This window comes from Bufo gargarizans, chromosome 1, assembly GCF_014858855.1.
Source record: "Bufo gargarizans isolate SCDJY-AF-19 chromosome 1, ASM1485885v1, whole genome shotgun sequence".
NCBI classification, from domain to species: Eukaryota; Metazoa; Chordata; class Amphibia; order Anura; family Bufonidae; genus Bufo; species Bufo gargarizans.
Genome location: NC_058080.1, coordinates 126,128,245 through 126,416,602, shown reverse-complemented (window position 1 = coordinate 126,416,602; position 288,358 = coordinate 126,128,245). Strand labels below are relative to the sequence as shown.

The 288,358-nt window shown below is 45.5% G+C and overlaps 2 protein-coding genes and 1 long non-coding RNA gene across 3 annotated transcripts; 1 reads left to right on the top strand and 2 right to left on the bottom strand.

Moving 5' to 3' along the window:
• Positions 1-55,481: 55,481 nt before the first annotated feature.
• On the bottom strand, positions 55,482-114,973 carry SUCLG1 (succinate-CoA ligase GDP/ADP-forming subunit alpha). Its single transcript, XM_044298059.1, has 9 exons — positions 114,817-114,973; positions 107,809-107,912; positions 106,097-106,213; positions 105,147-105,359; positions 104,842-104,899; positions 76,523-76,606; positions 70,721-70,872; positions 60,826-61,014; positions 55,482-55,725 (listed from the first exon to the last, which is right to left on the bottom strand). The coding sequence occupies exons 1-9, from the start codon at positions 114,848-114,850 to the stop codon at positions 55,699-55,701; spliced, it is 978 nt and encodes a 325-aa protein (XP_044153994.1). The 5' UTR covers positions 114,851-114,973; the 3' UTR covers positions 55,482-55,698.
• A 35,278-nt stretch (positions 114,974-150,251) lies between these two features.
• On the bottom strand, positions 150,252-177,365 carry LOC122935107 (indolethylamine N-methyltransferase-like). Its single transcript, XM_044290904.1, has 4 exons — positions 177,129-177,365; positions 157,685-157,851; positions 153,606-153,816; positions 150,252-151,190 (listed from the first exon to the last, which is right to left on the bottom strand). The coding sequence occupies exons 2-4, from the start codon at positions 157,833-157,835 to the stop codon at positions 150,761-150,763; spliced, it is 792 nt and encodes a 263-aa protein (XP_044146839.1). The 5' UTR covers positions 157,836-157,851; positions 177,129-177,365; the 3' UTR covers positions 150,252-150,760.
• Positions 177,366-195,523: 18,158 nt separating this feature from the next.
• On the top strand, positions 195,524-196,786 carry LOC122941061. Its single transcript, XR_006390413.1, has 2 exons — positions 195,524-195,578; positions 195,640-196,786. It is a non-coding gene; the product is annotated as an uncharacterized LOC122941061 (long non-coding RNA).
• The last annotated feature ends 91,572 nt before the right edge of the window (positions 196,787-288,358 follow it).

The following is a 288,358-nucleotide window of genomic DNA, read 5'->3' as shown; positions in this document are numbered from 1 at the left end:
GAGTGGCAAGGTGACATAGAGTGGAGGTAGGAGCAGCATCAGGAGACCACAGAGTGGCACAGTGAAATAGTTTGGAGATGGTGGCAGCATCAGGAGGCCACAGAGTGGCAAGGTGACATAGTGTGGAGGTGGGTGGCAATACCAGTCCCCCCTGATGATTGTGGGTGAAAGAAGGAGCTCTTGGCATCAGATGTGTGGCATCAGGCGGGTGGCAGCATTAGGATAGTAGCTGAGGCAAGTATCCAGAAGAAACCGATCTCTTTTGTCAAAGTGTTGGTGGGGCGTAGTTGGTGTAGTCTGATGCATCAGGAATTGGTGGGTGGAAATCCTGGCTGATCCACGCCGGATTCATCTTGACAATGGTCAGTCTCTGATGCCACACTACTGGTCAGTTGCGGCCACAAATCGAGTTTGGCTGCCCAGTAGTCCAGCGGATGTTCAATGACGGCTGGCAGGGTGCACTCCAAGTATGCCACATATGTCACCACCTGCTGGTTCAGGTTCTGCTCTATGTCTACAGTAGCTGCTGGTGAGTAGTTTCTTCACTATGTGGATGAAGAAAGCTGCTCACCTAGACTCTATACTCAGGCTACTGCTAATGGAGCTGGTACTGCTCCTGTCACCCCACCCCTACCCAGCAGCCATGGCAGTGGAACATGAGCGCAGAGGGCCCCCCGGTCAGACCTGCGAGAGGATGGACGATGGCGCAGATAGGCAGCGGCCAACTGACTACATAGGATGTCTCTATAGTAGTTCAGTTTGTCCTCCATCTCAGCGGTGTAAAAAAGGGCCCCATTTTGGACCGGTATCGAGGGTACAACAAGGTGGAGAGCCAGAAGTCATCCCTCTGCCAAATGGTGATGATTCAGCTGTCACTACCCAAACAAGTGAGCATGCAGCGGGCCATTTGTGCAAGTGATTAAGAGGGACTCCCTGCCTCCATCTCCACTGCATACTGCCACGGTGTGTCTGGGTCCTCTGCCTCCTCTTCCTCATCGGCCTGTAGCTCCTCTGGCTACTCCTGCTCCTCCTCTCCTGTCAACTGTGTAGAAAAGCCAACCATTTCACTACACATTGCTTATGCTCCAATGCTGTCCACCTCCTCCTCCAGTTCAGCCCCCACAGGGAGCATGTGGCCTTGAGATCTAGGCGCCACTTCTCCATTCCCCTAACCAGACAGATTTACCAGCATCTGTTCCAGGACATGAAGCAGTGGAATGACATCGTTCATCCTATACTCCTGGCGACTGACAAATAACGTTGCCTCCTCAAAGGGCCTGATCAAACGGCAGGTGTCATGTATGAGCTTCCACTGGCTGACATCGAAGTTACACAGGGGTGTACTCCTGTCCGCTTGGATCATCAGGAAATCGTTTGTACAGTCGGTCCAACATATGAAGGGTGGAATTCCAACGGGTGAAAACATTGCATATCAGCCTATGTTGGGGGATGCCGTTCTGCCGCTGAAGCTCAAGGAGGGTGTGCTTTGCGGTGTATGAGTGGCTGAAGTGCATGCAAGGTTTCCTGGCCATTTTTAGGATGTCTTGCAGATGGGTGAAAGACTTCATAAACCTCTTAACAAACAGATTGAACATGTGTGCCATGTTCAGCGCCAACATAATGTTCTTCCCGTTGTTGGTCACCATGGTTCCGATTTTGAGTTGTCGTGGAGAAAGCCAGGATTCGATTTCTTGCTGAAGGACATGGAGCAGTTCCTCCCTTATGTTCGCACAGGCAAAAAAGGTACAGAATAGCTTGACACCGCCGTGCCCTGCACATGTGGTATGCTGAAGGGGCACTGTGCATTGTCAATGCAGTGGAGGATGAGGACACGGGGAAGGATGAGGAGGCAGAGGTGGACATTGTCACTGGACCAATGGCATGGCAACATGGAGGCGGAAGCGGCGTCACCTGGCCAAGTTGCTGGTGTGGCTGTGCAGGAGCCACATTCACCCAGTGGCCGTAAAGGACATGTAGTGTCTCTGACCGTAGTTACCGCTCCACACGTTGGCGCTGCACGTGCACTTTGGCAGACACCAACAGGCTCAAGGACTGGCCCAACTTCTGTTCTACATATTTGTGCAGGGCTGGTACTGCCTTTTTCGCAAAGAAATGACGGCTTGGGACTTTCCACCTCGGCTCGGCACAAGCCATCAGTTCTCTGAAAGGTGCAGAGTCCACCAAATGGAGGGACTGCAACACCAGCAAATTAGCCAGGAGCACGTTCAACTTCTGCGCCGTTGGATGGGTACACGCATACTGTTGTCTCTTGGCAATCGATTCGGTGATCGATTGCTGACGGAATGACTGACGAGGAGCAGGAGCATCAGAACCAGCAGATGATGGGAAGGACAGACAACTACCTTCAGCTGAGGCGGTGGAGCCTTGACTGCCTGAAATCAGGTGCATGCCACTGGGTTGCTGCGGCAGGCTAGACCACCACATCGGAGCCACAGTTCTCCCAGGCCACTTTATGGTGACGCTGCATATGTTGACGCAAGGCTGTGGTGCCAACATTGGCACCCTGGCCACGCTTCACTTTCTGCCCACAGATTCTACAAATGGCCATGTTCACCTCCTCCTGCGGCTTAACAAAAAACTGCCACACCGCAGAGTAAGTGATTTTACCCCCAACACTCTGCACTCACTGACTGCTACCAACGCTTCTTCCATTAACCCCTGCACCACTACTTTCCAGGCAGGTAGGCTCCTGCAAAGTGGGTGGTTTACCCCGGGCACGTTTGGCTCCCGACCTCCCACTGCTGCCACCCTGATGACTCCCAGCCACAATAGCAACTTGCTGGCTCTGCGGCTGCCTCACAGGCAAGCTGCCACCCTCTTCTCCCGATGATGATGAAGCCCCTAATTCACCCAGCGCCCAAGTGCGATCAGGTACATCCTCATCATCGAGTACTGTCTGCATGTCACTGATGTCCTCCTCAACGGTCTCTGGGTCAGGAGCCTGACCACTCGCAAAACCAGCTCCCCCACAACTACCAGAGGAAGCAGCGGATATCTCCTCCACATGTTGGCTGGGCAGTAGCTGCTGACTGTCCTCTAGTAGCTCGTCCTCGCTGTATAGTGGAGCTGAGCCCACAGCATATAATACTTCTGTGGCTGAGGGAACAGAAAAGGACAGAGGCAGGTTGAGGATAGGTGAGGGCACAGGGCCGTCTCCAGGTCCATGCCAACTAAGGGTTGTGATTAAATAGCCAAAAAGAAAGGGGAGAAGGCGCTCATAAGTGGTGGTGGACAAGATATGTTGTTATTTACTTCTAACCAGGGTGAGTGATTGCTACTCACTTTGGTTTAGTTGCACTGTGTACAGTGCAATTCCGTTAGCGTTAAAATCGTAGGGGTGATCTGGGTTGGTGCAGCCGAATATCGTACAAGTTGACCATGGGCGGGAGCCAAGCCGCTGCTTTGGTGCGTATTGTGATATATGAAAGGGAGTTTGTCTGCACTTGGTTCGTGCGGCGAGCAGATGGACACAAGGCGCAATTCACAACCCAATTGAGGATACAAAGTATTTTTTATTTTTTGTTTAGCAAAGATGACGCGTTTCGGGGTACGCAGGACCCCTTTATCAAGTCTGTATCCTTGTCACCGTAGGCTTAATGGGGGGCACTCCTCCTGTTGGAAATCCCTTTTAGAGGGTATGGCGGTCCACACAGCTTAAAGATGCGGCCGGTGGGTGTCCTCATATGGTAGCGCTTCTGCACGTATGAGGACATTCACCGGCCGCATCTTTAAGCTGTTCGGACCGCCATACCCTCTAAAAGGGATTTCCAACAGGAGTGCCCCCCATTAAGCCTACGGTGACAAGGATACAGACTTGATAAAGGGGTCCTGCGTACCCCGAAACGCGTCGTCTTTGCTAAACAAGAAGTAAAAAATACTTTGTATCCTCAATTGGGTTGTGAATTGCGCCTTGTGTCCATCCGCTCACCGCACGAACCAAGTGCAGACGAGCTCCCTTTCATATATCACAACTAAGGGTTGTGTCTGACGAACCCACTGACTGTTGGCTGGTGGTGTCTGATGTCACTTGCGACGAAGTTGAAGATCAAGTCAACCATTCAAGAAACGCTGGGTTTCTGGTCACAACATGATCGCTAGCTGACACTAGGAGCTCAGGCCTCTCAAAGTGGCCCCTGCTGCCACGGCCCCTTACTCTGCTGCGACCCCTGCCTGCCCCAGAAACATTAAGGGCTCTGCCACTCCCTTGTACAGGGCCTGGCACTTCTCTGCCGTACATAATGTTAGATCAAATATTTTTTATTTCGCCACTAATACACAGCAAACAGGGCTTTAGAATATATCACTGCACCGCTAAATGGCAAATAGGCCCTAATTTTTTTAACTTTTACAGAACACAATAGGCTTTTCAACAGATAAGTGCAATGCTGGACTGTGAATATATTTTTATTTCGCCATTATTGCACAGCAAACTGGGCTTTAGAGTATATCACTGCACCGCTTAATGGCAATTCAGGCCCTAATTTTTTTCTATTTTTACACTACACAAAATGCTTTTCAACAGATAAGAGTAACGCTGGACGGCGAATATATTTTTATTTTGCCATTAATACACGGAAAACTGGGCTTTAGAGTATATCACTGCACCGCTGAACAGCAATTAGGCCTTCATTTTTTTCTTCTTTTACACAACACAACAGGCTTTTCAACAGGTAAGTGCAACGCTGGACAGCGAATATATTTTTATTTTGCCACTAATACACAGCAAACAGGGCTTTTGAATATATATCACTGCACCGCTGAATGGCAATTAGGCCCTATTTTTTTTTCTATTTTTGCACTACACAAAAGACCTTTTAACAGATGAGAGCAATGCTGGACAGCGAATATATTTTTATTTTGCCACTAATACACGACAAACTGGGCTTTAGAATATATCACTGCACTGCACAAGGGCAATTACGCCCACATTTTTTTCTACTTTTACACAACACAAAAGGCTTTTCAACAGATAAGTGCAACGCTGGACGGCGAATATATATTCTTATTTTGTCACTAATACGCGACAAACAGGGCTGTAAAATATATCACTGCACCGCTGAACGACAATTAGGCCTTAATTTTTTTTTCTACTTTTACACAACACAACAGGATTTTTAATAGATAAGTGCAACGCTGGACGGCGAATATATATTTATTTTGCCACTAATATACGGCAAACAGGGCTGTAGAACATATTACTGCACCGCTGAATGGCAATTAGGCCCTCATTTTTTTCTATTTTTACACTACACAAAAGGCTTTTCAACAGATAAGTGCAACGCTGGACAGCAAATATATTTTTATTTCGCCACTAGCACATGGTAAAAAGGGTTTAACATATAACTGAACTGCACAAGGGCAAAAAAGACATACTGCAGAAATATTTCCTTGTAATAAACCCTGTTAATGGTTGTTACAAACAGCACTTGCACCCCAATAACAAGAATGGTTTGCTGAAATGACAGAGCTGTATAATTTCGAATTGGATCCCCATTCAGTGTAGCAAGGGGTAACAGGATTGTTCGGAACAATCCTGTTACCCCTTGCTACACTGACTGGGGATCCAAATTTAAATTTTTTCTGTCATTTCAGCAAACCATTCTTGTTATTGGTGTGCAAGTGCTGTTTGTTCATATTACCCATTCAGTAACTTCCCCTACTGAACCCTGTTCTATATATATGCTGTGGAATGATTCCTCCCTATCCTTTTCCTGCATGTATAAATAGTTTTTTCACCACAATCAAGTCTTTCCTATCACTGTCCCTAGCCCCTGCAGACATCTTTCCCTGCACCAAGTACACTAGTAAATGGCAGAATCTAAGATGGCTGCTGCTATTTATAGGGCTGCGACATCACAGGGCTGTCTGACTGCTGATTAGCTGCATGCATGGCATTCTGGGTGATCACGTCTTCCCAGACTTCCTTTCTCCATGTCCTCACACATGCAACAGCCATTTTAGGAAAAAAATGTGATTCGTTACTACGAAGCACCAGTAAATTCACCTTCGGTGCGAATTGAATTTTTCCTGAAATTCGGAACAAATTCTACTTCGTCGGCTTTGATTCACTCATCTCTAGTCCTATCGCTAGGATGCCCACTGATCACGAGAATGGGGACCCTGTGTTCTGTGGAGCCCTACCTGAAATGGACAGAGCAGCTGGTCAGAAATGTGCACCGCCGCTCCATTCATTTCTATTGCACCGCCGGAGACGGCATCTGGGACATTGATGGCATATAGCTAGGTTATGCCTTCAGTGTCACTGATGTATTAGGTTTTGCTCCCATTTTGCATGAGCTGAACTCAAAGATCTGAAACATTTTCTACATACACAAAAGACCCATTACTTTCAAATATTGTTTACAAATCTGTCTAAATCTGTGTTAGTGAGCACTTCTCCTTTGCCGAGATAATCCCTCCCACCTCACAGGTGTGGCATATCAAGGTGCTGATTAGACAGCATGAACAGGTGTGCCTTAGACTGCCCACAATAAAAGGCCACTCTGCAATTTGATCACAGAGCACAATGCCACAGATGTCCCAACGTTTGAGGGAGCGTGCAATTGGCATGCTGACTGCAGGAATGTCTACCAGATCTGCTGCCCATGCATCGAATGTTCATTTCCCTACCATAAGCCGTCTCCAAAGGCATTTCAGAGAATTTGGCAGTACATCCAACCGGCCTCACAACCGCAGACCACATGTAACTACACCAGCCCAGGACCTCCACATCCAGCATGTTCACCTCCATGATCGTCTGAGACCAGCCACCCGGACAGCTGCAGCAACAATCGGTTTGCATAACCAAAGAATTTCTGCACAAACTGTCAGAAACCGTCTCAGAGAAGCTCATCTGCATGCTCGTGGTCCTCATCGGGGTCTGGACCTGACTGCAGTTCGTCGTCGTAACCAACTTCAGTGGGCAAATGCTCACATTCAATGGCGTCTGGCAGGTTGGAGAAGCGTTCTGTTCACGGATGAGTCCCAGTTTTCACTGTTCAAGGCAGATGGCAGACAGCGTGTGTGGCGGTCGTGTGGGTGAGCGGTTTGCTGACGTCAACGTTGTGGATTGAGTGGCCCACGGTACCGGTGGGATTATGATATGGGCAGGCGTATGTTATTGACAACGAACACAGGTGTATTTTATTGATGGAATTTTGAATGCACAGAGATACCGTGATGAGTTCCCGAGGCCCATTGTTGTGCCATTTATCCACGACCATCACCTCATGTTGCAGCATGAGGCCCCATATTGCAAGGATCTGTACATAATTCCTGGAAGCTGAAAACATCCCAGTTCTTGCATGGCCACCATACTCACCGGACATGTCACCCATTGAGCATGTTTGGGATGCTCTGGATCGGCCAATATTCTGCAACTTCGCACAGCTATTGAAGAGGAGTGGACCAACATTTCACAGGCAACAATCAACAACCTCATCAACTCTATGTGACGGAGATGTGTTGCACTGCGTGAGGCAAATGGTGGCCACATCAGATACTGACTGGTTTTCTGAACCCCCCCCCCCCCCCCCCAGTAAGGTGAAACTGTGCACATTTCAGAGTGGCCTTTCATTGTGGGAAGTCTAAGGCTCACCTGTGCAATATTCATGCTGTCTAATCAGTACCTTGATATGCCACACCTGTGAGGTGGGATGGATTATCTCGGCAAAGGAGAAGCGCTCACTAACACAGAGTTAGACAGATTTGTGAACAATATTTGAGAGTTATGGGTCTTTTGTGTATGCAGAAAATGTTTCAGATCTTTGAGTTCAGCTCATGCAAAATGGGAGCAAAACCGAAAGTGTTGCGTTTATATTTTTGCTCAGTGTAAATGAACTATTGTTTGTGAAACGCCAGTCTTAAAAAATCTCCTCCATTGTTTCCTAATTGTAATCACACCTTTTACTGCATAAAATGTCTTCATGGTATTATTTGTGGTACTCCGTATTTCATTTCCCACAATTCCATGCAGGGCAGTATTTTTTTGACATAGTAGAAACCTAAAGCAATGACCATCTTGAGCCTTCCAGATCATGAATACAATTCCAGAACTACAGTAAAGACTGATACAGGCAACAGAAAAGGAAAAAAATAAACAGTCTAATGTAATTCTACATTATATGCTACTTAGACTTTGTGGAAAGCTGGGTGACACATCCTGCAGCCTGATATTAAACCATATAGCTTATTTTACTGCATAGATCTGTGAAGGCGTCAACTATGGGAGAGATTTCTAGCTGTCTCACATCTTTTATAGAGAAATTTTAGGAGGGATCCTATAATATTTTGCAGTTTGTCATCAATTTTTATATTCACTTAATTTCTTTAATACTCCTTCTCATTGATTTGCTGGCAGCTTTAAGAAAACTGTTCGCTTTTATCTCCCTATTGTCATCAATTCTTTTTACCTCTGGCAATTTTATTCTCCTTACACAATGAAACGTGCGCGGAGAGCGTAAAAAAATTAATGGACCTTCGAAGTAGTTATCACTAATATTTGTGTTGCTTGGTCTATGTCGTATGTATATGAAAAAGTTGTTGTGAGAAATAAAAAAAATAAAAAAGTGCCTGGGGTCATGGCACTCATATCTGGACATACCTACCTAGATTACGAAGCTCTACCTGGAAGGAGGGTCCAACACTGAACTGCCTGTCCTTCTGTGCTCCAGAGACATCCAATACTAGCTATACAAATCTATATGTATTTAACTCCCCCTGGTGGTGGCTGCAGGAATTAAGAAAAGAAGCATTACTCACCTCATTGATCCACCACCCCTGCTGTTCCAGTTTTTACTAATCCACATAAAATGTCAAGAATCACCCACCCACTTGGTTTTGAGACTACAATTTGTGAGTTGTTTTTTTTTTACAGATTTTTAAATGATTTGAATGTGATTTCCTTTTTAACCCACAGGGAGACTTTTAATTTATAATTTTTTTCCCTAGATTGTGCTGACACACCCCATACGCCAGTACATTAGCTTGTGTAGATATTATCTGGCAGCTCAGGAGCTATCTGCTATCTCTGTGTAACTGCCACAGCTTCAAACAGAACATATGGCTGGGGGCAGTTGAAAATTTTAACTGAGCACGTGCGACCATCTCAAAATTTACCACATACTACATTTTTAGTTACATGCAATTACAAAAGTATTCAGATCCAGGTGCTGGTTTGAAAAATTTAAGGAGATTTTTCAGCATCAGATCTGCATGGTCCCGACACTCGGCACCAAAACTACACAGCTCCATCCATTGTTTAGGGGAAGCAGCACTATAGTAACCCATTCAACAAAACAGTGAAGGAGCTGTAAACAGTAGATCGGTCACTGGAGATACTCCCGAAACAGGTGACTGGGGAAGGGGTGTAGGTCTTCAGATCCCCACAGATCTGATATTGATCAGCTGCTATCAGGGGGAGCTGCCATACAGATATTTCCCTGCAGTGGCCTCTACAGGTGAAATATAGTATTACATGTCGCCATTAAAATCAGTTGCTAGAAATGTAATGCATAAACGGGACTGGTAAACCAGTTCTCCACTCTGGCTCATAGATGGGGTCCAGAATAGGGGGACCCCCTTTAGGACACCCATATGCCCTAATAGGATATATCAACAGGGGTTGTCTACATGTCTCACCCCTTTAAGATAAAACCTCTACTGCCTTGCTATGTATATTGTTTCTTCCTCCAAATTCGTAACTTCAATTAATAAAACAGATTGCTGTGGTAAACTAATACCCAAGGCCTCGACCCCCACATTCATAGACTTACGTTGCTGATTCTTGTTTTAGGCCTAGGGACAGATTACAAACCACACATGGAAGGAGCTAAATTAGATTTATTGTCAATGCAACAGAGACAAGGAAATTGATCCCTTTAATTCTGTGTAATACAGGAAAAAGGACGTATTCCATAAATATTCACAAGTCTTCTCTAATAAATGCTTATGGAGACACAATCTCACATAACTCACAGGTTTACTCTGTTACAATCCCGGGAAGCTATTTCACAGATGATTAAAAATTAATCACCGTCCAGCAGAAAGGAATAGGTCGGAGTAAATTTCAAAGAAATAAATAGTAATACTACAAAACATGTCATAAAGCCAAAGAATTAATGGAGACTCTGAAGATAATCCTTTGAACGGAGCAGTTGTAAATAATCTGGGTAGACTACAAATACTTATACAACCAGGACATTTATAACCATTTCTGACAAGACCCCCAGACTGGACCCCAGTATTAATCCATACCCCAGACCAGACCCCTAAATATATTCAGATCCCAGACCAGACCCCTAAATAAATTCAGACCCCAGAATAGACCCCTAAATAAATTTAGACCCCCAGTATAGACCCCTAAATAAATTCAGATCCCAGAACAGACCCCTAAATAAATTCAGACCCCAGACCAGACCTATAAGTAAATTCAGATCCCAGATCAGACCTATAAATAAATTCAGAGCCCAGACCAGACCTATAAGTAAATTCAGAGCCCAGACCAGACCTATAAGTAAATTCAGACCCCAGACCAGACCTATAAGTAAATTCAGATCCCAGACCAGACCTATAAGTAAATTCAGATCCCAGATCAGACCTATAAATAAATTCAGATCCCAGTCTAAACCCCTAAGTAAATTCAGATCCCAGACTAGACCTCAGTATAAATCAGACCCCACACAAGACCTATAAATCACACAAAATCCAGCACCAGATGCATTCAGATGTGTAGAGGACCCAGGAGCAGTAAGAGTGGACAACAACCATCGCTGAGTCCACAGGTCCATAGCATCTGTTATTGTGATAGTTACACAGAAAGTTCTATCTGCCATACTATAGACTACTATAACACAGGCTTTTGCCCTGTCTATTCAAGCAATAAGGCTCGATTCAGACGTCCGTAGAATGGGTCCGCATCCGTTCAGCAATTATCCGGAACGGGTGCGGACCCATTCATTCTTTATGGGGCCGAAAGAGATGCAGAGAGCACACTACGTGCTCTCCGCATCCCCATTTCTAGAATGCACCCCCGATCTTCTGGTCTGCAGCTCCGGGAAAAAAAGAGCATGTCCTATTCTTGTCCACAATTGCGGACAAGAATAGGCATTTCTATGGGGGTGCCGACCGGGTGTATTGCGGATCCACAATTTGCTGATCTGCATTAGAAGCATGAGAACATTGCACAGGAATCCATGCATCTTCAAGAAAAAAATAAAATAAAAAGCAACTTGTGAAATATGTAGTAGTTTCCCTTGTGTAGCATGCAATTTCATCTGTCTACTGTCCATTTCACTCATCCATATCTCAGAGCCTTGTTGATAGCTATCCCATTAAAAGGAGACGGTCATTCACCCATTTCATTTAGAAACTAGCGGGAGTCTTACAACGTCAACCTCTGTATAACAGTCTCTGCTCCAGAGGTCAGGCAAACAGGTAGGAAATGGCCTAGCCTGGTGGAGCAGAGGAGCAGGAGGAGGCTCGGCTTGATCAACAATCAGTGAGGATGGTGCTGTATTTAAATCTGGCTCTGGGACTGCTTTGTGCCAGATATTGCACATGCTAACTGCTAGTTCTCTGTGCACGTAGTGGACACCCTTGTGAAGCTGACCCAACTTGTTTATCTTCTCCTTGCTTGCTTCTGTGTTTGCCCTCAGACTGTATCTTTTGTCTCTAGAGGTTTTAATTCAGCTTGTGTCTGACATTGCTGTTGGGTACTGTTTTGGCTGTGACGTTTGACCATGGGGCGCCATTTGTTCATAGTGCATTTTGTGACACAAAATGCCTTTTGTATAGACAACATTTATTTTCTAGAAATCTATGTCACAAAAGGAACATTTTGTGCGACAAATTAAGATCTATGTGACAAAATGATATTCTGTGCGACAAAATGAGATTCTCTGTGTCACCAAATGACATTCTGTATGAAAATGTGACATTTTGTGCGATAAAATTAAACAAAATGCACTGTGAACAAATGGTGCCTCATATTTGACTACTCTGTTTCAGACTCCAGCTAGTATGACTACACAACCTGTCTGCTGCACTAGCCAGCAGATACCTGGGGAATGCGAGATCGTTTCCAATTCCCCTACAGGGACCACACAAGATCGTTTCCAATTCACCTACAGGGACGACACAAGATAGTTTCCAATTCCCTTACAGGGACCACACAAGCAAGTTTCCAATTCCCCTACAGGGACCACACAAGATAGTTTCCAATTCCTCTACAGGGACCACACAAGATCGTTTCCAATTCACCTACAGGGACCACACAAGATCGTTTCCAATTCCCCTACAGGGACCACACAAGATCGTTTCCAATTCCTCTACAGGGACCACACAAGATCGTTTCCAATTCACCTACAGGGACCACACAAGATCGTTTCCAATTCCCCTACAGGGACCACACAAGATCGTTTCCAATTCCCCTACAGGGACCACACAAGATAGTTTCCAATTCCCCTACAGGGACCACACAAGATAGTTTCCAATTCCCCTACAGGGACCACACAAGATCGTTTCCAATTCACCTACAGGGACCACACAAGATTGTTTCCAATTCCCCTACAGGGACCACACAAGATCGTTTCCAATCCCCCTACAGGGACCACACAAGATAGTTTCCAATTCCCCTACAGGGACCACACATGCTTATCTAGTTAGGTTCCTAATAGTGGGATTGTTTATAAGGGCTCCATCCAACTAAAAGTTGATCACAACATATTATGCTGCTGGGATCCCCAACAATCAGTTGCTACCGATTGAGGAACCTAACGAGAACATATCAACTATAATTTATTTTTCTGTCAGTTTAATCCAGATAGTGAGGCATAGTTTTTTCTCTAATGTGTTTTTATTTTCTTATTGTAGACTTTTGCTTCTATTTTCCTGAACATGATCATGGGGCGGCCATCTTGCCTGAGCTGCTGTTAACAGCATTTAGAGAGATGCTTTAAAACAGCCACCATGGGCCATAGATACAATGTTCAGGAGGGGACCTCAATAACTTCTGTGCGAGAGTTTTGTAGGCATGTTCTGTGACTTGTCCAGAGGTCAGGAGGGAGTAGATAAGCTGGGATATCACCCATTGTGAATGTCATTGTAATCATGTATGTGATGATAATGCTGAAAGCAAAGGCAAAACCGGCAGGATTTGGGGATTTTTATTAAATATAGTGACATGGAAAATTAAATATAACATCATTAAATATTCTTTAAAAAAATTACCTTAAAAACTTTATTTAACCCCTTAACGCATAATGGTGTATATGTACAGCATTATGCACACACATTGTATGGAGTGAGCTGCTGCGCTGAGCTCCCTTTATACACGGCGGGTGCCGGCTGTATCATACAGCAGACATCAGGCTGCAATGATGGAGAATGGTGATCGTGCCAAACCTTGTCATTTAACCCCTCAGATGCCATGATCAACACCAATGCCGGCATCTGTGAGGTAAGGCAGAGGGATGTGGCTCCCTCCACCTTCCGATCAGAGCTCACGCAGTAAAATCATTTGGTTACCATGGCAGCCTGGACACCTCTGAAGCTTTCCAGGCTGCCATGGTAAGCTCCCTGCTGCCTTGTGCACGAGACAAAGCTCAGCAGGGAGAGTGTCAGAATCCTATTCACCCTAATAGATCTCTATTAGGGTGAATAGGACAAGGGATCAAAAGATCCCAGGTTCTAGCTCCCTAAGGGGGCTAATAGATATAAAAAAAAATACAAAAACATTAAAAGTTTAAATCAACCCCTTTCCCAATTTTACATATAAACGTATATAAACAAAAAAATAATAATATTGCCACATCCGAAAATGTCTGAACTAAAATATTTAAAAAAAATTCCTGTGCAGTGAACTGAAAAAAATTAAATACATGTGATTTGACATTTATTAGTCATCTTGTCCCCTCAAAAAAATTGAATAAGAGTGATTAAAAAGCCATACAAACCACAAAAATGGTACCAAATTGTTCTGCAAAAAAGAAGCCCCAATAAGGCTCTGTAGAACGAAATATAAAAAAGTTACGCCTGTCAGAAAGTGGCAATGCTAGTAAAATTTGGATTTTTTTTCAAAGTAATTAAACAAAATAAAAACTGTACAAGTTTGCTATCGCCATAATCGTATTGAGCTGCAGAAAAAGGATGTCATGTCAGTTTTTAGTTCTATTTTCATATAGTACAAGACTACTGGTTGCCTACTCTTGACATGTGTATACTAAATTATGACATTAAAATATAACTTTTATTGGTTACTTATTAAATCTTGAATGAATCTATCTAACCTACTATTAAAACTATCTAATAGATCCTCTTGTGTGCTATATTCCTTGCTAGCTGTGCTGTTATTTTAGTAGCCTAGTAGCGGCGCGCTTGCTCCAGTCACTACTTGTTTGTTTTAATCAACGTCTAAATTTCTCACATACAGAGGTCTATATAGTCTAAAACCTTATACACTGCCCCCCGACATGTTTCGCCATGTACATGGCGTCTTCAGGGGCACGGGCAGTCTACAATGAGATGAGAGTGACGCAATCTATTTATCACCTCCTCTTTCATGACGTAATCTCTTACTAACTTGTTATTTTGTTCCTTGTTGCATTGTTTTCAGTATCGGGTCACTCGATTCGTTAGTTCTTCTTGTGGATCTTCCTTGTTTCAGTGACGTCTATATTCTCGCGAGATAATCTGGGATCTCGCGCATGTCACTGCACTTAGATTTTCTCGAACTTTTATCGGTCGATAATTCCCTAACAGAATTATACCCGATCTTGTCAAATTAGTATGCGCTGAAAATTCGTGTAATATTCCTAAGGGTTTGCTTTTTATTCGGATTGTCCATCTTTGCTGCGCTACATGTATTAGAACTTACGCTTGTTTACCTTCTAAGACTAGATTTCGACTTGTCTACAATTTTGCGCATGCTCCTGTCCTTATATGAATATTCAACGAATCTTAAGTCATCACTGGGGAGCTTTTTCCTCGGCTCTCCTGCGCTTGCTCAGACACTTAGTCTTTGGTACACTATTTTTACCTAGCTGGCATTTTACTTAGTATTAGCATGCTTTCTTGACTTTGTATCTTATACAATAATAACGTTATTCTAATTGATTAATGATGCTGTAAATATTATCATTAGAATATTATTTTTATATTGGTTTTTTGTATTATTTTATATTTTGATTTTTATTAATGTTTTATTGTTTTAATAACTTATTTTATATTTTTATTTTTTATTTTTTTATTATTTATTTTGATAGGAGTTGATGATTTTTCTCTTTTCTTTTTTAGATGGGATTGGATCTACTGAGAGGTAATTTATTTTATTTATTAATTTATTTATTTATTAGTTATTACTTTGTTTATTATTAATTCGTAGTTTGTCACTCATCTATTATTGAATAAAAAGTGGTCAGATTTGAATTTTTGTTTATTATTATTTTATTTTATGATATTATTTTTAATTATTAATAATAGATATTGATAATGTCACTTTTATAAGAAGGATGCATAGGTAAATCCTTCATTAAGTCCCAGGGGTGAGAGACTTTTTAGTCTGTATATCCAGCGTGTTTCTTCCCGCTGTAATTTTTTATCTAGGTCTCCCTGTCTTGGGCTAGGCTTAAGTTTTGTTATGCCCCATATTTTTACACTGTCACTTTTACCATTATGCTCTACTTGTATATGTCTGGATAGTGTGGTATCTGCTTTGAGGTTTATATCACTAAGGTGTTTAGAGACTCTTCTACGGAGTTCTTGTGTGGTTTTCCCCACATATATTTTGGGGAAGCCACATTGAATAGCATAAACTACTCCTGCAGTTTTACAGTTGATATATTGGGCGATTTTATAGATTTTGTTATCAACTGGATTTTGAAACTCCTTACATGCCCTCATTTTACTACAGAACTGGCAATTACCACATGGGTAGGACCCTTTAGTGGTTAGCCACGTTGTTTTTGCTTCTGTTTTTTGATAATTTTCTTGAAAATGGCTGTGTACAAGCTGTTCCTTTAAATTGGGTCCTCTTCTGTATGTTATTGTGGGATGTTCAGAAATAAAAAAATTTATATCTTCATCCAATTTTAGAATATTCCAATATTTATTTAAGAATGTCAGTTTTTAGCACACAGTGAACACCGTCATATCCAAACCCCAAAAACCTTTTATTGATTTTTATTTTCCCATTTTCCAATACAAGACATGGTAAATCAAATTGTGGCATTAAAAATGCATTATGCCACACACAAAAAATAAGCCCTCATATGGCTGTGTGAATGGAAAAATAAAAACGGAACGTGAGGAGGAAAAATCAAAAATGCAAAAAGAAGGGGTTAAAGGGCTATTCCAGTTTTTTTATTTTTATAATTTGTTTATATAATAGGAAATTATACCATTTTCGAACATGCATGTATTTAAAATTCTGCTTACATACCTTTCTTACAGGGGCAGACATACCGCCTGTGCAGCCAGTTCAGCTGCACAGGGGCCCAGAGTGTGAGGGGGCCCATTCATATCCAGGAGGCGGGGGAGAGAAGTGCTTACTTACTGCTCCTCCCTGGTCTCCTCCAGCCTGACTGCGTACAGCATGCACTATGACCTGACGCTATATGCAGTCAGGTCACGTGACTGTGCAGTGCAGGCTGTTGGAGACCAACAGAGCAGGGAATCACTGCAGATCATCCCGTACATGGAGAGCAGCGGCGGAGCAAAAGAGGTAAGTTTTATTTACTTATTTTTAGTCTGATGGGAGTCTGAGCATTGATATGGGGGGTCTGTCTTAGAATATGGGGGGTCTGAATGAGGGGATGATATGGGAGGGGGGTGTCGTGAGCAACTGAAATGGGGGCCTGTCTGTGCAAGTGACACATGGGGGTCTGAATGAGCATCTGATATTGAGGGAGTCTGAGCAACTGATATGGGGGGAGTATGAGCAACTGACATATGGGGGGCCTGAATGAGCATCTGATATGGGGAAAGGTCTGAGCAACTGATATGGGGGCCTGTGTGAGAAACTGATATGAGGGCCTGTCTAAGAAACTAATATGGGGGCCTGAATGAGCATCTGATACGGGGGAGGGCCTGAGCATCTCATATTGGGGGTCTGAGCAACTTATATGGGGGGTCTGTCTAAGCATATGGGGGGCTGAATGAGCATCTGATATGGGAAGTGGGGGCTGAGCATATGGGGCCTAAATGAGCCTCTGATAGGGGGTCTGTCTGAGCATATATGGGTCTGTCTTAACATATGGGGGCCTGAGCTTCTCATATGAGGGCCTGAATGAGCATCTGATATGGGCAACCTAAGCATCTAATATGGGGGGTCTGAGTAACTAATATGGGGTCTGTCTGAGCTTCTCATGGGGGCCTGAATGAGCAGCTGATGTGGAGGTCTGTTTGAGCATATGGATCTGAAAGGAAGGGGTGGTATTTTTTGTATTGTCACACATTATAGGGGGTATTTTTGTACTGGTGCACATTGTAAGAGGGCATTTTTCTACTGACATTCATTGTGAGGAGAATTATTACTACTGAGGGTCAACATGGAACATGATTACTAGTATGGGCACAATGTGGGCATTATTACTATTGGGGGCACTGTTAACACTGAGCGCACTCTGGCAGATAATTAATTCTATTGGTGGGACTTTTGGGGAGCACTATTACTGTGGGGGGCACTCTGGCACATCAGCTTAGAGCAATTATTTTTGGGGGACAATATAGATACTGGGCGCAGTTATTTTTATTTTGTTAGTTTGTTATTGTTATTTTACTTATTTATCATATTTTTGTTAAACTCTGCAGAGAAGAGAGATGGCTAAAAGAAGTCATCATGGTGGTCTGGTCTGAATGGAGAAGATGAGGAAAGAGAACATCTACATCAGAGAAGACACTGTATTCTCCTGTATGCTTGTAGCGCTGTATATAATGGTTCCCAAGTATTTATTTAACAGTATGGCTAGAGGGAAGGGTTTAGGTTGAGAATTTTGCATGGGGGGCGCCATTTCAATTTTTGCCTATGGTAGCAGAAAGGCTAGGTGCACCCCTGCCCGTTGCCACAAAGCACTGAGGGAAGGAGGGGGGCAGGCACATTCCTTGCACAGGGGCCCTCGGCTGTCTGTCTGTCCGTCCCTGCTTTCTTATATCTAGTTGTTGACCCCTAGCTGCACAACAGAATGGTGTAGACCATGAATCAGTCAGTCCTATGTAATGCATCCATTAACAGAAACATGTAAACAGAAACATGGCATCTGTCATGTGACATCCACCATACCTCCCAAATTTTTGGAAGGTCAAAGAGGCACAATTTTGGTTTACTGTCTGAAAGATCCATTTTCCCTCCATATTCATACACCTCAATAGTTTTATTTTACACAATAGCACAAAAATTATGTGAATATAGAAAATTCCAAAAATCCAAATTGCATTAAATAATAAAAATAATATACAAGGCGGGCTCTTAAATACAGAGAGGAACTAGACAACATTTTCAATATGGATCAATATTGTAAATGTAATAATGCAAATCTATACCTCAGATCAAAAAGAGGGACATTTAAGGAGCAAAGAGGGGCAGAGGGACTTGGGTCAAAAAGAGGGACTGTCCCTCAAAAAGAGGGACACTTGGGAGGTCTGCATCCACTGACATTAAGTAAGCATCAGTGTTACATGACATATATGTGATATACACAGAGCACTTCCATGAGATAACTACATAGGACTAATGGTGGAAACCATTGTGGCTATTACAACTACTTCACTGTATGTATGTTTACATGGCTGCCTGTTTCCAAGTGATATGTAAAATGGCTGCCTGTCTCTAGGTGGTGTTGTCATGTTGTTAATAAAGTTAACTGTAAAAAAAAAATATATAAACAAAACATACTTGGGAGATTGGGAGAACAATGTCAGATGTGTCTCTACACTCACAGACATAATAAGGTGCTGCTGCAGTTAGGAATACTGTATATACTGTATACATGTGTTCTGCATCTCAATAAACTACTATTCACCTGTTAGATATCTGAACAGTTAACTGAATGCCAGAGGTCACCTGACTGGCTTAAAGAGTCATGTGACTGACACTATCTTTAGTCCCATTCACATCTTCTACAGAAAACTGTATAACTGCCTATTCTCTAAACAAATAAGTAATCATTAAAAGTGGAATATCTCTTTAAAAAAATAGGTCGTTTTCTGATGACACATTTACATTTCCCTGCAGTGCCCCCAAAGGAGAAATGCAGTATTACACAATCCCTATTGAAATCAATAGGTCATCCCTGTAACGTGCTGCTTCCTTCAAGGTGACAAATGCTTTTTGTATCTGCTCTCTGTTTTGATTAAAGAGTATCTGTCACTGGTTTATGCTGCTCAGTTCTAACAGCTCCAGCACAGGCCAATGAGTCCTGCTATTCATGAGCTCCTGGCTTTCTCCGGCCCCCTGCCACTGATTGACATTTTTTTTTTCCAACTGGATTAGCAGCTGGGGGGGGGGGGTAAAAAATTAGGAGCTTGTAAATATTAGGACTCATCCTCATGGGCTGGAGCTGTTCAATGCAAGATTTTAGAAAAACGAGTCGATTAAAGAAAGTCACCCAGCATTTTGCTAAGGGGATCTGTCTACGTTGTCCTTAGTTAGGGCACCAAAAATCTGGTGACAGGTTCCCTTTAGTAGATTCAGATCCTGAATGAGGGACCCCTCTCTATGAATTCAGTACCTAATAATTGAAAATCGGTTATCTAGACCAGACAACCTATCAGAGAACATGAATTCCCCGAATTATCACATATTCCCCTTCTAGGAACCCACTACGCTATTCAATGGAGTGAAGATAGGCACAATTCCCTAATTCCTAATCATTAAGAAGTGCCCCGTTTATCAGAGGTTATTTTAGGGGTTACTTCGAGTCAAAAGGAATGCATTATGTTATCATACTTACACACATTTGAGTTGGTAAAATCGGGTATATAAGCCACGCCCACAGGAACGACCTGAACTCGCCCATAAACACCCACTTATGCTATGTGTTGTACCTTGCTTAAAGCCTATAGAGGTGGAGCTTGACACAGGCATTCTCTTTTTGGTATCCCCATGTCATCCACCCCCCTGGCCCTGTGCACCCCCCTGGCCCTGTGCACTACTGGGCAATCATTTACAGTTTCTATCTACATATAATCTATATAAAAAGATGGTATTACTCCAACGTTACAAAATTTATAACAGGGCCTCTACCCACTGCATGCGATTGTATGTGGCAGAGGGACCTGTGGGGGCATAGGATCTCGGTTAGAGATGAGCAAAGTTCTCAAAAGAAATTTGCTTTGTGATGAATTACTTTGTCATGAAGCGCATTTCTCTGTGAGAAGCAGGTGCAATGATGGGGAACATCGATGGTGCCATTCCCTGTCATTGTATCCCTCAGATGCCGTGTTCATCACTGATTGTGGCATCTGAGATGACCATTGAGGGTTGTCAGGGGTCCATCTGCTAAAAAGAAAAAAAAAATTTATACTCAACTTATCCATTTGTTCACAAAGAGTCAACCGCGGCCATCTTGATTGAAGATCCAGCGTGAAGTCTCGCATAGTGCGTGATGACATCATCACTCTGGCTCTTGCCTGGTGACATCATGCACATTGATCACGTGCCCTTTTTGCAGCTCAGCCCTTGTGAGTCAATGGGATTGAGCTGGAATGCCACGCACAGTCACTATATGTGCTTGGTATACTATGTTATCAGTCGGCGGTGCCAGGAGTCGGTCCGCACCAATCTGATACTGATGAGCTATCTTATCTTGAAGAAACGTTAAAGGGGTTGTATCATCTCATACATTGGGGGCATATCGCTAGGACTCACACCTGACCTATCTTTACAAAGGAGCCCACAAAGTCAAGGAGGGCGCCCCACGTAATTGAGGATGGCCGCCATTCATTTCTATAGGCCTGCCAAAAATTACTGAGTTGGGCTATTTCCATCTGCTCCATGGAAGTGGATGGAGCAGTGGCCACGCTTGCTCTGCTACTTTTTGCATTCCCCTAGAAATTAATGGAGGGAGGTCGCGCCTGCGCTGTGCACTTTCCGTTCTAAAGATAGGTGTGGGTCCCAAACGGCGACCCACACCTATCAGACATTGGGAGCATAGCCTAGAGATATGCCCCCAATGTATGAGTTGACACAAACCCTTTAAAGAGCACTTATTAGCAGGATCAACCCCCCCATTAAACCAGATATACTGCCTGGTAGGGTTGAAACTGCTGTTTTAAATGATGCCTGTCTTGTGAAAATTGGTTGTGTTGTTCCTAAGAAAAAAGTTTTCGATTCTTCATGCAACTGAGAGTTTCAGTGCACTGAGGGGTCGGTCCTAACCCTTGGGTGCACATCAGATTTCTAGAGCTGACCACAGCTGTTAAAGGGGTTGTCCGGGTTCAGAGCTGAACACGGACATCCCTCCATTTTCACCCCGGCAGCCCCCCTGACTTGAGCATCGGAGCAGTTGATGCTCCGATGCTCTCTTTTGCCCTGCGCTAAATCATGCAGGTCAAAGGCATTTTTTGGAGATTCGGTGGTGTAGCGGGGCTCTCCATGGGGCTTTTAGGAAGCCCGGTGACATCACCGGCACTGATGGGGGGGATTCAGCACTGCCCTAGCCAGTAGAACGGGCAGTTTCCACCGGGCAGTGTGTTATTGAACACAAAAGAGACCTTGCCCTGCACGATCTAGCACAGGGCAAGGGAGCGCATCGGAGCATGAGATGCTCTGATGCTAGCCTCAGGGGGGCTACCTGGGTGAAAATAAGGGTATGTCCAGGTTCAGCTCTGAACCCGGACAACCCCTTTAATTGCACCAGAGCTCTCATTAGCATAAAAAATAAGTGCCACAAGACAGGCATTGCTTTAATTAGCAGGGACACCCCAACAAGGCAGTATGCCTGGTTTAATAGGGGTGATTCTGCAGACAGGTGCTCCTTAAGCCGCACCCCTAGGTACATTGAAAACTGTGGTCTAGGTGCACAAACATTAGTAAATGTGGGCCAATGTGTTACTCAACATGTAAATTATACAAATGTATATGTAATGTGTAATTCTAATGATGTAATAGTTATGTATAATTTGTAAATTCATCCATGTCCAAGTCCATAAAGGAGAAAATGCAGTGCAATATGCAATATTTTGGAAAAACTACATTTTACTTGAATTCTTTAAATTTTTAAGGTAAAAAAAAGTAAAAAAAATAAATAAAGTAAGTAATAGTCTTTATGTCCGAATAAGATAAATGCCTAATGGTCTAAAACTGACTAGGGAATAATTGATCTGACAATTATAGGAGATCTTACAAACCTCGTAATCAAATATACATAGCATCTCCCTTTCAAGTTGACAGCCCATCTGATAATAGTCAGGTCTCAACTAAATTGGAGGAAAGTGCAGTCTGGGCTCTACCTCATAAGTTATTAATGTATCTCAACTTTATACCAAGCATGATGGGCCACATTGGGGGCATTGATGGTGAAGAAACTTGATTCGGTGATGACCTTGGACATCAAAAGATTTCTCTTTCAGGAAAATAGTTCTAATTCGTTGTGCAGTGGAGACTAAAATATGTGATAATTGTGACCATTGGTCATACTCTATCTATTCAATATCCATATCGTGGACTCCTTACCAGAAAACTTATAGAAATCATGGAGATCCAATTTCATCATCTGCAGTCAGCAGTGCTTTTATTATGAAACATACAGTTGTGTTCAAAATTATTCAACCCCCAATGCTGTAAAGGGTTTTAGGGAATTTTGTGTACATTTGTAATTGTGTTCAGAATGAAATCTTACAAGGACTTTTTAAAGAACCAAATGCAACTAAAATGACATCAATTGTTTATGTAATACAGTATTAAATGTTTTTTTTTGTGATTTCTTCATTAACACAATTATTCAACCCCTTAAAGACTACCACTCTTAAGAACAGAGGTTCATTCAAGTGTTTTCGATCAGGTATTGAAAACACCTGTGGATGTCAAGGAGCAGCAATCAAGCATAATAAGCACCAATTAGGCAGATTTAAAAGGACTGTGATACTCAGCTCCATCTAGACATTTACTGGTGTGTTTACAAACATGGTGAAGTCAAGAGAATGGTCCAGGAAGACAAGAGAAGAGGTGATTTCTCGTCACAGGAAGGGCAATGACTATAAGAAGATTGCAAAGATGTTAAACATACCAAGAGACACCATAGGAAGCATCATTTGCAAATTCAAGGCAAAGGGCACTGTTGAAACGCTACCTGGTCGTGGCAGAAAGAAGATGCTGACTTCGACTGCTGTGCGCTACCTGAAGCGCAAAGTGGAGAAAAGTCCCCGTGTGACTGCTGAGGAACTGAAAAAAGATTTGTCAGATGTGGTTCTGAAGTTTCAGCTCAGACAATAAGGCGCACACTGCGTAATGAAGGCCTCCATGCCAGAACTCCCAGGCGCACCCCCTTGCTGTCTCCAAAGAATAAGAAGAGTCGACTGCAGTATGCCAAAAGTCATGTGGACAAACCACAAAAGTTTTGGGATAGTGTTCTGTGGACTGATGAAACAAAATTAGAACTGTTTGGGCCCATGGATCAACGCTATGGTTGGAGGAGGAAGAACAAGGCCTATGAAGAAAAGAACACCTTGCCTACTGTGAAGCTTTGCAGGGGGTCAATCATGCTTTGGGGCTGTTTTGCTTCTACAGGTACAGGGAAGCTTCAGCGTGTGCAAGGTACCATGAATTCTCTTCAGTACCAGGAGATATTAGATGAAAATGTGATGCAGTCCGTCACAAACATGAGGCTTGGGAGACGTTGGACCTTTCAACAGGACAATGATCCCAAGCATACCTCCAAGTCCACTAGAGCATGGTTGCAGATTAAAGGCTGGAACATTTTGAAGTGGCCATCGCAGTCACCAGACTTAAATCCGATTGAGAACCTCTGGTGGGACTTAACGAAAGCAGTTGCAGCGCGCAAGCCTAAGAATGTGACTGAACTGGAGGCTTTTGCCCATGAAGAATGGGCGAAGATACCCGTAGATCGTTTTGCTTCACGTTTAAAAGCTGTTATAACTGGAAAAGGATGTTGTACTAAGTACTAAGATTGAATGTCACTTGGGGGTTGAATAAAACTGATAATGATGTGAGCACAGAAAAGACATTTGTGGTTATTTTATTATAAATGTTATGTTATATTTGTCTGACTTACAAGTGCCTCTTTGATTTCATTGTAAACAAGATGACTGAAATGATCAAAATCAATGTCAAACTGGCCAAAACACTCAATTTCAGTGGGGGTTGAATAATTATGAACACAACTGTACCTGTCATTCCTTTAATAACCTTTAACCAGATCTACTTTGATGTCCGTATTCTACCAGTAATTTATACTATAGTGTTCATATATTTAAACCAGGACTGTTTATGCACCATAACACTGTTTAAGCTTTTGCAGATGCTTCTTGACATTGAGTGTTGATGCCTTTCCTTATAATCAACTAGGGCATTTGCATTTTATTTAATATATGGTACAGGCATTTAAGTGGTTGACCCATCTCAGACTTTAAAAGAAGCGTACTGGGAACTTAAAGTGGCCCTGGAAAATATAAAAGTGGCCCCATGTTGTAGGCAGGTCCAAATTGACAATAGGTAAGGCCAACACAAGTAAGCAGGGACAACTCAAGTAGGTAGGGTCAACAATATCATAATGCAGCACACAATACCACCCCAGCAGAACTAAATACCACAGTGCTGCACAAAACACCCCCCTAAAAGCTTCCCCATTGTGGTGGGGTAGGAAGCCATCCAAGGACACTTGTGGCTGCTGACTGCGTACATAAGTACTGGATTTTGCCAGCAGTACCTGATGAGGAGGTATGGTGGCAGGTTGGATGGCTATTGATTGGCACTAGCAGGCACCTGTGGATATAGGTGTCCACTGTAAGATTCAGGCTTAATATTTGTCTGGCCTAGTGGTGGTCTTGGTCTATATGATGGATGTCTGAGCTATAGTCACTCACCTTGTGGCAGTGTCTGTAATACTGTACTTCACTGATCACTCTGCTGTCTTTATGCACTGATGCTTTCTGGAAGCTGTGTTCTTGACTTTGCTGATCTCTCTGAAGTGTTGGTCTCACAGGAGAATAATATCTGGTTTTGAGGAGTAGGAGCTCTCACGTGTGCTTTCTCTCCCTTCTCTAACTAGACTAGAACTCTGCCTCCGGGCAGGAAGCAGCACCAGCTCACTTCTACCAAGAGGGGAGGGACAGTGTGGTAAGCCCTGTTCCTGCCAACCATAACCTTCAGTGATGGAACACACGCAAAATGATAAAATACATAACAATAAACAATATATAACTATATACATTGCATTACCCCCAGGTCTGGGGTACTGCACATGGTGACGATTCAAATTATTACCACCCATGAAACACACGGACATTCAAGACCACTGTTTCTATGATGTCCATATGCCCTAGTAAGGCATATGCAAAGGGGTTTTCTTTTTGTGACAGTCTTTTTCATGTATTGTGTTGAGGAAGGGTTGAGACGTATGCATATATATCCATGCATGCCCGCAAACACTTGCGGGCATGTATGGTATATATGCATACATTAACCAACGCACCATGGGATGATGTGCGCAGATGTGCCCAGCATCTGCGCACGTCTGCCCATGGTGATCCCCAGGGGCTCATGGTGGCCTCTGTGGGAAATGTGACCCCTTATAATATATGGTAGGGGCCTTGTGCCCCCTTATATGGTAGGGGCCTTGTGCCCCCTTATATGGTAGGGGCCTTATATTTATATATATATATATATATATATATATGACTGCGTCCCCTTCTATAATAGATGTGACTAATGTATACATGTGTATGGATGTGCCCCAAGCATCAATACACATGTATATTATATGCATATCCCCCCCTCCTACACCTGAAACCAGGTGCATCGGTGTGAATGTGCCCCAAGCATTCGCACCGATGCAATCTGGCTAATTACATCAGAATGACTGGACAAGGGTCCGGTCATCCTGATGGATACAAAGAGCTCAGATTCAACAGAACCCACGTGGATTATGGGGGCGCGCGCGCCTGGTGGGCGGCGCGGGAGTGCGGGAGGCCGGGTTTAAATATCCGGCGGCCCGGCACTCAAGTTATTTAGGGTCAGGGCCCCCATGTAGAGGAGAGCGCGTCCTGCGCTCCGGACGAGGTAGGATCGGGACCCCCCCTCTGGAAGAGGAGCGCATCCTGCGCTTAGCAGGGCGCCTGACCGGACCCCCCCCCCTCTGCCGTGACCGGACCTCCCCACCTGGATAGGAGAGCGCATCCTGCGCTCAGGAAGAGGATCCCTGCCGGACACCCCTCCCCATAGGAGATCGGCGTTAACCCCTGGACACGAGCATAAGTATCACCCCCTTATTATCCCCTATCTACCCTTTTAACCCCTAATCCCTACCTGATTCCCCTGATTAACCCCTGACCCTCCACCACACAACCCTTCTCCTACACCCCTGATTACCCTAGTCCCTGCCCTGATACCCTTGCTGTGCCTACCACCCCTGAATCGCCCCCTTCCTGCATCCCCTGGTTAACCCCTGCTCTGCTGCTCTGTTGAGCATGCAGCTGCTCTGCAAACAATCTGTATTTCATGGCCTGCAGGTATTAACCCCTGCAGAGCCATTGTTGTGTTTAACCCTCTTGTAACCCCGTAGGGACAGTGAGTAGACAGACGGGTGGGTTATTGTTAATATACTTGTATGTGTGTATTGTATAGTTAGTTTGTGGGTGGAATTTGGGAACGTGTAGTGTAGTTATTGTATATGTGTAGTGCTGTGTATTGTTAGTGTGTTAAATAAATACCGTTATATTTGTACCCTTTGCGTAGCGTGTACTTGTTAGCGGTAGCGAGTTAGTAAGGCGCATGCAGCTAGCATTAGTGATTAGTGGAAAGCATAGCGAAAGTATTGTGTTGTTATTATATAAAGGTATAAATAGGCGGAGTCATCACTAGACGGCTCCTCCTATTTAGGAATATTAATTATCGATATTCGCATAATATTGGTGATTAATATTAACCCTTTACATATTGTATCACTGGGGATTATTACAGAGCGGATGTGGATCTGCTGTGTCTCTTAAACAGATTTGGTTTGGGCCTACTGCTAAGAGCATAATAGAAGTGGCCCTCCCTGGTCTTCACCCTTTAAAGGTGTTTCTATCACCAGGAAATGTAGTGATAAACCATGCACAATGTCTTGTAGGGCTAGCTCAGCTGAATAATAACTTAATTCTGGAGAAAAATTGCTTTAATTCATATGTAAACTAGCAGTAAGGTGCACCAAGGGTGGGTACAAGTCACTATGAGCACCTTGCTCCTCCTGCTTCCTCTGCTCACGTCTCCCTCTCCTTGTTGACAGGGTCAGTTGAGATGAATATGTAGGAACCTGGCCCTATCAAGGAGAAGGAGGGGCTATCAGAGAATGGAGGAGGAGCAAGGGTGTGCAGAGTTACTTGGACCTGCCCTCGGTGCACTAAACTGTTCATTTGTGTATAGATTAAAAGTACTTTTTCTCCAGAATGAAGTAACAGATGGCTAAGTGCCAAGTATTGTTACATTCAGCTACACTAGCTCTATAAGATATTGTACCTGGTGATAGACTTTCTTTAACAACTGTACATGGATCTAGACTTTGCTGCAAGGGAACTACCAGGCGCTACCTTCTGGAGTAGTTTCTGTTCAAAAGGCTGCTGACCGATGGGGATTAAGACTAAGGCTGGGATACAGCCGAAACATTGCTGCTTAATTTTATGGCACACTTTCTGTAAAGTCTGTCCGAATAAAGGATTCACCGGAGATGCTGCCGCTACCTCTCTTAATTTGCTATATGGTTGACTGCTGAGGATCTGCGGTAGTGGTTTGGCTGTTACATTGCCGGGGTAGCCGTTTGCGTCCATGGGTGCTGCTCTACAAACACTTTTGTTTACCATGGGGATTAAGAGACACTGTTGCAGAGCATTGTGGGATCAGGTAAAACCGTTGTCAGGAACAGGCTGAGGTCAGGGCAGGAAGAGTTTGTGTGATGTGATAAACAAAATGTAATCTGTACATATTTGCAGGAACCTAGCATACTAGAACCTATTGCTCAGGCACAAAATGTAATCTGTACATATTTGCAGGAACCTAGCATACTAGAACCTATTGCTCAGGCACCTTCCCATAGGTAAAGATTAGAGTTGAGCGAACACCTGGATGTTCGGGTTCGAGAAGTTCGGCCGAACATCCCGGAAATGTTCGGGTTCGGGATCCGAACCCGATCCGAACTTTGTCCCGAACCCGAACCCCATTGAAGTCAATGGGGACCCGAACTTTTCGGCACTAAAAAGGCTGTAAAACAGCCCAGGAAAGAGCTAGAGGGCTGCAAAAGGCAGCAACATGTAGGTAAATCCCCTGCAAACAAATGTGGATAGGGAAATGAATTAAAATAAAAATTAAATAAATAAAAATTAACCAAAATCAATTGGAGAGAGGTTCCATAGCAGAGAATCTGGCTTCCCGTCACCCACCACTGGAACAGTCCATTCTCAGATATTTAGGCCCCGGCACCCAGGCAGAGGAGAGAGGTCCCGTAACAGAGAATCTGTCTTCCTGTCAGCAGAGAATTAGTCTGCATGTCATAGCAGAGAATGAGGCTTCACGTCAGCCACCACTGCAACAGTCCATTGGCATATATTTAGGCCCAGCACCCAGGCAGAGGAGAGAGGTCCCGTAACAGACAATCTGGCTTCATGTCAGCAGAGAATCAGTCTGCATGTCATAGCAGAGAATCAGGCTTCACGTCACCCACCACTGCAACAGTCCATTGTCATAAATTTAGGCCCAGCACTAGTGTTGAGCGGCATGTCCCATATTCGAATTCGCGAAATTTTGTGAATATTCGAAAGAATATTCGTAAAATATTCGCGATTATTCAAATTCGTTATTATTTCGCATATGCGATAATTCGAATTTTCGCATCGCATAATACATATGCTATGCAAAATTCACATGTGCGCTAATGAAATCGCCTTACGAAGATTCGCAACTCAATTCAATCACTAATGTATGAATGCAATGCCCTTTGCCTCTGTAGATATTCGCATGTGCGCTAATAAAATCGCCTTACGAAGATTCGCACCTCAATCACTTTCTAGGGAATGTGAGACTTTTGGGAATCAATCGAGATACAGTGGGGGGTGATGACAGTAGTTGACAGAGTACAGATCAATGTAATCTGTAAGGTGGAAAGTAAAATAAAAAATACGAATATTCGTAAATCGAATTTTACGAAGTTCTACGTATTCGCGAATATGGTGCTATACTATATGAATGCACAGGCCTTTGCCTCTCTGTTCTGGGGACAAGTGTAGATATTTGCATTTGCGTTAATAAAATCGCCTTACGAAGATTCGCAGCTCAATTCAATCACTAATGTATGAATGCAAAGCCCTTTGCCTCTGTTCTGGGACAAGTGTAGATATTCGCATGTGCGCTAATAAAATCGCCTTACGAAGATTCGCAACTCAATTCACTAATGTATGAATGCAAAGCCCTTTGCCTCTGTTCTGGGACGTGCCGATATTCGCATGTGCGCTAATAAAATCGCCTTACGAAGATTCGCGCCTCAATCACTTTCTAGGCAATGTGAGTAAGATCTGAGCTGTTGGACCTTTGGGAAACAATCAATTATATGTGTACTGTAATTTTGTGGGGGGGGGGGGAAACAAAAAACGAATATTCGTTTTTACGAATATATAGCACTATATTCGAAATATTCGCGAAATCGCGAAGTTGCGATATTCGCGAAAAAAATTTGCTTTTCGAATATTCGCGCTCAACACTACCCAGCACCCAGGCAGAGGAGAGAGGTCCCGTAACAGACAATCTGGCTTCATGTCAGCAGAGAATCAGTCTTCATATCATAGCAGAGAATCAGGCTTCACGTCACCCACCACTGTAAGAGTCCATTTTCATAAATTTAGGCCCAGCACACAGGCAGAGGAGAGAGGTCCCGTAACAGAGGATCTGGCTTCATGTCAGCAGAGAATCAGTCTGCATGTCATAGCAGAGAATCAGGCTTCACGTCACCCAACATTGGAACAGTCCATTGGCATATATTTAGGCCCCGGCACCCAGACAGAGGAGAGGTTCATTCAACTTTGGGTAGCCTCGCAATATAATGGTAAAATGAAAATAAAAATAGGATTGAATGAGGAAGTGCCCTGGAGTCCAATAATATATGGTTAAGGGGAGGTAGTTAATGTCTAATCTGGACAAGGGACGGACAGATCCTGTGGGATCCATGCCTGGTTCATTTTATGAACGTCAGCTTGTCCACATTGGCTGTAGACAGGCGGCTGCGTTTGAGGCCTAGTATTTAGGCGCTGGGTGACCGGTATGGATTTAGTGACAGAATTAGACTTGGAAATGCACAGAAGCGTGTGTGTGAAGTTATTCTGAATGACCCTATGTGCACCTTCAATATTATATACCCTTTTAGGGATAGATTTCAAATAGCTCTGATATAGCAGGAACCACTAAATTATGAAATTGCTAAATTGGGAATTGTACTTCAACCCAGAACAAAAAATGTGCTTTGACGGACACTAAATATCTTGCCCAGCAACAACAGTACAGCGGTGGGTAACGAGAGATTTAGAGGGATTTAAATTTGAGGCCTAGTATTTAGGCGCTGGGTCACCGGTATGGATTTAGTGACAGAATTAGACTTGGAAATGCACAGAAGCGTGTGTGTGAAGTTATTCTGAATGACCCTATGTGCACCTTCAATATTATATACCCTTTTAGGGATAGATTTCAAATAGCTCTGATATAGCAGAAACCACTAAATTATGAAATTGCTAAATTGGGAATTGTACTTCAACCCAGAACAAAAAATGTGCTTTGACGGACACTAAATATCTTGCCCAGCAACAACAGTACAGCGGTAACGAGAGATTTAGAGGGATTTAAATTTGAGGCCTAGTATTTAGGCGCTGGGTGACAGGTATGGGTTTAGTGACAGAATTAGACTTGGAAATACACAGTAGCGGGTGTGTGTGAAGTTATTCTGAATGACCCAATGTGCACCTTCAATATTATATACCCTTTTTGGGATAGATTTCAAATAGCTCTGATATAGCAGGAACCACTAAATTATGAAATTGCTAAATTGGGAATTGTATTTCAACCCAGAACAAGAAATGTGCTTGAACGGACACTAAATAACTCGCCCAGCTACAGCACTAGGGACAGATTTAGCTGGATATAAATTTGAGGCCTAGTATTTAGGCGCTGGGTGACCGGTATGGATTTAGTGACAGAATTAGACTGGGATATGGCCAAAAAATAAACAGACTATTGCTGGTTAAATGCACTTGGTGTGACAGCTTCACCCTGATGTAGGCTTTAGCCAAAAAACAACCACACCATTGAGGGTTAAATGCACTTGGTGACAGGCGCAGCTTGCCCCTGATTTTGTATATGGCCAAAAAATGAACAGACTATTGCTGGTTAAATGCACTTGGTGTGACAGCTTCACCCTGATGTAGGCTTTAGCCAAAAAACAACCACACCATTGAGGGTTAAATGCACTTGGTGACAGGCGCAGCTTGCCCCTGATTTTGTATATGGCCAAAAAATGAACAGACTATTGCTGGTTAAATGCACTTGGTGTCACAGCTTCACCCTGATGTAGGCTTTAGCCAAAAAACAACCACACCATTGAGGGTTAAATGCACTTGGTGACAGGCGCAGCTTGCCCCTGATTTTGTATATGGCCAAAAAATGAACAGACTATTGCTGGTTAAATGCACTTGGTGTGACAGCTTCACCCTGATGTAGGCTTTAGCCAAAAAACAACCACACCATTGAGGGTTAAATGCACTTGGTCGCAGCTTGTGCTGGCGCACCACAAGACACAAAATGGCCGCCGATCACCCCAGAAAAATGAGACTGACAAACGGTCTGTGCAGCCTAAAAACAGTGAGCAATTGAGGATCAGCAGCTCAATGATCCACAGCTGCAGATCGATCAGTTAATCAAGTCCTTTGGAGGAGTTAATCTGCCTAATCTCGCCCTACTGTCGCAGCCGCAACCTCTCCCTACGCTAATCAGAGCAGAGTGACGGGCGGCGCTATGTGACTCCAGCTTAAATAGAGGCTGGGTCACATGGTGCTCTGGCCAATCACAGCCATGCCAATAGTAGGCATGGCTGTGACGGCCTCTTGGGGCAAGTAGTATGACGCTTGTTGATTGGCTGCTTTGCAGCCTTTCAAAAAGCGCCAAGAAAGCGACGAACACCGAACCCGAACCCGGACTTTTACGAAAATGTCCGGGTTCGGGTCCGTGTCACGGACACCCCAAAATTCGGTACGAACCCGAACTATACAGTTCGAGTTCGCTCATCCCTAGTAAAGATGCCTATAGTAACACCAGGTGGCCAGCCATTAGCTTGGGAAGATTAGGGTGTTTGCACTCTAGCATTTTAATAGCCAGAGAAACCGTGCGTCTAAAGGGCACAGCGAAGTCATACCTTGGCCTGTGTGGACGAGACGAAAGCCAGTAAGTATGTCTCAGCCACAAAAACATAGAAGCGACAGAGTGAGTGAGCAGAGTGGTGGCTGTGACCACTGGGGCCAGTGGAAAGGTAGAGGGGACAGACTGACACTATAATGGGGATACTGTGAACTAAATAAGAATATTTCTACTCTAATCTACAAATTCTAAAATCTAATCTAATAATCCATGATCTAATTAAAAAAAAAAAACGGTCGAGACTTCAGGGCCTGTATCTTAGTAGTTACTGTACATTTGTCATATTGTTATTTTTCAGCACTGCACAGACCAACTACTTTAAGTCATATGATGTATCCTTCAGGAACTCATCCAACAAGCTAAGGTGAAGATAACTATTAATACAGTAAATAATTTCAAGAACTGCTGCGTGAGCGCGAGGAGCTGACCGAGTTCCAGACGCTTATTACAATATTTTTTTTTTATTCCTTTTACTTTCCCACTTTGTTAAATGTTTTTATAGGTTTGTATTTCAAGTCGCTGCCCTTTACAGAAGTGCGGTTCAGGCTCTTACTTGGAGAAGGTATCACCGTGATGCCTCCTATTGAAGTCAGTACTTCTGCTTCTGCTTCTTTTTGGCTTGCTCTTTCTTTCTTAGTCATCCATGAAATTATTTTGCCAGGAGAAAACAAGACAAAACACCCCGAACACCCGGCGAGACTTTCTGATCCTTGAAGTGAAACAGCGACAAAAAATAATTGTAGTGTCGGGAATCCACCATAAACCAGTTACATTTAAACTCTTATGGTGGGCAAAACGCTAATGAAATTTATTTAAACTTTCTAAAAAATTTTTTGCCATTTTGCAAAAAATATTTGTCCCCTTTCATTGATGTTCTGTTAAGACTTAATGGGGTTTTCTGGGATTTTGATACTGGTGACCTATCCTCAGCATAGGTCATAAGTATCTGATCAGTGGGGGTCCGACAACTGGGAATCCCTCTGATCAGCTGTTTCAGAAGGCAGCAGTCCTGTGAGCACTTCGGCCTTCTGCATGCTTACCAAGCACAACGTACATACATGTACATTGTATATGGGCAGCACGGGGGCTTTGTAGTGCTGGGGTACTAGGTTTTAATCCGACGAAGGACAACATCTGCATGGAGTTTGTATGTTCTCCCCGTGTTTGCGTGGGTTTCCTCCGGGTACTCTGGTTTCCTTCCACACTCCAAAGACAAACTGATAGGGACCTTAGATTGTGAGCCCCATTGGGGACAGCATGATGCTAATGTCTGTAAAGCGCTGCAGAATATGTCAGCGATATATAAAAGCATAAAATAAACTGTGGCTGTGCCTCGCATCATGCTCCGCCGCATAGAAGTGAAAGGGGCTGAGCACAATGCCAAACACAGCTGCTATACAATGTACGGCGCTGTGTAAGCACAGAGAAGGCCATGGCACTCACAGGAGAACCATTGCCTTCTCAAACTGCTGATTGGCTGAGGTCCCGGGGTTCAGACCACCACCGATCAGATACTGATGACCCCGTCCTCAGGATAAGTCATCAGTATCAAAATCGGGGAAAACTCCTTTAAAGATTTGCCCTGTTTGCAGGAAAAAAAACTGTAATGTGGTTTTAAGAAATGTCTTGGGTGTGTTGATAAGGCTGAGACATGACTCGCTTTCTCTCACTTAGGCCCCTTGTACACGGGCGTTACGGATTTTGTCCGGATGCTTTGCGAGTGCATTGCTGGAAACCTACGCGAGTGCGCAAGCAATTTCAGTCAGTTTTTTACACTATTGTGTTGCGTTGTTCAGTTTTTTCCGGCGAGTGCAAAGTTTTTATGTGTTTTGCACGTTCGTCATAAAAAACTGAATGTGGTACCCAGACCCAAACCCGGACTTCTTCACTAAGTAAAATGTCCCTCGAGGGTTAAAAAAAAATAAAAAAAATTACTCACCTCATCCACTTGATCGTGCAGCCGTAAACATCTTCTTTCTTCTTCTTGCAGGACCTGCAAAAGGACCTGCGCTGACATCATCGCGCTCACCACGTGGTGAGCGTGGTGACGTCAGGGCAGGTGCTGCTGAATGAAGATAGAAGGATCACTCTATCTTCATTCAGCAGGACCTGCGCTGACGTCACCACGCTCACCACGTGGTGAGCGCGATGATGTCAGCGCAGGTCCTTTTGCAGGTCCTGCAAGAAGAAGAAAGAAGATGTTTACGGCTGCACGATCAAGTGGATGAGGTGAGTAATTTTTTTTATTTTTTTTTAAAACTCAAGGGACATTTTACTTAGCATTCTGTATTAAAGAATGATATTATTTTCCATTATAACCATGTTATATTGGAAAATAATAAAGTGAATGGACCTCATCCCTATTTATTATCATCTCCTTAGCAACCATCCGTGAAAATTGCATTGCATCCGCACTTGCTTGCGGATGCAATGCGATTTTCACGCAGCCCCATTCACTTCTATGGGGCCTGCATTGTGTGAAAAACGCAGAATATGGAACATGCTGCGATTTTCACGCAACGCACAAGTGATGCATTAAAAACATCGCTCATGTACACAGACCCATTGAAATGAATGGGTCTGGATTCAGTGCGGAAAACTCGCCCGTGTGAAAGGGGCCTTACTGCTTCCATGCAGACACTTCTGGAAGGAGGGCAAAGCTGGACTTGTTGGTTTGCTTCTTCCTGTTCAGTGTAAGAAGATGCATTTGTAAGGAAACTACAGGCGTCATGGGCTTTACGGCCCAGGACTAGGTCTAAGGCTTCTGGCCTGGCCTTGCCATTTTTGCAAATGATCTATCAAAAGGGGCTAGCTTGATGAAGATGCAATGGAAAATCTATGAGGAGATATCTTCAGATATGGGCCTCATAGTTTTGACTTGGCTTTGGCTTCATGCTGCATACAGCATCATATTTTTTTTGTAGCTTGCATTACTGCTTGTTACATAGAGATCTGCACCGCAGAAGGAATTGCAGATATTTAAGATATTTGCGCACCTCTCAGCAGGAAATTGAATGTCAGAGAAATAGCTATTTTAAGATTTGAATCTAAAGAAAGAGATTATTTCATCTTCAATGATTGGGAGCCTTGCTTGAGCTTTGTCAGAACAATGTTGGAAATTGCTTTGCAAGGATTACTACTCTCAACATTCCCAGTGTGGCCATTTCCTCACTGCACCGGCCTTACGAGTTAATGATCATGTTTACTGGAGAAGAGACCAGACACCGCCTACATCCTCTTCACACTCACCCTGGGTCCAGTGACCCCAAAGATACAACATAAGAGAGCAAGAGTGTGTGAATATAGTGTGTTCAGAAAGTCTTCAGACCCTTTTACATTTTGTTACGTTGCTGTTTTGTGCTTGAAATTTACCGTATTTTTCATCCTATAAGACGCACCTGCCCATAAGACACACCTAGGTTTTTGAGGAGGAAAATAATAAAAAATATATTTTGAACCAAAAGGTGTGTTTTGAACTAATGGTGGTCTGTGTATGACACTATTATGGGGGATCTGGTGGATGACGCACTGTTATGGGGGTTCTGTGGATGACACTGTTATGGGAGATCTGTGGATGACACACTGTTATGGGGGATCTGTTGATGACACACTGTTATGGGAGATCTGTGGATGACACTGTTATGGGGGATCTGTGGATGACACTGTTATGGGGGATCTGTGGATGACACTGTTATGGGGGATCTGTGGATGACACTGTTATGGGGGATCTGTGGATGACACTGTTATGGGGGATCTGTGGATGACACACTGTTATTGGAGATCTGTGGATGGCACTGTTATGGGGGATCTGTGGATGGCACTGTTATGGGGGATCTGTGGATGGCACTGTTATGGGGGATCTGTGGATGACACTGTTATGGGGGATCTGTGGATGACACTGTTATGGGGGATCTGTGGATGACACTGTTATGGGAGATCTGTGGATGGCACTGTTATGGGGGATCTGTGGATGGCACTGTTATGGGGGATCTGTGGATGGCACTGTTACGGAGGCATCTGTGGATGACACATATATAGCATAAGATGCTATATATGTGTCATCCACAGATATCCCCCATAACAGTGTCCCTGTGTACAGTAAATAGTGGTCCACATGCGGTGGGACTGCTCCCCAAATGAAAAACACACTACAGTGTTTGGGGTTTGAGCAGTTCCCCCATATTTGCCACTATATTTTTGTGATTTTACAGTAAATAGTGACCCTAATACGAGTGGGGGCCGGCGTCTGGTGTTAAAATCGCTGCGGGGCCCGGTGCAGTCACTGTACTCTAATACACGGGGCCCCGCACACAGCAGTATTCATATGTAAACTGTAGGCAATAGATATGTTATCTGTAGGCAAGCCATATTTAAACTACAAGATAGCGCAATCCACATACCTTAGTACTAACTATTGAACGCCCGTACTTGCAGGCACGCTGGCCAGTCACACACTTTCGCTATCTCCGTCTGCTTCATTAATAAAGTGGGCGGAGATTGCGCCGTGAGGAAGTGTGTGACTGGCCAGCCTGCCTGCAAGTACGGGCGCTCAATAGTTAGTACTAAGGTACGCGGATTGCGCTACCTTGTAGTTTAAATATGGATTGCCTACAGTTAACATATTAATTGCCTACAGTTTACATTTGAATACTTGTGTGTGCAGGGCCTGGTGTAAGAGTACAGTGACTGCACTGGGCCCCGCCGCGAGTTGCCTTCAGGGCCTCCTCCCTCCCCGCTGATACATCTCAGCATGCGATGTAAAAATGGCAGCATTGGGGGGGGGAGGCGTCTTATGGAGCAAAAAAAACGGTAGCTCTGGGTTCTGTCCTGTCAATATAAGGTCTCAAAGCTAACAATGCATATCAGAGCAAAAACCAAGCCACGAGAGGGAAAGAACTGCTTGTAGAGCTTAGAGACAGGATTGTGTGGAGGCACAGATCTGGAGAATGGGACAAAAAAATTCTGCTGCATTGAACATTCCCAAGATGAGGAAATGGAAGACATTCAAAATAACAAGGGCTCTTCCTAGAGCTGGCCACCCCACCAAACTAAGTTATAAGGGGGAAAGAGCCTTAGTAAGAGAGATGACCAAGAACCTAATGGTTGCTCTGCCTGAACTCCAAACATCCTGTGTTTAGATGAGAGAAACTTCCAGAAGATCAACCATCACTGCAGCACTCCTCCAATCTGGGCATTATGGCAGAGTGGGCAGAAAAAATACATCCTCAGTAAAAGACACATGAAAGTTTCCAAAAATACACACCTAAAGATCTCTCAGATTGTGAGAAAAAAAGATTATCTGGTCTGGTGAAAACGAGAATAAACTTTTTGGCCTTAATTCTAATCATCATGTCTGGGGGAAACCAGGCACTGCCCATTACCATCCCTACAGTGAAGCATGGTGGTGGCAGGATCATGCTGTGGGGTTGTTTTTGAGCAACTGGGACGGGGAGATTGGTCAGAGTTGATGAAAAGCTGAATGCAGAAAAGTACAGAGATATTCTTACTTAAAAACCTGATCCAGAGTGCTCTGGACCTTCACCTTCCAACTATATAGTGACCCGAAGCACCCAGCCAAGACAACATAGGAGTGGCTTAGGGACAACTCTGTGAATGTCCTTGAGTGGCCCAGACAGAGCCCTGACTTGAATGGCAGAAATTCCCCAAATCCATATGTGCAAACCTTGTGGCATCCTACCCAAGACTGGAGGCTGTAATTGCTGACAAGGTGCTTCAACTAAGTCCTGAGTAAAGGGTTTGAATACTTATCAATGCAAGATTTTAGTTTTTCCTTTTCAATAAATTATCAAAGATTTTGAACATTGTTTTCACTTTCCCATTTTGGCGTACTGAGTGCAGAATGATGGAGAAACATTAGATTTTTTAAAATTTATTTTAGCACAAAGCTGCAACATAACAAAATGTGAAAAAAGTAAAAGGGTCTTCCCGAATGCATTGTGTGCTTATATGAGTGCGCCAGACACAGATGCCCCACAAAAGTCACGTCAATGCCAGACAACCTACAAGTGTCAGCTAGGAGGACTCTATAAATGTCTTTACTAATTACCAAAGATTGAATATAGTTTACAGGTGATATTAGTACATTTGCATCCATTGCAGGTAAACACTGAAGAGGCTGAAATGCTTGCACAGGTTTGGTGACCACTTCAAACAACTCGTTGCTAAGAGTGCCGACAGTTGGACCCCCACCAATCTAAGACTAGGTTACCGATTTTGTGAAGCCAGAATACCCCTTAAAAGTTTGTTGCAACTGTGTATTTAACGCATTAAGTGGAAAGTTAACAATTGCTGTATCTGCACTATAAATAATGTGTAAAGTTTAGGGGAGGGGGTGACTGTTATACATTTTGCTAGGAACCCCGAACGCTAGGAACCCCGCCTATCACCAGAATGATCTCCGTCACGCCCAAAGAGATTGAATGGAACAGCAGCGCGCATACACAACCTGCTACTCCATCAAAAGGGGGGAACAGGACTCCCATTCTCATGATTGGTGGGTGTACCAGAGGTCGGAGCCCCAGTGACCAGCTAGTTATCTCCTATCCCTTGGATATGGGATACATTAAAAACTTGCCACAACCCATTTAAGTTATACTTCTTCATAGCAGTCTATTAAATAAATCATGGCTTGTAGGGAATTGGAAAATATGGAAATCTTTAGCTGTCACCTAATGAAATCTACTGAAGAGCAGGAGGTGCCGTTACTCTACTTGAGGGCACCATAGCATAAAAGGGCCAATAATGCCATGAAAATAGACCAGTGACAAAAGTCTCTCCAATGCCAACCACAGATATCCAATAAGGGCCGGCTGATAAAACCTTCATGTCTACTGCCAATGGATTACCCCCGAACAGCAGTGCTAAACACAACTGTCCACACAGAGGACACCATAAAATCCAGGTTATTCTGGTTTGCTGGTCTGTCTCCTCACCCAAGTGGCATTTTTTCTTCTGGGTCAGTGGATTCAGTATTTATCTGGGCAAAATTAGGCACTATCTGAGTACTTCTTAGCACAATATGGTGACCTTGTGGCTTCATATGGATACCTTTTGTAGGCACAACGTAGCTGTAGGTGGGCAAAGTATAGCAGCTATTTTGGACAAAACACACTATCTAAGCAAAGTATAGCATCCTGGACCATATATAGTGTGCATCATGGATCTGGACACTGTGTACCACTTACCCGAGTACTGCACAGCACTGTAGGACTACATGGCACTATATATTATTATATGTGTGGCTTTGAAGCATCCATTCATCGCTGTCCCTCTTTCCTTTCTCAGGAAGAAGATATAGAGTAGGACACCCTCCACAAAAGATTATTTCTATAGCCTTTGTCCCTGTACCTCAGACTGTTTTATGACAAATTTTATATAGTGAAATGAGATTTTTTTTTTTTTTGGGGGGGGAGAATTACATTATAGTCCAAGATGAACCAGCAGTCACCCGATCGTGTACGTATAAACAAGAACGTGCCATGAATAAGATTTCAATGCGGAATTTCATCCCCATCACCGCCGCTTCCATGAGGTAGAATATTACTATGCGGACATGACAAAGGGATTAGCTGCAGTTACCTGGATGCGTCTTCTGCATTGCCTCATATTTAAGTCGTGTCTCCGGGGCTTTGTGAATATACTTACGTCTGCTGTTTTATTGTCAAAAAACATTTGGAATCATTAAAGCAGCTTAACGATCAGACGCTTCTTGACATTTTACGATATTTTTTTCCCCGTACAATTCCTCATATTAGGTAACTAGGGTCTAGCCACTTAATAAGAATATTACATGCAGCTGCAGCTTTGTAAGATCTGCTAATAAGTTCAAGATATTCCAAGTGGCAGACGGTCCCTACAGCCCTGGCAGCTGCAGATTGTGCTGACTTGAATGAGATACGTTGCTGCAAACACATTAGCATATCTACTTAGCTGACGGCGGGATCTGATCTGGTCCTATAACTCACACAGGTGATGTATGTCTTATATTATACATCGGTCTAATCCCTCATGATAGCGCGTCGTAAATCCTGCTGCAAAGTGCTGGCCATGAAGAAGGAAAAATTCTGCTAATAACACTGGTTGCTCTTTTAGAAGTCCTGCATCTGACTCGTCTCTGTTGGGTCTTAGACCTTCAAAGTGTATTTAGAAAAGGAAGGAACTAGCTTGAATTACAGATCTGGGACATTGATGCCATATCGCAAGGATGCGTCATTAACGTCCAATAGGTTGGGGTTCCACCTCTCAGACTTGCTCCTATACCAAAAAATGTGTCCCACTGTGAACCTAAAGAACACCATGCATGCCCTGTGTTCCCTTCATTCATTGCTATGGTGAATGGAGGGTGGCCACGCATGCTCTTCAGTCACTTTGGGCCCAGTTCTTGAGATAGCAGGTGGAAACTATTGGACATTTCTGGCATATACCTTTTGACCCCTTAAAAAGCAGTCAGACGAGCGTGTCCATTGCGTTAAACAGTCTCCATGTGGGAGTGCGATTTCACGATATGGACACTACTCCTTTCACAGGACCACATGGCACTATGATGATTTATAATGTTGTGTGTTTCTGTCAGACCTTGAATCTTATGAATTGTGCTGACTTAATGGTGTGCAGTAAAATTTATGTTACCTTTATTCTGCGGGTCAGTACAATTACAATGGTATCAAATTTATAGTTTTGTCATGCTTTAAAGGGGTATTCTGGAAACCAATTTCTTTTCACCAATCAACCCACATTCTTCCAACTAAACACTCATCAATGACCTTCTACTTTTTTCAAGCGCACCATTTCCTATCTCTCCCAGTAGATTACATGATGCCCATAGCCTTGGTTGTCTTAAGTCATACTTGCCTTATGTCAACAGGTCGGGTGGTTTCTTGGTTCTTGGGTCCAGACCTGTTTTAACTTTATTTTCAGCCCCCCACCATTGGGACTTGAACATATGATCATTGGATCACTTGTGCAGGAGACTGCAATAGTTTACTAATGTGGTCTACAGCAAAATCACTGCGTTCATATTGAGCCCTGCCCGAGTCAGGGATTAATAGGAACTTTACAATGGCTGATATGGGAGCCTTCACAAGGCTCCAGGCTTCCATAGGAATCAAATGGCTCCCATTGTCTCATTGCAGACCACCCTGTCTGCCTCACAGGCTGATTTTAATTAGTGTTAGTACATAGTCTGGCCTGCTCCCCTTCATTCACTGAAGCCATTGCACCAGGAGTGGGATAGTTTGTGGACTCCCACTGCAGTCCTTGGTAGCCGTTTGGCGCCGGTGGTGTTGTGGAGTGGGCCTGCTGTGTAACCTGCACTCCCTGGTGTATGGTAGCCATCTTGGCACCTAACAGGTAGGATTCAATGTAGGAATGTGGAACCTACACTCCCTGAAGTGTATGGTAGCTGTTATGGCACCTAACAGTAAGAATTTAGCGTAGGAACCCGTCTAACAGAGATCGCCTTGACGCTTGGCAGACGGGCTCGGATAGTTTTGTACAAAACGATTTGCCAAGTATCTCGCACTTATAGTGTAGCACTTGTTATTATTATGCAATTTTGTACTCTATATTGCAGTCAAATGTCGCATTGCATGTTTTTTGTCTCTCTATGTTGTTCCCTGCTATAGCAATGCGCTCCTGTGGTTTGGTATGTGCTGACTGACCCCCTTTTTTTAGGTTCTTCATTGCAGAGGGAGCTCGCTTTGCCTAAATAACAGCTCATATAACATGGTCGCAACTGACCACAGGTTATGGTTGGTGTTGATTGTGATTGGTGTTGTCTCCAATAACTGACACTGTCAGTGGATATCTGCTATGTAAAACAGCAGGCAGTCTTCAGCTATAGCAAATGCTCCACTCCCGAGCATTTGCCATGTTTAAAGACCCAACCTCATTTGTACATGAACGGTGGATATCGGAAAAGGGTTAATCAATCTGGTCCTTCATGACACATAAGAAGTGGAACCCTGTCTGCAATTATTCCCCACTCCAGAGACACAGTAGCAGCACCGTTGATCAGTGCTAAACGCATTAGTTTATTTTTTATAGCTGCATTTGATCCTAATTTAATTACATTACAGGCTATGGACAACTTGGGGGCAATTTTTTATGATTGCATTTTACTCATTTTGGACAAAATTTTTTTTTTCTGTTGGTCTTTATTAAAAGATTTCAGCAGTTTTTTGTGATACATGGGGTTAAAAACAGTCTATTTGCAGACTGTTCCTTCAGCTGACAGCTCACATGAAGCCTTATCAAACTGATAGTAATATGGCTTAAATTAGGTCAGGAGATCAGAGATAGGAGCAGTCAGCAGACAGAACTCAGGAGGAACAGTATGTAAATAGACAGATTTTTACCACGTGTCCCAAAAACTGCTACAAATTTTTTATAAAAATCTATTGAAAAAATTATTTTTAGCCCAAAAAGAGTAAAATGCAACCATAAAAAAATGCCCCAAAAAGGTGTCCATAGCCTTTAAGCATCCAAAGGAAACACTCCTCCAGAAGATATCTGTAGTTTATGTACAGTAGCTTCTCTGATGTTCTGTGGCAATATTATTCCTAAGTGAGAAACTGACTACGTTCCCACATCCCAGTCATCCTTGTTTTATACATTAGTGTCTGGATAAAAACCACAGCACTCAAGAATAGCTTGATTGGTGAAGATGCTCTTTATTGGCAATCCTGTATAAGGAAATTAAGTACAGTAATACTGTACTAACGTATAACGACCAGGCTTTTGGTCCTACATGGACCGTCATCAGGTCCTAGAGAAGATATATACACTGTGACATATACAGTGCTGCCCATAATTATTCATACCCCTGGCAAATTTTGACTTAGTTACTTTTATTCAACCAGCAAGTCATTTTTTGACGGGAAATGACATAGGTGTCTCCCAAAAGATAAGACGATGTTCAAGAGGCATTATTGTGGGGGGAAAAAAAACATTTCTCAGCTTTTATTTACATTTGAGCAAAAAGTGTCCAGTCCAAAATTATTCATACCCTTCTCAATAATCAATAGAAAAGCCTTTATTGGCTATTACAGCAATCAAACGCTTCCTATAATTGCAGACCAGCTTTTTGCATGTCTCCACAGGTATTTTTGCCCATTCATCTTTAGCAATGAGCTCCAAATCTTTCAGGTTGGAGGGTCTTCTTGCCATCACCCTGATCTTTAGCTCCCTCCACAGATTCTCAATTGGATTCAAGTCTGGACTCTGGCTGGGCCACTCCAAAACATTAATGTTGTTGTCTGCTAACCATTTCTTCACCACTTTTGCTGTGTGTTTTGGGTCATTGTCATGCTGAAATGTCCACTGGTGCCCAAGGCCAAGTTTCTCTGCAGACTGCCTGATGTTGTCATTGAGAATCCTCATGTATTGCTCTTTTTTCATGGTGCCGTTTACTGTGATTAGGTTCCCTGGTCCATTGGCTGAAAAACACCCCCAAAGCATTAGGTTCCCACCACCATGTTTGACAGTGGGGATGGTGTTCTTTGGGTTGAAGGCTTCTCCTTTTTTACGCCAAATGAAGGAAACATCATTGTGACCAAACAATTCAATTTTTGTTTCATCTGACCATAACACAGAAGACCAGAAGTCGTCTTATTTGTCCATATGAGCTTTTGCAAAGGCCAAGCGAGCTTTTGTGTGCCTTATCTGGAGAAGTGGCGTCCTCCTTGGTCTGCATTGTGCAGTGTCCGTTGGATTGTCTGCCTTGAGACATTGCCACCAGCAGAGCCCAGATTCACCAGGATGGCCTTGGTGGTGATCCTTGGATTCTTTTTCACCTCTCTAACTATCCTCCTGGCCAGCACAGGTGTCACTTTTGGCTTCCGCCCACCTCCTCTGAGATTTTCCACAGTGCGGAACATTTTGTATTTTTTGCTCAAATGTAAATAAAAGCTGAGAAATGTTTTTCTTTCCACAATAATGCCTCTTGTACATCGTCTTATTATCTTTTGGGAGACACCTATGTCATTTCCCGTAAAAAAATTACTTGCTGGTTGAATAAAAGTAACTTTAAGTCAAAATTTGCCAGGCGTATGAATAATTATGGGCAGCACTGTAAGTATATGTATAAAAATGAATAAAATGAATAAAGTGCGATATAAACAATATATCTACATAAATCTAGGTCTATATCAGCACAAATATAAATCTGTCAAAAATATCAACTGAAGGGGAGAACGTATCCTACGAGTGAGAATACCCATGGGTAACATGTAGGGAAAAAAATATATAAAACATATTATGGATGAAGAAAATGTAGGTTAGTCTAGTTGTAGATCATATATATCAAATTAATCTATTCATATATTGTAGGTAGAGAGAACTGGGGCCAATGGGATTGGATATACTGATAGATCAATTGCTCATAAGGAAAAATAATGGAGCTATAGGCAAATCACAGCATTGAATAAAGCCATGCATAAACCATACAGTTAAATAATGTAGCTCAAAACACTGGTTCAAGAAGAATAAGATTACAGTATATAGGCAATAGAACAAGTTACCTGTTTTGGGATAGGGCAGGTATGGCCCTTGGTAGCAGATAGTAAATGCAGGTGTCCTTAAATGGCTAGTGTACATGACTAACGCATATAAGGGTCGGTCATGATAATAGGACGCCAGAAGAGGCTGCCGCTGGCTCGTAAGCGTTATGTGTAGTAGGCCCAGAGCATTATGCAAGACTGCTCATGGCTGTGTGAATAAAGCACTTTGTGGTCTTTGCCGCTCTGTAATGTCCTAATTGCGCACAGCATCAGCATGGACCATGACCTGATGTTGTGCGACGTCAGGTCACAGTGCAGAGAGGAGGCCGGAGAAGACCAGGGAGCAGCGAGTGCAGAAAGGATCACTGGATCTGCAGAATGGTGGCACTGTCCGACACAGGAGAGAGGTAAGTTCATGTATGTAACTTTATGTCTGATAGGGGTCTGATCTGAGGTCTAATGAGGAATGGGGGTCTGATCTGAGGTCTAATGAGAGTCTGATTTGAGGGCTGATAAAAAAAAAAATAAATACTTATTTTCTCAAAATACTGTACTAGGTTGTTCAAAAAATATCCGTGCCAGCATTTTTCTTTAAAATCTCAAATATGTAATGTATAAACTGAAAAAAAAGTTTGATATTTCACTTAGAAATCACGTTCCTGCTCAGGACGGTCTCTTCAGTCTTTGAAGGCCATACTGGACTCCTGGCAGAATGCAGTAAAAATAGGACGTAAGAGTGGGTGGGGATTGGTGTTGTCTCCGATCATTGATACGGCCGGTGGATATCTGCTACATTTGTAAAACAGCAGGCAGTCTCCAGCTATAGCATCTACTCAACTGTCGGGCAGGTGCCATGTTTGGAGACCCAACCTCATTTGTACAGTGGGGAAAATAAGTATTTGATACACTGGCGATTTTGCAAGTTTTCCCACCTACAAAGAATGGAGAGGTCTGTAATTTTTATCGTAGGTACACTTCAACTGAGAGAGACAGAATCTAAAAAAATAAAAATAAATGTAATCCTGAAAAATCACATTGTATAGTTTTTTTTTTTAATAATTAGCATTTTATTGCATGAAATAAGTGTTTGATACAATAGAGAAACTGAACTTAATATTTGCTACAGAAACCTTTGTTTGCAATTACAGAGGTCAGACGTTTCCTGTAGTTCTTGACCAAGTTTGCATACACTGCAGCAGGGATTTTGGCCCACTCCTTCATACAGATCTTCTCCAGGTCCTTCGGTTTCGGGGCTGTCGCTGGCCTACATTAAGTTTCAGCTTCCTCCAAAGATTTTCGATTGGGTTCAGGTCTGGAGACTGGTTAGGCCACTCGAGGACCTTTAAATGCTTCTTATGGAGCCACTCCTTAGTTGCCCTGGCTGTGTGTTTCAGGTCATTGTCATGCTGGAAGACCCAGCCATGACCCATCTTTTAATGCTCTTACTGAGGGAAGGAGGTTGTTGGCCAAAATCTCGCGATCCATGGCCCCATCCATCCTCCCTTCAATACGGTGCAGTCGGCCTGCCCCCTTTGCAGAAAAGCATTTCATATTTTGGTCCCATCTGACCTTCTCCCATACCTCCTCTGGATCATCCAGATGGTCATTGGTGAACTTCAAACAGGCCTGGACATGTGCTGGCATGATCAGAGGTACCTTGCATGCCCTGCAGGATTTTAATCCATGACGGCGTAGTGTGTTACGAAGTGATATTTGAAACTGTGGTCCCAGCTCTTTTCAGGCCATTCTGTAGAAAAATGAGGAACCGCACTCTGTTCAAGTCGTATCAACAGTGCCGATCAAGGGCTTATTGGGCCGTATCCAAGTGATAAAATATTAAGGCACAATGTATTTTTTATTTTTTCATTTTTCTGCATCATCCATTTGCCCGTGGTATATTAAAGAATGACAGACTATTTATGGCCAGACGTTTCGGTCACGGTGGACCTTCATCAGTGGTCATGTTATCTGGAACAGTAGCAAATACATATTTAAGGTGGTTTTTATATAGATGGCAGAACATGAAGTCACATAGATACTAATATAACATAATAAGACAATAAATAATCTACAAGCAATATTTGATAAAGTTATAGCAGCAGAGTGGATAGGAGTCCAGAGATTCGTAAAGACATATTCATATATATTCATAGATATCGAACATGATTATATGGGTATATACAAGGAGAAAAGGGGGAAGAGCATGATTCTATGGGGATTTAACATGAATCCTGAAAGCACGCTATTTAAACAGCGTCTTATATCACTAACTCCTGCATCCAGCGCCCAGGCGGCAAACCCCTATCCAGTACACAGGTAGCAATTATGAAGTCGCTTCTTCAAACTGCATTGACCTACTATGCAGCCACTGTACCGTCATGTTTATTTCTATGCCTGTTAATATCCACATATTCATGATATTCCACATGGGATTTATCGTCTGTTTTTTCAGTACGTTATAGCTGTGAATACCCGCATGTTTATAGGGCATCCCTCACGGGATCTACAGCTTGTTTCTTCAGTACGCTATACCTGTAAATGGCCACATGTGTATATGACATCCCCCATGGGATCTATAGCCTGTTTATTCAGTACGCTTTCTCAGGGACGTCCCCTCAATATGCTTTTCCACTTTTGAATATAAATACTGTTTGCATGTGATCAATCGTCTATGCAAATTTCACAAGCACCCATGGGCTTGGAGCTAGATATACGTAATTTGAACAAGCAAATCTCCACGAACATTGCCATATCCGACATTGAGGAGATGCATCTTGCGCAATAGACATAGACGACACAACCACAATCTATATAATCATGTTTCATGTTAAATCCCCATAGAATCATGCTCTTCCCCCTTTTCTCCTTGTATATACCCGTATAATCATGTTCGATATCTATGAATATATGAATTTATACTTCTACGTATATGTCTTTACGAATCTCTGGACTCCTATCCACTCTGCTGCTATAACTTTATCAAATATTGCTTGTAGATTATTTATTGTCTTATTATGTTATATTAGTATCTATGTGACTTCATGTTCTGCCATCTATATAAAAAAACAACCTTAAATATGTATTTGATACTGCTCCAGATAACATGACCACTGAAGAAGGTCCACCGTAACCGAAACGTCTGGTCAGAAATAGTCTGTCATTCTTTAATATACCACGGGCAAATGGATAATGCAGAAAAATAAAAAATACCTTTGATTTGCAAAACTTTCGGACTGAGTGCCTCAATATTTTAACACTTTTCAGGTCATTGACCAGGTCCTCCCATGTAGTTCTGGGCCAATTCCTGACCTCTCTCAGAATGATCCCTAACCCATGAGGCGAGATCTTGCATAGAGCCCCAGACCAAGGAAGCTTGACAGCCCTCTTGTGTTTCTTCCATTTTCTAATAATTGTGCCTTCTCATCAAGCTGCTTGCCTTTTGTCCTGTAGCCCATCCAAGCCATGTGCAGGTCTACAATTTTGTCCCAATTTGGTCTTGGCCATGGTGGAGAGGTTGGCGTGTGACTGAGTGTGTGGACAGGTGTCTTTTATACAGGTAACGCGTTCAAACAGGTGCAATTAATACAGGTAATGAGTGCAGAGTAGGAGGGCTTCTTAAAGAAAAACTAACAGGTCTGAGAGCCAGAATTCTTGCTGGTTGGTAGGTGATCAAATACTAATTTCATGTAATAAAATGCAAATTAATTATTTTAAAATCATACGTGATTTTTCTTTTTTTTTTAGGATTCTGCCTCAGAGTTGAAGTGTTCCTACGATAATTTTTTTTTTATAGACCTCTCCATTCTTTGTAGGTGGGAAAACTTGCAAAAATCACCAGTGTAACAAATACTTATTTTCCCCCCTGTACATGTACGGTGGATACCAGAAAAAGGGGTTAATCAATCTAATCCTTAATGACACGCAAGTAACGGAACCCTATCTGTAATTATCCCCCACTCCAGAGACACAGCATCATCACTGAAAATCAATGCTAAACTCATTAGTTTATTTTTTTATGCTGAACAGGCTATGGCCGCCTTCTGGGCAATTTTTTTAGGATTGCATTTTACTTATTTTGGACCAAAATTTTTTTTTTAATTGATCTTTATTAAATATTTTTCAGCAGTTTTTAAAATACATGGGGTTCCGTCAGAAGTCATTAAAAACAATTAAAACCGGACAAGCAAAAATGTCGTAGACAGACTGCCTCCAAAACGCATCTCCCTCTGCTTGTCCGGTTTTAATGACGACACAAACTGTAATTTATTGCACCAGTGCCCCAGAAGATACATTTTTTTTTTTCTATTTTTGTTTTCACTCATAAATGTCTGGTAGACACAGGAAATACCTCTGGGACTGGCAGTGATGGTCAGTTCGCATTGTTCACCCGTGAACATATGCGGGCTGCCATCTTTTTTCACAAGTCCGGCAAGGCACAGGTAAAGCCCTTACCTGTGCCGCAAGGCTGTTCTCGGCACAGGCACAGGCACAGGCACAGGCACAGGCACAGGCACGCCGGACTTGTGAAAAAAAATATGGCAGCCCGCATATGTTCGCGTGCGAACAATGCAAACTGGCCATCACTGGGGACTGGCTCTTTTCTCAAAAAAGGGGTTTCTGCTGTAAATGGAAAGCACATTGCATATGCACAGCAATCTGTCCATTCACTGCAACAGGACTTCCAAAAATAGCCAGGCCAGAAAGGCCCATCTACTTAACTTGCTATCAATAAGATTAGGGATGAGCGAATAGACTTCGGATGAAACATCTGAAGTCGATTCGCATAAAACAGTTTCAATACTGTACAGAGCGAGCGCTCCATACAGTATTAGAACGTATTGGCTCCGATGAGCTGAAGTTATTACTTTGCGAAGTCTCGCGAGTGTAATAACTTCATGAATTGATTTCTACTGTAAAAAAAAACATTTCCCGAACTCTGGTTTGGTTCCAAGGCACCACTTGGAACCGAATCAGAGTTCAGGAAATGTTTTTATTTACAGTAGGAATCAATTTATAAAGTTATTACGTGAAGTCTTGCGAGACTTCACAAAATAACTTCGGCTCATCGGAACAAATACATTCTAATACTGTATGGAGCGCTCTCTCCGTACAGCATTGAAACAACGTTTTATGCGAATCGACTTTGCTCATCCCTAAATAAGATGAGAGAGTGGTTTGACGGATTCACATACAGATGTTTAGTAAAGACACATTGGTTTAAAAAAAGAAAAAAAAAAGCCATCAGTTTCACAGGAATCCATAGTATGAGGCCTCGTTCACCTAAGTAATAATCGGTCTGGTTGTTGTGTAAAAACCATAATTTCTGCAGCCATAAAATTACAAAACGGGCCAAGTTTTACCAATGTTTTTTTCTTGGGAGGTAAAAACACCAGCTCCAAACACTACATGAAATCTAAGGGACCAACAGGCTCTTTTTGTGGTTGCGTTTTTTCAGGTCAATGGTGATTTTTGAAAACCTAACCTATGTTCTGGGTTTATCTAAATAGACATACAATTTTTATCGCTCCATAAAATAAAAAAATAAAATAAGCTACAAAAGATGCTCAGCTTGGAATCTGCACCACATACTCTGCTCACCCACCCACTGCATTAACTCTGCAGTGAAAACTGATAAGGGGAGCAGAAAAATATCTGCATTAAGCCTCATGCACATGTCTGTTGAAAACGGACCGTGAGATATCGGCCTGGCTTCCTGCTGAGTGCAGGAGCTCACTGCGCCATTAGGTGCTATGACGCCATACGCTTCGTGCCACCGCTGCTGTACTGTAGCAACCAATGACGCCACGCACTCCTGCACTCAGCAGGAATCCAGGCCGGTATCTCACGGTCCGTGTTTCAATGACGTGTGCATGAGGCTTTAACCCCTTAAGGACTCAGCCCTATTTCACCTTAAGGCCTTGGCCATTTTTTGCAAATCTGACCAGTGTCACTTTAAATGCTAATAACTTTAAACACTTTTACGTACCCAGGCCGTTCTGAGATTGCTTTTTCGTCACATATTGTACTTCATGACACTGCTAATATTGAGTCAAAAAAATAAATTGGTTTTGCATTAAAAAAAATACCAAATTTACCCAAAATTTGGAAAAATTTGCACATTTCCAAGTTTCAATTTCTCTACTTCTATAATACATAGTAATACCTCCAAAAATAGTTATTACTTATCATTCCCAAAATGAAGTAGACATATGGGGAATGTAATTTTATTTTTTGGGGATGTTACAAGGCTTAGAAGTTTAGAAGCAAATCTTGAAATTTTTCAGAAATTTTCAAAAACCCAATTTTTAGGGACCAGTTCAGGTCTGAAGTCACTTTGCGAGGCTTATATAATAGAAACCACCCAAAAATGACCCGATTCTATAAACTACACACCTCAAGGTAATCAAAACTGATTTTACAAACTTTGTTAACCCTTTAGGTGTTTCACAAGAATTAATGGAAAATAGAGATACAATATCAAAATGTCACTTTTGGCAGATTTTCCATTTTTAATAATTTTTCCAGTTACAAAGCAAGGGTTAACAGCCAAATCAAACTCAATATTTATGGCCATGATTCTGTAGTTTACAGAAACACCCCATATGTGGTCGTAAACAGCTGTACGGGCACACGGCAGGGCGCAGAAGGAAAGGAATGCCATACGGTTTTTGGAAGGCAGATTTTGCTGGACTGTTTTTTTTTTTTACATGTCCCATTTGAAGCCCCCCTGATGCACCCCTAGAGTAGAAACTCCATAAAAGTGACCCCATCTAAGAAACTACACCCCTCAAGGAATTCAAAACAGATTTTACAAACGTCGTTAACCCTTTAGGTGTTCCACAAGCGTTTTGGGCCAATGGAAATGAAATTTCAATTTTTGGGCAAATTTTCCATTTTAATCCATTTTTCCCAGTAACAAAGCTGGACAGTTTTTTTTTGACACCATGTCCCATTTGAAGCCCCCCTGATGCACCCCTAGAGTAGAAACTCAAAAAAATTTACCCCATTTTTGAATCTACCAGATAGGGTGGCGGTATTGTTGGTACTAATTTAGGGTACATATGATTTTTGGTTACTCTATATTACACTTTTTGTGAGGAAAGGTAACAACAAATAGCTGTTTTGGCACAGTTTTTATTTTTTTGTTATTTACAACATTCATCTGACAGGTTAGATCATGTGATATTTTTATAGACCAGGTTGTCACGGATGCGGCGATACCTAATATGTATACTTATTTTTATTTATGTAAGTTTTACACAATGATTTCATTTTTGAAGCAAAAAAAATATATAAAATCATGTTTTAGTGTTTCCATAGTCAGAGCCATAATTTTGTTTTTGGGCGATTACCTTGGGTAGGGTATGATTTTCATGGGATGAGATGACGGTTTTATTGGCACTATTTTGGGGTGAGTGTGGCTTTTTAATCGCTTGCTATTACACTTTTTGTGATGTAAAGTGACAAAGAAATTATTTAGCACAGTATTTATTTTTTACGGTGTTCATCTGAGGGGTTAGGTCAGGTCATATTTTTATAGAGCCGGGCGATACATAAATAAAAAGTACACATATTTGGCAAGTTTTACACAATAACAGCTTTTTTAAAACAAAAAATGATGTTTTAGTGTCTCCATATTCTGAGCCATAGTTTATTTTTATTTTTTGGGCAATTGTCTCAGGTAGGGGCTCATTTTTTGCAGGATGAGGTGACGGTTAGATTGGTACTATTTTGCTGGGCAAACTCCTTTTTGATCGCTTGCTGTTGTACTTTTTGTGATGCAAGGTGACCAAAAAATTGTTTATTTAGCAGTTTTTATGGTGTTCATCTGAGGGGTTAGGTCATGTGATATGTTTATAGATACTGTCGATACGGACGCGGCGATACCTAATATGTTTACTTTTTTACCCCCCTATTTTTTTACCAGTTTTTGTTTAACTTTATTTGCGGAAAATGAAGTTTTTGTTTATTTTTACTTTTAATTTTTTTTTTTGGGGGGGGGGGGGGGGGAAACTTTCTTTTTTTCAGTTTATTTTGTGTCCCACTTTGGGACTTGAACTTTTGGGGGTATATTCCTTTACAATGCATTCCAATACTTCTGTATTGGAATGCATTGGCTATATGAGTAATACTGTGTGTATTACTCATACAGCTTCCGGGGCCTGCGAGATCCAGGGGGCTGGATCTCACAGGCTCTTCACCGGAAGGCAGCGCAGATGCATCGCTCTGCCTTCCATGCCATCGGGTCCCCCCACAGCCCCATGGGGACCCGATGGCACCGCCGCACAATAAAAAGCCGCAGGTCTGAATTGGGACCCCCCCCCCCCCCCGGGCATTTAGCCGAGGTGCCTGCTCAATGATTTGAGCAGGCACCTCGTTCCGATCACCGCCCGCCAGGCAGCGGTGATCGGAACAACCCATGACGTACCGGTACGTCATGGGTCCTTAAGGACTCGGGATCCATGCCGTACCGGTACGTCATGGGTCCCTAAGGGGTTAAGGGAATTCTTTGCTCTTTTGCAAAAAGAATCAGCCAACGTGGAGCAGAGAGGGCACAGTATTGAGGGCTAATGCACATGGCAGAGCTGCATGCACAGATCCAGCACAACAGTGCATAGAGGCTGTATGTCTTCCTATGTACTAAACCATTCAACTTCCTTCGGGAGCCGTAAACAGTTATGTGCAAAATGAATGCTGTGGGTAAGTAGAGCAGGAAGTCTGAGGAGCAGCTTTAGCCAACAGTGGTAGAGCAGGAAGTCTGAGGAGCAGCTTTAGCCAACAGCGGTAGAGCAGGAAGTCTGAGGAGCAGCTTTAGCCAACAGCGGTAAAGCAGGAAGTCTGAGGAGCAGCTTTAGCCAATAGCAGTAGAGCAGGAAGTGATGGAAGAATGACACCCCCTTCTGACAATTTCTGCTGTATAGCTTAGTGACACTTATAATAATTTAAAATTTACACATCAGGTTCAAGAGAGGATCATCCCTTTCTTGGATATCATTTAACAGGTAATGTTGACACAAATATCCAGATCACTATATAGAAATAAGAAATTCTCTACTGCATGCATCCAGCTGCCACCTGGTACATGTAGTCAAGAATTTACCAGTTAGGGAGTTTATACTACAGAGTGAGAGGTTATCGTAAAACATACATGCATACATAAATACATAGGAGCAGCAATGGTGTAGGCCCTAAGACTTGTAATGAGTGCCCATATAACAAAAGAATGGAGATCTACCCAGGGTGTAACATTCAGTACCACATACAGTTTACAGCATAATGATAGAATCAAAGTAATTAGGAAGTATCTTCCTGTTATAGGTGGAAGACCAAGAGTTAAATGTGTGGCTAAGAGCTACCACGGGTTGGTAGGGGAGTCCCGAGGACCGGAGTTGAGAAACCCTGGAATAAAAGCATGGTGATCCCACTTTCCTGTCATGTTTTCAGGATTTCCTTAGTATTGAGCAGGTGATATAATTAGTGTCAGTGCATCAGGACTTACCACAGGTATTCATTCTGTGGGATATTCTCAAATCCTGACTGGTAGGTGGGTCCTGAGGACCGGAGTTGAGCAAACCTGTTTCATTCAGACGAGGCAGTCCCCAGCAGTGATGGATTATCATGGCTACATACAAAGATGTTGTTGTGGTAAAAGATGTAAAACTTGTAAAAATTTTGGCTGTTTCATGACTTTAAAAGATCATCGTAAGGGTGATTTCTCTTCTTTTCGAGTGCAAGGTTAGATTAGACTCAAAGTCCTTATGAGGGAATTCCACTGGATTTTGGAGCTGGACACATGTTCCCCCCAAAGGTTTTAATTTATATTCAGACACTATATATTTCTACTAAAACATTAGTTGTTTTTTTTGTTTGACTAGTGATACATATCTGTCCATCATAAAGCTTGGTGTGAAGAGGGTTAATTTTCATGTGCAGGAGACAACTAAGAGGGAGAAGGGGGTGGGGTTTTTGTAACCTTTTATGTAGCAGGGATCTCAAACTGCGGCCCTCCAGCTGTTGCAAAACTACAACTCCCAGCATGCCCGGACAGCCTACAGGTATCAGCCTACAGCAGGGCCGCAGTTTGAGATGCCTGATGTAGAGCATGATCTTTCACTTCTATTGTGCCACAAGAAAGGACAGAATGTAACTGTCCGAAACGTGCCGGCTGTACATCTTTGTTTTTAAAATGAAGAAAGATAGAATTGATTTGATGGAGCAGTCTCCTTTTTCTCAGCTCACTGACATGCAGCCCCTTGAGAACTTGAGTGACAAAATAAATGGCTCTGGTACTTTACATGACCCCAATAGCCTCATTTTACCAATTATGACAGTTTCAATTAAAAGACACATTTTAGGATCCAAAATAAATGGAAATATTTATTCAGGGAGGCTGTACAGTCTAATGAACAGATCCACACAGAGATCCTCAAGATGTTAGGGCTAAAATAACAGTTATGGCTTTATAGGTGGCTGTGCGAAGACATCGACGTCGAAAGAGAAGATCTGGACGAAAAGAAACAATGTGGACGTGATAGTGTGCGGATATTGCCGTCTCCCCTTCCACATTTACAGCAGTTTCCTCTTCTCGAATTCCTGTGGGGAGGAGATCAATAACGTATGTTAGTGACATGGAACCGAGCTTCAGGCAAACACCGCCTTCAGATTAGCACCTGGTCATTTTTTATGTAGTGTGGTCAAAGCTTTCTGGGACGCTCCTAATACAGGTCCTTCTCAAAAAATTAGCATATTGTGATAAAGTTCATTATTTTCTGTAATGTACTGATAAACATTAGACTTTCATATATTTTAGATTCATTACACACCAACTGAAGTAGTTCAAGCCTTTTATTGTTTTAATATTGATGATTTTGGCATACAGCTCATGAAAACCCAAAATTCCTATCTTAAAAAATTAGCATATCATGAAAAGGTTCTCTAAACGAGCTATTAACCTAATCATCTGAATCAACTAATTAACTCTAAAACACCTGCAAAAGATTCCTGAGGCTTTTAAAAACTCCCAGCCTGGTTCATTACTCAAAACCGCAATCATGGGCAAGACTGCCGACCTGACTGCTGTCCAGAAGGCCATCATTGACACCCTCAAGCAAGAGGGTAAGACACAGAAAGAAATTTCTGAACGAATAGGCTGTTCCCAGAGTGCTGTATCAAGGCACCTCAGTGGGAAGTCTGTGGGAAGGAAAAAGTGTGGCAGAAAACGCTGCACAACGAGAAGAGGTGACCGTACCCTGAGGAAGATTGTGGAGAAGGACCGATTCCAGACCTTGGGGTACCTGCGGAAGCAGTGGACTGAGTCTGGAGTAGAAACATCCAGAGCCACCGTGTACAGGCGTGTGCAGGAAATGGGCTACAGGTGCCGCATTCCCCAGGTCAAGCCACTTTTGAACCAGAAACAGCGGCAGAAGCGCCTGACCTGGGCTACAGAGAAGCAGCACTGGACTGTTGCATGTCATTCGGAAATCAAGGTGCCAGAGTCTGGAGAAAGACTGGGGAGAGGGAAATGCCAAAATGCCTGAAGTCCAGTGTCAAGTACCCACAGTCATTGATGGTCTGGGGTGCCATGTCAGCTGCTGGTGTTGGTCCACTGTGTTTTATCAAGGGCAGGGTCAATGCAGCTAGCTATCAGGAGATTTTGGAGCACTTCATGCTTCCATCTGCTGAAAAGCTTTATGGAGATGAAGATTTCATTTTTCAGCACGACCTGGCACCTGCTCACAGTGCCAAAACCACTGGTAAATGGTTTACTGACCATGGTATTACTGTGCTCAATTGGCCTGCCAACTCTCCTGACCTGAACCCCATAGAGAATCTGTGGGATATTGGGAAGAGAAAGTTGAGAGACGCAAGACCCAACACTCTGGATGAGCCTAAGGCCACTATCGAAGCATCCTGGGCCTCCATAACACCTCAGCAGTGCCACAGGCTGATTGCCTCCATGCCATGCCGCATTGAAGCCGTCATTTCTGCAAAAGGATTCCCGACCAAGTATTGAGTGCATAACTGAACATAATTATTTGAAGATTGACTTTTTTTGTATTAAAAACACTTTTCTTTTATTGGTCGGATGAAATATGCTAATTTTTTGAGATAGGAAATTTGGGTTTTCATGAGCTGTGTGCCAAAATCATCAATATTAAAACAATAAAAGGCTTGAACTACTTCAGTTGGTGTGTAATGAATCTAAAATATATGAAAGTCTAATGTTTATCAGTACATTACAGAAAATAATGAACTTTATCACAATATGCTAATTTTTTGAGAAGGACCTGTATATGGCAAGGTGAAGGACACGTGCAGCACTCAGTGGGGGCACTTGGGTATTTGCATGTAGCTGCAGATCTGCCACCTATAACCTCGGTAAATCACACCTTGCTTAAATTAGTGCTCCAGAAGAAAACCCTTGCAAACTGGTTCTCAAGCTGCCGTCACCGGCAATGAGCTATACGCTGCTGCCATCAAGTGAAAAACGCCTTAAGAATCACTCAGGACTGCAGGCCCTTACCCCTGTCATCATACATAGAGGAACCTTCTCCACACACAGCAACACAACGTAAGGGGACATTCACATTTGGGCTCTGCTCACCCTTGTGTCAGGATACTGGGTTTAATGGATCGGGACAGAAGGCACAATCCCATGGTTTAACCAGTCAACGACTAGGCCTGAAAGTCTCTAAATTTCATCTTCGATCTCTCTGCATTTCAGCAACCATAACTTAATTATTTGTATGAGGCTTTATTTTATGTGGGGGAAATACTATTTCTAACTTTAGTTTCGCATTTTTTCGGAGTTATTGCTTTTTAATTTTTTGGTTAAAGTAGCGGTGTGAGGGCTTGTTTTTCTTAGAAGCTGATGCGTTCATTGGGGTATGTATGACTTTTTGATTATTTTTTATTCCGTTTCATGGTTAGGCTACTTTCACATTTACATGGTTGTTTTCCGGTATTGAGATCAGGCAGAGGATCTCAATACTGAAAAAAATAAAATAAAAATTCCTGTTTAGTCCTCATGCATTCTGATTGGTAAGAGATCCGTTCAGGATGCATCAGGATGTCTTCCTTCTGGCAACATTCCGTTTGGTGACCGGACACAAAACTGCTGCAAGCTGCGGTGTTGTGTCCGGCAATAAAGATGGGAAAAAAACGGATCCAGCACCCATTGACTTTCAATGTCTTTTTTTTTGCGACGGATTTCATCCTGATGTGCAAAATCAAAACGGATCAGTTTGATTCCGGAATGGAGATCCTCTGCCGGATCTTAAAGAAATCAGTTTTTTTATTTTGTTTCTCATTACAGTGCCCACTGTCCAGGTTATATCAATAACCTCACCAATGTTCTAGTACAAGTCATTACGGATGCAGTGATACCAATTTTTATTTATGCGGTGAAAGTAGGATTATGTTTTTTTTTTTTTGTTTTGTTTTTTATTTCATGGGGGGAAAGGAGATTGATAACATGCACAACAATCCATGTTATGTATATGGTCATGTGCAGTTAGGGTCCATTCACACGTGTGCAAAATGGGTCCGCATCCGTTCCGCAATTTTGCGGAACAGGTGCGGACCCATTCATTTTCAATGGAGCCGGAATGTGCTGTCCGCATACGTGGATCTGCACCTCTGTTCCAACAGGGGCGTTGCCGTTACACATGGAGGCTCTGCTCTCTCTGCAACTGCCTCGCCCTCTGCACTTTGACAGGGCCAGGCATGATGACGTTTTCACCGCCTGGCCCTGCCGATCAAAGTGCACAGGGCGCAGCAATTGCAGAGAGAAGAGCCTCTAGGTGTAATGGCCACACCCACGTTGCTCCTAGAGGCTCATTTGCATATAATAAAACATTATGTTCCTCAGCAATGCAGGCACATATGAACATGGGACCAATACCAATTCAGCTGCCAAGAGAACATGCATTAATTCATTCCAAGAGCCATATTTTTTCATTATTTTCCTTGACGTTGTTTTTATTAGAATCACTTTGCCTACCCCTTTAATGAAACTTCAATGAACTGCAATCAGTAGCTGATCGGCAGGGGGTCTAACACCCTGCACACTTGAAAATCAGCTTCTAGGAAAAGATGAGCAAATTAATACCAGAAGCAGCTGCCTCGAGCAGGGAGAGGACGGCCTGACTGTTCAAGAGACTGTTTTTTCCCCTTGATTGTCAGAGCCAGACATTTTGCACAGCTCTGTCAATCTCACGCCTGCGCATTTTTTTCCGAATAGCTGCTGAGGCGCAGAGGCTCTGCTGCCGCTACCAGAGCTGCGCAGATGCAGAGTGAACATGCGCCGCTCATATCTGGGTACACCTGCATGCACAAGATTGACAGGGCTAAGCAAGATGTCTGGACCCATCAATCGACAGGGAGGAAGGGAGTCTTTGCACCAGTTGGCCATTCCCTCACTGCACAAGCAGGCCAGTTTATGAACGAATCCAAGTCATACGTTGGCTCATCTGTAACGCTTGGCGATAGCGCCAACTACTTCGTAACTGACAACCCCTTGTGTAAATTCATTACGACTGCAGCTACAGAAAATATGTAAAGTCTGTAGTAAAACGTTTTGTAGACTACGGACAAGTAATCTACCTGTAGGCATAAAGCCATGGCAGCCCATTAGCCTTTGCAAATGGGGCCTCTAGGTGCTGCAGTCACTATCGATCACAGACGCTAAGGAGTTAAACAAATGGGATTTCTACTGCAGCATAATGTCCGCTGTAAATCTATACCCGGAGTAAATGGCACAAGCGCAGCTCCCCTGCCACCCCCCTGAGGTACACATTTGGACCATGGAGAAAGTACTCACCATCCGTGTTGTAATTGGGCGCCGTCATGTTGAACATGGGGAGTCATTTATTAAGACTTGTGCTTTAGACGCCGGTCTTAATACCCCTTCAGCTAGTGGTGGAACGCACCACATTTATGTAGAGGCGCCGGCCAAAAAGTGGCATATCTGTTTGTAAATGATCCCCACGGTGTTTAACATAGAAAAACTTTCTATCCAATGGTCCCCACAGGCTATGCTGGGCTCAATGCTGCAGGTGCTCTCTAGAGTAGCTAGATCCCCCGCTTATGACCTACCCCATCTATCCATATTAGCGGTGGTGAGGCCTCCTATAGACATCTCTATAGTCGTGCAGCTTTCTCGTAGTACACGAACTACGTGGTAATTTGCTATTTTCAGAGAAGAGAAAAACAAATCTGCAGAAAAATTGTGCAGCAAGCCAGACGATCACCTAGAGAACACACTCCGGATGAATATGACAATTACACGTTATTAAAAAGAAAAACCGACACCGTTTCCAGCTTTGAAATACCTCCAACTTCGCAGGATGAATGTTTCCCAAGCAGCGTGACTAGTGCGCCATTTCCTGACAGCTGTGCTGTAATATAAAGAGCCCCCCCCATCCCCCCCTTTTTGCTTGCTACTGTGCCAAATGCAATTTTAACTCAACATAATTACGCTTGGCTCGTGCTGAATGACGGTTTTCTCTGATAAGGGTATAAAAGAGGGGAGGTGCGGCACGGCTGAGAGCTGACGGCTCCCGACGGTAAAAATAAGACAGAAACAGAGTCCTGTACGGCAGCCGGAAGAGCTGGCGACGATGAAGAACGGGGCATTCACCGGTCTAACAATCAATGCTGAGCAAATCAGATGGGGGAATCTGACGTTTTTACCTTGTGCATGGTGCTTCCCAGTTGGGCAGGAGACATACTGACGACCACACCGGCTCTCTGCAATGCTGCAATCTTCTCTTTGGCTCCACCTTTCCCACCGGCAATGATGGCTCCAGCGTGTCCCATCCTCCTGCCAGGAGGGGCGGTCAGGCCAGCAATGAAAGACACCACGGGCTTGGCGTTAGAGCCCTGTTAGACACAAGGAGCAGTTAATGGTCAATTCTGTGCACCAAAGTTAAGCTGTGACATTCTGGCTGCAAGAGATCCCAGGTACACAACTGTATAACACCTCCAATACAAGTGGCTGGTCCGGGGATGTTGGTGTGGAATATGTGAAAACCTGGCTTGCGAATATAGCCTTAAAAGGTGTTCACCTCTTACCTATGACCTTTGCTCAGGATAGGTTGTCAATATCGTAACCTTGGGGGTCCAAGACCCGACACCCCCACCGATCAGCTACTATCAGCAGCCACCAGAAATAAACCCAGAGGACGGAGCTGAAACCACTGTGTAGTGGCCGGCCGCCTGCTTCTGGCACAGTCCTTTGTGTTTATTTCTGGCACCTGCTGACAACAGCTGATTGGTAAGGGCCTGACACCCTGCACTGCCACCGATCGGCTATTCTCAGCAACCGTCGGAAATGAACCCAGAGGACGGAGCCGAAACCAGTGTAGTGGTGGCCTGATTCTGGCACCTGCTGACAACAGCTGATTAGCCGGGGTGCAGGGTGTCAGACCCTTACCAAATGTGACACTGACCTATCCTAAGGGCCATTCATCAATATCTAGAACAGGTGCCACCTTTAGAGCATAGGGCTTCCAGAGAGCTGCTCACACTGGCGGACATGCGATGTCCCTGTCTGGCTGCGCTAACCCCCAGCATCATCAGCAGCTGGCAAAAAGGGAACGTCTTGAAATACCTGTAAGGCTGGCTGCACAGATTAAGGATTTTTTGCTGCATTTTTGTATTTTCATGCACCCAGACGTTACTTTAAATGGGTCTTGCAATTTTTTCAAACCCTTTTAAATTTCATCCTGCTCCCCTCCGCGGTTTTCCAGTTCCAGTATGTAATTGCCTGAAATGAGGGGGGTCCCCAACAGTGACGTGTCCCTATGGGAACAGGTCACCGCTGAGGCCAGTGACTGGCTGCAGCAGAGCACGTGCCCCCACCCATCGAGAAGATGAAAGTTGGGGAACTGGAATGGAGTGGTGGGGAGCAGGTGAGTTTCTATAGGTGCCTCATATGGGGGTTGCAATTAAAAGTGGCTTTTCCAAGACTTCTGAGCTGATGATCTATCATCTGGATAGGTCATCGGTATCTGATCGGTGGGGTCAGCTGTTTGAGAAGGCACCGATCACATGGCCTGAAGTGAAGTAAGCTGCGATACAAAGCATAGCCACTATAGAATGGATGGCGCTGTTCTTGGCGAGCTACTGCAATCACCAGAGCCTTCTCAATCATAAGGGGGTGCTGGATGTCAAAAAAAAAATAATAATAATATATATATTTATTAGGACCCTTTTTAAAAGTCTGAAGTTCACTACAAATGCTTTTTGCGTTGCATTCTTAGAAAAAAAAAACGAGATTTTTGTATAACTTACCAGTAAAATCTCTTTCTCGCTCTTTCCTTGGGGGACACAGAAGACCTTGGGTATAGCTCATCTCCATAGGAGGCGTGACACTAAGTGAAAGCTGTTAAGCCCCTCCTCCACAGCTATACCCTCAGCCTGGAGAGAGAGGCTGCCAGTTGCGTGTCCAAGTAGTGAAAAAAGGCAAAGCCCAAAAGTGGAACCAACAAGCCAACTACCCAACGGGTAACACAAACTCGGAAACCGTGTAGAGAAAAACAAATGAATGGGTGGGTGCTGTGTCCCCCAAGGAAAGAGCGAGAAAGATTTTACTGGTAAGTTATACAAAAATCTCGTTTTCTCGCCCAGTTTCCTTGGGGGACACAGAAGACCTTGGGACGTTCAAAAGCAGTCCAAAAGGGGAGGGACCACAGCACCAAGGCGAAGCACCCGAATGCATCCAGGAACCGCCGCCCGCACACCCAGGCGGGCCAAGGCAGCATCCGCCGAAGCCCGAGTAAGCCCCCTGCAGAACTCGGTAAGGCGTGCAAGGAAGACCAGTGGCCGCCTTGCCCAAATGCATGGCCGAAGCCCAATGCCTCCGACCCAGGAGGCACCGACCGCTCTGGTGAAATGAATGTTGACAGCAAAGGCAGACCCCTGCCCCTGGTGCGGCAACCTCAGCAATAGCCAATCTGATAAGCTGAGAAAAGCCATCCCGGAGGCAGTCAACCCTAAGCACGGACCGCCTGGAAACACAAGAGACCGAATGTCGACAAGAGTCGGAGATCCCCAAGCAAAAAACTGCAAAGCCCAAACAACATATAGGCAAACACCACCTTCAGAAGGAAGGAAGACATGGGATGTAGAAACAGCCCTGACCTGGGGAAAGACAGAAGGCTCGGAACAAGAAGGGCCGCCACTCAGGCACCCGTCCGAGACACGACGGCTACGGAAACAACCGTACAGGACAGAAGAGGTAGAGAGAACAGCTGTAACGGCTCCAAGGGAAAGATTGGAGCGCCGAGAACTCAGCATGCAGCTCCCAGGGCGGTACCGGAGGACAGTACAGAGGAACCAAAGAGCCACTCCGAGGAAGAAGGTCTGAACAGGCCCCGAGGGCCGGGGAACGCTGGAAGAGGAAGGACAGCGCCGACACTTGACACTTCAAGCAAAAGAGCCCCAGTCCCAGGCCAGGCCGGACTGGAGAAAGACAGAACCATGGGGGGGAGAAGGGCAGAGTGGGGAATGCCCAGCTACCCACAGACAAAAAACCCTAAGTCCAACGACAGATCCTGGACGAAACACAGCCAGGAGCGAACAGTAGCGAGCCCGCTGGAGTCACCTGGGCAAGCGGGTAAAAACCCAATGTGACCAGGCGCAGGCCAGTAACACGGGCAGAAGGGTCGGAAAAAACTGGTCCCGTCGGCCTCCGAGCAACGTTGCCCCGTATCCACCCGGAGTGGGGGAGCAGAAGGACAGACGGAAGGGAACCGAAGGGTCCGCCCAGCATCCGCCAGATGCCAGGACAATACAGGCTAAAGTCCATGCTGATGTAGCCACCACAGGAAGACTATCTACAGTCCTGGTGTGGGAGATCGAAGGACAATCTGGACCGAAGGGCAGTCCCCCCAAGTTACCAAGAAGGTAAGTCTACAGCAGGACCATAGCCTAGAATGGAAAGCGCAATCTGCACCCAGCGGGAGGACAGAACGCGGTAGACCCAGCAAGAGGCACACAGCTAATACAGCCAGTGTGAACAAGGGAGACAGTACGAGACCAAAGGAACACCGGAACCATCCACATGAACAACCATGCTCCCCCCAGAGGGGAGGACAGTGAGGAACAGCCTCTGAAGCCTGGCCGGGGCAGAAGCCACATCGGAGTGATCTGTACCGAACGGGGAGCCAAACAGAGCCGGCGAGACAAGGTAGTCGAGACAGAGGCCGGCATCACACCCCCCAACCGAAAGGAGGAGTGGGCAGCAGGGAAGCCATAGGACAGCCCAAAAGCAGAACCCTGCTACACTGTGAGACCGGTTCACCGCCTCGCAGAAGGCAAATACCCTGAAGAACCCAAGGTGGAGGTCCTCCGGACCTGGGTAATCGAGCATCCAAGAGAAGTTGGGTGATCTTCCCGAGAAGAGTGGCCCGAACCTGGTAGCAGATCAGACCGAAGCGTAGAGGGCGCCAAGAGGAAGGACTCATACCACACTGCATCCGAAGAGGAGGAAATGATAATAGGCGAAGGAACCATAGTCCCGCCAGAGCCAACGAAGAATCCGAGGGGCGCTGCAGACAACAGCACGCATCTAGGAACCACGAACACTTCCCGGGAGGAAGGGCCAACGAAATGAATGAGTACCACCCAGCTCGGTGCAGTAGAGAGCATAGAGCCCTCCGGGTCAGGTGGACAGAACGATCTCTGTAGAGACGAGTGCAAGGCTTGCGGCAAGTAACCCAAGAGAACAAAGGGATGTCGCAGGAAGGAGGGGAGGCATACGTACGAGCAGCCCCGTAAGCAGTGAGAAGGCCAACCCACCTACGGGAGGAGAAGGCATAAACGGCCCAAACAACGCACAAGAACGGCCGCTCCCTGCAAAAAAGTCACTCAGAGAAGAGGGCCAGCCACAGAGTGCCCCAGCATCTATGGAAGTGCAAAGTGCAACCTGAAAGGGAGTTATGCACAAGCCTAGCATGGCACGCGATGGAACGTAAGCAGTCCGCCCCGAAAGGGGGGGAAATGTACCTGGCAAGCTGCAGTCGGCAAGAGTGCAAAGGCCCACCCCAAAAGGGGGTGACGCCTAAGGCCGTACCTACTCCAGAGACATAGGACATACCATATAATCCAGCAGGAGCGCAGGAGGTCCACCTAGTGAAAGGGGGACATGCACAGGGTTATCCTAGCATTAAGAGAGCGTGCAATAATTCCCCCAACACCGAATTTTGTGAGAGTGCAACCATTCCGCCAATGAAGGGGACATGTACAAGTCCAGCACAGCACGTACAAGGACAGCCGTGAATCTCATGAGCGTGCAAAAGTCCGCCCATGGAATGAGGGGTGGTCACGCACAAGGCCAGCACCGAATCCAATGGGAGTGCAAGCGTTCCACCCATGTTAGAGGCCATGCTCATGGCCAGTAACGTATCCGGCTAGAGCGCAGTATGCCGCCCGGAAAAAAAAGAGTGGGGGGGGGGGGGGGGGGTTCCATGCACATGGCCAGCATCTCATCCAGGGAGAGTGAGAGCACCCTGCCATGTACGGGAGTCATGCACATAGCCAGCAACGTACTGGCGAGAGACAAACACAGTCGGTGAGAATGTGTGTATGTCGCCTGAGGAAGGGAGGCATGCCCATGGCCGGCAGCGAATCCAGTGAGAGTGCGTACACCGCCCACGGAAGAGGGGCCATGCACATGGCTGACAGCGGATCCAGCGAGAGTGCAAGCACCCCGCCATGGAAGGGGTACATGCACATGGCCAGCAACGCACCAGCGAGAGAACAACCACAGACAGAGGGAGTGTATGCATGCCGCCTGAGGGAAGGAGGCGTGCCCAAGGCCGGCAGCGAATCCAATGAGAGTGCAGCATACCACCTATGGAAGGGGGTCATGCCTATGGCCAGCCGCGAATCCAGTGAAAGTGCAGCGTTCTGCCTATGGAAGCGTGTCGTGCACCTGGCCAGCACCGCATCCGGTGAGAGTGCAGATTTCCGCCTAATAAAATGGGGACATGCACATGATCGGCAACAAATCCAGTGAGAGTATAGCGTTCCGCCAATGGAAGGGGGTCACGCACATGGTCGACCGCGAATCCAGCGAGAGTGCTGCGTTCCGCCAATGGAAGGGGGACGTGCACATGGCCAGTACCGTATCCGGTGAGGGTGCAGTATTCCGCCTATGGAAGTTGGTCACGCACACGGCCGGCAGCGAATCCAGTGAGAGTGCAGCGTTCCGCCTATGGAAGGGGGACGTGCACATGGCCAGCACCGTATCCGGTGAGAGTGCAGTATTCCGCCTATGGAAGGGGGTCACGCACACGGCTGGCAGCGAATCCAGTGAGAGTGCAGCGTTCCGCCTATGGAAGGGGGACGTGCACATGGCCAGCACCGTATCCGATGAGAGTGCAGTATTCCGCCTATGGAAGGGGGTCACGCACACGGCTGGCAGCGAATCCAGTGAGAGTGCAGCGTTCCGCCTATGGAAGGGGGACGTGCACATGGCCAGCACCGTATCCGGTGAAACTGCAGCAATCCGCCTAAGAAGGTCATACACAGGGCCAGCCCGCAGCCAGGGAGAGTGCAGTATCCCGCCTCCATACCTGGAGAGGGAGACGAATGCTGCCTACAGAATTGACCGCATGCACTTGGCCCGCGCTGCATCCCGGGAGAGGGCAAGAAACCGCCTAAAAGGGGAAATGCACCTGGCAGCGACGCAGGCTGGGAGCGCGAAACCATGCCGCCTATGGAAGGGGGGCATGCAGACAGGCAGCACTACTGCGATGAGGCTGCAGCGTCCTGCGCAGCCCACAAGAATCTGTTAGACATCTGTTTATTCATTATTATTTCATATTTTATTTATTTCTTTATTATTATTTATTTTATTTTATTTTTTATTAAACAGCCTCTCTGAGGCTAAAGGGGAACCACCATATAGGGGCACAGATTCACTTGATGCAAGAAAAAAAAAAAAAAAAAAGGGGGTGGCCAACCATACAGGCCCATTGGGAGCCGGCCTGCACCCAAAGGGTTAACAGGGAGCCGGCCTGGGGGCCGGCGCTGCGATCCCCTGGGGGCGGAGGAAGCCCCAGGCGGGAAGAATACGCGCCGGGAGAAGTACCCGCCCCCTCCAACAAAGGCCAGAATTTTGCGGCCTAGTAGGCCGTAAAGCCGGGGGCCTAAATTTGTGCGGCGCCCGGGGCCGCATAGTATTATATACCGCCGGGACTGAGGCGGAGCGGCGCATTAAACCGGCCGCGGGAGCCCACCCCGCAGGCCGGAAGAGTCAGAGGCCCAAATGGAGTGCCGGAATTGCGGCCCCGCAGGCCCGATGGCGGCCCAGCAGGTCATTGCGGCGCCCAGCCGCACCGGAATGTCCATGCCGGCTGGAGGCCAGTGAGAGTGCAGCGTTCCTCAGGAGCGGGGCCCCAGGCCCTGAGCAACGCTCCGGTAAGGAGATGGGGGGACCCTGAGATCGGGTGCCCGCGTAGTATTATATACCGGCGGGACATCAAAAGATAAAGGGGGACAGCAGCTGCATGTCCTATGGGGGCCAGGAAGGGGAGGGGGGGGGGAGCAGGGAGCAGATTGCCACCCTGCGGCACCCCAGGGGCCAGCCTAGATCCAGCAGTGGAAGGGATTCGAACTCATGACCTCTACCATCAGAGGCAAGGCATTTACCCTCACAGCTATGAAGCTGTTCAGAGGCACAGTATGGGGGTCAGGCCCGCAGGAGACCGGGTGGTGGTGGTAGGGGGGGGGAACGTAGGGCTGGAGAAGCCACTCTCTTACCACAGCCGTCTTCACCCTCGGTCCATTCCAGCAGGGTCGCCCCTTCAGCTACTGGCACCGTAGTGGCAGGACGCTGGAAGAGGGGCTTGGCGTGCGGGCGACCCTTGCGCTGGCGGGATACAAGGGAGCTAGGCTGCCCTGATCCACCTTGCCTTCTGTGGGGGAGGCAGCAGTGCGGGTGACCGACACTGGCGCAGCTCGACCCCGGGAGAAACAGAGAGGTCTAGTGCGTCTCTGTTGTCCCTGATGATCTGGAACAAAAAGAAAAGAAAAAGTAAAAATAAAAATTTAAACAAGGAGAAAAGAGCCCTGCAGAGCAGGGAGTGTCTTGCCTCCTTGGACACTAAGCAAAAACTGGCAGCCTCTCTCTCCAGGCTGAGGGTATAGCTGTGGAGGAGGGGCTTAACAGCTTTCACTTAGTGTCACGCCTCCTATGGAGATGAGCTATACCCAAGGTCTTCTGTGTCCCCCAAGGAAACTGGGCGAGAAATTTGCCTTTTTTTGACAAATGTCAACATTTTCTAAGACAGTAAAGCAGTAAACCATGTATGTTTACTGCACACAAAATGGTGTGATGAAAGCCTGTAAAATCAGAGGGGGGGGGGGGGGGGGGAGAGAAGCAATGGACAGAGCTGAATAATGCAAATATACAAATAAACTGAGCACGGAAGCCTCCCAACAAAGTCGCCGATCGATGCAAAATAAGGCAGCATAATTGCAGTACAGCAAGCGCCCCGGGCGCGCTGCGGCGTTTGTTCTCATGCGGTGCGGCCTCATGGAAGGAAGAAACGACCCCAGGACAGAGACGAGCAGATGCCAGGCCGGTGTGAGAGCGTGCACAGCCTGTGAACTGCGGAAAACGCGCTAGCTTTATTTCCTCCAAAAACCTTCCAGACAAAAAACATCCCCCCCAGTGGTAAGCCCCAGAAGATAACGTGTCAATTGTGAGCGAGCTCCTGATTTAATGCAACAGTCTTTTGGAAAAAGGAAAAAAAAAAAAAAGTTGACGGGGTTAATTTTCTGCACTTCCAGTCTTTAAAGGAAAATAATTTAGCTGCAAATAGGAGCAAAGAAAATTGTATTAAACAGAAAAAAAAAAAGCTGCTATAAAATCAATGGACGAGAGCAGAAACATTTATACAGGGGCAGAACAAAAAAATAAAATTAGGAAACATTCAAATTATTTATTCATTTGCAGTAATCCGGCAGCGGCTTCCGGGCCTCGCCAGTCACTAAAGCAGAGCAATCAATGACTAGAAGTATTGCATATTCCACAGGGCGAGAAGTACAGGCAGGCGGCCATCCCCAATCGCTGCCGCGTGTGAAAACCTAATACACCCTTACTGCGCTGGTAGTCAAGCCAACTGCCGGCATTAGGCCTTGACCGTATGTATTTTGCTGTCTGCAATCCCGTCCGTGTTACATCTGCATTTTGCGGACAAGTACAGGACATGTTCTTTCTTTTTGCGGAACGGACATGCGGAAGCAGAAAGCCTTTGTGCGCTTTCCACATCCGTATGTCAGTTCTGCAAAACGATAGAATAAGTCGGCGAAATGCGGGCCATGCACCCATTTGTATTTTGCAGACCGCAAAACGAATACGCTCATGTGCATGAGGCCTTGCAGCAAATTTAGGAGTCGGGTCTTCTGTTGACGGTCCAATCCATGGAACGAAGCAGCTTTAAAGAGCTCATGTCAGCAGGATCAACCCTATTAACCAGGCATACTGCTAGATCCTGCTGATTAAAGGGAAACCTGCCTGATCTAAGCTGCAGAAGCAAAAAACTGTAGGACAGTTTTAATTAAACCGGTTGTTAATTGGAGTAATACTGATGTCCTATCCTAAGGAAATGGAGTCAATATCAGATCAGCGTGGGTCGACCCCCTACCGATCAGCTGTTTGAAGAGGTGGGTGATTGTGCGAGCGCTGCCTCCTCTTCAAAGTTTACCTGCACGCCGCGCTGATCTCTCCCATCATATGACGAGCTACAATTTGAAGCCAGATCACAGCATATAAACACCAAAACTATTGTGTCTGCGGCACCTCAGAGCTGCTGTAGATTTCCATTTAGGCGCACGGATTGCCGGAGGACACGCCTAATTTAAGCTAAGGTGCTCGCATTATCAAATTAAGAGCAGCACAGGGGATATAACAGACCGGCGTAAAACTAGGGAACTCAGGACAGAGGCACCATAAGCCACACTTACAGGGCCCCCCCCCCCCCCCCGACACGTTTCCCATTGTCACTGGTTTATCAGGGGACATCAAAGAGATACAAACAATATAAAACCTTAAAAAGCTACATCGCTGTTAATGTCCATTATGGGAGAAGAAAGAGTACAAAAGGTCTATATTAGATAAGGCCAACAGGGTTCGATATTTAAAATGGTAGGTGCACCCAAACAAAAAATGTATGTATGTATGTATGTATGTATGTATGTATGTATGCATAAATAATTGTCGTATTCACATAGCTATTGTTTTGCATCTTCAGCTCCTATGCGGGCCTGTGTTTCCACTGTCACAGACCACAAACTCCAGCCATGACAAGGGAGCATGACAGCAGGATCAGACTACATGGTGTTTGTTAGTAGTCTGTTACCATGGAAATGCATAGGAGATTTTTAGGAACACTGTTTGCAAAGGAGTTTCATTCTTTTTTACCTTACATGTATTGTAGCAATAAAATAAAAATGACTGCAAAGCTGTACACGGCCTGCAACACTGGCGGTTCCCAGACCCCACTTCTAAACACAAAAGGAGGGGAGAAGAACTCCTAGGACACCGTGGCCTTGTGCTCCACGGAAATGAACTTACAGTATTGTGTTCTTTCAGATACTCGGCAGCATTTTCCTCTGCACTTCCACCAATCTCACCGATCAGAATGATACCTTCCGTCTTGGGATCCTTCAAGAAGACCTCAAGGCAGTCAATGAAGTTTGTCCCATTAAATGGGTCTCCGCCGATACCTTAAAAGGACAAGGAGGAAACTACGTCAATGGAATAAACTGTAAGGGCTCATGCGCACGAATTTAAGGGCTCCGTTCCCATATTGCAGGCCCCAAACGTCATGTCTGCAATATTCGAGCATTGGCCTTGTGCACTCCTCGCTGCGGACCCACTGGCTGGGTTTCCGGTCCGCAAGATACGGCCAAAGACAAGACAAGTGCCATCTTTTGCAGAGCGGAGGCATGGACTACAAAGCCCACAGAATTACTAGGAAGCACTTCTGTGGGCTTTCGGGTCCATGCCTCTGCAGTGCTCCAGACAAAAAAAAATTACCAGGAGCCATTGGCTCCTAAACTAAAAAAGTTAGGAGCCAAATTACATTTTTTTAGTCGCCAAATTTAAAATGCATATAATTTAAAAAAAAGGACTTTGAGAAGATGAGACGCAGGTCACAGTAGTGAGCCAGCACTACATATAGGAGAAAACAGCACCACATACCTCTCACATCCAGTGACATCTTCTGGGGGACAAGGTGACTTAAAAATGGCGAATTGCGTGGTTTAGAGTTTTTTTTTTTTCTGTTACGGCCTTCACCGAGCGGAAATATTTTTTTATATTTTAATAGCCCACACTTTTTGGGACGTGGCGATATGTAATATGTTAATTCTTTATTGTTTGTAAATTTTATATGTAAAACTGGGAAGGGGGCCATTTAAACTTTTAGTATTTTGGTGTTTTTTTTGTTTAACTTTTTATTTAATAACCATTTCTTCCCTTAGGACTAGAACCTGGATCTTTTCATCCCTTGTGCTAGTCCCCCTGATAGAGATCTATCAGGGTGAATAGGATCTCACATCTCCCTGCTGCCCTGTGCTCTGTACACACAGCAACAGGGAGCTGAACATGGTAGCCAGGGCTCCAGTAGCGTCCTGGCTGCCATGGTAACGATCTGAGCCCCAGCAGTGTAATCTGCCACTGCCACCAATGGAGGGGATGGGACCCTGTGGCCACCATATAACAATGGGGGGGGGGGGCTTGTGGCCAGTGATAATGGGGGGGGGGGGGTGAGGCTTTGGGAGGGCGCACTGCATCACCAATGAATGTACGGTAATTAAAGAGGACCTTTCGTGGGTCCAAAGAATATTAACTTATTAGTAGCAGGCTGCATAGAGCGGCGCCCAGGGATCTAAGTGCACTTACTATTAGTCCTGGGCGCCGCTCCGTTCACCCACTGTGGCCCCCGGTAATTTCAACATTCAGAGCAAGGAGGAGGAGACGCCAGTGTCTGTCCTTCCCCCTGACAGCAGCGCTGACCAATCACAGCGCAGAGAGAGGAAGAAAAAAAACTCCCCCCCTCTCTCTGCGCTGTGATTGGTCAGCGCTGCTGTCAGGGGGAAGGACAGACACTGGCGTCTCCTCCTCCTTGCTCTGAATGTTGAAATTACCGGGGGCCACAGCGGGTGAACGGAGCGGCGCCCAGGACTAATAGTAAGTGCACTTAGATCCCTGGGCGCCGCTCTATGTAGCCTGCTACTAATAAGTTCATATTCTTTGTACCTATGAAAGGTCCTCTTTAACTCCTGTCGGCAGCGGTATAACAGACCCGGCACCCGGCCTCAATAACAGGGCATGCGATCTGTGGCACCTGAGGGGTTAATTACCGCAGATCGCATGCCCTGTTATTGAGGCCAGGTGCCGGGTCTGTGATATCGCTGCCTATACTTATGTTTTACATTCATTGGTGGCGCAGTGGCGACAGCTCCTCCCTGCTATCTGCCCATTGGTGGTAGTGGCGGCCGCGTCACAGTGGAGAGGGAGGGACTCCTTCCTTCTCCACTGACTGCTACGAGAACATAGGCTGCACAGGATCGCAGCGGTACAGTCGCAAATGGCGACAAGACTAAAAAGTCTTGTCGCCATCTGCAAATTTTAAGGCACATTGGCGACCGTTTTGGTCGCCATCTGGAGCCCTGCTCTGCATCACAAAAAACAAGACCTGTCCTATCTTTTGCCGTATCTTGTGGATCGAGTACCCATGAAGAATAATCAGCACCGCAGCAGTGCTCCTAAAGGCTCCCTTACGCTGTAAAGGTGAGGGTCTAACTCACAGCACCTCCACCAATTAGCTGTTTGAAGGAGCCACAGTGCGCCGGCCTCTTCCTAGGTTCATTGTCACATGGCCTAGGTGCAGCTTAGTCCCATAAATGAGGAGGACCTGCAATACCAAACACAGCCTCTATACAATAATGTATGGCGCTGTGCTTGGCATGCTGCGAGGAGGCCACAGTGAGCTCTCCTTGGCTTTCTGGAAGGGGTGCAAAATGTGAGACCCCCGCCGATCTCATATTGATGACCTTACCCTGAGGATAGGTCATGAATATTAAAACACCAGGAAAACTCTGTTAAGCAGTGAATTCACCTTCTGCATGAGAGACCTGCCTTGAAAACCTACAGCTTTTCCTGCTCAGGAATGTCGATGCTTTGATTTCCATAGAGATTTTTGCTACATGTGGATAAACTTTTGAAAGCCTCTTTCTTTTGTACTGTGAATCTCTGTGGATCTGCACCACGTCTGAACAGGTGCAGGCTCTCAGGCTGGGAGGTTCTGCAGCAGCTGAGTTGTGCATAATGTACTTCTTACTGCATCGAGATGCTTTCAGTGACTTTGCAGTTTTAGTGTAGGTGTTACACAGTTAAGGATCTGATGGAAGCAAGCGAGACATTTCAGCCCATGCACCACTTCTAAACACAAAAACAATAACATCCAATTATCCAAGTTTTGAAGGAAAATCGATAGCAGCCCGCACCCTGCACCGAGATCGCTGCGCTGTGCAGAGAGGGAGACGCTTGTTAACTGTGCTCCAAATTTCCTTTTAATTGGGAACCGAGAAACAGGTAAATTGGCTAAAGAATGGTAAATAAGATGAAAGATTGATAGAATCAAAGTGGCGGTCATAACCCAACCATAAGGAGTTACAGTCTGAAACTTAAAGGGATAGTACAGCAGCCAACGTTGGCGTAGAGATGGCGAACAGTCGCTATGCAACACAACTCAGAAACTAATGTTCAGCTACACTGGTTATCAGTAAAGCTGTAAATCACTGTAATAAAGTCAGGTGGTAATGTAACCGAGGCTGCTGTAATCACAGGACTTGCAGACATCCAAACAGCTTGTCATTCCCTGTTTGGGTAAGATATACAAACAATTTCAGTTGTCTCTATGTTGCCTGGATGAAACCGCAGACTGCCAAACTTGGGATGGGTAGTACTAGCGTGCCATGCCCATGTCATTATACATTTAGATTATTAAAGCCTTCTTCATTAACCACATCCCCGTTTCATGTCCAGCCCATGGGATATCACTGGAGTAGGGCTGCAGTAAACCATTTTAGGAATAGAGTATTCCATCGATGATTTTTTTACAATTAATCAAGTAATCCAATAAGAAAATAAAATGAATGAATAGACTCTTTTCCTTTTTAAAAACTCATAAGACCCCCTGCCATCAGCCCAAGTGTTCCACTATCCCCCCCCCGGCGCCATACCTGGTGGCCTTTGGGCTGGCGCCATACCTGGTGGCCTTTGGGCTGGCGCCATACCTGGTGGCCTTTGGGCTGGCGCCATACCTGGTGGCCTTTGGGCTGGCGCCATACCTGGTGGCCTTTGGGCTGGCGCCATACCTGGTGGCCTTTGGGCTGGCGCCATACCTGGTGGCCTTTGGGCTGGCGCCATACCTGGTGGCCTTTGGGCTGGCGCCATACCTGGTGGCCTTTGGGCTGGCGCCATACCTGGTGGCCTTTGGGCTGGCGCCATACCTGGTGGCCTTTGGGCTGGAACTATTCATAGCGATTCACTGGTTGGAGCACTCTGGTTGGCACTCAACAGAAGGGTGCTCTAGTTGCCATCATATATGGTGACACAACCTGGCACTAGTCACAGAAGCACTCACACTTTTTTATTGTGGGAACCTTTACTTCCTTTCTTGTATTATCCTGGGATCTCGAGGACACGCTCCCTGCAAGCTGGAGCTGCAGCTACCACACAGAGCTTCTGTCCCAGGACCCAGAGCTGTGCCTGTCCATGCAGCCTGCCCTCCTCCTGACACCTGGAGTGCACAGCGTCATTGGTTGCTATGACGCTGTGCACTCCAGGCGCCCGGCCTTAGTCGCGCCCCCACCCCCTCGATGTCACCAACTTACCTTTACAGCAGGGGCGCCGGCGACACTCCATCGTTCCGCGCTGCTCTGGGCCTGACGCCAGGAGGTCCGTGCAGTGTGGGGCCATGGACGTGCCGTGGAGTGTCAGGAGGCCCCCTGCTGGAAAGGTGAGTATTGCGGGCCAGCGGGAGTAATAGAAAGCTCTTCACTCCCGCTCTGTGGTCACGTGACAAAAATCCTCAATGCAAAAAAGGAGGATTTTTTTGTGTTGAATTACTCGATTTAAAATGAGTACTCGTTGCAGCCCTACACTGGAGTGTCAGATATTGGATGCAAACTTTGGAAGGATGCTACGACTGATCAACCTTGGGACTATTGGACACAGATATCAAGTTGATTAACTTGGCTTTTAATCTAGCTTATTCCATTTAGTATCAGTTTATATAGAAATTGTGGAGTGTTTTTTTCCCCTATGTAGCACCACAATATTTCAGAGTGGCTTCACCTAAACACTTATTCAGCAGGGAGGAAGAAAAGGACTGCGGTAAGTTTAGGCAGTCTGAATTTTGTGCTAATGAGCATCCTTCATTTGTTCCAACGAGAGCAGCTGCCTTCATACCTTAAAGGAAACCTGCCACCAGGATTTTGTGCATAGAGCTGAGGACATGGGTTGCTAGATGGCCGCTAGCACATCCGCAATACCCAGTCCCATAGCTCTGTGTGCTTTTATTGTGTAAAAAGAACGATTTGATAGATATGCAAATTAACCTGGGATGAGTCCTGTCCCTGACTAATCTAACGTACAGGACTCATGTCAGGTTAATTTGCATATGTATCAAATCATTTTTTTTTACACAATAAAAGCACACAGAGCTATGGGGCCTGGGTATTGCAGATGTGCTAGCGGCCATCTAGCAACCCATGCCCTCAGCTCTATACACAAAATCCCAGTGACAGAACCCCTATAATGCCCTGGCACCTCATACAGGTTATACTTACCCCACTCCTCAGCACCCGCGTCACTCCTTATGCACATCATTTCCCCGTCACGCGGATCAAAACATCTGGCGACAGGTGGGCCGGGGCGAATCAGCCAATAGCAGGCAGTGATGGGAACAAGCCTCCCTAGCTTCGTTATTGATGCTAGGGAGACTTGTTTCCGTTGCGGCCTGCTATTGGCTTAAACTCCCCCTGCCGGATGTCTTGATCCACATGACGAGGAGAGGCAGCAGCTGGGAGCAGGAACGACACGGGTGCCGGGCGAGTATAACCTGTATAAGGTGCCCGGGCATTTTGGGGGGGGGGGGGGGGGGGCATTATAAGGGTTCGATAACCCCTTTAAGTAACAGAATGAGATGTTTTCTTCATTTTTCTCCATCCGGACACCACCTAAACACCCGCTGCTGAGAAATCGGTGGCCTTATTTGTCACCCGATATATAGATCAGCCCTTGGCCACCAGACCTCAAGGCACAAAAAGAGGAGTCAATACTTTCCCGATCCATGAGACTTACCGATACAGAGAGACTGCCCCAATCCAACCTGTGTCGTCTGATGCACGGCTTCATACGTCAGGGTTCCTGATCTGGACACAATACCTGCGGGTAAAGGAAAGCGCAGGCTCGTTGAGAACATTATGTAAGAGTGATTTCATGTTTATTTCAGCGCGCCGGCAATGAAGAGCTGTGAACCGCACTGACAAATTAATGCGTTAGGGAGTCAACGAGGCAAACGCTTCCAGGGAAGGGTAGAGATATTGATGTGCTCTTACTACAGGTGCCTGGCTGTGACTAGAAGCAATCTACGCTGCAGGCTGGCTCAGAAACGCACTCCTCTACACTACATTGACCTACAGTAGCCAGCTAGGCAGAGTCTTCAACTGTGCGGGATGCAGTTTTTCCCCACATCCCATTACATAATGAGCTGTATAATTTGCAGCACGAGTCTTACTTTGTGCAAAAAGCATTACAGCTAATTAAAGAACTGAAGGGAGGGGGGAGAAAGAAAAAAAAATATTGACGGTTCAATCACAAATTCTCACTTAACTACAGTTGGGTTCTATTTGCAGAAACATAGTTATGGTCATACAGTAGTTATGAGATATTAAAAAAAACACATTAGAATGATATTTTATACAATATTCTGGAGGAGGTTCTTTAGCACCACCCAGTGGTGCTATTGGGGAACTGCAAAAGAATACAATAAAGCGGTCTCCAATTAGTTACTATAAAAAAAAAATCAAATCTAAATTATAAAAATTTTAAAAAATGTAACACATCATAGATGCAAAAAAGCATACAAAGAAAAAAAAAAAATGCATTAAAAAGAATCCTTAGCATAATACATCCATATGGGGGTGGGTGGGGGACTGATGCACAAACCCCCTATGTGAAGCAGAGTGATGCAGCAAGGCTCTGACTACCAAGCACACCCACATATACTGTAGGTATGTCATTAGGTTGACCAGGCACAACAAGCCCCCTCCAGTCATACCAAATACATACTGTATAGTGGGATTTCCAGGGATGAAAAATAGAATGAAGACAGTTTCATTTTCCAGAAGAAAAGGACTCTGTATACAGAATTTTAGCGTCATTTTTGTCAAATTTTTTTTTTTTTTTTTTTTTTTTTTTTTTACAGACTGTGTGCTGTCCACATCCCCTATATCTGTTCCACGGCCCAGCAAACGCAGTGGAACATGTCCTATTCTGGCAGACAAGAATAAGCATTTGTAACATAGTGCAGGACCTGCGGAAGGTGAAAATGTGGGATGCACGAAGCCAGTATCCATGCTCTGTGGTCCAAAAAATGGGCACGGTCGTGTGCATGAGGCCTAAAACTACCGGCACACATTGCGGATTCTTTTGTGAAGATACAGCACTCGCAAAGTGCATGCAGTTCGAAAAATATCATGTACATGTAACACTGCGGCGTGGATTCCGAAATCTGCAGCACGTCTATTGTTTGTGCGGATTTCACCCTTTGAAATGCAAGGATGAGCTCTGCGGCAAAACCGCATCAAAAACCTCAGGTAACACATGCGTTCTTTTTGGTGTGGAAACATTAAACACATTCAAAAGCTGTCGGCCAAACGACAGCTCTCTCCCAACTCCCTCCCGGCTTCCCCATGTATGTTATGCTCAGCCGTGTGTGCGCATTCAATGGGGAGATCGGAGAACGTCGCTAGCAGACACTTCTGCCCGTTGCTTACCTAATCGGGAGAACAAAAGAATTGGGTGAAAATATTTCATCGGGAGCTCCCCACACACACTGTGCCAGCGGACCAGTCGCTCTCGGCAGGTTGGGCTGGCAAAGGTATGATGGGGATGGCCAATACAAATGAAAAGCCCCTCTAGGAACCCGGGTCTTCTCAAACGGGTCCAAAAAAAGAAAACCAAACCATGTCCTTGTGTGTATTTCAATGACCTGCTCCTGTGACGCTGTGTAACCCTGTAATCCACTTCAGAGAACTGTGACCAAGGTATCCAGATTCCCTGTACCTTTCACCATACGCAGAATTAAAGAGGGGTTTTTCTACAACTTTTATTCTTATGACCTATCCTCTGATCGGTGGGGGTCAGATCCCTGCTGATAAGCTGTTTGAGAAGGCACCAGTGCTTGCAGTAGCACACAGTCTTCTCAGCTCACCAAGCACAGCGCCATACATTGTATAGTGGTTGTGCTTGGTAATGGGGCTGAGCTGCTGCTAGGTCACGTGACTAATGAACGTGGTCACATGGCCTAGAGAAAGCCAGCACCAGTGCCTTCTCAAACAGCTGATCGCTAGGAGTCCAGGGTTTCAGACCCCCCACAGATCAGATACTGATGATCTATCCAGAGGATAGGTCATCAGTAAAGATCTCAGAAAACCCCTTTTACTAATATACAGAGCAAACTCCTCATGTCCCCCAACATGTTTCACTGCAGCATCCTCAGGGGTACAGGACAGGAGTACGAGTGGCACCAAGCCCTGCTCATCCACTACATCAGGGATCAGCAACCTCCGGCACTCCAGGTGTTGTGAAACTACATCTCCCATCATGCACACTTGCTTGGCTGTTCTCTGAACTCCTACAGGTGTGCATGATGGGAGATAGTTTCACAACACCTGGAGTGCTGGAGGTTGCCGACCCCTGCCCTATATCAAGCAGATTTTACATGGGAGGCGACCTACCGATACCGCTGATAGGCATCACGAGTTGCTAGGGATGCATGGACTAACAGATTAACATTCCGGCTTCCCAGCTCACCAGCTCACCGATTTCCCCCAATATCCTGTAAAATCAAGGCATTTCTGAGCCAAAGCCAAAAGAGGATCCGGCCCAATAGTGAACTGTCCCTTTCAGGGATTAGGAGGGTCCCTCAACACCAATCTGATCAAGTGTTCAAATATCCTGCAGCGCCTCCACAGGTGAAATTAAGCATTACATTTAAACGGCTATTCTATAGCAGGGGTGACCAACCTTTTCTGGTCCCAGGGTCACACTGGTTCGGGCTGTACTAACACATTCCCAGGTCTCTATGGCTCATCATATGTGTATGCCATACATGTCTGATAAGTGCGGGTCCCACATCCAGGACTCCAAACTTACTGGGTCTGGGAGTATAGGCACCGTTCAGCACTGCAAGGAAGAGGAGGCCATGGCTGCATGTAACTATTCACTGAAGGGTATGGGGCTTGGGCCCAGTTGGTCTTTTCTACAGATTATCCCATCAGCCTTTGGTGAGTGATATGAATTGTGTCTCATCCTTTATATGAATGTTCTATGGCAGGGCTGGCCAACCTGCGGCTCTCCAGTTGTTGCAAAACTACAACTCCCAGCATACCTAGACTGCTCACAGCTATCAGCCTACATCAGGGCATGGTGGGAATTGTAGTTTTACAACAGCTGGAGAGCCGCAGGTTGGCCAGCCCTGTTCTATGGTCTAACATAGGGAACCTTGCTGACAACTTCATGAAGTTATTACACGGTGCCTATACAATAGTACCACAGTCTATATAACGTTACCACACCATGCATATATTACCATACAGTGTGTACAGAATATTACTATAGTGTCGCTACAACACCATACTTCATGTAGATAAGGCTACTTTCACACTAGCGTTTTTTGTGGATCAATCATGGATCTGCAAAAACGCTTCCGTTAAAATACAAAACCACCTGCATCCGTCATGAACGGATTCGGTTGTATTAGGTTTTATATAGCCAGGATGGATCAGTCATGAACACCATTGAAAGTCAATAGGGGACGGATCAGTCTATTGTGTCAGAGAGAACTGATCCGTCCCCATTGACTTACATTGTGTGTCAGGACGGATCAGTCTTGCTCCGCACCACATCGTGGAAAGAAAAACTGCTTGCAGTGTTATTCTGTCCGCTATGGGGATGCAACAAAACAGAATAGAATGCATTCCGTTTCGTTCAGTTTTGTACCCATTGACAATGAATGGGGACAAAATGGAAGCGTTTTCTTCAGCTATTGAGATCCTATGACGGATCTCAATAGCGGAATTGAAAACGCTAGTGTGAAAAAGTAGCCAAATACCATCGTGTCGAGGTAATAGTACCATAGTGTTTATATAATATTACCATATCGCCTCAATATATTATTTAAATTTTTTATTTTACTCATATAGCACTACTATATTCCGCAGCACTTCACAAACCTTAGCATCAAGCTGTCCCCAATGGGGCCCACAATGTGTGGGAGGAAACCGGAGAACCCGGAGGAAACCCACGCAAACACAGGGAGAACATACAAACTCCATGTAGAGGTTGTCCTTGGTGGGATTCGAAGCGTTGATATAACACCACACATCACATATATAAAAGAACAATACCGGAATTTTACCATTGTGGCGAGGCAATAGTACCATACTGTCTATATAATATTACCACATCGCATCATTACCATACAGAGTATATATTACTGTATTACCATGTCAATAATCATGTATATAGCAGTCCCATACAGTAATCTTCCTATCAATGACCATCCAGCACCCCTAGCCTAGTAGTACCAGTGTCTATAGAACAGCACATTATATAGACACTGAGGGAGGAGAATCCATTTTCTATGAGTATTTCTTCCATCTTGTGCATATGTGGAAAATTAATGAGCCAGCTGGCAGGATGTAGGGAGTCTCTCTGAATAAACCAAATGTTCTAGCTACAAGGCCAAGGTAAGCAGCTCCCTCGCTCCCCCTCATCAGAGTTTGATGTCCAAGAAAGTTTTGTTTTCTCAGTTTTGGGATGTAATGCTGAAGAATGTCAACTTTGAGATAAGATGCTGCAGAAACTTTTTAATTATTAGAACTCTGTTAGTATAGTGCGGAAGTATTGCCTTTTATAAATAACGACTCAAATCATCAGTTTTGATTTCCACCCCCTTGGTGGTGGGCCAGATTTGTCTAGGATTATCTGTAGTGTTATAAAGATGTATCCTTGTGTGGAATAAAATAGAATCTGATTCAGCAGTGTGTCCGCTCTGAGTGCTCATAAGGACACTTCAATTATAGAAGGGGGGTTTTGCCCCAACAAAACTTGGCGGCCAACATGGGGCTCGACTAAAGGACACTTCATTGATCTCCCAACAACTAGGATAATCTGGACCAGGACGGACAGATAAAAGACATTGCTGCAAGGTAAGAGACTCTCTTACATTATATCTGTGCCTCTCTGACCAGTTGTCTGGTTCGAGGGATTGTTGAAGGAATGTACGCAAGTCCTTTTACAGTCGAGTCCATATTAATAAAGAACCTTGAAAATACCTATGATTGTTGGGTTTAGTTTCTCATCATGAGTAACTTTGATAATGTTTTTGGTCTGGCTTTAGGAGTCACGGTATACGTTTTGTTTTTCTTTACAATGCTTGGAAAATTGCAGAACATAATAGAAAGGGAAATCTCAGTAACAGTACACTAGGTGATATAGTGAGGAAGCAAACGTCAGAATTTTCTTACTTTCTATAGTTTTTCTGGTACAGTTGAAGAGCAATGGGAAATAATTTCAGTATACCTGAAGGTTATAAGACAGTCAAAACATTGGTGAAGGAAAGAGGAGGCAAGGAGGGTCTGAAGAATGTGGACCGAGAGTTAGAGAAGGCAGGGATGAAGTATGGGAATCTTAACCTAGAAGTCTGGGAAACATTCAGAAGGACACATTGTGGTTATATAAAGCAGTGTTTCCCAACCAGTGTGCCTCCCGCTGTTGCAAAATTACAACTCCCAGCATGCCTGGACAGCCTTTGACTGTGCGGGTATGCTGGGAGTTGTAGTTTTGCAACAGCTGGAGGCACACTGGTTGGGAAACACTGATATAAAGGATCATGGATGTGAAGAAGTGGTTGATACATGGATAAAAGTTGCTCGTGAGGTTGAAACTGAAGGATGGAGAGGAGAAGTTGTGCGAGGTAGATACTCAGAAGCAGAAAGGCAGTACCATTCCTGGTTGACACGGCAGCCAAAAAGGTATTAGACCATGGCTAGGGTAAGAGTCCATGGATATTTGTCATTTGCGCTGAAAAGGGGCACCAAACACGGGTGTCCTTTGTCACTCCTGTTTGCTTTAGTAACAGAACCGCTATCTGTGTATATAGCAGGTAGCAATAGAATACAAGGATGGGACATTGCAGGTATATCCGAAAAGATCTTGCTTTATGCAGACGATATGCTGATATACTTGGGAGATGAAGGCCATTCTTTGGAAGCTTTACTAGAAATTGTGGATTTATATGGAACTTTTTCAGGGCTATGGGTCAATTGGGCCAAATCGGCATTATATTTAGTTGATGAGTTTTCCCCTCAGAGTGTATCACCCTTGTCGTCACTTCAGGTGGTGAGTAACTTCACATATCTGGGGAAAGTCATACATAAAGAGGTCACCCAGTTTATAGACTTAAACATAAACCCGGTAGTGAAACATGTTTTGCAAAAACTGAAAGCTTGGGAGGCGCTTCCACTGTCATTGATAGGACGCATCAATATTTTTTAAATGATCCTTCTCCCCAAGCTACTGTACATTTATAGAGCAACCCCTCTAACTTTGCAGAAATCTAATTTTCAGACTTTAGATCGCCTGCTAACGTCCTTTTTTGTGGAACAACTCAGTTCCCCGTATAGCTAGGGACACTTTGAAAGCTACTACTGAGAGAGGTGGACTGGCACTTCCAGACATGTACCTATACTACATTGCGACGCAACTAAATTATGCTGCATGGTGGATTAAAGCAGACCCTTATAACCCGGCGGTGGTATTGGAGGCGGCTCTCATGGGGTCGTATGAAGCTATGACGAACTTAATGTATAGAGCAGGGAAGTACCTGGTAAAACATTTTACTACATTGATGGCGGGGGTGATCAATGCGTGGAATACTTTTGCGGGGGTGGGGGGATGGAGAGGAAAGCAATATGTCCCCAGTGATGCCCTTGTGGGGAAATCCCAAACTGGTGGAACTAACTTCTCTGCTCGATTTTGAATTCTGGCCGCGAAAGGGCGTCAAATACCTGACTCAAGTGTATGAAGACTTTTTTTTTTAAAGACCTTTTCAACCTTGCAAACTGAATATAAACTGCCACAAGCATCTCTTTAGATTTTTCCAACTAAGACATGCCTGCGAATTTCAGTCTGGGGCTGGTCCTTTGAGGCTGGACTATAATGCAGTAGAGAAAATTGCCAGACGGGCAAACCATACTACAATGGTGTCGTCTTTTTATGCTTTCCTTCTATCCTCCCGGCCTTCACCGATGACCAGGGCTTTTCTTAAGTGGAGGGCTGATATTCCTGCATTGGAAGATTATCATGAGAAGGAGCTGTCGGCCTCTTGGAGGGGGGCGGCGATTTGTGCACGGAATCAGCCGATTCAGACGAAATGGACACAGTCTACTATACCCCAGTGAGATTGGGACGCATGCATAAACTTGCTTCAGATACGTGGACAAGATGTGATAATGGCAGGGGGACCCCATTGCACATGGTATGGGAGTGTCCGGTCATTGCTGAACTCTGGATGCAGGTGCATGACTATCTGGATGCTCGCCTTAGGCTCCCAGCAGTTGTGGCACCTGAAGTTAGTCTGCTAGGTCTTGTCAACGATATTATTCCAACTAAACATACCAAAATCCTTTATAGGTTGCTGATGTTTTATGAGAGAAAGTCAATTCTGCTAAACTGGAAGCCCCCCAAGAAACCAACATTGTCTCATTGGATCTAGCTTTCAATGCCACCTTATCAGTATACAAGTTAACTTACGAAGCTAGGGGCGTACCGGAAAAATTTGGGATATTTGGCTAAATGCAAACTCGGTCACTGTGTAATGGGGCTGGAGGGGTTTTTGAGATGTTCAGGTCACTGCCAGTATGACTGTGTGTGGATGGAGACAGGTCTTAATAGAACAATTCGACTTCATGACAATAAGTCTGCTTTATGACTGATGTGAATTACATTATAATATTAGCAATTGTAGACATGTTGGTCTATATGTAATCCTATTTTGTTGAGGGGGTTGATCCCCTATTAAAATTATTTTATTTTTTCCATTTTCTCAGAAATAAACAAAGACAGTACTGTTGTTACCTAATCGCTAGTAAAAGAAAACCTGCCAGAACCTCTTTTACGGACTGATGTTTTGCAAGCACTGGGAGCCCACATACACTTTTACCCCGACGGCACTACCCGTGTAGAGGAAGTATTATTTCCCTTAATAGAGACACTGGCCCTGCCTGTGTCGCTATTAAGACCAGGCTGTTCTTGAGGTGGTACTGAAGGATTTGTGGGCATCATCAAAAACAGACATAGGGAAACTCCCCGTGTCTCCGGTCACTGTGCATCTTAAGCCAGGATATCAGCCCCTCGAGTGAAGCAGTACCCCCCTGTCATGCCCAGGAGATAGCAGTGGCTAGTCAAATTCATGGTTTTCTCCAGGCCGGTGTATTGATAAACACAGTATCTCCCGCTAATAGCCCGCTGTTCCCAATAAAGAAGAAACCAGTTAAAGGGAACCAGTCACCAGTTTTATGGTGTCCTAACTAAGGGCAACATATATAAGTGACTGATTCTGTTAGCAAAATGCTGGGTCACTTTCTTTAACCACTTCAACCCCGCTAGCTGAAACCCCCTTCATGACCAGGCCACTTTTTACACTTCGGCACTACACTACTTTCACCGTTTATCGCTCGGTCATGCAACTTACCACCCAAATGAATTTTACCTCCTTTTCTTCTCACTAATAGAGCTTTTATTTGGTGGTATTTCATTGCTGCTGACATTTTTACTTTTTTTGTTATTCATCGAAATTTAATGATTTTTTTGCAAAAAAATGACATTTTTCACTTTCAGCTGTAAAATTTTGCAAAAAAAACGACATCCATATATAAATTTTTCGCTAAATTTATTGTTCTACATGTCTGATAAAAAATAAAATGTTTGGGCAAAAAAAAAATAAAAAATGGTTTGGGTAAAAGTTATAGCGTTTACAAACTATGGTACAAAAATGTGAATTTCCGCTTTTTGAAGCAGCTCTGACTTTCTGAGCACCTGTCATGTTTCCTGAGGTTCTACAATGCCCAAACAGTACAAACACCCCACAAATGACCCCATTTCGGAAAGTAGACACCCTAAGGTATTCGCTGATGGGCATAGTGAGTTCATAGAACTTTTTATTTTTTGTCACAAGTTAGCGGAAAATGATGATTTTTATTTTAATATTTTTTTTTCTTACAAAGTCTCATATTCCACTAACTTGCGACAAAAAATAAAAAATTCTAGGAACTCGCCGTGCCCCTCACGGAATACCTTGGGGTGTCTTCTTTCCAAAATGGGGTCACTTGTGGGGTAGTTATACTGCCCTGGCAATTTAGGGGCCCAAATGTGTGAGAAGAACTTTGCAATCAAAATGTGTAAAAAATGGCCTGCGAAATCCGAAAGGTGCACTTTGGAATATGTGCCCCTTTGCCCACCTTGGCTGCAAAAAAAGTGTCACACATCTGGTATCGCCGTACTCAGGAGAAGTTGGGGAATGTGTTTTGGGGTGTCATTTTACATATACCCATGCTGGGTGAGAAATATCTTGGCAAAAGACAACTTTTCCCATTTTTTATACAAAGTTGGCATTTGACCAAGATATTTCTCTCACCCAGCATGGGTATATGTAAAATGACACCCCAAAACACATTGCCCAACTTCTCCTGAGTACGGCGATACCAGATGTGACACTTTTTTGCAGCCTAGATGCGCAAAGGTGCCCAAATTCCTTTTAGGAGGGCATTTTTAGACATTTGGATCCCAGACTTCTTCTCACGCTTTCGGGTCCCTAAAAAGCCAGGGCAGTATAAATACCCCACATGTGACCCCACTTTGGAAAGACACCCCAAGGTATTCAATGAGGGGCCTGGCGAGTTCATAGAATTTATTTTTTTTGCATAAGTTAGCGGAAATTGATTTTTTATTTTTATTTTTCTCACAAAGTCTCACTTTCCGCTAACTTAGGACAAAAATTTCAATCTTTCATGGACTCAATATGCCCCTCAGCAAATACCTTGGGGTGTCTTCTTTCCGAAATGGGGTCACATGTGGGGTATTTATACTGCCCTGGCATTTTAGGGGCCCTAAAGCGTGAGAAGAAGTCTGGAATACAAATGTCTAAAAATTTTTACGCATTTGGATTCCGTGAGGGGTATGGTGAGTTCATGGGAGATTTTATTTTTTGACACAAGTTAGTGGAATATGAGACTTAGTAAGAAAAAAACAAACAAAAAAAATATATATATTTCCGCTAACTTGGGCCCAAAAAAAAATGTCTGAATGGAGCCTTACAGGGGGGGGGGTGATCAATGACAGGGGGGGGGGGGGTGATCAATGACAGGGGGGTGATCACCCATATAGACTCCCTGATCACCCCCGTCATTGATCACCCCCCTGTAAGGCTCCATTCAGACGTCCGTATGATTTTTACGGATCCATGGATCGGCAAAACACATGCGGACGTCTGAATGGAGCCTTACAGGGGGGTGATCAATGACAGGGGGTGATCAGGGAATCTATATGGGGGATCACCCGCCTGTCATTGATCACCCCCCTGTAAGGCTCCATTCAGACGTCCGTATGTGTTTTGCGGATCCGTAAAAATCATACGGACGTCTGAACGGAGCCTGACAGGGGGGTGATCAAGGAGTTTATATGGGGTGATCATGGGTTCATACGGGGTTAATAAGTGACGGGGGGGGGGGGTGTAGTGTAGTGTAGTGTGGTGTTTGGTGCGACTTTACTGAGCTGCCTGTGTCCTCTGGTGGTCGATCCTAACAAAAGGGACCACCAGAGGACCAGGTAGCAGGTATATTAGACGCCGTTATCAAAACAGCGTCTAATATACCTGTTAGGGGTTAAAAAAAAAATATCACATCTCCAGCCTGCCACTCGCTTACCTTCTGTTCCTGTGAGCGCGCGCGCGCCTGTGTGCACGCGTTCACAGGAAATCTCGGCCCTCGCGAGATGACGCGTATATGCGTCACTGTGCGCAGGGCTGCCGCCTCCGGACCGCACATCTGCGTTAGGCGGTCTGGAGGCGGTTAATTGACCCAGTCAGTCAATCTGCCAACATCTTGTATTGAAAAGCTCCAGCTGATAATGAGTCATCAATATTTATGAGCTCCAGACTCTCCCCGCCTACCGGCTGCAGATTGACAGTTTTTTTTCCATACGAATCAGCAGCAGGTGGGCAGGGGAGTGGCTATAGCTCTGAATTAAATAAACACTGGACTCAATGACATCACGCTGGACTCAAAACAGCTCATTAGCATGCAGCATCTTTGTGTATATATTATGAGGTAACCTTCTGTCACACCAGTAAGTGAATACATCTAAGGTACTTTTTAGTAGTTAATGATTGTATATAATTAGATTATAATCAAATATCCACATGACAGGTTCCCTTTAAGGGACAGCGTGTCAGTTACAGGATGGTTCATGATCTTAGAGAAGTTACCAAGGTAACAGTCAAACTCCAATAGTGCCAAACCCACATACCTTACTGTCACAAGTTCTATCCACTGCTACGTGTTTCACAGTGATAGACCTGGCAAATGCTTTCTTTAGTGTCCCGTTGCATCCTGACTGTCAGTATCTGTTTGCCTTTACATTTAAGGGCAACCAGTATACTTGGACCGTCCTGCCTCAAGGAGCTCAGAACTCCCTGACACAGGTTCTGCAATCTATCCTTACAATCTGGGCACCCCCCAGCTCAGTGGTCCTGTTACAATACGTGGATGATTTGCTCCGGTGTGCTGAAGACAATGAAATTTGCTGTGAAGCAACTACATCTCTTAAATTTTCCTAGAACGTCAGAACAGCTGTAAAGCCTCAAAACAGAAGCTGCAGTTTTGTAAAAACAAGGTTGTATTTCTAGGACACTGCCTCTCCCACGGAGCTCGCCACTTAACCCCAGAAAGAAAGGAGGCTGCTGAAAGTATACAAGTGCCCAAAGGAGCACAAAGCCTAAGGGTGTTTTTGGGGCTGCTGTCATACTGTCGCCCCTGGATTAGACATGCCTCCATGTTAATGTAGCCTCTGTATGATTGTCTGTCATCTGACCCTTTTCATCTTAAAGAAGAGGCAGTGAATAATTTCCATACATTGAAGCTGTGCATAACCTCAGCCCCAGCCCTGGGTGTTCCAAAATAGGATGAGGTATTTAACCTGTTCTGTTCAGAAATGCAGGATCACAGGACAGCACAGAAACCTGGTGACTGCCAACGGCTAGTGGCGTACTTTTCAGCCAGATTAGATCCTGACGCTAGAGGCACCCCCTCCTGTGTCAGGGCGGTAGCGGAAGTGCAGGCAGGGACAGAAAGAGCCTCTGAAATTGGGTTTGACTACCCGGTGATTGTACAAACACCTCAAGACATACACTGCATGTTAACACAGGTTCAACCTAAACATATTTCTATGGCCAGGCAACTCAGACTCCAGTGTGCACTCCTCGTGCCCGCTAACATTTCTTTCAAAAGATGTACTACTCTGAATCCTGCTACTTTGTAACCAATCACAGATTCAGAAATGGGGGAAGAGGGCATAGAAGGTACAGGCAGCCTTCCTAAATGACATGATGGAACATGGCCTCCATGACCGTGTACAATTAAGGACTCTTTCACACTTGCGTTCTTTTCTTCCGGCATAGAGTTCCGTCGTCGGGGCTCTATGCCGGAAGAATCCTGATCAGGATTATCCCCATGCATTCTGAATGGAGAGAAATAAATTCAGGATGTCTTCAGTTCAGGACCAGAACTTTTTGGCCGGAGAAAATACCCCAGCATGCTGCGCTTTTTGCTCCGGCCAAAAATCCTGAACACTTGCCGCAAGGCCGGATCAGGAATTAATGCCCATTGAAAGGCATTAATCCGGATCCAGCCTTAAGCTAAACGTCGTTTCGGCGCATTACCGGATCCGACGTTTAGCTTTTTCTGAATAGTTACCATGGCTGCTGGGACGCTAAAGTCCTGTTTGCCATGGTAAAGTGTAGTGGGGAGCGGGGGAGCAGTATACTTACCGTCCGTGCGGCTCCCCAGGCGCTCCAAAGTGACGTCAGGGCGCCCCACGCGCATGGATGACGTGATCGCATGGACACGTCATCCATGCGCATGGGGAGCTCCGACGTCATTCTGGAGCTCCCCGGGAGCCGCACCGTCCCCCCTCCAGGACTTTAATAGCGTCCTGGCTGCCATAGTAACACTGAACGCATTTTGAAGACGGATCCGTCTTTAAATGCTTTCAGTTCACTTGCGTTTTTCCGGATCCGGCATGTAATTCTGGCAAATAGAGTACACGCCGGATCCGGACAACGCAAGTGTGAAAGAGACCTAATGCAACAAGAAACGTAAGGATTTAATCATGTCCATGAAAACACCCTTGATAACCCTGATTTTGAATATTTTGTAGATGGAAGCAGGTTCATGGGAGAGGACAGCATGAGGTAGGGATAGCTGAACCACTGCCACCTCACATGTCAGCGCAAGAGGCAGAGCTGAAGACACCCACTGAGGCGTGGAACTTGGCCAAGGGGAAGGTGGTGAACATCTACACGGACTCAAGGTATGCTTTTGGTATTGCACATGACTATGGACCCATATGGCGGGCTAGAGACTTTAACATCAGCAGGCCAGCTAATTAAAAATAAAGACACTGTACTTGATCTGTTATTACCAGAGGTGGTCTCTATTATTAAAGGGGTCCTGTACTTTGTTTAAACTGATGATCTATACTCTGGATAGATCATCAGCATCTGATCAGCAGGGGTCAGACACCCCGGACCCCTGCTGATCAGCTGTTTGAGAAGGCAGCAGGCTACAGCAGCGTTGCGGCCTTTTCACTGTTTACCGCCGGCCCAGTGACGTCACAACTAGTATCACTGGCCTGGGCGGGGCCAAGCTCCATTCAAGTGAACAGAGCTTAACCCCGGCAAGTTGATACTAGTCGTGACGTCACTGGGTCGGCGGTAAACAGTGAGAAGGCCGCGACGCTGCTGGAGCGCCGCTGCCTTCTCAAACAGCTGATCGGCAGAGGTCCTGGGTGTCAGACCCCCGCCGTTCAGACGTTGATGATCTATCCAGAGGATAGATCATCAGTTTAAACAAAGTGCAGAACCCCTTTAAGGTAAAGGCTCATACAAGATGTACCACAGTGGAAGCAAAAAGGCAATGATCGAGCAGACAAAGCAGCCAAACGAGCTGCACTCCAGCCACTAAATGCCGCCATCACCCTGGTGAGAGCCTTGAGACCTGAGGACATTTCAAAGAATGCTTTAACAAACCCCTCCAGGAGGGAAGAAAAATAAATAAATAATAAAATTGGGCAAAACAAGGGGGCATACCTAATGTCCTTGTTTCTCCAAATTCCATGTTCAACATTTTCTACCATGCCCTCTATACCCAGCTATGGCTCAGGAGGCCCACTCCCCTATTAACTAAGCGTGGTTAATGCAGGGTGGATTGCGCCAGAATTTTATACAGTAGCCGCTCGTTTTGTACAAGGATGTATGGTCTGTGCAATGAACAATCTCGGTCAAGTGGTGAAGACTCCAAGCAAGCACACCCAAGGCCACTTTACCCATTCCAGAGACTGCAGATAGACTATATGCAACTGCCTTAGGCAGGAGTATAGGATTTTGTCCTTGTGTGTTGATCTCTTTTCAGGGTGGCCGGAAGCCTTCCCAGTAGCAAAGGCAAATGCAAAGAACATAACAAAGAAGCTGGTCAGTGAACTGGTGTGCAGGTATGGTGTCCCTGAAGTTATTGAATCAAACAGGATTATCCCCATTTAAAATGCTATTTGGAAGCGCGCCCAGATTAGGATTGTATTTTCCACAACAGCTGCAAATGAACAATGATGGCCCGCATGTAGCTTGTGGGGCTCTCAAAGAGGCTTGAGCACACCCATAAAGGTGTTTGCCTCCCTTCCAGATCCAGTAGAAGAACACGCAGTCTGCAACCAGGAGACTGGGTGGCGATATTAAAAAATAAATACAAAAATTGGATGGTCCTTGCCAAGTCCTGTTGACTACTCATACAGCAGTAAAAGTTGAAGCAAATCCCAACTGGACACACGCTTCTCACTGCAAGAAAGTTCCAACGCCCGAGGATCAAGATCCTCCTGCTGATGGTCGCCCTAATCCTGGGAACAACAGCACTGTACCAACAACTGAAGGATAATTGGGACAATGCACTTATCTGACACCACCAGGTGCTATTCAGAGGACTCAATGACACAGACAGAAACAGACTGTTGGATCTGTACTCACAGTCCCATGAGTTCAAGAACTCTGCCTTGTCTGGCAATCCCTTTGACTTTCAAAAAACGTATTCTTATGTCTTGTTGGCAGTTTGTCTCACAAAGAAGATCAGGGCCTGATGATCCAAGTATAACCCCCCTGTAGTCCCTCTCCCCATAGCAGGGTGGGTGGAGGCTCCCTGGTGGCAAGACAAACAATGCAAGGAGTCCTCCCATGCATAACGGAAATGGGACGGATCCGTTTTGCAGCCCTTAGACTTCTATTATGATGGAATGAATAACGGAATGTCTCTAAAGGCCTTCTGTTATGCAACTGCGTTATGGTTCGTGGTAACAGAATCCATAACGCAATTCACCTTTTACCACCAAATGAAGTGTGAACGAATTTCATAAGCGGAAATTCACTCATCTCTAATTATAAAATAGTATATGCGGTGATTAAGCTTATGTTTATGTGCACCAACAGGTTCTGTACCAAAAAGGAGAAACTACCAAGATTAGGCTACTTTCACACTAGCGTTAATGTTTTCCTGTATTGAGATCCATCATAGGGTCTCAATACCGAAAAAAAAAAAAAAAAAAAAATATATAAAAGCTTCGGTTTTGTCCTCATTCATTGTCAATGGAGACAAAACGTAACTCAACAGAACGGAGCGCTCCAAAATGCATTCTGCATGCTGCGGTTTGCTCTCCGTCCTGAGATACAGAGCAAGATGGATCAGTCATGACCCACAATGCAAGTCAATAGGGACGGTTCCGTTTTCTCTGACACAAATCGAAAACAGATCCATCCTCTAATGACTTTCAATTGAGTTCATGACTGATCCGTCTTGGCCATGTTAAAGATAAAACAACCGGATCAGTTTATAACGGATGCAGATGGTTGTATTATCAGTAACGGAAGTGTTTTTGCTGAACCCTGCCGGATCCACTAAAAACGCTAGTGTGAAAGTAGCCTTAGGCCCCATGCACACGGCCGTTGTTCACAGCCGTGTGCGGGCCGTGGAACCGCGGCCTGGATCCCTCCTGAGAGCAGGAGCGCACGGCGTCACTGGTTGCTATGACGCCGTGCGCTCCCTGCTGCAGGCACAATACAGTAATACACTGGTACGATCTATACCAGTGTATTACTGTACTGTGCCGGCAGCAGGGGGCGCACGGCGTCATAGCAACCAGTGACGCCGTGCGCTCCTGCTCTCAGGAGGGATCCAGGCCGCGGTTCCACGGCCCGCACACGGCTGTGAACAACGGCCGTGTGCATGGGGCCTTATTGAGAGGTCTTGGGAACTGCATCAATACCAGAGGGGGAATCCGGCCTCCGGCTGGCAGTTGGAACCCTCTTTTTCTCTCAGAACTGAGGCAAATCTTAAATAAAAGGGACTGCGGGATAAAGTAATTGACCAGACAAAACTGGACTTCCTTCTCCCAAAATACCCGGTCACGGCTACTTTATACTCTACACTCAAGATTCACAAGGGCACTACACCCCTGAAAGGGTGCCCATTGTATCAGGGGTAGGCAGCCTAGGGCAGAACATAGGCATCTACATTGATAAAATTATAAGACCATTTGTGGAGACATTACCGTCCTACATACGCGATACATCTGATCTCTTATTAAGACTCAGTGGTGTGTGTATGGACGATCAAACCATATGTGTGTCCATAGATGCTGAGGCCCTATATAGTTCGATTAAACACGACCTAGGCCTCAAGGCAGTAGAAAGCTACCTATCCACGAGGGACAAAAGACGGTCTCGACAAACAATTTATACTCAATCTATTGAACTTCAGCCTCACCAAGAACTATTTTATCTTTGATGACCGCTACTACCACCAGCTCAGGGGCACTGCTATGGGCAGTTCTTGTGCGCCGTCGTACGCAAATTTGCTCCTGGGCTGGTGGGAAGCCAATGATATTGGCTCAGAGGATGGACAAGTGGCAAGATATGATAGTTCTGTGGCTGAGGTTCATAGACGATATCTTTGTACTGTGGAGAGGGACTGCGGAATCCTTCGCGGAATTTATGGAGATGAATAATGATAATGCTCTGGGTCTTAGGTTTACATCTGAACACAGTCATGATTCACTACCATTTCTAGATGTGTTAATAGAAAGAGGCCCAAATAACATAATCACCTCCGTTTACCGTAAAAAAAAGACAGCTGCCAATAGCTTGCTCCGCTGGGAGAGCGCCCATCCTTATGCCCTACATAAAGGCATACCCAAGGGTCAGTACCTTAGACTCCGGCGCAATTGCTCCACCATAAAAAATTTTTAAAAGTGAAGCAAGGGATCTAAGGTACAGATTCAGGGAAAGAGGATACCCTGATGGAATACTGCGAGTAGCCTATGAGGCAGCATGTTCGGAGAATAGAGATATGCTCCTCATACCAAAAGAAAAAGAGGACGGACTATTATGCCCTCGAATACTGCTCGCATCATAGGGACTTTTGATGATGCCCATCAAGAGGTTAGACAGGTGCTTTCAAAGCACTGGGAAATACTTAAAACAGACCCTGACCTGGAGGACATAATAGGACCATATCCCTTGATAACATACAGGAAGGGAAGAAGTCTCAAAGATAGACTGGTTAACAGCCACCATCAGCCCCCCACTAACACTGGTAATTGGCCGTCAAGGGAGCCTACTGGTACATTCAAGTGTGGTAGATGCACGGCGTGTAGCCAGGTACTGAAAACCAAGACATTCACGTGCTCACATACAGGCAGAGAATACGCCATCTGTGACTATGTGAACTGTTTTACCATGGGTGTAGTGTATTTGGTACAATGCTCCTGCCCCCTCGACTACGTAGGCAAAACAAAAAGAATTCAGGCGACTGATTAGAGATCACTATAATGATATTTAAAATAAATCAGTGGCACGGCATTGTAATCTCTGCCATGGTGGAAACACTACCTGCCTTAAATTTATAGGTATCCAATATGTCCCAAAGCCAAGGAGGGGAGGAGACTGGGACAAAATGATCCTGAAGGCAGAAACGAGGTGGATCTACAGACTGAAATCTGTAACACCAAATGGCCTAAACGAATATCTCTCATAAAAGCCCTTCCTGTAGTAAAAACACGAACCATATATACAGAAGGCAGGTCCATCTATGTGCTTTACCAACTAACTGAGTAAACTACCCATCCATCCAAAATCCTGTCTACTTCTATACCAGTCCACTGTGACTGTAAAAAATAATACACTGTAGGACTGGACAATGTATATCCCCATATATAAATAAGTAACATATGATTCCAGTCAAGAACTATTTATTCAAGGCGCCAGTACAGGCTAGTGTTCCCATACCCCGACAAGTAAAACGTATGCTAACCTAATACTGAGTTTGTGAATATAGATACCACAGTATCTAGAAATCGCACTATAACATCCAAGATAGATAGGGTTAATGTAACCTTAATTCTGTGAGTTAAATAAATTTCCTTTTCTAAATCTAACCGAGCCCAATATGACACGCAGTGATCATAACAAGAACCTTGCTGCACGGAGAGCCGGCCGGGGACGCGGTGCGAGAGCCCCATGACAACTAGTCACGCCCGAGTACCACGTCATCTCCGGCCAGCAGCAGAGCACAGCGAGGCCGACCCATCTAGGAGGCGGCACCTCGCTGTGTACGTCTCCGCTTAGACTTGACAGGTAACTGAATATGGGTGGAGTGGGACGCAAGTAAGAGACGCAATAGCACTATCAAACTGCCACATGATCGAAACAGGTGCACAGCCACTGCTTCTGGCGCCTGGACATCCTTTTTCCCTGAAGAGCCAAGTTCCTACCTGGCGAAACGCGTCGGAGGATGACACAGGAAATTACTACTAGGGAGGTAAGAGTATAGGGACCTACAGTATAGGCCCGAGGCTGGGGGTCATCCTTCTAAGGACGAGTGCCCCGACTACAGCCACTGAAGCATTTACACCGACTAGATTAGGTCAAGCACGCAGGGAGAGTTATTGACCTGACTAGGCTCCTCCTCATTACATATAAAACACCCCCTACAATAAAGGAACGCTACCAGGCCTATTTCTGTCTATTTAGACCCCATCCTGCTTCCCTAAATAGTGTAGGAGTTCACTTTACTCCACTGTCTCATTTATTTTAATGATCTAAATAAAAGTTAAATCTTAACTTAAATACAATAAGGCACACTCGGTACAGAATATACACAACCTCTGGGTTAAGATGTCAGTTCCAAGATATCTCAAAATGGGGGAATTGTGCATACGTGGAAAATTAATGAGCCAGCTGGCAGGATGTAGGGAGTCTGTGAAAAAGGGTCCATTCAGATGTCCGCAAGTGTTTTTTGCTGTCCGCAAATTGCAGGACCGCAAAACACCGGACCGCACATGGCCGGCACCCCAATACAAATGCCTTTTCTTGGCAGTGTCTGCGCACAGGAATAGGACATGCTCTATTTTTTTTTGCGGGGCTGCGGAACGGAAGTGCAGATGCTGACAGCACACTGTGTGCTGTCCGCATCCGCACTTCAGTTCTGCAGCCCCTATTGAAAATTAATGGGTCCGAACCGTTCCGCATAATTGCGGAATGGATTCGGACATGTGAATGGACCCTAAACCAAATGTTCTAGCTACAAGGCCAAGGTAAGCAGCTCCCCTTATCAGAGTTACGTTTTGTTTTCTCACTTTCGGGATGTAATGCTGAAGAATGTCAACTTTGATATAAGATGCTGCAGAAACGTTTTAATTATTAGAACTCTGTTAGTATAGTGCGGAAGTATTGCCTTTTATGAATAACGAATCAATCATTAGTTTCGATTTCCACCCCCTTGGTGGTGGGCAAGATTTGTCTAGGATTATCTGTAGTGTTAGAAAGATGTCTCCTTGTGTGGAATAAAAGAATCTGAATCAGCAGGGCGTCTGTGTCCGCTCTCTGAGCGCTCATAAGGACACTTCAATTGGGACCCCGACCATTATAGAAGGGGGGTTTTGCCCCAACAACACCTTACACAATACTGTAGGGCACCACTATAGAAACAGCATTCTGCTGTATGACACTGATATTTTAAAACTCTCGGTTTTGCACATCATAATGAAACAAATGGGAGCCTTAACACATCTCGCCCTGGGGCAAGAGCAGAAAAATATATATATTTTTTTTTAATGGTGCACCCATTGGAATTTTCCACCAGAAAATGCAAAGGTGCAGATTTTTACAAAGCTGTGGATTTTTGGACACTTGCCAAAGGAGGCTGTCAGGGCATGCTGGGAGTTGTTGTGGCGCTCATTTACTGGTGAACCTCCATACCTCCCCTACTAAACCGCCTCTGCCTGCGCATTTCACAATAACCTTTTTATTCAGCTCCAAATTTAGGGAAGCAGTGCGACTCCGCCATTAAACCTGCGCTTTACGAGCGCACAAAATATATATATATATCTACAAAATGTAATTGCATTCCTATTTGATTTTTCAATTTTCAGTTTATGGGTACTATCCTGGGCGCAGAGATGTGCAGAATACTAATATTCATCTTTTCCCGCATGTCTGCGCTTAACTCACACATGGGTATAAAAACTGAAGAAAAATAAAATAAAAAATGTGAAATATTAAAAGGAAAAAAAAAAAAAAAAAAAAAAAAAACCCAGACAGCCTAAAATCTAATTACTGGCTTTGAGAACAAAACTGATTTTGTCAAGGGCTTTTCCCGGCCGTTCATTTTATTTTCCGATACCGGTGATTGCAGGGGAACGACACACGAGAGACAGGCGGCAGTTTATTAACGCGGTAGCATCAGCCTCCTCACATGTGTAAAACCGCTATTTGTATGAGGAACGGCTCTATGAATTTTAATAGGATTTTCATTTTCACATGAAATTGTGCCTCGTTTGTTGAATGCGCAGAATTAGTGTCATTTGTGGACTACAATTACAGCAGGGCTGGACGGAAACTCTAGTCACCACGGAGGCTCGATACATCATCCAGCCTTTGCCCGCTGCCCTTCATGCTTTATACAAGAGTCCCATGGCTTCTAATACCACCTATATATAGCTACCTCTCTGGCCCAGATGTTACTTCCCTCCTACTCAGACTGTTCTCCTCCTCCTGCTTCCTAAAACTGAACATGGAGAAGTGTCCTCTCCCTACCTGACCTGTCCAATACAGTTAATAGCACAACGCTTCCTCCAGTCTTGCAGGTCCGCTGCCTGGAAGAAGGGGGGGGGGGGGGGGGGGGGGGGGGGGGGGGGGGAGATTTGTCACTTTATGGGGTAATAACTTTAAAACGCTTTTACTTATCCAGGCCATTCTGAGATAGTTTTCCTCGACACATATTGTACTTCACGATAGTGGTAAAATTGAGCCAAAAAAAGTATTTTTATTTATAAAAAAAAAAATCCCTAATATACTTAGCATTCTGTATTAAGAATGCCATTTTCCCATTAACCATGTTTTAAGGGAAAATAATAAAATCTACACAACACCGATCCCAAACCCGAACTTCTATGAAGTTAGTGTCTGGGTACCAAACATGACAATTTTGCTCACGCGCGTGCAAAACGCAATAAAACGCTTTGCACTCGCGGTGAAAAAAAAACAAAAAAAAACGCACATTTTCCTGCACGTCACCCGCAACGCCCATGTAAAAGAGGCCTTAGTGTCTTACACTGTAAGATGCTAACAGTTGCCTAGGAGACCCAGCCTGGGGGCTGGGCTTCTTAGGCCTCCGTACATGCCGGGCCCCAAGCCTTGGAATGGCTTTGGCTGCCATGGCAACTATAGAGTCCCCGCCACAGCAGCGTGGGGACCCGATGGATGAGGGAGCGGAAATCACCCATATGCCGTGGTCAGCTCTGACCGCAGCATATGAGGGGTTAATCCACCGGCATCATCACCGATGCTGGTGGAAGCAGCACACAGGGGGAGGAAGGACCGCAGGATGAGAATGCTCATCCTGGGGCACCAAGTACTGGCTTTTTAGGACGAGCATTCTCATCCTGGGTCCTTAACGTGTTAAGAACATTTCTCGTATTCGTGCCTGCCTCACCCGAGTCAACAAAAATACTAGTGCATGCCCTTGTCATCTCCCACCTGGACTACTGCAACATCCTCCTATGTGGCCTCCCATCAGCCCCCCCCCCCCCCGACCTGCATTCTCTATACATCCCCACACAATCTCCGATCCTCACAGGACCTCCTCCTCTGTTCACACAATCGACCACAAGATTTCTCACATGCCTCTCCCCTACTCTGGAACCCTCTACCCAAACCTATAAACCCCCCCCAACAGCCAAACCTTCAAGAGTAACTTGAAAACCCCCCCTTTTCAGGAAAGCCTACCATCTGCAATGACCATGCTGCCACCACACAGCCTATACCCTCACCTACTGTGTTCTCCCCTTCCCTTATAAGTGCGTGTTTGATGCTGGGACTAAGGAACACCGCTCCCTGCCAGCAGAGGGCGCAGCAATAGAGTATATAAGGAGGTAAGTATATAGAGGGATGGAAAGCTTTGCTGTGAAAACTGGGAGAGGGGGGCCCTGCTGTCAGGCCTGGGAAAAGTAGAGGATACAACTGGGACTATTAAAGGCCCTCGATAGCTTGTTTATATTGATGACCTGTCCTCAGGATAGGTTATCGGCATGTGATCGGTGAGGGTCAGGCACTCGGGACCGGCTTTCCATGCGAGCACTGCTTCCTCTTCATTACACTAGGAATTGTCTCCCTTGCAGCAGCGGCGCAGTGTAATTCAAGTGAATGGAGTGAGTACTTGTAATCACACTCTGCTTCCGAGACGACAGGCAGTGTAATGAAGAGGACGTATCGCTTGTATGGAACGCTGCCTCCTCTTCAAAAAGCTGATCGGCGGTGGTGCCGATCACATACTGATGACCTATCCTGAGGACAGGTCATCAATATAAACGCTGCTGTACTAGTCACACTGCGTTTTCTGCATATATCTGATGGATGGATGGGGGGGGGGGGGGGGTTGGACCTCGGCTGATCTGATATCGATGAGTAATCCTATATTCATGACCTATCCTTAAGATAAACGGACAACCCCTTTAATGACCACGCGGTAAGCTAACTTTCTGGGAGGGGGGGGGGGGATGGGCTAAAACAGCAATACTCGCACAGAGTCATGAAACAGAAGTATGCCTACATTAGGTGTATTTCTGGCGCAGATTACGGTGCAAAGGTCCTTTGTGCTGCAATATGCGACTTTCCCCCTCACGTCAGGTCTAAAATAGTGGGTGGGGAAGGGGACGGATAGGCAGGCCAGTCTCCTTTACCATATTCTACGCCTGTGTTAGGCGTAGAAAATGATCTAAATTTAAGTCAGCTGTGAAGCTGTCTTAGGCCTCCTGTGTGCTGCCCATTGCCGTATTGCAGACCGCCTTTGCGGATCTGCAATACACGGGCACCGTTCCGTGGTCATTCCGCATCACGGATGCGGACCCATTCACTTCATTTGATCCACAAATCCGGAGATGCAGAACGGAATCACAGAACGGAAACCCACAGAAGCACTACAGAGTGCTTCCGTGGGGTTTCGTCCCATACTACCGTAGAACGTCCTATCTTTTTGCGGAACGGCCGGATTGTGGACCGCTGCGGCTGCCCCATGGACGGTGCTTGTGCATTGCTGCCGCAGAATGACCACGGGGCGCGCATGGTCGTGTGCAGGAGGCCTTACATTTAGAAGCGCCGGTGGATCTGCTGAAGTTATGTAGAGGCCGGCGCCAGGTATCGTGGATATTAATACCAGCTTCAAAAACGCCGGTCTTAATAAATGTTCCTCATAGGTTTTATGAGTAGTTACAGATGCAGCGATACCAAGTGTGAGGAGAGGATTTTATTTTTGCAACGTTTTTGTATTTTTTATTTTTTTACTTAGAATTTTATTTCATTTTTTTTTAATTATATTTTTTTAACAATTTAACAGTCTCCCAAGGGAACTAATAAATCGATCTATTGAGCACTTCTATAATTCCCTTGTATTGCTTATGTAGTACAAGAGACCTATATGGTCAGTGACATACGGGCTGTGCCGGAGAGGGGCAGCCTGCAAGGATACACTGCAGGCAGCGCTGGGGCATCCACTAGGCTTCAGACTGCCCTGCAGAAACATTGGCATCTTGCAATGTAATTTGCAGGATGTGGATGAGAAACACTTAGATGCCACCATCACAGCAGACCGCAACATCTGAGGGGTAATACGGCCCGCATCAGCGCTTCTGCCGGTCCGGAACGTTAGAGCAGGGGTCCGTCTCATGCGAGAGCAACATCCCTGCTCTCCAGACTGGGTTGCCATAAAAGGGCTGAGGCCTTTAGTGACCATCATAAAAAGGAGTATTGGTGGTCACTAAGGTTTTAAATGGTGACCACAAATCACAGAACATGCCTAGAAAACTCTCCCATAGAAGTCAATGAGCCCCACCTGTCCATTGTGTCTATGATCCATAGTTTATGTTGTAAAGGAAATCACTACCGGGTGTAAAAAAATAAAATTAAAATCAGCTCAGGCAAGATGGACGACCCCATAATTATGTTCAGGAAATAGAATTGTATAAAGAATAAAATTCCGATTAGAAAAAAGGTTAAGTGTCACTATCTGGTTTTAACTGGCAGATGATATTTTCGGTTACACATTTACTTTAACGGAGCAACCCATTTTGGAAATGAAGCTGGCGGAGCGGACAGCCGATTAATGAAGGTCCGGCCTCGGGGGATCAGCAGCTGACGCCACAGCAAGCTGCGTCCAGCTATACGTGTAGTAAATGGACAAGTTAAAGGATATTCCCATCGTTGATGGCATATCGCTAGGATACACCAACAGTGTCAGATAGCAGCAGGTCCCAGATGTGGGAACTGCTACTGTCACCAAAACAGCCACCCCCCTCACTGAAGTGTAAAGAGAAGAGCCAGGCATACACAACCACCCTCCATTCACCACCAATTCAGAAAATAGCGAAGTGCTGGCTACTGAATGGAGAGATTGCTCCTGTGCGGTGTGCTCCCCCTTCACCGAGTGTGCTTGCTCAGCTATTTTCGGAATTCCCATAGCAATGAACGGAGACATGCAGCACATGCTCAGTGTGCTCTCCTTCACTTTGGGGAAAGTAGCGGGTCCCAGAGGTGGGACCTGCACCCATCTGGCGATATGCCATCAATATCCCAGAAGGGGACATAGTCCAATAGTTGTCTCCATATCACAGCTCTGGCTGTCTCCAACAGGTTCACAGCTTCCATATTTGACATTTTTCAACAGGACAGGTTTGCTTTAAAAAACGGGGTTGTCTGGGAGTCCGATTAAAAGGGGTATTTTCATCTGGACACTTATGTCATAAATGAGGTGGTTGCACACAGGACCCTCTTCATTCACTGAAACCGGGCTTCCAAAAAGAGTAAGCACTACATAAACTGGACAAGGCATTTCAGGTCAGCGCTGACCGCGGCATATCAGGGGTTAATCCACCGGCATCTGTGTTATCACCGATGCTGGTGGATGCAGCAGGCACATGGGGCAGGGGACAGACCGCAGGACGAGAATGCTTGTCCTGGGGCACAAAGTAACGGCCATTTAGGACGAGCATTCTCGTCCTGGGTCCTTAAGCTGTTAAAGGGCATCTGTCAGCAGTTTTGGAGTGGACCTATGACACCGGCTGACCTGTTACATGTGCACTTGGCAGCTGAAGACATCCGTGTTGGTCCCATGTTCATATGTGTCCACATTGCTGGGAAAAATGATGTTTTAATATATGCAAATGAGCCTGTAGGAGCAACGGGGGCGTTGCCATTACACCTAGAGGCTCTGCTCTCTGACAGGACCAGGCATTATGACATTTCACTGCCTGGCCCTGTCAATGTGAAGAGAGCGTGGCGGTTGCAGAGAGAGCTGAGCCTCTAGGTGTAATGGTAACGCCCCCGTTGCTCCTAGAGGCGCATTTGCATATATTAAAACATCATTTTTCCCAGCAATGTGGACATAAGAACATGGGACCAACACAGATGCCTTCAGCTGCCAAGTGCACATGTAACCGGTCAGGCTTCCTTCACATCTGCGTATTTCATTCCAACACACAACAGCCTGTCTGGCGGCCCCACTAAAGTATATTGAGCTCCAGCAGACATCCCGTTGGCAATCCTCTGCTTGCCTGCCGTCTCAGCTAGTTTCATAGGTACAAATCTGCTGACAGATGCCCTTTAAGGGTATTTTTTTTTTCCCAGTATATTTCTATTAATGGCCTCTCCCAAGGACATATCTGATCTGAGGTTCAGCGATCCACCCCCGCCAGTGATGTCCTGTTCAGTCAGGTGGCCTAGGCGCAGCTCAGTCCTGTTCACGTGAAGGCACGCTGTTGCCTCCACATCATATCAAGCACAGCGCCTCCACTGATCAGATATTGGCGGGTTATCAGTATTCTACACCCAGAAAATCCTTTTAAGAGTACATTTTTCATGTCACCATCTAGAAGATCATACCCACAACACCCTGCCATGGTCCATGTACAGAAAAATCGAAAGAAAACGCAACCCTAACGGTATAATCACAGGGGTTAGGGGCTAAAGGTATCTTTCACACGAGCGGATGCCGTGCGGGTAATCTGCTGCATGAAAGAGCCAAGCCGCGCTCCGGACAGCAGAGACACGGAGCAGTAACATGACTGATAATGCTCTGTGACTCTGTGACCTTTACTACAAAATCACGGTGACAACTTTATCTCGCTGTGATTTCATAGTAAAAAGATCACAGAGAGGCGCGGAGCGTTATCAGTCATGTTGCTGCTCCGTGCCTCTGCTGTCCGGAGCGGGGCTTGGCTCTTTCACGCAGCAGATTACCCGCACGGCATCCGCTCGTGTGAAAGAGCCCTAAGGGCTATTCCTATGTATTTTAAATAGCAGCAATCAAAAAATAGGACATGTCCTATTTTTGGCTGTTCTGATGGCCAGATGGACTCCACTGAAATCAATGGGTCTGTTTTTAACGGCTGTTTAGACCGAAGTGCTTCAGTCTAAAGGGCATTAAAGGGATTCTGTCACCTCGTTTTAGCCTATAGAGCTGTGGACATGCACGGCTAGATCACCGCTAGCATGTTCGCTATATACCGGTCCCATAGCGCTGTGTGCTTATATTGTGTTTAAAAATATTTAAAAAAAAAGGATTTTAAAGATATGTAAATGAGCCTGGTAAGGAGCCCAAGGGGCTGTACTAACCTTCTTTGAGCCCAGCCATGCCCCCTGTGAAGGAGCCCAGCACCGCCTGCGCCCTCCGAATCTCCTCCTATGCTGGCATCAGCCTCAGGGAAGGAACTGCGCATGCATGAGCTCGCGCATCGCAAGATTACGACAATCTAACTTTGTGAGCGAGAAGGAGATTCGGAGGACGCAGGCGGTGCTGGGCTCCAAGAAGGTTAGTACAGCCCCTTGGGCTCCTTACCAGGCTCCTTTACATATCCATAAAATCTTTTTTTAAACACAATATAAGCACACAGCGCTATGGGACAGGTATATTGCGGACATGACAGCGGCGATCTAGCCGTGCATGTCCGCAGCTCTATAGGTTAAAACGAGGTGACAGAATCCCTTTAAAAATAGGTACACTATGAAAGTAGCAGGACCCGACACTCTGCATCATAATGTCACATGATCATGCTGGGAGGAGTCAGGTCTTGCAAGCTCCAGTGTGGAGCAAGCGATTCCGCGATCTGTGGTGAGGGGAGTATTTCATTTATTTTTTATTTGTTGCAACTACCTAGGAGGGAGGTGAATTGGCGGCACTATATATTTTAGTTTTAAAAAAATGAAATGTATATATATTTTACACATATTTTCATTTTAACAGTCGTTAATGAAAAAAATGCAAAACGGATATTAAAGACAGACAGATGGAAGGAATATGGAAGCACACACAAAATGGCCATGAAAATCTTAGTTTATCCATTAACGTTCCGTTTTTTTCCCCACGGTCATGTAAAAGAAACCTAATTGCAGCGCTTACAGAGTTAAGCATATATAGACCACAACCATACAAAAAATATATCCAAACACCCACAGCAAACCACTTACTTACCAATCCTTCCTTTCTTGTGAATATGTCCTGGCATGATACCGATTTTACATTCTCCGGGCTTAAAAAAAGATTTAAAGGCGACAGATCAATTTAAAAAAATAAAATAATTCTAACAAAAGTAAAAAAACATCCATACAGACCATTCTTACTACTACTTTAGGAACCCATAACCTTCATTATTCAGGCGTATTTACTACGCAGTTAACCCTAGACTTGACTCTTCCTATCCAAATATACAGCTCTTACTTTCATACAGATCTAAACATGGAAATAAAAACTAAAAATAAAACACTCCTATGACTCACATTGATGACTCCGGGACAATTCGGTCCGATAAGCCTGGTGGTGGACTGACGGAGAAGTCGGTGTTTGACCCGTACCATGTCTTGCTGGGGGATTCCTTCAGTGATACATACTACCAGTGGCACCTCCGCATCAATGGCTTCATGGATCGCAGCAGCAGCAAAGGGGGGTGGCACATAAATAACAGAGGCCGTGGCACCTGTTGCTGCCTTTGCCTGCACAAAAAAAAGTTAAAATCATACTATAAATATACCATGATACCATAACATGTGCAGTAGTCGTAAGGCTACTTCCACACTGGCGTTTTGGCTTTTAACATTTCATTCCCTAGTGGTCTTGGCGAGAAGGGTTATTGCTTTCCTCCCTAGTGGTCTAGAGTAGAAAAAGAAGAGAGTTTAGATTTTATTTCCTGGTGGTCTTGTATATAAGAAGTGTTAATGACTTATTCCCAGGTGGTCTCGGATAGAAGAAAGGTTAATATTTTGTTCCAATATGGTTTAAGTAAAAAAAAAAAAAAAAAAAAAAAAAAAAAAAAAAAAAAAAAAAAAGGGTTTCATACTTTACAGACTGAACAGTGGCCGATTAGAGCAGACAGAGGTCCTGCCTATAAGGGGGATCTGAAGCCACCTGCCCACCTTGACTGCATTTACGGCTACAAAGCCAAGCACCACTGTGCGCATGTTGAAGTGGCATGACTGACTAGAATATACCAGAAGACCTCTCGCACCCATCAATGATCACAAGAATAAAGAGACACCGTCTGGACCAAACCGCACCTTGTACGGCCCCAACAGCAGTTACCACAATATGGGGCAATGTATCTCCGCAGAACAGATCACTGGCAGTGCTGAGGGGCTGTCGGACCACTAATGATCAGTCATTGATGACCTTTCCTGGTGGACATCAATATTGAAATCTTGTTGGGTTAGGATTGCTCTACAAGGCCACTTACCTCTGCCACAGAGTTGAACACTGGTAATCCAAGGTGGTTATTGCCGCCCTTTCCAGGCGAAACTCCTCCGACTAGTCGAGTTCCATATTCCAAAGCTTGCTGGCTATGAAATGTGCCCTGGAGTATAAAGCCGTAGAAAACACATAAGTTCTAGAATATGCAACTCCATATCCATACGCTGAATCCCCACCTTCCTGCATTGAGCCTTATAGATGTTCTCATGGGAGAACGGCATAGTGTATTATGGAGTTAAATGTATAATGAGTAGTGTTGAGCGATCTTGTGTTTTAAGTGTCTGGTCCAAAGTTCGGGTTATCGAAGAATCCCGTTATAGATTCCGCTACCAAGGACCATAACAGAATGTGGAATCCATAATGGGATTCTTCGATAACCCGAACTTTGGACCCAACACTTAAAACACAAGTTCGCTCAACGCACTTGCGTTGTCCGGATCCGGCGTGTACTCCACTTGCCGGAATTACACGCCGGATCCGTAAAAACGCAAGTGAACTGAAAGCATTTGAAGACGGATCAGTCTTCAAAATGCGTTCAGTGTTACTATGGCAGCCAGGACGCTATTAAAGTCCTGGTTGCCATAGTAGTAGTGGGGAGCGGGGGAGCGGTATACTTACAGTCTGTGCGGCTCCCGGGGCGCTCCGGAATGACGTCAGAGCGCCCCATGTGCATGGATGACGTGCCATGCGACCCCGCTCCCCACTACACTTTACCATGGCTGCCAGGACTTTAGCGTCCTGGCAGCCATGGTAACCATTCAGAAAAAGCTAAACGTCGGATCCGGTAATGCGCCGAAACGACGTTTAGCTTAAGGCCGGATCCGGATTAATGCCTTTCAATGGGCATTAATTCCGGATCCGGCCTTGCGGCAAGTGTTCAGGATTTTTGGCCGGAGCAAAACGCGCAGCATGCTGCGGTATTTTCTCCGGCTAAAAAAACGTTCCGGTCCGGAACTGAAGACATCCTGATACATCCTGAACAGATTTCTCTCCATTCAGAATGCATTAGGATAAAACTGATCAGGATTCTTCCGGCATAGAGCCCCGACGACGGAACTCTATGCCGGAAGAAAAGAACGCAGGTGTGAAAGAGCCCTAATAATGAGTATGCAGCAAGCTCCTAGGCTCCCTCTAGTGGTGGGCTACACCACTACAGGAAGCCTGGTCTATATTTACTATCCTGGCTGCACCAGATTTCTGGCGTATTTTACACCATATATTTTTTTTTTTATTTGGTGCATTTCAAGTCAGACATTTATGAAGCAAAATAAAGTAAAGAACCCACCTTGTCCACCAAGAGGACTTAGCAGGAAGACGGCATGGTTTAGGGCTCATGCACATTAACGTAAGGGGTCAGTGGCCATATTGCAATCCATAAACCGCAGTACCGCACTGGCCGCGTGCATTCTTTGGGGCAGACCCATTGACTTTAATGGGTCTGCAATCTGCAAGATACACCTTCACCTATCTTTTGGGGTGCGGAGGTACAGATTGAAAGCGCCAAGAGGCTCTTCTGTGGGCTTTCGGGTCTGTGCCTCTGCACCACAAAAAGAATAAACATGTTCTATCTTTGGCTCTATGTTGCGGATCGTGGGCCCATTGGCATGTGACAACTGGGACATGGGTCTGGAGGATGAAGAAGCCACTTGTCCAGTGCAGGGAATATGTATAGGTGCAGCACATAGGGAATATCAGTACCTGCTTTCCGGTGAACCCCTGGCAGATCACTCTCGTGTCCTTATTAATGTACAGGTTTTTCCGGGAGGCTGTGTAGGAGCAGTGTCTCGCTCCATTCTGTTGCACTAGAAGAAGAAAAAGAACTCAGGGTTAATGTGACATACACAGCATGTAATACTGCACACTGACCACTAGATGGCCCAGATTTACTATTGTGTCTGCGCCAAAAATCGGACTAAAAAGTGGCGCAAATTGGAGCGTGGAGGGTTTCTAACACGCTATAACTGCGCCACACTTCAGGCGTCAAAATCTGCCTCAAAGTAAGCCAACCGACAGCAGACATGACTTCAGAAAAGGGTCTGTCCCTGCAGCAGATTCATCGTCCAGCCTGCCGCTGTATACGCCATATACAGGATTGGTAAATCTGGGCCTCCGTCCTTACAATGCCTATGGACACTAGATACAGCCATGATTTGGTGACCTATCCTCACAGGTCATCACTATCTGACCGCTTGGGGTTATACACCCAACGCCCCCACGATCAGCTAGTCCCGCCACGACCATTACACATTGAAAAATGCTAGTTCTGGTGCCAGAGGCTGCAGAGAACGGGGGATCGTGGGGGAGCAGGGGGTCAGACATCCACCGATTGGATATTGATGACCTACCTTTAGGATAGATCATTAATATCCGAGGTCCAGAAAACCTTTTAAAGGGCCACCAACTTTTCACAAAAGTTCTGCTATGTCAGAGAAATACCAAAAAGTTTGATCCCCTAGAACGAGGGGACAGAAGCGCACGCCTAGTGCGCTTGCTTTCCGAGGCAGGCTCCATAGAAGTCTACGGGGCCGTCCCTATTCCGTCCTCAGCATCAGGGCTCATGCCTGCAATACACGGGGCACCGGCAGTGTGCTCCCCGCATCACGGAGGCGGAACCATTCACTTGAATGGGTCCGCAATCCGGGAGATGCGGAACGGAGGCACAGATCAGAAGCCCACGGAAGTACTACTACTTTCTGCGGTGCGGACAGTCAGATGTGGATCACAGACCCCGTTCAAGTGAATGGGTCCACGATCCCCACGGTCGATGCACGCAGTTTGGGGTCCGCAGCACGGGCCCGGCCGGCACATGTTAGTGAGCCTGAGGCCTCAAGGAGAGGCTCGCTCTAGGGATGGTGGGGGTCTCAGCGCTCAGACCTATAAGTCAACATTTTGTGAAAAGTTAGTGACCCTTTAATCACAATTTATTCGATATGATACAACAATGTAAGAGATCAATCACTTTCTAATAAACCTTTTTTTCATTCCCCCCGCCCCCCCCATTTTCGATATCTCAGCACCACTAGATGGCGCTTGCTGCGTACAGATTTAATTGATTTGCTGTACAGCTTTCCATGGGCAAGCGATCTACTCTCCAGCATAGCTTCAATGGGGGGCTATGCTGGAGAGTAGATAACTTACCCATGGAAAGCTGTACGCAGCAAGCGCCATCTAGGTGGTGCTGACATACGTGGGTCCTTCTATTGTGAGCCTATAGGAGCACTGTGTCCATGTAGCAGTGCAGGACACTACATCCTTCTAACTATAGGGTTAAAGGTGCAGTGTACGCTGCCGGAGAGACCTGCACATCTGCGGCATTATGCGAGAGGTCAGCAGAGAATCCGGCTCTACCCGGGAGCGGAGCAAAGTTCACAGAGATGGCGGTGGTAAATGAGGTGTAGATTACTGACTTGCACTTTGCCCGCACGACCTGTTTGGGATTCCTACTCCGGTTTAACAAGGTGAAAAGTAACCGATCCTGTGGATCTCAGGTGGAGCTGTCGAAAAACAAGGCTTTCAAAGTGCTTTGGTGGCATTGTGGCAGCACCTTGGCACTGAAGAAGGGCAAGACCATGTTCACACGTGGCAGATTCATAGACCGTTACATAACGGGGGCTTAGGCTCTGCCAGGTTAGATTTGTAGCTCCCATTCACTTCTACTGGACTGCTGACAAGAGCCTTGCACAGTCGGCTCGGCAGTATCCTTAACCCCTGCAAGCCTGGCAGACACACAGGACGGGTGCTCTCAACTCTGTCATGAACCCCTTAGCAGGATGCTTATTAAAAGGGGTCTTCCGACTTTTTTTTTTTTTGGATTGATCTTTCCAGAGGATAGGTCATTATCAGTATCTGATTGGTGGGCGGTCTGACACCCGGGGACCCCTGCTAATCAGACGCTCCTGTGAGCACGGCAGCCTTCTCCGCACATTGTATAGCGGTTGTGCTTCTTTACCGCGCTCAGCCCCATTCACTTCAGTAGGGCTGAGCTGTGCCTAGGCCACGTGACCGATAAACATGACTTCACATGGCTACTGCCTTCTCACACAGCTGATCGGTGGGGTCCCCTTTGTCAGACCCCCACCAATCAGACACCGATGGCCTAGGTCATCAGTATAAAAATCCCAGAAAATCCACAGCATAAGGCCTCTTTCACACGAACGTGTGCGCTCCGTGGCTGTATTGAGTTTTGTGTACATTCTGCATCGCGGATGCGGACCCGTTCACTTCAATGGGTCCGCAAATACGGAGATGTGCAATGGTGCGGAACGGAACCGTACGGAGTGCTTCCGTGGGGTTTTGTCCTGTACTTCCATTCCGCAAAAAGATAGAACATGTCCTATCTTTTTGTGGAACGGCCGGATCGCGGACCCATTAAAGTGCAATTTGCGGGCCGCACGTTTGTGTGCAAGAGGCCTAATACAGTCCCAGCAAATGAACGTCATTCGCACAGTGCAGAGATTTTCCACTCGTAACCTGACCTACCGCGTGGTTTCTGGATTTTGCGGCATGGCGATGGTGCGGTTTTTCAGCGCAGATTTCATCCTTTCCAATGTGAATGGGCAATACACCAAAATCTGCATGCAACACTAGTGTGGATTTGGCGCAGAAATGCTGTAAAATCTGAATAACCAGTGCACCTACCCGTACACGTCTGATTCCTAGTCGAAGGCTAAGGACTGATGGACACGACTGCTCGGTCCAGGAAACACAACCCGCGCGTCGGCCACGTCTCCCGACCAGAACCAACGATGCAGTCTGTTCCCATCTGATAGAGGGTCTATTGTACTGTGCTCATCATCAGGTGGGTACACTGCAAAATCCCCGCAACCAGATAAGAGCCGACTACAAAAACAGTAGGATGCACTCAGTTCAGGTCGGGAGATGCAGCCGACACACGGATCGCGTTTCCCGGACAGATCACGGCTGAGTGAATCAGCCCTGAGGACTGAAAGGGGTTGCGTCACTTCAGCAAATGGCATTTATGATGTAGAGGAAGTTAAAGGGGTTATCCAATTTCTCAAACCCCACCCCCACCCCCGACCTGTGCCGGGCCCCTCATCGGTAATATATTTACCCCACTCCCAACGCCGCTTCTCCCTGCACACACCTGGTATCAGGGAGGAGCAGCCAATGGCAGGTGGGGACCCGAGCCTCACCAGTATCGCAGGTGACACTAGGGAGGGTCGTCCCTGTCCCCCCCTGCCATTGTCCATATTGCCTCCTTTGCTGGCTGGATTCGTTTTTCCAATCACATTATACACTGCTTGTTTCCATGGTTGTGACCACCCTGCAAGCCATCAGTGGTGGTCGTGCTTGCACGCTACAGGAAGAAGCTCCAGCGCATGTGCGGTCCTCGCAGTCCTTGTCAGCAGACAGGCCAGCGCTGTTTACTATAGTGTGCAAGCACAACCACCACTGATGGACTGCAGGGTGCAGTGTCTAATGTGATGGAAAAATGCATCCATCCAGCAAAGGAAGCAATATAGATAACAATACATTAGTAAGTGCCTTGTATTAACTTTCTCTACATGATAAATGCCGTCTACTTTCCAGGTTCTATGGAGAAATTGGGCTTCACTAAATCCTCACGCATCATGTTTTAGGTAGCGGAACACGCAGGTTTTTAGAGCCAGTGTTCATCCTGAGCTTACTGATTCATAAACACCAAATGAAAAGCTCACTGACGGTCACAGAAGAAGGGAAACCCTGGGTGACGCCATCCTTCCTGTAAGGGACATCTGCAGGATTTGGACACTGGGCAGGCTCCTGCAGGACACAAGCAGAGACCGGCAGTCACATAGCCTCCCACGTCAGCAGCCTCCAACCTGAGGCCCTCCAGCTGTCAGGCCACGCTGAGAGTTGTAGTATTTCAACTGCTGTAAAACCACTAATTTACGTGGTCCCTTTAAGCCAGCAGCATGGACTGTACTACGCTGCGTCCCGATTCACCCAATCATGGGGTGCGGGGAGAGCGGAAAAAGGGGAAATCCTGGCTTCACCTTCCCAAGGCAAAACCCAGATAATATCTAAAAGGGATCCGGTCCAGGAGGGGATCTAACCAGAACAATGTCAATGAGGAAACCCACTTGGGACAATTCGTAAATTATGTTTAGGAGGAAAATGTGAAAGAAATAACCGTATTCTTCGCTTTCTCAGATGCGCGTTCCCCAGAAGTGGGGAAAAATAATAATTGTCAGTGCGTCTTATTATAAACCGAAAACTAGAGGGTCTTTCATTATGGAAGCGCTCATTTGTACCGGAGGAAGAGTACGGGAAGTAGTGGGTAAAGCACTGGCTGTATTCACCGCTCCCTGGTTCGGGCACCGCACTGTCCTGACTGATGCAGTGCGCGTACTGTGACCTGATGTTGTGCGAGGTCCTAGAGTCCGAGAAGACTAGGGAGTGAAGAACGCAGAGAGAGCAGCTGGATGTGCAGAATGGTGGCACTGTCCGGAGAAGCAAGTTCATTTAGTTACTAGGGGTCTGACCCGAGGTCTGAGGAAGATCTGGCGGGGGAAGGTGGGCGCGGGTGGTCCAACCTGAGGTCTGAAGATCTGGCGGGGGAAGGTGGGCGCGGGTGGTCCAACCTGAGGTCTGAAGAAGATCTGGCGGGGGAAGGTGGGCGCGGGTGGTCCAACCTGAGGTCTGAAGAAGATCTGGCGGGGGAAGGTGGGCGCGGGTGGTCCAACCTGAGGTCTGAAGAAGATCTGGCGGGGGAAGGTGGGCGCGGGTGGTCCAACCTGAGGTCTGAAGAAGATCTGGCGGGGGAAGGTGGGCGCGGGTGGTCCAACCTGAGGTCTGAAGATCTGGCGGGGAAGGTGGGCGCGGGTGGTCCAACCTGAGGTCTGAAGAAGATCTGGCGGGGGAAGGTGGGCGCGGGTGGTCCAACCTGAGGTCTGAAGAAGATCTGGCGGGGGAAGGTGGGCGCGGGTGGTCCAACCTGAGGTCTGAAGAAGATCTGGCGGTGGAAGGTGGGCGCGGGTGGTCCAACCTGAGGTCTGAAGAAGATCTGGCGGGGGAAGGTGGGCGCGGGTGGTCCAACCTGAGGTCTGAAGAAGATCTGGCGGGGGAAGGTGGGCGCGGGTGGTCCAACCTGAGGTCTGAAGATCTGGCGGGGGAAGGTGGGCGCGGGTGGTCCAACCTGAGGTCTGAAGACCAGGGGGGGATCTGACCTGATTGTCCTCCTATAGTAAGTGCTTGAATGTCTGTTTTTCTGCCAATATCCGACTAAGGCATGAAGAGCCGGATTACAGACTGCAGGGAAAGAGGAACTGCTGAGCTCAGCAATATTTTACTATGTGTAAGGCCTCGTGCACACGGCCGTTCCATGCATTGGGGGCCATAATTTGTGATCCCCAATACACGGGCACTAAGTGTGCAGTTGCCGCAACGGATCCAGATCCACTCAACTCAAATGGGTCCGTGATCCATCCGCACCGCAAAAAAAATAGAACGTGTGACTGGGTCTGCATCCATGACACGGTGAGCACGCGGCCGGGGACGTCACGCTCATCGGTCACACGGCCTAGGCACAGCTCAGTCCTACAGAAGTGGATGGGACTGATCGCGATACCAAGCACAGCCGCTACACAATGTACGGCGCTGAGCTCACAGGAGCACCACTGCCTTCTCAAACAGATACTCATGACCCGTCATAGGCCATCAGTGTTAAAATCTCAGAAAGCCCTTTAAGCTGGTGACCTAGTCATCTGTATGGGGGGCAATGCAGTACCACAAGTCACCTGTAGAGGCCACTGCAGGGGAGAGTGCACCTGTCCATTGAGGATCTTACTGATTGGCGGAGGCGTCAGCCCCAACAATGCAGAATCAGGACGTCGCTAGTTCGAGCCCGAGGTTACAGCTGAGGGTTTGCTGCAATGTATCGGGGACGGTCTGTCGCACTGTCTGGACTGCATACAATGGAGCGGGCGGCAGACACCACACTCACAGGTCACTGGTGCCGGAAACACAGCCTTGGGAGGGGGTGTTTCCATTCTCTGACAGCAAGCAGAGATCATGAACTGAACAGAAAGGGATTGATACTAAGTATATTAGAACTTTTGAAGTCGGCGCAATATGGCGAGTCAGTTAGTATTCCGCGCTGTAGGTGGCGCACCACTAGCTGTAGGTGCACAGGGCGCTAATCACATGACTGGCGCACAATTTTGGGCAGCGCCAATACCTGCACACAGTCATATTGAACGAGAGACTCTGCGCCATCTTGCACCTTTAGCGCTTGCATATAAGCGGCCTGACAGGTCACCACATAGTGTGACCAGGGAGCTACGTCAGCGGTGACCTTGAGTAAACAGGGCGAGAGCGCGCTCCATACGTGGCAAATACCAACCCGAATAGAATGCAAGAGTCAGTAGAGACCGACACCGAACGCGTCACAAGATCAAATCAAACTAGAAGCAAAGAGAACCTACCAGACAGGGCAGAGCGCCAGGGACAGGGCAGAGCGCTACAGGAAGGGCATGCAGCCCTTCAAAGGCAACTTTATTAGTCTGCAGGGCTGACAGTTACCATGACAACAAGTTATTTATCCCCCCTTCACCCAGACAGCAGCACTGACTCAAGGAGACCCCCAAAATCTCGGGGGGGGGGGGGGGGGGGGCATGCCTCCCCCTGCGAGTCCCTGCTCCAACCCGGGCCTTCCCCCGTGTGAAGGGTCAGCAGCCCGACTCCGCAAACACCCGGAAAACTCACCCAGAAAGCGGGCGAGCAGCCTTCCCTGCAGCATGGTGCGGGTCCTTCACCAATGACAGCCGGGGCCCAGGTGGCTGCAACACGCCGGAAGAGGAGGAGCCTAGCGAACAGGACGACGGGGCTGCCCGTGGCAGTGCCGGTGGGATTCCTTTGTAAAACTGCAGGGTCCTGAATGATTAGAGTCACTCAGGCTATTAGCAGAAGAAGGAGAGGTGGCCGGGTACTGCCTGATAGGACGAAGGTCCTAGCGGTGAAGTCCTCGGGGCTGCCCTTATCACTGCCTGAATTTTTTATTTTTTTTTACCATTTTACTACTGCAGGGTCCTAGTGGCAGGGCCCGTCATAGGCGTTTATTTTACTGCCTAAGTGCCGGGTCAGGACCCCCGGACGGGGCTGCCTTTGTGAATGCCTGAGCAAAACTGAAACTGTGTTCCTTTTTACTAGCAAATCAGTGAAGTGCTGGCGAAGGGAGGACGTGAGAAGCAGCAGTATGGTGTATAGAGAAGACGAGAAGCCATGATCCTCATGACGTGAACTCCAAACTCTTGTGTCCTTGACCAGACTGCTATTCTCCATCAGGACAGGGCGTGGTGCCAGTGGCGTCTCTAGCTTTCAAATTTTGGGGGGGCACACTGGGGGCCAGGACAAAAGTAGGGGGGGCAGCTATAACAACGATACATTTACACAAGTATGCTTAGAAATGCTGCGATACTTTACCCAATACCTAAAACCGCAACAGGGAAGAAAAGTCCATGCTGTCTGTGGTTTAAAAAAAAAAAAATCACTCAGATTTCAACATGTCCTAGCTGCCTGTGGATGACACTTTTATAGGGAGGGGGATCTGTGGATGACACTGCTATGGGGGGGAGGGGGATCTGTGGATGACACTGCTATGGGGGGGGGAATCTGTGGATGCCACATACCGTATATACCATCTTATGCTATATGTGTCATCCACAGATCCACCCCATGACAGTGTCATCCCCATTTCCCCCTCTATAAGGGCTGTTTCACACGAGCGGATGCCGTGCGTGGCATCCGCTCCGTGAAAGAGTGCCAAGACCCGATGCAGACTACAGAGGCACGGAGCATTAACATGACTGATAATGCTCCGTGCCTCTCTGTGATCCTCTTTACTACGAAATCACAGTGACAACTGTGATTTCGTAGTAAAGAGGTCACAGAGAGGCACGGAGCATTATCAGTCATGTTAATGCTCCGTGCCTCTGTAGTCTGCATCGGGTCTTGGCACTCTTTCACGGAGCGGATGCCACGCACGGCATCCGCTCGTGTGAAACAGCCCTAACAGTGTCATCCACAGATCTCCCTCCCCGTCTCTCACAGGAGGGTACATTTGACATTTCTAAACTGTGGCGGATCCAGAACCTGGTCTCGGGAGGGGCACTTCCAGATTGTTTTCTGTCCGCCGCCACAGAACAAGGGTGCTTATAGAACAGACTACACAGTGTAGCGGTATACTGTATATTGTGTGGCACAGTGTAGCGGTATACTGTATATTGTGTGGCACAGTGTAGCGGTATACTGTATATTGTGTGGCACAGTGTAGCGGTATACTGTATATTGTGGGGCACAGTGTAGCGGTATACTGTATATTGTGTGGCACAGTGTAGGCTATATGTGTATAACATAAACATATTTCACATGAACACTCACAGTTACTTGGTTTGGCCCTTGGGGATCTCGGACGCCACTTCCACACTTTGGCCGGGGGCTCGGCGGAGCTGATGTTGTGCTTTATCCTAATGAGAAAGATTTCATAATAAGGATTTGGAGAAGAGGCAGAGGGATAGCAGAGCAGGGAGAGGCTGGTGCTGCTACTAGGGGGTCATACCATGGGGGAGTAATAAAGCCCACCATAATGTCCCCCCAGTAGAAATAATTCTCCTTATAATGTGACATTGCAAAAAATACCCCCTTGTAATGCCCCCAATTGAGCTAATGTGCCCCCATAATTTGCAAGTATAAAATTCCCCTTCTTATTCCCCCCCGTAGATGACTCCATAGTACTCCTCTCCCCCTTCCCCATAGTACCCACCATGTGTCCCAGTATAAAATTGTACTGTACAGAGCCCCCCATATAAAATACCCCTTCTTTGTGGCCTCAGTAGATGCCCCTATAGTGCCCACCAATAACGTGCCAGTAACAAGAGCCCCCCCAATGTTCTAGTAACAAGAGCCCCCCATCATGTGCCAGTAACAAGAGCCCCCCATCATGTGCCAGTAACAAGAGCCCCCCATAATTGTGCCAGTAACAAGAGCCCCCCAATTGTGCCAGTAACAAGAGCCCCCCAAATTGTGCCTGTAACAAGAGCCCCCCAAATTGTGCCTGTAACAAGAGCCCCCCAAATTGTGCCTGTAACAAGAGCCCCCCAAATTGTGCCTGTAACAAGAGCCCCCCAAATTGTGCCTGTAACAAGAGCCCCCCATAATTGTGCCTGTAACAAGAGCCCCCCATATTGTGCCTGTAACAAGAGCCCCCCAATTGTGCCTGTAACAAGAGCCCCCCATATTGTGCCTGTAACAAGAGCCCCCCATATTGTGCCTGTAACAAGAGCCCCCCAAATTGTGCCTGTAACAAGAGCCCCCCATATTGTGCCTGTAACAAGAGCCCCCCTAATTGTGCCTGTAACAAGAGCCCCCCTAATTGTGCCTGTAACAAGAGCCCCCCTTATTGTGCCTGTAACAAGAGCCCCCCATATTGTGCCTGTAACAAGAGCCCCCCATATTGTGCCTGTAACAAGAGCCCCCCATATTGTGCCTGTAACAATATTGTTAAAAAAACACACACAAAAAAAAAAAAAAAAAAAGTATACTTACCTCCATGTCAGCGATGCGATGCAGCCTCTTCCGGTCTGTGTCCCGCTCTATATGGCTCAGGCAGCACGATGACGTCATCGCGCTGCCTGTGCCGGCCTCTGATAGGGTGCAGGCACTAGGCCTGCAGCCTATCAGAGGAAGGGGAAGGGACACACCTCTCCCTCCCCTGCACCTCCGCTGGCACAGGCAGATTACAATGGAGATGAGCGCAATGGAAGCGCTCATCTCCCTGTGCCCAGCCCGGCTGCAGTAGTGCGGCGGCGGCTCACTTGGGAGGGGGGCATTTTAGTTGGGGGGGCACAGCCTGATGTAGGGGGGGGCCGTGGCCCCCTCTGGCCCCCTCCTGGCGACGCCACTGCGGGGTGCCCTTCCACCGCCTTTAGTGGTCATCACAAACTCCTGACCTCAAAATGTACTTTTAGGAGAACTGAAGCATGCAATTCATGCCAGAAAACAAACAAAGAATTTGGGGGATTTAGAGGCCTTTTTTGGCAACAGGAATAGCAGCTTTAGCACATCTAGAACTTGTATGAAAGCAGTATTACAAAAGTGCTTTCAAAGGGCATCTGTCAGCAGTTTTGTACCTAACTAGTTGACCTGTTACATGTGCACTTGGCAGCTGAAGCTGTTTGTGTACATTTTTGGTCAAAATTGCATCGGTCCCATCTACCAGCGACAAGGTGGCTTCCAGCAGATGCAACTTACACTATCAGACTTACCTCTCCTAGGCTTTGGTCTACAAAATTCATCACAATGTAGAATCCAGCTAAGTTCTACTCTGATTAGAAGAACTAGGAAGATGGGTGGAAGAGCACGGTCCAGAGGGGGGCAGCCAGTCCACCAAATGTACAATACAAAAAACAAAGACCAGCATAATAAATAAAGCAAAAAAAAAAATGGTTCAAGCGAATGCTAACATGGTTGCAATGTAAAAGCAAGCAAGGACTACAAGTAGCAGCACACTGCCATGTGCAAGGAAACATGGATACATCTGAACTACATCACTGCTGTACTCAATGTGCATAAAAATTAGAAGGTCTTTGTGCACATTTTTGCTGAAAATTGTGTTGGGCCCATCTACCAGTGACAAGGTGGCTTCCAACGGAAGGGACCTACACCGACGGTCTTGTGTCTCCTCAGTTTTTGGCCTACAAATTTCAGGACAATGTAATTTTCTTAGTAAGTATAGCAAAGGAGGTATTTAAAAACTTTTCAGGGGATATAAGAAGACTCAATAACTACAAAACCAAGCAGGTGGAGATAGAAGTTAGTAATGGACGAACATTGGCCGGGACGATTCGCGAACGCAATCAAATGTTCGCGAACCGCAAGTTCGCGGTGGGCCCCATTCACCTTCAGGTCATATTTGCAGCCACCAAATACTTACTAGAAGTGCAAAAATAGTCCCACAACATGGACAGTGACAAACCAGAGGGGGATCAATGGCAAAAACTCCAACAAAAAATATGTATTTTAATCAGGGGCCATTTTTATGTGTCTTATAGGGAAACTCTCAAAAATTTGCCCTGCTGGAGCCTAGAAAAATGTTATTTTAGGCCACGGGAGTACAGGCCCCAAATATTAGGCATTCACCTGATATAAAAGAAATTGTGATTATGTGGCTCGAGGTACATTATGCGGTCAATGGATACAAATTTTACTGTAGCCCACTGGAGTACAGGCCCCAAACATTAGGCATTCACCAGACAAAAAAGATCTAGTGATTATGTGGCTGGAGGTACATTAGGCGGTCACTGAATAACAATTTTACTGTTGGCCATTTAGATTACAGGCCCCAAAAATGATGAACTCATCGTACAGAAAAGATCAAGTAATTATGTGGCTGGAGGTATATTAGACGGTCATTGGATATAAATTTTACTGTACAGGCCCCAAACATTAGGCATTCACCGGACAGAAAAGGCCTTTTATGCCGCTGTATATACATAAGACAGGGACCATTCTTTGTTCTGAGTGGTGGCTAATATGTGTGGGCTGGCATGAGGAAATTGAATTAAACGTGGTCGTCACAAGTGTTGAATTCATCCGAGATCCATGCCTCATTCATTTTTAGAAATGTGAGGTAGTCCAGACTGTGAGCTAGGCAAGTGCGCTTATTGGTTACGATTCCCCCTGCTGCGCTGAACGTCCTTTCGGAAAGGACATTCGACGAGAGGCAAGCCAAGAGTTCAATAGCAAATTGTGCCAACTCTGGCCACAGGTCAAGCCTGAACACCCAGTAGTCCAGGGGTTCCTCGCTTCTCAGAGCGTCCACATCGGCCGTTAATCCGATGTAGTCGGACACCTGTCGGTCTAGTTGTTCCTTGAGGCTGGATCCGGAGGGCGGCTGTCGATGGGTTTGCTGCAAAATTGATCACATATTCAAAGTGACCATCAAATCTTCAAACCGCCCTCTTCTTGCATGCGCGGTAGGATTGGTCCCTGCACCTGTTTCTCTGTGGGTGGAAAATCCTCTGCCAGCGCCCGCATCAGCAGAATGCAGCATCTCTCGAAGCAGGGCCTGGAAATGCTGCATTCTGACAGCCCTTTGTGATGCTGGTTACATGTCCGCCATTTTGTGTTTGTACCAGGGGTCTAAGTACTGGTCCTTGCCCTTCATGCTTTTTATACGGGGGTCCCTCTGGCTCCTGCTCATCGCCCACGAGAATGTTGCCTCGGTCTCCTCCACCCAGCCACGGACAACACCAGGGATCCCCGAAAAGTTTAAAGCCTGCTTGTCTTCTTGCTCCCCCTGCCCCCAGCCACCATACTCCTCTGACTCCTCTTCAAACTCCTGCTAACTTGTCTCAGATGGTGTAGCCCCCCTGGGAATTCATTCAGCATTGCAACTTCCTCATCTTCCAGCTCCTGCTCCTCGACGGCTTGATCAATGACACAACGCAATGCACGCGCCAGAAAGAAGACGTAAGGTACAATGTCACTGATGGCGCCCTGGCTGCTACTGACCAGTTTGGTGATCTCATCAAATCGTCGCAGAAGTCTGCATGCGTCGCTCATGAGCAGCCACTGGCGCGGTGAAAAGAAACCAAGTTCCCCAGAACCTGTCCTGCTGCAGAGTTTGTACAGGTAGTTGTTAACAGCACGTTGCTGCTGGCAAGGTCTCACCTGGCACGTCAAATAGGTTCTGGGGAGCTTGGGGGGTGCAGCGGAAGAGGCGGTAGCAGTTGTGGTAAGGTGAACAGAAAAGTGTATGGTAAAGCCCCGAAGGGGTGTATATCCCACCCAGCTTCCTCAACTCAGTGAGGTAAATAAAATCCAGAAGGTTAAAATGGTCTCAGCAATGTGTAGGTTGCTGAGACAGTTTTGTTAAGTTTATGGGCTGGATTTTATTGGACTGGAGAAAGTAGGCTTGGTAGAGGGACCTCCCCAGTCCACCCCATTCCGGGGCAGGTTTTCCCCTATCCTGAGGGATCCCCTGCTGAAGCCAGGTGGGATTAAGAGGAAATAAAGCACAGTCTGGGGAGAGTAATGACTGGAGAAAGTCTGGGAAGATGGCTGCCTTGCGGGTTAGAGAAGCCAAATTCTCTGTGTGACCTGTGTTCAATAGGTGAGCTAGGATCTTCACTGTATTAGCCAGAGCCCAGACGGGCAGGTGTTTATTTTGGTTTGGTTTATGTTTTATAGTGCTAGACCTTCACCTTACCCAGTGAGTTATAACTGGGTTATCCTGTATTGCCCAAGTGTTATAAAAGAATAAAGCAAAGTTTGGACTTTAACCCTGTTGTCAGCATGAGAATCTGTCATCGCCGCCCTGCCTGAGAGTGTAACCCCTTACACATTGTAAAAGGAGAAGTCAGCAGAGGAGGATGGAGGAGGAGAAGAGGCAGGCCTGCATGCAATCCATGGCGGTAACCCCAAATCCACACGGGTGCCACGGGTTGCATGCTTAACAGCCATCAGAAGGTTCACCCAGTGGGCAGTAAAAGTTATGTACCTTCCCTGCCCGTGTTTGCTAGACCACTTGTCTGTGGTCAGATGTATCTTGGCACCGATACTGTGTGCCAGAGATATATTGCCACTGAACATGGCCATATAGCTCTGGGATGCTCTTCTGGGAGAAATATTTCCTTCCGGGGACCTTCCATTGCGGTGTGCCAATGGCAACTAATTTTCTAAAGGCCTCCGAGTCCACCAGTTTATATGGCAGTAGTTAGCGGGCTAGCAGTTCCGACAAGCCAGCAGTCAGCCATTGGGCAAGAGGGTTATCCGGCGTCATCAACTTTTTACGTTCGAACATTTTGGCCATGGAAGCCTGCCTTTTGCCAGATGAACGCGACGACAGCACAGTAGAAGGTGGAGTGGAGGACAAATGGGAGGAGAAGGAGAAGAGGCAGGACGTGGAGCGCCGGGAGTGTGGCTTTGCATGTTCTGACAGCATTGCTCCCACTGGGCTCGGTTATAGGAGGCCAGGTGCCTTTTTGAGACGGTCGTCCCTAGGTGAGTGTTCGGCTTACCGTGACTTATGTGTTGACAGCACAGGCTGCAGATGGCAACACTATTGTCAGCAGCTGACACGTAAAAAGAAAGCTCAAACTGCGGAGCCATGTGCCGGCATCCTGGAAGCGCCAGATGTGACCGTGCATGGTGGATGGCTCGCTCAAGATACATTTGCAGTCTGCTTTTTGCCTCCTGTGCACTGCGAGTTCTGCCTGCTTTTCCTCCTTCTACCCCCTATCTGCTGCTCTCCTCTCTCCCTTTTGAACTCCCCTCCTCTTCCTCTCTTGTGGGCACCCACGTGACATCCATCAACACGTCATCATCGTCACCTTCACCACCACTGACATTAGAGATCTCGGAGAAGGCAGCAAGAGCGGGGACCTCCGTCATTGGGCTGATCTGGGTACTGTCGTCAGACCGCTGATTCAAAGCCAAGAATGGCTGCGCATCGGTAAGGTCTGGGAATGGATGGGAAAATAATTCCTCTGAATCGAGTGGAGAGGCTATGGTGGTGGTGTCTTTGGTGGTGTCCATTGTGTCAAAAAAACGTATCCTGCACCATTGACTTAAATGATTTTTGATGCCAGATCAGTCTTGTTCAGTTTCCCATGCCATGCACAAAAACACTGCTTGCAGCATTTTTGTGTCCGGTATGGGAACGCAATGGAACGGAATGCATTCTATGCACTTCGTTACGGTTTGTTCAGTTTTGTCCCCACTGACAATAAGTGGGGACAAAACTGAAACGGTTTCCTCCGGTTTTGAGAACCTCTGACGGATCTCAAAACCGGAAAGGAAAATGCAGATGTGAAAGTCGCCTTAAAATTGGAACACCGGTTTAAGAGACTCCGACTTGCCATCATATGACTAAGGAGCTGGAAGGTATGACTTGAGTCATGTGTCAGGCTAGAAGTGGAACAGTACAGTTGCATTCTGGAGTGCATCCAAATAAGAAGACATTATTAGAAGCCACAGTAGAAGCTCCCTCCTACACTTCCACACTTGTTCAGCCAACAACTGCACCAATGTGGGCAACCCCTTTAAATAATGAGCTAACAGTTTACTGCAACCAGGTTGGTCACCTTAAGGCCTCATGCACATGGCTGTTGCCCGGCCGTGGCTGTATTGTGGCCCACAAACAGCGGGTCTGCAATATGCAGGCACCGGCCGTGTGCACCCCACATCACGGATGCGGAACCATTCACTTAAATGGGTCTGCAATCCGGAGCTGCGGTGCGGAACGGAGGCACGGAAGCACTACGGAGTGCTTCTGTGGTGTTTTCTTTCCGTTCCTCTGCACTGCAAAAAAATAGAACATGTTCAATTATTTTGCGGTGCGGACAGATCATGGACCCATTCAAGTTGAATGGGTCTCGATTAGAGTTGAGCGGACACCTGGATGTTCGGGTTCGGCCGAACTTCACAAAAAAGTTCGAGTTCGGGACCCGAACTTGACCCCGAACCCTATTGAAGTCAATGGGGACCCAAACTTTTGAGCACTAAAATGGCTGTAAAAAAGTCATGGAAAGGCCTAGAAGGCTGCAAATGGCAGCACAATGTAGTTAAGAGCATGGCAAGTGGTCTGCAAACAAATGTGGCTAGGGAAAGTACTTAAAATAACATAAAATATGTAAAAATAAAAAATTATCTTGATCTTGGAGGATGAGGTCCATATGGAGTAGGAGGTTGAGGAGGCGGTGGATGTGGCGGTGTAGGTGGAAACGGTGGTGGAGAATGAGGAGGTAGCCTACACTGCTTTTTTTTTCTTTTTGTTTAAATTAGGGTACACCCCAAAATATTGGGAAATATGTTACAACCCTCTCCAGCTGTGCTAAACAAACGTTCAGACAATACACTGGCTGCAGGGCAAGCTCAGGCCATATGCCCAATTTGGAGACCCAGAAGTTGAAGAGGGCAGACCCATCAGTCAGTACGTGTAGACGTGTGCACACATACTGCTCCACAATGCCGCACGTCCCCGTGATGTCCACGATCCAATTGGATATCTGCTCTATCAACTTTCGATGTTCTTTTCTGTGCCTACCATGTTGATCACGGTTAGCGGCGAATCAGGGTTCTACGCTGGAGAGGGAGCGTGAGAAAGAGAGACCACATCCAAGGGAGATCAATAGCTGCAATGTGATCAAGCTGAAATGTGAGACAAGTTATTAAAGCGGAAGGATCGAATGAAAGGGCCAATTAAAGACAAATTTTACAAATTTAAAGGGAACCTGTCACCGGGATTTTGTGTATAGAGCTGAGGACATGGGTTGCTAGATAGCCGCAAGCACATCCGCAATACCCAGTCCCCATAGCTCTGTGTGCTTTTATTGTGTAAAAAAACCAATTTGATACATATGCAAATTAACCTGAGATGAGTCCTGTCCCTGACTCATCTCACCTACAGGACTCATCTCAGGTTAATTTGCATATGTATCAAATCTTTTTTTTTTTACACAATAAAAGCACACAGAGCTATGGGGACTGGGTATTGCGGATGTGCTAGCGGTCATCTAGCAACCCATTTCCTCAGCTCTATACACAAAATCCCCGTGACAGGTTCCCTTTAATTCCTTGTCACCTATGCAGAGCAGGGTTAATGTCACCCACCAATGGAACAGATGATTTTTTAAAACTTCGGTTCGTGTCACCTATGCAGAGCAGTGGTTTATTCATGGCAAAAATGGTAAAATGTCACCCAAGAATGTAACAAAAAATTTGAAATTTATTAACCTGTCTACTAGGTAAAGCAGGGGTATATCACAGGCAAAAATTATTGAAAGTCACCCAACTATGTAACAGAAAAATTTGTGAAATTTATTAACCTGTCCACTAGGTAGAGCAGGGGTATATCACAGCCAAAAATTTGTGAATTTCACCCAAAAACAGAAAAATTTGTGAAATGACATAAAATCAAATACGCACAAATTATGGAGTAGGAGGTTTGAGGAGGCGGTGGACGTAGCGGTGTAGGTGGAAGCGGCAGTGGAGGAGGACGAGGTAGCCAACACTGGTTTTTGGTTTAAATTTTTTTTTTAAAATAAGGGTACACTCCAAATGAGTGGGAAATATCAAAAATACAACAACGAGCAATTGCGCTGTAGCATAACAATAGTTAGCGACCTCTTCCTCCTCCTCTGCCTTCGCCTTGTGCTTCCACTGTACCCCCGCTGTCAGGTGGGAATGCCACCAGCAGCGTGTCTACCAGCATGCGCTTGTACTTGCACATCTTATGATCACGCTCCAGTGATGGAATTAAGTATGGTACGTTGTCCTTGTAACAGGGATCCAGCAGCGTGGCCACCCAGTAATCAGCACAAGTTAGAATGCGGTCGTTACGGAGACACTGCAGCATGTAATCACTCATGTGTGCCAGGCTGCCCAGAGGCAACGACAAGCTGTCCTCTGTGAGAGGTGTATCGTCTGTGTACTCTGTATCCCCTCAGCCACGCACCATTGATGGCCATTAGCTGGTTTGGGTGCCACCCTGCTGTGCACACTCTTCCTCCTCCTCCTCATGCTCCAGAACTGTGCACTGGCTGGACAATTGTGTACCTGGCGTTTGGAACCCACCCTCGGAGCCACTTGTGAATGACTGGCCGGAAACCCTATGAAATGATTCCTCCTCCTGTGCCACATCCTCTTCCATCATCGCCAGTAGTGTTTTTTCAAGGAGGCATAGAAGTGGGATAGTAACGCTGAGAACGGCGTTAAGGGAACTGGCCATGTTGGTGGAGTACTCGAAACAGAGCAACAAGGAACACAGGTCTTGCATGGAGGCCCAGTCATTGGTGGTGAAGTGGTGCTGTTCCGCAGTGCGACTGACCCGTGCGTGCTGCAGCTGAAACTCCACTATCGCCTGCTGCTGCTCGCACAGTCTGGCCAGCATGTGCAAGGTGGAGTTCCACCTTGTGGGCATGTCGTATATGAGGCTGTGAGCGGGAAGGCCGAAGTTACACTGCAGCGCTGACAGGCGAGCAGCAGTAGTGTGAGAACGCTGAAAGCAGGAACAGACGGCCCGCACTTTCTGCAGCAGCTCTGACATATTGGGGTAATTTTTAAGGAACCGCTGCACCACCAAATTGTCACGGATGAAGTTGTAGATAGCTGGAACTTATAAGTAAACGACCGACTGGCTTTATCCCAAACTAAGGAGCATATAGGTGAGCCCTAAGAGGTCTCTCTGACTGCTATGCACATGCAAGGGTCTCAATGGTAGACGATTGCATGCTCACGTACCTAAGACTGTGTGACACCTGAAAACCCTATAATAGTGATGGGACACGACCACCAGTTCCCTGCACTTAATACGGACAGAGTCAGGGTCACCTAGAATCAAGCCAGCAAGGAAACACAATAAAGGAAAAGACTTATCTTGAGCAAACAGCAGCAGCCTCCAGCAGTGAACACTTCATCCAGGAAGTAGTATAAACCGCAAAGTGAGGCAGTATGGGAGGAAATATAAAGGAAGACGATTAGTCTAAATAAGTGACACCTGGCAGAAGAAAAGGAGATGACAAAGTGAAACCAAAACAAAGAACGTCATACAAGAGGTAGAGAAGGACGTCTGCAAGACCTTCTCACAGAACTGGCGGTGACACAAATTCAGCACATGCGCCAGGCAAGGGATGTGCATCAAATCGGCTAATCCCAGAGCTGCTATGAGATTTCGACCATTATCGAACACCACCAGGCCGGGCTTGAGGCTCACTGGCACCAACCACTCATCGGTCTGCTGTTCAAGGCCTGTCCACAGCTCCTGCGCGGTGTGGGGTTTGTCCCCCAAACAGATAAGTTTTAAAACTGCCTGCTGTGTTTACCCCTGGCTGTGCTGAAGTTAGTGGTGAAGGTGAGACGCTGACCGGATGAGGAGGCGGTAGAGGATGAGGAAGCAGAGTAGGAGGAGGAAGCAACAGGAGACAAATTGAAGCGCCTTGCAATCCTCGGTGGTGGAAGTACATGCGCCAAACTGCTATCCGCCTCAGGCCCAGCCGCCATTTACCCAGTGTGCTGTTAGGGAGATATAGAGTCCCTGACCGTCCGTGCTTACTGGTCCACGTATCCGTAATTATTTGGACCTTGCCACAGATGGCGTTGCGCAGTGCACACCTGATTTTGTCCCCCACTTAGTTGTGCAGGGAAGGGATAGCTTGCCTGGAAAAGTAGTGACGGCTAGGCACGACGTACTGTGGGACAGCCACTGCCATAAGGCTTTTAAAACTCTCCGTCTCCACCAGACAGAATTACAGCATTTCAAAGGCCAGGGATCCCGGGTGAGTAGGGGGGTACTTCCTCTTCCGCTCCAGTGTTTGGGAGATGGAGAGTTGAACGCTTCCATGGGACATTGTTGAGATGCTTAGTGACCCAGGTGGTGGTGTTGCTGGCAGATCCTCTGTTTGCGGGGTGGCAGGTGGCACTGTCAATCCAGAAGTGGATGAAGAGGCCGAGACTGCAGCAGAAGAGGAAGCAGCTCATGCTTTGCACTTAAATGCCTGGTCATGCAGGTTGTGCTCAGGTTGAGAACGTTTATGCCTCGCTTCAGGCTCTGATTGCACAGCGTGCAAACCACTCGTGTCTTGTCGTCAGCACATTCTCTGAAGAACTTCCACGCCAGGGAACTTCTTGGAACTGGCTTTGGTGTGCTCGGTCCCTTGCTGCGGTGGGCAGTAGCAGGCGTACTGTCTAGGGGACGGCCGCTCCGCTTTTGCACCCTGCTTCCTCTTCTGCTGTGCTGGTGGCTCTGTGCGACCACCGCCTCTTTCTCTGAACTACACAGGTCACTCGCATGACCTTGATTCCATGTGGGTTCGAGGACCTCATCGTCCTCCACATCATCTTTCACCCAGTCTTCACCCCTGCCCTCCTTGTCGGTCTGCACACTTTCGAAAGCCACAGCAGTTGGCAGTGTTTCATCATCCGAGACGTGCTGTGATGGTCCTCCCATTATTATTATTTATTATTAAAGGGATTCTGTCACCAGTTTTAACCCCCTCCAGATAAAAATATGGTTATGTTCAGGGAGCTTTACTGATTCCTAATGTGGTCTTATAAATGTAATCTGTAGGGTCATTTTGCCTAAAAAACGCTATTACTAACCTGTCATTAACCTCTGCCTTTCCTGACCTCAGCGCCGCCTCATAATCCTGTGTGACGCCTCCGGCTCTCCCTCCCTCCCCCCTCCTTCTGCTCTAACATCTCGCGCGTGCGCACAGGCCTCTGCCTGATGCACACTTCTCCGTTCGGCTTCATGGAGCGAGTGTGCAGGTCATCGGGAGGTTGAGAGAAGTGCCGGCGCATGCGCACTTCGCTCCATGAAGCCGAACGGAGAAGTCCGCACGGGCGCATCAGGCAGAGGCCTGTGCGCACGCGCGAGATGTTAGAGCAGAAGGAGGGGGATGGAGGGAGAGCCGGAGGCGTCACACAGGATTATGAGGCGGCGCTGAGGTCAGAAAAAGGCAGAGCTGGGCACGAACGGTGGCGGGTGCGGGCGGCAGCTTGAATCCATTTACATCCCCTTGGGCACCTTATTTTTATGAATGACAGGTTAGTAATAGCGTTTTTTTGGCAAAATGACCCTACAGATTACATTTATAAGACCACATTAGGAATCAGTAAAGCTCCCTGAACATAACCATATTTTTATCTGGAGGGGGTTAAAACTGGTGACAGAATCCCTTTAAAGCGCCATTCATTCCATAGCGCTGTACATATGATAAGGGGTGCACATACATAATACAGACAATTGCACTAATCATAAACAAGACGAGTTACAAACTGGTACAGAAGGAGAGAGGGCCCTGCCCGTGAGGGCTTACAATCTACATGGTATGGGAGAAGGACACAGTAGGAGAGTGCGTGTGGGGGTGTATCGGGAAAGTAGCTCAGAGATGTAGGGAGGGGACAGGTTATGGACGGCCTTGTATGTATTTGTTAGTACTTTGAAGTGAATTTGCTGGGCAATGGGGAGCCAGTGAAGGGATTGGCAAAGGGGAGAGGAAGAGGAGTAATAGGGTGAGAGGTTGATTAGTCGGGCAGCAGAGTTGAGGATAGATTGGAGGGGTGCGAGAGTGCTAGATGGAAGGCCACAGAGGAGAATGTTGCAGTCGTCTAGGCGGTTGATGATGAGGGCATGTACAAGCATTTTCACAGATTCAAAGTTAAGGAAAGCACGGATGCGGGAGATGTTTTTGAGTTGGAGGCGGCAGGTGATGGAAAGGGCTTGGATGTGCGGTCTGAAGGAGAGGGCAGAATCCAAGGTCACTCCAAGGCAGCGGACTTGGTTGACCGGGGAGAGTGTTCAGCCATTGATCGTGATAGATAGGTCTGTTGGGGGGGTTGAGCAAGATGGGGGAAAGAGGATGAATTCTGTTTTATCCATGTTAAGCTTTAGAAAGCGAGAGGAGAAGAAGGATGATATAGAAGATAGACATTGTGGGATTCTGGATAGTAAGGTGGTGGTGTCTGGACCAGAGAGGTAGATTTGTGTGTCGTCGGCATAAGAGTTATACTGAAAGCCATGGGACTCTATGAGCTGTCCCAGGCCAAAAGTGTAGATAGAGAAGAAAGTTATTAATAACACGATAGTGGATAGCTCACCTCCTCTCCAAATAGGAGCTGGTGCTCTAGCCTACACACTGATCATAAATGGTGCCAGTGTCTATTAATTATCTCTTTAATTACTCTATGTTGTGTCGTATATGGGAGTATTATTCGAAATTGTGGATCTTGTTGTATTCTCTGGGGAGCTTTGTTTATAAATAGAGAACTTCTGGGTATTTTTCTCACCTTCTCCAGTGCATCGTCTAATATCGCACTTGAATATTGTTTAGTAATCAAGTTCTTTCTCATGGTTGATGCTTTTATTTCGAATTGGGAATTTTCGGTACAGTTCCGTTTTAGTCTCCGGAATTGTCCGAACGGGACATTAAGTAGCCATTTTGGCAAATGGCAACTAGTATGCAAAATAAAAGAATTTCTAGCTGACGATTTTTGGTATGTTTTACATATATATTTATTGTCCCTCTTGTTTATTGACAAATCTAGGAACTCTGTGGCCTCAGAACCGATATTAGCAGTAAATATTAAATTAAAATCATTTTCGTTCAGTGTAGACGTAGGGATTCTTCTTTTCCCTTCCAGATAAAAATCACGTCGTCTATATAACGTTGCCAGAGCACCAGGTTTCCCCCCCAGTACGGATCGATTGTGACCTGCTCCCATTGAGCTAGGAACAGATTTGCGTAACTGGGGGCAAACCTGGTGCCCATGGCAGTCCCTCTAATCTGTAAATAAAAAATTTCTTCAAAATAGAAATAATTATGTTGTAGAATATGCCTAATACCTTCCAATATAAACTCTACTTGGACTGACTCCATTGTACTGTCTTTCTCTAATTGTGTTCTAATGGCAGCTATCCCTCGTTCGTGGTTTATTACTGTATAGAGTGACTGGATATCAAGGGTTGCCATAATCCAGTCTGGTTCCACGATTAATCCTTCGAGTCTATCAACAATTTGTGTCGTATCTCTCAGATAAGACGGTGTCATTCTCACCAAAGGCTGCAACCATGTATCTATATATCTCGAGAGATTCGCTGTTAAAGAGCCAATCCCTGATACTATGGGGCGACCCGGAGGGCTCTCCATATCCTTATGTACCTTAGGAAGGCAGTAAAAGACTGGGAGCCGACCGGGCGTCCCCATAATAAAGGTCGACTCTTGATTTGAAAGTATCCCCATCTGGGATCCATTATGACAGTATTTGTATAGATTCTCACAGAATTTTGGAGTTGGATCACAGTCCAATTTTTTGTATGTTGAGTCATCGGAAAGTTGTCTTAGACATTCTTCTATATATTTGGTTGTCTCTAAAATTACAATAGCCCCACCCTTGTCTGCAGGGCGAATAGTAATATCTCTATTTTTCTGTAACTCTTTTATGGCTCCCATTTTTTTTATTAGACAGATTCTTTCTATAGTATGTCTTCTCTTTTATTTTTCTAAGATCTTTTTCAACATTCTTTTGGAAACTACCAATTTCGGGCCCTATCTCGTTCCGTGGGAATTTTTTGGACTTATTTTTTAGCGAAGTATGTCTAAATATATCTTCTTGTTGAGAACTAATTGTAATTGGATTTTTAATAAAATATTTTTTTAGACAAATATTTTTAATAAATTTCTGAATCCCTATATAAGTGTTAAATTTATCTAATTGAGCACTAGGGGCAAATTTCAACCCTTTATTCAACAGTGAAATCTGTGGCTGTGTCAAAATAGTGTTACTCAAATTGATAATATTATTATCAAGATCAGTATCTGATAGTGTTATCGGTGATTTCTTCTTCTGTCTTCCCCTTTGTGTCTTTTTACTACTGTTTGATGGTTGTGATATGATGTGGTCTGGGTTTCTCTCGGTTCGTGTATTGGTGAGGTTACTTGATGGTTCCTCTGTCTCAGAGGACGTGTATATGTGGGGAAGTGTTGTTGGTGTGTCTCTGATCTGGTTTGTGCATGGTTGTGTCTTAGGATGTATGGGTGGTGCTGTGGGGTATGGGCTCTCTTGTTGCGGTTCGGAGACCGTGATTGTCTGCGTTTGATTCGCGGTGAATGGTGTGGGGGAGGGGGGGTTCTGTCTAAAAAAGGTTGCTGTGCAAGTGTTTTAAATCTATTCCTAGTGGGTATATTAGATCTCGTATGTTCTATAGGGGTCTCAATTAATACCTCATTTGTTTCTACATAATTTTCATTTCTATTGTATGTCTTAACTGATTTAGTATATTTGATACTCTTTTTAGAGATTATTTCTGATTCAGTCCTATCAAGGCTCTTACATATTCTTTCTTGCCATAGGTTAAATGTGCTATCTTTAGGCAATTGCTCTATTTTAGTTCTCATTTGATTAATATTCTCTGTTAGGGATCCCAGAATCTGTACTCTTCTCTTAATAATAAGTTCCATAAGAGCGCGTGACTGTGCATGGAGTAGGTTCTCCCATTCCGAGTTGAACTCCTCTCCATACAAGTCCTGCGCAGGTGTTTTATATAATTTAAGGCCCTTGGGAATTTTATTTTGTTCCAAGTACTGACGCAATGATTTGATCTCCCAATATTGTCTAAGCTGTTTCAGTACAAGATTTTCTAATTCTCTGAACAGCTCATTGGTCGATCTTGCCTCAGTACTGGACAACTCCGGTGACTCAAATACAAAAGAATCTACGGTACTTTCAATTTCTTCAATTCAATATGATTTCACATATCCATATTGGAAGTGGAGGGGGCTAAATCCACAACTGGGTGACTGAGAAAAAAGTTATTAATAACACGATAGTGGATAGCTCACCTCCTCTCCAAATAGGAGCTGGTGCTCTAGCCTACACACTGATCACCCAATCAGTATTTGTGGTATAAAATGAGAAAAAAGGGTAGAAGGCTGGCACTCAAATATGTAGTTCAATCGAACTGATTTATTAAGACACTATATAAAACCAAGGTGGTAAAATCACAATAAAATCATGTACAATATAAAAAACTGATATACAGTATGAATAAATGTATACAATAACCGCAGGATAGCAGTGCCGTGTGAACCACTAAACAGGGTGGTGAGAATGTTCCTTCAATGGAGGTAAATATCGAGAACACGCTCTGTATTAGATGAATATCCTCCTAAGGGGATGTTCCCCAGCACGGACAAACGGTAGTCCAGGGTTAGTGCAGTATTACTGCGCTCGCTTCGTATAGGTGTTGTGTGGTTCAAAAGCACGTTAACCACTTCAACCCCGCTAGCTAAAAACCCCTTCATGACCAGGCCACTTTTTACACTTCGGCACTACACTAATTTCACCGTTTATCGCTCGGTCATGCAACTTACCACCCAAATGAATTTTACCTCCTTTTCTTCTCACTAATGGAGCTTTCATTTGGTGGTATTTTATTGCTGCTGACATTTTTACATTTTTTGTTATTAATCGAAATGTAACGATTGTTTTGCAAAAAATTACATTTTTCACTTTCAGCTGTAAAATTTTGCAAAAAAAACGACATCCATATATAAATTTTTCGCTAAATTTATTGTTCTACATGTCTTTGATAAAAAAAGAAATGTTTGGGCAAAAAAAAATGGTTTGGGTAAAAGTTATAGCGTTTACAAACTATGGTACAAAAATGTGAATTTCCGCTTTTTGAAGCAGCTCTGACTTTCTGAGCACCTGTCATGTTTCCTGAGGTTCTACAATGCCCAGACAGTAGAAAAAACCCACAAATGACCCCATTTCGGAAAGTAGACACCCTAAGGTATTCGCTGATGGGCATAGTGAGTTCATAGAACTTTTTATTTTTTGTCACAAGTTAGCGGAAAATGATGATTTTTATTTAAATTTTTTTTTTTCTTACAAAGTCTCATATTCCACTAACTTGCGACAAAAAATAAAAAATTCTAGGAACTCGCCATGCCCCTCACGGAATACCTTGGGGTGTCTTCTTTCCAAAATGGGGTCACTTGTGGGGTAGTTATACTGCCCTGGCAATTTAGGGGCCCAAATGTGTGAGAAGTACCTTGCAATCAAAATGTGTAAAAAATGGCCTGCGAAATCCGAAAGGTGCTCTTTGGAATATGTGCCCCTTTGCCCACCTTGGCTGCAAAAAAGTGTGACACATCTGGTATTGCCGTACTCAGGAGAAGTTGGGGAATGTGTTTTGGGGTGTCATTTTACATATATCCATGCTGGGTGAGAGAAATATCTTGGCAAAAGATAACTTTTCCCATTTTGTTATACAAAGTTGGCATTTGACCAAGATATTTTTCTCACCCAGCATGGGTATATGTAAAATGACACCCCAAAACACATTGCCCAACTTCTCCTGAGTACGGCGATACCAGATGTGTGACACTTTTTTGCAGCCTAGATGCGCAAAGGTGCCCAAATTCCTTTTAGGAGGGCATTTTTAGACATTTGGATCCCAGACTTCTTCTCACACTTTCGGGCCCCTAAAAAGCCAGGGCAGTATAAATACCCCACATGTGACCCCACTTTGGAAAGAAGACACCCCAAGGTATTCAATGAGGGGCCTGGCGAGTTCATAGAAAATTTTTTTTTTTTGCATAAGTTAGCGGAAATTGATTTTTGTTTGTTTTTTTCTCACAAAGTCTCACTTTCCGCTAACTTAGGACAAAAATGTCAATCTTTCATGGACTCAATATGCCCCTCAGCAAATACCTTGGGGTGTCTTCTTTCCGAAATGGGGTCACATGTGGGGTATTTATACTGCCCTGTCTTTTTAGGGGCCCTAAAGCGTGAGAAGAAGTCTGGAATATAAATGTCTAAAAATGCATTTGGATTCCGTGAGGGGTATGGCGAGTTTATGTGAGATTTTATTTTTTTACACAAGTTAGTGGAATATGAGACTTTGTAGGAAAAAACAAATAAAAAAAAATATATATATTTCCGCTCACTTGGGCCAAAAAAATGTCTGAATGGAGCCTTACAGGGGGTGATCAATGACAGGGGGGTGATCACCCATATACACTCCCTGATCACCCCCCTGTCATTGATCACCCCCCTGGTAAGGCTCCATTCAGACGTCCGTATGATTTTTACGGATCCATGGATACATGGATCGGATCTGCAAAACACATGCGGACGTCTGAATGGAGCCTTACAGGGGGGTGATCAATGACAGGGGGTGATCAGGGAGTGTATATGGGTGATCACCCCCCTGTCATTGATCACCCCCTGTAAGGCTCCATTCAGACGTCCGTATGATTTTTACGGATCCATGGATACATGGATCGGATCCGCAAAACACATGCGGACGTCTGAATGGAGCCTTACAGGGGGGTGATCAATGACAGGGGGTGATCAGGGTGATCACCCCCCTGTCATTGATCACCCCCCCTGTAAGGCTCCATTCAGACGTCCGTATGATTTTTACGGATCCATGGATACATGGATCGGATCCGCAAAACACATGCGGACGTCTGAATGGAGCCTTACAGGGGGGTGATCAATGACAGGGGGTGATCAGGGTGATCACCCCCCTGTCATTGATCACCCCCCCTGTAAGGCTCCATTCAGACGTCCGTATGATTTTTACGGATCCATGGATACATGGATCGGATCCGCAAAACACATACGGACGTCTGAATGGAGCCTTACAGGGGGGTGATCAATGACAGGCGGGTGATCACCCATATACACTCCCTGATCACCCCCTGTCATTGATCACCCCCTGTCATTGATCACCCCCCTGTAAGGCTCCATTCAGACGTCCGTATGATTTTTACGGATCCATGGATACATGGATCGGATCCGCAAAACACATGCGGACGTCTGAATGGAGCCTTACAGGGGGGTGATCAATGACAGGGGGGTGATCAATGACAGGGGGGTGATCAATGACAGGGGGTGATCAGGGAGTGTATATGGGTGATCACCCGCCTGTCATTGATCACCCCCCTGTAAGGCTCCATTCAGACGTCCGTATGTGTTTTGCGGATCCGATCCATGTATCTGTGGATCCGTAAAAATCATACGGACGTCTGAACGGAGCCTGACAGGGGGGTGATCAATGACAGGGGGTGATCAATGACAGGGGGGGTGATCAGGGAGTTTATATGGGGTGATCATGGGTGATCAGGGGTTCATAAGGGGTTAATAAGTGACGGGGGGGTGTAGTGTAGTGTGGTGTTTGGTGCGACTTTACTGACCTACCTGTGTCCTCTGGTGGTCGATCCTAACAAAAGGGACCACCAGAGGACCAGGTAGCAGGTATATTAGATGCTGTTATCAAAACAGCGTCTAATATACCTGTTAGGGGTTAAAAAATCTGATCTCCAGCCTGCCAGCGAGCGATCGCCGCTGGCAGGCTGGAGATCCACTTGTTTACCTTCCGTTCCTGTGAGCGCGCGCGCCTGTGTGCGCGCATTCACAGGAAATCCCGGCCCTCGCGAGATGACGCATATATGCGTGACTCTGCGCAGGGCTGCCGCCTCCGGACCGCACATCTGCGTTAGGCGGTCCGGAGGTGGTTAACACACAACACACACTTTTTGTTGTAAGGCTGCGAGTGAGTGGTAGGGTATTGAGATATAATCGTTTGTCTTACCCTCCTGGGTGGAAGATTTCACTCTTTAGTTACCTCTCCACGCTGTGCGGCCTTCCTCTCGCTGTTCCGCGTCTGCTCGGGACTTCCGTGTCATGTGATAATAATCTCGCGGGATTTGTCCGACCGTGAGTTCAGGTTAATCGCTCCTTGAGACGATTTCGGCCTGATATTCGAATGGAGCGCTCCAATGTTTAAGAGGTCTGCAGACCTTCCTGATAGTGACGGATCCTTCTTTTGTGGGGGTGAACTACGCCAGACGCGTTTCGGGGACGTCTCTCCCCTTCCTCAGTGGCTCATCCCCCATTCAACATGCCATTTCCTTTTATAGTCCATTCTGCATGAACCAAAACCCGGATTTGGAATACTTATAGACTCCTTGCGGCATCAGTGCGTTTTTGGTGCAGTTTTTTGGAGTACATATGCGTTTTTTCTATATTATATCATACTTATTGCGGTAAAACTCTCTGATAAATAAAATCTTTCTGCGGCATTGCTTTTATGCAAAAAAGATAAAAATGTGTCTGAAACATTCATATCAATATAAATTACTTTGCTTCCTGGGCAATCTTATAATCTGGTACATACACATATTGATACTAAGATCACTATCAGAAAAATATACAATAAATTAAGATGTGTTAAAATATATTTAAAATATGTTAAAAATATATCAGAAAAAATGAATGGCGCCAAGGTTCCCAGATTGTTCAACAAACAAATTGTTATTCTATATTCCAATTTTCCTTTGTTCTTATCAGTTCATTAATGAGATTATAGGTATATGGGCCTCTCTCGAAGGGGGGGTCACAGCGCCGATTAACGGCCAGACATGTGATCCCCCATTAGATGAGAGGCACACTACCAAAGCTCTAAAGGAAGCCAAAGATTTCAAGTTCAGCGTTTAGACCCGCTGGAATCAAACTGCCAAAGTCGTAAATGCGTCGGGATTCCGCCCGAGACATTCTCTCTATATGTTTTCCCCCTCTCCAATGTGTGTCTATTTTCTCTAAGGCCATGAACATCAATCCCTTAGGGTCTTGGTTATGAACTTCTTTGAAGTGCTTTGAAAGTGAGTGTTTCAAATACCCTTTTTTGATATTCGACACACGTTCGGATATTCTCACTTTCAAAGTCCTCTTAGTTCTACCAATATACTGCCTAGAACAAGGACACTGGACAAGATATATCACACTGGTGGAATTACAAGTCAAAAAATGTTTAATTTCCCATGAAAAATTATTTTGGGTCGAATCAATCTTTCTAATATTCCTTGGGGCTTTTGTTACTTTACAGCCGGCACATTGTCCGCACCTGTAAAAGCCTTTTAGGTTCATCCAGTTGGCAATTTTTGAGGTCTTTTTCAAGTTATCTTTCACTGATCGTGCTATCTTTATTCCAAGATTTGGTGCCCTTGTGAAAGTGATCTGAGGTCTTGCTGGGATGAGTGTGCCCAAAATTTTATCCTTCGATAAATGGTGCCAGTGTCTATTAATTATCTCTTTAATTACTCTATGTTGTGTCGTATATGGGAATATTATTCGAAATTGTGGATCTTGTTGTATTCTCTTGGGAGCTTTGTTTGTAAATAGAGAACTTCTGGGTATTTTTCTCACCTTCTCCAGTGCATCGTCTAATATTGCACTTGAATATTGTTTAGTAATAAAGTTCTTTCTCATGGTTGATGCTTCTATTTCGAATTTGGAATTTTCGGTACAGTTCCGTTTTAGTCTCCGGAATTGTCCGAACGGGACATTAAGTAGCCAGTGTACATATGATAAGGGGTGCACATACATAATACAGACAATTGCACTAATCATAAACAAGACGAGTTACAAACTGGTACAGAAGGAGAGAGGGCCCTGCCCGTGAGGGCTTACAAACTACATGGTATGGGAGAAGGACACAGTAGGAGAGTGCGTGTGGGGGTGTATCGGGAAAGTAGCTCAGAGATGTAGGGAGGGGGCAGGTTATGGACGGCCTTGTATGTATTTGTTAGTACTTTGAAGTGAATTTGCTGGGCAATGGGGAGCCAGTGAAGGGATTGGCAGAGGGGAGAGGAAGAGGAGTAATAGGGTGAGAGGTGGATTAGTCGGGCAGCAGAGTTGAGGATAGATTGGAGGGGTGCGAGAGTGCTAGATGGAAGGCCACAGAGGAGAATGTTGCAGTAGTCTAGGCGGTTGATGATGAGGGCATGTACAAGCATTTTCGCAGATTCAAAGTTAAGGAAAGCACGGATGCGGGAGATGTTTTTGAGTTGGAGGCAGCAGGTGGTGGAAAGGGCTTGGATGTGCGGTCTGAAGGAGAGGGCAGAATCCAAGGTCACTCCAAGGCAGCGGACTTGGTTGACCGGGGAGAGTGTTCAGCCATTGATCGTGATAGATAGGTCTGTTGGGGGGGTTGAGCAAGATGGGGGAAAGAGGATGAATTCTGTTTTATCCATGTTAAGCTTTAGAAAGCGAGAGGAGAAGAAGAATGATATAGAAGATAGACATTGTGGGATTCTGGATAGTAAGGTGGTGGTGTCTGGACCAGAGAGGTAGATTTGTGTGTCGTCGGCATAAGAGTTATACTGAAAGCCATGGGACTCTATGAGCTGTCCCAGGCCAAAAGTGTAGATAGAGAAGAGCAGGGGTCCTAGGACAGAGCCTTGCGGGACACCAACAGAGAGGGAATGAGACAAGGAGGTGGGGAGTGGGAGACGCTAAACGTCCGGTCTGTGAGGTATGATGTGATCCAGGAGAGGGCCAGGTCAGTGATGCCAAGAGATGAGAGAGTTTGCAACAGAAGGTAGTGGTCAACAGTGTCGAAGGCAGAGGACAGGTCAAGGAGAAGGAGGACAGAGTATTGTTTCTTGGTTTTGGCTGTCAGTAGGTCATTGTTGACTTTGGTGAGGGCAGTCTCAGGCGAATGGTGGGGTCGGAAGCCAGATTGTAGGCAGTCAAAGAGGGAGCAGGAGGAGAGGTGAGAGGACAGTTCAGAATGGACATGTTGTTCAAGTAGCTTTGAGGCATACGGAAGAAGTGATATGGGGCGATAACTGGACAAAAAAGATGGGTCAAGTGAAGGCTTTTTGAGGATGGGTGTAATGGTAGCGTGTTTAAAAGCAGAGGGGAAGACACCAGAGGTTAGTGATAGGTTGAAGAGATGAGTTAGGGCTGGGATAAACACTGTGGTGAGGTTAGGGATGAGGTGGGATGGGATTGGGTCAAGTGCACAGGTGGCGAGATGTGATCCGGATAGTAGAGTGGAGAGTTTTTCTTCTGTAATGGTGGAGAAGTGGGTTTTGGGAGAAGAGGACCGGGCAGTTGTGTAGAGGGTCTGTGGGGTCTGTGTTGTGAAGCTTTCTCTGATGTTGACTATCTTTTGTTTGAAATATTTGGCAAAGTCCTCAGATGTACTCATCTTGAAACATAAGAGGTTTGGCATCGGTGCACTCAATCTCTTCCACTTCTGGGGCAGGGCTATGTGGATGGCCCTGGGAAACCCTGCTAGCAGAGTCATCAAAAAGTAGAAGAGACTGCTGCATGACTTGGGGCTCAGACTTCTTGGCTGATTTGCAAGGGGGTGAGGTAAAAGACTGATGGACATCGGCTGCAGGTGCTAACTCTGATATTTCAGCAGGAGACTGGGTGGGAAACAATGTGAAGGAACTGGAGGCAATGTCAGCAACCCAATCTACTATCTCCTGTACTTGTTCTGGCCTCACCATTCGTAGAGCTGCATTAGGCCCGACCAAATACCGCTGAAGGTTCTGTCTCCTACTCGCACCTGAGGAAGGTGTTTCACTTGTGCGTGTAGCTGGCACAGATCGACCATGTCGTCTCTCTGCAACAGGACCTCCACCAGGAGCACCACGAGCGGGGCCACGTCCCAAATTTGATGCTCTCCTCATTGTCCTCAAATTTAGGATCCTGCCCAAAATGGGTGTTTTTTTTTTTTATAACAGAATATAACAGCAGTATCTAACGTGTGTATTTCACACTGACAGATGCAGCAAAGGCTGCAAATTTAGTATTTGGCCCAAAATGGGTGTTTTTTAAAAAAAATAACAGAATATAACATCAGTATCTAACGCTTGTATGTCATGGTCTTACCTTCTCACTGTTCTCCTTCGTTTGACATGTGCTGGCGGCCATCTTGGTTTCTGGGTTTCTTGTAGCCTCCCACCCTGCGGCTTCTCCTTCCCACTGGGAGGAGCTGGATGCCTAGCTCATATATATAGGAGGTCTGTGGCTTCAGTTCCTTGCATGGTCCTCCTGTGTTCACATGCTTCTAAGACTGCTGCTGCTTCTGGTTCCTGATCCTGGCCTCGTCTGACTACCCCGTTGGTTCCTGATCCTGGCTTCGTCTGACTACCCCGTTGGTTCCTGATCCTGGCTTCGTCTGACTACCCTGCTGGTTCCTGATCCAGGCTTCGTCTGACTACCCTTCTAGTTCCTGACCCCTGTCTACGCAAGACCCTGCTTCGGTTTAGCCATCCGCTTGGACTTTTGCTTACAGCTTGATTTGCAATAAAGCCTTCTTATTTCCACTTATCTCTTGTTGTACGTCTGGTTCATGGTTCCATGACATTGTATTTCACACTGACAGATGCAGCAAAGGCTGCAAACTTTGCATTTTGCCCAAAAAGGGTGTTTTTTAAAACCCCAAAAATGTTAGCAGTATTTCAAGCTTATATTTCACACTGACCAATGCAGCATAGGCCCCAGATGTAGGGTACTGCCAAAAATGGGTGCTTTGTTAAACGCAGAAAATTATTGCATTATTTCAAGCTTGTATTTAACAATGACAGATACAGCAAATGCCGCAAATTTAGTATTTTGCCCAAAATGGGTGTTTTTTTTATAGCAGAATATAACAGCAGTATCTAACGCGTGTATTTCACACTGACAGATGCAGCAAAGGCTGCAAATTTAGTATTTTGCCCAAACAGGGTGTTTTTTTTATATTTAATAACAGAATATAACAGCAGTATCTAACGCTTGTATTTCACATTGACAGATGCAGCAAAGGCTGCAAATTTAGTATTTTGCCCAAACAGGGTGTTTTTTAAAACCCAAAGAATTATTGCAGTATTTCAAGCTTATATTTCACACTGACAAATGCAGCATAGGCCCCAGATGTAGGGTACTGCCAAAAATGGGTGCTTTTTTAAACCCAGAAAAATTATTGCAGTATTTCAAGCTTGTATTTAACAATGACAGATGCAGCAAACGCTGCACATTTAGTATTTTGCCAACAATGGGTGTTTTTTTAAATAACAGAATATAACAGCAGTATCTAACGTGTTTATTTCACACTGATAGATGCAGCAAAGGCTGCAAATTTAGTATTTAACGAATTTTTTGCAAAAAAATGACATTTTTTACTTTCAGTTGTAAAATTTTGCAAAAAAAACGACATCCATATATACATTTTTCGCTAAATTTATTGTTCTACATGTCTCTGATAAAAAAAAAATGTTTAGGTAAAAAAAAAAAATGGTTTGGGTAAAAGTTATAGCGTTTACAAACTATGGTACAAAAATGTGAATTTCCGCTTTTTGAAGCAGCTCTGACTTTCTGAGCACCTGTCATGTTTCCTGAGGTTCTACAATGCCCAGACAGTAGAAAAACCCCACAAATGACCCCATTTCGGAAAGTAGACACCCTAAGGTATTCGCTGATGGGCATAGTGAGTTCATAGAACTTTTTATTTTTTTGTCACAAGTTAGCGGAAAATTATGACTTTTTATTTTTTTATTTTTTTTTCTTACAAAGTCTCATATTCCACTAACTTGTGACAAAAAATAAAAACTTCCATGAACTCACTATGCCCATCACAAAATACCTTGGGGTGTCTTCTTTCCAAAATGGGGTCACTTTTCCAATTTTTTTATACAAAGTTGGCATTTGACCAAGATATTTATCTCACCCAGCATGGGTATATGTAAAATGACACCCCAAAACACCCCAAAACAACTTCTCCTGAGTACGGCGATACCAGATGTGTCACACTTTTTTGCAGCCAAGGTGGGCAAAGGGGCCCACATTCCAAAGAGCACCTTTAGGATTTCACCGGCCATTTTTTACAGATTTTGATTTCAAACTACTTCGCACACATTAGGGCCCCTAAATTGCCAGGGCAGTATAACTACCCCACAAGTGACCCCATTTTGGAAAGAAGACACCCCAAGGTATTCCGTGAGGGGCATGGCGAGTTCCTAGAATTTTTTATTTTTTGTCACAATTAGTGGAATATGAGACTTTGTAAGAAAAAAAAAAATCATCATTTTCCACTAACTTGTGACAAAAAATAAAATATTCTAGGAACTCGCCATGCCCCTCACGGAATACCTTGGGGTGTCTTCTTTCCAAAATGGGGTCACTTGTGGGGTAGTTATACTGCCCAGGCATTCTAGGGGCCCTAATGTGTGGTAAGTAGTTTGAAATCAAAATGTGTAAAAAATGACCTGTGAAATCCTAAAGGTGCTCTTTGGAATGTGTGCCCCTTTGCCCACCTAGGCGGCAAAAAAGTGTCACACGTGTGGTATCGCCGTACTCAGGAGAAGTTGGGGAATGTGTTTTGGGGTGTCATTTTACATATACCCATGCTGGGTGAGAGAAATATCTTGGCAAAAGACAACTTTTCCCATTTTTTTTATACAAAGTTGGCATTTGACCAAGATATTTATCTCACCCAGCATGGGTATATGTAAAATGACACCCCAAAACACATTCCCCAACTTCTCCTGAGTACGGCGATACCACATGTGTGACACTTTTTTGCAGCCTAGATGCACAAAGCGGCCCAAATTCCTTTTAGGAGGGCATTTTTAGACATTTGGAACCCAGACTTCTTCTCACGCTTTCGGGCCCCTAAAATTCCAGGGCTGTATACATACCCCACATGTGACCCCATTTTGGAAAGAAGACACCCCAAGGTATTCAATGAGGGGCATGGCGAGTTCATAGAATTTTTTTTTTTTTGGCACAAGTTAGCAGAAATTGATTTTTTTTTGTATTTTCTCACAAAGTCTCCCTTTCCGCTAACTTGGGACAAAAATTTCAATCTTTCATGGACTCAATATGCCCCTCACGGAATACCTTGGGGTGTTTTCTTTCCGAAATGGGGTCACATGTGGGGTATTTATACTGCCCTGGCATTTTAGGGGCCCTAAAGCGTGAGAAGAAGTCTGGAATATAAATGTCTAAACATTTTTACGCATTTGGATTCCGTGAGGGGTATGGTGAGTTCATGTGAGATTTTATTTTTTGACACAAGTTAGTGGAATATGAGACTTAGAGAAATAAAAATAAAATATCTATTTCCGCTAACTTGTGCCAAAAAAAATGTCTAAATGGAGCCTTACAGGGGGGTGATCAATGACAGGGGGGTGATCAGGGAATCTATAGGTGTGCTCACCCCCCTGTCATTGATCACCCCCCTGTAAGGCTCCATTCAGACGTCCGTATGTGTTTTGCGGATCCGATCCATGTATCCGTGGATCCGTAAAAAACATACGGACGTCTGAATGGAGCCTTACAGGGGGGTGATCAATGACAGGGGGGTGATCAGGGAATCTATATGGGTGATCACCCCCTGTCATTGATCACCCCCTTGTAAGGCTCCATTCAGACGTCCGTATGTGTTTTGCGGATCCGATCCATGTATCCGTGGATCCGTAAAAATCATACGGACGTCTGAATGGTGCCTTACAGGGGGGTGATCAATGACAGGGGGGTGATCAGGGAATCTATATCGGTGATCACCCGCCAGTCATTGATCACCCCCCTGTAAGGCTCCATTCAGACGTCCGTATGTGTTTTGCGGATCCGATCTATGTATCCGTGGATCGGTAAAAATCATACGGACGTCTGAATGGAGCCTTACAGGGGGGTGATCAATGACAGGGGGGTGATCAATGACAGGGGGGTGATCAGGGAATCTATATGGGGTGATCATGGGTGATCAGGGGTTCATAAGGGGTTAATAAGTGACCGGGGGGGTGTAGTGTAGTAGTGTTTGGTGGTACTTTACTGAGCTGCCTGTGTCCTCTGGTGGTCGATCCAAGCAAAAGGGACCACCAGAGGACCAGGTAGCAGGTATATTAGACGCTGTTATCAAAACAGCGTCTAATATACCTGTTAGGGGTTAAAAAAATCGCATCTCCAGCCTGCCAGCGAACGATCGCCGCTGGCAGGCTGCAGATCCACTCGCTTACCTTCCGATCCTGTGAGCGTGCGCGCCTGTGTGCGCGCGTTCACAGGAAATCTCGGCTCTCGCGAGATGACGCGTATATGCGTCACTCTGCGCAGAGCTGCCGCCTCCGGACCGTGATCCTGCGTTAGGCCGTCTGGAGGCGGTTAAAACCCAGAAAATTATTGCAGTATTTCAAGCTTATATTTCACACTGACCAATGCAGCATAGGCCCCTGATGTAGGGTACTGCCAAAAATGGGTTCTTTTTTAAACCCAGAAAATTATTGCAGTATTTCAAGCTTGTATTTAACAATGACAGATGCAGCAAAGGCTGCAAATTTAGTATTTTGCCCAAAATGGGTGTTTTTTTAAAATAACAGAATATAACAGTAGTATCTAACGCGTGTATTTCACACTGACAGATGCAGCAAAGGCTGCAAATTTAGTATTTTGCCCAAAATGTTTTTGTTTTTTATAACAGTATATAACAGCAGTATATAACACGTGTATTTCACACTGACAGATGCAGCTAAGGCCGCACATTTAGTATTTTGCCCAAAATGGGTGTTTTTTAAAACCCAGAAAATTATTGCAATATTTCAAGCTTATATTTCACACTGACAAATGCAGCATAGGCCCCTGATGTAGGGTACTGCCAAAAATGGGTTCTTTTTTAAACCCAGAAAATTATTGCAGTATTTCAAGCTTGCATTTAACAATGACAGATGCAGCAAAGGCTGCAAATTTAGTATTTTGCCCAAAAATTGTGTTTTTTAAAACCCACAAAATTTTTGCAGTATTTCAAGCTTATATTTCACACTGACAAATGCAGCATAGACCCCAGATGTAGGGTACTGCCAAAAATGGGTGCTTTTTTAAACGCAGAAAATTATTGCATTATTTCAAGCTTGTATTTAACAATGACAGATGCAGCAAATGCTGCAAATTTAGTATTTTGCCCAAAATGGGTGTTTTTTTTAATAGCAGAATATAACAGCAGTATCTAACGCGTATATTTCACACTGACAGATGCAGCAAAGGCTGCAAATTTAGTATTTGGCCCAAAATGGGTGTTTTTTTTTAAATAACAGTATATAACAGCAGTATCTAACACGTATATTTCACACTGACCAATGCAGCAAAGGCTGCAAATTTAGTATTTGGCGCAAAATGGGTGTTTTTTAAAAATATTTAATAACAGAATATAACAGCAGTATCTAACGCTTGTATTTCACATTGACAGATGCAGCAAAGGCTGCAAATTTAGTATTTTGCCCAAACAGGGTGTTTTTTAAAACCTAGAAAATTATTGCAGTTTTTCAAGCTTATATTTCACACTGACAAATGCAGCAAAGGCCACAGATGTAGGGTACTGCCAAAAATGGGTGCTTTTTCAAACCCAGAAAAATTATTGCAGTATTTCAAGCTTGTATTTAACAATGACAGATGCAGAAAACGCCACACATTTAGTATTTTTCCCAAAATGGGTGTTTTTTTAATAGCAGAATATAACATCAGTATCTAACACATGTATTTCACACTGACAAATGCAGCAAAGGCTGCAAATTTTGTATTTTTCCCAAAAAGGGTGTTTTCTTTAATGACAGAATATAACAGCAGTATCTAATGTGTGTATTTCACACTGATAGATGCAGCAAAGGCTGCAAATTTAGTATTTTGCCCAAAAAGGGTGTTTTTTAAAACCCAGAAAATTATTGCAGTATTTCAAGCTTATATTTCACACTGACAAATGCAGCATAGGCCCCCGATGTAAGGTACTGCCAAAAATGGGTGCTTTTTTAAACCCAGAAAATTACTGCAGTATTTCAAGCTTGTATTTAACAATGACAGATGCAGCAAAGGCTGCAAATTTAGTATTCTGCCCAAAAAGGGTGTTTTTTTAAAACCCAGAAAATTATTGCAGTATTTCAAGCTTGTATTTCACACTGATAGATGCAGCAAAGGCTGCAAATTTAGTATTCTGCCCAAAAAGGGTGTTTTTTAAAACCCAGAAAATTATTGCAGTATTTCAAGCTTATGTTTCACACTGACAAATGCTGCAAAGGCCACAGATGTAGGGTCTTGCAAAAAATGGGTGATTTTTTTTAAACCCAGAATATAATTGCAGTATTTCAAGCTTCAATTTGACTGTCACAAATGCACATATGCTGTGCTGGTGCACTGAACTTGCATAAAATGGCCACCGCCGCCGCCCACCTAACTAACAGACGGATAAAAGTTATTTTTCTGTGTCACTGGGCTCAGGGCAGGCTAAAAATATCATGCACTGCACCCACAAAACAAAATATATGTAGATCGCTGAGTTAACAAGCACTTCAGATTAAAGATTCTTTCCTATTCTCTCCCTCACAGCAGCAGCATCCTCTCCCTACACTGCTCAGAGCAGAGTGACGTGCGGCGCTACGTGACTCCAGCTTATATAGAGGCTGGGTCACATGCTGCACTGGCCAATCACAGCCATGCCATTAGTAGGCATGGCTGCAGGGCTGGTGCTACCATAAGGCAGACCAAGCGGCTGCCTTAGGGCGCACCGTGGGGGAGGGCGGAAAAATGAACCGGGGGGTGTGACTGGCGAGTGGCGCAGTGGCGGCAGCAGGGAGCTGACTGTGTCTGTGAGTCTGACTCACACACAGCCAGATTGCCGTAGCAGCAGGACAGGTGGGTAAGTGATCACTGATGAGCGCACTAGCACCAGAGTGCACGGCATAAATGTGTTTTAAAAAAATTATTACACAAACAACAATCATAAATGAAGGGGGGGATGGTGACTGTGACATGATGGGAGGGGGAAAATGTCTGTAGTCTGTAACATGGAGATGGGGCCAGGGCCGGCCATGGGGGTAAAATGTGACACAATAGGGGGTAATGATGTGATGGGGGCTGATGGCTGACATGGGGGCTAATGGCTAACATGGCGGGCTAATGGCTGACATAGGGGGCATGATGGCTGACATGGGGGCATGATGGCTGACATGGGGGCATGATGGCTAACATGGGGGCTGATGGCTGACATAGGGGTCTGATCTGAGGCATTGGGGGTCTGATCTGAGGTCTGATTGCTGGTCTGACCTGAGGTGTAATGGAAATATTTTTTTCTTATTTTCCTCCTTTAAAACCTAGGTGCGTCTTAGAGGGCGAAAAATATAGTCCTCAAACCAGCGATTGTTTGAAGCAGAGAGAAGATACCAGGACCACACAGAGGAGAAGCCAGCTGCTGCAGATGGGACCAGGGCCAGGTGAGCTGCGAGGGGGGGGGGTCCTTCTGTGTGTGTTCTGTATTTTTCTCACACCCATCAATTGCAAGGGCTGTTATCGTCTGAAAGTATGAACAAGAATAGGACTTGCTCTGTAATTTGCAGAACAGTTGCAAAAATTCAGCCCCATAGAAATGAATGGGTCAGAAAATGGCGGTTGTGTGCATGGGCTATTTGACTTCTTATGGTTCTTTACATTGATTTTGGTTTGTTTGTTTTTTAATTGTGCCTTTTATCTTGCTTATTTTTAAGCCATATTTACATAAAACATGAAAACCTGCTTTCACATGGCCGAACTATTGGAGCATTTTAGCATCTGTATATCTGTGATAACAACAATGGGTCAACTGAACCATAGAGTTCAACTTCTGTGGCGGTGCGCGCGGGGGGGGGCGCCAAAATGTAGCTTTGCTTGTGTTGGCAAAAATCCTTACACCGGCCCTGCATGGCTGTCATGGCTTCTAAGGGCACACACGTTAAACGCTTGTTGATTGGCTGCTCAAAGCCTTTCAAAAAGCGCCATTAAATCGCCGAACACCAAACCCGAACTTTAACTGAAAAGTTTGGGTTCGGGTCTCGGGTCCAAAAATCGTAAAGTTCGTTACGAACCCGAACTTTACAGTTTGGGTTCGCTCAACCCTAGTCTTGATCTGTCCCGTGCATGAGGCCTAAGAGGGAGTGCACATTCGATTGAACCCAACATTTTATTAATATCCCAGCAGAAGCTCACAGGACTCGGACTTCTTTTCTGCTTCTCAAACTAGATGTGGGGAAGGCGTTTGATGGAGGGGTTACTTGAATTTACATCAGGTACTTTATCCAATATTACAATTGGCAGATGATGGCAGTGTCAGAGGATTCCTTAAAGGGGTTCTGCACTTTGTTTTAACTGATGATCTATCCTCTGGATAGATCATCAGCTTTTGATCGGCGGGGGTCCGACACTAGGGACCCCCACCGATCAGCTGTTTGAGAAGGCAGTGGTGCTCCAGTAGTGCCGCGGCCTTCTCACTGTTTAACGCCGGCGCAGTGACGTCACGACTAGTATCAACTAGCGTGGGCGGGGCTAAGCTCTGTTCACTTGAATTGAGCTTAGCCCCGCCCACGCTAGTTGATACTAGTCGTGACGTCAATGGGCCAGCGGTAAACAGTGAGAAGGCCGCGGCGTTGCTGGAGCGCCACTGCCTTCTCAAACAGCCGATCGCGGGGGTCCCGGGTGTCGGACCCCCGCCGATCAGAAGCTGATGATCTATCCAGAGGATAGATCATCAGTTAAAACAAAGTGCAGAACCCCTTTAACATGCCCAACATGTTAAGGAATCCTCTGATATCAAGGGAAATATGGTTGGCAAAACAAGAACACAAAACTGCCCCCTTTGTTGATGTTATCCCAAAAGATCATGCGGTTTTGCAGGTTACTGGGCGCCCTTTAAAGGGCATCTGTCAGCAGGTTTGTATCTACGACACAATTTGTGAAGATGTAGAATATATTGCTATATATTCGTAATAGCAAATATTCTAGATTTTTTTTTCATCAGTAACCTCCCTTTTTGCTCGTGGGCCAATGAGAAGGCTGCAATGTCTCTGTCAGAGCTTAGCAACATCCCTAGCAACCAATAGGAAAGCTGCCTGCCCCTTACTATATAAGAACCTCCCCAGCAGCCATTTTCTGCAGTTTTTTTGCAGTTCTGAGAGAGAGCAGTGACATCGCTGTGCTCTGTGCTTTCATCTGGATACTATTTCTTATCCAATTTCTACATTAGTTAGTTATTTAGCTCATATATATAATACAGATAGTTAGTGGGAGATAGTCAGTGTAGGTTATATCCTGATATAGTGTAGCTGATAGGTTCCAGTGCAGGGTGTTAGGTAGTGTGATAGGGATTACTGTCCATACATACAGGCTACAGACATAGTGCTGTGATGTCACAACAATACTTAGTGTACCAATCAGTAATATCTACTCAGACCTGACAAAATGAGACGTTGCATGCATAGCGCTAAAAATATGCGCACCATTAGTGCCGATTTGTGCAATCGCGCAAATAATGACTGGAGATCACGAATTCTAGAATTCGCTAATTTATTGCGAATATTATGTGAAAAATTCGCGAAAATGAATATTGCCTATGCCGCTCATCACTACTGCTGCGCCTCGTACAGCCATGTGTTAGCCGGCCGCATGCCAACCGCAGCATGGCTGCTCCATGGGGCCATACTTGCCTCATTATAAAGCAATAAGCAGCTGATCTAGTTTGCATTTTTCCTCCTTTGTTTTAGGCCTCTTGTACACGACAGTATGTATTTTGCGGTCCGCGAAAGACGGATCTGCAAAAAATACGGATGACATCCGCGTGCATTCTGTATTTTGCGGAATGGAACAGCTGGCCCCTAATAGAACAGTACTCTCCTTGTCCGTAATGCGGACAGTAATAGGACATGTCCTATTTCTTTGCGGAACGGAAATACGGACATACGGAAACGTAATCCACACAGAGAACCTTCCGTTTTTTTGCGGATCCGTTAAAATGAATTGTTCCGTATATGATACGCCCAAAAAAAACGCAACGGAAACGGAATGAAAATACATCCGTGTGCAATAGGCCTTATCGTTTTGGTCTTCGTGTTCCTTTAGGGTAAATCTGCTGCAGATCCACCGCAGTGAGCTTGTGAAGCGCACGTGCTATAGAGCGGTGGATGTGCTCTAAATGAGCTCCCACGAGACTTCAGTGTTGGTTGCTCGTCATGAAGGAGAAGGTGCAACGAAACAGCCCTCATTGCTCCTAGGGGCTCATTTGCATATTACAAAACATAAATTTTCTCAAGAATGCTGGCACCTAGGAAGATGGGTCCAAGACCGTTATGTTCAGCTGTCTCAGATGAGACTTTTTTTTATTGCTACTCATCTGATGACAGAAACTCTTTTTCAATACATTTTCAAATCTTATAGAAAAGCCTCTGGAAAATGGCAGGAAAAAAAAAAACACCTCAAAAATTCCACAAACCAACATACTGTGTATGTAGACATCTTTTTTTCAATATTTTGCTACAGATGCCTCAAAAAGGTTTTTCACGCCTCAAAAAGGTCCACTCTAAGTTTCCATCACTTTGCAGGCGACAACAAAGGCTTTTTGACTGTGATCTAAAGAATCAGTACAAGCTTCTCTCTCTAAATTCTCATAATGCACAATGGCAAAACCTGCATCGGTTAAAGTCTTTCTCAAGAAGGGGTCATCAATGTTGAAGAGATGGTAAAAGTCTTCTCCAATTTTAAAATAGGAACCGTTGATAGCTGCATAGATCAAGACATGGCCGCCAAGTTTCACAAGATCAGAGATTTTTCTCAGAGAGGTTTTCCACTCATCGTGATCCCTACTGATCGTTTCCATCCCCCAGACACACGTAACACAGTCGGCTCTCGGCAGGGCAAATGGTTTTGTTAGGTTACTTTTGCTGAAGTCACACTTCATGATGCGCTTCACTTTTGTTCTCAGCATCTCCTCAGCATCCTGCCACCCATCCCTGATAAAGAGAAGCATTTACGATGTAAGACTCTGTGTGGCTTATTGGTTATAGTTTACTATTGCTTTATAATACACAGTATAAATAAAATTAAAGGGATATTCCAGTTGTTAAAAGTTATCCCCTATCCACAGGATCAGGATGACTATTAGATCGTGGGGGGGGGGTGTCCTACCTCTGAGATCCCCACCGATCACAAGAACACAAAATGAATAGAGTGGAAGGTTGGACACACACACTTTCTCTCCATTCATCCATTCAGCTCCAGAAGATAACTTTGAAGAACCAGATCGATGTATCGATGGCCACTTATTTTCGCAGTCGAATGAGGAGGACGGCGCATGCGCAGCCTGTACAAGCGCGGTCCCGGCGACTGAGCCGGGTGTCAATTACAGTGCATAGAGGCGGGGTTAGGGCAGGGGAGGTACAGCCTGAAGTGAGGGAAGGGCTACCCCCTTGACTTCTAGCGTGACTTTTGGAGCTGGAAATGATTACTTTATAGCATATACAGCGCATGAAAGCGGCACAAGGATGTATAAGAACACACTGAAGATGATCTATAAGGTACTGTTGCTAGTTTATAAAGTGAAATTGAGGTGAAAGGTTCGCTTTAAAGATCTGGAGCAAAATCTCGCACAGCCATCATTCAATCAAGATGGCGGCAGCTGGCCCGTCGCGAGCAAATGGATGAGGTAAGTATGATTTTGTTTTTTGTTTTTTACCGCCATTCAATTCACTACCATTTTCCCTGAAATTCGGATTGAATTCCGTGCTGTGAGCATGCTGTGAGTTGTAGTTTCACAGCAACTGAAGTGACAAAGGATGATAATGCCTAGTATAATACATGGAGATGCAGTGACCCAGTGGATCACTGCTAGAAGGGTTAACAGGTTGAATTATTGCTAAACGGGGTAATGTACTTTCAATGCCTTTACTGTGATTTTAAGAGATGAAAATGGTAGCAAAGCTTAGTTATCATGCCCTGCTCAGTTGGAGGAGGCTGGCCCTTCTCTTCAGGTGTCAGGAGTGGTGTTGAGCGAATAAAATTTCAGGAAGTGGACTTCAATCTGAATTTCAGTGAAAATTTGATTCGCCGCAAAGCCCAATTTCCTCGTGCCTTGTGGTAGCGAATGGATTTTCCCTGAAATGTTGTAAAAAAACAAATAAAAACATCATACATAGGCCTCTTTCACACTTGCGTTGTCCGGATCCGTCATGTACTCCATTTGCCGGAATTACACGCCGGATCCGGAAAAACGCAAGTGAACTGAAAGCATTTGAAGACGGATCCGTCTTCAAAATGCGTTCAGTGTTACTATGGCAGCCAGGACGCTATTAAAGTCCTGGTTGCCATAGTAGTAGTGGGGAGCGGGGGAGCAGTATACTTACAGTCCGCGCGGCTCCCGGGGTGCTCCAGAATGACGTCAGAGCGCCCCATGCGCATGGATGACGTTTCCATGCGATCACGTGATCCATGCGCGTGGGGCGCCCTGACGTCACTCTGAAGCGCCCCCCCGGGAGCCGCACGGATGGTAAGTATGCTGCTCCCCCGGCTCCCCGCTACACTTTACCATGGCTGCCAGGACTTTAGCGTCCCGGCAGCCATGGTAACCATTCAGAAAAAGCTAAACGTCGGATCCGGCAATGCGCCGAAACGACGTTTAGCTTAAGGCCGGATCCGCATTAATGCCTTTCAATGGGCATTAATTCCGGATCCGGCCTTGCGGCAAGTGTTCAGGATTTTTGTCCGGAGCAAAAAGTGCAGCATGCTGCGGTATTTTCTCTGGCCAAAAAACTTTCCGGTCCGGAACTGAAGACATCCTGATGCATCCTGAACGGATTTCTCTCCATTCAGAATGCATTAGGATAATCCTGATCAGGATTCTTCCGGCATAGAGCCCCGACGACGGAACTCTATGCCGGAAGAAAAGAACTCAGGTGTGAAAGAGCCCTTAGCTAATCAATTTGCTCACGACGGGCCGGCCGCCGCCATATTGATTGAAGATCTTGCACAAAATCCCGTTTGCGGTGACGTATGACGTCACCAAGCCGCCTAACGTGATGACATTATCAGGGGCCGCGTGAGATTTCACTCCAGATCTTCTATCAAGATGGCGGTGACAGATGCCTTTTAATAAATTGGCACATCTCTGGCCCTCCGTGCACGAGAAACTCAAATTGACGGCAGATATGGGTTGGTGTAGGCTTCAGCTATCATTAACACCAGTTTTTGGTGTACATTATTGAAAATCCGGTGGGCCACGGGAAACCTTGCCCCTTCCACCAAGCCAAGCCCCCTTTCTCCCCACTTTAGAAGTTCAAAAAGTTGTAAAATTATAGCCCAAATATGCCGTGTGCCATAATTAGCAACTTTTTTACGCCACAATAAATCCGACCCCCTATTTTATACTGAACCTGCTTGTCCCTTTCAGCTCCATAAAGAGTTTCAAGGTATGAGTCCAATCAAAAGAGTCTGGATCTTTATTCTTCCACAGTTCCAGCTCTCTGATGGAGGCGTCATTGAACTTTAGAATTGAAATTTCTTCAACAAACTCACAAACCGAAAGGAGATGAACAATAATGGGGCTGAGACTGACGTCAGTCACGGTTTTCCCACTAAGTAAACCTGCAAACAGAGAAAAGAAAAGCTTTATATTGTACAAATTATCAGCTATTTTTGGATATATGTCTCAGCATAATGAATGATTTTGGGTTGGCTGATCACCAGTGAAGCATGAAGAACTCTACTTTTCGTAGAGTTCTTCATAATGGCCCTCACATTTACCATTACCTCTTTTTTTGACTGGGTACCATCAGTCTGGACACAGTTGACCCACATCAGCCAAACAAATTACAATTCAATATTGCGACGTGCTAGCAAAAGCCTTCACAGGCTGCAATCCACAACATAACCACTGGGTGGCTACAAAGTCACATAGAGATTACAGATATCAAGACAAAGCAGTGGTGCATCTACCATAGAGGCGGACCCGTTGGAAAGGAGGTCCGGCCGTGATCTGCTTCTCCTGTTCCCAACATAGATTCACTGTATTTTCCAGCAGCCACCACTTGGGGGAGCACAGTGTAAAGAAATTATTTATAGCTTCCATTGCAATTGTATACAGTCATGGCCAAAAGTTTTGAGAATTCCATAAATATTGAAAATTGGAAAAGTTGCTGCTTAAGTTTTTATAATAGCAATTTCCATATACTCCAGAATGTTATGAAGTGAGATCAGATAAATTGCATAGTCCTTCCTTGCCATGAAAATTAACTAAATCCCCAAAAAAACTTTCCACTGCATTTCATTGCTGTCATTAAAGGACCCGCTGAGATCATTTCAGTAATCGTCTTGTTAACTCAGGTAAGAATGTTGACGAGCACAAGGCTGGAGATCGTTATGTCAGGCTGATTGGGTTAAAATGGCAGACTTGACCTGTTGAAAGGAGGGTGATGCTTGAAATCATTGTTCTTCCATTGTTAACCATGGTGACCTGCAAAAACGTGCAGCCATCATTGTGTTGCATAAAAATGGCTTCACAGGCAAGGATATTGTGGCTACTAAGATTGCACCTCAATCAAAAATGTATAGGATCATCAAGAACGTCAAGGAAAGACATTCAATTCTTGTTAAGAAGGCTTCAGGGCGTCCAAGAAAGTCCAGAATGCACCAGGATCGTCTCCTAAAGAGGATTCAGCTGCGGGATCGGAGTGCCACCAGTGCAGAGCTTGCTCAGGAATGGCAGCAGGCAGGTGTGAGCGCATCTGCACGCACAGTGAGGCGAAGACTTTTGGAAGATGGCCTGGTGTCAAGAAGGGCAGCAAAGAAGCCACTTCTCTCCAAAAAAAACATCAGGGACAGATTGATCTTCTGCAGAAAATATGGTGAATGGACTGCTGAGGACTGGGGCAAAGTCATATTCTCTGATGAAGCCTCTTTCCGATAGTTTGGGGCATCAGGAAAAAGGCTTGTCCGGAGAAGAAAAGGTGAGCGCTACCATCAGTCCTGTGTCATGCCAACAGTAAAGCATCCTGAGATCATTCATGTGTGGGGTTGCTTCTCATCCAAGGGAGTGGGCTCACTCACAATTTTGCCCAAAAACACAGCCATGAATAAAGAATGGTACCAAAACACCCTCCAACAGCAACTTCTTCCAACAATCCAACAACAGTTTGGTGAAGAACAATGCATTTTCCAGCACGATGGAGCACCGTGCCATAAGGCAAAAGTGATAACTAAGTGGCTCGGGGACCAAAACTTTGACATTTTGGGTCCATGGCCTGGAAACTCCCCAGATCTGAATCCCATTGAGAACTTGTGGTCAATCCTCAAGAGGCGGGTGGACAAACAAAAACCCACTAATTCTGACAAACTCCAAGAAGTGATTATGAAAGAATGGGTTGCTATCAGTCAGGAATTGGCCCAGAAGTTGATTGAGAGCATGCCCTCTGTCGAATTGCAGAGGTCCTGAAAAAGAAGGGCCAACACTGCAAATACTGACTCTTTGCTTAAATGTCATGTAATTGTCGATAAAAGCCTTTGAAATGTATGAAGTGCGTGTAATTATATTTCACTACATCACAGAAACAACTGAAACAAAGATCTAAAAGCAGTTTAGCAGCAAACTTTGTGAAAACTAATATTTGTGTCATTCTCAAAACTTTTGGCCACGACTGTACATTTCTATGCACTAGTGGTGGCCGAAGGCAGACAATTTTATAATAGCCTTTGTGACGGGAAACAGTTATCTAGTATGAGCCATTTTCACTGTAAATTTGCATTTCATTGCTGTCATTAAAGGACCCGCTGAGATCATTTCAGTAATCGTCTTGTTAACTCAGGTGAGAATGTTGACGAGCACAAGGCTGGAGATCGTTATGTCAGGCTGATTGGGTTAAAATGGCAGACTTGACCTGTTGAAAGGAGGGTGATGCTTGAAATCATTGTTCTTCCATTGTTAACCATGGTGACCTGCAAAAACGTGCAGCCATCATTGTGTTGCATAAAAATGGCTTCACAGGCAAGGATATTGTGGCTACTAAGATTGCACCTCAATCAAAAATGTATAGGATCATCAAGAACGTCAAGGAAAGACATTCAATTCTTGTTAAGAAGGCTTCAGGGCGTCCAAGAAAGTCCAGAATGCACCAGGATCGTCTCCTAAAGAGGATTCAGCTGCGGGATCGGAGTGCCACCAGTGCAGAGCTTGCTCAGGAATGGCAGCAGGCAGGTGTGAGCGCATCTGCACGCACAGTGAGGCGAAGACTTTTGGAAGATGGCCTGGTGTCAAGAAGGGCAGCAAAGAAGCCACTTCTCTCCAAAAAAAACATCAGGGACAGATTGATCTTCTGCAGAAAATATGGTGAATGGACTGCTGAGGACTGGGGCAAAGTCATATTCTCTGATGAAGCCTCTTTCCGATAGTTTGGGGCATCAGGAAAAAGGCTTGTCCGGAGAAGAAAAGGTGAGCGCTACCATCAGTCCTGTGTCATGCCAACAGTAAAGCATCCTGAGATCATTCATGTGTGGGGTTGCTTCTCATCCAAGGGAGTGGGCTCACTCACAATTTTGCCCAAAAACACAGCCATGAATAAAGAATGGTACCAAAACACCCTCCAACAGCAACTTCTTCCAACAATCCAACAACAGTTTGGTGAAGAACAATGCATTTTCCAGCACGATGGTGCAATAAGGCAAAAGTGATAACTAAGTGGCTCGGGGACCAAAACGTTGACATTTTGGGTCCATGGCCTGGAAACTCCACAGATCTTAATCCCATTGAGAACTTGTGGTCAATCCTCAAGAGGCGGGTGGACAAACAAAAACCCACTAATTCTGACAAACTCCAAGAAGTGATTATGAAAGAATGGGTTGCTATCAGTCAGGAATTGGCCCAGAAGTTGATTGAGAGCATGCCCTCTGTCGAATTGCAGAGGTCCTGAAAAAGAAGGGCCAACACTGCAAATACTGACTCTTTGCTTAAATGTCATGTAATTGTCGATAAAAGCCTTTGAAATGTATGAAGTGCGTGTAATTATATTTCACTACATCACAGAAACAACTGAAACAAAGATCTAAAAGCAGTTTAGCAGCAAACTCTGTGAAAACTAATATTTGTGTCATTCTCAAAACTTTTGGCCACGACTGTACATTTCTATGCACTAGTGGTGGCCGAAGGCAGACAATTTTATAATAGCCTTTGTGACGGGAAACAGTTATCTAGTATGAGCCATTTTCACTGTAAATTTGTCAGAAATGTGGGGTCACGCTTTGCTTTCCTCACTGCCTGGCAGTCTTTGACACACATGTACTGACAAAATGGGTGGGGAAGAGGGGCCTATGCTAAATTTTGTTATGGGCTCTATGAGATCTGTGCACGCCTCTGGGGCATTCCGTATTATCCCAAAACCATGTTTTTTTTTGTTTTTTATTAAATGGTCATATTTTGTCACCCGTCTTGGAAAGACACATCTGTACAGTTTATGTCACATACCTGAGCTAAATACTTTATAGAAACATTTCATCAGGTCTATTGTCGACTCCTTAAAAATGGAGTAGGGAACATTTTGAGAAAAATATTCATGTAGAAGCCTCTTGGTGTTGACCTCATGACTAGGATAGTACAGTTTTAAACCGGGATCCATCTTCTTTGTATATTTTCTAGGATATAAGGAGTTTTGATTAGTGTATGATGATGTAAATACCGTACTATAGTCAGTAATACATTTAGAATTTAAGATAAAATGTGGACGTGGCAGAGCTGATCTTGTTATTTGGCATAACTAATGATGATATCACCAAGTGTTATCTGTGTTTTTCCATAGGACTATGGTCCTAAAATATTGCAGCCGATGAACCCTCACGTCCTATATCCTTTCTAGATTGTACTGTGCACACAGGAGGCAGGTTCAGCAGTCATCTCATTCAAAATCAAAGGGTGGGATTACAATGAAAGGTAATGTCATTCTACAGGGTGGCCCACGAGAAAGGAGCCTGCCTCCAGCGATAGTATGACAAGATGAACCAGCATGTGGATTGTTTTTTGTTTATTACCCACAAGTCACAAAAGACGCTGAAAGTGGTCCCCATTCACGTCTATGCATCTTTGGGCACGTCAGATTATGTGGGCCAGGGATGCTCAACCTGCAGCCCTCCAGCTGTTGTAAAACTGCAACTCCCACCATGGCCTGCTATAGGCTGTCCAGGCATGCTGAGAGTTGTAGTTTTGCAACAGCTGGAGAGCCGCAGGTTGGGCATCCCTGATGTGGGCTGATACTGCTTGCAGCTCTTCAACAGTGATGCTGCAGAAGAAAAAAAATGTCCCAACAAGATGGGGGAACATGCCGCACCTCACAGATCTTACTGGAGGGGTTCATGAACTGTTTACAGAGGAGCGAACTGTAAGCAAGAGGTTATGGCCACCACGTTCCTCGGACTTTTATCTGAGCAATTTTTATCTGTCAGGAAATTGAAAACAGAAAGTGTCTGCTAACAATCCACATCTTCTGGAGGAACTCAAGAAGAACATCACAAACACCATCCACAGCATCACAAGCTGTATCAGCCAACACAATCCGACCTGCCCAAAGATGCAGAGACCTGAACGGGGGCCACTTTTAGCATCTTTTGGGACTTGTGGGTAATTAAAAAATACAAGCCACTTGCTCGTTCATCTTGTCATTAGGGGGGGCCACTGGCTTCACCCTAGAAAGCCGGACCTCATTGTCTGTGTCTCAAACCACGCCCACAATACAACAAACCACACCCACAACACCACAAACCACGCCTACAAACCACATGAAGCCACGCCTCCACCACCACCAGGCGGAAACACAGGGGGGGGTGAGGGAAGAACTTTATGAATGGAAGGTGAGCGGCGGCAGCTGGGATGCTTCTCTTCCCCTCAGTCAGCCATAGGGAGCCATATCTGTGGCTCTAGTGACTGACTGGGGGTGAGAGAAGCCTCGGTCAGTTGCTGCTACTGAAAAGGAGGTCATCCATATGTCCGTCCAGGCACTGCGCTGGACGGAGGACAGGGAGCCTGAAAACCGGACGTCTGGCCACCCTACTTGTCATACTATCGCTAGAGGAGGCTACTTTCTCGTGGGCCACCCAGGGGAGGTATTGTTTTTGAATAAATTTGTATTTTCACATTATCTGACACAGCATGTTTTTCCTCATGTTTGATCTTGACATGTGTTTTGTACTGCAGCTGCATTTTTGCACATTCTCTTTTACCAAAGAGAACTAAAAAAAATGACATCCTGGAGGCTGAGAGGCCTTTGCCAGGATTTGGGCCGTACTATTTCCCCTTGTGGAGACCTCCTAGTAGTCAAAAAAAGTGTTATAGTCCTCTGGATTAATGGGAAAAAATATGTAAATGAGCTCTCCTTCCAAAATGATAAGAAAGCTAAGCCTATTCTATATGTTAATATTTAACCTTTTAAACAGGCCTTGAGACATAAGTTGGATAATAGCTAAGCCAATACCTCATCTGCATATGGCCTTTTTTGGGTCATGGTCCCTATAGTGGCATCAATGGCACAGCTTTCTATATTTTTTTTTTAAAGAGCTAATTTGCACCCTTTTTTCCCCCCAGAGAAGCATTGCATGGCCTATAACACTCTTTACACCTACTAGGCACTCTCCACAAGGAGAAATAGAAAAGTAGTACTGCCTGGATCTGCACATTTTCAACTGATTATTGACACCGACTCTTACATGAAACTTATAGGAGACCCCACACATAAGGTTTTTATAGTGTCATCCTAAGAAAATGGAATAAAACATCTGCCAGTAGGATAAACGCTGCATACTCCCTGAGAGGGTTGATCCTGCTGATGAAATAGATATCCACCTAGGGAAAATTGGTTATGACTTTCCCAAGAAAAATGATGGCTTCAGAGCACTGAAGGGCTTGGCAGTGCACTGGAGCCCTCATTTGTATAAATAATGTTTCCCCCCCCCCCCCCCTCTGGAGAACACTGTAACCAATTTTTTACAAGACAGTCCAGATAGGCCTGACACAGACGAGCGAGGTCAGTGTGATTATCTCGCTGTGTGTGTCAGTGTCCTCTAACAGGAGAGCACTGCATTGTAATGATTTATAATGCTGTGTGATCCTGAGAGTCATGGAATCTATTGAATAACACTGCCAGCATTACTGAGAGAGGGAAGGGAATGTCAGGCCAATCAGAGCTTGGGTCTGGCATCCAATCAGAAGGCTGGGCTGGGAATTTAAACCAAGCAATGCTTCTCATTGCCTATGTGTCCTGGCTTCCATGAATTGTACTACTCTCACTCCTGCATTAAAACTCCCAGTGATGTGACTTTTGGTTTGTTTCTGTATTAACCCTTAGTCTGCAGTTTGGACTTCTATGGATTCTCCTGGTGAATTGACATTTTGCTTGTCCCTGGATTTACCCCTTGTCTACTATTCCGGCTGTATCTGTCTCTCTTGGTCGTGTCCCTGCTTGACAACTACTCTTTTGCACCTCTGCTATTAGTGAGCTCCCACCAGTTTTCTACTACATTACGCTGCAGTTATAACTTGGGTCCCTGGCAACCAAGTCCATCTGACCTAGTGGTGAACTCTGGTGAAGATATAGGGGTAACGTTAAGGAAGGTTGGTTTGCAGGCTGATGTTCCAGATAGTGACTTTAGTACTGTTGAATATGGATAATCCAAGATACATCTCATAAAACCAAGGGGGAGATTTATCAAACTGGTGTAAAGTAGAACAGACTTAGTTGCCCATAGCGACCAATCAGATTTTACCTTTCATTTTTCACAGCTCCTTTGGAAAATAAAAGGAGGAATCTGATTGGTTGCTATGGACAACTAAGCCAGTTCTACTTTACACCAGTTTGATAAATCTCCTCCCAAGTCTTTTTATTCCAGTGATGGTTCCAGGTTACATTTACTGTGAGAGTGAGTTGGTGCAGCCTGCAACCTAAAATACATACACTCACCTAAAGAATTATTAGGAACACCATACTAATACGGTGTTGGACCCCCTTTTGCCTTCAGAAATTTCTTAATTTTACGTGGCATTGATTCAACAAGGTGCTGATAGGATTCTTTAGAAAAATGTTGGCCCATATTGATAGGATAGCATCTTGTAGTTGATGGAGATTTGAGGGATGCACATCCAGGGCACGAAGCTCCCGTTCCACCACATCCCAAAGATGCTCTATTGGGTTGAGATCTGGTGAAACCAATTTGAAATGATTCGAGCTTTGTGACATGGTGTGCATTATCCTGCTGGAAGTAGCCATCAGAGGATGGGTACATGGTGGTCATAAGGGATGGACATGGTCAGAAACAATGCTCAGGTAGCCCGTGGCATTTAAACGATGGCCAATTGGCACTAAGGGGCCTAAAGTGTGCCCAGAAAACATCCCCCACACCATTACACCACCACCAGCCTGCACAGTAGTAACAAGGCATGATGGATACATGTTCTCATTCTGTTTACGCCAAATTCGAGACTCATCAGACCAGGCAACATTTTTCCAGTCTTCAACAGTCCAATTTTGGTGAGCTTGTGCAAATTGTAGCCTCTTTTTCCTATTTGTAGTGGAGATGAGTGGTACCCGGTGGGGTCTTCTGCTGTTGTAGCCCATCCACCTCAAGGTTCTACGTGTTGTAGCTTCACAAATGCTTTGCTGCAGACCTCGGTTGTAACGAGTGGTTATTTCAGTCAACGTTGCTCTTCTATCAGCTTGAATCAGTCGGCCCATTCTCCTCTGACCTCTAGCATCGGTAAAGGGATTTTCGCCCACAGGACGGCCGCATACTGGATGTTTTTCCCTTTTCACACCATTCTTTGTAAACCCTAGAAATGGTTGTGCGTGAAAATCCCAGTAACTGATGACTAGATAATCGCATTAATGAGAAATAGAACAGGTGTTCCTAATAATTCTTTAGGTGAGTGTACACTGCACCATTAAAAAAGAGAATAAATGAGAGTAACATAACATGCAGCAACTTCAGGCATTTCTCTTCCGTGCATACATTTGAGTTCATTTCACTTTTCTTGACTTGAACTAGTCTAGAAACCAGAGAGAGGACAAGACTGGACCTGGACCGCCTTCCACACAAGAGGCCATTTGGATTTTTCAGTGAAGTACCCCGTCTCCTAAAGCCTCATTCACACGTCAATGTCCGTGCTCGAATCCATGAGAAGATGGTCAGTGATGCATCTGTGAAGCTGTCCGTGAAGGATCCGTGTTGGGTCCGTGTGTCCGTTTTTTGCTGTCTGTGTGTCCTCTGTATTTCACTGACCCTGCACAGCTGAAAAATTATTTTCAAAGCATCTTTTCTTAACGATCCATGAAACACAGATGGCATCCGTGTTGCATCTGTGGTTTTCACAGACCCATAGACTAGAATGGGCGTGATGGATCCGTGAACACGTGCAAAATAGAGCATGCATCCGTGCTAAAAACACTGATATGTGAATCGTCTACATTTTTCAAACCAGCACCTGGATCTGAATATTTTTGGAATTGAATGTAATTAAAAATGTAGTACTGCCTCTGAGGTACATTAAAATGTATCCATATAGCGCCACCTACTGTTTGTCCTTTTCTTTATTTTTTTCTATTTTCACCTCACTGAGATGGTTTCACGTGCTCAGTTTAAATCTTCTGTTAGAAGTCGTGACAGTTACAGGGGAAGAACTCCCGCACCTGAGAAAGGACACACCACTTTGAGAAAGGAAACACCCCCGAGAAAGGACACGTCCCCTGAGCTGCCAGCCTGAAATAAACCTATTTGGGAGATCTCTGGACCCATGTGAGGTACAGGGCAGGTTCTAGCTTTGTTAGAAGGCGATTGTCATGTTCTATAGGATATCTGATTTTCATTTTCATCTAGCATTTTATCTGCCTTTAAACATGATCAATCCCTTTAAAAATGTAAGACTTAGGTCTCGCGCACACATTGCGTATTACGTGCAGATTTGCTGCTCGGATTTGCATTCTGTGAACCGGCTAAGCAGATAAGACTCCAGGAAAGCAGTCTACATGTTTTGAAAATTTCCACATGTTAATTAACCTGCGTTACGGTGGACGTGCTTGAACACTATAAGAAAAAGTGGCGGCCCCTCTGGTGGCTGGGACCATGGGAGGGCTCATAGGCTTGCGCTTTTTTCCATAGTGTGCAAGCATGGCCACCACTGAAGGATTGCAGGGTGGTCATAACCATGGAAACGAGCAGTGTGTAATGTGATGGAAAAATGCATCCATCCAGCAAAGGAAGCAATATGGATAATAACAGTACATTAGTAAGTGCCTTTAACTTTATCTACATGATAAGTGTCATTTTCTGAAGTGAGACAACCCCTTTAACCCCTTCCTGACCAGTGCCTTAATAGTAAGGAGCTGCGGGAAGTGACTGGCCCCCGGGCATAATCGCTTGGGAACCGGGGTGCGATGGCTGCCATGTTAGCTAAGGGCTGGGGAGGTATCTCCGCCCCCCCCCCCCCCCTGCAGCCCCGATCGCTGCTATTGGCCGATTCCATAGACCGGCCCATCGCAGCTGTGGGGGTGCTTTGCTGGTGACACTGTTGGGGATTTATTCAAAATTGAAGGCATACTGAACCAGCATGGCTACCACAGCATCTTGCAGCGGCATGCTATTCCATCCGGTTTGCATTTAGTTGGACCATTATTTATTTTTCAACAGGACAATGACCCCAAACACACCTCTAGGCTGTGTAAGGGCTATTTGACCATCAAGGAGAGTGATGGGGTGCTGCGCCAGATGACCTGGCCTCCACAGTCACCGGACCTGAACCCAATCGAGATGGTTTGGGGTGAGCTGGACCAAAGAGTGAAGGCAAAAGGGCCAACAAGTGCTAAGCATCTCTGGGAACTCCTTCAAGACTGTTGGAAGACCATTTCAGGTGACTACCTCTTGAAGCTCATCAAGAGAATGCCAAGAGTGTGCAAAGCAGTAATCAAAGCAAAAGGTGGCTACTTTGAAGAACCTAGAATATGACATATTTTCAGTTGTTTCACACTTTTTTGTTATGTATATAATTCCACATGTGTTAATTCATCGTTTTGATGCCTTCAGTGTGAATCTACAATTTTCATAGTCATGAAAATAAAGAAAACTCTTTGAATGAGAAGGTGTGTCCAAACTTTTGATCTGTACTGTATATATAATTCAATTTTAGGTACTGTTAGTGTACTGTAGATTTTTGCGTGCACTTGTACTGCGCCTGCTGAGTGCTGCTCAGTAATTTTTATTGATCACACCTCTGCTCATTTAAAAAAAATCTTTTTTTATAGTAGATGGAAAATTTTCCCTAAATTTTTATATTTATTTTCTTAGCTTTTTCTTTTTTTTTTATTCTCTTATTTTTTTTTCCTTCCCCTAAATCTTATTGGAAGTTTATTACAAGCCCCCTCACGTGTGAAATCATTACATACACCTCCCTGACACTTTACACACACACAAAAATAAAAATGTACCAGATAAAGTACTCGGCTGAAGAGGCCAGCGAGGGAGAAGAGGATGCCACTTTCCTCTACCACCTTGTCATCATCATCTGCTGATGAGGGACCCTCTAGGCAGCCCCCCAGAGTGACCCCATATGGACCCTGCCCCCTGATGATTATCACCCCCTAAATTCCAGAGTTTGTGGAAAACTCTGGAATCCAAACTGACTGCATGGGCTTCCCAGAAATAGATTTTTGTCAAAATCTTTTTCAGTGACAATTTTGTAAATTTTATCGTGGCCCAAACAAATGTATATGCCCAGCAGTTTATTACCCAAAACCCCACATTGCCATACGCAAAACTCCTTGGTTGGACCCGAGTCTGGGGGCTTGTGCTGCATATGGGGCTTGTTAAAAAAACTGAAATTAGACAGTATTAGAGTGCGGATGTCTTGTACCACACTCCAATATTCAGTAATTCCATGGCCTGGAATAGATTTGAGTTGATTCTGAAATTTTTGCATTATAATGATAATGCACAGTGTCCGCCGCAAAATGACTCAACATTTGATGGGCTTTTTAAAATTAGGCCTATCCTTGACCACTTCAGCACCAAATCTGCTGCAGTGTACACTACAGAACAAAATATCTGTATAAATGAGTCCCTGGTACATTTCAAGGGGAGGGTAAGATTCCGCTAGGACCTGCCCAGCAACCGAGCAAGGTAGGGCATAAAAATGTGTAAACTCTGTGAGAGTAGCTCCGGGTACACCTATAGGTTCCAGGTTTATGAAGGGAAAGACTCCCGGATTGAACCCCCAGAATTCCCCCCCGTCCTAGTGCAATGACCAGGACCGTGGTACGGTTAGGCAGACGCCAAAATATGCAGTGGGTCCGGATATGGGTATATAAGTCTATAGTTTTTGATCGTGACGCCAATTGCAGCGTGCGCAGGGTACAATCTCAGGGCCCTTTAAGGTGTTGCAACTCACGTACCAGGTGAGGAATGCCAGAGTGGTGTAATGTCTCTGTATAGTAGTAGCAATAGTGTCAACGGTGTCTCCTACCTTGGTACGGCTGGACTCCTGGACCCTGGCTCACTTGCAATAAATGAGTGTGTTGCTAGTAGGAGTAATTGAGGGTTTTAGCAGCAGTAAATGAGATCCAGACATGGAATATAATTCAACTTGTCTTTACTAGAGGCAGCATTAATCCATATGAGGTACAGCAATAGTCCTTGGATCCCAGCAGGTATTGGCAATGTATGGCAGGGATCAATATCTCTTCTGCTTCTATCAGAACCGTGACGTGGTGCATGATGGGCTCCGATATCTCCATGACTGGAATATATTGGCAAAAGTCTCAGCTTTTAATACCTTCATTCATGTCTTGCCAGCATAGTCAGTGTTATATCTGTTTGGTGCATTCTCTCTCTGTGTTTCATATGATTGCTACATTCTGTGTAGTTTGCTCTTGTGGTGCATGTGGACCGCGCCGACATCCTCCATTGTATGCATATTTTGCTGGGGTTAGTCGATTACTGCGGTCCACATGCGGTCGGGCTGCTCCCCCAATAGAAGACACGCCACAGTGTCAGGGGTTTGGCAGCTCCTCCAGAATTGCCACTATATTTTTTTGTTTTTTGGTTTCTGCTTCTATCATGTGCCTGAAGAATATGGCAGGAATCTATATCTTCTGCTCTGTCTATCTTCTGTTGGTATGGGACTGACTAGCTGAGGAGGAATTTGGCTTCTCCTGGTCTCTGGATGGTACTCACAGTTATGCTCACAGGGAATGGTTTTCCTGGAGTTCTGGAGATGGCTGCTTGCTTGTCAACCAGCTGAGGCTGAAGGACTCAGACTGGGAATGAAGATCTTTGGTCTCAACCGAGACAAGATCCTGGTTTGGGATCCCTATCTCTGGATGCCCCTACCAGCACAGCCTTCCCCAAGCAGGGGTAGCTGGCACACTCTAACTCTAACTTCCTTTCCTCCCCATGAGGCAGGACATGGGCCAGCCCACTTCTGCTCATAGAGGGGGAGCTAAACTGGAATAAACTATTCCAGTTTAGAAACACTAAACTGTCTAAGGTCCTGCTGACACATTGCTGCCACCTGCTGGTGTACATGGAAATTACAGCAAATAATTGTAACAGGCTTAGAAAATGCACATTATTGAGGATGTGATATTAAATTGCACAAGATGACAGTACAAATACACTTAACAGGTTGTAGCGGGGTAAAAGAGTGTAGTAACATAACTCTGGGATGTTACACTAGGACTTAATGGGAAACTAGTGTGGGTCTTACTGCACCCACTGCTGGATAAGGGTTACCACCTCTATGTGGATAACTATTATACCAGCATACCCCTATTCACGTACCTAACTGTCAGATGTACTGTAGCTTGTGGCACAGTATGCAAAAATCAGAGAGGCCTCCCTAGATCCCCGATAGGGCAACTACAAAGAAAGGGTGAAAGCAGGGCTCTCCTCCATGAGAACATGCTGGCGGTTAAGTACAAGGACAAGAGGGACGTCCTTTTGCTGACCTTCATTCACACTAACACCAGCTCCCTTGCCCCTCTACGTGGTACCACTACCACTGTCCCCAAACCAGACTGCATTCTGGACTACAACAGGCACATGGGCAGGGTTGATCTTTCAGATCAATTCTGAAGCCCTACAGTGCCACACAAAAAACAACAGTGTGGTACAAAAAGCTGGCCGTGCACATTGTACAGTTGGCGCTGTACAATGCATACGTGCTATTTAACCGCCTCTGGACCGCCTAACGCAGGATTGCGGTCCGGAGGCGGCTGTCTCAGGCAGAGTGACGCATCGGCGCGCGCGTTCACAGGGACTGCAGGTAAGCGAGTGGATCTACAGCCTGCCAGCGTCGATCGTTCGCTGGCAGGCTGTAGATGCGATTTTTATAACCCCTAACAGGTATATTAGACGCTGTTTTGATAACAGCGTCTAATATACCTGCTACCTGGTCCTCTGGTGGTCCCTTTTGCTTGGATCGACCACCAGAGGACACAGGCAGCTCTGTAATAAGTAGCACCAAGCACCACACTACACTACACCCCACCTGTCACTTATTAACCCCTTATTAACCCCTGATCACCCCATATAGACTCCCTGATCACCCCCCTGTCATTGATCACCCCCCTGTAAGGCTCCATTCAGACGTCCGTATGTGTTTTACGGATCCACGGATCCGTGGATCGGATCCGCAAAACACATACGGATGTCTGAATGGAGCCTTACAGGGGGGTGATCAATGACAGGGGGTGATCACCCCATATAGACTTCCTGATCACCCCCCTGTCATTGATCACCCCCCTGTAAGGCTCCATTCAGACATCCGTATGTGTTTTACCGCTCCACGGATCCATGGATCGGATCCGCAAAACACATACGGACGTCTGAATGCTGAATGGAGCCTTACAGGGGGGTGATCAATGACAGGGGGGTGATCACCCCATATAGACTCCCTGATCACCCCCTGTCATTGATCACCCCCCTGTAAGGCTCCATTTAGACATTTTTTTGGGCACAAGTTAGTGGAAATTTTTTTTATATGTTTTTTTCTTACAGAGTCTCATATTCCACTAACTTGTGTCAAAAAATAAAATCTCACATGAACTCACGGAATCCAAATGCGTAAAATTTTTTAGACATTTATTTTCCAGACTTCTTCTCACGCTTTAGGGCCCCTAAAATGCCAGGGCAGTATAAATACCCCACATGTGACCCCATTTCGGAAAGAAGACACCCCAAGGTATTCGCTGAGGGGCATATTGAGTCCATGAAAGATTTAACTTTTTGTCCCAAGTTAGCGGAAAGGTAGACTTTGTGAGAAAAAAAAATAAAAATCAATTTACGCTAACTTGTGCCCAAAAAAAAATCTTCTATGACTCGCCATGCCCCTCATTAAATACCTTGGTGTGTCTTCTTTCCAAAATAGGGTCACATGTGGGGTATTTATACTGCCCTGGCATTTTAGGGGCCCTAAAGCGTGAGAAGAAGTCTGGAATCCAAATGTCTAAAAATGCCCTCCTAAAAGGAATTTGGGCCCCTTTGCGCATGTAGGCTGCAAAAAAGTGTCACACATGTGGTATGGCCGTACTCAGGAGAAGTAGGGCAATGTGTTTTGGGGTGTCATTTTACATATTCCCATGCTGGGTGAGATAAATATCTTGGTCAAATGCCAACTTTGTATAAAAAAAATTGGAAAAGTTGTCTTTTGCCGAGATATTTCTCTCACCCAGCATGGGTATATGTAAAAAGACACCCCAAAACACATTGCCCAACTTCTCCTGAGTACGGCGATACCACATGTGTGACACTTTTTTGCAGCCTAGGTGGGCAAAAGGGCACAAATTCCAAATAGCACCTTTAGGATTTCACAGGGCATTTTTTACACATTTTGATTTCAAACTACTTCTCACGCATTAGGGCCCCTAAAATGCCAGGGCAGTATAACTACCCTACAAGTGACCCCATTTTGGAAAGAAGACACCCCAAGGTATTCCGTGAGGGGCATGGCGAGTTCCTAGAATGTTTTATTTTTTGTCACAAGTTAGCGGAAAATGATGATTTTTTTTTTCTTACAAAGTCTTATATTCCACTAACTTGTGACAAAAAATAAAAAATTCTAGGAACTCGTCATGTCCCTTACAGAATACCTTGGGGTGTCTTCTTTCCAAAATGGGGTCACTTGTGGGGTAGTTATACTGCCCTGGCATTTTAGGGGCCCTAATGCGTGAGAAGTAGTTTGAAATTAAAATGTGTAAAAAATGCCCTGTGAAATCCTAAAGGTGCTCTTTGGAATGTGGGCCCCTTTGCCCACCTAGGCTGCAGAAAAGTGTCACACATGTGGTATTGCCGTACTCAGGAGAAGTTGGGCAATGTGTTTTGTGGTGTCATTTTACATATACCCATGCTGGGTGAGAGAAATATCTCGGCAAAAGACAACTTTTCCCATTTCTTTTATACAAAGTTGGCATTTGACCGAGATATTTATCTCACCCAGCATGGGTATATGTAAAATGACACCCCAAAACACATTGCCCAACTTCTCCTGAGTACGGCGATACCACATGTGTGACACTTTTTTGCAGCCTAGGTGGGCAAAGAAGCCCACATGCCAAAGAGCACCTTTAGGATTTCACAGGGCATTTTTTATACATTTTGATTTCAAACTACTTCTCACACATTAGGGCCCCTAAATTGCCAGGGCAGTATAAATACCCCACAAGTAACCCCATTTTGGAAAGAAGACACCCCAAGGTATTTCATGATGGGCATAGTGAGTTCATGGAAGTTTTTTTTTTTTGTCACAAGTTAGTGGAATATGAGACTTTGGAAAGAAAAAAAAAAAAACATCATTTTCCGCTAACTTGTGACAAAAAATAAAAAGTTCTATGAACTCACTATGCCCATCAGCGAATACCTTAGGGTGTCTACTTTCAGAAATGGGGTCATTTGTGTTTTTTTTTCTACTGTCTGGGCATTGTAGAACCTCAGGAAACATGACAGGTGCTGAGAAAGTCAGAGCTGCTTCAAAAAGCGGAAATTCTAATTTTTGTACCATAGTTTGTAAATGCTATAACTTTTACCCAAACCATTTTTTTTTTTTACCCAAACATTTTTTTTTATCAAAGATATGTAGAACAATAAATTTAGAGAAAAATTTATATATAGATGTCGTTTTTTTTTTATGTTTACAACTGAAAGTGAAAAATGTCATTTTTTTGCAAAAATTTCAGTAAATTTCGATTAATAACAAAAAAAGTAAAAATGTCAGCAGCAATTTAAAATACCACCAAATGAAAGCTCAATTAGTGAGAAGAAAAGGAGGTAAAATTCATTTGGGTGGTAAGTTGTATGACCGAGCAATAAACGGTGAAAGTAGTGTAGTGCAGAAGTGTAAAAAGTGGTCTGGTCATTAAGGGTGTTTAAGCTAGGGGGGCTGAAGTGGTTAAGTCTAGCGGACACTCAGCAACATTTCTTCACTTTCAAAAAGTAGTGATCAAGGCCCTAATTCTTTCAAACCAAGCAGAAGAGGGTCCCAGTACTTCTGTAAGTTACAGTGGCCGTGTTGTACCAGGACAACATTTCCCAGGTGAAGTTCCCCAGACAGCAAGAAAGGGAAGGACCCCAAAAAGATGCAGGGTTTGTTCAAAAAGGGGTATTAGGAAGGACACCATTTACCACTGCGAAACCTGCCCTGAAAAACCTGGCCTGTGCATGCAGGAGTGCTTCAGAATTTACGACTCATTCATGGAATAATTTCATCCTTGATGCTCCCTGTAGTTTTGCCACCTTATATCTCTAATTTTGTCCACACTGCTTACATATCCACTTTTCTCCAACCAATACATATTTATTTCTGTGAGACACCTCTTTGCTGAAAAGTACCATTTCCACCACTTTAAATGTTCGTACGGGGGTGCTCTTTCCAAAATGAGGTCACTTCTTGTTTTTCTTTATTTCTTGGAACCTCAAGAATTTTTTTAATGCAACATGGCAACTAAAATCTTTGTCTGCCAATTCAGGCCCAGCCAGCAAAATCCATATTGTGCTGTTTGCCTGCTGTGCGCCCATACAGCAGGCTACAAGCACATATGGGTGTTTCCTGAATGGGGAGAAAATGGGAACACATACTGGGGTGCATTTTCTCCTTTAACCCCTTGTAAAAGTGAAAAATTGGGGTCTGCTAGTAATTTTTCTTTTTTACAAATGTGTGCTTTGAAATTTTTTACAAGTGTTTCTGCCTTCTGTGAGACACCTGTTTGCTGAAAAGTACCATTTCCACCACTTAAAATGGGGTCACTTCTTGGGGTTTTTAATTGCTGGGGATGTCAGGATTTTTAAAAAAATGAGACATGGCACCTAAAATCCATGTCTGTCTATTTAGGGCTGCTTTAAAAATCCATATTTTACAGATTGCTGGCTATGCGCCAATACAGCGAACTACAAGCACATATAGGGTGTTGCCATAATAAAGAGAAAATGGGTAACACATACTATGGGTGCTTTTTCTCCTTTCACCCCTTGTGAAAGTGAAAAATATCGGTGTAAAGTCATTTTTTCGACATTTTTTTTAATTTTTCATATTCACAGCCAATTCCATTAATTACCTTTGGGGTCAAATTGCTCACTACATGCCTTGAAAGATTCTTTGAGGGGTGTAGTTTCCAGAATGGGGTCACTTTTTTGGGGTTTCCCCACTGTAGGGGTGCATCAGGGTGTGTTCAATTTCAAGATGGTGCCTGTCAATTATTCAGTAGAAATCTGCCCTCCATCAGCCATTTGGTGCTCCTTTCCTTCTGACCCCTCTGGTATGCCCATATTGCAGTATACATACAAGCACATATGAAGTATTGCCGTTATCAGGAGGAAATGGGCAACAAATTATGGGGTGTATTTTTTTCAGTTCCCCCTGTAAAATTTGAAAATTTGAGACTAAAGTCACTTTTGCTTTAAAAAAATGTAATTTTTCATTTTCACATTTATGTGTTTCCTAATTCTATGAAACATCTTTGGGGCCAAAGTGCTCACTACATGCCTTGAAAGATTCCTTGAGGGGTGTAGTTTCCAAAATGGGATCACTTTTGGGGATTTTTTACTGTATGGGATTCCAGTAAGGCTTCATGCACACGACCGTTCCATTTTTTGCGGTCTGCAAATTTCGGATCTGCAAAACACGAAAGCCGCCCTTGTGCTTTCCGCAATTTGCGGAACGGAACAGGTGGCCCATTGTAGAAATGCCTATTCTCGTCCGCAAAACGGACAAGAATAGGACATGTTATATTTTTTTTGCAGGGCCACGAAATGGAGCAACGGATGTGGACCGCACACGGAGTGCAGTCCGCATCTTTTGCGGCCCCATTGAAGTAGGGGACCACTGTATAGAAGGAGTTAACAGGGAGGGAGCTCCCTCCCTCTCCCATCGGGGCTGCTGTGCCTTTTCAGCTCCCAATTCTTGACGGGATCACAGAGGGAGGGGGCCCCCCTCCCTCCCCATAACCCGCTGTTCTGTTGTGGCAGTGGGTGATGGTTACCATGGCAACCGGACGCCTTCACAAGCTTCCAGCTGTCCATGGTGCTGATCAGACTTTGGCTAAAGGCAGAAGTCTGATCAGACTTTGTAAAGTGAAAATACAGTACAGTACACTACATAGTGTACTGTACTGTATTATACAGACATTAGACCCACTGGATCTTCAAGAACCAAGTCAAAAAAAGTAAGAAAAAGTTTAAAAAAAGTAAAAATAAAAAACACATTTATCACTGATTAAAAATGGCAAAAATAAAATGCACTACACATATTAGGTATTGCCGCATCCATAATAACCTGCTCTATAAAAATATCGCAAGACCTAACCCCTCAGGTGAATACTGTATAGAAAAAAGAAAAAACGGTGTAAAAAAAAAAGGCTTTTTTTTTCACCTTACATCACAAAAAGTGTAATAGCAAGCGATCAAAAAGTCAAACGCGCCCCAAAATAGTTCCAATCAAACTGTCATCTCATCCCGCAAAAATCATACTCTACCCAAGATAATCACCCAAAAACTGAAAATGGCTCTTGGACTATGGAGACACTAAAACATGATTTTTTTTTGTTTCAAAAAAGAAATAATTGTGTGAAACTTACATAAATAAAAAAAGTTGACATATTAGGTATCGCCGCGTCCATAATAACCTGCTCTATATAAATACCACATGATATAACCTGTCAGATGAATGTTGTAAATAACAAAAAATAAAAACGGTGCCAAAACAGCTAATTCTTGTTACCTTGCCCCACAAAAAGTGTAATATAGAGCAACCAAAAATCATATGTACCCTAAAATAGCACCAACAAAACTGCCACCCTATCCCGTAGTTTCCATAATGGGGTCACTTTTTGGAGTTTCTACTCTAGGGGTGCATCAGAGGGGCTTCAAATGGGGCATGGTGTCATGAAACCAATCCAGCAAAATTTGCCTTCTAAAAACCGTATGGCATTCCTTTCCTTCTGTGCCCTGCCATGTGCCCGTACAGCAGTTTACGACCACATATGGGGTATTTCTGTAAACTACAGAATCAGGGCCATAAATATTGAGTTTTGTTTGGCTGTTAACCCTTGCTTTGTAACTGAAAAAAATTGATTCAAATGGAAAATCTGCCAATAAATTTAAATTTTGAAATTTTATCTCTATTTTCCATTCATTCTTATGGAACATCTAAAGGTTGAACAAAGTTTGTGAAATCAGTTTTGAATACCTTGAGGGGTATAGTTTGTAAAATGGGGTAACTTTTGGGTGGTTTCTATTATGTAAGCCTCACAAAGTGACTTCAGACCTGAACTGGTCCTGAACTGGTTTTTTAGATTTTATGAAAAATTTCAAGATTTGCTTCTAAACTTCTAAGCCTTGTAACGTCCCCAAAAAATAAATTGACATTCACAAAATGATCCAAACATAGTAGACATATGGAGAATGTAAAGTAATAACTATTTTTTGAGGTATTACTAAACTATGTATTATAGAAGTAGAGAAATTAAAACTTGGAAATGAGCAAATTTTTCAAAATGTTTGGTAAATTTTGTATTTTTTTTATAAATAAAAATGATTTTTTTTTACTCCATTTTACCAGTGTCATGAAGTACAATATGTGATGAAAAAACAATCTCAGAATGGCCTGGATAAGTCAAAGCCTTTTAAAGTTATGCACACATAAAGTGACACTGGTCAGATCTGCAAAAAATGGCCGGGTCCTTAAAGTGAAATATGGCCGTGTCCTTAATGGGTTAAGCGCACACTCATTATTTTGTGTATCTGTTTTGATTGAGAATTGTCCTCACACGTTTTGAGTGTTGCCGCGCTCAATTTTGTTTTAACCATAGACTACTCATTCTTAAAATATACTAAAATGTTTTACACTTAGAAAGTCTGTTTCTTTCCTGCTTTTATTTTTCATTCAATTTTATTAGCATTTTATATAATGGGAATTTTATTAATACGATTTTATACAGGGAGTGCAGAATTATTAGGCAAGTTGTATTTTTGAGGATTAATTTTATTATTGAACAACAACCATGTTCTCAATGAACCCAAAAAACTCATTAATATCAAAGCTGAATATTTTTAGAAGTAGTTTTTAGTTTGTTTTTAGTTTTAGCTATTTTAGGGGGATATCTGTGTGTGCAGGTGACTATTACTGTGCATAATTATTAGGCAACTTAACAAAAAACAAATATATACCCATTTCAATTATTTATTTTTACCAGTGAAACCAATATAACATCTCAACATTCACAAATATACATTTCTGACATTCAAAAACAAAACAAAAACAAATCAGTGACCAATATAGCCACCTTTCTTTGCAAGGACACTCAAAAGCCTGCCATCCATGGATTCTGTCAGTGTTTTGATCTGTTCACCATCAACATTGCGTGCAGCAGCAACCACAGCCTCCCAGACACTGTTCAGAGAGGTGTACTGTTTTCCCTCCTTGTAAATCTCACATTTGATGATGGACCACAGGTTCTCAATGGGGTTCAGATCAGGTGAACAAGGAGGCCATGTCATTAGATTTTCTTCTTTTATACCCTTTCTTGCCAGCCACGTTGTGGAGTACTTGGACGCGTGTGATGGAGCATTGTCCTGCATGAAAATCATGTTTTTCTTACCTTGCAGACTTCTTCCTGTACCACTGCTTGAAGAAGGTGTCTTCCAGAAACTGGCAGTAGGACTGGGAGTTGAGCTTGACTCCATCCTCAACCCAAAAAGGCCCCACAAGCTCATCTTTGATGATACCAGCCCAAACCAGTACTCCACCTCCATCTTGCTGGCGTCTGAGTCGGACTGGAGCTCTCTGCCCTTTACCAATCCAGCCATCTGGCCCATCAAGACTCACTCTCATTTCATCAGTCCATAAAACCTTAGAAAAATCAGTCTTGAGATATTTCTTGGCCCAGTCTTGACGTTTCAGCTTGTGTGTCTTGTTCAGTGGTGGTCGTCTTTCAGCCTTTCTTACCTTGGCCATGTCTGAGTATTGCACACCTTGTGCTTTTGGGCACTCCAGTGATGTTGCAGCTCTGAAATATGGCCAAACTGGTGGCAAGTGGCATCTTGGCAGCTGCACGCTTGACTTTTCTTAGTTCATGGGCAGTTATTTTGCGCCTTGGTTTTTCCACACGCTTCTTGCGACCCTGTTGACTATTTTGAATGAAACGCTTGATTGTTCGATGATCACGCTTCAGAAGCTTTGCAATTTTAAGAGTGCTGCATCCCTCTGCAAGATATCTCACTATTTTTGACTTTTCTGAGCCTGTCAAGTCCTTCTTTTGACCCATTTTGCCAAAGGAAAGGAAGTTGCCTAATAATTATGCACACCTGATATAGGGTGTTGATGTCATTAGACCACACCCCTTCTCATTACAGAGATGCACATCACCTAATATGCTTAATTGGTAGTAGGCTTTCGAGCCTATACAGCTTGGAGTAAGACAACATGCATAAAGAGGATGATGTGGTCAAAATACTCATTTGCCTAATAATTCTGCACGTAGTGTACAGTATGTGCATTTTATACCAATAAGTACATGGCGCTTGTTGTGTACGCATGCCCTAACCCTTGCATCCTAGATAGACAGCTCTGATGTTTTTAAATGGGCTCTGAGCTGTCTGACCAAATAATGGGGATGAACAGTTATTAAAGGGTTAAACAACAGAGACTAGATAGTTTTTTTATCTCTGTCATTAGCGTGCCCTCCTGCCTGTGCTGTCTTTTTTAGGTGCAGGGTAAAATGAGATTGAACCTGATAGACTTACAGTATGCAAAATGTGATAGACATCAGTAATGCAATCTCGATTATGTCCACTAGATGTCAGTAGAACATTGCAGCAAATATTCCGACCGGACGCTGAAGAATCCACCTGTTCTTTACACCTAAAATATGGTCTGAAATATGCACGATTTGTATAAGGCAGGGATTCCCAACCTGCGACCATCCAGCTGTTGGAAAAATACAACTCCCAGCATGCCCTGATAGCTGGAGGCATGATGCAAGTTGTAGTTTTGCAACAGCTGGTGGGCGTCCCTGGTATAAGGCAATCTCCATTGTCTCATGAGCGTTGCCTGCCAACTAAATGCCTCTATTCAATGGATATTGCAAACGTTAACTTGACATTTTCAATGGGATGTGATGTTTTAAATATTATTTAATGTCAAGTTACGATTTCCTACCTCGGACAGGTGGAAGGTATGCATCTGTATATTCCTGTGATGTGTAGACGAGGGGAGTGCACCAAGAAATCCTAGCAAGTGCAATACTTAAATGTACATGTTCTGTGTGTGCAAGATAGGAAAAAGCCCACAGATGCAAACATCTCCTATGGTGGACCCTGCCTCGAGGCAGCAGAACCTGAAAAACCTTGTAAAAAGACAATTCTTCCTGACATGGAGAAAATGATATAGTCCATACCAGAGCCGCCGTCACAAGGCCAGAGACTGGAAGACGACTGCAGGGGAACCTCGCTGGACGAACAATATGGCAGCTGAACCCTTCCAGGACACTTCCTGATTCCTTGTCAATGTGAAGGAGACGCTATAGGTATTAATATATCATTTGGAGAGCAATTAAAGGGCGTTCACAGCGCAGGTTAATACTATGGTATGCAGAAGACATGACAGTGCCTGCCCTATAATGTCAGTGCTGGGAACACGGCAGATAAGATAAAGAGATTTTGTTAATACAGCAGATTCAGGTCTTAAAGGGAACCTGTCACCGGGATTTTGGGCTATAGAGCTGCGGACATGCACAGCTAGATCACCGCTAGCATGTCCGCAATATACCTGTCCTATAGGGCTGTGTTCTTTTATTTTCTTTAAAAAAGGATTTTAGAGATATGTAAATTAGTCTTGTAAGGTGCCTAAGGGTCTGTACGAACCTTCCTGGTGCATGCGCAGTGCCGGTATAGTGTTCCTTCCCTGTGCTGGCATCAGCCTCAGGGAAAGAACTGCGCATGCGCGAGATTACGGCAATCTATCGTTGATGAAAGGAGGAGATTCGGAGGACATAGGCGATGCTGGGCTCCTTCACAGGCGGGCGTGGCTGGGCACGGCTGGGCACCAGGAAGGTTCGTACAGCCCCTTGGACACCTACAAGACTAATTTACATATCTCTAAAATCCTTTTTTAAAGAAAATAAAAGCACACAGCCCTATAGGACAGATATATTGCGGACATGCTAGCGGCGATCTATAGCCCAAAACTTGGTGACAGAATCCCTTTAAGGTTATACATTTTCGACTCTTCGTGCATGGAATCAGCATTCAAGGCTTTATGGAAACTGGACGGGCAACGTCAAAGCAATGGGGTATGTAGTGTCCCACTAGGTAAATGTGGGCACTACACAAGGGTCAGTGTGGCTACGTTATTGGTCATTGTATTTTATATGATGTTTGTATGTGTTTTTCCTGTTATCTGTGTATCAGGCCTGTTAGGGTGTAGTTCCTCCTCCAAAAGTGGTGCTTATTGTGTATGCCTGCTTTTCATTTTGTCTTTCAGGTTGCAGTTTCCAGCTGGGCGGGCCCCTTGTGTTGCGCCGAGGACTGATTTTTTGTATTAGGCGTGTCCCTTGCTGCAGCGCTGGCCAATCGCAGCGCACAGCTCATAGCCTGGCTATGAGCTGTGCGCTGCGATTGGCCAGTGCTGCAGCAAGGGACACGCCTAATACAAAAAATCCATCCAGTACAACAGACGGAGCTGCAGACACCGGAGCCTATACCGGGGGCGAACGGAGCGGCGCCCAGACATACTAGTAAGTGCAGGGGGACCCCTGGGCGCCGCTCTGCCCACTGATATAGTTAGTTTTTAGTTTGTAAACTAGCGAAAGGTCCTCTTTAAAGCAAGGAAATATATACCTGAGGAAGTTTCCCTAACCAAGGATAAAGCCAGCATTAGGGCATACGGGCCTTGGGATAAAGACAGACAGGATTCTGAGGAAAAGTGCAGCCTGGTCTGTAATTGTTTAACCCTCTGAGTATCTTGCAAGAACATTGTACCTGCCATTTGTATAAGCCTGCTTGTGACTGCTGCTGACATATGGAACTTTGCCAAAAGACTGTAAAAAGTTAACTGTTTCCAGTAGAAGGAAGTTTTGGTTTACCGCAACATCGTGTTCCTCAATTATTCCTACCATAATCGGTGTGCCACCGTTACCAGCACTGGCGTCATGAATTTAAAGGGATCTTGCTACCGGCACATTAAACACCTGCAACATCCAGGGCACCTCATCTACCATCAGGCCTGGTCCCTATACACAGAGAGTGCCCCAGAGGACCCCTGTGCCAGCCTCTCCATCACTGCTGCACGTCTGCCCAGGGTATACAAAAGACTGTGAGTACTACAACCACCCTCGGTTAGTAACTACCCCTGTGACCTCACTATTCGCCTAACCCTGCAGAGCGGCGTACTGCACGCGTGTAGTGACCTTCAGAGGCGCTTGAACGTCACAAGTGGCGCAGTGAATAATCTCTATTCTAACCTTGCTTCTATGTTAGGGCTCATGCACAGAAACATATATTTTTTTTCGTGCCCGTTCCATTTTTTGCGGCCCGTCCACATGGCTGTTCCGCAAAAAGTAGAACATGTCCTATTATTGTCCGCATTAGGGGCTGGCCCTTCTGTTCCACAAAATGCAGAATGCACATGGTTGGTAGTTGAGGTTTGCGGATCTTCAATTTGCAGACCACAAAACATCATGAGCATGAGCCAGTGTCGGACTGGGGTACCTAGGGCCCGCCAGTGTAACTGATTCTGGGGGCCCACCTTAGGGCTCCTGCACACAAACTTGTTTTTTTTCCGTGTCCGTACCATTTTTTTTTTTGTGGCCTGTATGTGAAACTATTCACTTCAATGGCGATGTAAAAAATGGAAATGACTCCATGTTCATTCCGTGTCTGTATGTCCACATGGCCGTTACGCAAAATGTCCTATTATTGTCGGCATTACAGACAAGGATCGGACGGTTCTATCAGAGGCTGGCTGTTCTGTTCCGCATAATATGAAATGCACACACCCGGAATCCATGGTTTGCGAATCCGCAATTTGCGTTCTGCAAAAGATCCAACGGTCGTGTTCATGAGCCCTTACAGTGATAACAGAAATATTAAAGATGGGGTATGATGGTAGACATTCACAACAAAATGCACAAACATACATGTGGCAGAATTTAGGCTACTTTACACTTGTGGTAGCAGGGTCTGGCAGGATATTCCGGCGGGGGAACAGTCTGCCGCATCCGTGCTAACGCTAGCCCACTGTGCCGCCAATAGTCCGCTGTAGTTTTTGTCTGGCCTCATCTCGGCATTATAGTGAATGGGGCCAGAGCGGACCTCCAGCGGCATTGGTGGGCTAGCGTGAGCACGGGCCTGGCAGGCTGTTCCCCCACTGGAATAGCTTGCCGACCCTGCAACAGCAAGTGTGAAAGTAGCCTTACACATATATGGATATCCTGCTCTTAAGTCAGTCAGAAACAAGACACATGCAGCTCCTCCTATCACACATAGGAAACACGCAATACACGCACCAAGACATGTGTGCCTCACGCTATTAGGTGTATCACACTTAAAGGGGCGGCCTCACTTCACAAATGGCATTTATCATGTACAGAAAGTTATTACAAGGCACTTACTAATGTATTCTGATTCTCCATATTGGCTCTTTTCCATCACATTATACACTGCTCGTATCCATGGTTTTGACCTCTCTGCCGTCCAGCAGCGGTGGCCGCGCTTGCACACTAAAGGTAAAGATGTCGGCCTATGAGCACTTCCAGCCTTTCCCTATAGTGTGCAAGCACGGCCACTGCTGCTGGATTGCAGGGTGGTCGTAACCACGGATACGTGCTGTGTATAATGTGATGGAAAGGAGGCAATATGGATAATCACAATACATTAGTAAGTGCCTTGTATTAACTGCATGATAAATGCCATTTACTGAAGTGAGACAAACCCTTTATCCCCTTTAAGTATAAATGTCTGGCATGGAATTTACCAAATCGTAACCTCCTCAGATTGTACATAATCTACAGTATAATTAAAAGAGTTGTCCTACCATAATGACAGGATAGGTGATAAATATCAGATTGCTGGGGTCTGACTGCTGGAACACCCACTGATCATGAAAAAAGGGGTCCTGGGACATTCAATCACATTACCGCTAATCTATGTACACAAGGGTCTTAAAGGGGTCGTCTCACTTCAGTACGTGGCATTTATCATGTAGAGAAAGTTAATACGAGCCACTTACTAATGTATTGTTATTATCCATATTGCTTCCTTTGCTGTCTGGATTCATTTTTCCATCACATTATACACTGCTCACTTCCATGGTTACGTCCACCCTGCAATCCACCAGTGGTGGCCGTGCTTGCACACTATAGGCAAAAGCGTCAGCCTCTCTGGTGGCCGGGACAATGGGAGCACACATAGGCTAGTGCTTTATCCTATAGTGTGCAAGCACGACCACCACTGATGGATTGCAGGGTGGTCGTAACCATGGAAACAAGCAGTGTATAATGTGATGGAAAAATGAATCCAGCCAGCAAAGCAAAGGAAGCAATATGGATAATAACAATATATTAGTAAGTGGCATGTATTAACTTTCTCTGCGTGATAAATCCGACTTACTAAAGTGAGACAACGACTTTAAGACCACGTTCCCTTGATCATGGAGGTCCCAGCATTCGGACCCCCACCAATCAGACACTTATCACCTGTCGTGTCATAGCTGTTGGACCTTTTCACATTCCCTATCCTTAAAGGTTTTCTTTGGGTGTAAAAATAAATAAATACATTAAATAAATTGTAAAACTAAAATAGAAATGCTCGCCTGTTAAAGGGCCTGTGTCCACTTTTCTCGTTATCTTCCATCCACAGGATCGGGGATAACTAAGTGATCTGTGGGGGTCTGAACACTGGAGCCCCCACTGATCCCCCTTCTTGATTAAGTAGAAGGTCGAGCATATGCCCAGCCTCTCCATCCATTCTCTATGGGGTCGCTGGAGATGGCGGAGTACAGCGCTGGCTATTTCCAGTGGTCCCAAAGAGAATGAATGGAGCAGCAGGGCATGTGTGTGGCCTGTCACTCCATAAAAAGAGGGAACAGGACCCGTTCCTGGGATCAGTGGGGGGGTCACAGAATCTGACCCCACTATTCATAAAGTTATGCCCTATGATGTGAAGAGAGTAAGTTTACTAATACTATGTTAAAACTGGAGAATGTGACGCACTGTGCTGAATTTTTTCGGGCATAAGTCCAACCCCCTTTTTAGGTCACAACTAGAGTTGAGCGAACACCTGGATGTTCGGGTTCGAGAAGTTCGGCCGAACATCCCGGAAATGTTCGGGTTCGGGATCCGAACCCGATCCGAACTTCGTCCCGAACCCGAACCCCATTGAAGTCAATGGGGACCCGAACTTTTCGGCACTAAAAAGGCTGTAAAACAGCCCAGGAAAGAGCTAGAGGGCTGCAAAAGGCAGCAACATGTAGGTAAATCCCCTGCAAACAAATGTGGATAGGGAAATGAATTAAAATAAAAATTAAATAAATAAAAATTAACCAAAATCAATTGGAGAGAGGTTCCATAGCAGAGAATCTGGCTTCCCGTCACCCACCACTGGAACAGTCCATTCTCAGATATTTAGGCCCCGGCACCCAGGCAGAGGAGAGAGGTCCCGTAACAGAGAATCTGTCTTCATGTCAGCAGAGAATTAGTCTGCATGTCATAGCAGAGAATGAGGCTTCACGTCAGCCACCACTGCAACAGTCCATTGGCATATATTTAGGCCCAGCACCCAGGCAGAGGAGGGAGGTCCCGTAACAGAGAATCTGTCTTCATGTCAGCAGAGAATTAGTCTGCATGTCATAGCAGAGAATGAGGCTTCACGTCAGCCACCACTGCAACAGTCCATTGGCATATATTTAGGCCTAGCACACAGGCAGAGCAGAGAGGTCCCGTAACAGACAATCTGGCTTCATGACAGCAGAGAATTAGTCTGCATGTCATAGCAGAGAATGAGGCTTCACGTCAGCCACCACTGCAACAGTCCATTGGCATATATTTAGGCCCAGCACACACACAGGCAGAGGAGAGAGGTCCCGTAACAGAGAATCTGGCTTCATGTCAGCAGAGAATCAGTCTGCATGTCATAGCAGAGAATGAGGCTTCACGTCAGCCACCACTGCAACAGTCCATTGGCATATATTTAGGCCCAGCACACACACAGGCAGAGGAGAGAGGTCCCGTAACAGAGAATCTGGCTTCATGTCAGCAGAGAATCAGTCTGCATGTCATAGCAGAGAATGAGGCTTCACGTCAGCCACCACTGCAACAGTCCATTGGCATATATTTAGGCCCAGCACCCAGGCAGAGGAGGGAGGTCCCGTAACAGAGAATCTGTCTTCATGTCAGCAGAGAATTAGTCTGCATGTCATAGCAGAGAATGAGGCTTCACGTCAGCCACCACTGCAACAGTCCATTGGCATATATTTAGGCCCAGCACACACACAGGCAGAGGAGAGAGGTCCCGTAACAGAGAATCTGGCTTCATGTCAGCAGAGAATCAGTCTGCATGTCATAGCAGAGAATGAGGCTTCACGTCACCCACCACTGCAACAGTCCATTGGCATATATTTAGGCCTAGCACACAGGCAGAGCAGAGAGGTCCCGTAACAGACAATCTGGCTTCATGTCAGCAGAGAATCAGTCTGCATGTCATAGCAGAGAATGAGGCTTCACGTCACCCACCACTGCAACAGTCCATTGGCATATATTTAGGCCTAGCACACAGGCAGAGCAGAGAGGTCCCGTAACAGACAATCTGGCTTCATGACAGCAGAGAATTAGTCTGCATGTCATAGCAGAGAATGAGGCTTCACGTCAGCCACCACTGCAACAGTCCATTGGCATATATTTAGGCCCAGCACCCAGGCAGAGGAGAGAGGTCCCGTAACAGACAATCTGGCTTCATGTCAGCAGAGAATTAGTCTGCATGTCATAGCAGAGAATCAGGCTTCACGTCAGCCACCACTGCAACAGTCCATTGTCATAAATTTAGGCCCAGCACCCAGGCAGAGGAGAGAGGTCCCGTAACAGACAATCTGGCTTCATGTCAGCAGAGAATTAGTCTGCATGTCATAGCAGAGAATGAGGCTTCACGTCAGCCACCACTGCAACAGTCCATTGGCATATATTTAGGCCTAGCACACAGGCAGAGCAGAGAGGTCCCGTAACAGACAATCTGGCTTCATGACAGCAGAGAATCAGTCTGCATGTCATAGCAGAGAATCAGGCTTCACGTCACCCACCACTGCAACAGTCAATTGTCATAAATTTAGGCCCAGCACCCAGGCAGAGGAGAGAGCTCCCGTAACAGAGGATCTGGCTTCATGTCAGCAGAGAATCAGTCTGCATGTCATAGCAGAGAATGAGGCTTCACGTCACCCACCACTGCAACAGTCCATTGGCATATATTTAGGCCTAGCACACAGGCAGAGCAGAGAGGTCCCGTAACAGACAATCTGGCTTCATGTCAGCAGAGAATCAGTCTGCATGTCATAGCAGAGAATGAGGCTTCACGTCACCCACCACTGCAACAGTCCATTGGCATATATTTAGGCCTAGCACACAGGCAGAGCAGAGAGGTCCCGTAACAGACAATCTGGCTTCATGACAGCAGAGAATCAGTCTGCATGTCATAGCAGAGAATGAGGCTTCACGTCACCCACCACTGCAACAGTCCATTGGCATATATTTAGGCCTAGCACACAGGCAGAGCAGAGAGGTCCCGTAACAGACAATCTGGCTTCATGTCAGCAGAGAATCAGTCTGCATGTCATAGCAGAGAATGAGGCTTCACGTCACCCACCACTGCAACAGTCCATTGGCATATATTTAGGCCTAGCACACAGGCAGAGCAGAGAGGTCCCGTAACAGACAATCTGGCTTCATGACAGCAGAGAATCAGTCTGCATGTCATAGCAGAGAATGAGGCTTCACGTCACCCACCACTGCAACAGTCCATTGGCATATATTTAGGCCTAGCACACAGGCAGAGCAGAGAGGTCCCGTAACAGACAATCTGGCTTCATGTCAGCAGAGAATCAGTCTGCATGTCATAGCAGAGAATGAGGCTTCACGTCACCCACCACTGCAACAGTCCATTGGCATATATTTAGGCCTAGCACACAGGCAGAGCAGAGAGGTCCCGTAACAGACGATCTGGCTTCATGTCAGCAGAGAATCAGTCTGCATGTCATAGCAGAGAATCAGGCTTCACGTCAGCCACCACTGCAACAGTCCATGGTCATAAATTTAGGCCCAGCACCCAGGCAGAGGAGAGAGGTCCCGTAACAGACAATCTGGCTTCATGTCAGCAGAGAATTAGTCTGCATGTCATAGCAGAGAATGAGGCTTCACGTCAGCCACCACTGCAACAGTCCATTGTCATAAATTTAGGCCCAGCACCCAGGCAGAGGAGAGAGGTCCCGTAACAGACAATCTGTCTTCATGTCAGCAGAGAATTAGTCTGCATGTCATAGCAGAGAATCAGGCTTCATGTCAGCCACCACTGCAACAGTCCATTGGCATATATTTAGGCCTAGCACACAGGCAGAGGAGAGGTTCATTCAACTTTGGGTAGCATCGCAATATAATGGTAAAATGAAAATAAAAATAGGATTGAATGAGGAAGTGCCCTGGAGTCCAATAATATATGGTTATGGGGAGGTAGTTAATGTCTAATCTGGACAAGGGACGGACAGGTCCTGTGGGATCCATGCCTGGTTCATTTTTATGAACGTCAGCTTGTCCACATTGGCTGTAGACAGGCGGCTGCGTTTGTCTGTAATGACGCCCCCTGCCGTGCTGAATACACGTTCAGACAAAACGCTGGCTGCCGGGCAGGCCAGCACCTCCAAGGCATAAAAGGCTAGCTCTGGCCACGTGGACAATTTAGAGACCCAGAAGTTGAATGGGGCCGAACCATCAGTCAGTACGTGGAGGGGTGTGCACACGTACTGTTCCACCATGTTAGTGAAATGTTGCCTCCTGCTAACACGTTGCGTATCAGGTGGTGGTGCAGTTAGCTGTGGCGTGTTGACAAAAGTTTTCCACATCTCTGCCATGCTAACCCTGCCCTCAGAGGAGCTGGCCGTGACACAGCTGCCTTGGCGACCTCTTGCTCCTCCTCTGCCTTGGCCTTGGGCTTCCACTTGTTCCCCTGTGACATTTGGGAATGCTCTCAGTAGCGCGTCTACCAACGTGCGCTTGTACTCGCGCATCTTCCTATCACGCTCCAGTGCAGGAAGTAAGGTGGGCACATTGTCTTTGTAGCGTGGATCCAGCAGGGTGGCAACCCAGTAGTCCGCACAGGTTAAAATGTGGGCAACTCTGCTGTCGTTGCGCAGGCACTGCAGCATGTAGTCGCTCATGTGTGCCAGGCTGCCCAGGGGTAAGGACAAGCTGTCCTCTGTGGGAGGCGTATCGTCATCGTCCTGCCTTTCCCCCCAGCCACGCACCAGTGATGGACCCGAGCTGCGTTGGGTGCCACCCCGCTGTGACCATGCTTCATCCTCATCCTCCTCCACCTCCTCCTCATCCTCGTCCTCCTCGTCCTCCAGTAGTGGGCCCTGGCTGGCCACATTTGTACCTGGCCTCTGCTGTTGCAAAAAACCTCCCTCTGAGTCACTTCGAAGAGACTGGCCTGAAAGTGCTAAAAATGACCCCTCTTCCTCATCCTCCTCCTCCTCCTCCTGGGCCACCTCCTGTTCCATCATCGCCCTAAGTGTTTTCTCAAGGAGACATAGAAGTGGTATTGTAACGCTGATAACGGTGTCATCGCCACTGGCCATGTTGGTGGAGTACTCGAAACAGCGCAACAGGGCACACAGGTCTCGCATGGAGGCCCAGTCATTGGTGGTGAAGTGGTGCTGTTCTGTAGTGCGACTGACCCGTGCGTGCTGCAGCTGAAACTCCACTATGGCCTGCTGCTGCTCGCACAGTCTGTCCAGCATGTGCAAGGTGGAGTTCCACCTGGTGGGCACGTCGCATATGAGGCGGTGAGCGGGAAGGCCGAAGTTACGCTGTAGCGCAGACAGGCGAGCAGCGGCAGGATGTGAACGCCGGAAGCGCGAACAGACGGCCCGCACTTTATGCAGCAGCTCTGACATGTCGGGGTAGTTGTGAATGAACTTCTGCACCACCAAATTCAGCACATGCGCCAAGCAAGGGATGTGCGTCAAATTGGCTAGTCCCAGAGCTGCAACGAGATTTCGCCCATTATCACACACCACCAGGCCGGGCTTGAGGCTCACCGGCAGCAACCACTCGTCGGTCTGTTGTTCAATACCCCGCCACAACTCCTGTGCGGTGTGGGGCCTGTCCCCCAAACATATGAGTTTCAGAATGGCCTGCTGACGTTTACCCCGGGCTGTGCTGAAGTTGGTGGTGAAGGTGTGTGGCTGACTGGATGAGCAGGTGGAAGAAGAGGAGGAGGAAGCCGAGAAGGAGGAGGTGGCAACAGGAGGCAAAGAATGTTGCCCTGCGATCCTTGGCGGCGGCAGGACGTGCGCCAAACAGCTCTCCGCCTGGGGCCCAGCTGCCACTACATTTACCCAGTGTGCAGTTAGGGAGATATAGCGTCCCTGGCCGTGCTTACTGGTCCACGTATCTGTGGTTAGGTGGACCTTGCTACAGATGGCGTTGCGCAGTGCACACTTGATTTTATCGGATACTTGGTTGTGCAGGGAAGGCACGGCTCTCTTGGAGAAGTAGTGCCGGCTGGGAACAACATACTGTGGGACAGCAAGCGACATGAGCTGTTTGAAGCTGTCTGTGTCCACCAGCCTAAATGACAGCATTTCATAGGCCAGTAGTTTAGAAATGCTGGCATTCAGGGCCAGGGATCGAGGGTGGCTAGGTGGGAATTTACGCTTTCTATCAAATGTTTGTGAGATGGAGAGCTGAACGCTGGCGTGTGACATGGTTGAGACGCTTGGTGACGGAGGTGGTGGTGGTGGTGTTGGTGGTACATCCCCTGTTTGCTGGGCGGCAGGTGCCAACGTTCCTCCAGAGGCGGAGGAAGAGGCCGAGGCGGCAGCAGCAGAATAGGCCGAGGCGGCAGCAGCAGAAGAGGTAGCAGGGGGAGCCTGAGTGACTTCCTTGGTTTTAAGGTGTTTACTCCACTGCAGTTCATGCTTTGCATGCAGGTGCCTGGTCATGCAGGTTGTGCTCAGGTTCAGAACGTTAATGCCTCGCTTCAGGCTCTGATGGCACAGCGTGCAAACCACTCGGGTCTTGTCGTCAGCACATTGTTTGAAGAAGTGCCATGCCAGGGAACTCCTTGAAGCTGCCTTTGGGGTGCTCGGTCCCAGATGGCGGCGGTCAGTAGCAGGCGGAGTCTCTTGGCGGCGGGTGTTCTGCTTTTGCCCACTGCTCCCTCTTTTGCTACGCTGTTGGCTCGGTCTCACCACTGCCTCTTCCTCCGAACTGTGAAAGTCAGTGGCACGACCTTCATTCCATGTGGGGTCTAGGACCTCATCGTCCCCTGCATCGTCTTCCACCCAGTCTTGATCCCTGACCTCCTGTTCAGTCTGCACACTGCAGAAAGACGCAGCAGTTGGCACCTGTGTTTCGTCATCATCAGAGACATGCTGAGGTGGTATTCCCATGTCCTCATCATCAGGAAACATAAGTGGTTGTGCGTCAGTGCATTCTATGTCTTTCACCGCTGGGGAAGGGCTAGGTGGATGCCCTTGGGAAACCCTGCCAGCGGAGTCTTCAAACAGCATAAGAGACTGCTGCATAACTTGAGGCTGAGACAGTTTCCCTGGTATGCATGGGGGTGATGTGACAGACTGATGGGGTTGGTTTTCAGGCGCCATCTGTGCGCTTTCTGCAGAAGACTGGGTGGGAGATAATGTGAACGTGCTGGATCCACTGTCGGCCACCCAATTGACTAATGCCTGTACCTGCTCAGGCCTTACCATCCTTAGAACGGCATTGGGCCCCACCATATATCGCTGTAAATTCTGGCGGCTACTGGGACCTGAGGTAGTTGGTACACTAGGACGTGTGGATGTGGCAGAACGGCCACGTCCTCTCCCAGCACCAGAGGGTCCACTAACACCACCACGACCATGTCCACGTCCGCGTCCCTTACTAGATGTTTTTCTCATTGTTATGGTTCACCACAACAACAAATATATTATTTGGCCCAATGTATTGTATTCAAATTCAGCGGGATATAAATTTGAGGCCTAGTATTTAGGCGCTGGGTGACCGGTATGGATTTAGTGACAGAATTAGACTTGGAAATGCACAGAAGCGTGTGTGTGAAGTTATTCTGAATGACCCTATGTGCACCTTCAATATTATATACCCTTTTAGGGATAGATTTCAAATAGCTCTGATATAGCAGAAACCACTAAATTATGAAATTGCTAAATTGGGAATTGTACTTCAACCCAGAACAAAAAATGTGCTTTGACGGACACTAAATATCTTGCCCAGCAACAACAGTACAGCGGTGGGTAACGAGAGATTTAGAGGGATTTAAATTTGAGGCCTAGTATTTAGGCGCTGGGTCACCGGTATGGATTTAGTGACAGAATTAGACTTGGAAATGCACAGAAGCGTGTGTGTGAAGTTATTCTGAATGACCCTATGTGCACCTTCAATATTATATACCCTTTTAGGGATAGATTTCAAATAGCTCTGATATAGCAGAAACCACTAAATTATGAAATTGCTAAATTGGGAATTGTACTTCAACCCAGAACAAAAAATGTGCTTTGACGGACACTAAATATCTTGCCCAGCAACAACAGTACAGCGGTGGGTAACGAGAGATTTAGAGGGATTTAAATTTGAGGCCTAGTATTTAGGCGCTGGGTCACCGGTATGGATTTAGTGACAGAATTAGACTTGGAAATGCACAGAAGCGTGTGTGTGAAGTTATTCTGAATGACCCTATGTGCACCTTCAATATTATATACCCTTTTAGGGATAGATTTCAAATAGCTCTGATATAGCAGAAACCACTAAATTATGAAATTGCTAAATTGGGAATTGTACTTCAACCCAGAACAAAAAATGTGCTTTGACGGACACTAAATATCTTGCCCAGCAACAACAGTACAGTGGTGGGTAACGAGAGATTTAGAGGGATTTAAATTTGAGGCCTAGTATTTAGGCGCTGGGTCACCGGTATGGATTTAGTGACAGAATTAGACTTGGAAATGCACAGAAGCGTGTGTGTGAAGTTATTCTGAATGACCCTATGTGCACCTTCAATATTATATACCCTTTTAGGGATAGATTTCAAATAGCTCTGATATAGCAGAAACCACTAAATTATGAAATTGCTAAATTGGGAATTGTACTTCAACCCAGAACAAAAAATGTGCTTTGACGGACACTAAATATCTTGCCCAGCAACAACAGTACACCGGTGGGTAACGAGAGATTTAGAGGGAATTAAATTTGAGGCCTAGTATTTAGGCGCTGGGTCACCGGTATGGATTTAGTGACAGAATTAGACTTGGAAATACACAGTAGCGGGTGTGTGTGAAGTTATTCTGAATGACCCTATGTGCACCTTCAATATTATATACCCTTTTAGGGATAGATTTCAAATAGCTCTGATATAGCAGAAACCACTAAATTATGAAATTGCTAAATTGGGAATTGTACTTCAACCCAGAACAAAAAATGTGCTTTGACGGACACTAAATATCTTGCCCAGCAACAACAGTACAGCGGTGGGTAACGAGAGATTTAGAGGGAATTAAATTTGAGGCCTAGTATTTAGGCGCTGGGTCACCGGTATGGATTTAGTGACAGAATTAGACTTGGAAATGCACAGAAGCGGGTGTGTGTGAAGTTATTCTGAATGACCCTATGTGCACCTTCAATATTATATACCCTTTTTGGGATAGATTTCAAATAGCTCTGATATAGCAGGAACCACTAAATTATGAAATTGCGAAATTGGGAATTGTACTTCAACCCAGAACAAAAAATGTGCTTTGACGGGCACTAAATAACTTTCCCAGCTACAACAGGACAACGGTAACGAGAGATTTAGAGGGATTTAAATTTGAGGCCTAGTATTTAGGCGCTGGGTGACAGGTATGGGTTTAGTGACAGAATTAGACTTGGAAATACACAGTAGCGGGTGTGTGTGAAGTTATTCTGAATGACCCTATGTGCACCTTCAATATTATATACCCTTTTAGGGATAGATTTCAAATAGCTCTGATATAGCAGAAACCACTAAATTATGAAATTGCTAAATTGGGAATTGTACTTCAACCCAGAACAAAAAATGTGCTTTGACGGACACTAAATATCTTGCCCAGCAACAACAGTACACCGGTGGGTAACGAGAGATTTAGAGGGAATTAAATTTGAGGCCTAGTATTTAGGCGCTGGGTCACCGGTATGGATTTAGTGACAGAATTAGACTTGGAAATACACAGTAGCGGGTGTGTGTGAAGTTATTCTGAATGACCCTATGTGCACCTTCAATATTATATACCCTTTTAGGGATAGATTTCAAATAGCTCTGATATAGCAGAAACCACTAAATTATGAAATTGCTAAATTGGGAATTGTACTTCAACCCAGAACAAAAAATGTGCTTTGACGGACACTAAATATCTTGCCCAGCAACAACAGTACAGCGGTGGGTAACGAGAGATTTAGAGGGAATTAAATTTGAGGCCTAGTATTTAGGCGCTGGGTCACCGGTATGGATTTAGTGACAGAATTAGACTTGGAAATACACAGTAGCGGGTGTGTGTGAAGTTACTCTGAATGACCCTATGTGCACCTTCAATATTATATACCCTTTTTGGGATAGATTTCAAAGAGCTCTGATATAGCAGGAACCACTAAATTATGAAATTGCTAAATTGGGAATTGTATTTCAACCCAGAACAAGAAATGTGCTTGAACGGACACTAAATAACTCGCCCAGCTACAGCACTAGGGACAGATTTAGCTGGATATAAATTTGAGGCCTAGTATTTAGGCGCTGGGTGACCGGTATGGATTTAGTGACAGAATTAGACTGGGATATGGCCAAAAAATGAACAGACTATTGCTGGTTAAATGCACTTGGTGTGACAGCTTCACCCTGATGTAGGCTTTAGCCAAAAAACAACCACACCATTGAGGGTTAAATGCACTTGGTGACAGGCGCAGCTTGCCCCTGATTTTGTATATGGCCAAAAAATGAACAGACTATTGCTGGTTAAATGCACTTGGTGTGACAGCTTCACCCTGATGTAGGCTTTAGCCAAAAAACAACCACACCATTGAGGGTTAAATGCACTTGGTGACAGGCGCAGCTTGCCCCTGATTTTGTATATGGCCAAAAAATGAACAGACTATTGCTGGTTAAATGCACTTGGTGTGACAGCTTCACCCTGATGTAGGCTTTAGCCAAAAAACAACCACACCATTGAGGGTTAAATGCACTTGGTGACAGGCGCAGCTTGCCCCTGATTTTGTATATGGCCAAAAAATGAACAGACTATTGCTGGTTAAATGCACTTGGTGTGACAGCTTCACCCTGATGTAGGCTTTAGCCAAAAAACAACCACACCATTGAGGGTTAAATGCACTTGGTCGCAGCTTGTGCTGGCGCACCACAAGACACAAAATGGCCGCCGATCACCCCAGAAAAATGAGACTGACAAACGGTCTGTGCAGCCTAAAAACAGTGAGCAATTGAGGATCAGCAGCTCAATGATCCACAGCTGCAGATCGATCAGTTAATCAAGTCCTTTGGAGGAGTTAATCTGCCTAATCTCGCCCTACTGTCGCAGCCGCAACCTCTCCCTACGCTAATCAGAGCAGAGTGACGGGCGGCGCTATGTGACTCCAGCTTAAATAGAGGCTGGGTCACATGGTGCTCTGGCCAATCACAGCCATGCCAATAGTAGGCATGGCTGTGATGGCCTCTTGGGGCAAGTAGTATGACGCTTGTTGATTGGCTGCTTTGCAGCCTTTCAAAAAGCGCCAAGAAAGCGTCACAAAAGCGCGAAGAAAGCGACGAACACCGAACCCGAACCCGGACTTTTACGAAAATGTCCGGGTTCGGGTCCGTGTCACGGACACCCCAAAATTCGGTACGAACCCGAACTATACAGTTCGAGTTCGCTCATCCCTAGTCACAACCTTTAACAAAGTCAAGCAAAGGCATTAGAGGAGCAACGTGAGCAAAGGGCACAAACGGAGGGTCATAACTGAAGCAGAGATGTCACCTGAGGCAGGGTAATAGTGGGGATCCTGGAGCAGGGGTAACTGGAGAAGAGGCAATATTAGCGGTGCATTTAGAGTGGGGACATCTGGAGCTGGGGCACTTATGGGGGTGCACCTAAAGCAGAGACATTGGGGGGACCTAGGGCAGAGTCCCCCCAATGCCACTCTGAACTCTGCAGAGAGCACACATACAGTGTCGGACTGGGGCACGTAGGGCCCACCAGTAAAATTTATTTTAGGGGCCCACCATACGGATACATTTGAATATAATAAATAATTTTGTTTTTTATATGAACATAGGCTGGTTGAGGTGCTGTACATTTACAATCTAATGTGTTATGTGCCACTTGTGCAGGGGGTGGGAGACTAGGGGCCCACCTTGCTCAGGGGCCCATCGGGGGATTCACCTGTACCCCTGTGGGCCAGTCCGAGCCTGCACACAAACAGATCTGAGTCTACTACAAACAAATCCCCTATTTCCCCCTTACAGTCTCCTACAGCTAACTACAGTCACACACCTGAGAAATCAGCTCAGCACCACAGAGGAGTCCTTCTCGCCAGCAGCCACAGTTTCCTGACAGCAGGGAAAGCAGGAGAAGGCCAGACATGTTCTCTCCTCCTTCACTGCCAGCAGCCCCAGAAGTCTAGAAGATACTGCGGGGCCTCCTGTACAATGTACACCAGTAGGAGGCTGCATTACTGTGCAATACTGCCACCAAGTGGTTACAATAATTATCTCTCCTGAGAAAGTAGAAATAATTACTCCTTCATCTTATCTAGGGCACAGGGGACTGGGGGCCCACTGAGGAATCCCCCGCCTCCCCGGTGGGCCAGTCCGAGCCTGGCATGAGCCCTAAATATGAGGCATAGGGCGCATCGCCCTTCATTTCTTTGCAAGTGTCAACAGGGTGCATATGGGTGTAGAGTGCAGGGGCGGACTGGCCAACGGTCCTACAGGGAAATTTCCCAATAGCCCCATGCCCAGGTGGCCACCCGAGCCTTCCTAACGGACACTCGCCGGGTACATAACGTTCTGATGGCCTCAGCATTTATTAATGCTAGTACCATCAGATACTTATGTACCTGGATGACAGCTGCAGATGGCCTCCTGAATTTAACCATCCTCAGTATGGTGATAGGACAGTATTGTATGCTGCATTGGGGTGTTTGGTTTCACTGGGGACATATCTTGTGCTGCACTACTACTTTTGTTGTCCTTGTGGCTTGTGTTGGCCCTGCCTTCTGTCAATTTGAACTTGCCTACAACATGGGGCTGCTTTTTTTAATTAATATTTTTTTTTACCAGGGCTACTTTAAGTTCCTGCCCCTGTGTGCACTGGCAACACCCCTGTGGTACCAGTGTTAGAATTCAGCTAGGGGTGTAGATATGGTTTTGACCCTACGGGTGTTCTATAGACTTTCATAGGGAAGTTGAAGATAGAAGATCACATGACCTTGGGCAGGGCCCTGGCCGGCGAGTTTGCCCATAATGCCTTTCATTATCAAAAGGATTACCTAGAGAATAAGCACTCACACACAAATTGATACTCAACTTCTCCAAAGTACAGCAACGGGGTCATAAAGAACAGTTTGGGGACACGACGAGAGCTCAGAAGGGAAGGAGCGTCATTGGGACTTTGGAACTTGGTTTGTACTGAAATAATTTATAAACAACCTTAACTTTTAGTTTTTGTTCACCTACTCTACTTTCTTTTTCTTGTACTTGTTTTTTTTTTGCAGGGCGAGCTATAGTTTTTCTTGGTACCATTTTGGGGGTAAATCATGACTTTTCATTTTTGGAGGTGAGGTGAGCAAAATGGTTCAATCCTGTGTTTTTCTTTATTTTATTTTATTTTATTTTTTATAGCATGCACTGTGAGGTACAAACTTTGTTTTGTGGGTCAATATGATTATGTTGATACTGACTTTATTTTATATTTTATTCCTTTTAGTTAACAAAATCACTCAAAAAGATCTGTATTTTGAGTTACTTTTTACTGAAGAATGGGTTATAGTTTGCATTTTTGCTGTATTGGGGCACATTTGACAAGCTGGAGAGATCTTTATTATTTTTTGTAGCTGTGTGGGCAACTCTGTGAGCCGGCAACCCCCCTCTACCACAGCAACGCCAAAAGACGTCCCTGTAGACTGGGTACCTTAACCGCCCCCACCGTCAAAAGACAATGGCTTCATCTTTAAAGGAGTTATCCCATGACTAATGTAAAAAAATGAATATCAGACATCATATAGTACATGACAACCTCTTCATAACAAAGCTAGAACCAGTCCTTTATCTCACATAAATCCAGAGACCTCCACATTCATTGCTCTGCTAGATTTATATCAAGCTGGCAGCTCAAGGGGAGTGTCTTGTCTGCTGCAGCTCAGGGGGCGTGTCTCAGCTCTACCTATCACAACTCAGGAGACAGTTGAAGAAGGATACTGAGCATGTGCGGCCTTCTCAGTGAGCAGGCCAAAGAAATAAGAAAAAACAAACAGCAGGTGGCGCTATACAGATACATTTTATTGAATAACTCAGTGGCTGTACTACATTTTTAATTACATGTCATTAACAAAATGATTCAGATCCAGATGCTGGTTTGAAAACTGTAGAATATTTTTTGTGGGACAACCCCTTTAAGGGATTAAGCATATTCAGGTTAAGGTGCCAGGCTGCAGATCTGTAGGTGGTGCTTGACAGGGCAGCCCTCATTCAGATAAAAAGTCAGATGTATAAATGGCACATAGTAGATGGGGGGCATGTTAGACATTTTGCATTAGATCTAATAGCTAGACTACTGTTTCCGCTGCCGCAGTCGCGGGAAACAGAGCCTCTATAGGCCGGGTGAGTTGTCCAGCCCTGTCAAAAATCAGTGGGCGGAGCATCCTCAGCTTTGGGGACACCACATCACAGGTGGAGAACTCTACTTAATGAGACAAATTCGTTCTTACAAATCCATTCACTCATGACCTTCTAGTTAGGTCTCTGGCTATTGCTCCCCATGCTTTACACTGCAGCTTAAATTCTAACTCACTGCTGATTTAAGGTATAATATGGATAACATTATAATATACTACAGACAAATAAACCACCAATAAGAAGATGCTGAGACTACACATTTCTTCACATATATTCAACTAGTTCACTGTGGAGTAAATTCTAGCCTGTAGCAAATAATAGCAGATGACCAGCACAGAAATCCATGGATGGCTTTTGATGGTTCCCGATGTATGCAAAGAGGTATCTCCCAAGGAAGAGAACCATCTCGCTAGCACCACCTCAGCCTTAGCTGCTTGGTCTCTGGTGCTAAGCGTCCTGCTCTTTGTGGGGAGTGAAAACACCATCTCTCACAGTCAGAGCCCATTACTCTCTACAAGTTCTTAAGATACTTGGGGGGTCATTCATTAAGAATGGTGGTTGAGATGCAAGTCTTAATAACCCCTTCCGCTGGCGGTGGATCCGCCGGAGTTATGTAGAGGCGCAGGTCTTTACATAACTTTGGCACATCCACTGCCGGTCTAAATTTAAGACAGGTTCCTCGTTGTCTTAAATTTAGACCAAAACCTATAATAGGCATAGAAAATTATGAATGAGATGGGTCTGCCGGTCCGACCCCTTCCCCGCCCAGGCTACACCCACTGTATTAGACCTGGCGTGAGCAGATTGCATCTCAAATAGCCTTTGCACCGCAATCTGCACCAGATACACGCCCAAAAACTGGGGCATATCTGACTCTTTGGTTTCCACACGTTTCTTATTTATAACCTTCACATCCCCGTATCTCTATCCCATTGAGAACCTGTGGTCAACCCTCAAAAAGCAGGTGGACAAACAAAAACACAGATTAGGGAAGAATGGGTTGCCATCAGTCAGGATTTGGCCCCAAAGCTGATATCCAGCATGACGGTGTGAACTGTAGAAGTCCTGAAGAAGAAGGTTCAGCACTGGAAATATTGAGGGAGATTTATCGAATTGGTGTAAAGTAGCGCTGGCTTAGTTGACCATAGCAACCAATCAGATTCCAACTTTCATTTTTCACATCTCATTTGGAAAATAAAAGGAGGAATCTAATTGGTTGCTATGGGCAACTAAACCAGTTCTACTTTACACTAGTTTGATAAATCTCCCCCACTGAGTTTGCTTAAATGTGATGTTTTTCTCAAGCAAAGTTAAAAAACGTATATAATGCGTATAATCCTACTTCAGTGTACCATAGATACGTAACATCTGACAAAAAGATCCAAAAACAAACATTTGAAAGTCTCAAAACTTTTGGCCATGATTGTACAGAACCTTTTATCCTAGCTTCCGGCTTAAGATGGGCATAAATACTATAGGTGTATATGTACTGCCTTGCCATCTATACTCTGTTGGCATCGAGCGCTGACAGTGTCTGTGTGATCTGTATGCCCAGCACTCGATAACTAACTAGCCGCGGGGAGATGCAGGAGGTCACTTCCGGCTCTCCTGAATCTCCCGGGGGCGCCAATCATTTGCCTATAACAGGAAATATCAGAAAATGGTATTGGGAAGTTTCTTTATCCTTTGTTATTATAATCATGGCTATTGCAGGTCATTTCCAGGCCCCATATAAATGTAGAACAGTCGTCTTTTGGCTGCAAATCTGCAAGGTTATCTGTACCGAGATCCATTTCAAAATCCGCTTTATTTTTCGTCTTCAGTTTTCTTCTTCACCACCCGATCCATCACTGTAAGATATAAATGTTTCCAAGACATTGAATGTGTAAAAATGGTGTCAGCCATTTGTGCTTAAAGGGAACCTGTCACCTCCAACAAACATCCCAAGCCGGCAGCAGTACCTGAGAGTAGCCCGCAGCATGTTTGTAACAATCATTTTCTTCCTGCAGGTAGATGAAGCAAAAGCTGTAAAAACTATCTTGAATCCTCTGCCGGCGCGCTTCTCTAGTCAGGTTTGAAGTCACGGGGCAGCGGCCTCCTTGCTTTAAGTCACGGTAACCGCGCCCCCTTCCCAGCCCCTTCGCTGTGACTGACAGCTGGCCGTTCTGCAAAGCCAGACGAACTATCGTGCATAAGCGCTGTCAATCACAGCGAAGGGGCAGGGAAGGGGGCGCGGTTACCATGACTTTAAGCCTGACTAGAGAAGCGCGCCGGCAGGGGATTAAAGAACATTTTTACAGCTTTTGCTTCATCTGCCTGCAGGAAGAAAATGATCGTTACAAACATGCTGTGGGCTACTCTCAGGTACTGCTGCCGGCTTGGGATGTTTGTTGGAGGTGACAGGTTCCCTTTAAGAGCTGAACCCGGACATATCCCCATTTTTACCCCTCTGGCCCCCCTGATATGAGCATCGGAGCATTTCAAGGGCTGTTTGTTAATATTTTTACACTGCTTGGTGAAGGCTTCCGCTTAGTATTGTTCCCGGTGATGTCACTGGCTCTGATGGGTGGCCTTTAGCTCTACCCTAGCCATTTTACAGGCTAGGGCAGCACTAAAGCCGGCCCATTAGTGCCGGTGATGTCACAGGGAACACTGCTAGACGTAAGCCTCCGCCTAGCTTACCCATGGAAAGCCCGGTACTTTACCGGATCTCCAATAAAAGCCTTTGCCACGATTCAGCTCAGGTCAAAGGAGAGCATCGGAGCATGAAATGCTCCGATGCTTATATCAGGGGGGCTGTCTGGGCGAAAATGGTGGTATGTCTGGGTTCAGGTCTGAACCCAGGCAACCGCTTTAAGATTTGTTCTTCCTTCAAGTGGTTTTCCTTATAGTGGCCTTTTTCAGCCACTGTCCCCATCACTGTTTTGCCTTTACGCAGTGGTGCCACCACAGATCATCGCGTAAAGGCATAGTCTAGTGAGATGCATGATGGGAAAGCCCCTTTAAAGGATCTGCAGTTCATGTCTTAGTACCAGCAATGCAAGTCTTTACCACCACGTCCACACAAACCATGCAAATCATTAAGGGTCCCTGCTGATTGTGTACTCAAGACACCTAACAGCGGCACAAAACTATGGCGCGGGTCTGCCTCTAGCCAGACCGCTGTGCCTCACATAAGTCACTCCGTCAATAATAAATTGCTCATCCTCCTATCCAGAGCGTTCTGCGTGGGCAGAGATAATGTTCTAGACTCTGTTTTCTGGTTAGCCCCCATGCTTGTCTCTCACCTGGTCCTGACGCTTCAATAGGCTTCATTTTACGGTGGTCGGGAATATGACAGGATGCTGAGGACCTGTAGCACAATCCTACAAAAGCAGGACCTGCAACCCTGCTCCATCTAACTTGCAATCTAGTAAGAGTAGCAGAGGTGGGGAAAGGGGGCGGGGTATTTGCCAGTGGGCTCCAAGCATAACTTTGCTTGGGGCCCCAGAAATGGGAAATCTGTTTCTGAGTACCAAACACCAAAGGACAGCTTCAGAGATGTTGTGGAATTCATGCCTCGATGAGGGTGATTGCCATATAGATGTGCAGTGTAAACATGTGAAAGGCTAGAGTAGCTATGTCCCCTTCCCTGTCTTACTAGCGAATCTGTTCAAGGACTGGGAGACAAGTGTTTACAAGGGAACGTTCCTCGTTCCTGGCTCAGGGGTGCTAGTAGAACACAAAAGCGGGGCACACTGCTCGAGGTGCAGTATGGTGTCTTTCAGTCATGCAGGCAACATTCGTCATTGCACCACCTGGGGACTTCCACAGAAACCAGGCAGAATCTGGCTTGTATTGCTTCGGAGAACAGGAAGACCTGGGTATTATTTTATTGTATAGTGTGCAGCACTTTACATGCCACCCTTTTTTAGGGACATTGTTCATGGCAGTTTTTATGGTCGCACTATATATTGCACTTATTTAAAGGGGCACTGTGCATGCCATTTATTTTCATATTTTCATTAAAGGTGTTATCCAGGAAGTTATAATGATAACCTATTCTTACATAGGTGGGGGTCCGAGGCCCAGCACCCCTCCCGATTAGATGATTTAGGGAGCCGCTGTGCTCACCGGAGCGCTGGTGAGCGATGCAGACTCCCAGCAGCTTACCAAGCACAAGTCCATACATAATATAGTAGCTGTGCTTGATATTGCTTTTCAACCCTATTCAGTTCTATGGGGCTGAGGTGAAACTTTGCCATGTGACCAAGGAACGTGATGTCACATAGCCTAGGAAGGGGTGGCGGCACTCAACAGCTGATCGGCAGTCATCCTGGGAGTCGGACCCCCGCCAAACTGATATTGATGACCTATTCTGAGGAAGGTTGGGTTGTGTAAAAGTGGGGAGCCGAAAACAGCTAGGTCTCAGACTCAGAGACAAGTTGTAGAAGAATGAAGACATCATGGTGATCTGGACAATATGGAGTAGAAATTGAAGGCGAATGATTAATTTGTGTCACTTGTGAGTTACTGGATGTAAATGTTTTTCCTGCCTCTGAATATGTCTGATCAGTACTGTATCCACTTATATCATTTATAACATGATAAAGGGGGGTACAATTCCCAGCTGAGATCAGGTGCTAATTTAACGGTTGGATGTCAGGCCTTTAAGATAGTACCTGCTTCAAAGTGGAGCGAGCGCCATAGCTGCCAGATGCCTGTTGTTTGATACAGCAGACACTAGAAGCTAATGTCTGCGATCGGCGGTAATGTTAACCGTAGACATTTAACCTCTCGGATGCCATGGTCAAATGTGACCACAGCATCTGAGAGTACTAAAACCAGGAAAGCGTGCGTTTTCAGGTGAGGAACGCCTCCCCCGGCGGAGATCGGGGAAGGCGTTCATACATAGTAATGAGCCTAAGCCTGCTACCTCTACACCCCCTATAGCTACACCCCTGCATGTGATATTTTTCATGGGACACCTTAGACCTTTCTTTTGTGCCATTGGAAAAAAAAAAATAAGGAAAAACTAAAAAAATTGAAAATATATGTTTCCTTTATTATCAATTTTCTTCTGTTACAAAACATTTCTATATTTACAATTTTTTTAAGAAAGCAAAAAGTATTTTACACACAAAGTCCGCTATACTATTGCTATAAGTAATAAATACATGTTTTTTACTTTTTTTTTACGAACAAAAAAAGGAGGGATATGTGTGTGTATGTGTGCGTACGTAGTCTGCTATACTATTCCTAAAACTATAGATAGAACTATTTTTTTTTCTTTGTTTCATTTTTAATTATTTCTTTTAATTAATGTTTTTCTCACAGCCTGCAGGTTCACAGTTAATTTTACAGCTATTAGGGGGCGCTCTCAAATCAAGAATGCCGCTCCCTGTCGGCTTTACTTTACACCGCTATGGATCGCTGAAGCACCCTGTTAGGCTATTTTTATACCAGCGTTTTTCCTTTCCGGTACTGAGATGCTTCATAGGATCTCAATACTGGAGGAAAACGCTTCAGTTTTGTCCCCATTCATTGTCAATGGGGACAAAGCTAAACTGAACGCATCGCACCAGAATTCCGTTCCATTCGGTTGCGTTCCCATGCCGGATAGAAAAACGCTGCAAGCAGTGTTTTTGAGTGTGTCATGGGATGCAGCCGATTGTATTATCATAACAGAAGCGTTTTTGCTGAACCCTGCCGGATCCTGCAAGAAGCAGATGTGAAAGTAGTCTTGAAGCGATGCCACAAAGAGAGACCACTTCTTCTGCTGGTCTTGGTGCTCCTGACTGTGACCGCAGCTGTCTAATGACAGAGTAGTCACAGCGATCTGCAGCGCGATCGCACTGTTGCCCAATGTTTTAATATGTTGAGTTACAATTAAGAGTTTACCGATGCAACGTATAAAATTGTACGGCGGCAGGCAAGGGGTTAAATGGGTTATCATTTTGTGGTGTTTATTCAAATTCATTAATTCAACCTGAATTTATTGATAAGAGAGAGAAGGAGAAGAAAGGCCAACTTTTCCAGGCAATCTAAGCAGTTTTAATTCAGGGAAAATTTATTCTGACCCAAACTGAATCAGACCTAAATTGAAATGTAAGAGGGGTGGGCCACTCTCTGGCTACTTGTGACCAATCTGTAGGTAAGATGACTATATTTCATAAGCGATGCCGCCTTCTTAGACATATTTGGGGTGATTTATTGTAAAGTAGAACTGGTTTAGTTGCCCAGATCAGATTCCTTCTTTCATTTGTGATATCTCCTTTGGAATCTGATTCTAGTTCTATTTTACACCAGTTTGAAAAATGACCCCAATTGCTGTCATGTCTGCATAGAGGTCATTTCTATAAGATGGTGGGTGATGGAGGTCCGTGTGACCAAACATATCACTCAGCCCCAATAGTGAAACACACTGCTCCTGTGCTAAACTCATAGAGGTGATTTGCCTGGTCACATGACCCTCCACCAGCAGCCATTTTATGGACAAGACCTCTGCATGGACATCACATCAGACCGGGCAAACAAGGGAACATACTTTATAAAATATAGAAAATAGCACCTAATTTCAACAAAGACAATTGGTTCGTGCCATACATTGGTCAACAGTAGCCAGTAAGAGGCGTTGGCCTTTAAGAAATGTGCTCATCTCTATTCGCAGCTAATCATTTCCAATAATTGTGGTTGGACTTACCTGTACTAACTTCTTTATAAACCTTTCTTATCGTGTTTCTCGTAGATTCCTTTAAAAATAAGTTTGCAACTTTTGGAGAAAGGTGTTCCTCAAGTAAATTCTTGGGGTCAACCTTATCGAAAGAAGAGAGGAGTTTCTTGAAGCTGGAGTCCATGTTGTATTTGTTTTCTTGTCAGATTCTTAGCGTTAAATGTTAATTTCATCGGGTCCCTTCTTTATAATCCACCAAAGGTGAGTGTTTTTGTCACATGCCCTCACATGCCTTTAGTGCAAGCAGGATGGAAGCAGGATGTGGCGTGCGACATTACTGTCTTGGAGTCTATTGACAACGTAAGTCAATAATGCCCTGAGGAACTGGCTCATTTTGGTCTTGAGGCTGCTGCATAGTTTTATGCTTATGTTACGTCTTTTGTTTTGAATTTTGGGCTCTATTTTATTTAGTATCATTTTTTGGTGGATAAAATGTCAAATTTAGCATTTTTAGCTAAAAGTTTTTAACCCTTTCTGCCCAGCCCTGTACATATACAGTACGGTGCTGGAAATTGCAATTAATGTGAAGCAGGTCTCAGCTCAGCTGCAACGTCCAGGCTCAGAGATGTAGTGACGCTGATCCCGAACACTGTATGGTACTATTTGTACTGTACAGCACATTATTTTTGTGATGTATGGCGGCTAGTGATGAGTGACGTATTGAAAAATTTGATTCGGCTGCTTTGCCAAATTTTACAAAAAAATCTGCTTTGTGACTAGTTACTTTGTCATGAAGCTCATTTCTTTGTAAATAGTGGGTGCAATGACAGGGAACAGCTCCCTGTCATTGTACCCCTCCGATGGTGCGTTCATAGCTGATCGCGGCATCTGACAGCAATATTACGGTGTAAAATTTACAAAAACTTTTATATTTTTACAACAAATGTTAAAAAATTTATAAAATCATACCTCATCGTGAAGAGCTGTCGCCATCTTGACTGAGGATCTATCGCAAAATCTTGCGTGGCCCATGATGACGTCATCACGTTGGCCGGCGAAAGGCGAGGGAATTCGGCTTCACACTAAATCAAATTTTCCATGAAATTCAGATCAAATGCCACTTCGTGGAGTTCAATTCGCTCATCCCTAATGGTGGCACTACATAACATTGTTAGCCTTCGGAACTGCAGACGCCATAGAGTATGATATTTATAATTAGGTTATACTGTATGATAATACACCATATGGGAGGGTTCCCATCGTCGCAGAGCTGGTACTGCACTGGACCGCATCCAATACCAAGGTGGTCAGTCCTATCCTTCTCTATGTATACAATTTTGTGTGATGCAGGTCACACTAACAAAACGCCCAGAGCCTGCAGCGACTAATCGTGACCCATCCTTGGCAATTCTCAGAGAATTAACAGATCATGGAGGCCAGATGCATGCAAGGAGAGGCTCTATATACGTATAAAGGGGGTAACAATGTATCGCCCTTTGTATCTGCCCCGTATCTGCCACTGCTGTGTGTGCAGCCTGTATTCTGCAGGAACAATTGATCTGACTAACTGCAGTTCTTCAAAATGGAAGTGGTGGAGGGAGGGTGCTCTTGACAGACAGACCTGAGGTAGACAACCTGAAGATGTCAGCAGGGGTGCACCTAGCTTTCTGCTGCCTGAGGCAAAAAGTGAAACGGCTCCCAAACCCCGAAAATGCCAATTTCTTAACCTAACCCCTTCCCTCCAGCCCTACTGTTAATGAAATACTTGGAAAACATTAAATACAGAGCTACACAACATACAGGGTAATGCAGCACCACATACTGTGCCCACTGTGCTTCCTAATACTATTCTGCAGAAACAGTTAATGCCCCTTCCGCTGCCCTCCTCTTGCCCCTACCTGATGCTGCCTGAGGCAATCGCCTTACCTCGTCTTATTGGTGGCGTACCCCTGGATGTCAGTGGATTTATCCCAGAAGTAGAGGGTATAGTCAGTTCTCCATCAACTCCTTGGACTGTGGACATCCTTGGCCTGTTATATGTCACAGTGTAAGGGGAGGGGAGGAACACCAGAAAGACAACAGAAGGAAAATGACCAGGAACTAGGCCTCAAGGCTAGGGACAGGGAAATGGTGACCACCTACGGAAACCCTAAATCTAGCCCTGACTCCTGTCAGTATGAATAGACCCTGAAGGTGGGAATATTCATACACCAGAAACCTAGGCCCTAGAAACCCTCAAAAAGCCCTAGGATTGGGGACAAGGTCTGAGACTACTGGTTCCTTCCCAGATGAACGAACTAACGTCTCCCTGAGGCCTAGTAAGCGAAGAGCAAATAGGAGCAACAGAATACCAAGAGAAGTACACTTATCTTATATAGAAAATAGATGAGCAGGAACTCAGATGAGGACAACACACCAGCTCTTCCAACTCAACTCCAGGCAGAGAATATCAACCACATAGTAAGAAGTGTGAGTCCAGACTAAATAGAGGAGCAGTAATGACCACAAGCTACACCTGAAACAAGAGGAGTGGTCATACCAACAACAACACTGCAAAGTGAAAACCGAGAGGCTGTCAGATGACCTCACGTGATGCAAGTCTCTCAGATCTTCTAACCTCTGTCACGGGAGGGATCGTGACATTATATTTTTGCTCTTAAAGTTTTACACCTAAACTAGTGACTGGCCTTAAAGGGGTTGTCTGGGTTCAGAGCTAAACCTGGACATATCACCTTCATCACCCTGACATGAGCATCAGAGCATTTCATGCTCCAGCGCTCTCCTTCGCCCTGCACTGAATCTCGCAGGGCAAGGGAATTTATATTTTTTTAACATATGTTTTATTGTTGCCAATAATAAAATAAAAAATATGCAAGAAATGTGTATTGTATTACTTTTTTTTCCAAACATCAATATAAATGTCCCTTGCATGTCCCTTGTAGTCCCAGTAAAAGGGAGGAACTATGAAGAAACATTACAATATGATGAATTTGACCAAATTAAATAGTAACAAAAAATGCAAAATAACTGAGAAGGGTGACATGGAGTTATATGCACAACATCACATCACAATAGTATTGAAACCTTGTTGAATTGGGAGTAAAGCCAGTTATGCCACTTTGGACTTTGAACTTTACTAGGTTATTGGAGACTGAGGCATTGATCATCTCATAGAGACAATTGTCGTTAACGGAGTTCACAATTTCCACTTAACGGGGAGGGTTTGGATTTTTCCAATAGTGGGCAATTTTAGTTTTGGTTGCTATGATCATATGAATTATGACTGTTTGGAAAGAATCTGGAAAGGAATCTAGACTAATAGAAAGAAGGTTTTGCGCCATTGATAGGGAAATGGGGGTTTTGCGTATTTGAGTTAGGATTATGTTAACTGATCTCCATACAGGTTTGGTTTCCCTGCATTTCCACCATATATGCTCCATGTCCTCTTTTGCTAAGGAACATCTCCAGCAGACATGAGAAGATGAAGGAAACATTTTAGATAATCTATAAGGAGTATAATACCATCTGTAAAGACTCCCATTGTTCCGAGGATATTTTATTGTTCAATGCTTTTTCCCATTTTCGGAATAATGGAGACAATGGCGAATCCAGTCTCTCCGTCATGAGGGCAAGAGAATTTTCATGAGATCTGGTGATGTCACCGACACTAATGGGCAGTCTTTAGCTCTGTAAAATAGCTAGAGAAGCTATAAAGCCCGCCCATTAGTGTCAGTGATGTCACCGAGAATACTGCTAGGGCAAGGGACAGGGCAAGGGACAGCATCGGGCTGAGTGGGGACAGAAGGGGATATGTATGGGTTCAACTCTGAACTCGGAGAACCATTTTAAAGGGGTTTTCATGTTTGCATCAACATCCTTTAAATGAATCATTTATGATGGTAGCTGTAATCTTGTAATATATATATATATATTTTACCTTTATTGCTCCTATCTTCTGTTCTGGGCGGTGGTCACATGACCATGTCCATGCAGCTCTTATTTCCTGGATATTACAGTATGTCTATGGGGGGGGGGGTAGTGATAGAGGAGTGTCTATGTAACTAGCTGGGTGGGAGGGGTGTTGTTAGGGGCGGTGCTGGAGCTGTAGAAGAGAAAGTAGACGTGCATCATGGGTTTGGTTGGATACAGCAACAAAAAGTTCTACATACTGTACAGGGTATAATTTTCAATGGCACCAATTTGAGCACTTAAAGGGAACCTGTCATCAGCTTTATACTGACCTCACTGAGGACAGAATAAAGTAGTGACAGCAATGCTGGTTTCAGCGGTGTGTCACTCATGAGCTAATAGTAAGTATCTGCCGAGAACCTTGAAAAGAGTCAAATCTACTCCCGTCTATCTACTGATGATTGGCAGTTCTCTCCTGGAGAGAAAGCGAGAAAACTAGGTAGAGCAGAGAGAGCAGGATTTCATGAATAACCATGACTCTTCTCAGGTGGCCATGACTCTTTTCCAGGCCCAGTCTGCAATGATTGTGATGTTGGTTCTCGGCATCCACTTACTATTAACTTTTAAATGACAGACTGCTGAAATCAACTCTCTTGTAACTACTTTATGCTGCCGTTAGTATGGGCAGCATAAAGTTGATGACAGGTTCCCATTAAAATTTATTGATACCTTTAATTATTAACTCTTTATGGGAGATGGAAAAAAAGCCATTTTGACACAGATTTTTATATAAATAACATGTTAGCTATATTCTATTTGTTTAAAGCGTTACCAAATTTATACAGGTTTTTTTTAACAACTTTTGTACAGCTGTTTTTTGTCTCCCTACTCAGAGAGCCATTTTATTTTGTTTATTTATGTTAATACCTCCGTATGTGGGATTGTCATCTGCAGCTGTAGTTTTTATTACTACCATTTAGAGATATATCTCATATATACAAAAATTCGTTTCTGTCTGTCTGTTCTTTATGCGCGACCAAACAACTGGACCGATCTTCACCAAATTTGGCACACAGGTACATCAGGTGCCCGGGAAGGTTACAGACCGTGTCTCAGCTCCCCAGGACGTACCGTTCCTGAGATATTTCCCAAAAATTACCCACATTAGCCAATACAAGCCATGCAACATAGTTTTACTCCAGGTTTCCATAACAACCGAACCACTTTTCTTTACTGCTTAAAGGGGCGGGCACAGTGGAGGTCACTATTATTAAAGGGGCGGGCACTGTGGAGGTCACTGTTATTAAAGGGGCGGGCACTGTGGAGGTCACTGTTACTAAAGGGGCGGGCACTGTGGAAGTCAATGTTATTAAAGGGGAGGGCACTGTGAAGGTCCCTGTTAAAGGGGCGGGCACTGTGAAAGTCACTGTTAAAGGGGCGGTCACTGTGAAGGTCACTTTTAAAGGGGCGGGCACTGTGGACGTCTCTGTTAAAGGGGCGGGCACTGTGAAGGTCACTGTTAAAGGGGCGGCCACAATGAAGGTCACTGTTAAAGGGGTGGTCAATGTTAAAGGGGCGGTCACTGTTAAAGTGTTGGGCACTGTGGAGGTCAATGTTAAAGGGGCAGGCACTATTAAAGGAAAGGGCAATGTGGAGGTCACTTTTAAAAGGGCAGGAAGTGCGGAGGTCATTGTTAAAGGGGCGGCCACTGTGGAGGTCAATGTTAAAGGGGTGGGCACTGTGGAGATCATTGTTAAAGGGGCTGGTACTGTAGAGGTCACTGTTATGGGGAAACTGTCAATATCTTTTTACTACACACGGAAACATAAAATGAAATAGATTAAATATACCCATGCGAAGCTGAGTCCTTTTGCTAGTCTCTTACATTATAAAAATGAGTTTCTGTCTGTCTGTCTGTTCTTTATGCGCGACCAAACGACTAGAGTGATCTTCGCCTAATTTGGCACACAGGAACATCAGGTGTCCGGGAAGGTTTTAGACCGGGTCTCAGCTCTCTAGGATGCACTGTTCCTGAGATATTCCCAAAATATGACCTGCATTAGCCAATACAAGCCTGCAAATCTTTCTCTTCATATCCCAAAATGCCATACACATGGTCACATGTCACTTATCAACCAATAGAAGCTCACAGGCCCTTAGTCTTCACAAACACACAGTTTTACTCCAGGTTTCCATAACAACCCAGCCATTTTTCTTCACTGCTGTAGGTAAGGGGCAGGCCGCTTTGGAGGTCACTGTTAAGGGGGCAGGGGCCAGCTGCTGTGGCAGCTGCTGTGGAGGTCACTGTAAAAAAGGTGGGCACTGTGGAGGTCCCTGTTTTAGGGGCTTTCACTGTGGATGTCACTGTTAAGGGGGAAGGCCGCTGTAAAGGTCACTGTTAAAGGGGCGGGCACTTTGGAGGTTACTGTTAAGGGGGCAGGGACCACTATTAAAGGCTCAGCTGCTGTGGAGGTCACTGTTAAGGCAGCAGAGTACTGTGAGGTCACCGTTAAGGGAGAGGGGTACTGTGTAGTGATGAGTGAGCATGCTTGGCCGAATACCCGTTCAGCTCGAGCATTGCTATGCTCGGCACATGGTGGTACTCGGCCGAGTACAGCATGTGCTGGAGCGTCATGCTCGAGGCTCTTCCCGCACATTTGCGGCTGCTAAGTACTGCCATCACTGTAATGCCAGTAGCCATGTTGGCTGCTGGCATTACAGTGATTGGCTAGCCGGCACGCGTCATCGGGTTCTATATAGCACCTGATGATGCATGCTCGGATCAGTCATAGTCAGGGAGAGCAGAGCGTAGGAAGAGAAAGGCAGTGTAAGGAGCGAAATTCACAGTTATTATTCTAAGAAATCTTTTCAATGACCCAAAAGTTCTCTTAAGGACTACTGTGTGTGTGTTTTAGAGAAGCAATATATTTTTACCTGCGCTAAATTGATCAGTCTCAGGGACAGATAGTGCAGGGAGAGAAATTTGCTCTTTTTACTACCAGCTTTTCAAAGACCCCAAAGTCCTTTTAAGGACTACTGTGTGTGTGTTTGACAGCAGCAAGATATTTTTCTTTAATACCTATTAGTGACATATACTGCACATCATCCGCAGACTTGTTTCACGGTGAACTTTGCGTATTCGTGATTCGCCGAACATATGGAGATATTCGCGCCCGCCATATTCTTTTACATTGTGAAGAACTTTGACCCATGACACATCCATCAGGTGGTACAGAACAGCCAATTGAGACGTTTCAGCACATGGACTCACCCCCTACCTTATAAATAAACCCGATCTGGCCGCCATTTTGCATTCAGTGTTTTGCCAGTGTAGGGAGAGGTTGCTGTGTGGAGCAGGGACAGGCTGTTAGGGACACTAAACGCTAGCTAATAGGGCCACAAAAGTCCTTTTAAGGATTGGTATAGGTGTGCTATCGATAGGTGTGATACACAGAGGGGTGCGATATACTTATAATATACTTTTATAATGAGTCAAAAACACATAGATCTATATAGTGATCACCTGGAAATCAGGGGCCTAGGGGGCTAGGGGCTTACTAGGGCCATTTTTAAATAGGGTAAGGTTCCGGACGGGGACGCTCTTATCAGGGCAGGTGGTCTGTGGTTAGGCTATCAGGGCCAGAATAGCACCCTCCTGTAGGGCAATATCAAGGACAGTTCTTTGCACACCCTGTCCTTCAATACCACATCATCATCTAGCCCAGGGATAGATGTTTTTTGCTTTCCCTCCGGGATTCATGGATGTGTACTGGAACCCCCCGGATTGTGGTAGGACATATTTTTACTTTTTACTTAACTAATATTTTTTTTGGAGGGATATCCTTGTATAGTACTGTATAGTGCATTTGCGCATATGCGTAAGCGAAAATTATATTGCCGATATTTCGCATTGCAAAAAATTATGAATGGAGATCGCAAATTCGAATAATACATCTGGTATGTCACTGTCCATGTTGTGGGACTATTTGTGCACTTCTAGTAATTATTTCTTGACTGCAAATATGAGCTGAAGGTTTTTCAGCTTCGCCTGCCATTAAAATGAATGTGACCCGCCGCGAACTTGCAATTCGGGAACATATGATGGCGTTTACGAACCGTCCCGGCAGATGTTCGTCCATCACTACCGCAGACTGTCTTTTTGCGTAAATTCAAATAATCAGTGCCACATTTATTGTCTATAGTGTGCGTTTAATACACATCCTTGACATATACAGTACGCCATCCGAAAACTGTTTAGTGTAAATTTTAATAATCAGTGGCCAGTGCTCATCTACTGTCCCTGTAATGTGTGCGTCTAATACACATTCGTGACATATACAGTACTCCATCCGAAAACTGTTTCTTTAGCGTAAATTTAACTAATCTGGGCCTAATCTAGTGTCCATAGTGTGTGGCTTTCTGTGACATATACAGTATGCCATCCGAAAACTGTTTCTTTAGCGCAAATTTAACTAATCTGGGCCTGTCCATATTCTGTGGGTTTCTGTGACATATACTGTCCTGCATCCTAAAACTGTCTGTATTGCAAATTCCAATAATCTGGGCCTAATACAGTGTCCATATTCTGTGGGTTTTTGGGACATACTGTCCTGCATCCGAAAACTGTGTCTTTAGTGCACTGGAAAACAATCTGTGCCACATCTAGTGGCAAAACCATTAATATGAAGAAGGCGAGAACTAAGGGATGGGGAAATTGGGCGTGATGCTGATGGTGCACGCAGAGGCCGTGGCCCTGGGCGCAATTAAACTGTGCCTGCTGCCAGTGCACCAGAAAAAAAACATCCACCATACCCAGCTTCATGTCCAACTTAGCTGGGTAGTGCAGGATAACACTGTCTAAGTCGGACCAGTGCGAACAGTTGGTCGGTTGGATTGCTGAAGATAATGCTTCCAGTCGGTTAAGCACCACCCTCTCTTCCACCAAGTCCAGTCTCTGTAGCCAAGAGTCTGGTCAACAGAATCCTCACTCTGATCATCACATATTCCGAGGAGCTCTTTCCAGCTCCACTATTACATTTGGCCCTCACACCCAGCATGCTTGAAGAGGGACCTGAGATATTGTGCCCTGATTTACAGCCTCTTTAGCCTTCACAGTCTCAAGAAGATGACAGTGGTGAACAGCAGTCATTCGTTCACGAGGTGGATGATGATGAGACACAGTTGTCAACCACTGAGGTTGTGGTTAGGTCAAGTCAGGAGGATGAGCAGAGTGAGGAAGTGGAAGAGGAGGTGGTTGACGATGAGGTCACTGACTCAACATGGGAAGGGGAAAAGCCGAGTGAGGACAGCAGTACAGAGGGGGAGGGATCCGCAGCACCGCAACAGGCTGGAAGAGGCAGTGTGGTTGCAAAAGGGAGAAGTCGGCCCACACCAAACAGGCCCACAACCGTTACACCGAGCACCCCTATGCGTAAATCTACCTTGCCAAGGGGTAGGTGTTCCGCAGTATGGAGCTTTTTGAGGAAAGTGCAGACGACAAAAGAGTGGTAGTTTGCAACCTGTGCCATACCAAAATGAGCCGAGGCGTGAACACTAGCAACCTCACCACCACCAGCATGATCCGCCACATGGCATCCAAGCACCCTAATAAGTGGGCCAAACGCCTGGGTCCACAATCTGGGTCAGCGGGTCACACCACTGCCTCCTTTTCCCCTGTGTTACGCACTGCTGGCCAGTCCCCTGTCGAAGGCGCAGGCCCGGATGCCCCTCGCACTGCACCTGGACCTTCGCATGAACCATCAGCAACAACATCTACTTCCCTGTCCCAGCGCAGCATCCAAATGTCCATAACACAGTAATTTGAAAGCAAGCACAAATACCCACCTACAAGCCATAGCACTAAATGCGCAACTTTTGAAATTACTGGCCCTTGAAATGTTGCCATTTAGGCTTGTGGACACTGAGGCCTTCCGCAGCCTGATGTCGGCGGCCATCCCTCGGTACGCAGTCCCTAGCCGCCACTATTTTTCACGGTGTTCCGTGCCCGCCTTACACCAGCATGTGTCCCAGAACATCAACCGTGCTCTGACCAACGCAGTTAATGGGAAGGTCTACTTAACCACGGACACATGGACAAGTGTTGGATGCTACATTTCCCTGACCGCATACTGGGTGAATTTTGTGGAGGCTGGGAGTGAATCGTAGCTGTGACAGGGAATATAAGACCAGACTGAGCTGTGGCTCTCGCCACTAAACCTAGAACCAGGCATGGTTGTGTCTGACAATGGCCGTAACTTGGTGGCAGCTTTGGAGCTCGGCAATCTGACACACATCCCATTTTATCAAACCTACCCCAACTACTAGAGTTACTAGTGAAGGCGCGCCATGTGTGTGCCCATTTCCACAAGTCGTCCACAGCTGCAGCCGGTCTGTCAACGCTGCAGCAGTGCTTGCGGCTTCCAGCTCACTGACTGTTGTGCAACGTGAGCATGCGCTGGAACTCTATGTTCCACATGTTGGCCAGGCTTTGTGAGCAGCAGAGGGCAGTTGTGGAATACCAGCTGCAACATGGTCGTCGCCTTTCAAGTCAACTGCCACTATTCACAAGCGAGGAGTGGGCATTGATGTCAGACCTCTGAGGTTTTAAAAAACGTTGTTGAATCCACACAGATGGTTAAAGGCGATAACGCTATTATCAGCGTAACCATCCTACTGCTGTGTCTACTCAAACGATCGCTGCTCACAATTAAGGACAATGCTCTGAATGTGGCAGATGAGGAAATGGGGGAGGACATTACACAGGGTGATAGCCAGACCACCCACAGTTCGTCTTCTCAGCGCGAATTGGATCATGAAGAGGAGGAGGAGGAGGAGCTGGAGACAGTTGCCTCTGCTCCAGAGAGTAGTACCCATGGAAATGCAATTCCATCTGTTCAGCATGGATCGGCAGAAAAGGAGAAGGAGGCTAAGGAGATAGAGAGTCATCCTGATGTCGACATTGACATCTTGCCTGTTGGTACTCTAGCACACATGGCTGACTTCAGCACGCTGGCGGCAGAGTCCGTACTTCTTTAGGCAACAGAGGAAGGGAGACAAGGGAAGCACAAAGCAGTTCCAACTAAGGCAGGGCAACACTATTCCAAGGCATGGGACACTTTCATGACTCCCGCCAGCAATGTCACCCTGAAGCGTGGCCTAATGGTACAAGGTTTTGGAAGATGATGAAGGAATACATAGCAGACTGTGTCAGCGTCCTAAATGATCCCTCAGTGCCTTACAACAGACTGGGTGTCCAAGCTGGACATGTGGCACGAACTTGCGCTCTACGCCTTAGAGGTGCTGGCCTGCCCTGCCAGCGTTTTTTCGAAACGTGTTTTCATTGCTGCTGGCGGCATTATAACAGATAAGCGTATCCGCTTGTCCACTGGCAATGCTGACAGGTTGACTCAGATAAAAATGAACAAGGCCTTGATTGCCCCTGACCTCTCAACTCCACCAGAGGAGAGCTGAGCTGATGATGAACATAAAGGCAATTTCAATCTATCATTTATAATGTACTCAATCTACTGTAGTGTATTCCCATGCACCTTTTCCACCACAAAAAAAGAGTATATGTTTGAATCTTGTTTTCTCCACCTCCTCATCCAGATTGTATATATTCCCTCCACTCTAATTTTTTTTATAGGGTCAGCTCAACTGCAGGCCCTCAAATCAATTTTTTTTTATAGGGTCAGCTGAACAGCATGCACTCGCATATAATGTTTTACAGCGTCAGCTCACCAGCAGGCCTTCGCCCCTAATGTTTTACAGGGTCAGCTCAGCAGCAGGCCCTCACATATAATGTTTTACAGGGTCAGCTTAACTGCAGGCCCTTGTATATAATGTTTTACAGGGTCAGCTCACTGCAGGCCCTCGCATATAATGTTTTAAAGGGTCAGCTCAACTGCAGGCCCTCACATATAATGTTTTACAGGGTCAGCTCAACTGCAGACCCTCACCTAAAATCTTTTACAGGGTCAGCTCACCCTCGCCCCTAAGGTTTTAGATGGTCAGATCAGCAGTCCCTTGCTCCAAATGTTTTTGAGGCATACCAGCAGGCCATCAATCATAATTTTTCAAGGTGTGTATGATGCCCTCCTTTATGTGTAATAAAGGGTGTATTGGAGTGCTAGTTCCTTAAAATGTTTGGCAGCTCTTTCACTTAGTGCATAGGCTTTATGAGTGTAGGAGTCCCACTACCTGAACAATTGAACCACAATGTGAATAAGGCCCTCCTTTATGTGATATACAGATTGTATCGGAGTGCCTCATCATTGTAATTTTTGGCAGCACTTGCACTTTATTTACAAGTAAATATAAAGGAATGAATGTTTCCTAACAATTTTTACTCTAAAATCGATTTTATCTTTAGTTTTTTGCGTATTATTGTCAGTCTGTAAATGTGGCGTACTACTCGGACAACATCGTTCCCAGAAGCGACCTGGGAGTCCAAGATGCATCCAGACATCAAGGTGTTCTACTCGAGCATTAGCACTTAGCTGTAACTTCCCCTACTGAACCCTGTTCAACATAAATGCTATGGATTGATTCCTCTCTATCCTTTCCCTACACCTTGAATAATCTTTCCCTCAACTTGTAAATCGTTTTTTAGCACAATTAAGCCCTTCCTAGCACTGTCCCTAGCGTCTGCTGACGTCTCTCCCTGCACTAAGTACGCTGGAAAATGGCAGAATCCAAGATGGCTGAGGCTATTTATAGGGATGTGACATCACAGGGCTTGTTGCTGATTGGCTGTATGCATGGCATTATAGGTGCTACCGCCTTCCCAGAGGTCCTTGCTCCATGTCCTCAAACGTACAGCAGCCAATTTAGGAAAAAATTTGATTCATTACCACAAAGCATGAGGAATTTCCGATTTGGTGCGAATCAAATTTTTCCTGAAATTCGGATCGAATTCCACTTCGTCAACTTCGATTCGCTCATCTCTAATAAATACAGATAATTTTACTACACGGTATTTTAACCCTTCATCTAGTATACAGATCATTTCTTTATAAACGGGGTTCTCTGGGAGGTTTAAATTGATGGTTTATCTTTTGGATAGCTCATTCATATAAGATCTACATAGGTCAGAATCCACTGACTTACTTGAATAGAAGCCGCACTGAAATTGCCAGCTCCATCTGTAGTATCCCAGACCTGGTGGTATCTGCAAAGCTTTGCTTTGTTATGGAATGGTTATGAGGTTAATGCTATGTACTGTGCACACAATTGTTCCAGCACAAGCCAGGCGTGGCCAGAGATAATCATCGTGGCTCATCCCTCTCTGGAGATCAAGATGTGGGCTGGCTCCACCCCCTGGTTCCAGAAGATTCCAGTGAGTGAGTCAGTCTAGCTGTTTGAGGAAGGAAGAAGGAGTAGTCTACATGTGCTCTTCTCCCCTGTACTCCAGCTCCAAGCGTTGGGGCCTCAGTCACCTCTAGAAGCTCCAGGAGAAGCAAGCAAGAACTAAAGGAGGAGGATTTGCATGGCTACAAATAGAGATAGAAATACAGCAAGGTAACACAGCTTAAGGTGATCTAGACTCTGTTTCTGCAGAGGTATAAGACATTAAAACACCCTACACACCCTATAATAGTGGACACTACAGCCACGGTTGCCAGAGCACAGGTGTTAGCCAGAGATCTCTATAACAGAGATTTTAGCAAGAGAAGGAGTAACTAGAGGGCCATTGATGTAACCATTACTGGTCCTGCCTGGCACCCACATGGACATGGGCATCCCTTAACTAACAGGCAGGGAACACAGGGTGCCCCTCATTCCCTACACTGACCCCGGGGAGAAATGGCCTGAGGTAGTACACTGTGACTTAAGATTACATTTTTCACAAATTTGTTTCAGCCCGTTTGCCGAATTTCCCAAGAAGATTTTATTCAACACAAATTTATTTGTGAAAAATCAAGTTAAAAAACAGCCATTTCCTGGCTGCAGAGAGAGCCTGTATATTGGTGTAGAACACTGTGTATTGCAGAAACATGCATAGGGAGTTTGCTGTGGTAGTGAAACATTACTGTGAGTCAGTATGACATGAAGATGACAGGCGTCACTCTTAGAATCACTTCACAATTTGCTTATTTAGTCAGTTAGGGGACCAAAACTGACCAAATAACTCAAGTGTGAACTCAACCCTACAGGTCAATGTTAGCGCCAGGTATAAAGAACTGTTCAGTGGCCCAAGATTCTACTATAGAGTGAAAGAGAGCACTACTTTTTTCACTGTTGTCAGCTGATTCTACATAGATTTCTACAGCACCTATTCTGTTACACGCTGATACACGTTGTCCCCCTGACAGAGTGGAGAGGGTGTCAGCAGTAAGTTTGTGTTGACATCACAGTTTATTTTGCCCTTCCTCTCATCCATCATAATAAGCCCCCAAAAAACAGATCCTGTCTTTTGAGCATCCGCCTTCACATGGACAGCATTTGGTCAGTAATCCATCAGTATTGCTATGGCCCCCCAAAAAAACAGGAGTGGATCCAAAACAGAGATTACACGCATTTGAAAAATTTACATCTCTTCTGTGTTTTTTGACGACTTCTGACTTTTGCTTCCAAATCATGAGCAAATCCCGATGCAAAATACCGACTGTGTAATACAGGCCTTATGGCTGCTCCAAAGACAGAATCAATTGTGTTTCTCATTTTTCCATCCTTCTGGCAGATCAGAAGAAGAGTAAAATAAATGGTGATGTCAACAAGGCCAAACCGGGACAATATTGTCATAGAGTGGGGAGGGTGGCAACAGCATGAGGAGTCAACACAGTGGCCCAGTTACAGAGTGGTGAGGGTGGAAACCGCATGAGGAGGCAACACAGTGGCCCAGTTACATTATGGGGAGGGTGGCACCGCATGAGGAGTCAACACAGTGGCCCAGTTACAGAGTGTGGATGGTGGCAACCACATGAGGAGTCAACACAATGGCTCAGTAACAGAGTGGTAAGGTGGCAACTGCATGATGAGTCAACACAGTGGCCCAGTTACATTATAGGGAGTGTGCAACCGCATGAGAAGTCAGTACAGTACCCAGTTACATTATGGGGAGGGTGGCAACAGCATGAGGAGACAACACACTGGGCCAGTAACAGAGTGATGAGGGTGACAATCACATTAGGAGTCAACACAGTGGTCAGTCACAGAGTGGTTTGGGTGGGAATCGCATGAGGAGTCAACACAGTGGCCCAGTCACAGAGTGGGGAGACAACAGCAGTGGCAGTAACAGCACAAAATGGTGGGTGGCATTAGGAGACCATGGCAGCAGAGGCAGCAGGTGTGTAGCATCAGGCGGGTGGCAACATCAGAATAGAGGCTGAAGCAGGTGGCCAGAAGTAACGGGTCTCTTTTGAAATAGTTTGGGTGTGGCACCCAGAATGATCTAGTCTGATGCATCAGGCATTAATGGGTGGAAATCCTGGCTGATTCACTCCTGATTCATCTTGACAAAGGTCAGTCTCTCCACATTTTGGGTGGAAAGGCTAGTTCTCCTTGGGGTAACTATGTCCTCGCCGCACTAAACACCCACTCTGATGCCACACTACTGAACGGACAGGAAAGCTTGTACAGGGCAAACTCGGACACAAATCAACTTTGTATGCCCAGTAGTCCAAAGGATCTTGGGTGTGGGGTTGCAGAGTGCAGGCCAAGTATGCCACCACCTGCTGGTTCAGCTTCTGCTCCATGTATTGCTGCTGCTGCTGCTTGTAGATGGTTTCTTCACTAGGCGGGTGAAGAAAAGTGCTCATCAGCGACTTAAGTTGCTGCTGATGGAGCTGGTATTGCTCCTGCACCCACCCCCTCCAGCAGCCATGGCAGTGGAATATGAGCGCGCGGGTCCCCCCGGTCAGACATTCTTGAGGATGGGCGATGGCGCACATAGGCAGAGGCCAACTGACTACATAGGATGTCTCAATAGTAGTTCAATTTATCCTTCCTCTCAGCGAGTGTAAAAACAACCCTCATTTTGGACCAATAGCGAGGGTCTAATATTCTGGAGAGCCAGTAGTCATCTCTCTGCCGAAATGTGATAATTCAGCTGTCACTATGCAGGCAACTCAGCATACATCTGGCCATTTGCTCAAGGGACTCGGAGGGGACCCCTGTCTCCACCTCCACTGCATACTGCCACAATGTTTCGAGGTCATCTGCCTAGTCTTCCTCATCGCCCTCTAGCTCCTTCTGCTTTTCCTCTCCTGTCATGTGTGCAGAAAATGCACCCATTTCTGTATAATTTGCTTGTGTGTGAATATCCTCCTCCTCCTCCAGTTCAGCCCCTGTCACGATGCGGTGTTCTGGGAATCAGGGACGGCCGGGGCTCGCTCGCGTCATCAGCACGCCCAGCGTTGCCTGTTCCCATGATAACCGCAATTGGGCTGAGCGCCGAGCTGATCACTCAGCGCTCGGCTGCTTCAGAACTCTGGAGTCATGTGACGCTGGCCACGTCATGTCATTGTAATTAATACGATTTCCTTCTTCTTTGTGTGGTGCCAAATCAATTAGAAGTATAAGTATGTGCATTCCATACAGCTTTCATAATGAAAACCATCCCCCTGAGCAAGACCCCTGTTTATTTAAAAATACATGCACATATATAGCAGACATGACATCACAAAAGGGGTGTTCCTTAAGAAGATACTATTGGCTCCTTAACCTGGCTCAACTCTGAGTTCATAGGTAGATTTGAACACTGCAATGTAATCCCCATTTTCTCCCTCCCTTATTGACCTTCTCAAAAATATGGTTTGCGGCCATCAAGTGGACAAAAATGTGTACTACAGAATGTTCCCACAATGTTCCCAGCACATACACATAGAGAAACAAAGCCTATCTCTCACAAATCCCTCCTTTTGCGGGAAATAGACCAAAGGTGAACAGGCAAAGTGAGGTACTCTCCCAACGCCCTAAACAGCGAAGAGCTGGACTTTCCTTATTGATTCACCAGGTCCCCTCAACACCCTTTTGAGTTCCTATTTACCCCGCAACCATCAACAAGGTTTTATTTACTTCAGGGTGGAATAATCTTTGTCTTTGACAGTGGCACAGCACATATGTAGAGTCATCCACTGGAAAGGAGCATTTTTTCCCCCTACTAATTGTGGGAATTAATTACTCAAATCCTGCAGCTATCTGACTTATTTTAGCTTTAAATTAGTCAGAAACTCTTCTACAGAGTCCGATGGCATCCATGTATACATGTGAGTCAAAGGATATAGGAGTTACCTCCTTAGTCTTGACCGGACATTGTTTTTGCCTACTGGTTTGATCCCACTGAGAAGGTGGGAATAGAACAAATGGCATCAATACTTGATCAGGGTACATTGGCTACTTCATTCTACCTGCATCCTGGGTCGGAGTTTTAAATCTCCACACAATCACCAGATATCTGCGTTTTGATAAACTAACTGTCAGAGTAAACATTAGAGTCATTACTCATCTCCTTCAGCTGAATTATGTAAGAACAATATCCTGGAGGGAAAACACCAATGGGCTTTCCTGCATATTTTCTCATGCATTTCAAAGGGAAGCTCAAAAATCCAAATTCACCCAGCTTTCTTGGAGTCTGGTGAAAACTTTCTCCACAATCTCTGTTCTGTCCTAATGCATATTCAGACAATGTGACTGACTGATGACCAAAATGCTGTCTCCCAGACTCAATGATCTTCACTATGCATGAAATCCTCAGCTCTACATTGGACTAAATTTTCCAAATCTCACCAATAATATGAGAACTCTCCATATTTTAACTAATGTTCTATAAAGCAGCATAAGTAAGTTCTCCGAATTGGGAAATCTGTTCATCATGGCAAAATTGATGTTTCTACTGGGTGTGGTAGATGTCATACATCATACAATGATGAAGATATCGCTACACTTTTCTCTTACTGCAACCCAAGTAAGTCTGAATAAGGACTAAGCATGGGTGCAACCTTAGATTGATAGGATTGGACACTTCCAATTGGCATCATGGAGCAATCACTGCAGACACATTTTAAACTAGTGGAACATACAATTTAAAAAGTTTTTCTGCAAACATCATTGGATCTAATCCAATGCTGGAGCCCTGTCTGGAAGATCTATAGATAACACACGTTAGTATCTTCATAGTCTGCAAATGCATTACCAATTACCAGCCCGCCCTCCCAACCCCCATATGGAGGGGGGTTGAATTTCTGAGGGGGGGTTTCAGTAAGAGCACAGGAGGGGGATGTAAAGGAATGAGCAAAATAGAGATGGGAGGTGTTCCTGTTGAGAGCACATTCCAAAGGGGGAAAAACAGGAAAAGTTCTTGTGGAACTACAAGTCCCAAATTAGCCAGAAGATTTTGAGAAAGGGGGATGGGATGCCACATGTTTTTTTTCTTTTGTTCTTCATAGGATTCAAAATCCTCCATCTTGTAATAAGAAATGCTGATCATTTCTCCAACTTACTTCAATTTCTCTCAGTCACTTCCATAGACAATTTCCACCATAACTCAGCTTGCACCAGCCTATTATTATCCTTCAATACACTACTATTTTCCTTCAATACACTTTTCACAATCCTTCATTTAGTCTACCGGTTTCTGGCATACCAATGGCACACATGAAAGATTTTAACTTAATAACAAAAATGCAGCCTCTAGGAGGAATTCTCTCACAATACTACGTATTTTCAGATAATACTGGATATCTCTGTTACTTAATATGACAAATTGCTTACATTTTTCTCTAACTGAAACTTTTCCATTCTTTCTTGCATCAACTGAGCTCCTGTTAACATCTCCTTACTATATCCGGTAACATTTACCCATTTTATATGTTAATATTTTATTAATATTCTAGATTCTTCCTAGACGGGGAAACCAGAAATATTTTTAACCTAGATTCTTCCTAAACGGGAAATCACAAAATTTTTAACCTAGATTCTTCCTAAACGGGAAATGGCTAAATTTTTAACCTAGATTCTTCCTAAACGGGAAATCACAAAGGTTCAGGTCAGGCTTGTCTGAAAATATGAAAGGCCTGTTAGTGAACTACCAGCTTCCTGAGACATTAGAGGAGACTATGACACTCCCTATTCGACTTGACATACGTGTTAGGGAGAGACGGCAGGAGCGTTTGCTTTTTTCCCAGGAGGTGCTTCATTCAGAAGTCTGTCTTGTGAGCAGAGCCGATTTCTCTGCTGAGGAACCCATACAGGTCGGTATGAATCATAGAGATCAGCGTCGCCGACAAGCGGTTTGTTTCTATTGTGGCTAGTCAGACAATTGGATAAACCAATGCTCCAAGAAACTTTCTTACGGTAAATCTACCAAGACGGGGTAGCTTAAGAACCAGGTATTTCCTAATATGGTCAGGAACAAGTTATTAGTGCCTATTACTGTCTCCTTGGGTATTAACAAATGTTCTGGTAATGCGTTCATTGACTCTTGCAGATGAGATTTGCATTAAAGTTGGGTATTCCGATTTTTACACTACCCACACCCATCTACATCATGGCTATCGATTCCACCCCCCTGGTGGTACTGTGAAGTATTCTACCCCAGAGATATCCTTGACTGTAGGGGTGTGTCACTCTGAAATATGCTCCCTGTTGGTTTTGGAAAAATTACCAGTAGAAGTGGTACTGGGAATGCCTCGGATCCAGTTACATAACCTTATTATTGACTGGACCAAGGGGGAATTGGTGAAATGGGGGATTGAATGTGACTCGTGCTTGTCTGTAGTGCAAGCGGGGGTCTCAGCAGAATCCAATACATTGCCTTTACTCTAAAAGAAATATATGGATGTTCTCCATCTCAAACCACGAGTTGCTACTGCCCCATAGACCTTATGATTGCCCCATTGAATTGGTAGAGAACACCAGATATCCCAAGGGACGTATCTGTAATCTTTCCAGATCTGAACGCAAGGCCATGGAAGATTATGTTGAAGAGAGTCTCAGCAAGGGACACATTAAACCTATAAAGAAAGATGGAGGCCTCAGACCTTGCATCGACTACCGGGAGTTGAATAAGATTACAATCAAGAATCAATAGTCCCTTCCATTGATTCTTGATTTGTTTAATCAGGTAATGGAGGCTTCCTGGTTCTCTAAAATTGATCTGAAGGGGGCATATAACTTGATTCGAATAAAGAAGGGAGATGAGTGGAGACATTTTGTTGAGGGGGCTAAACAATGTGTTACCATTGTTACTGATCACAAAAATCTGATGTTTCTTGAGTCTGCTAAGAGGTTGAATCCCCGTCAAGCCAGATGGGCATTGTTTTTCACACGCTTTAATTTCTCCATCACTTTCAGGCCAGGAAGTAAGAACTTGAAGGCAGATGCCCTATTTCGCAGTGTCTGTGCGTTCCAGCCCACGGACCTACCGCATGAAACCATATTGCCAGCCAGTGTCTTTTTAGCAGCCGTGTCCCAAGATCTTACAGCTCTTATTAAGGCAGAACAACATCTGGCCTCGGCACTCACACCAACAGATAAGTTGTTTGTTCCTTAACCGTTCTGTCTCCAGCTGTTGGGTGAGTGTCAAGACTCTATTTTGTGTGGACATCCTGGTATCAAGAGTACTAAAGAGTTGGTATCCAGGTCTTATTGGTGGCCCACCCTGTTCAAGGATATCAAGTCCTATGTGTCAGCCTGCGAGGTGTGTGCAAGGTCCAAAACCCCTAGTACTTGTCCTGCTGGTGAACTGCGACCCCTACCCATTCCTAGTAGACCCTGGTCCCATATTTCTATGGACTTCATCACGGATCTGCCACCTGCCCAGGTTAAAACTGTGGTTTGGGTAGTGGTCGACAGATTCAGTAAGATGGTACATTTTGTTCCCCTTGCTAAACTTTTGAATGCTAAGACTCTGGCCTCTGTATTTGTGGAACAAATTGTACATTTGCACAGTGTACCCAAGAACATTGTGTCTGATAGGGGTGTCCAGTTTGTGTCGAGATTTTGGAGAGCCTTCTGTCAGAGGTGCCAAATCTCATTGTCCTTCTCGTATGCCTATCATCCTGAGAGTAACGGGCAGACGGAGCGACTTAATCAGTCTGTGGAACAATTTCTCAGGTCATATGTCTCTGGTGATCAACAGTTGTGGATAAAATACCTTCCTTTGGCAGAATTTGCAATTAACAATCATGTTAATTCCTCCTCTGGTGTCTCCCCATCGTTTTGTAACTACGGTTTCCATCCTCGTTTTCATTCTGGCTCATCTGTCTCCTCGTCTAACCCTGAGGCAGATAAGGTCTCATCTGAACTGTGTACAGTTTGGGCCTGGGTTCAGTCGAACCTAGAGAAGGCTCAAAATAATCAAAAAAATCAAAGCTAATAAGAGAAGTTCTAGGGGGATGGATTTTCAGGTTGGGGATCAGGTGTGGCTGTCCTCTAAGAATGTGCCTCTCAAGGTGGCCTCCAAAAAGTTTGCACCTCATTTTATAGGTCCATACGAGATTACGGAGGTAATCAATCCAGTATCATTTAGATTAAGGTTACCTGATTCGTTCCACATCCATGATGTCTTCCATAAATCTCTGCTAAAAAGACATGTTACTCCTGTTCCTTCACAGCCCCCTCCGCCGCCAGTACTGGTTAATAATTCTGAGGAATTTGTGTTTTCAAAAATGTTGGATGTTAGGAGAGTCCGCAACTCTTTACAGTATCTGGTACACTGGAAATGCTATGGACCGAAGGAAAGGTCCTGGGTACCAGCTAAGGATGTCCGAGATAGCAATCTCAATCCATGTCATCTGGGTCTGGCAACGAATCTACAGTTGGAGCACCACGTTCAACTTTTTTAGGAAGAAGGAGACAAAGACCCCAACCAAGAAGAACACCAGACGAGCAGGACGTCATTATCGGCGGCATCGATGCACCGAGGATCACGCACTCTTATATAACTGAGATTCTGGGACAATTGGCTAACACTGAGGTATATTGGCCATTAAAGGGTGACCCGGTATATGCAATTAAGAGTAAGCTTTGTACTTTGGTGGATGCATTTGTATATGATAAGACTATTGATTCCAAATTGGGGGGATATTTGATTAACCATCATCCTGTCACGCCAGTGTTTTATACACTTCCCAAAGTGCATAAATCCCTCACCCAACCTCCTGGTCGACCAATTGTGGCCCTGACTGATTCTATCTTATCCCCTCCAGCGATTCTTCTTGAAAAGGTGCTGACACCTCTTACCAAAAAATGCCATCCTTCTTGCTGGACACCAATCAATTCATAAGTGAGATCATGAACTTGACGTTGCAGGATGATGACTTATTGGTTACTTTCAATGTATGCTCCTTATATACTTCCATTATCCACTCTAAGGGCATACGGCTGTAGAGTGGTTGTTGTCTTTTTCCTCTCACACAGAGCGTCAGCAAAAAAATTTTTTGTGTTTACTGGAGATTATTCTGAATGAAAATTATTTTTTATTTCAGGATACGTATTATCAGGAGTGCTGTGGGACCGCGATGGGTTTGAATTCCGCACCGCCATACGCAAATTCCTACATGTCATGGTTTGAGGATAAACATATCTACAATAATGAATTATTCAAGTTTCACTGTATTTTTTGTCAAAGATTTGTCGAAGACGTGTTTTGCGTGTGGCGGGGCGGCATTCGAACCCTTCGGGATTTAGCAGATTATTTGAATTCAGTTTGGCATGAACTCCAATTTACTTTGCACTTTGATAGTCATGGGATTCATTTTTTGGACACCTTTGTGATCAAAGGGGAGGATGGAGCAGTGGAGACTGACCTACATATTAAAAGCACTGATAGGAATTCTCTCCTCCATTACTCTAGCAATCATCCCCCTACAGTTAAAAAAGCACTGCCCCATTCCCAGTTCCAGAGGGTTCGCAGAATTGTCTCTAATGCCGGGATCAAGGATACTCGTCTGAATGAAATGTCAGATAGGTTTAGGAATCCTGGTTATCCCACCTCACTGCTGAATAAGGAGAGGAATAAAGCTATTTCCTTGGGACAAAGAGAAAAAAGGTCACGTATACCATTTGTCGCAAAATATCACCCATGGGTAAACAACTGCAGATTTATCTTTAATCGACATTGGAGCATTTTATCCAGGGCATTCCCCTCTGTGGAGGAATTCCATAGTCCTCCCTTAATCTGCTACAAACGCAACAAAAACATACGCGACATGGTGGTAAGGGTACCTTGTCCACACCAAGAAGGGGCACATTCCCCTGCTTGGGGTGTATACACTGCTCGAGCGTAATCAGAGGAGAATACTTTTTACATCCCTATACAGGAAAGCAATTCCCTGTTAAGGGATTTTTCACATGTAACAGTAATTACGTGGTGTATTTACTGAAATGTCCGTGTAGTCTCTTATACATAGGAGAGACCTCTATGCTGATGAAGGATCGCTTCCCAAAGCATAAGTCCACCGTACGCAAAAAGAATCTGCTCTTACCGATTCCCTACCACTTTGATCACTGTAATCGCAATGTCTCGCAGTTGCGATTTCAGATTATTGAACATGTACCGCAACCTCGCAGAGGCGGTGACAGGATTAAAATGCTAAAAAAAGTGAAGCCTATTGGATTCACAAAGTGCAGACACTTGAAATTGAACCGGGAGTACGATCTCAACAGTTTCCTGTAATCTCCAAGCTCCATTATTTTTTATATTTGCGTAATTGTCATTCAACTTATTTGTTTTTTCTTTTCTTTATTTCAGAAAACGTGATGAACCCCCAACGGCATCATCTCATCCTGAACTCGTCCCTACTTTTGGAGAATTCCTTACATGCCATATTACTCCTGTATCTGTTGATGTTGCTGCGGTTGGGTTGTTCCTTCATGTTTCTCAGTTTTTTGTTTAGTTCGTTACTAAGGTTACCTGATGTCACTTGCGCTTTGGTGGTCTATTTAAATCCTGTATGCTACTTTGTTTGTATATGCCATTATCTGTTTGAGAAAGGCTCATGCTGTGACAGAACTCTATATTATATGTGACCAATAAAAGCATCGAATTTGCATAAGACACAGTGAGTGCCGGTCTTTTTCTACAATATCCTGAAAAGCTGTCGCCTGGGGCCTTGGGTCTGGTGGCCCCGCGTAAAGGGAGGGGGGGGGTACTGTCACGATGCAGTGTTCTGGGAAGCTGGGACGGCCGGGGCACACTCGCATCATTAGCGTGCCCGGCGTCACCCGTTCCCATGACAACCACCGCAATAGGGCTGAGCGCCGAGCAGATCACTCGGCTGCATCAGAACTCTGGAGTCATGTGACGCTGGCCACGTCACATGACCCCACCAGCGCTCTATTAAAACAGGCAATCTGCTGGCCACAGATTGCCTGTTATTGAGGTCCTTCCTGCATGATACTCACCTTGTTTGTTTGTTCTTGCTTGGCTTCCGATTCCCGTCGGTCTCATCCTTTGGTCTTGGCGTGCTCTCCTGGTTTGACTTTGGCTTGTCCTGATGATTTTCTGCTTGCTCCTCCGGTACATTTTATGCTCTCTTGGTTTTGACGCGGCTTGTTTGACCTTTCTGTTTATTTGTTGTTTGTCTCCCTTGCACTATCCTAGCTAAGGGTTTGTCAACCAGTTGTCCCCTGTTTCTAGGACTTGCAAGGCAAGTAGGCAGGGACAGTGGTGAGAGTGGAGTTCAGTGGTCACTACCCCACCCCCTATGTGTGTGACAGCCCCCACATGGTTCAGGAGACTATGAGAGGTAGGTGCCATGTCTTCTGTCCTCTGGCCAGCCAGATTTAGCAGCATCTGCTCCAGGACATGAAGAAATGTAATGATATAGTTCAAGGGGTTGTCTCAATATGGACAATGGGGGGATATTGTTAGGATATGCCCCCATTGTCTTGTAGGTGCGGTTCTCACCGCTGGGACCTGCACTTATATCGAGAACGGAGCCCCACAAATGAAGGCGGCCGCCCTCCATAAATTTTCTAGGAGACCGGCGAAAATAGCTCGGCTATTTCTGTCGGATTTCTGTCGGCCCCATAGAAATGAATGGGAGCGGGGGCTGCGCATCCATGGAACGCTCCAATTCACTTCTATGGGGAGCCGGCTTGGTGGTGGCCAGACCAAAGTCCTCCAGCCACCACCTTGCGAGGCTCCATTCTCGATATAGGTGTGGGTCCCAGCAGTGGGACCCACACGTATAAGACAACAGGGGCATATCCTAGCGATATTCCCCCATTGTCTATGATGAGACAACCCCTTAGCTCTGTAGTCCTGGCAACTGACAAATAAAGTGGCTTCCTTAAAAGGCCTGAGCAAACGGCAGGTGTTGGGTATGAGCTGCCACTGGCTCAAAGTTACACGGGGGAGTGCTCCTGTCTGCCTGCATCATCAAGAAATCATTTAAGGACTTCTTCTGCTCATATAGGCAGTCCAACATGTGGAGGGTGGAGTTCCAATGGATGTAAACGTTGCATATCTGCCGATGTTGGGGAACGCCATTCTGCCTTTGCAGCTCAAAAAGGGTATCCTTTGCAGTGTAAGAGTGGCTAAAGTGCATACACAGTTTCCTGGCTATTTTCAGGGTATTTTGCAGAAGGTTGGAAGACTTCGGGAACCGCTTTACAACCAGATTAAAGAAGTGTGCCATGCAGGGAGCATGGCTCAGCCATCCTTGTAGCAGCGACAACACAGTGTTCTCCCACTGTCGGCGACCATGGTTCATATTTTCAGTTGGCAAGGAGACAGCCAGGATTCGATTTCTTGATGGAGGATGTAGAGCAGTTCCTGCCCTGTGTGAATACATTCGCCCAGGCAAACCAGGTGCAGAACAGCGTGACACCACCGTGCTCTGCACAGGTGGTATGCTGGAGGAGCACTCTGAATTGTACCTGCAGTGGAAGTAATTGTGTCAACCTCCAGGTACAATTCGGAGTGCTCCTCCAGCATACCACCTGTGCAGAGCACGGTGGTGTCATGCTGTTCTGCACCTGGTTTGCCTGGGCGAATGTAGTGACCATGGTTCATATTTTCAGTTGGCAAGGAGACAGGGGATCTCCTACACACACACCCTACCTGTCCAGAATGAAGTAGCAGTTCAGGAGTTCACAGAGGCATCGGTAGCAGGCAGTCAGTATGGAGTGGTGGGGGAAAATGCCATACTTGGCAGTGTGGGAATTTTTCATAAAGCCGCCAGAGGACGTCAGCATGGCGATTTGTAGAATCTGTGGGCAGAAGATGTTGCATGTCTTGATGCACCATGGCCCTGCATCAAGACATGCAGCGTCACCATAAAGTGGCCTTGGAAAACTGTGGCCCTAATGTAGTGGTACAGCCTGAAGCAGCACTCGCTGAATCACCCAGAACACCCTCTCAAGAGCACGAAAATGATGACTACGCCTCCCTAGAAGCGGGAAAACTCAAGCCTGCCCACCAAGAACTTTGCAATGTGAGCCAAGGGAGTGAAGACTCCTCCCTCTGGGCTCCACCCTCAATTCCTGCATTGAGCCTGACGAAGCAGCAGAGGAAGATGGCGCTCCCACAACCCAAGTGGGGAGAAATGACCGTCAATGGGGAACTGGTCTTTAACAAGTACACAGCGGAGATCCAGGTTTCCCAATTGGTCCAGAGGAGCAGCCCCTCCGTCTTTGCAACGATCCCGGAGACGGTGGATCCCTCCCCGGCTGCCGAGCCAGCAACCAAGATGGCCGTCGCACTCAAACCCGCTCCCGCGGAAGATCTTACCTGTCAAGTTGTCCAGGCACCGGAGGCGCCTACACCGTCAAGCACTTCACCGTCATCGTCAGCGACCGACGTCTCTGCGTCCTCGGAGGAGTTGACCGTTATTCCGGAGACAGCCGCAACTGCCGAAGATGACCAGCAGGAGGCACCAGAGGCACAGCCCGGCCACCCGGCCGCAGTAGCAGTCCCGGTCCCTGAGGCCCCGGTCCAAAACTTAGCTGCCCCTGCACTGCGCCCGATGGGTCCTGACACTACCCCTAAGCCTGAACAGGCTCCGCTCCGCACGCCTGCTGGCGCGGCGGAGGCGGCCAGAGCTCCCAATTTCTCGCCAAGAGAAGACAGCCCCAGGACAGGTCACCTTTACCCCGAGGTCCCGCTGGAGATAGACATAGAACCGTTGCAGATCTTTCCATTACACCTTATCTCTGAGTAGGCTTCACTACTGGTTTTAGCTCACAAAAAATATGGAAATAACTGACCAAATAACTGAAGTGTGAACTCACCCTAAAGTGTGTAGTATCAGGATGCTATTTCACACCAACTCTGCAACTATGCATCAAATTAAGTGTAATAGAATTTTACCATCCTGAGGCTGAGTTCAGACTTCAGTTATTTGGTCAGTTATTTAGTTCTTTTTTTATGAATAAAGTCTTTCCTACTCACTGTGCCTGTCACGTCTCTCCCTTTTACTAAGTTCACTGTAAAATGGTGGAGACCAAGCAGGCTGAGGCTTATTATAGGGCTGTGACATCACAGGGGACGGCTAGCTGCTGATTGGCTGGCTGCATGCATGGCATTGTGGGTGATCCCTCGTTCCTGGGCTTCTTACTTTCTCGGTCAGCCATTTTAGAAAAAATATGATTCGTTACCACGTTCCCCTGAGGAAGGAAGATGCGAAACGCGCGTCAGGGTCAGAACCACACTGGTTGTTATTAATTACTTATCATGCATTTCTTGATTAATTCTGTACATGTTCTTTTGCACTAGGCACTTTATTTTTGATACATTTAATTTGGGAATGTGAGTTTTCCTTCTATCTGCATTTGGTCTCATGGCGCATAAGGGTTGCGTTTTGCAATTTTGTGGTATTTATTCTATTTGATTAATTACATGCTGTGTATCCTATTTTGGTGTGACTATAGGGAGAGAGCAGGGACCAATAGGAGAGTGTACAGCCTGGGTAATAGGGGCAATTATATTACACCTTGATACACTAATTGGGGTTGCAAAGTGATCTAATATAGTGGCCTGCCCGGGGGATGGGGGGGGGTCCACACCCGGGTGTCAGGCTGTCAGCTATACAGGGGGGTGCTACCTGAGCAGCAGCGCCAGGCCCAATGTCTCTGCGGTAGCGGCTAAACTCCATACAGGAAACAGACCTTCTGACATCACTGGGTCACATGACATTCTCTGGTCACGTGACTCTGAATAGGCAGCGTGAATAGAAGTATCAGAAGCTGGAGAGCTCAGGCTGTTTGCAGAGCAGGTGACGGATGACTTCTCATCACTCGTAGAGAGAGGAGAGAGTGTCTGTCAGTGCTGGAGGTACATGTGTGTGCTGTGGACGTGCTGAGGGGAGGGCGGTTGAGAACTGTATGCTGGGGGATTCTGTGAGAGACTGTATGCAGAGGTGGGGGGGCTGTAATATTGTATTCAGGGGGCATTGTAATATTGTACAGAAGGGGGGGGGCGAGTAATATTGTATGTAGGGGGGCATGAATTATTGTATGCAGCATGGGAGGGCATGTAATATTGTATGCCGAGGAGGGGGCCCCGTGTAATATTGTATGCAGAGGGGGAAAGCATAATATTCTTTGCAGGGGGGTGCCGTGTGATTTTGTATGCAGGGGGGGTGCTGTGTAATATTGTATGCAGGGGGGGTGCTGTGTAATATTGTATGCGGGGGGCTGCGTAATGTGTGCAGGGGTGGGCGTGTAATATTGAATGCAGAGGGGGTGTGCTGTGTAATTTTGTATTAGGGGGTGCTGTGTAATTTTGTATTAGGCGGTGCTGTGTAATTTTGTATGGGGGGGTGCTGTGTAATTTTGTATGTGGGGATGCTATGTAATTTTGCATGTGGGGGGGCGGCGAAGTGTGATTTTGTATGCAGCTGCTATCTGGGGAGGCCACATTATCTGTGACATGTTTTACTGAATACAGCAGGTTTTCAGTATGTTCTCCGCACTCAATATTTATCCATATATATTTTCTACTGTACAAGTCGAAGTGAAAGCTGCCGGTTTTACTGTTTTTAATAAAAACTTATTGTTGAACCAAAAAATATGTTTTCTATATATTTTTGTTCATTACTCTATTTTTTATAAAATTTTTTTTTTTTAATTAATTGGCATTCTTCTGCATTAGGCGCTTGTAGCTGTGCATAGAGATAGGCGCCGACATCTATAATGGTTAGTGTTGAGCGAAGCGAGCTTCAGATGCTTCATCCAAAGTTGCTTCATTCAAAACTTCGGAATAATACTGTACGGAGATCAGTCTCTGTACAGTATTAGAATGTATGGGCTCCCATCAGCCGAAGTAAGTTATTAACAAAGTTGTGCGAGACTTCATTGAATAACTCAGGTAGTTGATTTTTAAAGTGTAAAAACACTTTAAAACTTGAAACTGAACTCGTCTTCAGTTCAGAGGTACTAGACGGGACCGAAGTCGAGTTCGGCTTCAAGTTTTAAAGTGGTTTTCCACTTTAAAAGTCAACTACCAAAGTTATTCAATGAAGTCTCGCACAACTTCTTGAATAACTTACTTCGGCTCCTCAGGGCCATTGCATTCTAATACTGTACGGAGACGAATACCTGTACAGTATTATTCCAAAGTTTTGAATGAAGCGATGTCGGATGAAGCATCCAAAGCTCACTTCCCTCGACACCAACAATGGTCTAACAGACCCGCACATTACACCGCCCTGCTGATCTGTGAGGAGCAGCATTTACTGCTACAAGGGGACTACCTGTACAATGCTTTAACCCCTTCCTTACCACCCAACGTAAATATACCTCGGTGGGTGGGTATTTAAATATGGAGGCCGCATAAATATGGTATCGCTGTACTCAGAAATAGGGCAATGTGTTTTGGGGTGTCTTTTTACATATACCCATGCTGGGTTTGAGAAATATCTCGGCAAAAGACAACTTTTCCCATTTTTTTTGACAAAGTTGGCATTTGACCAAGATATTTATCTCACCCAGCATGGGTATATGTAAAATGACACCCCAAAACACATTACCCAACTTCTCCAGAGTACGGCGATACCACATGTGTGACACTTTTTTGCAGCCTAGATGCGCAAAGGTGCCCAAATTCCTTTTAGGAGGGCATTTTTAGACATTTGGATCCCAGACTCCTTCTCACGCTTTAGGGCCCCTAAAAAGCCAGGGCAGTATAAATACCCCACATGTGACCCCATTTTGGAAAGAAGACAATGAGGGGCCTGGCGAGTTCATAGAAAATTTTTTTTCCGGCACAAGTTAGCGGAAATTGATTTTTTTTTGTTTTTTCTCACAAAGTCTCACTTTCCGCTAACTTGGGACAAAAATTTCAATCTTTCATGGACTCAATATGCCCCTCAGCGAATACCTTGGGGTCTCTTCTTTACAAAATGGGGTCATTTGTGGGGTGTTTGTACTGCCCTGGCATTTGAGGGTTTGCACAATCATTACATGTATGGCCAGCATTAGGAGTTTCTGCTATTCTCCTTATATTGAGCATACAGGTAATGAGATGTTTTTTTCCGTTCAGCCTCTGGGCTGAAAGAAAAAATGAACGGCACAGATTTCTTCATTCGCATCGATCAATGTGGATGAAAAAAATCTCTGCCCAAACTGCCCAAAAAAAAAAAAGGAGGGGGAAAGGCATCTGCCAGGAGCTCCGCCCAACATCCATACCCACTTACAGTGGGATGCGAAAGTTTGGGCAACCTTGTTAATTGTCATGATTTTCCTGTATAAATCGTTGGTTGTTATGATAAAAAATGTCAGTTAAATATATCATATAGGAGACACACACAGTGATATTTGAGAAGTGAAATGAAGTTTATTGGATTTACAGAAAGTGTGCTATAATTGTTTAAACACAATTAGGCAGTTGCATAAATTTGGGCACCACAAAAAATAAATGAAATAAATATTTAGTAGATCCTCCTTTTGCAGAAATTACAGCCTCTAAACGCTTCCTGTAGGTTCCAATGAGAGTCTGGATTCTGGCTGAAGGTATTTTGGACCATTCCTCTACAAAACATCTTTAGTTCATTCAGGTTTGATGGCTTCCGAGCATGGACAGCTCTTCTTAAGTCACACCACAGATTTTTTATTATATTCAAGTCTAGGGACTGAGATGGCCATTTCAGAACGTTGTACTTGTTCCTCTGCATAAATGCCTTAGTGGATTTTGAGCAGTGTTTAGGGTCGTTGTCTTGTTGAAAGATCCAGCCCCGGCGCAGCTTCAGCTTTGTCACTGATTCCTGGACATTGGTCTCCAGAATCTGCTGATACTGAGTGGAATCCATGCGTCCCTCAACTTTGACAAGATTCCCAGTCTCTGCACTGGCCACACAGCCCCACAGCATGATGGAACCACCACCATATTTTACTGTAGGTAGCAGGTGTTTTTCTTGGAATGCTGAGTTCTTTTTCCTCCATGCATAACGCCCCTTGTTATGGCCAAATAACTCAATTTTACTTTCATCAATCCACAGCACCTTATTCCAAAATGAAGCTGGCTTGTCCAAATGTGCTTTAGCCCACCTCAAGCGGCACTTTTTGTGCTGTGGGTGGAGAAAAGGCTTCCTCTGCATCACTCGCATACAGCATCTCCTTGTGTAAAGTCCGTCGAATGGTTGAACGATGCACAGTGACTCCATCTGCAGCAAGGTAATGTTGTAGGTCTTTGGTGCTGGTCTGTGGGTTGACTCTGACTGTTCTCACCATTCTTCGCTTCTGTCTATCCGAGATTTTTCTTGGTCTGCCACTTCGAGCCTTAACTTGAACTGAGCCTGTGGTCTTCCATTTCCTCAATATATTCCTAACTGTGGAAACAGAGCTGAAATCTCTGAGACAGCTTTCTGTATCCTTCCCCTAAACCATGAAGGTGAACAATCTTTGTCTTCAGGTCATTTGAGAGTTGTTTTGAGACCCCCATGTTGCTACTCTTCAGAGAAAATTAAAGAGGAGGGAAACTTACAATTGACCCCCTTAAATACTCTTTCTCATAATTGGATTCACCTGTGTATGTAGGTCAGGGGTCACTGAGCTTACCAAGCCAATTTGAGTTCCAATAATTCGTTCTAAAGGTTTTGGAATCAATAAAATGACAACAGTGCCCAAATTTATGCACCTGCCTAATTGTGTTTAAACAATTATAGCACACTTTCTGTAAATCCAATAAACTTAATTTCACTTCTCAGATATCACTGTGTGCGTCTCCTATGTGATATATTTAACTGACATTTTTTATCGCAACAACCAACGATTTATACAGGAAAATCATGACGAATAACAAGGTTGCCCAAACTTTTGCATCCCACTGTAGCTCGTATGCCCTGGCAAACCCGATTTCTCCATTCACATCAATCGATGTGGATGAATAAATCATTGCCGGGATTTTTTATTTTTTTTATATACAAAGTGTTTGCCAAAGCATATGAACACCGCCGCCTCCTCAGCTCATATGCCTCGGCAAACGTATCTTTTACTGCAGAGGAGAAATCTCATCTTGCAGTGCCGCATACACCGACTTGTGTGTAATCTGACAGCAGCGCAATGCTTCTGTCAGAACGCACATCAGTGCTGCAGCTAGTCGATCGGTTGGTCCACCTGGAAGGTAAAAAAAACAAAACAAAAAAGAAAAAAAACAGGCCGCAACGCAATAAATTTTATAAACTTTATAATAACATTTGAACAGAACATGTAAACTTTATTTAACTTTTTGAACTGAACGTTAACTTTTTTGCTTACTGGTGATTTTTTTATTTTTTTTTACCTTTATAGGATAAACCTCTCCTTCCCCATGGGACAATGTGCAAAGCGCAAATCGCCCAAAGATGTGGCGAAGTGCATTATGCACTTTGTCCCAGGTGAAAGGAGAGGTTTGCAGCAGCTGTGTGTAAATGGGCCCTAATAGCCCTGTGTACCTGTCCTGTGAGATGTGATCCCTAAGCTAAGTGTACCTGTGTGTGGTACTTCCAGAAACACTCCCCTAAGCATAGGGCAGGGTGGTCAGGGCAGTCAGGACAGAAATAGCAGGTGTCACGCCTTATTCCACTCCTGCTACAGACACGACATCTTTTTCGGGGCGACGGTTGGGTTGAGGTACCAGCAACGACATTGGGGAAATGTCGCTCGTGTAGACAGCTAACTACACTGGTGGATGGGGCCACGGAACCTCCTGGATACAGGAGGTTCTTGATGATCTCTTCCTGAAATTTGAGGAAGGATCCTGTTCTCCCAGCCTTACTTTAGAGAACAAAACTATTATATGCAGCCAATTGAATCAAATATACAGACACCTTCTTATACCAGCGTCTGGTGCGTCGGGAAACTAAATACGGAGCCAACATCTGGTCATTTAAGTCCACCCCTCCCATGTGAAGGTTATAGTCGTGGACTGAGAGGGGCTTTTCAATGACACGGGTTGCCCGTTCTATTTGTATTGTCGTGTCTGCGTGAATGGAGGAGAGCATGTAAACGTCACACTTGTCTCTCCATTTCACAGCGAGCAGTTCTTCATTACACAAGGCAGCCGTTGGGGGAAGCACGCGCGACTAGTTCTAGGAACAAATGCCTGAAGAGGGCCACACTTGTGTAGAAATTGTCCACATAAAGATGGTACCCCTTGCCAAATAAGGGTGACACCAAGTCCCAGACTGTCTTCCCACTGCTCCCCAGGTAGTCAGGGCAACCGACCGGCTCCAGGATCTGATCTTTGCCCTCATAGATCTGAAATTTGTGGGTATAGCCTGTGGCCCTTTCACAGAGCTTATACAATTTGACCCCATACCGGGCGCGCTTGCTTGGGATGTATTGTTTGAAGCCAAGGCGCCCAGTAGAATGTATAAGGGACTCGTCTACGCAGATGTTTTGCTCAGGGGTCTATGAGGGGCCGAATTTTGTGGAGCCGGTCAAAAGCTGGGTGGCCTCTGGGACGGGAGGTGGTGTTGTCGCTAAAGTGCAGGAAATGCAGGATGGTCTCAAATCGTGTCCTGGACATAGCAGCAGAGAACATGGGCATGTGATGAATTGGGTTTGTGGACCAATATGACCGCAATTCATGCTTTTTGGTTAGACCCATGTTGAGGAGAAGGCCCATAAAAATTTTAATTTCGGAAACTTGGACTGGTTTCTACTGGAAAGGCTGGGCATAAAAGCTTCCCAGGTTGGCAGATATAAATTGAGTGGCATACTGGTTTGTTTCTGCCACAACTAAGTCCAAGAGCTCCGCAGTCAAGAACAGCTCAAAAAATCCCAGGGCCGAACCGATCTAAGCTGTCTCAACCCGAACTCCAGACTGGACGGTGAAAGGGGGAACTACAGGTGCGGCTGAAGTTGGGGGCTGCCAATCAGGGTTTGCCAGCACCTCAGGGATTCTAGGGGCTCTACGGGCCTGTCTGTGCGGTGGCTGCGACGGGGTAACGATTGCACGTGCCACCGTACCAGCTTCAACTGCCCTTCTGGTGCTCGCCACTTCACCATGTTGTACGGCAGTGCTGGTACTAGGTCCAGGATTGGCTGCGCTGCTGGTGTATGCCTCACCACGTAATCTGACAACGCCAGCCCCACTCTGCTGCCCTTGAAGCGGATCCTGCGCAACCTGTGGTCTAGCGACACGGGGCCGGGTACGCCTGGTGCTATCAGGGACCTCAACCTCCTCGTCCGAATTTTGGGTCAAACTGCCACTGCTTTCTACAGGTTCATATTCTGACCCGCTAGATTCATCAGATGAGGGTTCCCATTACTCATCCGACTGGGTCAGAAGCCTGTAGCCCTCTTCAGAAGAATACCCCCTGTTTGACATTTGGACTACTAAATTTAGGGGTATTCCCTGAGACTACCCAAGAAAAAAAGCAAGCCTGTCTTATAAATGGGAGGCTAGCGAAGTACCGGAGGCCGCTGCGATTGATAAAAAATATCAAAACTGATTTTTTTATCGCCGCAGCGCTTGTAAAGTGATTGTGCGGCGGGGCGGGCGTGGGTGAACGCACGTGTGGCGACCGATCAGGCCTGATCGGGAAAACACAGCGTTTTGGGTGGAGGGCGAGCTAAGGTGACACTAATACTATTATAGATCTGACTGTGATCAGTTCTGATCACTTACAGATACTATAAAAGTACAAAAGCTGATTAGCGATACGCTAATCAGCGAATAAGTGACTGCGGTGCGGTGGGCTGGGCGCTAACCGATTGCTGACTACCTAACCAAGGGGCCTAAACTATCTTAAAACCTATCAGTCAATACCAGTGAAAAAAAAAAGTGACAGTTTACACTGATCACTTTTTTCTCTTTCACTAGGTGCTTGACAGGGGCAAAAAGGGGTGCTGGGGGGTGATCTGGGGCTAAGGTGTAGTGTTTGGTGCTACTCACTGTGATGCCTGCTCCTCTGCTGAGACCAACCGGCGAAAAGGACCAGCAGAGGAGAAGGGAAGCCATTTAACACCTTATATTTATAAATATAAGGTGTTAGATGGCTTCTGATTTGAGATTTTGAAAATCGCCAGCCTGCCAGCAACGATCAATGGCTGGCAGGCTGGTGACGAAATTGTTCTTCAACTTTTGCCGGCCCGCAATGCGCATGCGCGGGCCGGCTCAGACCGAAATCTTGCGTCTGGCGAGATGACGCACGGATGCGTCCAGGAGGAATGAATCGACCGCCTCCAGGACGCATACCTGCGTTAGCCGGTCCGGAGGAGGTTAAAGGGGTTATCCGGGATTGAGGACTTTGTTACATTAGTACAAGACAGACATACATATAACATAAATCCATGTCCTACCTTTTCCACATGTTTCTGAAGCCCCGTTTTCTTATAGGAAATTCTTCACCGGAAGTGAACTTTTCTTAGACTCGGTGACGTACCTGGTCCCTTGCAGGAGCGCTGAAACATCTTCTTCCGGCCGCTCATGGAGCCCGGTGACGTCACCGGCACTGATAGGTGGGCTTTAGCACTGCTCTAGCCAGTAAAATGGCTAGTGCAGTGCTAAAGCCCGCCCATCAGAGCCGGTGACGTCACCGAACACACTGCCTGGCGGCAGCGCAAAGGAGAGTATCGGAGCTGAACTGCTCTGATGCTCAAGTCAGGGGGGCTGCCGGGGTGAAAATAGAGGTTTGTCCGGGTTCAGCTCTGAACCCAGACAACCCCTTTAAGAGCTAGATAGATTTAGAGAGTAAAAATAGTTGGGGTCATTTATCAAACTGGTGTAAAGTAGAACTGGCTTAGTTGACCATAGCAGCCAATTAGATTCATCCTTTTATTTTCCAGAGGAGCTGCCAAAAATGAAAGGTGGAATCTGGTTCTGCACAGTGTGTCAGGCAGGGCCATTTACACAGGATGTGCGTGTCACTGACTGCTCTGCATCACATTCACAAATTCCCACACAAATCTGACACTTTAGTGACTGTGCGCTCTGTATTTAGTGCAGTGCCAGACAAAATCGGCTTTTTCTATTTTTTTTTGTGTGCATTTTATGCAGCAGGTAATCATTACACACTATTTTAGTGAGTAAGAAAACTTTTTACATTTCAAAATTGTATTTTCAGTGGTAATTCAATTTCTTGCCTCAGGCTGTGTACAAACACCATTTATGTGTGTAATTAAAAAAAGGTAAACTTCTTGCATCACAGACAGATTTGGTGTGTGGAAGACAGAGGTAGATTTGGTTAGCAAATGTTTGGCAAAAGAAAATGACAGTCATTTCTAGGTTCATCCACTCGTAACGTGTCGGCTCCTGCCGCCACTGCAAACCCACCACAGCCAGACATCTTCTCCTGCACCTTGTCCGTCATGTTCCATACTGTGCTGCCACCAACTGCTACTACAACTGCAAGGCCAGACATCACCTGCACCTTGTCCATCATGGTCCATACTGTACTGCCACTGCTGCCACCAACTTCTAGCACCACACAGCCAGACATCTCCTGAACCTTGTCCATCATGTTCCACACTGTCACTGCTGCCACCAACTGCTACTACAACTGCAAGGCCAGACATCTCCTGCACCTTGTCCGTTATGTTCCACACTGCCACTTCTGCCGCCAACTACTACCACCAAACATCCAGACATCTCCTGCACCTTGTCCATCATGTTCCATACTTTATTGCCACTGGTGCCACCAACTACAACCTCCACACAGCCAAACATCTCCTGCACCTTGTCCATTATGTTCCATACTGTACTGCCACCAACTACTACCACACAGCCAGACATCTCTCCGCCTTGTCCGTCATGTTCCATACTGTGCTGCCACCAGTTACTACTACCACTAGTGCCTCCACCATTCTCACTACACAGCCAGATATGATTTGATATTCAAATCCAGCCTTGTCCATGATGTTCCATACTGTACAGCCATTTATGTTGATCCACCACTGCTGTTTCCACCACTACACAGTGAGACATCTGTTGCTTTGCCCGCATCATGTTCCAAACTGTATTGCCCTTGATGACAACTCGCGACTGCCACCATCACACAGCCAGTTATCTGTCGCTATTATGTCCGCTCTGATCTCTTCTGTATCGGAAATGTAGGCAACACCCATTTAGGACCTGCACCTCATAAAGGAATACATTTTGGAAGGTCATTTAAAAAAAAAAAACACTTCTTTTTACATAGAAAAGGTTTGTCTGGGGTATAGGAAATAGACAGTTCACTGTGAGCAAAAAACCCAGGCCTGAAGAGGACCTCACCAGCAGGAAAACTTCTCTGTACATAACACACAGAAAAGGTCCATCTAGGGTATGGATCCCATTAGTGAAGATGACCTCTATTATGTGTCTATCTCTTTGAAAATCAGTGGATCTAATCTCCAATCGCTGGAGTAGGATAGATAATGGGAATTCCAGTCTGCCACTGAATTGGTAATTCCTGGAATATATTCCGCCCTCGGGTCAATGTTCTTGTCAAAACAAAAATGCTAAAAGTCTCTGGCAATATCTGCTAATATACACAATAAAATACAATCAATTAAAATCTGTGCAAATATAGATGAAATGTAGAAAACGCAGGATGAATATACGCTGGAGATTGCCACGATCACAATCAATGGGTATTTGCAGATTCTCTAGAAGGCTCAAAAATATAAAGAAATCCTTTTGGGCAATTTCTCTATAATGTAAAATATGTCCTCCTTGAAATAATCCTCTGATTAGGATATGAAGTATTCCGGAACCGGCACTATCGCCGAGTGATGATCTCAATACAGGGAGAAGATATCCAGTTCCAACTGGTGTTCATACACCGCAAGATAAATATAAAGCTGCAGGTGAGGGGTGAAGCGGGACCTTTTTTCTTACCCTATAATTCGGGGCCGGTAGCTGAAAAGTCTCTTTCTCTTGCCGCTACTCACCACGCTGCGCCAGCTTCTTCTCACACTGTTTGGCGTCCTCGTCCGAGACTTCCGTACCACGTGGTGGTTGTCTCGCGGGATTTACCTGTGAGTTTGTTAGATCTTCTTTTTCCTCTGAGTAATCTCGAGTCAAAGTTTTATGGAGCGCTCCAACATCCGAAAAGTTTGCAAACCTTCTTAGTACGTCCGGGTCCTTCTTTATGGGGGTGAACTACGCCAGACGCGTTTCGGGGACATCTCTCCCCTTCCTCAGTGGCTCTACCCCCAATGTAGTGTCACTTCCTTTTATGGTCCATTCAGTATCATCGAAAATCCGGGTCAAAAATCCAGTTTTGACTACTTGCGGCATCAGTGCGTTTTTCGTGCGGTATTTCTAGAACATATGCGTTTTTTCTTATATTCTATCCTTCTTATTGTAATAAGGTTATACAATGAAGGAGATACTTCCACAACATTGCTATGACTCTAAAAAATATATATATAAATATGCACTATATTGTCAACTGTATTAAATTATAAAAACAATATTCCTGCGGTCTTGTATATAACCACAAAATAAATATGTTAAAATAGTGTAAAAACATATATAAGAAGGATAATAAGACAATGCCTAAAAACAATAATGACAGATAATATCAAATGGGGAAGGGTACACAGTTCCTGGATTGTTCACATGTGTAAAGTTCGATTCCCTAGAGTCCAATAGAAATTGTACTATTCATAACTTTTGTTGTTGGTTAGCAATGTTGTGGAAGTATCTCCTTCATTGTATAACCTTATTATAATAAGAAGGATAGAATATAAGAAAAACCGCATATGTTCTAGAAAAACCGCACGAAAAACGCACTGATGCCGCAAGTAGTCAAAACGGGATTTTTGACCCGGATTTTTGATGATACTGAATGGACCATAAAAGGAAGTGACACTACAATGGGGGTAGAGCCACTGAGGAAGGGGAGAGACGTCCCCGAAACGCGTCTGGCATAGTTCACCCCCATAAAGAAGGACCCGGACGTACTAAGAAAGTTTGCAAACTTTTCGGATGTTGGAGCGCTCCATAAAACTTCGACTCGAGATTACTCAGAGGAAAAAGAAGATCTAACAAACTCACAGGTAAATCCCGCGAGACAACCACCACGTGGTACGGAAGTCTCAGACGAGGACGCCAAACAGTGTGAGAAGAAGCTGGTGCAGCGTGGTGAGTAGCGGCAAGAGAAAGAGACTTTCCAGCTACCGGCCCCGAATTATAGGGTAAGAAAAAAGGTCCCGCTTCACCCCTCACCTGCAGCTTTATATTTATCTTGCGGTGTATGAACACCAGTTGGAACTGTATATCTTCTCCCTGTATTGACATCATCACTCGGCCATAGTGCCGATTCCGGAATACTTCATATCCTAATCAGAGGATTATTTCAAGGAGGACATAATTTTACATTATAGAGAAATTGCCCAAAAGGATTTCTTTATATTTTTGAGTCTTCTAGAGAATCTGCAAATACCCATTGATTGTGATCGTGGCAATCTCCAGCGTATATTCATCCTGCGTTTTCTACATTTCATCTATATTTCCACAGATTTTAATTGATTGTATTTTATTGTGTATATTATACAGATTTTTAATTTAATGTCTAATAAATTGTCATTTCAATTGGTATCACATATTTGAGTGCCAGCCTTATACCTTTTTCACTACATTATTCCTTGACTGATTGGGTGATCAGTTTTTAGGCTAGAGCACCAGTTCCGTTTGGGAGAGGTGGTGAGCTATCCACTATTGTGTCACTTAATATCTGCTAATATTTTGGATTTGGGACCCCCCAGACGGTTGATGTATTAAACCGCCGATATGTTGTCCAATCTGAGAAGAACACAACAGTTGGATTTGTGTTTTGTGAAACTCTTAAAGGCGAAAGAGCTGGCTAAAAGTTCCAGGCAATTGATATGGAGTAAAGATTCGGTTTCTGACCATCTCCCACCTGTGGATAATGGGCTGCAACGAGCGTCCCATGCAAGAAGACTCGCATCCGATTCTATCACCAAGTCTGGATTGGAAGCGAAAATCGCTTTCCCGTTCCATTCTTCAACATGATGGAGCCACCAAATTAATTCTTCCTTGGCGTCTGCAGATAACGGAATCTGATCTGAATATTTCAGACCTTCTCTGAGATGTTGAGACTTCAGTCTCTGGAGAGCTCTGTAGTGAAGAGGTGCAGGGAAAATTGCTTGGATTGAGGCAGAAAGTAACCCTATGATGCGAGCGAGTTTTCTTAAAGATATTAGTTTTTTGGATAGTATAGCACAAATTTCTTTGCAAATTGTATGCAACTTCCGAGCTGGAAGGCTTAATAGATCTAACCGAGTATTTATAAGGAATCCTAAGAATTCCAGTTCTTTTGAAGGAATCAGAATAGATTTTTTGTGGTTTATAAGGAAACCCAAATCTATAAGAAGAGTTATGGTCCAATGTAGGTGTTGGTGAATGAGTTTGAGGGAAGAGGCCATAATCAATATAACGTCCAGATATATGATCAGTCAAACCCCTCAACTTCTGAAAAGTGCCACCACAGGTTTCATCAATTTGGTGAAGCAGCATGGGGCCGAAGAAGGGCTCAAAGGGAGACAAGTAAATTGCCATTTTTGGTTCTTCCATACAAACTGGAGAAAATTGTGAAAAGAAGGGTGAATGGGGATAGTAAGATATGCATCTTTTAAAACTATCTTCACTAACCAGTCGTTGTGAAGTAGAAGGTCCCATAGAAAATGGATACCTTCCATCTTGAAATGTTGGAATGTGAGAAAATTGTTGAGATTTTGTAAATTTATCACTGGTCTGTGACCGCCATCTTTTTTCTTGACCAGTAATATGTTGCTTATAAAACCTGGTGTTCGGTATGGGACAGGAATTAGTGCTTGTCTTTGAAAAAATTCCTCTATTTCTGTTTGAACCAATTGTTTGTCTATCTTGGAAAAATGTATCTGGTGAGGCAGATGTATCTGTATTGGATTTATAATGAAATCCAGTTAATATCTCATTACAGTATTGAGTACCCAGTGGTCGGATGTTATCTTGGACCAGACGTGGGAAAAATATTGCATCCTGTGCCCTTGAGGCTTACCTGTGGGAGGGCGAGATCTGGGAAATCCTCTGTTACCACGTGCTCTCCAAGGTCTTCCTCTGGGTGGGAAGAATGGGGAGGCTGGTAGCGTGTTGGTTGGTATTGAACCCTCTCTTGAGGCATGTTAGGGCCTTTGTTGTATGAACGGGGGACTTGAGTCCGGCTGGGAAAGCGACCCTTTCCTCTCCTGGCCTTTCCAAAAACACGAGGATTAAAAAATCCTTTTAAGAGATGTCTGGGCTTTGTCAAGGGAATTAAAAAGCCCTACATATTTATTGAGATCTTTTAAAAAAGAACCTCCAAATAAAACACCCTCACTTGAAGGATCTGGGTCATTATGTGCCAGGTGGACTAGTTGTGGATCTAGGCGCATCAATACAGACTTACGCCTTTCAGAGCATATTGCTGCATTGGTATTCCTTAGAATACACATAGCTCTCTGTGCCCAGCCACATAACACTTCTGTGTTCAGTGGACCAAGTAAATCCAATAATTAATGTTGGATAGATTTGAAAGATCTATCTATCCCCTTTTTTGGGTGTTTTCCTGTTTTTAATAAATACTTGATCAGGGCCTTGATCAATATCTGGCGTAACAGCTGCTTTAGAAGGCAAAGACGGGCACTCCGCCCTAAGTTTGTTGCAATCAACTTTATCCAGAGGTTTATTTACTAGGGATGCAACATATTTTGCTACTTGGGGTGTTTGGCTTGGTTTAAAAAAGGGTAAACCTTGAGTATCTAATATAACTGAACCAGAATTTTCTGGTATAGGGGATTCCTCATCCAAACAATCATAATTAGCCTCCTCACTATTATATGCATATTCCATATGTGAGGAATTAGACGCTGCTGAAGATTCCTGGCTAGAGTAATCTACATATGAATCTGGCTTATTGTGTCTAAAAGATGTATGTGCCCGCTTAAGACATTCTTCCTCTGGGGCCGAGGGTCTAGAAGGTGAGGGGAGAGATTGTTTGGTTAGACCACCATTGTCAGACGGGGTCTTTGAAATATTTATACTTTCTCCTGCCATATATTTAGTAGGAGAGTCATCATTGTCCGTAATATGACGCTTCCGGGTGGACTTTCCGGGTCTGTGTGTGGTCGAATAGTCTGCTGACCAAAAATGGTCGGAAGGCGTCGAAGGATGGATGTTGGGTTCAGAGACCTGTTTAGCTTTTGACATCGCCATGGCCACGGATTTATTGATATTATCGTTAAGCGATGATATAGCAGATCCAAAGGCTTGTCAACTAAATCTTTAATAGCATTAGCTGACATTCCCTCAACAAATGCAGGTGTATTTATTTCCTGCTCCATCCTCATTTCCACACCCTCATCAGACATGTTCTGAAGAGGTATATATAGTATTTTTTTATATATATTAATGAGGTAAATTATATCTATATTATAAGTATATAGTGATTATATAAATATATATATATATATATATATATATATGGTAAATAAATAATAAACCTAATCTAATAAGAGTTAAAAATCAACACTTATGTTAGAATTAGTACTAAATGGTAGTATAAGTAGAAGTAATACTATATGAATGCTCTAGGTGGCAGGCTAGGATAGGTTAAGGCTAGAGAGTTTCGTTTCTCCTGTCAGAATGTCCGGCGTCTGACAGGAGAAAAAACCCGCGTATCGCAGTATTATAACTGCGTTGCGGTCTAAATCCCGTGAGATCTCAGGGGGAAGACCCGAGACGTGGAAAAGCGCTGCCGGTATGCACTTGTGAAACGGAGCAGGGACTGGAGGGTAATGGAAGTACAGAGATAAGTAGAAAAGAGAAGAAATATATATATATAGTTAAGGCTGCAGCGCAGCCTGTAATTGTGGGAGGGGCATGCAGTACTTAGGCCGGCACTCACCTCCTCTCCAGCCTGACGTTCCAGCGGCGTGCAGTACGGTCCGGTCCTCAGCTGTGGCCTCCTCACTTCTGGGTCCGCCCCTCAGCTTCCTCCTGCTGCGTCTCCAGCGTTCGGCTCTCCTCAGCTCCCGGCGTCAAGGACACCACGCGTGCAGTGCGCTCCGGTCCTCAGCTGTGGCCTCCTCACTTCCGGGTCCGCCCCTCAGCTTCCTCCTGCTGCGTCTCCAGCGTCGGCCTTCCTTCGCTCCCGGCATCTCAAGGTATGTCTAGCGCAGCTCCTGCCTGTCACCTCACGCTGCCTGGGTGAATCGGCCGCCAGGGTCTCGCATTCCCACGTCTGTCTGGTCTGAATGCCTGTCCTTTACCCTCCCTCATCTTCTTCTGTCTGCCCCCCTCTGTCCACTGGGGCTTGTTCTTTTCTCTGCTTCCCTGGAGGTACTTGCGCGTTTCTGGGGCTATTGTCGCGCGTTCCCATAGTCTGGTGGGGCGCACAACAATAGACGCACGCTTGTTCTGAGGCTGCACCTGTTGGACGCCTGCGGCTTGCGCCTACAGAGCACAACATGGATGCTCAGGTCCTAACCCATCGAGCGGCCCGCCTGCCTGCGGTGAGTTGAGGCTTGGTCCGCACCTGCATTCTGCTGGTTCCAGTTTCATCGATCTGCAGGTAGGTGCATGGTTCAGGCGCATAATCCACCATTTTTTCGTCCCCCAGCTGCAGCATGTTTTCCTCCAGCCACTGCGGAGTCTTGTTCCATGCTCCGAGTATGTCGGCCTCCGCCGTTCGCTAGTTCATGTCTCATGGGCCTCATCTCTGGTTGTCCTTTTTCTATTACACTGCCTTTTTCTATTACACCGCGGCCCTCGGTCTCTCAGAGTGTTCCGCCTCACAGCATTCTCGCCATATTCTCTGTCGTGGCTTGGTCTTCCCGGGTCACTCGGGCTCTCTCTCTCGCGGTGTTCGTCCTGTCTCAAGCCTTGGATCGCCCAGGGTCGTCTCTTTTCCGGTTCGCCCGGTCCGCGTGTTTGTCTCCTGGATCGCCCAGGTCTCTTCCCTAGTTCGCCTGGGGTTCTTCTTTCTCCTGGATCGCCCAGGTCTCTTCCCTAGTTCGCCTGGGGTTCTTCTTTCTCCAGGATCGCCCAGGTCTCTACCCTGGTTCGCCTGGGGTTCTTCTTCTTTCTCCTGGATCACCCATGTCTCTACCCTAGTTCGCCCGGGGTTCCTCCTTCCTCCTGGATCGCCCAGCTCTGTTTTTTCAGTTCTCGGTTACCTGGTCTCTCTGCTATTCACGGGTGTGGGTTGTCCATGCTTCTTGCTTCCAGTCGGCTGTCCCTTGTACCCCTAGGTCCTGTCTCAGGCTCTCCCATCTCCTGGGCCAGTCTGGTCGACTGATCCTCTTCTGGCGTCTTACCTGTCTTCGCTTCCTTTGGGGGTTCGCCTCCCATCTCGCTTCCCAGCTGTCGCTCATCTGGTCCTCATATGCGTTATCTTCAGATCGCAGGTTCGGTCCGTTTTTCGGCTCGCGTCAGTCAAAGGTTTAAAATCTTTCCTAAGGTAAGTTCAGGTCTTGTTCGGTCCCTCTGAGGACCGTATTTTTGTTTGTTTTCCTCTTCTCTTCTGAAGGTCTGGATTTTTCTTTAGCTTACCGGTTCGCATTCGGATTCAGATCTCCTTTTCCTTGGTCTTGGGCGTCTTCTGGTAAGTATTTTAAATAGTTTTGTTTTCCCTCGCATTTCATCTTCATTTTCGGCTGCTCCTTCGCGTCCGCAGCTTCGTTTTCCTCTCATTTACATTCTTCCGCAGGTCAAGGATGTCGCACGTATCTGAGATGGAAGACAATATTTCCCTTCCTGGAACATCGGCTTCTGGTCACTCCGTCAGCGCTTCCTTACGGAGCTGGACCGTGCCTAGACTGATCACCGAGCTCAACCGTAGGGGGATTCGTCATCCCGCGTCAGCCCGCAAGGCGGAATTATACCGCTTGTTGATGACGGCCCCGAGTTCAGTGGAAACTCAGTCTAGCTCTCCTTCCATCCAGCAAGCCTTGTCCCAGATCCAGTCCTCTATCAGCGGGCTTGCCAGTTCTCTGTGCGACATTCAGGCCAGGGTTGCAGCCCTAGAGTCCAGACCCTCGGCAATCCCACCCTCCCCGGTGGTGGCTCCCTCCCCACCTCCAGATGTGGCAGGTAGGCCAGCTTCTGGTCCTCTGATTGCCCCGTCTCACTTCATCCCCGAGCATATCAAGAAGGACATCTTGGCTGGGAAGGATGTGAATTTAGCCTCCATCCTTATCGCCTCCCAGGACATCTCGGAGAATCGGATCATTAATTGCGGGGAGGTTTCGGTGGTCTTGAAGGCCAAAGACGCCAGACTTAACCGCAAACTGTCCATTCCCGAGTTTGTCCTGGCCTTTAGCCTGTATCGGGACATTGTTTGTTCTGCCAATCCGTCCAGGAGGGAGGAGCTTGATACCTACCTGTATCGGGTGTCGGACCTGGGCCACAAGTACGGTGGCTCAGCGTTTTACGATTACCACAGGTCCTTTTCCGCTAAGGCGGCACCAGCCCTGTCGCAGTTTCAGTTCATGACTAATTGGGCTGATCTCGACATGGAGCTGTTCTGCCGTCATTTCGCCGGTCTCAGAGCTCCCTCCTGCACCTCTTGCCAGTCCATATTCCATTCTTCTGACTGGTGTCCCGATCAGGCTCATCCTTCCCAGCCAGGGAGCTGCTCCTAGTACTTCCGGGGCCACCAAGCCCTCGGCTACCATGGACAAACTAGGCAGACCAATCGTCTATTTAGGTAGCAGCCAAGTCTGCAACAATTTCAATGCGGGGGGTTGTGCCTTTAACGCCTGTCGAGCTCTTCACATCTGCTCGGCATGTTTTCGGGCCCATCCGCGTTCAGGCCTGCACCAGGAAATCGTCTAAGAGCTCCTGACTAGCCGACATTGATGTAGACATTCTAGCTGTTCTGCTGCAGGATCACCCAGACCGTCTCTTCGTGGCCTTCCTCTTGGCCGGGTTCAAGGAGGGCTTCCATACAGGGCTCATCACCCTGCCTCACGGGTCATGGGGGGGTCCCAATTTGCGTTCGGTGACCCGGAGGCCGTGGATGCCCTCCTTCGATCCGAAGTGGAAAAGGGTTTCATCATCGGTCCCTTTCTCCACATTCCGTTTCAGTCCTGGCGGATCAACCCTATTGGGCTGGTTGTGAAACAATCCTCCAATAAAAAACGCCTCATCTACGACCTGTCAGCGCCTCATATGTCATCCACCCCAAGCCTGAATTCTCTTATCCCCTCTGAGGAGTATTCCATGCAATACTCGTCAGTTTAGGAAGCCATTCAGCTCATTCTCCAGTCGGGGGTTGGGTCTTGGCTTGCCAAGGTAGACATAGCTGATGCCTTCAAGCTTCTCCCGGTCCACCCGCATCTTTGGAGGTACTATGGTATCAATTGGTCGGACAGGTTTTATTTTGCCAACCGCTTAACCTTTGGGTCCAAGAGCAGCCCCTGGCTGTTCGACCAGTTTGCCAGGGCTCTCCATTGGATCCTGGTGCATCACGGAGGTCTTCCCATGGTAATTCATTACCTGGACTGATTTCTTGCTCATTGAGAATCCTCATCCGGTCCCTTCAATTCCCGCTACTCCTCTTGGAGTTCTTCTCCCTCCTCCAGGTGCCCGTGGCCTCCTCCAAGACCGAGGGCCCTGCCACCAGGGTGACCTTTCTGGGCATCACATTAGATTCCGTCAAGATGGAGGCCAGTCTGCCACCTGAAAAGTTGACCAGGATCCGCTCTGCCATCTCCCGGGCGGTCAGCGCTCTGTCCCTGACCAAGGCGGAGCTTCAGTCCTTACTGGGTCTGCTGAATCACGCCACGAAGATCATGCCCCAGGGCCGGTCTTTTCTGGCCAGCCTGTTGCATCTTCTTTCCACAGTTCGTGACCAGGATTCTGTTGTCCACCTGGACCGCCACGCCATCTCGGACCTTGCCATGTGGAACACCTTCCTTTAAGAATGGAACGGCATTTCCCTCTTCGTTCCCCGCTGGGACTCGGCTTCCCCGATTATTTTCTCGGACGCAGCCGGTTCCATCGGCTTTGCCGCTATCTTCAGGTCCCACTGGCTGGCGGCCAGGTGGTCTCCGGAAATCCAAGCAGACCCAGCTGCCATCGGGTCTTCTCCTTTCCTGGAATTATATCCCATCGTGGCTGCCGCCTTGGTCTGGGGCAGCTCCTGGTCCAACTTGCCAGTCTTGTTCGTCACGGACAACCAGTCCCTGGTCGATATTATCAATTCCGGCAGGTCCAGATCTCTCCGGGTCATGGCCCTGCTGCGGAAATTAGTGTGGCTATCCCTCACCCACAACTTCCACGTCCGTTGTGCTCACATTCCAGGGGATTCCAATACTGCCGCTGACGCCCTCTCCCGTTTCTGTTTTTCCACTTTCTTTCAGGAAATGCCCGAAGCAGATCATTCCGGTACGCAGGTTCCTCCACTCAGCTCATTCATCCTGGATTAGCATCCCTGGTGGTCCAGGCAGAGAGACTGGTCGAGGGTTCTCTTTCCCACAACACAGCTAGGAATTATCGGGCCGGCTTCACAGCTTTCAGCAAGTTTGCTCGAGAATTCCCAAGGGGTCAGCTGGAGGAAACCTCATATGTCTTGGCGTTCATTGCATTTTGCCACACTCGCCTCTCCTTGTCGCACAACACCATCAAGCTATATTTAGCAGGGCTCCAGCATTATCGCATGATCGCCAAGCCAGATGGGGGTTCCATCCTTGCTTCACAAGCCGTCAAGGCAACACTCAGGGGTCTGCAGAAGAAGGGGAAGTGTCCGCGCACCCGTAGACTGCCGGTGTCGGGGGAATTGTTCAGAGCCCTATCCTCGGCCTTAGACGGCAGTCCTTTTGGGCCCTCTCTCAGCACGGTTCTGAAGGCGGCTATTTACCTCGGGTTCTACGGCTTCCTCAGGCCTGGTGAATTCACGTCGGGCTCCGGGCGTCATAGCTTCCTCCAGAAACGCCACCTAGTCTGGTCCACAGACCATTTTGTCCTCCATCTCCCGTCCTCCAAAACCAACCAGTCTGGTCCTCCCACGGAGATTAAGTTCTTCCCTTCAGGTAACCGTTGGTGCCCGGTCAAGGTTCTGTGGCAATTATCGTACTGCTTCACGGTCTCTCCACCAGACTCCCCTCTTCTGCCTTGCGTAGGTAAGCCACTCACTACATCAAAATTCATGTCCCTCGTCCGGTCCCTGATGCAGGGGTTGGGTCACGACCCCAGTACCATTTCAGGTCATTCCTTCCGCATTGGGGCTGCGTCGGCAGCTTCCAAGCATCAGGTCCCCGCACATGTCATTCGCTGCATGGGGCGTTGGCGTTCGTCCTGTTTCGCCCGCTATATACCAAATACCAGCCTTCCGTACACTGGCTTTGTGATATTCAATAAAACTATATTACCTATTCAGAGTCTTTGGCACCTTTTCTTGGCGTACCCGCGACCGTGGCTCCCGGCACACCCCAGCCTCTAGGTTCAGGGTTAAGGGTTTCCCCTTTCCCACTTCCACCATCCTAGCCCTGACCACAAATAGTTAAGGCTGCAGCGCAGCCTGTAATTGTGGGAGGGGCATGCAGTACTTAGGCCGGCACTCACCTCCTCTCCAGCCTGACGTTCCAGCGGCGTGCCCCTCCCTCCCTCCCCTTTTCTCCACTCTCACCTTGGGTATGTCCCCTTTTCTTGGCGTACCCGCGACCGTGGCTCCCGGCACACCCCAGCCTCTAGGTTCAGGGTTAAGGGTTTCCCCTTTCCCACTTCCACCATCCTAGCCCTGACCACAAATATATATATATATATATATATATGGAGTATAATTATACATATATGAGAGGACACGTATTGTACTTAGCTGTCATCTGATGGGCAATAAAAAAATAGGTGGAGCTACGCAGCACAGCAGTTTATATAGACTAAGGATCAAGCTGTGATTGGATACCTCAGCTCCTCATTTAAATATCTGTTGCTATGTAGAATATAATATATACACATACATTTTATTTTTTCTCTCTTAAAGTATCCTATTATATATGTACGTTAATATTGCTATTTGAGCATTAACCTCTTCAGGACATAGGGCGTACAGGTACGCCCTTATGTCCTGGTACTTAAGGACACAGGGCGTACATGTACGCCCTGTGTATTTTCGATAACTGCCGTGCGGCTGGCGGTGATCGCAACCCGGTGCCTGCTCAAATCATTGAGCAGGCACCTGGGGCAAATGCGCGGGGGGGTCCCGTGACCCCCCCCCAAGTCAGCGATTGCAGCAAACCGCAGGTCAATTCCGACCTGCGGTTTGCTGCGCTTTCTGCAGTTTCTGATCCCCGCGTTCCCTGACCGCGGGGATCAGAAACTTTTGTATTCCTATAATATATCTTTATCCCCCCCCCCCTGCACCCCTGAGTGATTTTATCCCGGTGGGAGGTGCAGGGGGAGGGTTGCGGGCGGTGCGGGAGGCGGGCGGTGCGGCAGGCGGGATCGCGATCGCCCGCCTCCCATTGAATAATCGTTGGTGGCAAGTGGGTATACCAGGGTGTCAGCACATTGCTGACACCCTGGTATAAACGCTGACATCTGTGATGCGATGTCAGCCGTTTAACCCTTTCCATACCGCGGTCCGTACGGACTGCGGTATGGAAAAGGTTAACAGCAAGAGGGGGCTCCCTCCCTCTCCCATCGGGGGGCTGCTGTGCCTTTGCAGCCCCCTGATGGGAGAGGGAGAGAGCCCCCAGACAGCCCCCAGACAGATACCATCCTTACCCTTCCCCGTCTGCGAAGTTGTGGCAGACAGGGAAGGTTCCCATGGCAACAGGACGCCTTCTCAGGCATCCTGCTGTCCATGGTTCTGAACAGATCTGTGCTAAAGGCATAGATCTGTTCAGACAAAGTGTAAGTAAAAGACAGTACAGTACACTATATAGTGTACTGTACTGTATTAAACAGACATCAGACCCACTGGATCTTCAAGAACCAAGTGGGTCTGGGTCAAAAAAAAGTGAAAAAAAGTGAAAAAAATGTAAAAATAAAAAAAAACACTTTTATCACTGATTAAAATAAAAAAATAAAATATTCCCTACACATGTAATAAATCACCGCGTCCGTAACGACTTGATCTATAAAACGGTCATGTTACTTTACCCGAACGGTGAACGCCATAAAAATAAAAAACTAGGATGAAATTGAAATTTTGCCCACCTTACTTCCCAAAAAAGGTAATAAAAGTGATCAAAAAAGTTGTATGTACGCCAAAAGTGAGACCCTACCTAAGATAATCGCCCAAAAACTGAAAAAACTATGGCTCTCAGAATATGGAGATACTAAAACTTTATTTTTTTTGTTTCAAAAATGAAATAAATGTGTAAAACTTACATAAATAACAAAAGTATACATATTAGGTATCGGCGCGTCCGTAATAACCTGCTATATAAAAATATCACATGACCTAACCCCTCGGGTGAATACCGTAATAAAAAGAAAAAAGGTGTAAAAAAGCTATTTTTTGTCACCTTACTTCACAAAAAGTGTAATAGCAAGCGATCAAAAAGTCATACGCACCCCAAAATAGTGCCAATTAAACCGTCATCTCATCCCGCAAAAATCATACCCTACCCAAGATAATCGACCAAAAAATGAAAAAACTATGGCTCTCAGAATATGGAGACACTAAAACTTGATTTTTTTTGTTTAAAAAATGAAATCATTGTGTAAAACTTACATAGATAAAAAAATTGTATACATATTAGGTATCGCCGCATCCATGACAACCTGCTCTATAAAAATATTACATGATCTAACCTGTCAGATGAATGTTGAAAATAACAAAAAATAAAAACGGTGCCAAAACAGCTATTTCTTGTTACCTTGCCTCACAAAAAGTGTAATATAGAGCAACCAAAAATCATATGTACCCTAAACTAGTACCAACAATACTGCCACCCTATCCTGTAGTTTCTAAAATGGGGTCCATTTTTTGGAGTTTCTACTCTAGGGGTGCATCAGGGGGGCTTCAAATGGGACATTGTGTCCAAAAAAAAACGGTCCAGCAAAATCTGCCTTCCAAAACCGTATGGCATTCCTTTCCTTCTGCACCCTGCCGTGTGCCCGTACAGTGGTTTACGACCACATATCGGGTGTTTCTGTAAACTACAGAATCAGAGCCATAAATATTGAGTTTTGTTTGGCTGTTAACCCTTGCTTTGTAACTGGAAAAAAAATATTAAAATGGAAAATCTGCCAAAAAAGTGAAATTTTGAAATTGTATCTCTATTTTTAATTAAATCTTGTGGAACACCTAAAGGGTTAACAAAGTTTTTAAAATCAGTTTTGAATACCTTGAGGGTCTAGTTTATAGAATGGGGTCATTTTTGGGTGGTTTCTATTATGTAAGCCTCGCAAAGTTACTTCAAACCTGTAGTGGTCCCTAAAAATAGTTTTTTTGTAAAAAAATTTCAAGATTTGGTTCTAAAACTTCTAAGCCTTGTAACATCCCCAAAAAATAAAATATCATTCCCAAAATAATTCAAACATAAAGTAGACATATGGGGAATGTAAAATCATCACAATTTTTGGGGGTATTACTATGTATTAGAGAAGTACAGAAACTGAAACTTTTGGTTAGTTAGGTATTTTTTATGCAAAAAAAAAAAACTTTTTTGACCCAATTTTAGCAGTGTCATGAAGTACAATATGTGACGAAAAAACAATCTCATAACGGCCTGGGTAAGTCAACGCGTTTTAAAGTTATCAGCACTTAAAGTGACACTGGTCAGATTTGCAAAAAATGGCCTGGTACTAAGGTGAAATAAGGCTGTGTCCTTAAGGGGTTAAAGAAGGTTAATGCAATGATATGAGCCTCCCGTCCGCCATAAAATCACAAGTTATCGACAAAGTCTTGCAATCTGATTGTATACTTTGGTGCGAACAATTCACAGATAACTCTTTACGAATGGACTCTTTTTCGCTTTATAAGATGTACCTGATGATAAGACGTGCCTAGGTTTTTGAGGAGAAAAATAAGAAAAAAATATTTTGAACCAAAAGGTGTGCTGGTAGGTTTTGAACTAATGGTGGTCTGTGGGTGCCGCACTGTTATGAGGGATCTGTGGATGACACACTGTTATGGGGGGGATCTGTGGATGACGCACTGTTATGGGGGGATCTGTGGATGACACTTATGTGTCATCCATAAGTGTCATCTACAGATCCCCCATCAGATGCATCAGTGTGGAGGGAGGAGGCGGAGACACTCATGTTGGGGCCCGATGCAGTGATTCTACTCTAATACACTGGGACCCGCAGCTGTTAAGTACATTCAATCCGATCCATATCTTAATGTATACCGCACTGTTCTGTACTTACTGTAGTACCGTATGTATAGCATTAAGACGGCGCAGACCGGCAGCTCCCTCGGTCATGCGCCGCCTGCCCGCCTGCCTGCTTATCTCACTTTATGAAGTAACAGGCAGGCGGCGCATGAGGAGGGAGCTGCGGCAGGCGGGGCAGGCGGCGCATGACCGAGGGAGCTGCGCCAACTTAATGCTATACATACGGTACTACAGTAAGTACAGAACAGTGCGGTATACATTAAGATATGGATCTGATTGAATGTACTTAACAGTTGAGGGGTCCGGTGTATTAGAGTAGAGTCACTGCACCGGGCCCCGCCATGAGTGTGTCCCGCCTCCTCCCTCCACACTGATACTTCGCTGGCCGCGCTGTACAGCATAGCGGCCAGCGAAGTATCCGCTTTATAAGATGCACAGCCATTTCCCCCCCACTTTGGGGGGGGGGGAGTGCGTCTTATAAAGCGAAAAATACGGTAAGTACTTCCATTCCGCCTTGATTCTGGAGTGAAATTGCAATCTGTTACAAACAGATCTGGGCTGATTTCATTTTCTATATTATGTGACATAGCAATGTTTTTTTTTTGGAAAGGCAGGTATTTTCCTCCCAACATGGCTGATTTCCAGCAAGGTGAGATCAAATACCGGACCAGAGTTTAAGTGCCGGTCCGGGTTTTGGCAGCACCTGGCTGTCCTTTAAATAGGCAGCTGGGCTCAGAATCAGGGTCTCTGTTTTGGAATCTGAGGCTTGGTGCTGTGCTAGAGGGCTGAGAGCCGCATGTGGGGAAACAGGCCCCCTAAAGCCTGTTGTGGACGCTGAAAGAGCCTGCTAACAAGGTGACTGTTTTTGTGCTTTGGACTTTCCTTTGTGTGAACAAACACACAAAGACTGTCAATGTTACTTTCTTTTTTTCTCCTGTGTGAAAAAACATTGAAGTTTTGTTTTCCAAACCGTTTCTTTTGCCTCTGTTCTGTGTCCGCTTACCCTGCCTACCAGAGCGAATCCTCACAATTCGTGGCTTTGAGCGGGCACAACCAGTGAGGATGGCGTAAACGCAGAGATATTTTTTTTGGGTACGACTGGATGTCCTGGATTAAATCAGCTAAATTTAAACCTGTGTCACTTGACAAAATGGAGGCTGTAATAAAAGCTCTCGTGGAGGCTAATCAACACCAGCAAGAAACAAACCAGCTGCTGTTACAACACTTGATGGCTTTACCGATGGCAGAGCGTCCCAGAGTGTCCATGATGTCCGGAAAGCGGTCAGTGTGGCAATCCCCAAGATGACACCATCAGATGACTTCGCAACTTATCTGGCGATGTATGAGAAGGTGGCCACAAGGGAGAATCTACCCCGAGATCAGTGGGCTCAGGTCGTCGCTCCGTACAGCCGAATCCCAGCGGGTGTATTTCAACTTGCCGGACGACCAAGTGGCCGACTACTAGCCAGTCAAGGGTGAGATTCTGGCAAGACTAGGGGTGAAGTGATAGTCTGCTGGTGGTGTCGGGAGCCTGGCCATGTATGAGCTGTCTGTCCACATCAGGTGGAACCTATGGACACAAACTATTGCTTCCGCCAGTCGTTATATGCTAGGAAACTGTGTGCAGTGGGCAATCCAGAGACTCTGAACCACCTGTGCCAGGTGGAGGTGGGAGACACTCCAGCGGAGGTTCTGTTGGACTGGTGACCCTGGTAAGGGCTCCCGTGGTACGGATCACTAAGTACATTGGCCGGAAAGTTGGGGTCATGTGTATTTATGGAGACTTAAAAGACTACCCCACTGCTATGGTGTCTCTATCCACGGTTGCCGGCAGGTGGACCCACGAGGTGGCTGTTGCCACCAATCTACACTGAACTTATAATAGGGAGAGACTTCCCGGGCTTCCTTGCACTGTGGCCTACTACGAGAGTGACTGATACCCATGTGACGAGGGTAACCCAATCCTACCCGAAGTCAACGGGGAGGAGCATCCCGTTGTCTTCCTCAGCCGTAAGCTCACCCCAGCTGAGACCCGGTACAGTATAGTGGAGAGAGTGCCTGGCTATCAAGTGGGCACTTGAGTCTCTCCGCTATTATCTGTTGGGGAGAAAGTTCCGTCTGGTGACGCCAGATAGTTCTTGTCCTTGCAAAACTTTAAGTTTACAGTAGAATACAGAGCAGGCTGGTTACAGGGAATCGCGGATGCCCTGTCCCGGGTACACTGTCTGGCATGTGTTCACCCCCTCATGGTTGAACAAAGGGCGGGGAGAGTATGTGACATAGCAAGGGGTTTTGTTTGGGAAGGCAGGTATTTTTCTCTCAACATGGTGCGGCTGGGCTGATTTCCAGCCAGGTGAGATCAAATACCGGACCGGAGTTAAAGTGCCAGTCTGGGTTTTGGCAGCACCTGGCTGTCCTTTAAATAGGCAGCTGGGCTCAGAATCAAGGTCTCTGTCTTGGGATCAGTGATAGCCAGTTCGCAGTGTTTGCCGACGAAGTCCAGTGCTGCAGAGGTAAGTCCTTACCTGTGCCTGGGCCACGAGCCGCTCTGAAACACATGCGGTCACCGGGAGCAGCAGGGCCATCTTTACCAAGGGGCAAAAGGGGCAGCTGCCCCGGGCCCAGTTGCTCCTGGGGGGCCCAAGGCAGATGCCTCTGGAGCCCTGCTAGTCCCTGCCCCAGGTGTCAGGCTGTCAGCTACACAGGGGGTGCTGCCATGCCTGCCGGCACTGAGTCCAGGCAGCGTACTGTGAGTAAGAGCTGTGATCTAGGACCTGAGATGACATCATCACCATGTGACCAGTAACCTAGCAATATTACTGGTCACATGGGTATGAGTTCATCACAGGTCCTACCAGAAGTGTTGCAGGAGAAGTTAGTTTTTTTGTGAAGATTACATCAGAAAAAGGTGACTGGGGCTGTTATGCTAATATACTGTAAGCTACTGTACAGTGGGGTGCTGTATACTGTGGGGGGCCTGTATACTGTGTGGGACTATATACTGTGGGGGCCTGTATACTGTGTGGGACTGTATACTGTGGGGGGCTGTATACTGTGGGGGGCCTGTATACTGTGGGGGGCTGTATACTGTGTGGGACTATATACTGTGGGGGGCCTGCATACTGTGGGGGGCCTGTATACTGTGGGGGGCTGTATATACTGTAGGGGGCTGTATACTGTGGGGGGCCTGTATACTGTGGGGGGCCTGTATACTGTGTGGAGGCCTGTATACTGTGGGGGGCTGTATATACTGTAGGGGGCTGTATACTGTGGGGGGCCTGTATAATGTGTGGGGGGCTGTATACTGTGGGGGGCTGTATATACTGTAGGGGGCTGTATACTGTGGGGGGCCTGTATACTGTGGGGGGCCTGTATACTGTGTGGGGGCCTGTATACTGTGTGGGGGCCTGTATAGTGTGTGGGGTCCTGTATAGTGTGTGTGGGGGGGGGCTGTATAGTGTGGGGGGCCTGTATAGTGTGGGGGGGGGGCTGTATACTGTATACTGTGGGTGCTGTATATTGTGGAGTGCTATACTGCTGTACTGTATACTGTGGGGGGCTGTATACTGTATACTGTGGGTGCTGTATAGTGTGGAGTGCTGTATATTGTGGAGTGCTATACTGCTGTACTGTATACTGTGGGGGGCTGTATACTGTATACTGTGGGTGCTGTATAGTGTGGAGTGCTATACTGCTGTACTGTATAGTGTGGGGGGCTGTATAGTGTGGGGTGCTGTATCGTGTATAGTTTGGGGTGCTGTATACGGTGAGGTGCTATACTGCTCTACTGTATACTGTGAGGTGTTGTATACTGTGGGATGCTGTATACTGTGGGCTGCTATAATGCTCTACTATATACTGTGGGGTACTGTATAGTGTGGGGTGCTATACTGCATACTGTGTGGTGCTGTATACTATAGGGTGCTATACTGCACACTGTGGGTTGCTGTATACTATAGGGTGCTATACTGCATACTGTGGGTTGCTGTTTACTATAGGGTGCCATACTGCATACTGTGGGTTGCTGTATACTATAGGGTGCTATACTGCATACTGTGGGTTGCTGTTTACTATAGGGTGCCATACTGCATACTGTGGGTTGCTGTATACTATAGGGTGCTATACTGCATACTGTGGGGTGCTGGGGTGCACTGTAACACTAGGATGAGCCGAGCCCTGGTCTCCTTCCTGCAGAGCGGTGCCCACTTCCAGCCTGAGCCCAGAGCACTGATCCTGAGCCGCTGGAGTCTTCAGAACTGGAAGTATTTACAGTCATTCACTGGACTCTACCAGGTGTGGATTTTTTGTGTGTGTGTTGTGGTGGAGGGCGTGATTGCCTGCTAAGGTGTGGGAAGGCGGGATCCAGGGGGCCCAAGAAAATTTTTGCCCAGGGTCCAATCAATATTAAAGACGGCCCTGGGGAGCAGGCACAGATAAGGACTTACCTCTGCAGCGCCGGACTTGGGAGTGAAGATGGCAGATCGCATGTGTTCGTCTGCGAACTGGCTATCACTGCTTGGGATCTGAGGCATGGTGCCGTACTACAGGACTTAGAGCCACATGCAGGGAAACAGGCCCCCTAAAGCCTGTTGTGGACGCTGAAAGAACCTGCTAACAAGGTGACTGTTTTTGTGCTTTGGACTTTCCTTTGTGGGAACGAACACTAAGACTGTCAATGTTGCTTTGTTTTTTTTCTAATTTGTGAATAAACACAGAAATTTTGTTTTACAAAATGTTTCTTTTGCCTCTGTTCTGCGTCTACTTACCCTGCCTACCAGAGCGAATACTCACAAGAGCATTACTCCTTGCTTTTGGGGTGAGTTTGCAGTCTGATACAACCAGTTTTGGGATGTGTTTATTTAAATATTTAAAATTACTTACATTCATCCTTGCTTTTGGGGTAAATTTGCTGCCTGATACAAACAGTTTTGGGGTGCGTTTATTTCATATACAGTGCCTTGCAAAAGTATTCTCCCCCTCGACTTTTTTCACATTTTGTTACATTACAGCCTTAAGTTCAATGTTTTGTTAATCAGAATGTTATGTAATGTATCAGAACACAATAGTCTAAGTTTGGTGAAGTGAAATGAAAAAAATATATAAATAAAACTATTGTTTCGAATCAGAAAACGGAAAATTGGCATGTCTGTATGTATTCATCCCCTTTCTTAGGAAGCCCATAAAAAGCTCTGGTGCAACCAATTACCTTCAGAAGTCACATAATTAGTGAAATGATGTCTACTTTTGTTCAATCTAAGGGTCACATTATCTATCATTACATATAGACACCTTTTTTGAAAGGCCCCAAGAGGCTGCAACACCTAAGCAAGAGGCATCACTAACCAAACACTGTCATGAAGACCAAGGAACTCTTCAAACAAGTAAGGGACAATTTTGTTGAGAAGTACAAGTCAGGGTTAGGTTATAAAAAAATATCCAAATCTTTGATGATCCCCAGGAGCACCATTAAATCTATCATAACCAAATGGAAAGAACATGGCACAACAGCAAACCTGCCAAGAGACGGCCGCCCACCAAAACTCACGGACCGGGCAAGGAGGGCACTAATCAGAGAGGCAGTACAGAGACCTAGGGTAACCCTGGAGGAGCTGCAGAGTTCCACAGCAGAGACTGGAGTATCTGTACAAAGGACGACAATAAGACGTATGCTCCATAGAGTTGGGCTTTATGGCAGAGTGGCCAGAAGAAAGCCATTACTTTCAGCAAAAAGCAAAAAAGCATGTTGTGAGTTTGAGAAAAGGCATGTGGGAGACTCCCAAAATGTATGGAGGAAGGTGCTCTGCTCTGAGACTAAAATTGAACTTTTTGGCCATCAAAGAAAATGCTATGTCTGGCGCAAACCCAACACATCACCCAAATAACACCATCCCCATAGTGAAACATGGTGGTGGCAGCATCATGCTGGGGGGATGGGACTGGGAAACTGGTCAGAGTTGAGGGAAAGATGGATGGTGCTAAATACAGGGATATTCTTGAGCAAAACCTGTCCCACTCTGTGCGTGATTTGAGGCTAGGATGGAGGTTCACCTTCCAGCAGGACAATGACCCCAAACACACTGCTAAAGCAACACGAGTGGTTTAAGGGGAAACATGTAAAAGTGTTGGAATGGCCTAGTCAAAGCCCAGATCTCAATCTAATAGAAAATCGGTGGTCAGACTTAAAGATTGCTGTTCACAAGAGCAAACCATCCAACTTGAAGGAGCTGGAGCAGTTTTGCAAGGAGGAATGGGCAAACATTCCAGTGGTAAGATGTGGCAAGCTCATATAGACCTATCCAAAGCGACTTGGAGCTATGATTGCCACAAAAGGTGGCTCTACAAAGTATTGACTTTAGGGGGTGAATAGTTATGCACATTGACTTTTTCTGTTATTCAGTCCTATTTGTTGTTTGCTTCACAATAAAAAAAAAAAAAAATCTTTAAAGTTGTCGGCATGTTTTGTAAATTAAATGATGCAAATCCTCAAACAATCCATGTTAATTCCAGGTTGTAAGGCAGCAAAACACGAAAAAAGTCAAGGGGGTGCATACTTTTGCAAGGCACTGTAAATAAGTAGTTCTATTTATCCTTACTTCTGTACTAAAATTCCGGTCTGATACAAACAGTTTTGGAGTGTGTTTAGTTGATATATAACTACTTCCATTTACCCTTGCTTCTAAACGAGTGTGCTCTGAAGCAAACAGTTTGGGGTGTATTTATTTCATATATATAACTACTTCTATTCATCCTTCCTTCTGGGGTGAAATTGCAGATTGACAGTATTGCAGTTTCTTTTAATTTACAGTATGTTGGACAGACAGGTGACATGCCCTTCTAAGGGAAAGGGCAGTGGCCAAAATCTTTCTGGAGCAGGCAGAAGTATCAGCAGAAGAAGGGGGTGGCGGCAGCAGTCACAGCGACATGCCTGAGCTGCCAGTGTCATCTAGCAGTTGTGTCTTGGCCAGCAACCCAGCGGTCCTTTAATAGTTGACTCAGTCTTCTACTTTGTTGCAAGTGACATCAGACACCCCCATCCAGGAGTCGGTTGGTTCCTCTGACATGACACTTAGTTGGCATGGTCCGGCAAAAAGCTCTGTGCCCCATCTGTCCTCAACGAGCCTCTATCATTTTCTGTTCACTCAGCTCGAAAAGTATTATATATCGTCTGCTTGGCTCCACTTTTAAGCGAGCACGAGGTTCTAGAGGACAATTAGCAGCTACTGCCCAACTAAGATCTGGAGGAGAGATCCGCTGCTTCCTGCGGTAGGTGGAAGATGAAAGTTGTGCGGAGCTGGTGTTGCGAGTGGTCAGGCACGTGGTCCTGAGACTGGTGAGGGTGACATCAGTGACATGGTCGATCGCACGTGGGAGCCGGGTGAAGAGGGGCTTCATCATCATCAGGATAAGAGGGTAGCAGCTTGAACGTGAGGCAGCAGTTGAGCCAGCAGGGTGGTAGTTTGGCCATGAGTCAGAAGGGTGACAGCAATGTGAGGTTGGGAGCCAAACGTGCCCGGGGTAGACCACAAGATATGCAGGAGCCTACCTATCTGGAAAGAAGTAGTGATGCAGGGGTTCACAGAGGCAGCAGGCAGTCAGCATGGAGTGGTGGGGAGAAAATGTTATACTTAGCGATGTGGCAATGTTTCATCAAGCCACTGGAGGATATCAGCATGGCCATTTGCAGAATCTGTGGGCAAAAGGTGAAGCATGACCAGGGTGCCAATGTTGGGACCACGGCCCTGAATCAACACATGCAGCGTCACCATAAAGTGGCCAGGGAAAACCGTTGCAATAATGTAGTGGTATAAGTAGCCTGACTTTAGCAACCGCTGCATCACCCAGTGGTACGCACCCCTTTTCCTGCAGTCAAGGCTCCACCACCTCAGCAGAAGGGAGCTGTGTTTCCTTCCCATCATCTACTGGTGCTGATGCTCCTGCTGCTCCTACTCCTTGTCAATCATTTCGTCAGCAATCGATTACAGAGACGATTGCAAAAAGACAACAGTATGTGTGCACTCATCTATCGGTGCAGAAGCGGAACGTGCTCCTGGTCAAGTTGCTGGTACTACAATCCCTCCCTTTCCATGGGGTGGACTCTGCACCTTTCAGAGAACTGATGGCTTGTGCCGAGCCAATGTGGTGTCACGGTCTCTCCTGTGACAGGGGTCAGAAGAACTAAGAGACTGGCTGCACATGATGTGACAGCCTCTCTGGTTTCACTTTTCTGTGTTGTTGCTGGATTTGACCACACCTCTGGTCTCAGGTGTAGCTCAAGTGGTCATTCTAAATCCTCCAAGCCATCATTACTTCTCGAAAAAGGCAGTACCAGCCCTGCACACTTATGTTGAACAGAAGGCGGGCCAGTCCCTGAGCCGGTCGGTGTCTGATAAAGTTCAAGGCAGCGCTGACGTGTGGAGCTGCAACTACGGTCAAGGACAATATATGTCCTTTATGGCCCACTGGTTAACTGTGCTTCCTGCCCAGCCACACCAGCAACTTGGCCAGGGGATGGCATTGCCACCTCCACATTCTTAACCTGTAGGTCCTGCGCCCATGTCCTCCTCTGCCTCCTCATCCTCCACCTTGTCCTCAGCCTCCACTGCAGGCACAATTTTGAGTGCTCCTCCAGCATACCACATGTGCATGGCACTGCAGAGTCAGCTGTTCTGCACCTAGTTTGCCTGGGCGAACAGAGTTACACATGGGAGGAACTTCTCCACGTCCTCCATCAAGAAATCGAATCCCGTCTGTCTCCTCGCCAACTAAAATTGGAAATCTTGTCACCAACAATGGGAAGAACATTGCGTCAGCGCTGCATCAAGGAGGGCTGGGCCATGTTCCCTGCATGGCGCACATGTTTATTCTGGTTGTAAAGCGGTGCATGAAGTCCTCCACCCATCTGCAAAACATCCTGAAAATGGCCAGGAGACTGTGCATGCATTTCAGCCACTCTTACACTGCAAAGCACTAACTCTTTGAGCTGCTCAGGCAGAATGACGTTCCCTAACATCAGCTAATATGCGACGTTTCCACCCTTTGGAACTCCACCCTCCACATGATGGACCGACTAAATGAGCAGAGGAAGGCCAATAACGTTTTCTTGATGATGCAGGCGGACAGGAGCACTCCCCTGTGTAATTTTGATGTTAACAAGTGGCAGCTTATGCGTGGCACATGCCGTTTGCTCAGGCCCTTTTAGGTGGCCATATTTTTTGTCGGTCAACAGTACTATGGTATGAACGACATCATGCCACTCCTTCACATCCTGGAGCAAATGCTGCTAAATCTGGCTGGCCAGGGGACAGGAGATGTGGCACCTACATCTCATGGCCACCTGAGCCCTGTGGAGGCTGAACTGGAGGAGGAGGGCATTCATGCACAATGTATACAGAAACGGGGGGTTTTTCGGCACATGTTATATCAGAGGAGGAGCAGGAGGAGGTAGAGGTGCGATGAGGAAGACCAGGCAGATGACCCCGAAACACTGTGGCAGTATGCAGTGAAGATGGAGGCAGGGAGTCCCTCCGAGTCCCTTGTGAAATTGGCCCGATACATGCTCAGTTGCTTGTGTATTGACAGCCGAATTGTCACCATTCAGCAGATGGATGACTACTGGCTCTCCTCAATGTTAGACTCTCGCTACCGGTCCAAAATAGGGGCCTTTTTTCTGCCCGCTGAGAGGGAGGAAAAACTGAACTACTTTTGAGACATCCTATGTAGTCAGTTAGCCTCTGCCTATGTGCGCCATCGCCCATCCTTACGAAGGTCTGACCAGGGGGACCCTCTGCGCTCACGTTGCACTGTCATGACTGCTGGAGGGGGGGCAGGAGCAGTACCAGCTCCATCAGCAGCAATTTAACTCTAGAGTCTCTGATGAGCACTTTTCTTCACCCGCCTAGTGAAGAAGCCACCCACCAGCAGCAGCAAGACATGGAGCATAACCTGAATCAGCAGGTGGTGGCATACTTGGACTGCACCCTGGCAGCCTACATCAAAGATCCCCTGGCCTACTGGGCAGCCAAACTTGATTTGCGGCCGCAACTGGCTGAGTTTGCCCTGGACAAGCTTTTCTGCCCGGCCACTAGTGTGGCATCACAGTTTTTTTTTTAGTGCGGTGGAGGGCATAGTTACCCCAAGGAGAACTTGCCTTTCCACCCAAAATGTTGAGAGATTGACCTTTGTGAAATTGAATTAGGTGTGCATCAGCCAGGATTTCCACACGCCAGTGCCTGATGCATAAGACTAGATCAGACTGGGTGCCACACCCAAACTTTGTCAAAAGTGGCCCTTTTATTCTGACTACCAGCTTCAGCTACTGTTCAGGTGTTGGCACCCGCCTGATGCCACATACCTGCTGCCATGTGCTCACACTGCCACGCACCATCTTGTGCTGTTACTGCCACTGCTTTTGTCCCCCACCTCCCCACTCTGTTACTGGGCCACTGTGTTGACTCCTCATTCTGTTGCCACCCTCTCCACTCGGTCAAGGGGGCACTACTTGTTTCAGAGTGTAACAGAACAGGTTCTGTAGAAATCTATGTGGAATCAGCAGATGGTGGTGTAAAGGGAGTGCGCTTCTTCACACTTGAGTTATTTGGTCAGTTTTGGCCCCGTAACTGACCAAATAAGTGAAGTGTGAAGAGATTCTAAGAGTGACGCCTGTCATCTTCATGTCATACTGACTCATAGTATTGTTTCGCTACCACAGCAGACTCCCTATGCATGTTACTGCAAGGCATACTGTTCTACACCAGTATACAGGCTCTCTGCAGCCAGGAAATAGCTGTTTTTTAACATGATTCGCCATTAATAAATTCAGATCTAATTAAATCTTTTTAGGAAATTTAGTGAACCACCTGAATCAAATGTTTGAAAAATTAGCTCATCTCTAATAGTGACATGTGTATGCAAGCAACAGATGGTGAGTGTAACTTTATCTGGGGCAGGAAGTTTTCTCAGTATAGTTTTCAGATGTGTGAAAGGAACCAGGCATAATTCTGTCCCCTAAAATTAGTTATTCAATACCTTATAAGCAGCTCCTAGATCCTTAGGACAGGGTTAATCTCAGATTGTTGGAAACCCTAAGAGACTATGTGTGAGAGACATGAACACTCTCCTCACACAGGTGTTTGAAGACAGGATTATTCACTTGTTTACTGTCGGATTCACCGCAAAGTATTATCTTAAAGCTGAAAACTGTCCATGTTCTTCTGTACTTTTCCTGGACCTCATACCTCGCTATGTACAGTGAGGAACAGACGTATTTGAACACCCTGCGATTTTGCAAGTTCTCCCATTTAGAAATCATGGAGGGGTCTGCAATTCACATTGTAGGTGCAATCCCACTCTGAGAGACAGAAGTTATTGTTGTGTTCTATGTTTCCTATGGACAGATTGTGATGACTCCGACTCCAGATTATACCATTGTGTCCCCAAGAGATACACTCACCATCTCATGTGTAGTGCACTGGAGAAGGGGTACTGTGAAATCTAGACATTTGTGGACATTTGCCCCTGTTTCCCCTATGCAAAGTTGAAAACGTCTTACTTTATTTCATTTAAAAGAGTTAACTTTCACTGTTTAATACTGTATCACTGCATTTTATATGTATGTTGTGATACAGTTGTGTTCAAAATAATAGCAGTCGGACATCACTAAACTGATCAATCACTGTTTTTGGTAGAAATTATATTTCTACATGGCAAATAATTTACTAGCAGGTGTAGTAGAGTAATAGAAATCCATCAGACCCAACAGTCATGCCATACATGCTGCTGATTCTCTGTAATTCAATCTCTTATAGAAAGGGGCATGTTCAAAATAATAGCAGTGTGGAGTTCAATAAATGAGGTCATCTATTCTTTGAAAAACAGGTGGCAATTATTGCCCTTATTCTAAGGAAGGAAGGCATCAAATGTACATAATGGTTACAGTGCATTTCTCTCTGAAATTCTGAGGAAAATGGGATTGTTTCAGACATTGTTCAGAAGAATACAGAGTACCTTGATTAAAAGTTGATTGGAGAGGGGAAAACATATAAAGAAGTGCATAAAATGATAGGCTGCTCAGCTAAAATGATCACAAATGCTTTAACCACTTCAGCCCCGCTAGGTGAAACCCCCTTCATGACCAGAGCACTTTTTACACTTCGGCACTACACTCCTTTCACCGTTTATCGCTCGGTCATGCAACTTACCACCCAAATGAATTTTACCTCCTTTTCTTCTCACTAATGGAGCTTTCATTTGGTGGTATTTTATTGCTGCTGACATTTTTACTTTTTTTGTTATTAATCAAAATGTAACGATTTTTTTGCAAAAAAATGACATTTTTCACTTTCAGCTGTAAAATTTTGCAAAAAAAACGACATCCATATATAAATTTTTCGCTAAATATATTGTTCTACATGTCTTTAATAAAAAAAAAATGTTTGGGCAAAAAAAAAAAAATGGTTTGGGTAAAAGTTATAGCGTTTACAAACTATGGTACAAAAATGTGAATTTCCGCTTTTTGAAACAGCTCTGACTTTCTGAGCACCTGTCATGATTCCTGAGGTTCTACAATGCCCAAACAGTAGAAAACCCCCACAAATGACCCCATTTCGGAAAGTAGACACCCTAAGGTATTCGCTGATGGGCATAGTGAGTTCATAGAACTTTTTATTTTTTGTCACAAGTTAGCGGAAAATGATGATGATTTTATTTATTTATTTTTTTCTTACAAAGTCTCATATTCCACTAACTTGCGACAAAAAATAAAAAATTCTAGGAACTCGCCATGCCCCTCACGGAATACCTTGGGGTGTCTTCTTTCCAAAATGGGGTCACTTGTGGCGTAGTTATAGTGCCCTGGCAATTTAGGGGCCCAAATGTGTGAGAAGTACTTTGCAATCAAAATGTGTAAAAAATGGCCTGCAAAATCTGAAAGGTGCACTTTGGAATATGTGCCCCTTTGCCCACCTTGGCAGCAAAAAAGTGTGACACATCTGGTATCGCCGTACTCAGGAGAAGTTGGGCAATGTGTTTTGGGGTGTCATTTTACATATACCCATGCTGGGTGAGAAAAATATCTTGGTCAAATGCCAACTTTGTATAAAAAAATGGGAAAAGTTGTCTTTTGCCAAGATATTTCTCTCATCCAGCATGGGTATATGTAAAATGACACCCCAAAACACATTCCCCAACTTCTCCTGAGTACGGCGATACCAGATGTGTCACACTTTTTTGCTGCCAAGGTGGGCAAAGGGGCACATATTCCAAAGTGCACCTTTCAGATTTTGCAGGCCATTTTTTACACATTTTGATTGCAAGGTACTTCTCACACATTTGGGCCCCTAAATTGCCAGGGCAGTATAACTACGCCACAAGTGACCCCATTTTGGAAAGAAGACACCCCAAGGTATTCCGTGAGGGGCATGGCGAGTTCCTAGAATTTTTTATTTTTTGTCACAAGTTAGCGGAAAATGATGATTTTTTTTTTTTCTCTTTTTTCCTTACAAAGTCTCATATTCCACTAACTTGCGACAAAAAATAAAAAATTCTAGGAACTCGCCATGCCCCTCACGGAATACCTTGGGGTGTCTTCTTTCCAAAATGGGGTCACTTGTGGCGTAGTTATACTGCCCTGGCAATTTAGGGGCCCAAATGTGTGAGAAGTACTTTGCAATCAAAATCTGTAAAAAATGACCGGTGAAATCCGAAAGGTGCACTTTGGAATATGTGCCCCTTTGCCCACCTTGGCATCAAAAAAGTGTCACACATCTGGTATCGCCGTACTCAGGAGAAGTTGGGGAATGTGTTTTGGGGTGTCATTTTACATATACCCATGCTGGGTGAGAGAAATATCTTGGCAAAAGACAACTTTTCCCATTTTTTTATACAAAGTTGGCATTTGACCAAGATATTTTTCTCACCCAGCATGGGTATATGTAAAATGACACCCCAAAACACATTGCCCAACTTCTCCTGAGTACGGCGATACCAGATGTGTGACACTTTTTTGCTGCCAAGGTGGGCAAAGGGGCACATATTCCAAAGTGCACCTTTTGGATTTCACCGGTCATTTTTTACACATTTTGATTGCAAAGTTCTTCTCACACATTTGGGCCCCTAAATTGCCAGGGCAGTATAACTACGCCACAAGTGAGCCCATTTTGGAAAGAAGACACCCCAAGGTATTCCGTGAGGGGCATGGCGAGTTCCTAGAATTTTTTATTTTTTGTCGCAGGGAAAAAAGAAAAGTAGACATATTAGGTATTGCCGCATCCGTAAAGAAAATAAAATAAAAACTGTGCTAAAAAAAACATTTTTTTGTCACCTTACAATCACTAAAAGTGCAACACCAAGCGATCAAAAAGGCATATGCCCCCCAAAATAGTAGCAATCTAACCGTCACCTCATCCTGCAAAAAAATACAATGTAACAGCACCCAGCAAATCAGATAAAGTACAATATTGCCATAATCACAAAAAATATTATAGTGATAATGCTATGCTTATTTTTAAAGTGAGATGCTTGGCAAATGCATTTTGTACAAAACCATCTGAGCCCATCTGCCGTATGTCAAGGCGTTCTCTGTAAGACGGGTCCTAATACTAAATGCTACCTGTAATGCGCCATAATGGCCGCCATAGAGTTCAAGAAGTGTTGGATCCACATGCATGCTGGATCCACTCTGCCTCTTAGGTATTGCTGCATCCGTATCGACCTGCTCTATAAATATATCACATGACCTAACCCCTCAGGTGAACATCATTAAGAAAATAAAATAAAAACTGCTAAAAAAAAATGTTTTTGTCACCTTACATCACTAAAACACCAAGCGATCAAAAAGGCATAAGCCCCCCATAATAGTAGCAATCTAACTGTCACCTCATCCCGCAAAAAATGGGCCCTTACTTAACACAATCGCCCAAAAAAAAAAAAAAAAAACTATGTCTCTCAGACTATGGAGTCACTAAAACATGATTATTTTTTTTGTTTCAAAAATGCTTTTATTGTCTTAAATGTAAAAAATAAATAAAAAAAGTTGACATAATAAGTATCCCCACATCCATAATAACCTGCTTTATAAAAATATCACATGAGCTAACCCCTCAGGTGAGCACTGTAAAAAATAAAAAATAAAAACTGTGTTAAAAAAAGCTATTTTTTTTGTCACCTTACATCACAAAAAGTGTAATAGCAAGCAATCAAAAAGTCATATGCACCCCAAAATAGTGCCAATCAAACCGTCATCTCATCCCACAAAAATGATACCCTACCTAAGAGAATCTCTCAAAAACTGAAAAAACTATGGCTCTCAGACTATTGAGTCACTATGTTATCATTGTATAAAACTTACATAAATAAATAAAAAGTATACTTATTAGGTATTGCCACGTCTAAAACTACTCTACTCAATGCTGTATAAAAATATCACATGACCTAACCCCTCAGGTGAATATCGTAAAAGAAAATGTGTAAAATAAAAGCTATTTTTTGTCACCTTACATTACAAAAAGTGTAATAGCAAGCGATCAAAAAGTCACATGCACCCTAAAATAGTAGCAATCAAACAGTCATCTCATATAGAAAAAAATAAGCCCCTACATAAGACAGTCGCACAAAAAATAAAAAATAAACTATGGCTTTCAGAATATGGAGACACTAAAAAAATATTTTTTTCAAAAATGCTTTATTATGTAAAACTGAAACAAACAACCAAAAATGTCATATTCGGTATTGTCGTGATTACCATCAAAACATGGACAACATTCAAAGCCTATTATCTACAGGGCAGGAACACAACCTGCTCTATAAAAATACCACATGATCTAACCTGTCAGATAAACATTGTAAATAACCAAAATTAAAAACGGTGCCAAAATAGCTATTTTTTGTTATCATGCCTCAAAAAAGTGTAATATAGAGCAACCAAAAATCATATGTACCCTAAAATAGTACCAACAAAACTGCCACGTTATCCCGTAGTTTCCAAAATGGGGTCTTTTTTTGGAGTTTCTACTCTAGGGGTGCATCAGGGGGTCTTCAAATGTGACATGGCAGCTTAAAATTATACCAGTGAAAACTGCTTTCCAAAAACAATATGGTGTTCCTTTCCTTCTGCGCCCTGCCTTGTGCCCGTACAGCAGTTTATGACCACATATGGGGTATTTCTGTAAACAATAAATTTTGATTTTTGTTAGGCTGTTAACCCTTGCTTTGTTAGTGGAAACAAAATTATTAAAATGGAAAATCTGCCAAAAAAGTGAAATTCGGAAATTTAATCTCCATTTTCCATTAATTCTTGTGGAACACCTAAAGGGTTAACAAAGTTTGTAAAATCAGTTTTGAATACCTTGATGGGTGTAGTTTCTAAAATGGGGTCATTTTTGGGTGGTTTCTATTATGTAAGCCTCACAAAGTGACTTCAGACTTGAACTGGTCCTTAAAAAGTGGGTTTTGGAAATTTTCTGAAACATTTCAAGATTTGCTTCTTAAAGCTACTTTCACACTGGCGTTTTGGCTTTCCGTTTGTGATATCTGTTAAGGGCTCTATCAAGCGGTCCAAAATGGATCAGTTTTGCCCTAATGCATTCTGAATGGAAAAGGATCCGCTTAGAATGCCTAAGTTTGCCTCCGTTCCGTCTCCTTGCCGCTCTGGAGGCTGCTTGCAGCGTTTTAGTGTCCATCTGACGAAACTGAGCCAAACGAATCCGTTCTGACACACAATGTAAGCCAATGGGGACGGATCCATTTTCTATTACACAATAGAAAACGGATCCGTCCTCCATTGACTTTCAATGGTGTTCAAGATGGATCCATCTTGGCTCTGTTAAAGATAATACAAACAGATCCATTCTGAACGGATGCAGACATTTGTATTATCTGAATGGATCCGTCTGTGCAGATCCAAGTAGAGAAATTGAAATTTGCTAATTTGCTAATTTTTCCAAATCTTTGGTAAATTTGGTATTTTTTTATAAATAAAAATGACATTTTTTGACTCAATTTTACCACTGTCATGAAGTACAATATGTGACGAGAAAACAGTCTCAGAATGGCCTTTATAAGTAAAAGTGTTTTAAAGTTATTACCACATAAAGTGACACATGTCAGATTTGCAAAAAATGGCCTGGGCAGAAAGGCGAAAAATGGCTTGGTCCTGAAAGGGTTAAAGAAGAGCATGTTTTGGAGAGAAAATGCCAGACTTGTTTACCACCAAAACCAGACAGTCTGACCTTTTGAATGTCTGGTTTTAGCTCTATTGTTATGTCTGGAAACTTGTTTTTTGTCAGTAAAAACTGCTGTGTCATTGAGGCTCTAATGTCAGTCTATGACACATGGGAGTGGTAACTACTCCACCCCTCCCACTAGAAGGTTCCAGTCTAGCTAGAAACTGTATATGAGCAGTCAGAGCCCCTAGTGTTCTGCAGTTAAGGACCAGTGTTTGGAGGGCAAGACTCATGCCAGTCTGCATGAGTGACCAGGAGAAGATTCTGATATAGGGAGGCTGAGCCACAGACCATGGGTCACCAGCCCTGTGAACACAGAGCCACTAGGACTAATGAGCTGCACACTGTGGGCCTCCAGCCTTTGACCAAGGTACTGTACCAGCCTTCTGAAGAGAGAGAGACAGCTAGCTCAGGCCTTTCCTTAGCATCAAACCCTTCTTCGGCCAGGGAGGAGAATGGAGAAGCCAGCCCTTTGCCTCGACTGTATTGTTTTGCACCTGAATTCTCAAGTAAAGAAGTGCGGTACACTAGTTTACTGCAGACCCTGGCTCCCATGAGAGCAGCAACACACGGTGACACCTCAACAGTGTCCGGAGGACCCAGCATAGTATTGGAGCCAGTTCCAACCTCTACAGCAGTATAAGATTGCCATCAAAACATGGACAACATTCAAAGCCTATTATCTGCAGGGCAGGAACACAAGCAATCATTTCGGGACCAAAACCTGATGTGGTTCCACTCTTAACATAAATAATATTAATAATTAGGGATGAGCGAACCCGAACTGTATAGTTCGGGTTCGTACCGAATTTTGGGGTGTCTGTGACACGGACACGAACCCGAACATTTCCATAAAAGTCTGGGTTCGGGTTCGGTGTTCGTCGCTTTCTTGGCGCTTTTTGAAATGCTGCAAAGCAGCCAATCAACAAGCGTCATACTACTTGCCCCAAGAGGCCGTCACAGCCATGCCTACTATTGGCATGGCTGTGATTGGCCAGTGCAGCATGTGACCCAGCCTCTATTTAAGCTGGAGTCACGTAGCGCCGCCCGTCACTCTGCTCTGATCAGTGTAGGGAGAGGTTGCAGCTGCGACGTTAGGGCGAGATTAGGCAGTGATTAACTCCTCCAAAAGACTTAATTCAGTGATCGAGCTACAGCTGTGGATCATTGAACTGCTGCTATTCAATTGCTCACTGTTTTTAGGCTGCCCAGAGCGTTTTTCAGTCACTTTTTTCTGGGGTGATCGACTGCCATTTTGTGTCTTGTAGTGCGCCAGCACAAGCTGCCACCAAGTACATTTAACCATCAATAGTGTGGTTATTTTTTGGCTATATCCTACATCAGGGGCAAGCTGTCACCAAGTGCATTTAACCATCAATAGTGTGGATATTTTTTGGCTATATCCTACATCAGGGGCTTGGCTGTGCTTGCTATTTTATTGAGGGGTGAAATACAATTGCCAAAATAGCAGTACCCTAAATCTGGTGTGTGGCGAAACCAACCTCGCCACGGTGTTTTGGAGGGGGCTGTTTGCCAGCCTCCTGCCCTGGGATTAATTGTCCCTTAAGTTATTGGGTCTTGAGGCACTTGGGACTGAGCCCTCTGTCCCTGGATTGCATAATTTGCCTTACTTGCTTGGATTTTACTATTCCCATGGTGAGAACAATGGATGAAGCACATGGTGAGAACAATAGATAGCGGCCATTTTAACTCACAGACACTGTTCTGACTTTTCAACACGGTGCTATCTTGCCTGTATTTGGTGCACAGAGACATCATTCAGTAGTTTGAAACTACCAAACAGGGGACACATTTATTAGTGACTATTTTCTGTATAACTTGTATATTTTCAGTGTAACTGGCATAAAACTGTATCTTCCAAACTACTAAACGGATGTGGGTGAATTTTGGATATGTGGTTCACCCAGATCCCCCGGTTCCGAGGATATATTGGTTATGGGGTTATTGCATGTTTTGGGGTTCCTGTGATATGTTTTATAAAACTGTATTTCTCCGCCTTTGATAATTATATTCGCCAGTGTGTTCAATAGTCATCACCGGCAGAGGGGAGGATTTTGTGTGGGTGTGTTTCTATTGTCCCATTGTGTGTTTAAATGGTGATGTCTGTCCTGTTGTCTCCACATGTGTATTGGCGATCTCCCTTTGTCCTGAGAGATAATTGGATTGCCCTCGGTTGTCTCCGGGACAGAGAGGAGGAAACCATGATGCATTGTGGGGATGTGTTGTATCTGTCCTGTATTTACAACAACTGTAATAAAAACCAGGCTGGGTGTGCCAGCACGTCAGACCACTGCTTGACCCTCAACACGGAGCCTTGTCTCGTTATTGGTTGGATTCCCTGTATGCTGTTGGAGACTGATTGCCAGGAGTGTAAGCTGATTGTATGCTTTTCCTGTTCGTCTGCTAGCAGCTATTCGCGAGGTTCCAGTTTGGAGTGCTATTTTGTATCCAGTTCGGGAGTTTGGTGTTCTGCAGTAGCTGTGCCTGTCTCTCGGAAAGGGGCATATTGCCTAAACGGATTTTAACCCCTTGTCTGCTGAAACGGTCCGTTACATGGTGTTTCAGCTGTGGCCAGCCAATTGTAATACTGTCTACTGTCTGGCAAAGGATATATTTTTGTTCAGGTTTGAAATACAATTCCCAACTTAGCAATTTCCTAAATTAGTGGTTTCTGCTGTATCAGGGCTACTTTAAATCTATTCATTAAAAGGGTATATAAGATTCAAGGTGCAGATAGGGTCATTCTCAATAACTTCACACACACGCTACTGTGCAATTCCAAGTCTAATTCTGTGTGTAAACGTATACCTGTCACCCAGCGCCTAAATAATAGGCCTCAAATTTATATTCATCGAAATCTGTGGTTATTGCTGTGGCTGATCAAGTTATTTAGTGTCTGTCAAAGCACAGTTTTTGTTCTGGGTTGAAATACAATTCCCAATTTAGCAATTCTCTAAATTAGTGGTTTCTGCTGTATCAGGCCTACCAAACACAGGTGCCAACTGCTGCGTCTTTCTGCAGTGTGCAGACTGAACAGGAGGTCAGGGATCAAGACTGGGTGGAAGACGATGCAGGGGACGATGAGGTCCTAGACCCCACATGGAATGAAGGTCGTGCCACTGACTTTCACAGTTCGGAGGAAGAGGCAGTGGTGAGACCGAGCCAACAGCGTAGCAAAAGAGGGAGCAGTGACCGCCGCCATCTGGTTCCGAGCACCCCAAAGGCAGTTTCAAGGATGGCTACTGACCGCCGCCATCTGGTTCCGAACACCCCAAAGGCAGCTTCAAGGAGTTCCCTGGCATGGCACTTCTTCAAACAATGTGCTGACGACAAGACCCGAGTGGTTTGCACGCTGTGCCATTAGAGCCTGAAGCGACCAGGCACCTGCATGCAAAGCAGGTGGAGTAAACACCTTAAAAACAAGGAAGTCACTCAGGCTCCCCCTGCTACCTCTCCTGCTGCTGCCGCCTCGGCCTCTTCCTCCACCTCTGGAGGAACGTTGGCACCTGCCGCCCAGCAAACAGGGGATGTACCACCAACACCACCACCTCCGTCACCAAGCATCTCAACCATGTCACACGGCAGCGTTCAGCTCTCCATCTCACAAACATTTGAGAGAAAGCGTAAATTCCCACCTAGCCACCCTCGATCCCTGGCCCTGAATGCCAGCATTTCTAAACTACTGGCCTATGAAATGATGTCATTTAGGCTGGTGGACACAGACAGCTTCAAACAGCTCATGTCGCTTGCTGTCCCACAGTATGTTGTTCCCAGCCGCCACTACTTCTCCAAGAGAGCCGTGCCTTCCCTGCACAACCAAGTATCCGATAAAATCAAGTGTGCACTGCGCAACGCCATCTGTGGCAAGGTCCACCTAACCACAGATACGTGGACCAGTAAGCACGGCCAGGGACGCTATATCTCCCTAACTGCACACTGGGTAAATGTAGTGGCGCTGGGCCCCAGGCGGAGAGCTGTTTGGCGCACGTCCTTCCGGCGCCAAGGATCGCAGGGCAACATTCTTTGCCTCCTGTTGCCTCCTCCTACTCGGCTTCATCCTCCTCTTCTTCCACCTGCTCATCCAGTCAGCCACACACCTTCACCACCAACTTCAGCACAGCCCGGGGTAAACATCAGCAGGCCATTCTGAAACTCATATGTTTGGGGGACAGGCCCCACACCGCACAGGAGTTGTGGCGGGGTATAGAACAACAGACCGACGAGTGGTTGCTGCCGGTGAGCCTCAAGCCCGGCCTGGTGGTGTGCGATAATGGGCGAAATCTCGTTGCAGCTCTGGGACTAGCAGGTTTGACACACATCTCTTGCCTGGCGCATGTGCTGAATTTAGTGGTGCAGAAGTTCATTCACAACTACCCCGACATGTCAGAGCTGCTGCATAAAGTGCGTACCGTCTGTTCGCGCTTCCGGCGTTCACATCCTGCCGCTGCTCGCCTGTCTGCGCTACAGCGAAACTTCGGCCTTCCCGCTCACCGCCTCATATGCGACGTGCCCACCAGGTGGAACTCCATCTTGCACATTCTGGACAGACTGTGCGAGCAGCAGCAGGCCATAGTGGAGTTTCAGCTGCAGCACGCACGGGTCAGTCGCACTGCAAAACAGCACCACTTCACCACCAATGACTGGGCCTCCATGCGAGACCTGTGTGCCCTGTTGCGCTGTTTCGAGTACTCCACCAACATGACCAGTGGCGATGAGGCCGTTATCAGCGTTACAATACCACTTCTATGTCTCCTTGAGAAAACACTTAGGGCGATGATGGAAGAGGAGGTGGCCCAGGAGGAGGAGGATGAGGAAGAGGGGTCATTTTTAGCACTTTCAGGCCAGTCTCTACGAAGTGACTCAGAGGTAGTTTTTTTGCAACAGCAGAGGCCAGGTACAAATGTGGCCAGCCAGGGCCCACTACTGGAGGATGAGGAGGACGAGGATGAGGTGGAGGAGGATGAGGATGAAGCATGGTCACAGCGGGGTGGCACCCAACGCAGCTCGGGCCCATCACTGGTGCGTGGCTGGGGGGAAACGCAGGACGATGACGATACGCCTCCCACAGAGGACAGCTTGTCCTTACCTCTGGGCAGCCTGGCACACATGAGCGACTACATGTTGCAGTGCCTGCGCAACGACAGCAGAGTTGCCCACATTTTAACGTGTGCGGACTACTGGGTTGCCACCCTGCTGGATCCACGGTACAAAGACAATGTGCCCACCTTACTTCCTGCACTGGAGCGTGATAGGAAGATGCGCGAGTACAAGCGCACGTTGGTAGACGCGCTACTGAGAGCATTCCCAAATGTCACAGGGGAACAAGTGGAAGCCCAAGGCCAAGGCAGAGGAGGAGCAAGAGGTCGCCAAGGCAGCTGTGTCACGGCCAGCTCCTCTGAGGGCAGGGTTAGCATGGCAGAGATGTGGAAAACTTTTGTCAACACGCCACAGCTAACTGCACCACCACCTGATACGCAACGTGTTAGCAGGAGGCAACATTTCACTAACATGGTGGAACAGTACGTGTGCACACCCCTCCACGTACTGACTGATGGTTCGGCCCCATTCAACTTCTGGGTCTCTAAATTGTCCACGTGGCCAGAGCTAGCCTTTTATGCCTTGGAGGTGCTGGCCTGCCCGGCGGCCAGCGTTTTGTCTGAACGTGTATTCAGCACGGCAGGGGGCGTCATTACAGACAAACGCAGCCGCCTGTCTACAGCCAATGTGGACAAGCTGACGTTCATAAAAATGAACCAGGCATGGATCCCACAGGACCTGTCCATCCCTTGTGCAGATTAGACATTAACTACCTCCCCTTAACCATATATTATTGTACTCCAGGGCACTTCCTCATTCAATCCTATTTTTATTTTCATTTTACCATTATATTGCGGGGCAACCCAAAGTTGAATGAACCTCTCCTCTGTCTGGGTGCCGGGGCCTAAATATATGACAATGGACTGTTCTAATGTTGGGTGACGTGAAGCCTGATTCTCTGTTATGACATGAAGACTGATTCTCTGCTGACATGAAGCCAGATTCTCTGTTACGGGACCTCTCTCCTCTGCCTGGGTGCCTGGGCCTAAATATCGTACAATGGACTGTTCCAGTGTTGGGTGACGTAAAGCATGATTCTCTGCTATGACATGAAGACTGATTCTCTGCAGACATGAAGCTAGATTCTCTGTTACGGGACCTCTCTCCTCTGCCTGGGTGCCTGGGCCTAAATATCTGACAATGGACTGTTCCAGTGTTGGGTGACGTGAAGCATGATTCTCTGCTATGACATGAAGACTGATTCTCTGCTGACATGAAGCCAGATTCTCTGTTACGGGACCTCTCTCCTCTGCCTGGATGCCGGGGCCTAAATATCTGACAATGGACTGTTACAGTGGTGGGTGACGTGAAGCCTGATTCTCTGCTATGATATGAAGACTGATTCTCTGCTGACATGAAGCCAGATTCTCTGTTACGGGACCTCTCTCCTCTGCCTGGTGCCTGGGCCTAAATATCTGACAATGGACTGTTCCAGTGTTGGGTGACGTAAAGCATGATTGTCTGCTATGACATGAAAACTGATTCTCTGCTGACATGAAGCCATATTCTCTGTTACGGGACCTCTCTCCTCTGCCTGGATGCCGGGGCCTAAATATCTGACAATGGACTGTTCCAGTAGTGGGTGACGTGAAGCCTGATTCTCTGCTATGACATGAAGACTGATTCTCTGCTGACATGAAGCCAGATTGTCTGTAATGGGACCTCTCTCTTCTGCCTGGGTGCCGGGGCCTAAATATATGACAATGGACTGTTACAGTGGTGGGTGACGTGAAGCTTGATTCTCTGCTATGGGACCTCTCTCCAATTGATATTGGTTAATTTTTATTTATTTTATTTTTATTCATTTCCCTATCAACATTTGTTTGCAGGGGATTTACCTACATGTTGCTGCCTTTTGCAGCCCTCTAGCCCTTTCCTGGGCTGTTTTACAGCCTTTTTCGTGCCGAAAAGTTCGGGTCCCCTTTGACTTCAATGGGGTTCGGGACGAAGTTCGGGTCGGGTTCGGATCCCGAACCCGAACATTTCCGGGAAGTTCGGCCGAACTTCTCGAACCCGAACATCCAGGTGTTCGCTCAACTCTATTAATAATCTTTATTTATATAGCGACACTATATTCTGTAGCGCTTTACAATTCAGATGGTTCATGTACAAAACAAAAGACATCAGAACTAGTGTTGAGGATCAAAGTCCACGATTCAAATTTCAGGATAAATTTGTGCTTTACACTGTGTTATTTATATCAGATGCTGCGATCATGTATGAACGCAGCATCTAAGGGGTACAGTGACAGGGCGCTCCCTGTCATTGCACCCACTACTTACAAAGAAATTACGAAGCAAATTTTTTGATAAGATTCGGTGAAGCAGCAAAATCAAATTTTCTAATAATTCGCTCATCTCTAATCACAACGTAACTGGCTAATATACAACTGAAACACTAGGAGTAAGGGCCCTGCTCGCAAGAGCTTACAATCTATGAGAAAGGGGGGGGGTGACACAAAAGGTAGTTGATTGTGATCTGTAGTAGTCAAGCCATTTTTGCACTGAAAGTAGTGGTGTAGGCCGATCTGAAGATGCAGCAGATTATTACTGTTGGCAGAATCATCATCACCCTCTCACACAGTGATACAGAGCCGTACAAAAACCTCCTTCACCTGCTTAGTCCTATTTGTAGTTACAGCAGCTCAGACTCCCATAAATCCATAGAATAAAGGGTGACAATCTCCTTTTCAGTGAAGAAATTGCAGTTTTTCCCCTGATTTTAGAGGCTATAAAAATACATGACGGATGGAGTTTACTACTCCAGTGTCTGTAATAGACTAGAGAGAGAATTCTGGCTTGCATATATCTTAATTTAAGTTATTATCTTCATTACATCTACATATTCTACAGAGGCACACATCTGCAGAACATTTCCATATATTTGTGTATTTCCTCTCAGGTTCCGTTCCCCAGTGACTCCAGCTGTTATATAGGACACATTGCACAGGTGACATCTCTATAGTCTGTGACTGTCATTCCAGAGACATAAACATCGCTTCTCAGGGGCTTCTGCTGTGTGTCTTACTGATCTCTATTCATCATGGAGAGAGTCACTGACATATTACAGCTAGGATAGAAATCCATCCATGTCTTCTCTTCTTTATCTTCAGGAGAGATTGTACTGACCCAGTCTTCAGATTATACCTCTGTGACCCCAGGAGATACACTAGACATCTCATGTGCAACCAGTGAAGCTGTAAGCAGCTGGTTAGCCTGGTACCAACAGAAACCAGGAGAACGGCCAAAGCTTCTCATCTATGTTGCACGCAGCAGATATACAGGAGTCCCAGACCGGTTCTCTGGATCTGGATCTGGAACAGATTTCACTCTGACAATCAGAGGAGTGACAGAAGACAATGCAGGACATTACTGTCAACAGCATCAGAGCTTTCCTCTCACACAGTGATACACAGTTGTGCAAAAACCTCCTTCCACATAAAGAGAGGCCGGACCGGGGGCAAGGCCTTCGGGGAGGCCAGTTTGGTTAGTGAGCCCCTGGCCTGGAGTTGGCCAATTTGGGTTCATGAGGGATGGGCTTGGATTAAGGGGTATATAGGGGAAGCGGGAAGAAAATAGGGGCCATTTTGCGGGTTTGTTAAGCTAAACAGTAAGCAGACCAGCGCTGTGGGTCAACCTCTCTTACCTTTAGAATGTCGGAACTGGAAGCTTTACTGGGCGAGCTGCGGGCCGCAGTGAATGTCCGGGGAGATGAATGTTTTGGAGCAGCTGCAAGGGCTCCTGTGGGGGGTGGCTGATGCTTCAGGTTCGTCTCAACCGGGCTCTCGCCGGCTACTGCCGCCGGCTAGGCCGCCGGCGCGCCTAAGTCCCGATCAGCCCCCCAGAGTCCAACGCCGTATTAGCAGCCCCTCTCAGGACCCTTCCGGTCAGCAAGTGGTGGGCTGGGCCGCTGCCTATGTGCCTCAGTGGGGAAGGGATCCACAAAGTAGGCAGGACTCGCAGGGTGGCCGGGCCGTCACCCCTTTCTTCTTCTGGCATTTGCGTTGGAGCGGGAGCAGGAACGGCAGGCTCCCCTCGGTCTCCAAGTGGGGAGGGGAACACTCTGCAGGACCAAGATGGCAGTCGGAATGGAGCTGCTGCGGGCCATGTGGCGGCAAGCAGCAGGCTCTTCTTCCCCTGTTAGTAGATTAGATCTGGCTCCACCCCTTCCTCACATCCAGGCATCTAGGAGCAACGGCTGTTACGTCCCTGGCTTGGGAGCTGCTGGGGGACCTGTCAATGAAGATGCGTCACCGGGATCTTCAGGATCTGCGCAGAGGAGGGATCAGCTGGATTCTGGATCTGCAGCTGATGGGAATACAGCACCAAAGCAGCCAGGTGAGATGACTTGGGGATCTGTATTGCCTTTTTCAGCAAGTTCTGTGGGTGGGGGGGGCCCTGGCGGATCTAGGCAGGAGTTTAGGCCAGTTACTGGGCATTCTGGCGGGGTTGATGGCCCGGTAGGGGATGGCAGGAGTCGCCATTGCCAGCGTGGAGGGTTGCTGGAGGTTGTGGGAGATCCTCAGGTGCTGGGAGGGGCTGTGTTGGGGGCATGCAGTGGCTCAATGTCAGTTGTGATGCAGGTAGGGGGGACCAGCGGAGGGCGAATCCATTAGGTTAGATGATAGAGCAAAAGGGGAAGTCTACAGTATGTTTGTTTTGAGGGCCGGTTGGGGGCACATCTAAAACAGGAGGTGTGTGAAATAATATGGAAAGGGGAGTATGTGGAAATTTTTTCCTTGCTCCCCTTGGAAATTTTTTTTGGGGATAGGACCAAGAGGGATGATAGTAAGATCCCGCGCACTTTTCCGAATTGGTTACAGGCTTTTGCGATCTTGGCGAGTGTGATGGGGGAAAGGAGGGGAACCTCATAGCAAAGGGGGGACGCCAGTTCAGCTGGAAAGGATGGAACGGTTTCTGAATAGGTATCCAGATAGGGCGGTGGCAGATTTGTTGAGGGAGGGTTTTTTGTTTGGGTTTAGGATTCTGTTTCGTCCTCCTGGGCCGGTTTTGGTAAAATAAAATTTGAAATCAGCCTTGGGCCCCCTTCACACGAGTGAGTTTTCCACGCGGGTGCAATGCGTGACGTGAATGCATAGCACCCGCACTAAATGTACATGAGCGTTTATTTTCACGCATCAGTTCTGCGTTGGTTCGATATTCTGCATTTTTTCACGCAGTCCTGGCCCCATAAAAAGTAAATGGGGCTTCAGTGAAAAACGCATTGCATCTGGAAACAAGTGCAGATGCAATGCGTTTTCACTGATGGTTGCTAGGAGATGTTTGTAAACCTTCCGTTTTTTATAACGCGTGTGAAAAACGCATTGCACTTGCATGGAAAAAACTTAACAACTGAACAAAATTGCAGACAAAACTGACTGAACTTGCTCGTATGAAAGAAGCCTTAGAGCGTCCCAAGGTGGTTTCTGAGAAATTAGCCAAGAAAGTTAGGTTGGGTAGGATGGCAGGTCCCCTTTTGGAACCTCTTGTTTGAGTTACGGTTGTGCCCGCTGGGGGTGGTTCCAAAGAAGGAGGTGAATAAGTTTAGGCTTATTTACCACCTGTCATTTCCAAAGGGTTTGTTGGTCAATGAAGATATTGATCTGGAAATATGTTTTGTGGTTTATACCTCATTCGATGCGCCTGTGTCTTGGGTCCGTAAGTTTGGAAAAGTGGCGTTGTTAGCCAAGACGGATTTTGAATCAGTGTTTCGGTTGTTGCCAGTGCATCTTTTGGGGTTTTCTGGGAGTTTTTTTTTTTCATGGACCGCTGTTTGCCGATGGGGTGTTCCCTATCGTGTGTGTATTTTGAGAGGTTTAGTACCCTTTTGAAATGAGCGGTCGCGGATGCGTCGGGTGTAAGTCTATCATCCACTACTTTGATGACTTCTTATGCATTGGTCCCCCAGATTTGAGGGCTTGTTCGGTGTTGTTGCACACGTTGTGCTCGCTGTTCTCTAGTTTTGAGGTTCCTTTGATGGCGGAAAAGACTGTGGGTCCAGCTACCAAGTTGAGGTCAGATTTGCAAGTTTGGACTTGCTATTTAGATACTTATGATGTTAGGTCACTGTTTATGGGTGATGTAGTAAATTTAGGGATGAGCGAACTCGAACTGTATAGTTCGGGTTCGTACCGAATTTTGGGGTGTCCGTGACACGGACCCGAACCCGGACATTTTCGTAAAAGTCCGGGTTCGGTGTTCGTCGCTTTCTTGGCGCTTTTGTGACGCTTTCTTGGCGTTTTTTGAAAGGCTGCAAAGCAGCCAATCAACAAGCGTCATACTACTTGCACCAAGAGGCCATCACAGCCATGCCTACTATTGGCATGGCTGTGATTGGCCAGAGCACCATGTGACCCAGCCTCTATTTAAGCTGGAGTCACATAGCGCCGCCCGTCACTCTGCTCTGATTAGCGTAGGGAGAGGTTGCGGCTGCGACAGTAGGGCGAGATTAGGCAGATTAACTCCTCCAAAGGACTTGATTAACTGATCGATCTGCAGCTGTGGATCATTGAGCTGCTGATCCTCAATTGCTCACTGTTTTTAGGCTGCCCAGACCGTTTGTCAGTCACATTTTTCTGGAGTGATCGGCGGCCATTTTGTGTCTTGTGGTGCGCCAGCACAAGCTGCGACCAAGTGCATTTAACCCTCAATGGTGTGGTTGTTTTTTGGCTAAAGCCTACATCAGGGTGAAGCTGTCACACCAAGTGCATTTAACCAGCAATAGTCTGTTTATTTTTTGGCCATATACTACATCAGGGGCAAGCTGCGCCTGTCACCAAGTGCATTTAACCCTCAATGGTGCGTTTGTTTTTTGGCTAAAGCCTACATCAGGGTGAAGCTGTCACACCAAGTGCATTTAACCAGCAATAGTCTGTTTATTTTTTGGCCATATACTACATCAGGGGCAAGCTGCGCCCGTCACCAAGTGCATTTAACTCTCAGTAGTGTGGTTGGTCAAGCTATCACACCAAGTGCATTTAACCAGCAATAGTCTGTTCATTTTTTGGCCATATACTAAATCAGGGGCAAGCTGCACCCGTCACCAAGTGCATTTAACCCTCAGTAGTGTGGTTGGTCAAGCTATCACACCAAGTGCATTTAACCAGCAATAGTCTGTTCATTTTTTGGCCATATACTACATCAGGGGCAAGCTGCGCCCGTCACCAAGTGCATTTAACCCTCAGTAGTGTGGTTGGTCAAGCTGTGACACCAAGTGCATTTAACCAGCAATAGTCTGTTCATTTTTTGGCCATATACTACATCAGGGGCAAGCTGCGCCCGTCACCAAGTGCATTTAACCCTCAGTAGTGTGGTTGGTCAAGCTATCACACCAAGTGCATTTAACCAGCAATAGTCTGTTCATTTTTTGGCCATATACTACATCAGGGGCAAGCTGCGCCCGTCACCAAGTGCATTTAACCCTCAGTAGTGTGGTTGGTCAAGCTGTGACACCAAGTGCATTTAACCAGCAATAGTCTGTTCATTTTTTGGCCATATACTACATCAGGGGCAAGCTGCGCCCGTCACCAAGTGCATTTAACCCTCAGTAGTGTGGTTGGTCAAGCTATCACACCAAGTGCATTTAACCAGCAATAGTCTGTTCATTTTTTGGCCATATACTACATCAGGGGCAAGCTGCGCCCGTCACCAAGTGCATTTAACCCTCAGTAGTGTGGTTGGTCAAGCTGTGACACCAAGTGCATTTAACCAGCAATAGTCTGTTCATTTTTTGGCCATATACTACATCAGGGGCAAGCTGCGCCCGTCACCAAGTTCATTTAACCCTCAGTAGTGTGGTTGGTCAAGCTGTGACACCAAGTGCATTTAACCAGCAATAGTCTGTTCATTTTTTGGCCATATACTACATCAGGGGCAAGCTGCGCCCGTCACCAAGTGCATTTAACCAGCAATAGTGTGGTTATTTTTTGGCCATATCCCAGTCTAATTCTGTCACTAAATCCATACCGGTCACCCAGCGCCTAAATAGTAGGCCTCAAATTTATATCCCGCTAAATCTCTCGTTACCGCTGTCCTGTTGTGGCTGGGAAAGTTATTTAGTGTCCGTCAAAGCACATTTTTTGTTCTGGGTTGAAATACAATTCCCAATTTAGCAATTTAAAAATTTAGTGGTTTCTGCTATATCAGAGCTATTTGAAATCTATCCCTAAAAGGGTATATAATATTCAAGGTGCACATAGGGTCATTCAGAATAACTTCACACACGCTACTGTGCATATCCCAGTCTAATTCTGTCACTAAATCCATACCGGTCACCCAGCGCCTAAATACTAGCCCTCAAATTTATATCCCGCTAAATCTCTCGTTACCGCTGTCCTGTTGTTGCTGGGCAAGTTATTTAGTGTCCGTCAAAGCACATTTTTTGTTCAGGGTTGAAATACAATTCCCAATTTAGCAATTTCATAATTTAGTGGTTTCTGCTATATCAGAGCTATTTGAAATCTATCCCTAAAAGGGTATATAATATTCAAGGTGCACATAGGGTCATTCAGAATAACTTCACACACACGCTACTGTGCATATCCCAGTCTAATTCTGTCACTAAATCCATACCGGTCACCCAGCGCCTAAATACTAGGCCTCAAATTTATATCCCGCTAAATCTCTCGTTACCGCTGTCCTGTTGTTGCTGGGCAAGTTATTTAGTGTCCGTCAAAGCACATTTTTTGTTCAGGGTTGAAATACAATTCCCAATTTAGCAATTTCATAATTTAGTGGTTTCTGCTATATCAGAGCTATTTGAAATCTATCCCTAAAAGGGTATATAATATTCAAGGTGCACATAGGGTCATTCAGAATAACTTCACACACACGCTACTGTGCATATCCCAGTCTAATTCTGTCACTAAATCCATACCGGTCACCCAGCGCCTAAATACTAGGCCTCAAATTTATATCCCGCTAAATCTCTCGTTACCGCTGTCCTGTTGTTGCTGGGAAAGTTATTTAGTGTCCGTCAAAGCACATTTTTTGTTCAGGGTTGAAATACAATTCCCAATTTAGCAATTTCATAATTTAGTGGTTTCTGCTATATCAGAGCTATTTGAAATCTATCCCTAAAAGGGTATAAAATATTCAAGGTGCACATAGGGTCATTCAGAATAACTTCACACACACCCGCTACTGTGCATTTCCAAGTCTAATTCTGTCACTAAACCCATACCTGTCACCCAGCGCCTAAATACTAGGCCTCAAATTTATATCCCGCTAAATCTCTCGTTACCGCTGTCCTGTTGTGGCTGGGAAAGTTATTTAGTGTCCGTCAAAGCACATTTTTTGTTCTGGGTTGAAATACAATTCCCAATTTAGCAATTTAAAAATTTAGTGGCTTCTGCTGTATCAGAGCTATTTGAAATCTATCCCTAAAAGGGTAGATCATATTGAAGGTGCACATAGGGTCATTCAGAATAACTTCACACACCCGCTACTGTGCATTTCCAAGTCTAATTCTGTCACTAAACCCATACCTGTCACCCAGCGCCTAAATACTAGGCCTCAAATTTATATCCAGCTGAATTTGAATACAATACATTGGGCCAAATAATATTTTTGTTGTTGTGGTGAACGATAACAATGAGGAAAACATCTAGTAAGGGACGCGGACATGGTCGTGGTGGTGTTAGTGGACCCTCTGGTGCTGGGAGAGGACGTGGCCGTTCTGCCACATCCACACGTCCTAGTGTACCAACTACCTCAGGTCCCAGTAGCCGCCAGAATTTACAGCGATATATGGTAGGGCCCAATGCCGTTCTAAGGATCGTAAGGCCTGAGCAGGTACAGGCATTAGTCAATTGGGTGGCCGACAGTGGATCCAGCACGCTCACATTATCTCCCACCCAGTCTTCTGCAGAAAGCGCACAGATGGCGCCTGAAAACCAACCCCATCAGTCTGTCACATCACCCCCATGCATACCAGGGAAACTGTCTCAGCCTCAAGTTATGCAGCAGTCTCTTATGCTGTTTGAAGACTCCGCTGGCAGGGTTTCCCAAGGGCATCCACCTAGCCCTTCCCCAGCGGTGAAAGACATAGAATGCACTGACGCACAACCACTTATGTTTCCTGATGATGAGGACATGGGAATACCACCTCAGCATGTCTCTGATGATGACGAAACAGGTGCCAACTGCTGCGTCTTTCTGCAGTGTGCAGACTGAACAGGAGGTCAGGGATCAAGACTGGGTGGAAGACGATGCAGGGGACGATGAGGTCCTAGACCCCACATGGAATGAAGGTCGTGCCACTGACTTTCACAGTTCAGAGGAAGAGGCAGTGGTGAGACCGAGCCAACAGCGTAGCAAAAGAGGGAGCAGTGGGCAAAAGCAGAACACCTGCCGCCAAGAGACTCCGCCTGCTACTGACCGCCGCCATCTGGGACCGAGCACCCCAAAGGCAGCTTCAAGGAGTTCCCTGGCATGGCACTTCTTCAAACAATGTGCTGACGACAAGACCCGAGTGGTTTGCACGCTGTGCCATCAGAGCCTGAAGCGAGGCATTAACGTTCTGAACCTGAGCACAACCTGCATGACCAGGCACCTGCATGCAAAGCATGAACTGCAGTGGAGTAAACACCTTAAAACCAAGGAAGTCACTCAGGCTCCCCCTGCTACCTCTTCTGCTGCTGCCGCCTCGGCCTCTTCCTCCGCATCTGGAGGAACGTTGGCACCTGCCGCCCAGCAAACAGGGGATGTACCACCAACACCACCACCACCACCTCCGTCACCAAGCGTCTCAACCATGTCACACGCCAGCGTTCAGCTCTCCATCTCACAAACATTTGATAGAAAGCGTAAATTCCCACCTAGCCACCCTCGATCCCTGGCCCTGAATGCCAGCATTTCTAAACTACTGGCCTATGAAATGCTGTCATTTAGGCTGGTGGACACAGACAGCTTCAAACAGCTCATGTCGCTTGCTGTCCCACAGTAGGTTGTTCCCAGCCGGCACTACTTCTCCAAGAGAGCCGTGCCTTCCCTGCACA

Excerpts from the sequence above, each read along its gene's own strand:
- SUCLG1 (XM_044298059.1), bottom strand. The coding sequence starts at position 114,850 with ATGCTGCAGGGAAGGCTGCTCGCCCGCTTTCTGG. Across the intron at positions 106,214-107,808 it reads AGGGGTTCACCGGAAAGCAG|GGCACATTTCATAGCCAGCA; the intron begins GTACTGATATTC and ends TTTATACTCCAG. Across the intron at positions 55,726-60,825 it reads TGGGAAGCACCATGCACAAG|GAATTCGAGAAGAGGAAACT; the intron begins GTAAAAACGTCA and ends TCCTCCCCACAG.
- LOC122935107 (XM_044290904.1), bottom strand. The coding sequence starts at position 157,835 with ATGGATCCCGGTTTAAAACTGTACTATCCTAGTCATGAGGTCAACACC. Across the intron at positions 153,817-157,684 it reads CTATAAAGTATTTAGCTCAG|GTTTACTTAGTGGGAAAACC; the intron begins GTATGTGACATA and ends CTCTGTTTGCAG. Across the intron at positions 151,191-153,605 it reads GAGCTGAAAGGGACAAGCAG|GGATGGGTGGCAGGATGCTG; the intron begins GTTCAGTATAAA and ends TCTCTTTATCAG.